The sequence below is a fragment of the Sparus aurata genome, chromosome 2 (genome assembly GCF_900880675.1).
Source record: "Sparus aurata chromosome 2, fSpaAur1.1, whole genome shotgun sequence".
NCBI classification, from domain to species: domain Eukaryota; kingdom Metazoa; phylum Chordata; class Actinopteri; order Spariformes; family Sparidae; genus Sparus; species Sparus aurata.
Window position 1 is genome coordinate 16,970,018 of NC_044188.1, and position 254,511 is coordinate 17,224,528.

General features: G+C 41.2%; 11 protein-coding genes, 2 long non-coding RNA genes and 2 other non-coding genes across 45 annotated transcripts in view; 7 read left to right on the forward strand and 8 right to left on the reverse strand.

The window, feature by feature from the left end:
- Nucleotides 1-1,706: 1,706 nt before the first annotated feature.
- Nucleotides 1,707-48,149, reverse strand: kmt2a (lysine (K)-specific methyltransferase 2A). Of its 6 annotated transcripts, none has more exons than XM_030443374.1 (34): nucleotides 47,850-48,149; nucleotides 36,038-36,110; nucleotides 32,548-35,933; nucleotides 31,790-31,967; nucleotides 30,262-30,490; nucleotides 29,436-30,130; nucleotides 29,258-29,331; nucleotides 28,920-29,156; nucleotides 28,673-28,819; nucleotides 27,412-27,507; nucleotides 26,979-27,099; nucleotides 26,675-26,788; nucleotides 25,560-25,744; nucleotides 25,206-25,382; nucleotides 24,372-24,482; nucleotides 24,089-24,162; nucleotides 21,613-21,827; nucleotides 21,436-21,530; nucleotides 21,215-21,352; nucleotides 20,960-21,118; nucleotides 20,749-20,860; nucleotides 20,573-20,651; nucleotides 20,270-20,430; nucleotides 20,024-20,170; nucleotides 17,247-19,911; nucleotides 11,227-13,827; nucleotides 10,445-10,507; nucleotides 10,137-10,363; nucleotides 9,792-9,866; nucleotides 9,475-9,649; nucleotides 9,166-9,273; nucleotides 7,200-7,280; nucleotides 6,808-6,937; nucleotides 1,707-6,362 (listed from the first exon to the last, which is right to left on the reverse strand). In XM_030443374.1, the coding sequence occupies exons 1-34, from the start codon at nucleotides 48,093-48,095 to the stop codon at nucleotides 6,087-6,089; spliced, it is 13,650 nt and encodes a 4,549-aa protein (XP_030299234.1). In that variant the 5' UTR covers nucleotides 48,096-48,149; the 3' UTR covers nucleotides 1,707-6,086. The 6 variants fall into 6 exon arrangements, with proteins under 6 accessions (XP_030299234.1, XP_030299205.1, XP_030299212.1 ...); XM_030443345.1 differs by having other exon boundaries at nucleotides 27,412-27,510; XM_030443352.1 differs by having other exon boundaries at nucleotides 32,548-35,936.
- A 3,194-nt stretch (nucleotides 48,150-51,343) lies between these two features.
- ube4a (ubiquitination factor E4A (UFD2 homolog, yeast)) lies at nucleotides 51,344-65,160 on the reverse strand. Of its 2 annotated transcripts, none has more exons than XM_030397518.1 (20): nucleotides 65,045-65,160; nucleotides 63,535-63,707; nucleotides 63,154-63,330; nucleotides 61,518-61,630; nucleotides 60,644-60,796; nucleotides 59,920-60,079; nucleotides 59,580-59,782; nucleotides 59,246-59,437; nucleotides 58,796-59,129; nucleotides 58,492-58,618; nucleotides 58,013-58,320; nucleotides 57,231-57,363; nucleotides 56,908-57,098; nucleotides 56,489-56,589; nucleotides 55,685-55,798; nucleotides 55,177-55,351; nucleotides 54,422-54,602; nucleotides 54,069-54,216; nucleotides 53,777-53,934; nucleotides 51,344-53,683 (listed from the first exon to the last, which is right to left on the reverse strand). In XM_030397518.1, the coding sequence occupies exons 2-20, from the start codon at nucleotides 63,662-63,664 to the stop codon at nucleotides 53,548-53,550; spliced, it is 3,234 nt and encodes a 1,077-aa protein (XP_030253378.1). In that variant the 5' UTR covers nucleotides 63,665-63,707; nucleotides 65,045-65,160; the 3' UTR covers nucleotides 51,344-53,547. The 2 variants fall into 2 exon arrangements, with proteins under 2 accessions (XP_030253378.1, XP_030253367.1); XM_030397507.1 differs by having other exon boundaries at nucleotides 63,154-63,354.
- Nucleotides 65,161-67,489: 2,329 nt separating this feature from the next.
- Nucleotides 67,490-71,953, forward strand: LOC115573309 (WD repeat-containing protein on Y chromosome-like). Its single transcript, XM_030404043.1, has one exon. It carries the CDS (start codon nucleotides 67,640-67,642, stop codon nucleotides 70,847-70,849), a length of 3,210 nt encoding a protein of 1,069 aa, XP_030259903.1. The 5' UTR covers nucleotides 67,490-67,639; the 3' UTR covers nucleotides 70,850-71,953.
- A 755-nt stretch (nucleotides 71,954-72,708) lies between these two features.
- On the reverse strand, nucleotides 72,709-89,318 carry LOC115573319 (BICD family-like cargo adapter 1). The gene is made up of 10 exons (XM_030404054.1): nucleotides 88,796-89,318; nucleotides 85,790-86,005; nucleotides 80,162-80,281; nucleotides 79,771-79,917; nucleotides 79,113-79,295; nucleotides 77,134-77,298; nucleotides 75,631-75,708; nucleotides 75,096-75,208; nucleotides 74,708-74,828; nucleotides 72,709-73,637 (listed from the first exon to the last, which is right to left on the reverse strand). Exons 1-10 carry the CDS (start codon nucleotides 89,039-89,041, stop codon nucleotides 73,389-73,391), a joined length of 1,638 nt encoding a protein of 545 aa, XP_030259914.1. The 5' UTR covers nucleotides 89,042-89,318; the 3' UTR covers nucleotides 72,709-73,388.
- A 4,795-nt stretch (nucleotides 89,319-94,113) lies between these two features.
- On the forward strand, nucleotides 94,114-97,418 carry LOC115574336 (protein FAM98B). Its single transcript, XM_030405818.1, has 8 exons — nucleotides 94,114-94,299; nucleotides 94,526-94,632; nucleotides 95,539-95,664; nucleotides 95,801-96,060; nucleotides 96,145-96,225; nucleotides 96,315-96,431; nucleotides 96,730-96,876; nucleotides 96,968-97,418. The coding sequence occupies exons 1-8, from the start codon at nucleotides 94,250-94,252 to the stop codon at nucleotides 97,136-97,138; spliced, it is 1,059 nt and encodes a 352-aa protein (XP_030261678.1). The 5' UTR covers nucleotides 94,114-94,249; the 3' UTR covers nucleotides 97,139-97,418.
- A 261-nt stretch (nucleotides 97,419-97,679) lies between these two features.
- chchd2 (coiled-coil-helix-coiled-coil-helix domain containing 2) lies at nucleotides 97,680-101,177 on the forward strand. Its single transcript, XM_030405830.1, has 4 exons — nucleotides 97,680-97,885; nucleotides 99,028-99,286; nucleotides 100,134-100,350; nucleotides 100,812-101,177. The coding sequence occupies exons 1-4, from the start codon at nucleotides 97,836-97,838 to the stop codon at nucleotides 100,820-100,822; spliced, it is 537 nt and encodes a 178-aa protein (XP_030261690.1). The 5' UTR covers nucleotides 97,680-97,835; the 3' UTR covers nucleotides 100,823-101,177.
- Nucleotides 101,178-101,281: 104 nt separating this feature from the next.
- Nucleotides 101,282-108,975, forward strand: phkg1a (phosphorylase kinase, gamma 1a (muscle)). The gene is made up of 10 exons (XM_030406365.1): nucleotides 101,282-101,618; nucleotides 102,298-102,437; nucleotides 104,045-104,223; nucleotides 104,340-104,394; nucleotides 104,484-104,549; nucleotides 104,636-104,799; nucleotides 106,077-106,167; nucleotides 106,342-106,495; nucleotides 106,792-106,917; nucleotides 107,166-108,975. Exons 2-10 carry the CDS (start codon nucleotides 102,355-102,357, stop codon nucleotides 107,430-107,432), a joined length of 1,185 nt encoding a protein of 394 aa, XP_030262225.1. The 5' UTR covers nucleotides 101,282-101,618; nucleotides 102,298-102,354; the 3' UTR covers nucleotides 107,433-108,975.
- Nucleotides 108,976-109,046: 71 nt separating this feature from the next.
- Nucleotides 109,047-110,618, reverse strand: LOC115574771 (uncharacterized). The gene is made up of 4 exons (XR_003982571.1): nucleotides 110,444-110,618; nucleotides 110,122-110,251; nucleotides 109,607-109,692; nucleotides 109,047-109,305 (listed from the first exon to the last, which is right to left on the reverse strand). It is a non-coding gene; the product is annotated as an uncharacterized LOC115574771 (long non-coding RNA).
- LOC115576501 (small nucleolar RNA SNORA15) lies at nucleotides 109,405-109,542 on the reverse strand. The gene has a single exon (XR_003982873.1). It is a non-coding gene; the product is annotated as a small nucleolar RNA SNORA15 (small nucleolar RNA).
- Nucleotides 109,946-110,086, reverse strand: LOC115576492 (small nucleolar RNA SNORA15). The gene has a single exon (XR_003982872.1). It is a non-coding gene; the product is annotated as a small nucleolar RNA SNORA15 (small nucleolar RNA).
- Nucleotides 110,619-112,513: 1,895 nt separating the features above from the next.
- On the forward strand, nucleotides 112,514-118,062 carry psph (phosphoserine phosphatase). Of its 2 annotated transcripts, none has more exons than XM_030438812.1 (6): nucleotides 112,514-112,636; nucleotides 113,333-113,476; nucleotides 113,581-113,715; nucleotides 115,070-115,215; nucleotides 115,354-115,502; nucleotides 117,554-118,062. In XM_030438812.1, exons 1-6 carry the CDS (start codon nucleotides 112,596-112,598, stop codon nucleotides 117,662-117,664), a joined length of 726 nt encoding a protein of 241 aa, XP_030294672.1. In that variant the 5' UTR covers nucleotides 112,514-112,595; the 3' UTR covers nucleotides 117,665-118,062. The 2 variants fall into 2 exon arrangements, with proteins under 2 accessions (XP_030294672.1, XP_030294680.1); XM_030438820.1 differs by having other exon boundaries at nucleotides 112,623-112,752.
- Nucleotides 118,063-118,066: 4 nt separating this feature from the next.
- nipsnap2 (nipsnap homolog 2) lies at nucleotides 118,067-125,520 on the reverse strand. Its single transcript, XM_030438797.1, has 10 exons — nucleotides 125,368-125,520; nucleotides 124,583-124,722; nucleotides 124,446-124,491; nucleotides 123,975-124,069; nucleotides 123,273-123,343; nucleotides 123,016-123,156; nucleotides 121,679-121,710; nucleotides 120,184-120,278; nucleotides 119,274-119,357; nucleotides 118,067-119,094 (listed from the first exon to the last, which is right to left on the reverse strand). The coding sequence occupies exons 1-10, from the start codon at nucleotides 125,457-125,459 to the stop codon at nucleotides 119,030-119,032; spliced, it is 861 nt and encodes a 286-aa protein (XP_030294657.1). The 5' UTR covers nucleotides 125,460-125,520; the 3' UTR covers nucleotides 118,067-119,029.
- Nucleotides 125,521-180,771: 55,251 nt separating this feature from the next.
- elna (elastin a) lies at nucleotides 180,772-234,761 on the forward strand. 23 transcript variants are annotated; one of them, XM_030438627.1, is made up of 51 exons: nucleotides 180,773-181,129; nucleotides 192,087-192,155; nucleotides 192,840-192,887; nucleotides 194,662-194,751; nucleotides 195,368-195,394; nucleotides 209,680-209,730; nucleotides 209,921-209,992; nucleotides 212,240-212,311; nucleotides 212,750-212,830; nucleotides 213,432-213,479; nucleotides 213,598-213,660; nucleotides 213,919-213,951; nucleotides 214,060-214,134; nucleotides 215,208-215,249; nucleotides 215,335-215,421; nucleotides 215,508-215,559; nucleotides 215,655-215,764; nucleotides 216,048-216,083; nucleotides 216,240-216,368; nucleotides 216,535-216,666; nucleotides 217,266-217,397; nucleotides 217,493-217,579; nucleotides 217,661-217,693; nucleotides 219,921-220,010; nucleotides 220,127-220,159; nucleotides 220,437-220,565; nucleotides 220,753-220,881; nucleotides 221,036-221,164; nucleotides 221,355-221,459; nucleotides 221,692-221,745; nucleotides 221,910-221,942; nucleotides 222,523-222,639; nucleotides 222,724-222,759; nucleotides 223,173-223,223; nucleotides 224,611-224,613; nucleotides 224,710-224,736; nucleotides 224,833-224,847; nucleotides 224,956-224,985; nucleotides 225,716-225,742; nucleotides 225,932-225,970; nucleotides 227,183-227,230; nucleotides 227,315-227,401; nucleotides 227,539-227,592; nucleotides 227,863-227,898; nucleotides 228,204-228,272; nucleotides 229,303-229,341; nucleotides 229,845-229,901; nucleotides 230,537-230,569; nucleotides 231,555-231,590; nucleotides 232,420-232,485; nucleotides 233,213-234,761. In XM_030438627.1, the coding sequence occupies exons 1-51, from the start codon at nucleotides 181,054-181,056 to the stop codon at nucleotides 233,257-233,259; spliced, it is 3,264 nt and encodes a 1,087-aa protein (XP_030294487.1). In that variant the 5' UTR covers nucleotides 180,773-181,053; the 3' UTR covers nucleotides 233,260-234,761. The 23 variants fall into 23 exon arrangements, with proteins under 23 accessions (XP_030294621.1, XP_030294630.1, XP_030294487.1 ...); XM_030438619.1 differs by having other exon boundaries at nucleotides 180,774-181,129; nucleotides 216,051-216,083; nucleotides 221,352-221,459; XM_030438648.1 differs by having other exon boundaries at nucleotides 180,774-181,129; nucleotides 215,508-215,558; nucleotides 215,672-215,764; nucleotides 216,051-216,083; nucleotides 221,352-221,459.
- On the reverse strand, nucleotides 209,457-211,962 carry LOC115594630 (uncharacterized). Its single transcript, XR_003986529.1, has 3 exons — nucleotides 211,703-211,962; nucleotides 209,867-209,998; nucleotides 209,457-209,745 (listed from the first exon to the last, which is right to left on the reverse strand). It is a non-coding gene; the product is annotated as an uncharacterized LOC115594630 (long non-coding RNA).
- Nucleotides 234,762-236,559: 1,798 nt separating the features above from the next.
- Nucleotides 236,560-254,511, forward strand: part of limk1a (LIM domain kinase 1a) — a 56,332-nt gene continuing 38,380 nt past the window's right edge. Inside the window, exons 1-2 of one of the 2 annotated variants that reach the window (XM_030397659.1) lie at nucleotides 236,560-236,950; nucleotides 240,497-240,596. In XM_030397659.1, the coding sequence (XP_030253519.1) occupies nucleotides 236,893-236,950; nucleotides 240,497-240,596 (158 nt within the window). In that variant the 5' untranslated portion in view covers nucleotides 236,560-236,892. Of the gene's footprint in view, nucleotides 236,951-240,496; nucleotides 240,597-249,922; nucleotides 250,070-254,511 lie in introns of those variants that run through there. The other variant, XM_030397669.1, reaches the window with a different exon arrangement.

Consider the following 254,511-nt stretch of genomic DNA (forward strand, 5'->3'; position numbering starts at 1 on the left):
CAATGGGTCCACATCATATAGTCTCATATGGACCAAGTTGAAATTGAACACTTAACACTTGTTCCTCTATGGAAATATCCAGACATCTGGCAAAAAAAATGCCCTTTTGTGACCTCAAAAAACTGAGAGCAACAGGAGCAAAAACTCATTACAGTTCTTTATTAACACATCTTTATGTATTATAAAATAGTCAAAAACATGTGCTTAGTTGGAAGAACAGTTCCAAACTCCTGCTGGATTTGAAATCTCATTGGATATAAGATGCATCAGTAAACTGGAGGCTGGCTGTCAGTAGCTCAGGAGAGAGGAGAAAGAAGAGAGAGCGGGTCACTGGTCTACACCATCGCTCGTTGGCTGTTGTGGGATCTAGGGCGGACATAGAGACTCCTCAATGAGCTGTCAATCAAACAGCAGCCCTCTCAGGATCTAGCTGATGTAGAGGGATAATGAAAAATGAAAAAATACAAAACTAATCTTATACTGACTTATTACAATGACTTTAAGTGTTAGCCAAAATGGAATATATATAAATGTGTTTGTTTCTTAAAACATTACTAGCTGTCGTGCAAAGTTTGTGCGATTTTTGCTAAAAAGAACAAAAAGGTAAAAACACGGAAAGCTGATGTGATGAAGTTCATTCACTCATCTTCACCATTTCGAAAAACCTGTATGTTGAAGTATGTATGTATGTAACACTGTGATCCTACCCTCTCAGTAAAGATACACAGTGCAGAAACAAGTGTATAGGTAGGCAGAGTGGCTGAGACTGAGACACTGTTCCCCCTGTTACAAGACACTGAACCATCAACATGATTTTAAAGCCGTTACTTTAAGGTGGAAATGTGACATAATGTTGACTTAAGGATTCTTTTACCTGTTGGCTTTGAAAGAGATCATGTTAAATGATAGTTGGAGTCTCAATACAGTTTTTTGCTGTTGTTGCTGTCTGACTCTGAAGTCAGGGTGGAGCGGTGATTCAGGAATGTGAACAGCTAAGCTCCAAATGATGAGAATCAGGTGTGTGAACAGGAAGTAAACAGTCTTCCGATTATGTCAGAATCTAATGATGGAAACATCTTTTGCGTTTGAACATAGACAATGGATATTGGATGGATATGTATGCTGAACTCTGCCTAAATATGTTCTTAATCCATTTGCTTTTTTAAACACAATTTGTTGTATGTCTCAAAAGCGCTATATAAATAAAATGTTTCATTATTATTATAAATGGATTACCGTATCCAAAGATATAAAGTGCACTGGTCACTGGAAAACTGTTATATACAAGTTAACAAAGCAGTCAAGCTCTTCTTACAAGAACAAAACTTGTATTCAGACAGTGTGTGTTTGTATGTTTCTTTTCAGTAAAGAAACTAGGTGGAAAAATATCTCCTTTCTTGACATTGTGTTTACTTATTAGAGTAGCAAACTCGCTGCTTTTACATCTCTGGGCTAGCTGGTTAGCATGCTAACTTCAGTAGATATATCTGCAACCTCTTTTTAATGTTTTAAACTAAAATTCTGACCAAATCTCCCAAATTGCCACTTTGAGTAACGTCACATTGGTTAAAGTGAACTGAGAGTGGCTCAATTCCACAAGACCCACTGAATATACTTCGTAGGAAGATTATCTTCAAACCCACTGGTACGTCTTTATAAACTCTGTAGCTGCGCAGCCAGTGAACAAGACAAGAGAAGAGACAGAGTAAAGGAGACATGTTTATTATTTAAACTATCACTTAAATAAAAAAGTGCATAGAAAATAAACATGATTAGAAACTTTTCTTTTTACACTTATGTACAACTTTGTTTCCTAATTATACATTCAACCAAGTAGTTTGTGGTTCATTTTCACTGTGGTGGTTTTCCTTCATTTCGTTGATGTGTATTGAAAGAACACTGTTAAAACGGGAGAAAATGTGACTGTTGAACTCACGGATACCGTTATTACACAGAGCGGGAGGAATATTGATAAGACAAAGGTATATTCAAGGCAGAAGAAACAAGCCTGTTCACGATCCATTATCCCTCTTTTTGCACGTCCCACCGTCCGCTCCCTCTGTGACACCACATCCCATCATAGGCTGATAACTTCTATACACAAGAAACAATTAGAATATTACAAATACATGTTACGTACTCGTCCGACCTCTCCCAAACCTTGACTTGTAAAAGAACAATTCAGGGTGGATGTTGCACAAAATAAATAAATAAAATGTTTTCAACATCAGCATTATGACTTTCTATAAAAACAGTACATGATAAGTACAACCAAAGCTTCGGAGGAGAGAGAGATGGTCGGGGAGACATGAGAGGTTTTCCAAAATGAAGAAAACAAACAAACAAACAAAAACAAAAAACGCCATTTTGGTGGGATCTCTAAAACTCCTGGTCAGTCTCCCACAAACCAAACTCTTAATTTATACCACATCAAGTAAGCCGTCTAAAAAAGTCCCTCTTAGAAAACGTACAAAGAAGAAACGGAAAAAACATTCACTACAACAACCAGGGCGGGGGGAGGAGGGGGGAGGGGAGGGGAGGGAGGTAAAACAACAAAATGGCTGACCTCAAGAAGTTCACAACCACATTAATACAGTTACATTTCTCATCACATAAAAACCGTTTTCCTTTCCAGAAAGAAAATAAAAAAAGAAAAACTGCAGTGCTCCTTGCTGGTGAAGGAAACACTCACAGGCACAGCAAAATTGGTACTGGATATCAATATACAAAAGAATGATGCACGTTAGTTTCATCTGATAGTACTGTAACACAAAACCATTATAGAGTACATTGAAACATTGCTATTAACCATTATAAATCTGCTGTTTTGCTACTGTAACTAAGTTTGTCTGTCCATTCCATATATTGTATAGATACTAAAGTACAAGAAATTACTATGCATGTTTCCGTATAATATTGTTATGTATTTATACTATAATTACAGATAATGACGGAGAAGTGCCACTGGTGTGGCGTGGTAAAATGAAGTCCAAAGAAACAACAGAGACCATTTCCTTATTGTATATCTGCTGTGAAATAAACAAGTTATTGTTCGCTGAACCCTGTGACCCTGAAAACTTATAAGTGTATCGAGTCGTAGACAGAGCCCTTGGCATCAGTAAACGTGTTATCACCGATGCTAGCGTGAAGTGTTGAGCCAGTTGTCCTACAGACAGAAATGCCACCTGCTTCTCACACTTCAGTATAAGTATTCCCAGTGCTGAAACTGCCGCTGCCCAGTTTGAGGTCTTATCTACATTTCTTCCAAATCTACCAGGGTTGTTGACACAAATAACTGAAAACAAAAACGTAGCTGACAGAGTATCGACACCATCGTGAGTCCGATGATGCGGAGGAGGAATATACATTCATTGTTGACCTTAGCAGCAGAACCCAGCGAGCCCGACGTGGGTGCAGCTGTGCGACCGCGGGGTCGGCCTCAGAAGCACAGCCCAGGTTTCGTACAAGCCGCACCCTTCAGGAAGGAAAGGGCCGCCGGAGTGGTCCCTGCCTTCACTTAGTTGCAGAAAAAGAGTCAAGTGCACTTTGCAAGAGCCTCAAACGCCACTTCCAGGAGTCATCAAGACCAATCCAAGATGAGCATTTTTTGATATCGGGGCCCAATGCACAAACTCACAGAAGTGTTCTCGGTGAACGTGTGTGCTTTCAGCAGTGGAGTTGCATTGTCTGTCTGAAGAAGGAGTGGAGATTTCCTACGTCTATTCAGTGCCTGTGTCGCAGCTAAAGTGCAAACCATGTGTGGGTCATGTTCGTAGGAGAAACTGCTAACGGCCTTTAGGTGACGACGAAGTCAGCATGAACAGTGGACAACAATAAATTAATCAAAAGGGACAGAAACAACGTAATTGACTTGAGTCCTGCTGTGGAACCAGTCAGTCGATAAACAGTCTGATTGAATATTCGGTCCAGGACATGAAGGCTTGTAAGAGAGAGGCATACTCATTCACAACTAAGGCAAACCACGAGGAGACTGAACAAAAGGATAAGAGGGATTTTTTCCAAATAAACGTATGATGAACGCTGTTGAGAGCATCAAAATAAAGGCACCTCTTTATTATAAACCAAGTCTGCAGAGGGACAAACAGTTTTTAACTGATGGGATTCTTGTTGGCCAAAAGCTCCTGTCGACTCACGACGAGATAAACCCAATCACTGCGATACGACCCGCGAGTGGACTTGATCCTCGGTGTGATGTGGTGTGGAGACAATAAGGCTGGAGAGAGGAGAGATCTGCTATGGATCAACAATCTGAACTCTCTCAAGTGCATAATAATAGTTCACATGACAGCCATACTGCCAGCTAGAACTGAAACAATGGAAAAAACCATCAGCTTTGACCAAATGGCCTGGGATAGATAAAAGAGTTACTGGTGGACTGAACGAAAAGGGGACCAAGCCACAGACCAGTGTCAGTCTTTGGAATCAAAGAAAACATTCAGGCTACAAATTAAGAGAAAAAAAAAGAAAAAGGAAAAAAAAAAAAATGACGACAAAAAACAACTTTGAAAAGGCAGCGGAATACAAAACATAGAGACCAAGCATTAGTGTTTGTAAACCTCTATTTCCTACAAAAATGGCAATAAAATAAATACGTTTTTTTAAAAATATAAATACCATCAAGTGCTATTCACTAGTGAGTGCTTTTTTAGCAAGTCTTTTTTTGTAGAAAAATATACATTATTTACATTTGTTTTTTTAAAAGCAAGCATGATATTTCCCTGTCCATAATAAAAAGACAGATAACAGACAAGACTTTAAAAGACAAATAAAAAAAGACATTTTCCATGGTTATCACAACAGGCCAAGAAGAAAAACAAGCTGTGTGAAAATTCAATTCAAGGGTGGGAGGTTTGGTTCTCTTTGCTGCTGCAGTTTGGAACGTGATTCAAAAGTCTGAGCTTATTAAGGTTTGATAATGACAACAGCATGCAACATGCCTGTCTGTCTGTCGGTCTGTCTGTTTTTGTAAGATCCATGGCTGTTTCTGGACCACAGCTCCAAAAATCAATTATAAATATGTCTACTAAAGCACATCAGTAAGGTTCTCCGGTCCCTTGGCTGTCAGTCCACCAGAATCTCTAGCTGCCTCGCTCTCTCAGGCCAGAGGCTTCATCCCATCAACAAACACGTCTACATAGCTACCAAGCTGTCAGACTACAAGTCAGTTTAAGAACAACGGATGATATCAACCTCAGATATCACCCTGAACTGCCAAAAATAACCCCCTTTTTTTTTTTAACAAATCTACATTTCTACTCCCCTCCTCTCTTCTCTCTCTCTGGCTCCCCCTAGTGTTTCCACCTGTACAGTTCTTATCAGGCTGCAATACACAAGCAGCTCATATTTACAGTGATACAAGCTTTTTTTTTTGTTTTTTTGTTTTTTCTCAAAAGCCTGTTTTTAGGGGAAGGGTCCACTGAATCACGACGACTCTGAAGGCATCAGGGCACATTCAGACAGGGAGATGTGCATCGATAACAGCTGACATTGAGATAAAAAGAGAAAAAAAAAAAAGAAATTCTAACAAGGTTTTAATTTTTCTTTCCAGTAAAATTACTCTTCCAAGTCCCTTCAACAAATTGCACTTTGGTGTAAAATGGAACCAAGTTCTTTGATTTTTTTTTTCTTCTATGTTCACATCTCAGCATTAGTGGACCATTACATATTTCTAGAAAATTAAGGAGGATGGGCCAATGTAAAAAAAATTATGACGGGGAAAGTTTATCATCCAAATGTAAATTAAAGTAAACGTTGCAATGTTGTGAAGGCTCAAACTTGTTCCATAACTCACCTCTGACGGTGAAACTACCCATGCCAAATGTAAATGAGACAAAAGGAGGCACAATATGTTGGAATTTCTACAAATGGCCCCTCCTCCAAAATGGTCTTCCTGTACATACAGAACGACCCACGACCACCGTCTCCGCTGTGTTCTGCCAACACCAGCAGCAGAAACACTGACAGAGCTCGCGCCCTGTTGGCAGCTGTGATCCTACGTGGACCGGACCCAGAAAATAAAGCCAGTGTCCTCAGAGCATTGTGACACTCCTTAAAATGTTTACATATCAGTTGAGGAACTTGCGACACTTCTTCGCACCGCAGTTGCAGGGCAGCTTGTTGCTGGCGTCCTCAATAGGGAACTTGTAGTCGTAGGTGAGCTCCTCGCCGCAGTAGATGCGCCGAGAGGCAAAGATGACGATGTGCTTCTGGCCGTCCACAGTGATGACCCGAGAGTAGCAGTTGGGCTCGCAGGAGTGGTTGATGAAGCGGGCTGCGTTGCCGTGCATCGTGGCATCTACCACCTCGTAGTCATCGATGCGAAACATGTAACAACCGATCCCCTTTGAGGAGAGAAAAGACAGTCTGATGAGTCAAGATGATCAAATGAGTTCTTGCGTATGATTTCACCTGTTCCATTGCTATGGTGCAAACTGCAAATGGAGGGCAGGAAGTGATTAATGATGCACAGCACGATCACAAACTCAAACCTCAAACCTCAAACCTCAGTCTGCTGTTGGGAGGGGCAGATTTGAATAATCGTCATTTGTCCTAATATGTAGCAAACTGTTTCATAACTGTGTGACATTAATGTTTTTTGTGTTTTTCTTTCCTTTGCTGGAGTTTCTATCTGTAATTGAACAACAATATGTAGCAGCTATAACGAACAAACTTTCTTCCATCTCGTCCATTCTGCTTTTCTCTTTCACACTTCACGCATCATTGGAGCCACCTGACTGCAAGCAACCTGTGAAGTTTAAACTCAAGAGTTCATTCCCAGGACCTCACCTTTCCATCATAATACTTCTCCCGCTTGTCGGTGAGCACAGACCGAATGACGTTTCCAGAGTATTCGATGACCATCTCTCCAGCATCAATGGTTTTCTTGCAGAACAGACCTCGGCCATGAATGGGAGACCTGCAGACGGATACAATTTTTAAACTCTTTTCCTCAATTTTAATAAAAACTTTTCTTTTAATTTCTTGAGCTGGACGTGTACAGTTTATTTTGAAAAACAATAAATTGAAAAATAAAGAGATTGAAAGTGAATAAACTTAATCATGGGCAACGACAGCAGTCTTCAGATCTCATCTTTAAAAACAACCAAGGTTACCGCGAAGAAAGAAATTAAATGGCTAATGTCTCTACGTATCCAATTTGTAAATGACAGTGATCTAACCTGTAGACTCCGACAGTTTCCTTCGAGGTGGCCTTGAGCTGTCTGAATCTCACAGTCAGCGGAAGCTCCATGGAGGCACGCCTGCAACAACAGCATGAAAAAAAGAAAGAAATGTTATGGTTTCTCTATAACAAAGAAGAAGATAATGTTAGAGATGCACTGATCGACCAGCCAGGGACCAGAATAAGCCGGTTGTAGGCATGACCGGTGACAAGCCAGTCAGTGCCAGATATATCTGATTCTGACAGTCACATTTACACACATGCCACCTGACCCCACAGAAGGACCGCCATGCTGAACTGAAAGAAAGGATCTAAATTATGTTCTTCAGCTTATTTATGTGTAGTCGTTTCAATTCGGCTCAGTGCAATTGCTAACGCCTTTTAATTTTCCTCTGCTGCCCGTCTCTCTGTGTATTCCACTGTGGGTGTCCACACGAACACAGAGCGAAGCACAGACAAAGAGACAAAGCCATTACTCGATTTGACTTCAGGATGTGTTGTGATTAGTTGCATTGGTTTTCTTTAAGTAAAACATTTTAGAGAGGGTTATGAATGCAAACAACAACAAAGACGTTGTCTACGGAAGCCCTAAACAGCCATGCATTCATACATTTTATTTCCTATAAAAGATAACGAAACGAAACTTTGTTTTCTTGTGATAACGAGTTAATTTCATTTGTTTTCCCGAGATAATGGGATAATTTTTGTCGAGATCTCGAGATAACGAAACTTTGTTTTCCCGAGATAACGATATAATAAGGTGTGTGTGTGTGTGTGTGTGTGAATGAGTCAGTCAGTTAGTGTAACAACTGTAAATGACCTTTAAATGTGATAATTGTTAATAAGAACATCTTTTTTTCATTTAGTTAACTAATATTCTTTGAGGCCAGGTTATTATTTCATTAATTATATTAGACACTTAATGCGGGACTTTTATTTTGAAAGCGTCTCGCTGTGAACCGAGAACATCTGTGTTCCTGTGAATCATCTGTGTGCGTGTTTGAAGTGTGCCTGCATGATTTTTGCTGAACGTGATGAAATGATTTACTGAGCACCTGGCTGATAAAGGGTACAAGCTCTTACGGTGTGTCCGAAGGTGTGTTCAAGTGTACAAGGTTCCTGTTATAAACACTTTGGACCATCAGTTAGAGAGTCTGACCATCATTCAGCGGGGATGCTTCAACGACATCAGGCCCACTTGGATTGCGCCACCGATATAGCTGAAGCCTTGCTAACCGTCTTCTTAGATTACGCACATTAATGTGAATATTATCTATAATAGCAAGGCATAATGCTATGTCAGCCTGTGTCAGGCCTTGATTGAAAATATATGTGACGCAGTGATCGATAGGCTCCTGCTCCTCTGACATTGCTACACTGAATGATGTTTCCTGCAATGATTTAATATACTACACCATCGTTTTGTTTTCTGGAGATATCGAATTAATCATATCGTTATCTCAGGAAAACAAAGTTTCGTTGTCTCGAGATCTTGAGAAAAATATCCTGTTATCTCGGGAAAACGGAGGAAATTAACTCGTTATCACGGGAAAACGGAGGAAATAAAATATATGAATGCATGGCCGTTTAGGGCTTCCGTAGTTGCCTGAACCAGAGCAGCAAACTGTTAACTGCAGCGCATGAGACAGATTCCTTCTGTTTTTGGATTCACAGCAAGACTCTTGGAAACCAGTATACACTGTGCAAATGCTTATCAGGGGGAAATAAAATACATTTAAAGGATTAAATAGATTAAAAAATGTTAGACGAAGTGTGATACACCGCAGTTATTTTTCAGTTGTGTGTTATTTGTACAAAAAAGGTCTGTCCAGGTACAGAGCGCATAATATAAAGATCTGTTTAAGTGAGAGTGATCCACATGGGGGGGATTCTGGTATTCCAGCAGCAGAAAGAAATATTCACTGTGAAAAACTAAAAGGGATTTTGTGTTCGCCGTAACTGACCTGGCAGTCCTGAGCTGCCCTTCATCATCATCGTCTTCGTGCGGCCTATACTCGGGAGGCTGGCGATGTTTTGAGGCCAAGAAATTGAACATGTCAAACACAGATCTCCTGGAGGGCAAACAGATGGAACAGACAGCAGTCAGAAACACACAAGACCCTCAACAGGTACAGTTACAAGTTCAATTAAAACCAACTCAACACCCTATGGAGGTGTGTGTGTGTGTGTGTGTGTGTGTGTGTGTGTGTGTGTGTGTGTGTGTGTGTGCATTTGCATGTGCGTATGTGTTCGTGTGTGTATGTCTTCCTAACCTGTGGCTGATCTCTGCCCGAGCTGTTCCGTGGGGGTTGATGGGAGGTTCATCGGTTTCCTCTGGTTTGTGGAAGCGGAACCGGTAGCTCCGACAGTGTCTTGAGCCGTAAAGCTGCTCCAGCAGGAAGACCACCGCCTCGTGGACGATTCCCAGCATCCTCAATCCGTTCACACCTGGGTGGAGCAAAGAAACACTGTGAATCATCTGTACTGTCCATTCAAAAGATGAAGATAAACAATACGAAACTAATTATAAAAATACAATGACATATCTATTCTTCTTTGCTTTCTTGATGAAGTCAGAATGAGGGCTCACCTTCAAAAGAGAGCTCTTTGAGTCGTGCATTGGAGCGAGCTTCCTGCACTTTGTCAGTCAGAGATTTCCAAGCCTCTGTAGAAGGACAGGCAGTTCAGTAATATAAAGACTGGAGCTTAAATGTTTTCCCACACATATCAAATGTTCTAATTACACTGATTTATTAGCTCTGTCAAGAATTATTGAATGCAGTCAATAAATCTGGTGCATTTTGTATGAACAACAATGATTTCCATCACAAATTACACTTATATGAACCTTAAAAACACATGTTGTATAACCTTCTGCATAGAGCTTACTGGCACAGACCCATAAATAAAACAAAAGAAAGTAATTTTCTCTCACCTTCAATACTCTCACAGCGGATGTGAAAGCCGTCCTCGCTGCAGATTTCAAAGATGATGCCCTTCTTGGGTTTGCTATCCAAGCTGGTGTCTCTGCTGTTGCCATCCTGGTCGGGTGGTGACGCCACAAGAAGAGAGCCCACTGCCCCAGCTGCAGATGCTTTGTCTTTCCCCGCTATTTTACCCGATGAAACAGGACCTTCAGATGTCTTCTTCTTCCCAAGGATGCTGGAAAGGATTTGAGGAAGAATTAGAACTCCATCATAAGGTCAATATGAAAATTGGCACCTAGCATGGAGGACTCCTCACCTCTTGTTGGTTGCCTTGTCAGTGGGTTTCCCAGTGTCCATGGGTTCAGGGGAGCTCAGCTCTCTGAAACCGCAAGCAAAGAAGATGAGATAGGTTCAAAATATATTCATGCAAAGTACTTTGTGAACACTTTTGGAGTCAGATTAAGTTGGACGATTTTAGATCGCTTCCAAAATCTACGTTTTAAGCATGGAAATTGCATTTAATGTACCCCTACTTTAAAGGGGCAATATGTAAGACGGGGGGGGGGGGGGGGGGGGGGGGCTCAGAGCAGAGGGGATTGTTGGACTGTGACAGGCCTGGTTTAGCTAAATAGCATGCTAACTTCAGTAAATATCTTTGTAACAATACACAGAGGTCCTTAAATCAAGACTGTTAATTCTTCAAATTATGCTAATAAGTTCAGCTCATTCAATAATTACATTTGTGTTTTAATGATGCAAATGGAGAAATCACAGGCTATTTCAATACTGGCTATAGTGTAGAAGGCATTCCAAATTTAGAAAAAAAGATTATAAATTCATATTGTGGTTCATGGTTGTGATGTGTAAAATCATTCATGTCTATACATCCGAACCAGATTTTACTATACTGCACAGCATCTAAAACATACTTTTGTACGTTGATTTATTCTAGGGAAGCATCTGGAATAAAAATACAGCATACATTCACAACCCTAGTTCTCATTGTCAATGCATTTGAGAGGCCTATTGCTAAGTATTTGCAAGGAATTCATGTTAAAATGAATAAACCTCAAGCAAATGAAGTGTCTCACTGCTTACCTTGGGTTTGATCGTCCTGCAGGGTTGCAGTGATGCTCCTCTGCCTGAGACGCCTTGAGCTTCTTCCCACTGCTCGATTCTGTATTCTGCCTGCTTCTCTTCGTTTTCGGTTTGCCTTTTTCTGCAGCAGCTGTGGTGGAGTTGGACGACCGCTGTTCTGATGATCTAGAGGGAGTCGTTCGACTGCTCTGGGAATGTGTGGCGGTTTGGGTGAACACCCCAACAACACGTCCCTTGGTGGGGTTTAGAGAGTTAGCTGTGGCGGGAGTTAAAGTAACAGTGGTGTTTGGAGCGGAGTCCACAGTATGGGCTCTGTTAATGGCCTGAGACTGATGCTGTAAGTGGACATTACTGCCTTCTGAGTCTCCTTGCTGGCTGACAGCCATGCTGATAGTCTGTTGGGAAGGCAGGACGCAGATGCTGCTAGCTATAGATGTCTGCACAGAGGAGCCGAGCTGTGACATCAGAGGGGCTCCTCCGGCTGACTGAAGCACCATTGGCTGATCTGACAGGCCTAAACCATGTGGACTGGCTTTAAACAGGAGGTTGCTAATTGACCCTGTGATCTCAGTAGAGCTGAGGACAGGGGTGGAGAGGGAGACTGATCCTGGTGCAAGAAGGCCAGCAGCAGTACAAGTTGGCACAGACACAACATTCAACACTGACTGACTGGGGTTCAGACCAGAAACTGTGCAAGGAAGAAGGTGCGCAGAGGAATCATGACTAAGGATACCAGGCTGGGCAGGACCAGAAATCCTCGGCTGAAGGAGAGTAGTAGGATCCAAGTACATAACACCTCCTGGTTTTGGTCTCTTGATAATGTTTGGGACCTTGCGCTGAGAAGAGAGGGGGCTTAACTCAACAAGACCTCCAGGTTGGCCAGCGATGCTCGCAGTAATCTGAGGGGTAGATATGTTGATGAGGGTCATGTTTGGAGGGCCCACTTCAGACGGGGCCAAGGTGGGCTGGCTGCGGGAACGGGCCAACCTTTTGCCTTTTCTTGGCTGAAGACGAGAGATGGGCCTCTTTTTGCCGTGAGCCGAGGCAAGTACAGTCTGGGAAGATGTGAGGGAGGAGGGACTGGACACAATGGTGACACTGTGACCAAGCTCGTGAGGTCGACCAGCCTCTGAGACCAGAATTTGGGGCTGGTCGTGGGGCTGAGAGGGCAACCCAATGAGAAGCCCTGAGGTGGTGCTGGGGATTCCTGTCTGGAAGCTGGTCTGTGTTGTTCCTGTGAATGTGTGAATCTGGGACGGGTGAGGCATAGTGCCCAGGACTTTTCCGCCAGCGGGAAATATTGGCTGGGCTGTGGATAACCCAGTACTTAACCCAGTGGTAAGAGTCATAGAGCTCAGCACAGCTTGAGAGCTAGTATCCATCACTCCTGTGGCACTCATTTTTTGTGTGACACCATTAGGGACTGTCTGTAGGACATAGAGAGGCTGGAACTGCTGGTTGACCACAATGAGCTTGTCAGGGCCTGGTTTGATGACTGCTGGGCTCGAAACCTGAGCCTGGGATGGTCCTGGGCCAGGAACTGGACTGGGGCTGCCTGCAGCTGCAGCAGATGCTGGGAGGTACTTCTGAGGCAGGGAGGGAGAACTTGGCAAAGCAGGGGTACCAGAACTCCTGGGAACATCCTGGTTACCTGGAGGTTCAACCACTTGGCCGATAGCAGGGCTGGGAATGAACTGCTCAGGGGTCATGTGACCTTCTGTAACCTGCGTGTCCCTGTTTCCCAAAGCTGTAGAATCATGCTGATTCTCTGATGGCGACATGCCTGGCCCCGCTCTTTTCTTGTCCCCACTCTTCTCTCCAGTGATCGTCTCTGGGTCAGAGGTCAAGCCCAGCATAGTGCGGTCTGAGGTATCAGAGATAAGACTCCCAGCAGTGTGGTTTTGACTGGTGCTGACAGTCGGGCTGCGTGTGGTCAGCACAGAGAGGTCAGATGGCAGCTCCAAAGGAAGATATGGCTCCTCTACAGATATGGAGCTATTCACACTGCTCTCCACTACACCTCCACTCTCAGCACTTGGCAGCGGCTGGGAAAAGTCATCAAACAGAATGTCTTTACGGCGGTTGACATCCACATAGCCCTCATCCAGGAGCAGCTCCGAGGAGGACGGCTCCGACTGCTGACCCAGAGCCTGCATTGACATGGAAGGTGTGTTGAGGACAAACTCCATGATGTCTGATGGCAAAATGTTCCCACAGTCATCACTGTTGTTGTTGTCAGAGTCTGATTTAAGCAGGTCTGTGCTGAGGGACAGCTGGGCCTCAAGAGGATCCTGACCCTGACTCTGTGGCTGGGACTTGACCCCGCCTCCTAAGGGAAGACAGTTTTCTTTCTGGTTCTTTCTTCCTTCGCGCGTGTTGCCGCTCACTGCTCCACCACTGTTGTCAGCCTCCTTGCTTGAGTCGTGGGTATCGGGTTTCTCTGTGTGCCTTTCTCTGCCCCTTCTCTTAGGATTGCTCTTATGTGGGGTGGAAGAGGAGGTGGCTGTAGTGGTTGTGGTGCTGGTGGTGCAGATGCTGGTGTCACTCTCTGAGCCGTCATCAACGCCATCAAGCTGGCCGATTCGCTGCTTGCCTAAAGTCCTGTCGAACATAAAAAAAACTGTGTCAGATTATAAAATACATTTTAGCACATCTCTCTATTAAAGCAAGGAATCTCTGTCTGTCTGTGTGTGTGTCTGTTACTCAAATATCTCTGCAGATCAGGATCAGACTGATCTGAGAGTTTCAACATGGCTGCTGCGTGGTTCAAGGGTGTGCGACGTCGGATTTGTTTGGACTACAATGATACGGTTAATAAATTATTTCATAAATGCTTTACAAATTCCGCGAGCGTTGTCCACCGGAGCCACCACAGTCACGTGCGCACCAGAGCCAATCACTGCAGAGCTCAAGCCCACGACATACCTTAAGAAACAAGCAGATTTATACCTGCAGCGGCGCAAGCTGGACCGGGATATTGCCGGCGGTTCGGTCCCGTTCTGTTCTGTGCATCTAAACTGACAGCTGTGGATTAATGAGACTAAACGAGTACGGACCGAGTCTGTTCGGGTCTGAGGAGATCCGGAGACGCGCGGACAACAAAGTGGAATCGGAATCTGTGGATGTTCGTGTGTAGCCGGACTTAGGGTAAATAATGTCCGCCACGCTTTTTCGCGAACATTGCCGTCACGTTTGCTTTGTGTCTGGTGCAGGAAGAAACGGTAAAAACAGGCTTTTGTCACAAAAGTGTCCAAGCAGCAAGTTTGGTTGTTGAGGAACAGGAAGTGGTGGGAGGGACGGAGGCAGATGAATGACAGGCAACGACGGTCGGTGTGTAGACAGCAATATTGAGAGTTGAGAGATTTGTGACATTTAGCATGTTTGGAGTGTATAGTTAGTGTGTTATGTAGTCTTTGGTGTAGTGTGTTTAGTGTGTAGTGGAGTCGGTATTTTGTTTAATGAGTCAAAACAATGAGGAGAAGCTGAATGTGGAGCAGGCAGTGCAGCTCTTCATTCAGCTGGAAGGAGCTCAGGCAGACCTGAGCATTGCCTGCATTTAAATGTAAATAGTTACATATAACTTTGTAAATTCTTAAAATGTATGCACATATTTAGCAAACAACAATTTATATTTGCATTATAAGTAATAAAAAATGGTTTGTTAAACATATTTGTGGTTTTCACAGTAAAAAAATCTAACTTTTTCTACTCGGATTTTATGTTTTTTTGTGTGATTTTAGGTCCATTGTGTTAATACAGTATGTCAAAATAAAAAAATAACTGTACAGTCACACATGTGAGGTTGTGCTGAAAATAATGACACCAAGTAAATAGTTTTTAAGGTGAAATATCATGGCAAAATCAAAAATAGTCAAAAACGGCCAATTATACCCTGGAATATCGAATTTCACAACAAACCTAAATATTCCTGACATCTCACCTTCAAACACAGCCTCATTTGGCCATCCATTAAAAAGCTACTTAACCTCCCACTTTTCTACAGGAACACATATTTCCTACAGGCACTGCACTAGTATTATTAAATCAAATAATTGTTAGAGGTGTAACGAGCCCATCCAGATCGACGTATCAATTTAATGATCAATGATCCAATGTCATAAATGCAAAGTCAAAGATTGCCATCGTCTTTACAATACATTACAAAAGTTGGCCTGGAACATGTGTGCCACTTTGTCAGTTCAAGCACACCGCCACCACCAACATATTCAAACAGAGCTAGCAACAGACAGGGAATGGCAAGCAGCCAAGAACACTAGTCCACGAGTCAAGAGACAAACAGACCATCTCACTCAGCAGTCCGCTAACTAAGCTTTAACATAGGTAAGCTTTTTCCCAGTTTTTGGTTGAAATGTGAATACAGGTTGAAATTCAACAACGGTGCTCTGTTTGGAGATGCAGTGACTTAAGACAGCAAAGACAGCAACATGATACTTAAATAATATAATATAATAATACCTGTAAGTTGTTGAGTGATGAGTAAAGGAAATGTTAGCTGCTAAGATCATTTATGCAATGACAAATGTCATAGGCTTAAAAAGGTGTAACATGTGATGTTTGGCCACCTCTTGAATTCATATGCCAAACAAATAAGGGGCAGAATAACACCTGAGTAACTGCTGATAGTAAGCTCAGTTAGCCGTGCAGCTAGCAGTCTGGAATGGAATCTCAGAGTGGTATGATGAGAAAGGATGGGAGGGGGTTAGCTTGTTATTAGGGGTGGTTAATCAGCCCAATTTCCCGATTCAATTCGATTCCGATTATTGAAGTCTCGATTCGATAACAAATCGATTTTCGATTATTAACGATTATTGATCTTCCATTTAACATCAGTCAGCTACTGAATTATTTTACTTCTCTTTTGAGTAACACGTCACAGCACCTTCAATATTGTATAGTGTAACTGTAATATCCAAATTATTATTGTTTACTTTGTTTTAAATGTAGTCTTTCACTGTTAAAAGAAAGTTGGACTCATGTTAGAAGCATTGTTGGTGACGAGAACCAGGGCGTGTTTCTCTATTCCCCACTCGTCTGCCATTGCTTTGAGAAACTCACACATATTTGCGCTTGTGTGGCTATCATCCATAGCTCTCGTCTGAAGTACGTAGGACATTAGCTTGCATTAACTGCTGACATAATGAGCTGTAACGGTTACGTATCAGACTGTAGCTCTGGATGTCCAGGCATCGCAGGTTATTGCTACCCTGTGAGCAGAGTTGAGGGACTCTTGCACGGAAAGCTTTGTCTCCTTGTAAAGATTTGGAATCGATTTAGGTGTGAAAAAGCTCTGGAATGGAATAACATATCTTGGCTCCAGACTGTGGACCATTTAATAAGTTTTTGTTTTTTATTTAAACTAAAATTCTTACATACTGCACCTTTAAAGGGGCATTATGTTGCCTGAAATAATCAACTGAATGAGACTGAATGGCAGTTTTGAGATTTTGATGTCTATGTATTGTGTTGCATAGATATCTACTGGAGCTAACCTCAGCCCATCCTGGACCAATGCTCCTGTGCAAGCGGTGTAAAACTAACACTACCCTGACCCCTCAGCTCCCAGTATGAACCATTAGCTGCACAGCTAACTACGCTAACAAACTAAGCGCAACTACATTTAGTTGTAACTCTGGTGATATGCTGCCCCCCATTTGTTTTGCGTATGAGTTTGATGGGTGGCCAATTGTTACATAGTGCACCTTTAAGCTTACAATGGCGACCAGCAAAACACCATTTTTTTGTGTCCTTGACAGTTATTACTGAACCAAATTTCATACTTTCGCCATGTTTTGTGTGTGTGTTAGTGGAGTAAACAAATTATTAGTAACTGTGTTAAATGGGTATCTGATTTCATCTCATATCAATCACAGGCTCCTAAACTAAACACATTTTGGCAGTCGTGATATCAGATGATATTGTATCACTGTCCAAAAAATCATAACATGTATGATGTTATGAAACTTGTGACTTAGACTATAATTATAATTATGTGTACTTACAATGCACTCAGCATGTCCTCTTCAGCTTTTCCCTGAGCCCTCTGCTGTTGCTGCTCCTCGTCTTTTAGAAAGCGTTGAAGCTGGGATCCTCTTCCCAGACACTGGTCTATCCCTTCTATTGACGGTAGGCCATCACCAGGGTTAATTATTGTTCGAGTGAAGTTGTAGTAGTAAGGATCTTTACCCCTCTGTTTCATTCCACTGTCCTCATCCTCTCCACTGTCCCCTGACGAAGAGGAGGTGCTCATATCATCTGCTCCATCCACCTGCCCCTCAGCGGATTTCTTGCGGCCACCAGTCCTCCTCTTAACCACGGCACCAGCTCCATCCCCGCTGCCGTAGAAGGGGAGGTCTTCTTCACCGTATGAGCGAACCCCGTAGAAAGGCGTGAGGCCAAAAAACATGTTGGAGCGTGCTCGGGCACTGCGTCGAGGGTAACGCCGCTTGGCTGACCCCGATCCGTCACTGTCGTCCTCGTGATGTTTATCATCCAAGCCTCTGTCGTGGTCGTCTTCTGGGCCATCGCCCTCATCTTCAGTGCCTTGATTGAGGAGGCTGCGGTGGTCTCGGAGCTCACTGCGCGAGTGCTCCTTGCGCAAATCGTCTTCTTCTGTCTGAGTCTGTGTGTCAGATTCAGAGCTGTCGCTGCTGCTGGCAGAGGGCGAGGAGAAGACAGTGGAGCGTGCAGAGCGTCGGGTCCCCTGGCCGGCAGGAGAGATGGTGGAGGTAGTGGTCGTGGGACAGGAGGAAGAAATGCCAACAACAGTGCTGGTCCCATTAGGATCAGTCTTGATATCAGTCTTTAGCGGAGCTACAGTTGGGGGTTTAGATGATCTCTTTTTCTCTCTGGAGGATAATGGCAGCTGGTTAGTTGCTGGTTTGGTGTGAGACTGGGAAGAGGTCTTCACTCCTTTCTCTTGAGCTAAACCAACTTGCTGCAGCTGCTGCAAGTTGTCCAGACTGGAGCTGTTCTTCCTTTCAGGACAAGAGTAATTTTCTCTGCTCTTTGAGGAAGACCTGTCCCCTCCTTGGTTCTCAAGCTTCTCCCCCTGAGCCTTTCCGTGAGATTTGGTGCTGTTTCCAAGCACTGGAGCTTTGCTATTGCTGCTGTTGTGAGAGGTGGGGTTTGTAGCGTGTGTGTTGGAGCTGCCTGTAGCTTTCGTGTTGTTGTTTAGAAGGGGGATTTTGTTGCTGCTGTTGCTGTTATGGAGGCTTTTCTCTCGTTCACGGTCTTTGGACACCTCTCTGCTGCCTCCCGTCTTAACTTTGGGGTGTTTGTCTTTGGCAGCTGAGGCTGCAGCTGGGGAGGCCAGGTGCATGGAGCCTCTCTTCACAGCTTCATCTTCTGCTGGTGTCCTTGACGGCCACAGAGGCTTCATTGCTGCTGCCGTGGCTGGACCTGATGAGTAATCATTTGATTTCCGTGCAATGGACTTCTGAAATGAAGACTGCGGGGAGCCAGATTTCCCAACAACAGAGTCCTTATGGAGTGAAGCTGGCATTACATTTCCAGTGCCACTACTACTCTCCTTCCCTGAGCTGGCCTTGTCCTTAGACTGGGTGCTGTTAGAAGTTGGGGTGGACCGATGACGGGGCAACAGACTCGCAGAGACATCCTGGTCCTTGCCTCCGTGTTTCCCCTGCTTGTCTGTCTGCCTGGTGCTGCCGCTTCTCTGCTGACCTGTGAGAACAGCAGTGCCCACAGGAGGGGAGGATTGGCCTGAGCCTGTGGGTGCCAGTCTGGGGCTCTTACTGTCCCCTCCAGCCTGTTTGGACTGACTGCTAGGGTTGCTATCTTTCCCTGAGCCAGAGTCTTTGTTTTTCTCTGTGCTTCTATAACTGGAGTCTCTCGAGGGAGGTCTACCCTTGTCAGAGTCTCTGCTAGACAGTCTGTCTTTACCTTGGCCTGAGTCTTTTCCTGTTTCCCTGCTATATTGTCGATGCTTCTCAGAGTCCCTTAGCCCTGCATCTCGACTGAGTGACCGAGCTTTGTCAATATTCTTATAGCTGGGATCTCTAGAGGATGATTTGCTCTTATCCGTCTCTCTATTACTTGACTCTCTGCTTGTCTGCCTCCCCTTCTCTGAGTCTCTGTTCACTTGTCTCCCCTTTTCTGAATCTCTTAATGGATCTCTACTCATGGGCCTTCCCCTCTCAGATTCTTTCAGACCTGAGTCTTTACTCAGTGGTCTCCTCTTTTCTGGCTCTTTGGCTGGTATTTCACCCTTGTCTGAGTCTTTTTGCGCGAGTTCTCTGGAGGATCTATTCTTATCAGAATCCTTTGAGGCTTGGTCTTGAATTGAGACTCTCCCCTTGTCGCCATCTCTCAACCCTTGGTCTCTGGGTGGCTGCTGTCTATTTCTGTCCGTGGAGAACAGTCGACCTCTTTCATCATCTCTCTGGACTGGACTCTTTGAGTCTTTGCTGGGGTGTTTAGACTTTTCTGGGTCTCTGGCAGGGGAAGGGATGAGGGGAGGGGGTGAGGTAATGGGGCGTGACAAAATCTGAGGTGGTGAAGTCACACCTCTCTGTCTGTTCAGCTGGTGGGGAGGCGGGGAGAGGGAAGGGGAGCTGTGGCGACGGGAGTCAATATTCCGCATGCCCGGGTTCACCAGGGAGTCTCCCACTGTCACAATCTCATGGCTTTGGGGCTGAGAGGTACCGCCTACAAAAAAAAAAGACACAGAAATTGAAATGCTGAGAATGAAAAGTATTTCTACACATAACTATTAAAATAATTCATTATTCTATAGACAAGTTGGAATGCATATGTGTACCTGGAGAAGGCATGGGTCTGGGGCCTAGCGAGCGCTGGCACGGGGGGTAACTGGGGTGTCGGTTCCTGGTGTAAACCCTGAGCTTTGGGGTGTTGGCAGGGGAAAGGGTGTCAGAGCGTCTTGGGGATTCAAATGGATCAGGAAACTCTAGACATACAAAAAAAGAAGAAATTGACACAAATCATAGTTTAGTTTAACACAAATTTCACATTGAAAGCTAAATTATAGGTGATCACTATAGGTTACCTGTTATGGAAGGTGGGCTGTGTGCTATCGTGCGATTCTCCTCAGGAGCCATCATGTTTTTCAAGTCAGACTCGACCACTGGAGGGTGACAAACTAGGATCCTACAGGTATACACACAGCGCTTTCGAGCATCTAAAGTACTCCAGTAAACCCTTGAACACCTGGATGGAAGAGATTTTATTTAGTTTGGCACAACAACTCTGCCTCAAGCAGTTGGCTGTAGTAATGTTTGAACTTGAAATGGCGTGGAAAGACTTTCAGATAAATGAGGTAAAAAAAAAAAAAAAGACAAACAGAACTCACTGGTATCCCACAGGGAAGAGTTTGCGTTTGCAGTCTGAGAGTTCAGTCAGTATCCCCAAACAATCGATGGTCATGGAGCCTACAATGATGGGGTTTAAATCAGCATTCAAGAGACACTTTAAGTAAGTCAAGAAACTGTATGTTTATCCACCAACACATAACAGCAGTCAACCTACCTATCATCATATGGACATTTTCAGGCTCCAGTCCTGCCAGCCACTTCCTCCGGAGACTGATTCCCTCCAGGTCCACCAGAATCCTGCGGGTCACCTCAAACCCAGACACCACCTACAGAAAAACAAAAATAGGAAAAGTGAGGAGAAAATTAAAAACATTAAGTCATAAACCAAGCCTGTTGTGGTTTCATAAATAGGAAGATTTTCATACTTCTCCCTTGATGAGGTCCCTGTGCTTTGGACAGTAGACCTTCTTGTCCTCTAGGAAGACACAGTGGCACTGGCGGGCGCACATGAAGTGGTAGTTGCTGGTGCAAGAGGTGAGGCAGCAGCCGACTGTGGCCCCTGGCTTTTGACACTTCTCACAGCGCTGAAAAAAAAGCGACACGACAACTTGTAAACGTCTGTCCAGCAAATGTACAACAAATGTAAACTGAAACTAGAGCAGGAATTGCGATGGACTTACCAGCTGTTTTCCCCTGAGCACAGCCATGTGAACATTCTTCAGAGAGCCGTCATCGTCCTCGAACACCTCGGCGGACCACAGGGCGCAGTTCACGTGGGTCCACTCGTTCTGACCGATGTACAGCAGCCTGCCCCCCTCCTGAAACAATGATGCATGTTACAATTGAAACAAAAACATTTTTTTGTGTGTTAAAGACAGTCCAGGCAGATTTTCTGACTCACATTAGTGTTCTCGTCTCCATACTTCAGACACAGAACACATTGCCTGTTATCACCAACACCTGGCGGAGGAGGGAGCTCTGGGCTGTCTTCACGATCTGAAATGAAGACGTCATCAAATAAAGTCGCAAGATGTGCAAAAATATGAAGTACTTGTGCATATATTTGCCGTTCCCTCACCAGGTAGCAGTGGTGGTGGTGGGGGCAGAGATGGAGGGAGAGGAGAAGGGGAGGCTGGAGTATCTGGTTCACCGGGGGTTTTGGGCCGGGGAGCTGGGATGATCTTCTTCATGAGGTGGGGGTGCTCAGCACGGGAAAGCTCCTGTCTCTCCTGCCACTGGGCGTAGTTGTGGTCCAGGGATGGAGGCAGCACAGCATTAGGGAGGAGCCCACTGCTGGAGAACAATGAGATACAGAGACGGCACATTTAACTAGCATCCTATTAGTAGTAAAAATAATTTGGTAAAATGAGAAGCTCTGATATTTTGATTGTAAAAACCCTCAGTGTGAAGAACGGAGCAAAACTAAAAAGAACATGAAAACACAAGTCATTATGTGGTTTTACAAGGACTTGAAAAAGACTATTCAGGTTTTCATGTGTGTGGCCGGGATTGTTTTTAAATCAGAACAACTGTCATGGTGTTATGCTCCTCCAAGACAGCTTCAGTGCTATAGAGTGGTGATTTCCTGAAAACAACTTTGATTATTGACCTCAATGAGATCAGAGCCAGTGTTTGGTTTGCCACTGTAGAAACATGGAGGACCCGCTCTGTAGAAACAAAAGGCTCATTCTAAGGTCACAAAAACACAACAAGTCTTAGTATCAGGTGATTTTATGCAAATAAAAACATAACCTTGAGTATTATTTTCCATTTCTGTCCCTAATGCCTGCACACTGCACCTTTAATCCCTCAACACGATCACACAGGTTATATTCTCGACTGTGAACATCTCAGGATTTTATCCAAAGAAAAATTCCTCTGAGTTGTAAATGAGCAGTGACACCAACAATAAATAATCACATCCAAGGAGCTTTGCCAAGTTAAGTTTTGCCAAGTCAAGCAAGGCCGTGTAACTGGTGTGATGTGAAGCGTCATACTTAATATGCCAGCACAGGCATTAAACAGGCATCAAAGAACTGAGGGATCCACAGGATCCAGTGGATGGATCACTGGTTTCCTGGACTGGAGCACTGATACATCGTGCAATAGACGGAACTGACAAGTAAACCACAATTAGACCACAAATATGCATGAAAGAGCCTTTAAGTGAAATGTGACACTGTTACGGTTTGCCTCCCACAATGTCTGGAGGAGAAGCTGAATAAATGGTCTGGGAAAGCTGAGAGCTAAATATAAGAGGGAGAGTGAGTGAATCAGTGAGAGTGTGAATAAGCAGTAAAACCCAGGCCATTCATTTACAAAGTGACATTCAGAAAGCTGTGTATGAGGTTTGAGCTGTTCCTTCTTTGTAAACAGCATGAATAATTCAATATGATCATTTCAATATTTATAACTGATGTAAAGGCATGTGTTCTAATCAATAACCGCTGTTCTACATACATTTCAGGAAGCTGCGCACTCGCGTAGAGAAAAGCTAAGAGGAGTTGATTTCATTGTATTCTCTTGTCAGTAAAGATAGCACACAAACAGTAAATACAGTAAACAGTAAACTTAATCTTAATAATCGCATCAATCACTGATATCCTATAGAGTGTATGGCCTTGTTATCTAATATCCACTTGCAGTACATTCACCACTAAGCTGTCCAGTGGGCTCATTAAACCAGACAAACTGTGGAATCAATGTCATTACTGCAGCTTTAAATCTTGACTGGGAAATTTAATCACAGTCATTGTCCCTGGTGAAAGGAAACCACTTCATTGATCTACTCGGCTCAGCCACAAATGTCTTAAGTTGTTAAAAAGGGACTTCTTTCAGTGTTAAGAAAATGTTTAAGTCGTGATTCCCAAACAATAAGGTGACAGTAATACGAAATCCTGATGTTGCCCTTTGACTGTTATTTGCATCAATTTCACTCAGGGGCTGTTGGTACAGTCAGCACAGACATTTTATAAATATTAGTTCACTGCTTTCTGGTTTCCTCAGATGATGGCACAGCTTGTCCCGGAGAAACCACAACTTACTCCTCATTTCAATAATTACAGACCCAAACTTCTTGAAAACTGCAGTTTCTTCTCTCAGCTCACATTACAGGAGTATTACATATCGAATTTTCTCCTCTGTAATTACAAACTTACACTACAAGTTTAGAGAATATCTGCACATCACACACTTCACAATTATTAAGACTGAGAGCTCTGCCTGCTCAGGGGGCCATGTGTAAGTATTGACTTTCAGACTTTGCTCAGATTAGTGCAAGTTTTCATTTTAACTTCTTGTCCAGTACTTTCACCAGATGTTCTTTCAAATCTTTAAATAACAACACAGTAAGAACATAAATCTAGTTAATTTTCAAATAACATTTTCAAATAATTACATCATAACGCTGTTAAAGTGATCTAGAACCAGCTGGTGAAGATGAATTATGTCTTACGTAACTGTAATGAGTAACTCAGAACATTTGGATTCTGGACACTCAACACTGTGTAATAGGTACAACTGCTTGTATTGATTACGGTACGATAGACACTCACTTGGCAGAGACGTTTTGTCTTTCCCAGAACCTGGACTCTTTGACTTTAAACCACGGGAAGATTCGGTCCATTTGCTGAAATAGAAAGCATTCAATGAAGTTGCAAATCAGAGCACTTGACAGACCTGCATTTGGGGCAAGAATGAGGGGCTCTAGCTTGATGTTACCTTGATCAAGGCACTTAACCTATGCCCGCCCCAGGGGAATCCCAACTGGAAGTTGAAAAAAATATGTATATGGCAAGATTATCTACTGTAATTATGTTGCCGATTTCAGCATCTTACCCTGATGAAAAAGGACTTGACCATGCTGTTGGCTTTCCTGCTCTCGGGCTGGCCACCGTCACCATTGATGGCCGTCTGAATGATTCGCACAATGTCATCGCTGAACTCCAGCTGGCAGAGAAATGATGAAGAGACGCACACATGCAGAGAGTAATTGTCACAACAGTGAAGTGTTGATGAATATCGATGGAAAGGTCATTACAGAAGCTGTCGATGCTGATTTATAAATATACAGCTCAGGTTTGACCACAGTCCAGCTGAAGAAACACACATTGAAATCGGTAATAAATGCTTTCATATTGCTTGATATTGTGATGGCGTCTGAATAGGATATAAATGCATTTTCTTCGGAACAGATGGACCAAGTATTTCTGTTTAGCATGTATTTACTGAAAATGATGTAGTGAAAGAACAAAAAAGTAATATATGTAAAATATAACATATGAATTCCAACAAAGTAAAGTGAGAAAAAATACAAACTCCCTTCCTACTACTTCCATTTTAAACAACCTTGTTGTCATTGAAATATAGATTACTAAGTTTACAAGGAGCGCTTGAATGCACCATAAGGTGCTGTGTGGGAAACTCTGACATAGGTAGACATCAGAGGACAGCAGTGCGTCTGAAAATGACACCAAAATGTGGTAGAAGCTTTCAGTATCGGAATGTTTTGGTACACACATCTAGCTGCCAGTGTGGCAGACGGGCTTCAAAGACTAACTTGCCAAACAAAAAAATCTAGCTACATTGGGTGCATGGCGGATCAAAGGCATATATTAAAAGATCAATCTCTGCATTTTATAAATCAATATTAAATCATTCAAATTGATTTACCACTGAATTGTAGCGGCCTTGATCCATCTTTTTCTCGACAGACTCCAGGTCTGGAGGGGAGTCACTGGGAGCTGCAGCACTGACTTCTGTCAGTACTGGAGGGTCTGGGCCCTCCGGGGAACGACGGGATGGAAGACTCTCCTCTGTCTCAGGATTCAGCTCTGGAGGCTTCACCGCCTGCTCCAAAACCAGAGTTCAGTTGTGGTTTGTATAATGCATGCAGCAGCATGATACAGTAAGGTACACCAAATCATATCATTGTTTCAAACTTTGAAGATAATGATGTTTCACCTATATTTCTACATTATGGCAAATAATAACACAGAAGAAGAGGCAGTGGGATGTGTAACCGACCTGTCTGTAGCGTAACAGGTGCGAGGATGTGCGTGAGTTGAGCAGTGCAGTGAGGACGTGGCGAACGCAGCCCTGAAGCTCCCTCTCCAGCGCCGTCCTCCACTCAGCTGGATGCCGTTCGGTACATTTAGTACACGTGTAGGCGACGCTCTCCGGCAGCTTTGATAGCAGCTCGTACATTTCATCTGGATGACAAGCGAGAGATGACAGGTCATTATTGCTCCCATTATTAAAGTTTATCATCTTTCAGCCTCTCATCAACATGACAGCACTCATAGGACGGGCCTGTCAGTCAGCCACACAGACACTGACAACTGACAAGGGGAACACAACACTAAATACTGTAGTGTTCTACTTGAAGAGAACATACAGCAGTATTGTGTTTCTTTTGTTTTGCTCTGTATATTAAATGATATTTGAGGTCATACAAGATAAAAAAAAAAACAAACATGTTGTACCTGTGTATATGTGTTGTACCGTTTAGTGTCCAAACTGGGGCTGGACAATGTGGACTTAAGATAATTTGGGAATATTTTTAGGCTGTATCGTGATCCATCCATCCATCCATCCATCCATCCGTACATACATCCAAACATACATCCATACATACATACACATATTGATATTTTAAATGAATGTTTGAACTGGGAAACACAGTCAGATATCTTTGGCAAAACACTTCAATGTTGATATTTTGACAATATTGACCATTAGTATTGTCACAAAATATTAACATGGTTAGATTTTTTTAATCATTAATCATCAGATAGGTGGATATAATAGCTAAGTGGGTAAAAGCAAATATTAGACCAGATAGCACAGCCTGATAAGATTGGAAAATTTTACTTTACTGTAATGCAGCCTTTAAAACCCGGAAAGGATGCAATAAATATAGTCTCATATAATGATTATGATATATATCACATATATTGCCAAGCCCTAGTTGGATTTTTTTCTCTTCCTGCTTGAGCAGTACAAGTCACCTCACTAAAAGATTTGGAAAAGCTGTCATATTTTTCACCTGTTGATGAAGATGCTTATCTTGTGGAGTTACTGCAAGTACTTAAACGGTTTTAATATGATCCTCTAGCTGGATTATTTGGGGGCCTACTGACCTGTCAGATTCTCACACTTGGCGTGAACCCAGTGGTTGCAACGGCCACACTCCATCATCTTGCTGTCATAGTCGTCATCATCATAGCACTTATCACAAAGTGGGCAGAAGTTTCCTGAGAGAGAAGAGATGGTGACAGATCCAGTGAGCGTAGAGCACTCAGTACAATATCGCTAGGAATCAAATGTTGTCCCTGCTCAAGTTACTGATTATTTATAAGTCTTTTAGGAACCACTGAGGTTGTGTATTTTTCATTTTACAACAGCACTGCACAATGTAAAACTGTAAACATACTTGACACCTACCTTTAGCAAATAGTTTGGCACAGTCATGACACATGGAGAAGTCATGTGACCACTGGGCATCCCAGGACTTCCCAGGTTTAGTGGCTCCACAACTCTTACAGCGCACACACTTGGTGCAAACCTGAAAAGACAGAACACACAAAACAAGTTGGTGACTACATGACAGAAACTCGCGAGCAGTTGTGTGAAAAGTAGGAACGGTGTGAAAGTGAGTAGAATGTTTTCATAGACACACCCAACGAGAGGGTCCCATGAATGTAAGTAGAACAAATGTGAGAAGCAAGACAAATGTGTGAACAGAAGGAGAGGGAGGAGAAAAAAAATGTGTGAGCGTAATGTTAAAAGTTTGGTTGGGAACGGGTGGAACTGCTACTGTTATATAAAGGTGACAGGATGGAGAAGAGTCTAAAGGAAGAGTGGTGTGCATCCGTACCCAGACTCTCTTCTTCTTGGTGGGTCTGTTGGGGTGGTTGGGACCCAGGCACTCCGGGTGATAGCTGTTACGGCACTTATCGCACTCTAGCAGCTGCTGCTACAGAGACAGAGGCCAAAAGTGAGGTTAGATCATTTAAAAATCAAATGAGGGTACATTATGTTTTTTAATGCCCAACAAACAACGCTGTTTTGTTCAAAGCAAATTAGATACGAATACGGTATGTCACCTTGTTTTGACCTGAAGTGGAAGTTCAGGTCATAAAACAAGTATTCAGTGGAAAAACTGAATATTTTGTGCATGAAACCACAGTCGGTGTTCATGTTTAAAGTGCATTAAAATGTTCACTGTGGAGTATTCTACCATTAGTAGCACTATGGAGCAGCATCTTGTTAAAACACTGCCCTCCTTTTTTGTTTGTCGCTTACTCATCTGCATGCACGGGATGTGACACACGTTTCTGTTTTCACACTATTCCACTGAACTACAGATGGCGGTAATGTGTAAAGGAAAACAGAAAAAGGAGACGATGGCTTGCAAATGTTTGAGGAGAAAGAAATGGTCTCTGCATACATTTTCATTTGACAAATGCAAAGATGCAGTTTCAATGTGTGAAAATGTTTGATGAGCAATACTGACTTAATAATAAACTTTGTTCACTGACTTAAACACTTCACAGGGTTCCTTCAGGTAGGAATTCAGGTTGTGTTACATATGGTGCATCAGCAGCAGTTTGAAATTCCAGTTGCCTCACTAGGAGCAGAGATGTCAGGCTCTCAAGGCCATGCTCTGTTGTGGAGTCAGTCAGTGCCAGAAACCTGCTGCTGCTTGAGGCAGTTCTTCAGTCCAGAATAAAAGCGATTTCTTTCTAGTTGCAAGAAATCCTTTTTTTTTTTTTTTTAAATTCACATCATCTGTGGCCTTTTTAAATAAGTAAATAACCAATAACCAACAGATCTATAAAACTCATTAACATATACCGCCAGGCCCAAACAATCCAACATGGGCAGGTCAAATATGTTTATACATAATTCTACAGTGACAACCATACAAGGCTCACACCATGCACATTTCACACAGGCCTTGAGTTAAATATTAAAATTATGGCAGGACTCCAAGAAGCTGATTAAGTTCTGTCTGCTGGCAAGGGTAGCAAGCTTCTTTCTAGGGAAGATTCTCCAGCCTTTACACACTGTCACTCTGCACTAAGCTTCTTTTGTGCGCAGCTTTAAAATGAACAGAACTGTACTGAATGGCTTACTTTAGTTTTCTGATGCTGGCGGCCACAGGCTTGGCAGAATCTGCATCTTCGACAACACCAGTTCTCAAACTGCTCCTGGAGAGGGCGCTCTGATTCCCCCAGGCAAAAGAGATGGAATGGTTCACAGCATACCTGGCAGAAGACAAACTGTAGACAGAGAGAGACGGAACACAAAAACAATGGAAGACCGTTAGAATAAGAGAGAAAAGTACACGGAATGTTTTCAAGACAATGACCACTTCTTTACCTCGACATTTCCACTGCTTGCACATAAGAAGCAGAGCACCCTGGGTGTGACAGGCACGGAGGTGAGCAGGCTGAGGCCGCCAGCCTCCCACACCTTCTCGACATCATGGTCCCTCTTGAAATCCACTCTGATACGATGCACTCCGTCGCAGGGGGCTCTGGGCTTCATCGGACCCCTAGTCGAGGGAGTGCTTAGCCAGTTTAAAGTACTGCTGCTGGGAGGTTTAGCGGTCAGCGGCTTCTCGTGTTCATCGGATAAGAGGAGAGTGACAAAGGAGGTTGAATATCAGAAACTTGTTTTTAAAGTAAGCATCGACAGTTTCAGTGACAATGTCTTACCTTGTCTTTTGGTCTCTGTTTAGGAGAAGGAGGAACAGCGCGAGATTGTGGCTTTTTCAACTGTTTTGATTCAACTGTTAAAAAGAGAGACAGTACAGTCAAAAAAAGAAAGACGTGAAGTTTAAACTACATATGATGATGACATTTATACACAAAAGTGCGACTAGCTCTTTCTTACCTGTATCTGAAATTGTTGTCGAATTCTGCTGTTGCTGTGATGAGTGCTGCTGGGTCTTCTTCTTGGTCTCGCTCAGAGGAATCTTGGGTGAAGCATCTTTGTTTGACGGTGCCTGACTAGCTGGAGGCCGTTGCTGCTGTGGTGACGGTTGATGAGATTGCGTGGACTGGGAGGGGGAATTCTGGGCTGAAGATGACGGGGAGGAAGATGACGAGGATGAAGAAGAAGAGGAAGAGGAAGAGGAGGAGGATGAGGAGGAGGAGGATGTTGGTACAGGCTGCTGTGGCTTGTGTCCCTTCTTACTGGTGACACTGCTCGTGACGGAGAGCTGTTTGGTGTCTGGAGACTGTGCAGGAGACTGAGTCTGGGCTGTGACTGTGCCTGGGGACTGAAGGGGTTCAACCGGGTCGGGGGAAGATGAGAGGGCTGGAGATGATTGCTTTGACGATGGCTGCTGTCTTGACTTCTCCTCTCCCAACTTGAGCGGAGGAGTTTCACTCTTTCTGCGAGGAAGCTCCTCCTTCAGTGGTGCTGGAGAGGGTTTAGGACCTGACTCTAAAATTGTCCCTTTTACTGGATTGAGACCCTCTTTCTTCTCAGAAAACTTGTTCTTTTTCTTGTCTTTCTTGCCTTTGCCTTGCTTCTGAAGAAACATCTTTGAGGGCATCCACTGCAAGTTCTGACACTTCCTCATCCTGTGGACACAATTCAACATGTAGTTTCGTCATATTCCAATAAAAATGAATGTTAAAAATGAAATGTTATTCAAGGTTTACTTCAGAATTATTATAATGCATTGTGAAACAGCTAATAGGCTAAGACTTACTTGCAGCATTGCTTTTTAATGTTCCGTCCTCCAAATTTTGGCTTGTCGAGACAGTTGGTACACACGCCACAATCTTCTGGAACTTGGCAGCCTGAGCATTGGCCACAGCGTCGAGACCGACGACCCTTCTTGGGAGGAGCTTCTTGAATGGACTTTTGCCGTGTCTCCCGTGGCTTTAGCGGAGGGGACTGAGGCTCTGCCTCCTCTGAGCCAGCTACTGATGACTTATCTGAAAGAGGACACAGACAGATGTTATCATTGCTGATGCATAGTGGGACAGAATTTACCTTACTCAACCAGGTCAAGAACAAAAAAAGGTGCTTTTAATATTATTGCAAAGCAAACTCATGCCTTTCAAATTTGCAATATTGTTAAAAACAAAACTTTTTTTATCATTATTTGACATTGCCTCTATCTTTTGTCATCAATAATCTTGTCCTGAATACACTCGTTCAGTTGCACAATGAACAACTCAAATTTGGCTAAACCGATTTAAGTGAGTCACAAACAAGGATTTTTCAAAGGACAGAAACAAAATATATATTTAGCATGTTATTAAGGGATGCACGATTATATTAGCATGTCATCAGATTGGCCGATAAAGACTTGAGACTATGAGTATCAGCATTACCCCTGTTTTTCCCATTAAATGTGTTCATTTTTAAAACAATTATATTTCTGCATCTGCCATGATAAGAGTCAGCATAATAATGTTATTCCATTACAGGAGAGACTTGAAGCTCTCTGCTATAAAGTAAAAAAAGAAAAAATGCGTATATTGGCATCTGCTTTGCAAAACAGTAAAATGAGGTGGAAAACATCAGCATATCTGATATTAACAAAATCCAGTAACGTGCATCACTCATTTTAATACATCACTATCTCGCATTATGTAATGTAAGATGTCCAGGAGTATGTCTAAAAGACAGATTTGCTTGGATTTAACAAACAGACAAATGTGGGAATCATATAACAGAGCTATTGATATGTCACTAATATCAGGTCCTCCAGACTCACAAGAATTCACATGTTACAACATGGCATGAAAGCAGCCAAAATAACAGGAACAGGGCAGCCAAACGCCGCTCCTTTCATCACCACTTCACTGTGTACTTGTGCTTTCATTGATGACTGGATTTCTCTGCTCTTGTGATTAGTCTGTCATCACTGCATGCTGCAGAACTTTTTCGGGACTCAAACAGATGTTGTGTCATAAATAAAAAAAAAAGCTCAGACTGCTCTGGAAGTCAATCAGAGTGATTTATAAAGAAACTCCAATCACAAACACACCTACTATAAGACTAATTCTGAGCAGTGTTGCCACTGAGAATAGGAAAGTTAAAAGTTAAGTTATGTGAGTTAAGTGGCCTGATAATCTTAATAATTTGAGTTTAGTGCTCAGGCGGTGGACTATTATTCATGATATTAATCGCCACATAGGCAAGTCGATAAATTCTAAAAGTCAGGTTGTAGTCCACTTGCAGGTCAACTGAGCGGTGGGTTGTTTTTGGTTGGGAGTGCGCCTCACCATCGTTCCCCATGGAAGATAGGATCTTCTCTCTCTCCTCCCAGGGCAAGGCACTAAGTGTGGGCATGTCGTCAGGGAACACTGCCCGATTACGGCCAAGAGCCACAGCTGCACGACGACACACATGCTTGATGCGAGGACCACGGACTGAGGTCTCTGACGAGTCGCTCTCTTGGCCCTGCTCAAAAGCACACAATCACCACAAAAAGTTAAAGTGTAATCCATAGCTCATGATCATAACAAATATACAGACAGACATAGACTAGCACAATCTAATGTTTGTACATTGCTAATTTCATTTGTTGAATGCTTTACAAAACAAAATAAAACTCCTCTATCTCTCTATAATGACGAGGATGACTATGTGACAGAGGAGTAGGAACGGGTACGGTCAGTCCTCGAGGCTTGATGAGCTCAACTGGGACAGGGAATTTTTCTTGAAAATGTGCAATGACTATAATAATCACAACTTTAAATTAAAAGGAGAGAAACAGGGGAATATATTTTGTTACAATACTTTCAAAAGCACAGCCACTGCTGCGTTCTGCATAATGTATGAAGCTAACAGAATTCCCCTTGAGCAACACCCTCTGTGGGACTTTCCTATTATCAAGTTTCATGTTGAGTACAAACACAGATTTCTATTTATAGCAAATATTCATCGCATTATGTTAAAGTCACTAGCTTGTGGCTATATGATGAGAATAACAGAAGGGTTTTTATTGCAGAATCACAATAACATGAAAGGAAACACTGACCTGGACCTTGGTCTGGTCCGCTGGCTTAAGCTTACTCTTCTTGATCTCGAAGAGCTGGGCTTTGGCCTTCTTCAGTAGTCCAACAACCCGCTTGTCGGTCACAGGCTGTTTCTCTGCTTGTGCCAACCGTAATTCAACAGAGGAGACAGGTAGCTGTTGCCTGCCTGGCTGCCCTGGAAGGCTTGCAGTCTGCTGGCTGGGAGCACTTTGTTTCTCTTTTTCCTTTTCCCCATCCTCGATCTCTGTTCCTTTCTCAGAGGGTCTGCCTTTCTTAGATAGACGCCCTTTAGCAATGGACATGGGAACAGTGGAATGGGGCCCACGCACCTCTGAGGAAGCAGTGTCAGAAACCATGTCAACTGATGTAGATTTTTTTCTTCCTGGAGCCTTTTTTGGAGCGAGAGATAAAACAGCATCTTCTGAGTCCCTCCCATCTACAGTAAACAGACTGGAAGGTGCATTGGGGGAGCCATCTGGTGTAGGGACCTTACTTCTTTTCTCCAAATCCTTCCTCCCTTCCCTCTTATTCTCCTTCTCTTTTTCTCGGTTTTTCTCAGAATCCCTTTCTTTTTCCTTTGGAGAAGGCTCCAGGGGAGATGACAAGCTTTTTTCTTTACCTCCTTTCCCAGCTCCTCGCCCCGTGTCCTGGGCACTGGAAGGAAAGAGAGGGAAAAGAGGGGAAGAAGAGGATGATGTAGTTGACAAAGGAGGTGGGTTTCCAGCAGCTCCTCTCCTGTTATCAGGTGCCCCTTGTGAGGCCAGACTCATGGATACGGTAGAGAAGGTGCTGAAAGAAGCAGGAGTTAAGGCACTAGTGGCTAGTGGATTTGCAGAAACCCCAGGCAAAGAGCTGGGGTTACTGCTGGAGACAGAGCCTGCCAGGACAGACATGTCAGAGGAGCCTTTCCCAACGGACATTTGGCCTCCCATTTGGCTGCTGCGTCTGGTCATTGAGTGGGAAGGAGACCTTGGATGGCCACGTGGTGGTCCTGGGACCAGTCGTCTCCTGCGCCGAGAGCTTCTGCTGGAGCTAGACGACGTTTGGTGCGGGGAAAGAGAGCCGGGGCTGCTTCCGGAAGATGACTGCAGGGTAACAGACTCGAATATCCGAGAGTGGGCCTCACTGGGTGTGAAGCGCGGAGCACGAAGCAACGGGCTGCGCTTCTGGTGTGGTGCATCAAAGCGGGATGAAGATTGATGTTGATGGTGGCTATGTTGGTGATGAGGGGCAAAAAGACGAGTCCCTGTTCCTGCCCCGTTTCCCGGTGCAGGGAATGCAACTGGAGCGGCTCCCCCTGCTCCACCTTGGGGCAACAGCCCTACGTCTTCAGCTGTAAGAGGGGGAGGACGGAAGTTGTCAAATATGGGCTTGCGGATGAGGCCCTCCTTGGCATATTTAGCTGAGGAAAAGTACTGATGTTCAGGGTGGGTCAGGGACGTCCAGCGGAAGGTGGGCTCTCTCAGAATCGAGCGGCTTCGTTTGTCTGACAAGCTGGAAAGCACTGACGGTCCAGGCAGGAAAGGAGGGATGGGGTGAGATATCCAGGGTGACTGTGGGTGGTGTTCACTAATAGCAGCTGTATTGGAGGAAGCTGACTGAGGCTGCGGAGGGGTGAGGAGAGGGGGAGGAGGAGGTGAAGAAGAGGAGGAGGCTGTGGATGAAGCTTGCTGGGAATTTACAAGTGAAGAGGAGGACATCAGCACTCCTGTTGGTGGGCTGATGATAGGCTTTTTAGCCCCAGTGGTTAGAGACTCTCTCACCCTTTGGCTCTGACTTCCCCTGCCGACCCCCTGTCCTCTCCGGCCTCGTCGACTTCTCTCTGTCAACACCTGCTCCGGCTCTGGCTCCGAGGGAGGAGACGGAGGCCGCGAGCTGTGTAACAGGTTGGCCTCCCTCTCTCCCTGCGAGGACGGAGAGTGATCCTCAGGGTCTGACAGAGCCTGCGTGGCCTCAGAAGCCTGGGAGTCGCATGATGAGTCATCCAAGCTGGGGCTGCTGGACCTGGAAGACTCTGCAGAGGAGAGCTGGGAGGAGTGCTGCGACAGAGCACTGGAGCCACAAGATGCCGCGCTGCTGCTAAACCGCCCGTTGGCGGCATTGTTGCTGTTGTTGTTGAGCAGACTGGCGGCTGTTGATGGGACACTGGGGGTAGGGGCAGGAGGAGGAGGAGGGGGGAGGGTGTCAATCGGAGCAGTGGTGGTGCCAGTGCTAGAAACAGAAAGAGTAGAGGAGACCATTGCAGGAGAGGGGCAGGAGGAGGTTGTGGAGGTGGGCTGGGCAGATGTGGAGACTGAAGAGGGGGTGGTTTCTAACCGTGCCATCTTCATATGGGGTGGCGGGGTTACAAAGCTGCCCTCGTCTTCAATGAAGCGCTTAGGGGTTTTGATAATGCGAAGGGAGACAGTGCTGACCACAGGCATGATGAACTGCCTGATGTTCTTCAGTTGGGTCTTCCTGATCCCAGCTTCAATGGCTCCTGTCCCTGTACCCCCGATGGCTACAGCTTCTTTCTCCAGACGCTTCTGCGCTCCTTTCTTAGCACGCTGCAGCAGCTGTTTGGCAATAGTTGCATCAGTGCGTTTAGATGAGGGGACAATTCTGACAGGCTTTCTATGGCGAGGGCTTTTTCTGAGGCCTACTGTCTTGCCTGACTTGGAGGGGGATGGGGAGGCAGGTGGATTGGAAGAGTCTTGGTCCTCAGCACCATCCACATTCCTCAGCATTGGCTGCTGAGGAGTGTGTGGTTCTGTGCCTCTATCCCCCCCTCTGGCTCGAAAGGCCTTGTGTTTCCCTTCCCCACATTCAATGGAGGTAGACAGCTGTGCTGCAGCAGCAGCAGCAGCAGCAGCAGCGGCCGCCTCAGCTTTGAGACGCTCAGCTGAGGGCGGTCGCCCACGTCTGCGTCGGGGTACACCAGGCAAAGTCTTGAGCCTCGACTTGAGAGGGGCGAGTTTCGTCGCTCGCAGCCTCTTCAGGTTGGTAACTTTGGATTCACCCCGCCCACCTTTGGGAAGCTTTGCCTCAGTTTCATGTGGCTGAGCAGAGCCCAGTGGCGTCCTCTTGGCGCCCTTTCTGTCCTTGTCCTCCTCTGTGTCCATGCCCAGCTCAGACTCGGTCTGCCTAATGCCCTCCCCTGCTGCATGGCTGACTGTACTCCAAGCTTTCTTGCTACTTGAAGATGGGGGTCGACCTCTTCTCTTTTCCCCGGAGCCAGGTGGCCTCCCAGGCAGCCTTTTCACCTTCTCAGCTGGCCTATCAGGGCCCTCTGGTTTTGCCTGTGTGGGGGAGGGATGGGAGGAGGGGGAATGTAGACTTGCAGCAGCTTTCTGGGCAGTAAGGGCTCGTGGGGGACGGCCTCTGGGTTTCTTCTCCTGTATTGGTGGGCCTACTGACAAAAAGAGAGCACAAAGCAGAAGACAGTAAGTTAGCATACTAGCATTAAATATGGACAACGTTTACAGGCATAGGCATCTCAAGACAACAGTTTACCTGAAGACGCTGCTGAAGGGCTCTGTATTCTTCTCTGCTCAGCAACCGTTCCAAATCCTCCAAACGCTTCTTCCTACAGAACAGAAAAAGAAAACTTATCAATCTTTTGTGACCATGCAGTTGAGCATTACAACTGTAATGCTAAAATACAGGGAGGAAGCAATGGCTGGTTAACAGCTCAAATATGAAGGATCCATCTTGGTACGTAATTGTCAGTTGGCCTAGATGTGTAATGCTTGAGTCATTTCTGAAGTCAGACACAGATGAAGACGAAGGCTTCGACACTATAATGATGTCCTCTATCTCACTTTCGCCTGCTGGCTTACTCTGGTGCTCTCATATTTCTCTGTTTTTTGGGATGACATGGCTGCAGTTGGAGATGGGTCAAACCACAACAGTCAGCTCGAATTGCAAACAACCAAATCTTCCTTGGTGACTAACACATTGCACAGCTTTCCTGCTCCCTGAGGATACATGTTAAGGTGGTTGGTCATACATGAGCAACTACAAAGACAGCCAGAGCAAAAATACACAAAAGATGAAGAGGGCTGCAATTTGTAAACATTTGACAACTCTGACCAGCTATCGTCCTTTCAACTAGTGAGGTATAAACTGTTAAGTTTACTAAATGAAAGGGTTCATCTTATGTAGTGTTCATTTCAGAATATATTAGATGAACGTTCATCAGTCTCACTTACTTTGACAGCCTCAGAAGTATTTATACTCTGCTGTGCTTTAAGCTCAATTCTAATCTAGCATGCTAACATATCCTCTTGTTGCTTTGTTTGCTAACATTATCTATTTAAGTAGAACGTGTAGCAATTGCATATTAACTTGTCAACATGAAAATGTGGTGACATTTACAGTGTAAGAATGAAATGCTAATGCTTCCCATGTTACCATGCTACTGTTATGATTTTTTTGCTGGAAAGCGAAGGCTGACGTTGCTCATTAGTTTCAGATTGTTTTTTCAAATTAAAGAAATGTTAGCTCTAAATTATGAGTCATCCTCTTGAGAGTGTGAAACTCTATACCAAACTTCATCCACTCCATTCATAACATAGTTAGCAAGATTTTATGCACCTTAGTCTGGGCCCCCATAATGCTTTGCGCGATTTATGGCCATGACTCCCAGTGTGTCTCGGCAATTAACCAGAAATAGCATTTTCCATTGTTACAGTATGCTAGTTCTTTTTCTTCAGGTGTTTGGTACACCATATCATTCATTCATGAAGATCTGGTTCAGCAAGTTGTCTAGTGAATGCTACTCAAACTATTATTGGTAAGCACACCTAGCTAATACTTCTAAAGTGCCGCAGTTAGTCAGTAAATATGATTCTTGGTACCTGCGCTCATAAGGAGCACAGGAATTATCAGCCCTTAGGTGAATGGATGATGAATCTTTGTAGGATAACCCGGAACTTAGCAATGGCCCTGTTTCTCTCAGCAAAAAACCCATGGGATATTTAAGTGGATTTTGGATTATCACCGAAAAAAGGATCTGTGGCAAACATAAGCTTATACTTCCACATTTTGCTGGCAAGATAATCTTCACAGATGAACACCGAAGTGATCAATCAACAGTAGTAAAGTTAGAATAGTTTGCAACTGAAGTCCACCTTTAAAGACGGACTAGTGAGTAGGGTTGTCACGATACCAGAATTTCAGTAGTCGATACAGATACCTGTGAATTTCCACGATTCTCGATACTAATTTGATACCACGAATTGAATTCTCTAAACAAGTCGGGGTGCCTGTCTTTGAGGTGTTTGGCCAGGTTTGACCTGCTTCCTCCTTTCGTTTGAAAACTTCTGAGGCACTGTTTGCATGTCGGCTTGTTTGAGTCTAGAATTGCTCCTTATTTATCCGCTTCGAATGCAAAATATTTCCACACGCAACTCTTAGTACCTGTCTTGTCGACGAGCCTACATGTTGTGCTTACACTCTCACTTGCTGAAGCCATTTTTTTCTAAGACGGCAGGTTTTCTTCTTCAGCGCCGCTGACTGCTCTGTGCTGCTCATACACGTATACTGCCCCCGTCAGTTCCGCCAAGAATCAACACGGCTCGCTGAGTGAAAAGTTGTATATTCGGTTCTGACGGTACCAGAAAAAAGCAAGTATCGAATTATTTTTTTCATCTCGACATCGAATTGGTATCGAAGTATCGGTTCTTGTGACAACCCTACTAGTGAGTAGGTGAATCTCTGTGTTCGGCATGATGACATTTAATGCCCCTAACAACTTGTCATTTAGCCACTTGTTAGCAAGAAATAAAGGAAATTCTGATTCTGATTTCAGGCATTCCACTGAAAACCCATTCAAAAAACTAATTGACTCATGAGATAAGAGTACCGGAAGTGTACAAATACTGATTTCCAGGTTTTAGGGCTCATTACTACACGACTCTATCATTATGGGTTAGCCAATTTAGCCAACACTTCTAAAGCAAGTGATGCCGGTGAGTTAGTAAACATGATATTTGGTATGCTAGTAACACGGAGCACAGGAAAATTCACCCCCAAAACTGTTTGACTTCACCAGGGAACTTGTGGATACTCCAATTTTGACAAAAGTGACCCTCACATTTTGACAGTCCCACTCTTCAAAGTTTTCTTCCTGCACACATGCTTTAAAATATATTGAAAAAACACCAACAAATATGCATCACACACTGGTCAGGCACCGGCTCTTATGATGTGTGAAAGAACAATTGAGAATTAGATTAAAAAACTACATGCTATTTATCATAAATACAAATAAGTTAACACATCACAAGTTGCACTTGATATGTCACTTATTGACAGACTGGATAAACTGTAATAGTGGTGGTTGAAGAAATGATGTCTGCTCACTGTAAATGTAATGTGTACAGACTGTTCAATCCTCCCTCTCAAACCTCAGTTAAGCCCTCAGATGCACAACAGAGAAATCACTAGAGGATGATTAACATCTTCAATATTCTCTGTGTGCCACTACTTCTTCCAATCAGTGTGTGTGTTTAAGAGTGGAGGTGAGTATGTCATTTCATCATGTTTATTTATAGCTGCGTGTGGGGATGCAGTTGAGGCCTCGTTGGCCCAGTTTGTAGAGCAGCTGCGATCCAAGTGTATCCACACAAGTGTGTGCGTAACAAGACTACATGCAAACTGATTTGCACCAGCTAACACTGACACACATCACAACGTGAATGAGTGATGGCTAGCACACACTGTGGAGGAATCTGATTTAAAAAATATAATAAGCACTAATGTGTGCAACAAAACGGTCTCTTTCATCTGTTCCACATATAAACAAACAACAATAACAGACAGTCAGTGCTGCCATTTATCCTGGCAGGCAATGCTGGTCTGAGCATCCTCCTCTGCTCTCCTCCTCACACTCCTCACACTTCTCTCTCCTCACAGTTAAAACCAGCATCCTCTCCTCTCTGAGCAAGCTGCTGCTCTTGATTGGTGTTGCTGCAGAGCCGAGGGGGGCGGAGTACCAACGGACAGCTCTGACTCGCTGTGAGAGTGCGAGTAGCAGTCAATGACATCACGGCACGCTTTTCTAGAAGCAAGTGCAGAGAGGCGACTGCACAGGTTCATGAAGACAGGCACGCACGCTCATACATGCGCACATCATGTACCTCTGATTCGCTCACATACACGCAGGTTTTTCGGAGAAAAACCCTTTGCGTGAACCGCACAGCACGATGTAAACAAGCAGAACGTAGGATGGAATATACGGGGGAGGGGAGCACAGGCGAGGCAAGCAAGAAAACAAGAGTAGGGAAAGGAGGAGGGCTGTGGGAGGAGGGTGAGGAGGAGAGGAAACGGAGACGAGGAAGCAGCATCTTGACCACATGCACCATCAACAACAGAGGGAGCGCAGTCGTCTCTTGGGAGCAGTGAGGATGAAAGGGGTTTGGGGTTTCAACATGCTCACGTAGAAGCTTGCCAAATCCCAATCTAAACAGGCCTCCCACACACAACAAGGCTCCCCTTTCCTCCCCCTTTATGCATGTTCTCTGCCCTGCTCCCGAACACATATTCAGTCACTCACTCATTGCGCGCTCACTCGCTTCCCGCCCACTTGCTGCCGAGCACAGAGCACCAGCGTGTGAAACACAAGGCACACCATGAGCTCAGTAGCAGGGCAGGCACAGGGAGGTAACTTCAAGAAGTAAACAAACACTGTTGTAAAGTGGCATGGTGAGGTTCATATACTACTGTATGTACTAAGACCCGAGTTGCCCTTTTCTCCTTTCAACTTCATCTCTTCAGCTGAGGAGTGTACAAGAATGTTTTTGAACAACCTCCTTCATCTTTGCTGGATTTCGCTGTCACTCTCACAGCAAAAACCTGAGCAGCTTTACTTCCCGTCGGTCTGTCACATCTCATCTCACTGATCAATACATAAATGACTTGATATAAAATACTAAAAGACAGAGAAAAGGAAACCAATGTGATTCATCGTGGAAGCAACATTGTCATTTTCAAGAGGTGAAGGGACTGTCCCTGAAAGTTATGAGACGGATGTGAATTTGGTTTGAGGTATACGTCTGTATCATTTTGACAGCACCTCTGCACACTGAAAAAGCAACTGGGACTTTTACTGCCTTTAAACAACATTTAAGAGAAATCAAACTGGTTCTAGGCAATGGCCTGCTGGTTGGGAACCAAGGCAGGGCATGAAGGAGGCTTTAATCTATAAAAGTTATCCATTGATTAACAAGTGGCTTTCTCAAACTCATCTTCATCTTGAATTAATTACTCAATCATGGAATCCCAGACTAAGATTGATTAAGATTCATTCTAACTACCTATGTTGGTCTTCATTAGTGAGGCTCGAGCACACAGCTCTAGCCCGCAGGTGCTCATAAGAGCTGTAATGCATCACAAAAGGCCCATAACTTGGCGGAATCCAAGGAGTAAAAATAGACTGATTAACAGAAGCAGAAGAAAAGAGAGAAGTTCACAAACACACTTACACAAAAGAAAAAGAGTTACAGAGATCAGTCGAGCATGTCCCCTACAAATTATCTTAACTAATTTGCAATATCTATTTACATTCACTGGCAACACTACGGAAGTAGCAGGCTGCTCACACTGCACAGTGAAAAGTAATGGTAAGTGAGCGGACCCACAAAGGCCATGTCTCAGTTCACAACAGGCCTCAAAGATACTGCAGCTGATATTATATAGAATTTAACCTTACCGTACTCTTACCAAGGGTTGCTCAATTATAGCAAAAATCACGTTAATGATTATTTTATATCCAGATTGAGAACAAAACATGATAAAAGATTTATATAACTCCACTGACTTTTTTGGCCACTCCAAGCACCAATAACGTCACAGAAAGGATAGAGGCTCATCAAAATCCATATTGGTAGCAGCCATTATCAGGTTTTTTAGAAGCCACAGCTCACCCGACTGCAGCGTGCACAACTAAAGTAAGTATTGTTTGAAAATAATAAAAGGGGTAAATAAAAAAATTAGGGTGTATGATCTTATCAAGGGATAAATCAGTTACCATATTTTGCAGCAAGCAAAACCACCACTGCCAACAAGATTTTATCGAAAAGATTAACCACAACTTGTGCGATCATTATCAGCAAACTCAACAGTCACTTGTTTTTTAACTCATGCTACTGATGTATTTATTATGTTTGTTATGTTGTATCCAGACTTAGGAACATCTACAAGGTAATATTTCTCACAGATTAAACGTTAAACTGAAGACACTAACGTATCGCTAACTGTGTGCAGCAAGTGGTATCACATTAATAACTAAATATGTGATTGTACACATAGTGAACACTCCTTGTCAACACGTCGGGAGTTTAAAAAAGTTTACATTTGCAGTGATAAAAACAATGAAGAAGAAAGCACAATCAACACTTAGTAAGTAATCCTTAGGTCAGACATAAAAGACATGAGGTAATGTGAGAAATGTTTTGAGCTGTATTGGATACTCAGCATCTCCCCAGAGTAACCGCCAACTGCTGCTCACTACACTCTTAGCTGTAGCCATCTTTGGCTGCAACTGCTGTTAGCTAGTTAGCCCAGATAGCTCAGTTAGCCATTCAGCATTCAGCTGACTGGGTTGGAGCAATGGGGGAGTGCTGGTGTTTTCACTGCTGGTCTTAGAACCAGGCTCAGCAGTGAACACAACACTGACTGAATCCCCAGTTTGATGACAGGGGATTCAGTATGGAGGTGATTTACGAAAGGAAGCTAATCACAAGCAATTAAGCTTGTTTGAGTGTTGTAAAAGAAACATGAGTGCGTGTTTGCATTTTTTCTGTTTAATAAAAAAACTAGGTGAGAGACTATTTCATAGGTGTGATTAGCAAAGGACAAAAAAGCAGGATAATATATGCCGCACCTACCATGACGCGGCGACAGCATTAGCACCATTAGCCAACCCCAAATTTTAAAAACAATTATTTTCTCCGTTGTCTTGTTAGGTCAGGCGATTCTGATCATGCTATGACATTTTCTCGTTGTGCAGCTGGCTCTAGAGGCAGTATTTTCTAACCATGTCGGGGAGTTATTCTTACGTGTTTTAGAATAATGTCGCTTGCCAGGTCATGTAAGGGGTAGACTACAGAATTTATTATACTTGTCAAAATGAAAACAGGAACTCCACTATGTCTCTCTTAACATTTATTTGGTCCTGTTGTCGGCTTCAGCTAAGAAGGAAATAGTTCGCCCCACACGTCAAAAATTCTTAGAACACATCAGATAACCTTCCGCAACGATTGCAGGCTCTTTGGTGGAGCTCTGCTTTGAATGAAGTTCCATCATGACAAATGAATGGACTACTTGCGAAGTGACATGAAGACATGAATCAGAGGCACAAAAAACATTGACAGCGGTGAGCGGTCATTATGTTTACCAATACCCGACCTGTGCCTTGCACGTAGATTGCTGTGATAGCATCTGACATCATAGTGTACAAAAAGAAAGTTTATGGATGTTACCCACTTTAACACAGGAAAATATCAGTACAAGTAAAGAGGAATGTGACTCAGGCTGGGGGAGGGATGTCAAATAGATGTGGAAGTTTTTAGGTTAGGACCCCGACACTCAGTTTGATGCTCGAGAACACCTCTTAAGAAGTCGTTCCTCCCTCCGTGCCTGAAAACAGCACGTTCTTGACACATTCCAGGAAGCTTTCCTCTTGGATTTACTGTACAGACACAATGCCTCATCCCTTCCTGGAATGTAAATTGGCGATGAGATCATGCTCCTATATGTCCCCTCTGATGACACATCCCATTAATAGCTTTAAAGGAATCCTACAAATTGCTCCAAGAAATACTATTAAGTGTATGAAACAGCGAACATGAGTCATACCAAAAGGACGACTAAGTTAAAAGGTCCTGTCTTAGTCACCGCTTAGCACATCTTGCTTCCTCCACAAGAGTGAATTAAACCGTGGTACTGCTTTGTGACCTCTGTCAGCCCCAAGCAAAAGGTGGACATTTGTTTTTTCAAGTGTCCCAACTCTGGGTTCAACTGTTTCACATTTGGTCGACAGCACACAAACCAAAACAAACACACTCTAGAGCGAGATGCCTCCTCTTCCTACACCTCACACGTAAGGAGACGAAGACAGTTAGTGGACAAAGACAAACAGACTGATTGGCACGTGCACCTGGAGTCTCTCCTGCTCTCCCTTACACACACACACACACACACACACACAAACAAACTCATACACACACACACACACACACACACACTCACACAGGCTGGAAGGCAACCACAGACATGCACACACCCCCTCCTACCCACCCAAGCAGGCAGCGTGAATTGAAGTTCTAATCAAAATAAAGACAAAGAAGACACGCCCACTCCTGAGTGCAATAAGGGACATAAAGTCTGAGGGACACCCCTACCCCTACCGCTGCACGCACACACACACACAGACACACACACACACAAAGAGTAAGAAAGACGACACAATTGCCGCCTTTCTCCCAGTCAGGCAACTCCGAAAGCATTCTGGTGTAGCAGAATAAAGCCATGGATGGGAGGGTCTGTGACTAATTCTCCTCCCAGCGTTGTCCCGTTAGGAGGAGGGGGGTCGCCCTGCACCCTTTGATATCCCTGCATGTGCTCTTTCAGCCGCCCCCACTTTGTGAGAGCTAGAATAAAAGCAGACACAAAGCTTCCTGCTCCAATCCACACGCTGTCTCGGGGATGGGTAAGCGGGTAGAGGGGGAGAGGATGGTGGGGGTCTTCCATTTAAATAGGCCAAACACCTGCTGGACTGAAGCCCTTCCGCTCAAACACACTATTTCTCTCAAACCAGTGAGGCAAAGAGACATTTGGGTTGATACATCTATTCAGCTGCACTTTTGTATGAATGATTAAACATAGCTAATAATATGTGAGCGGAATACACGCAGCAGAAGGCCAGATATAATGGGCTAAGAACAAAAAAGGGAAAATTATGCAAAGTCTGATTAGGTGGGCAGTCAGGTTGGGGTTGAGGATGTGGCAGTGGGGGTGATAAGGTGAAACAGAATAAGAAGTCAACATGGACTGCACATGGCACCAAAACAAGCAACGGCAATTGGGCTGGATCAGGAAAATGAATTCCCGACACGCACAAAAGCTAACAAATGCCTTCATTTGGACAGCAACAGCCAACAAGCACCCTTTTGAGCCACCCCAATAGGCTTAGTAATCCATTCCAAAGTGGCAGCTGTCAGAAGAAAAGTTGCTCTGCCTCTCAGACGCGGTTGTGTGTGTCTGAAGTGGATTTGGGTCTTTCTGCCTGGATGCAGGAAGGAGGGGTGGCCAAGTGTCCGGCTGGCGCTCTGTTCAGGGTCGCCCTGTGAGCTCAGCAGGCTGCACAGAGCCTGAACAATCCTGCCCTGGGCTGGCCAGACAGGCACTACGCCGCTTCTCAATGAAACCACCATGCTGTGTCCACAGCATCCATAGGCTTCAGGTTCCATGGGGATTAAATGGTCCAATCTGTCTCCACACATCCCAAACACTGCCATACTCTCATTCACTGGAGTAAAGGGAAGGCGGGACTACTTAAAAAGCAGTTGGCCTCTAAGGATGATGTTTCATATAAAGTTGACGTTTCTCCAGAATATCATAAAGCTGTGATGTATAGCACAAAAGTATGTAAGAGATGCTGTGTCCACACTCTTCATGTGACGGTCTGTCTTTCTGTCTCCAACACATAAAACAAAACTTTTACAACAAAATTGTAATACTCTCATCAGTTTTTGGTCTTTCAAAGAAAAGGTGGGAGGGATTCAAAAAGCTTAAAATCAATGTGCACACAAAGCTGATATTTTAGGTCAAATGTATGTTTTTCCATTAGATCATAAAACTGTGATGTTAAGCACAAAAGTTTGTAAAAGACTTTGCGTCCATAATCTTTCCATGATTCAAGTTGCACTGGGAGTTTATGGTCCAGTTTGTACCCACACATCCCAAATATTGTAATACTTGTACAATACTGTATTATAAGTGTAATACCCATTTTTTGGTCTTTCAAAGCTGGGGTGGGAGGGAATCCAAAGCTAAAAAATCTATTTGCACACAAAACTGATCTTTCAAAAAAAATGTGTGCTTCTCAGGAATATCATAAAGCATTGACTGAAAGTACAAATGTACTTAACAATCAATAAAACAACCATGCTGTGTGTGAACTTACTATATAATTCTGATTCCATAGGGGATTATGGTCAAGTTTACACACAAGCAAAATAAACTCTCATTATAGTCTTAATTATTGTCAGTCTTCAGGAGTGAAGGGGCAGAGGGACTCCTAGCTTTCTTAATCCATGTTTCTTCATAATGTAATCAAAACATGTCCAATACATTACAAAGTCATAATGCTACATCATAACATGAGATGTTATAACCTACAAAACACGATTTCAATCCCAAGTGTATTTCAAGTTCAGATATAAAAATTAAAAAATAAATGAAAAGAGGGAGAAAAAAAAACCCCCAAAAAAACATGGCTACATGTGCAACTACAAAACATGCAAACGCAGCTTTGCTTCAACCAAATAAGCTGTCCCTCTGTGCTCGGACTGGGAGCACTGGGGCTGGTGGTAAACATCCCCACACAGTGTACTCCCACTGCAATGAACGCATGCTGCTCATCATGAAGAAGGAAGATGGTAGTTCGCTAAGGCGAACACACCCCCACATCACACGGTCCGTCAAGAAGGGGCTCGTTGTTATTGTAGCCAGCCCTGCATGCGCACTGTCACTAGCAAGTCTCGCTTCTGGGATATAAAAATAATAATAAAACGAGGCCAATTCAGACACCAAAACCGTGTCGATGTACTGTTATTACCGCTCCAACACTGACTAGAGGGATTTTGAGTGCGTGTGTGTGCGCCAGACGTCACCTCCGAGCCTTATAAACCCGATATTATTTGGTACTAGCTACGTACTGGCTGTGTAGAGAAGGGGAAAACATGTCCACCTCCCATTTTCCTATGCATCAGCAATAGCCCCGATGGCTAGCGTGGCGTAGTGCGTAGCATGGTAGCTGTCCTAGCCTAACACCAACCAGCAGTGGAAATGATTTAGTTTCGTGGATGAGTTACGCACAACTTTAGCTACGGTGCTTTAACCCGCTACGTAGCAGTGTGCCTTGGCCGGAGGTAAACACAGCAAACCTCCGGAGTAAACCTGCAACTTTGCATCGCTTGCGCCGGGAGAGTAATGGTGTAGTTTTAGCTGTGAGATGTAGACAGCTAGCCTGCGAGCTAACCAATCAGCTATGTGTTAGCCAAGCCTGGCTGCCTGGCTGGATGGTTGGCACCTCGCTGCACACAGCTCAGCCCCGCGGGTTGTAAATACGAAGCTAATTAGCCGACACAGATTATCGTACAGAAAATGTGGAAGCGAGCAAAGTGGATGGCGAGCAGCCATTCCTCCGAGACGGTTTCAGACGGACGCTAAGTTCACGTTAGCTAATCACAAACCACAATTGTGTACTCTCGCCTCCTTCAAGTTGACATGTCTTGTTTTCAAACACATTACACGCTACCTCTCAAGGTCCCATGCTATTACACCACTAATAAAGGTCGTTGTGATAAACACAGACGCTTACATGCTATTCTGCTGTCGTGAAATGTGTATTAATGCTAATACGGGACGATAACTTTTACTGTGTGTTGATTACATGAATATGAAGGCATCATGTCCAGCCTTGAAGGCTACACTCAGAGCTAATGTCAAGTAGCTAACTAGTAAAGCAGCTGTAAGTGCTTAATAACACAGTGCACCTCCGTCCCCAAATGTGCAAGTACATGTGCCATGTGTTGACTGTGCTGTGTGTAGTAACTTATCAAGTCAGCACCGGGATTTCTTCAGTGTTTTGGTCGTTAGCTAGCGTTAGCATCAGTCCATCCACACTGAGTGGATTGTAGCCTGTCCTCACACTTCACACTGAGCTAAAAGAAAACTTTCTCCCCCAGCAGGACTGTCGAGACCATCAATCTCGACCATCGTTTTTTGGGTCGTTCGCGTTGTTTCCTAACTCAGGTCGGCTGCTGTAACGCGTTACTGTGGAGTTTAAGGGCCACACAGCCAACTCAAAGTTAACTGAGCATCCTGGAAATGACAAGTTTGCTCGCAGCCACACTTCACGTTAGGAGGAGGAAAAGATGGTCAGCGTTTGGGGGGCAGAAGAAGAAGAAGAAGAAGAAGAAGAAGAGGGACCCGTTAGCTCCCTCGTCTCAAATGTGACGGTGTGCTCTCTCCGGGCACACCGTCCTCTGCCGCCTCTACACCCACCGGGGCTGCTCCGGTCCCGTCCTGTGCTTACCTCCCCGCTGCTCGAGTCGCTCGATTCCCCCAAAACATCCCGAAATTTCTGCAGGTTGCTCCCGATAACCGAAGAGACCTGTAGTGCAGCATCAAACCCGGGTCCGAGCCCAGCTGCGTTGGGGTGGGCTCCCGAGACACTCCGCAGAGAGGCAGTAACCCTGATTCGGCCCGCTCTCCTCCCGGTACCGGAGTTGCTGCTCCCTCCGGGCCGAGCGGGGAACCGCCACCGACAGCTGTGCGCCATTTTACACTCTCTGCCTGTCTGTGACTGCCCTGCGATCGGAGATACCTCGGTGGGCGGAACCCTAACCCAGCACTCCACATAAACAACCTCTATCGCGGCGCTGCGCTCTCACTGGCCGACACATCGTTATGCATGTTGCGGGGCGGAACCGAAGAAACCCCGACAATGCATTTTCTCAGCGGCCCTATTCAGGCTCTGCATGGCCGAATCCAAACCAGGTTCAGGGGCTTTGCCCGGGAAAGGAGGCTCGCACTTGAATCACAAGGAAGGACGGGACCGTTAGCTTTGCAGAGTGCTCTATTTAACAAGGAAAGTAACATATTATTTTATATAAGCAGCCAAATTCAGACATAATTTGTCTCAGAAAGCAAAGGTAGTACATTGTAATAGTCACCTGTAATTATGTACTAAAGCAGAGGTGTAGCTAAGAATGTGCTGCCCCACCACTCTCAACAACACCACCCTCACTAACAACTCCTCACAAATAAAAATGGTCTTTTGTAGTTTTAGAGAAGAAATTTAAACTAAGACTTGTGATGTTTACTGTATTAAAGAGGCAATAATACAAACTCTTTTTTTTTCTTCCATAATTGATTAAACGAGCTCTTCTCAAAGGTGGCAGGGTCCGCCAAAGATAAGCAAAGTAAAACAGTATGAAATTGTGTCGTCGTTCAAGGTCAGTTTGTTTATTCAGTCAGGAAAACAAACAGAGTTTGTTTATTTAAATCAAATCAATTTTAATTATATAGTCCAAACTCACAATCACATTGCTTCAGTGGGTTTTGCCAACTTTACCAACATCCTCTGTCCTTAGACCCTCGATTCAAGTGAGGAAAAACTTGCCATGTTGAGAGAATAAAAAACCTTTTAACAGGGGATAAAATATGGAAGAAACCTCAGGAAGAGCCACAGAGGAGGGATCCCTCTCAAGACAGACAGAACAGCATTGACACAATATCTGATACAAATTATAATATATGTAAAGTGTATGGATCCATGAGACGACTGAACAGCCCGAGGCATCGGCAAGCGGTACCTTAGCCACGTGGCCTTTGGTTTGTTCAAAAAAGATGGGGATCTTTCTCTGCTGATTAAAATGTGTGCTACAAAACTACAAAGTGCACCTTTAAACTGCTATGATAATACACATGGCTGAAAAAAAATAAAATGAAAAAAGCCATCGCAAAAAACAGTTCAAATACAGTTGTAGACTGTGTCCTCATGTCCTACGTCCTGAAACTTTTCTTTAATTAAACATAGTAAATCTCTATTATTGTCACATAACCTGAAGATAACTAGAAAGTTCAAGCAGAATATCAATGAAAATATCAGAAGTTCATTTGTTCCTTGTGCAAACACATTTTGCTTCCATACTGCCCTGATGTGCATACACACAGTTGTTCCTATGGCTCATTGAAAGAGGAGCATCGCTTCGAGTTTTAAGTAGCCTAATTAAGAGAGATTAAAAAAAAACTGGTCAACAGTGTCCTCCAGGATGGAGCACAAGTGGAAATATGGGAATGCAATGGTTCTGGTGCCCCAACAACTCTCCAACAGACCCCCTATGGTCTAAGAGCAAAAACAAACTCAACCTAAAGTAATATAAGTTTAATATAAGACATCCACTGACCTTGACTTACTAGAGGTCTATGACATATTAAGGGTAACTTTGGATGAGACAGTGGAGTGGAGAGGATTACTTTTTGCTCTGCATCACCTGAAGAAATACGGCGTCCCGGACCCAGGATTGGTTTCCATCCACACAATCTAGGTGTCGCCGATGCTGGAATATGCAGTCTTCATCTGGAACAGTTCCATGAGAGCAGATCTGTCTAAACACTTGTAAAATCAGACTATGCCAGAAGTACTAAGGGTTCCCAAAGGCCCTCTGCGCTAGCAGAGAGATGGACTCAACTGTCTTGGCTTTTGGAGGAAGAGCCACCTTCAGTGACTCGTTAACTCCCATCAGGGAGGAGCTCACATCTCGTCAGACAAAGAACTCAACCATGCTGACCCTCCCTAAATGTGAAACTGTGATATAAATATACCTTTATTGATCCCCTGTAGAGGAAATTCAATTTGCCACAGCAGCACAAGGGGGAAAAAGAAGCAAGTGGAGAAAAATATTAATAATACGAGAACAATGTAGTTAGTGTGTTTGATGACATTTGCCCTTATGGACCTGTGACAATGTTAAACGAGTAAAACAAATGTAAAAACACAATAAGATTAAGGTTTGAAAAGGAGAAATTAGGCATTACTACCTCATTTGTTTTGCTGTAACAAGATATCTTTCACCTTAAAAAACAAATAACATAATATTACACCTTGGTACTACCTTATTGATTTCATAATCATATTCAGGACAACTCAATTGAATGAACAGTATGTAATTTCTGCCTCTAGAGGTCTCTCAATCGAAACAATACAAGATATACTGTACGTGCTGTGAGTTGTCCTCTTCATCATTCAGCTGAGATAAGTTTTATTCACGTTGTCTTTAGTAACGTTCATCGAGTCCCATATTCACTTCCCTGACCCTCTCGGTAGTTATAGCGACAGGCAATCAATGTTACCTTGAATAAAATTGCAGATTGAAAATCATTGAAATCATTCATTGAAAATATAGAACAATTTCTAAAAATGTTACATATTATATCTCTAATGGTTATGAGACTGTGAATTTTGATCAGAAGAGAAAGATTTTCATGGACTGATTTGTTTATGCCTAAACAAACTAAATAAAAAAGCTCTTCATTTTCATGACTGACTAAACTGAATAAACAAACGTACCTTCACTTTGTTTATATGTGGCGGACCCTGCCACCTTTGGAGCTTCAGTGTTCAGTGGACCTTATTTTCCTCTGAGAACAGCTTGTTTATTCGATTATGGAAAAAATGAATATTTCTGAGTTTGTATTTCTGAGTTCTGATTTCTTTTCCCAAACTACACAGCTCCCCTTTAATATAGCACCTAACGACTTCTTGCTTCATGACGATATAGTGTAGTAACAGCATCCTGACTAGAGAATAAAGTCAAACTTCCAAAGTGTGAATTGTGAGTAATGTGCCACAAGCTGCTGAAGGGCTCCAACTTCACCCTGAGCTGTTTTTTTCTTCCTCTCTACGCGTAAGTAACCTGAACTTTACAGGCGATAGTAGGCATGGCCGATTATGTAATGGTCTGATGACAAAAACACATGCGATGGATTGAAATCTCTCATATTTCTGAAAGACAACACATCTTATATAATGCACATTATTTTTTATTTCTTAATCATACTGTACATCCAAAATAAACATTTTTTAATCACAATTAAAACAAAATGTTGAATTATAATTTAACCCATATAATCATTCAGGTGGTAGATATTGAACATACAGTATGAGGGCATGCCAACTAATTCATAATCTTCCTCAGTTTGTCATTTTTGTACAACCACACTTGATTTTGAATTAAAACACGTTTAATTCAAAAATCTACTGAAGAAACAGTTCATCTTTATCTGATCTTCGTTCTTTTATACTCTACACACAGTTCCCTACCCACCCTAAAGAAACAAACTCATAATTGTGTCACTTAAGAGTATGAAACAAGTCAGATCTTCACTTGCTGACATGTACTGCAAGGCTCTTGGTTGTTAGGCACCGATTCTATTGATCAACTGCTTGCCCATAGGTTAATTCACACAACATAAAATGCTAGGTCAGGATACATCAGCTAATCTGGTGGATGTTAATTTGATGACAATGACTATTATGCACACCGCCAGTCAAAAATGAATGAACACCTTATATTTTGGCTTTCTTTGGTTCAATCTCAAGACATAAGGTTTATTGTAAATACCTAAAAGTTATCCACCTGAGAAGCTATTCAGCGCCAAAGATTTATCAGAGAAATCAGAAAATGTTTTGATCACCATCTAAACTGTCCATTCAAAATGTATTATGAAGCATTGACCTGCAACTGCATGGCTTATTCTTTCCTTCAGATGTATTCAGTCTCATTTTGTTGGAGAGGTAAGATGAATTTTGGTAACATTTCAGAAAAACAGCCACCAAGCAGTGTTTTTATAGTATCTTCTTGCCTCTTTGTTGCTTGTGCTCATGACCACTGCTTAGTGTCTTAAAGGAACACTTCAGAGATTTCACACAAGGATCAACTCAGTTATTAAAAAGGAGTACAACTCGGCCTGTGAAAAAAGTTGTACATTATCTTCTGTTGCTCTGAGGGAATCTTTCGAAAATCTGAGACAATTTTTAATATACAAACAAGACAAACTATGAGTAAAAATGCTTTTTCAAGGATTTCACACTTTAAAGCTATACTTTTCCCTCCATTTGCTTCTTGAGATGCTCCTGGAGCCGTTACACAGCTGGCAATTTATTTTTCAAGCGTTGAGAGCAACTGCATTTCCAGACCAACCAACAGTGTGTACCAAGGCCGAACTCAACAATCAAACAATTTTATTATACATTTTGTCATTTTTAGGTAGACTTAATGGAATTTTTGTGTGCAGTTGTTTATGTTTTACACCTTAGAAGTTCCTTTAAACCACTGTAATTATTGTAGACTAACTGAAACAACCTGTCAATCAGCAAGCTCTCGATCCTAACGAACTCTTTAAAGCTTGATTAGAGGAAGGTGCTCAGATTTGAAGAAACTTATCTATTCATGTTAAAGCACAGATTTCACAGTATGGGTTTGTGTTACACGTCTTATTCTACAGGTTAATGTAGATTATTTCCAATAAAACAAAGTCTCACATTTAAAATTCAGTATTACCTATGTCTTACTTGTAATTGTTATGTTTTATTCACAAAGCTGCATGACATTTAACCAAAAAGGCTTAGATATAGGGTGTTCTTGATCTTTTGAAGGCAGTGTATAATGTATTCTTCATGGAGGTGAACTCAATCTCAAATCAAAAACAATCCCATCCATGTTCTGCCTTAAAAGTTCCCAAAAATGACCTTACTTTGCAGTATAAAATCTGGTTACAGCCAGCTGCCAGTCAGGAGTTCATTCAGTACATTCAACAAGTCCTGTTGAAACTGATGCTTCTTCTGGCCACAGTTCTGATTGTTAGAATAACTAATTAATACACAGTATTCAGGGAGAGAGGAACCAGAGGTTGAATCATCCTACTGCTGTTACCACAGGGCATCATGGGAGTCAAACAGCTACTGTGCATGGTTCTTGAAGTTGTCACCAGCCGGTGGGCTACAGTTTGCCTGGACTGTTGTCACGAAGAGAATCCACTGAGAGTGAAGGCTGCGTGAAAAGGCAAATGCAAAGTTAGTTGGACCAGAGGGGTCGGAGCAAATCCACAGAGGCAAGCACACCATGGATTAGCCAAGAAGCAGAGGAGCACGTGAGATGTGAGCCAGGAAAGAAAAACTAGGATGCAGTCTTCTCTTTTTTCTTTTAAATCGCAGTGAGGGATCACAGCTAGCCACTGGGTCCCAGCTGCAGCCTCTCCTGCTTATGCTTTTCCAGCCACTGCAAGATCTGTTGTCTGAGCTCCTCATTTGGCCTGATCTGGTCCATGGTAAGAGGACTGCGATTGAAAGGGTCGGTCTGATCGCTGCAAGGACACACCAGAAACAAAATAATTTAAATGGATACCGAAGTTGCCCACTGGATATTATCTCAAGAGATTTAAAAAGAAGTTACCAACCTGAGGAGATGCCTTGCTATAGTTGAGCGGTTGACTGTGACATTGGAGGAAGGCAAAAGAACGGGATCCAGCATCAGAGTGGACATGATGGGATCTAGGAACTCATCTGGGGCATCTGAATACGTCTCCTCTTCCTGCTGCTGTCTGTCTGCATTGGACTTAAACAGAAGCGTAATGACAAAGATTTTGAGATGTTCCACCTGTGTTCACTACAGAAAACACTGCATAGATTCACTAGACAAAGATGTATTCTCGCGTTGTCTCTGGCAACAGTTTTCAAGTGAAATTATACCTTTATTTTGTCAGCGAGGAGTCCAAATGCCACAATCATGTCCCCTGGCTTGTTTATCTTCTTCAGTACCCGAACTGTTTGGGAGAAGAGGGTAGGAGAGTACGATCGTTCATCCTTTGGGACTGTAGCACAGAAATTCTCCTCGTCACTGCCAAAGACAGAAATAAACATTTGTTTACATGAAATGGATACCACAAAGTGATTATACTGGACATGTTCCATTGTATTTTTCTCCAGAGTAATGAGAATAATAATGACTGGACAAGTTATACAAGGAAAAAAACATTTAAAAAGACAGCTAATTGCATTTTTACAAGAGAGAGGAGTGTTCAAGAGGAGTGTTCACAACATACCCCAGATTCAGGTAGATGGTGCAGATGTCAGAAACAAGCTGCTGGGGCTTGAAGTCAAATTCACTGAAGTCCTTGACTTTAAGGGCACCCATCTTAGGACCGACCAGGTGCTGCAGGAAGTAGTTCAGCATAGAGATGATCCTCTCAGCCAAGAAGGGGTGCACAAAGATCCCCTTGATCTCTGGAAATGAGCAATATGATCAAAGAAAGACCATGAACCGGATGAGGACAAACTCAGTGGCTGGCTACTCAGGGAAACCTATGAAAAATCTGAGTAGTTACTGTCAAAAAGGATGCAAAAAACTTTTGCTAATAATGTTGCATTTATTTGTGAACAACAACTCCCTGTCAAAGTTGACAAGAGGAGAGCGAGTTGGCTGTTAGCAGCCAGTGGGAAGCAGATTAAGCTTTAGCCCATTCTAACAGCTATGGAGCTAATCGATTATAGACAACAGAGCAAATAGATAAACATACACCGAGAGTGTCTCTTCAGAGGAACATGAAGCGTAAAAAGTGTACAGCACTTTAACAAAGTAATTCAGTTGAGAACAGGCTGGAGGTAAAAGTACTATGTACGACTAATGCTTTTACATTTAACTAACAGCTATAAATGATAATACCAAATTAAAGAAGCAGCAATATCTGGGATGGTTAAAATTGCTTTTTGGGACAGTTCTTGGACATTGGTGAAATAGAGTTAGTCTGAAGCCTTGACTGGTTTAATCAATATGAAGAGTCAATCATTTCTTCCTGACCTGATGTGAGGAACGCCAGTGTGCCGATGGTCTCATTAGACATGATGTTGTGGAAGCGTCCCAGCTGTCCTAACATCTGCAAGCTGGACTCCTTCTCTCTTCGAGCATCGGGGGCCAGGCCTTCCCACTCCCCTCGATCCCGCTCCAGCTGCAGAACCTTGATTTTACTCAGGTACTAAAAGACACAAACATAAGACTATCAGACTCTTTTGTTACGCTGTCTGACATATATAATCAACATTTTTGACAAACAAGTTAATATCCCCACTGTTGATAAAAATGTAAAAAAAAAAAACAAGTGTCAGAGTCCTTTTCCTTGAGTCCAGTAAGTTGTGATTTGTGCTTATGCAAAGCTAACAGTTATCACTATTAAAAGGTGAACTGAATTTCAGACAAACATGTTGGTAGTTAACTCTATGAATTAAATAATAATAACGTGATGGAAAATCTTAATTACCAAAGCTGGTGTTTTTTGTTTTGCATATATGGACGATGAACCCACACTTACCTGAATAGCCTCATCCAGTAGGAAGATGGCATCGTTCATCAGTAAGTTGAGGAACCTGAGGAACAAAGGGGGGTTCATGGCCTCCAGGTTCTCAGATGCATAGTGTGCCAAATGCTGAAACAAGACAAACCAAATGAAGAACACACTGGGATCAATCTGTTAAATAGACTAGTTTCACAATCTATAATCACCTGGCTGTAAAGCATTCATTCACTGCCTTTACACTTATAGCTACTGAGGGTCAAGTCCTCCCTCAGCCTGAATTCTAGATTAGAAATTAATGAAACAGCCTGGACAGTTTACTGGTACATCGCAAGGATAGCAGAGCTGCCAGAGGTTACTGTTATTGAGTTGTGGTGAGAGAGAGAGGAAAAATGAAGGCCTTCTGGGGGAGTTTATTTGGTGCTCTTTTCACCATAAATCAATACCTGCTATTGATGCAGTTTCCCGATCATGATCTCCATAATGCACCTCATAGCCAATTAAGGTTTTTATGTACACCCACCACAGAATATGAACACCACATTTATATTTTCCTTGTACTGCCATCCTGCCAATGTCCACTGAACACCAACATTGTTATCCAGTAGTCAAGATGTGGTCTGCACACATTTATTGTCTTATTAAACCCTTAGTGATAAGTGAATATTTAGGTGAGAAGAAAAGAAGAAAAAGATTGAAGGAGTTTGTTTCTAGGTATTAGAAAAAAAGATTCAGATACAACCAAACACATTAAACCACAATCTTAAATTTTGAGAAGATTATTTACTTTGATGAGTCTCAAAGAACCTTGTTTCTTGTTACCTTGATACTCTCTCTATAGTTCTCTTTGCCCCACATGTACTTGAGAATGGGATACATGGGTCTTCTGTAGTTAAACTTCTGTTCAAACTGATGTGGATCACCTAAAAAGAAAAAAGAAAAAGTAAATATTACTACAATCTGTTTCTCACTTCTCTGCTTATCTTGGTCTGCAGAACACACACAGGTGTGCACACAGTCCAACCTCTCAGCGGTTTCACCTGATCATAAAAAATCCCCAGTGTTACATTATGTTTTTAAGCAAATATGGTTGTTCATTAGTTTCTTTTCAATAGTGCATACTTGTGACAGCACCCTTAAGCAATCAATTTATGTAAATATGAGTTTATTCAATACAGTTGAGCAGTTCAGTGCAGTTTCCATTGGCAAGTCAAAACTTGTGAGGAAAATAGCTGCTTCACCTGTGAATTCAATGTCCACAAACACAGTGATGAGGGCCTCTGCTAGCTGAGGTGCGTGTCTGTAGGAGCAGAAGACTCTCTCTCTCTGGAACACGATTGGCTGAACAGCACCGGGTGCCACCGGTTCCATGTGGGGCATCACTGCCTCTAAGACCTCCGCGAGCTTTGCTCTTAAATGAGGGTTCTTCATCCTGATGTGCATACAGAACATGAGGGATTGAAGCATTATGTGAACAATTCCAATATGGCCAGCATCATTCATGCTCCACAGATCTTCCTTAGATCTGACCAAAACTGCTGACTTGACAGATTGACTCATTTACCGCTCTACATTTCCCATGAAGACAGTGATGAAGTTAAGAATCTGCTCCAGACTTTCTGCAGAAGTCTCCAAGACATCGTCAGCAAATCGACGCAGGAAGATGAAAAAATCTCCCAGGTTTTCTGCAAAAAACTCTGACAAACAAAAGACACACTTACCAGAAGTAATGACTACCATAAGAAGGAATTCTGAGCATGACAGAATAATTGTACTACAAGTGACTAAACAGTACTTTCTTGCATGCACAGTTTCACTTATTTCAAAACATTTTCTAAAAGCAGCTGTGTACCGTAAGACGTTTTAAATATCAGGTCTAACGCTCTTGCTCATTTTGAACCCCTAACATACACAGTGGCATACATGAAGTGTTCCGGGTTTTTTTTATGCTTAAACCTAATTAAAAAGCAACTTTTGACAATAAAATTGTCTGATATATTATTGATTACATGCTGGCAGGGTGTTTTTTTTTTGTTCTGACTTTAAAGTCAGAATTATGAGAATAAAGTCAGAATTATGACGTTATCCTCAGAATTCTAACTTTAATCTCAGAATTATGACTTTATAGCCAGAATTATGACTTTAAAGACAGAAATTAAAAATAAAAAAAAATTCACATGTGGCCCTAATCCTCTTCTGTAGTGTTATAACATCAATAGAGGCAGGAAGCATTAATTAACACAACATTCTGTTCTACATGTGCGGTTTAGAGGGTAAAAAGACATTCAAAGTCAGTTGGGCTTTTCTCTCCAATGTATTTGTAGTGTAGTGGAAGATTTGACCTACCTGGTACATAGCACAGCATAGTATTCTGTAGGGAGGGCAGGGGAAAACTGAGTGCTACATGTTCAGGCCCCTGGTTCCCCATACCAAGCTGGACCAGCAGGGCACCGGTAGAAGCTTGGAGGTTAAGGCAGCATTGCAGCATGGCAGGCTGCGTGGTGGCAGCTTTGGTTGACAGATAAACAATCATCAGACGCTCAAACTGCTCCAGGAGCTGCTCTGACATCGGGTTGCCTGTTCGCTGGGCCTCCTGCCATGTCACCTGGAGCCGGTGGAGAGACTGGTTCATCTTCACCATCTGCTCGTGGAGTCTGCACATGCACATTATGCATGCGAAAACAAGGCAAGACAACACGGGTTAATGCTGACATATGGTGCGAACATGAGACAGTGCACTACATTTCTATGAGATCTAAGAAACGGATACTCTCTTTCATTTCTTTGTGGACGTTACACATTGGTGCTTGTTTAAAGGTTTCTACCTGTGGAAGCCAAGATGCAGGGTGAGTTGTGTGAGGATGAGGTTTTCAGTTAGCAGGCTGTAGGACTGAGCAGACTCCATTGGCTGCTGAGGGGGCACAGGGATCAAACAGGTTTCCTTGTCAAGTCCTGGAATTAGAGGTGAGGGATCTCTTAGTCATAAAAATCCTACTGCTAATAAAAAAATTGTAAAAAAATAGGATAAATGCACAAGCATAAAAATACGAGAGCTTATCCATTAATACATTAATATATTTAAAATGGTGAAATGGAAAGGTTATTGACTTTATTTTTACAAATATTAACCTGTTGCGTGCACATTGCGATTACGCCTCTCTTCTTCACTCAGCTCTTTCAGGGCACAGTAGGTGGGGTTGAAGGTCAGCAGTTTGGGTGAGCGCGGCTTGCAGAACGGCTGGCACAGCTTCAGTAATGCTGCACCCAAGTTTAAGAAGAACGCGTCTGAGGCATACATCTGGAAGAAGATCTCTGGCATCTGATTCGCCCATATCTTGGCCCGTCCGGCGTTTGCCTGCAGACAGCTGCCCAACCAAGAGAGCAACAAGTGGCGTGTTTCACCAGATCGCTGGAGCAAGTTTTTCAGGACCTGGTGCAGCTTGTCTTGAAACTGGCCCATAAACTGCAACACAGGTGGAGTAAAGGTCATTAGCTTTGAGACATGTGCAGTTTGACAGTTGGCCATCCTTTTAAAAATGCAACAATATAGCAACATCAAACTAAAGAGTATCTGTTCACCTGGTGGATGTTGGCCTCTTGGACCTTTGTCTCCTGGGCACTGGAGCGGGAGGGGTTCAGGAAGTAGCCATGTCCCTCCACTACACCTGGGGTTTTTAATAAGCAGGAGATACTCAAAACTGCTCCCAGTAGGCTCTTCTGGTACTGTAAACCATTAGCTGGATCTTTGGGCTGGATGTGCTCCACTAATACCTGGAAATACCCCAAAAAAGAAGAACAAGTGTTAAGAAATTAAATGATAAGAACCATGAAAGGTTTAGGTAACACTGAAATGTTATGCTTATGAAGGCAAATTAACGATAACGTTTGCAAACATCCCTGTGTGTCTCCTGACCTTGGCAATATCTTTATTGTGGCTGAAATAGAGCAGAACATCTAGGTAGAAGTAGAGGAGAGGCTGGCACAGGTCCAAGTCTTTGATGCGCCCCTGGAAGATGTCAAACACTGGTACTATCACCTCCTCGAAGGTACGCACCTCCTGGTCAGACAGTATGCCAGCAATGACCTCCTCCACAAACTCAACCACCTCCTCTGGCTCTGAAATACAGTGACTTTGTAAGAAACCGAGAAGCGAAAACTCAAGGTAGCAAGACAAAAAAGTGAGAGGTGGGGAAAAGAACAAATACACAGGAAAGGAAACAGTGAGGTCGAAATCGACTCAATCCTGAACCTACGTGCTCCTCTGAAGGCTTCCAGCAGCAGGTCCAGAAGCTGTTCGTAGACATTCTGGCTAATGTAGATCTCTGGGGTGAGCAGGACCGTCCGTGTGTTAGACACAGTCAGATTCTTACAGCGAACAGCAAACGACAGTAACTTCTCTGGTACCTTCGTCACCTGGTAAACAGATAGTCAAGTCACTGAACTATGGAAGAGCAATGGATATCTTTATCTTCCAATTACTAATAATAGTCTCTTTGAGGTCACATTTGTATGTAAAGTTGTTTTTGGACTCACATTCCTGATTTCAGATACTGACGCTTTGGGATTGTAGGTCGGGTCACTTGCCAGCCCAAAGCGCCAGTTTTTGACGAGTTGGGAATTAGACTCAAAAATCAGCTTTACTTACAAATACGAACAGCTGGCAACCTCTGACAGGAGGAGGAGGCAGGGAAAGAAGAACACAAGAACAAGCGCAGCACACTGTTGTCGCTCCCATAATGTCAAACCGTTGCTCCTGTGTAGAGCTCTTATTAGAGCAGTTAAATATTACATTATCCATCAACCACTACTCCTACTTCCTAGCCTTTCTTACCCTTAGGTGTACATGTAGTACAGGTTATGAACATATTATTTTATCTGTCTGGCCATAAGAAGCAGGAAATTATCAGTTATAGTAAAATCCCTAGAAAACAGATGCATTAAAGTGCTTGGTGACATTCATGTAGGGTAAACTCGCACCTCTTCTTTGGCCCTCTGGTAGCAAGCAAAAAGGTAAGGGATGGCACTCTTCTCTCCAGCATCACGGTCAGCAGACAGGTTAACAGCACTGCATGACGTCATATAGATGAGGTGGTTTCCTGGCTCTAGCAGCAGCAGACGGTTGAACAGAGCCTGGAGGACAGAGTAAAACATCATGGACATAAATAAAAGTAGACCTAAAAGTCTGTGCAAAGTACTTTACACATCTGCTTACTCTATCAAACATTGCAAGCACCGAGAATAGTAAAATCTTCAAATCTCATGCAGCTTCTATACTTTCTGCATCTTTTTCCCACATAATGCAACATCAATTCTACCACAGTTGCCAAGTCCGCTTATTAAAAGCGACTTTGGGTTTGTTTTTCTGTATAGTCGCTTATAAATATTGGTAGTCGCGGGTTGCAGGTTTTTGGGCTTGTTGTTAAAGTGTTCCTCTTCCTATTGTATTGCATGTCATATTGTTTTGAAGTCCTGGAACTAAAACAAAAAAGGATCATATCATATAAAAACAATAATAAATACAATGATAATTCTGGATTCAGGGTGATATTTGTGTGTATGCAAAGTGTAATTATCTCTCTCTCTTTTTGTGTATTTTACCACAAACGGAGAAGTCGCTTGTTTTGGGCTTCTTTTCATAGGTCCGCGTGCTTGTTTCTCTCGCAATATCTGGCAACACTGAATTCTACATGTCTCACTTTTTTTTGCATCTGATGAGCAGTGCCCTTTGAATTACTTAATGCTGCCATTCCTTCAACAACGGCACCAAACATTGTGTGGTTTATTGAGAGGAGAGAAACAACACACAGGAGGAGTAGAGTGATGACATCATAACATGTTGTTGACATCTTACCTGTTCTATGTTGTCCATGTCCAGCCAGTCCTGTCCATCCAGATCTGCAGCCATCTCCTCCAAGTAAACACAGCGAGGAGGGATCCCATTACCTCCTCTCAGACTGGGGTCACCTGAGGGTGAGAAGAAAACCAGGGTGTGCTCAAATCATCTTACACTTGATATCCACTGAAGCTGTAATCACTCCAATAATGAATACCTGATTAATTGTACTTGGGAAATAAATCAACAGCAATACCATCATTAGAACAAAGACGACCCAGGAGGATTACATGCACAGCATGTTTTTACTCTGGTTTATTTCAGACGGAGGTAGCAAAGGAATTCATTAAAGACACTCTGTGTGAAAACAGGGGGGCTTTTAGCTTGCATTTCCTGAACACCATGACTCACCATTAAGCAGTCTCAGTGGCAGAGAGACCCAGCCATCTCACAGTGAGACTTCACAGCCAGACTTCCCAGTGTGTGAGGTCTTTGTATTGTCTTAAGGCTAGTGAGTCATTTGTTGCAGTGCTTACTGGAAACTAAAATGTCCAATCACCAGCCAACAATAACACAGAGACAGACAGATCAGACTATGCTACTACCTAAGTGTAACCCAGTTACATGGTCAGACATCTGTCTGTCTGTCTGTCTGTCTGTCTGTCTATTTTTGAAGCAAAGGAAATGCTGGTAATGTAACAAGGGTCAACACGGATTATCTGACCAGACTGTGCAACACAATCACGTGCCCAGAGTTACTACAGGACTGCTGCTGGTTTACCATCTCGAAATCGCAAAAGGGCCAAGTGCAATATCCAAATTACAGTAGCTGCAATTTCTGAGGAAGATAAAATGTGTTACATTGTATCTATATTTGTGCTACACAGATACATCTATCTACAAATCATATTCTACAGGTAAAATATCATCGTATTTATATTTTATTAGTGAAACTAAAACGCAGAAATTACCATTCTCACTAAAATCAGGACTCATCCAAACCGCAAAATTTGTCAAAATAATAGCGATATGATTACATATTCAATCTACATTTACCCAATTCAGCCAGTGGTGAACAGAGCTTTAAGCAGCTCAGCATTATCCTGGACAATAACTTGAGCTTTGATCACCACAGGCATCCATAAACGATGTCAACAAAGACAATCTGCCATCCTTAATCTTAGAGCTCCCTCATTCTAACTGCACCACCAGTTTCTTCTATACAGAAGTATTATTAAACCAATCCTCCTGTACTCTGCCACAATGCTCCCCCTCACTAATAGAAACAAGCTCCTGAAAATCACAAGCACACTGCCAACCTATCAGCCCTCACTGACACTGACCGTAACACATGACCCCTGCCAACCCCTCAACCCCATGCTTCACCTTTCTTCCTTCAGTCTGCAGATTCAGACAACCAACCTGCAAAAAAACAGACTTTGGGAGGATTTTTTTGCCCTGGGCTGTAAGGGATATAAATAGCCTGGGCTCACTGTGTAGACTTGTGTTGTTTGTAATGCTTCTGTATGTCTTGTCTGTGTACACAGACAGTGAAAACAAGTTTCCTCTATAGAGAACAAAAAAGATTAATACAGAATCTGAAGGGATGTGACGTTACAGACTGGAGTCTGGTTGTATTTCTCCTTCTACTTACTGTTGTCCAGAGTGATGAGAAATATTCGCTGGATCATGTGATTGACATTGAGCTGTTCACACAGCTCCTGCCGGGATCGGAAGGAGCGGCTGATCTCTGCCACAGAGTCGTCATTGTCATCAACGCTGTCTGACACTGAGTTTTCTGACTCCGACTGGCTCTCTCCAGAGTCCTCCACTGTGATACAAGATACAGTATGACCTATACATACAAGAAAAAAGCTAATGGTGTTCTAACACTGAAATCATGTTACATATGTATTCATTTATACAAATTTTGATATGAACTGTACTTTGACATGTAGATTCCTGGACCAATCAACATAAGCTCTGACTATATATCTTATTAGAGTATCGCAGCAGCTCTGACAACTCTACTCACATGGTGCTTCAGCAGACAGTTGTTGTGGTTTCTGGCCTGATGCAAACTGCTTGGCATCAGCCAGTGAGCTGAAGAGGGCAGCGAAGGGGTTGCAGGAGATGTTCTGGTTGTTGTTGCCCTGGTCAGTCATCTCACTGGGGCTCAACACTCAACACTCCATCCAAGATCCCAGTCTTCAGGAGCAATGCAAGCAAAACAGCAAAGTGGCAATGGAACAAGACTTATGTGGTAAAGATCTCTATGTCCTTTCATTTGTTTCACTTTCTTTCCTCATCTACCTCTATTCCCCTATCTCACTTCCTTTATCATAACTAATTGGTTCTTGTCTTCAGTCTGAGCACTCCTTATTTAAAGAAATTATCTTAGTTTTCATGACTGAATAAACTGAATAAACAACTGACATTAAAGGACAACACAGTTTCATACTATTGTACTTTGTTTATATTTGGCAGCCACCTTTCTAGCTTTGAACTGTGTTCTGGGGACTATATATTTCTCTAAGAACTTCTTTAATTAGTTTTGGAAATTGTTACCTCATTAATATTGTAAATATTAAAATTCTGTGTTTGGATTTCTTTTTCAAAACTAAATAATGCCCCTTTAAGAGCTTTGTAGATTTCTTATCATCACTCCATTCAAATGAACTATATATAGTATCTCCAGGCCACCATATCAATTTGTCTGACTTTCTTTGCCTAATAGGGCTCCTAATTTACATCAAGAGGTGCCACAATGCATGCACGTATCGTTATGTTTCTGTAGGTAGTCATCTAAATCTAAATTACCTGTCTCTGTATCTCGTATTTTCTGCATGTTATGAGAACATGATCTGCTCTTTCTACACATTGACACTGGTCAAAACAAAGTGCTAGATGCTTTCAAATCCTCTACCTCTTATCACACTAATTGTAACTGGATCTAAATGATGTGGATGTACATGTGAATTACTTTCTCGCCTGTTCCAGCAGTTCTCTGTCTTTTTCCATCTGACGAGGTTAGAAACTTTTTGGCATGACGTTAGGAAAATGGGAATGATTATTAACAAGTTGTCCTGCTCACAGTTTGACAGTAAACAGATGGGCTGACTGCCATCATCAGTTAAGTGCTCACCTGCTCGGCGGTTACACGTTACTGTGTTATCACGGTTATCCATCAGTTTAGTTCAGCACCCACCAATCATAACTTGTCTCACTTTATGGTGCTAGCTTCCCCGGTAACCCCTATTATTCAATTTTGAAAGTGTCTTGTCACCTGTTAAGCAATTTAGTAGCGATACAGCTACGTGACGCTAGTTAGCTAACTAGCTTGCTAGCAGGGTTAGCTAGTAGCAGTGACCGTCCTGCATCAAAGCTAGTTAGCTAGCTAGTTAGCTAGCTTGTTGAGTAGCAAGCTAAGCTGTCATGGGGTCACCACGACTCTTATTTCAGCATTGCTTTTATAAACTGTTATTTGGGTTTAGCGTACAACCAACCTAAATACCGTATACAAACGATAAAGAAGGCTGTCGTACCTGTTTGACGGGTAGAAATGTGGGTTATTGATAAAGAAAAATGCTTCTCCGAAACCAGTGGCAGTTCCTCAGTAAATACAAATTGTAAACGTCATCAAAATGGGACGGAGGGTCTCTCTTTGCTGAGTAACTTCATGCAAAACGTGAAAACACCTAATAACAGTTTGATAAAATAACTTCTTTGAGACAGTATTTTTAATAGTGAACTTGTGCAACTAAAGATTAATATTTTCTACATTTAAACTAGATTTACAATTAATACTTGATGAAATAATAACTGGAACATGCATAAGCTATTAGTTAAAATTAACAATAATAATATCTGATAATATTTTACATTCTATAGATTAAATAAAGGGAATAACGTACATTTTATAGAATATCTGAATAATATTTTGAGAGATTCAAACTTGATTTAGCGTGTTAAATAAAATGCAGCATGCACACTGGGTCGAGTAGTTTATCCCAGATAATTTATCTTCTGGGCCTGGTTTAAAGAATAAAAACTAAATTTAGTGAAAATTATATGACCACAATAATAGCTGATGATAACACTTTGGCTTGCCAGCATTTGTATACAGTGTGTTATATGTTGGGAACATATTCTCTTTGTTTATTTGTTTATTTCTGGCTGTCTTATTTCTTTATTTTGTATTTTAAATGTCAGTTGTCATTTCAGCTACATCTGTCTGGTTTGTGATTTTTCTCTGATGTTTGCTGACAGTCAGCAGAGGGCAGCAGCAGACTGCATCTACGACTGCTCCCTCTTGAGTAACAAGGCTGAATCTGCATGAGCCTTGAAGTGTGGCCCTCCCCTCTGTGCCTTAATGAAGCTCTAGTTTGGAATCAAAAGTTTGGAATATGGGTTATGTGGAAAGAAACAACTAAAAAATCATCTTAAAAGGTTTAAAGCCAATTACAAATATAACATAAAAGAATACATGTTTGCATAAGTATTTACCTCCTTTAATACCCAAATAGTCACTGGTGCAGCCATATAATAAACAGTATATTGTAATACAGTAGTATAGTTAAATGGAGATCACCTGTGTCCAGTCAAGGCCTTTAAATTGGTAAGTGTATAAGTGCACATGATTCTTTTTACATCTACTCCATACAAATGAAAAAGAAAGCTATGCCAGCAAAAGTTATGCAAATATTTAGTTAGGTACGAGTCTAGATTTGCTCATGTGCAGTTAAAAAGAATGGTAATGTAAAATGTAACAATCTGAAATCACCATTTCAATAAGAGAACATTGTGAAATATATGATCCAGTTATACTCTCCAAACACTGAACTGTGCATCTTTTCTTTCTGAAAAATGTCTCAGGGATTCATTTACAAGGAGGTTTAAGGTCAACTTAAGTGGGATTTATTAAACTCTTTATCAGAATTCTAGTCCAAAGAGCATGTCCTTAGAAATGTGGAAACTAGGCTTTAAAATCCACAAAGGGACAGATAAATGACAATACATTTAAGATTCAATGCAAATCAAACAGTCCTCGGCATGTAATCCAGATTCATAGCTGTGGCTGGTCTCAGGAGCTTATGCACCTCAGTGCCTAAATTGAGTTATTCATATTATATGCTGATGTGCAGACACTTCAGAACTCTATTTAATATTCACAGAGTTTTTCAAAGCAAGTGTCTTTATATTGCTTCAGCTTTAGTACATTTCTAATGAACAGGGGAGAACACAGTATGGGATGTTTCACCAATGTAGTTCTATTTAATGGAAATAATCCGTTTGGTTTGGTATTAATTAAGGATTTGTCTACATAAGTGCCACTACTTAAACAGTAAGTAACAATTTCTTCCCGAAAAAATGCCTTTAATTTTGTTTACCTCTTAACACTACTCTGAACTTGCATTGAAAGTGTTATTAATTAAATCTGAAAGTATTAAACAAGCAACAGAAAGTTTAACTGTATTTAAGCTGGAAGTTGTTGTAAACAAACATTACGGCCTTTAAGCAGACAATACACTACTGCGTGCGCACTAAAGACTTGCGCCGACAGAGCCGTCTAACTTCTGCTTTAGCGAATAAAATAATTTAATCGTGCGGCTCTCCTAGACTTTCCGAATGGGTCAAGTTCTGAGAGTGAAACGAGTCATTTCGCGGGGTTTGGGGCGCAAACAAAATTATCCACCGCTTTACAGCCTCTTCTTTCACAATGTTAGCTTATGGAAAAGTCTCTTTGTGCACTATGTTGCAATGACACTGTTTGGCCACTACGGAAGTTGTTATCAGAGCCTGGCGCTGTTCCTGGGGGCGTGGGAACCAAGCAGTCAGACTACAACCGGAAGTGTCGATATAGAGTCGCGCATGCGCGGTGCTCCGTAACCGTTTGCATTCGGTTTTGCTTTGATCTTTGTCAAGGCTGTGATCCAGGGGCTGGCTTGGGTTCTAGAATACTACAAAATAGTTATGTGTGGTTGTAGGTGTTTTATTTCTCTCAGTTCAACAAAGCTCACAGACTAGTACAGTAGCTGACTTACTTCCTCCAGTCATAGATCGATTTTGACTCTTCGGTTATAAAGATTGATAGATTGATAGATTGATAGATTGATTAGGTTAATTGCTGATAGGTAAAAATGAATCGACACACAGATATTGAGGACAGCAGCCCTGACAAGATGAAAAAAATGTTTGCTGCAAAGGATGTCCCAGTGATTGCGAGACTATTTAAAGAGGCACATGCAGATGGTGGCAGAGGTTTAGACAAGCAGGAATTTTGTGAAGTAATGAAGAAAATGTACAGTTCAGTGAGTGAAGAGGAACTGGCTGCGCTTCACATGCAGATTGACACACACTCTAAGGGAACTGTGAACCTGGACGAGCTGGTGTCCTTCCTGCTGAGTAAGATCGAGGCATATGAGGCTTTGGACTATATGCATCATTCCTTTCCAAAACCTTTCCAAAGGGTAACTATGGATTGTCAGTCTTCAATTGTTGGTTTGGTATTTCTGCCCTTGAAGGATGATATGAAAAATTACTACAGTGCTGACTTTCGAGGTGTAGTCAGGCCCTACAAGAAAGGTCAATACCTCTCCATGACCTCAAATGGCACCCTCAGCATCTGGGCTGACACGTTTGAGAACTCACGCAAACTATCATTGTGGACAAGGGAAAATGCACTTCCTTTTTCACACGTCAAGAAAATGTGTGTTCGTAGCATGGAGTACATCAGAGAACTAAAACAGCTGGTCGTCTCCAATTCCACTCGGGAGCTGATATTCTATGACTGCCGTTTGCTCCCTGTACATATTGAAGTAAAATACGCTTTAGTAGTAGACGAGGACCAAATGACTACTATGAACTACTGGTCCAATGGCACTAAAGCAGTGTTTTCCTTTGGTGATGTAGCAGGATTTCTGACTTTCTTTATCTCCCATGATGTAAAGAAACATGGCCTCTTCTGCCATAAGGCATTCGAGCAAATCTCTCTGCAGAAGTATCCAACAGTTTATGTTTCAACCCTGATAAGACATGACTCAATTAATTTCCAGTGCATGAAAGTCCACGCCTTTAATGATGTCTGCAGTCAGATCCGATACTTTCCATCACTCCACTCAATTGCCATCTGCGGTAATTCATTCAAGACAATGGTCGTCGTTGCTCTACCCAAGCCAACTGAAACCGATGTTTCTAAAGAATTCTACAACAGCGAGGCAATTTTTGATTTTTTTACCTGTGTTGAATATGCCCCTGCAGTTGCTCAACTGGTGACTGGTGGTACAGATGGCTCATTGCGAGTGTGGTTTCCCAACAACACGTCATGCATAGAGACGTTGAAAGGACATGACAAACCCATTACCAACCTCATGTACAATACTAAAGACCAAATGCTTATCAGTTTGTCTGAGGACAAAAATGTACGTGTCTGGTCCGAGGTAGGCTGGCTGTGTAGGCAAAGCATCCAGGTTGAAAACATTGGACAGTCCCCAATCACTAGTATGTGTTATAACATACACAACAATGAGTTAGTCCTGGCTAACTCAGATATCACAAAATGCCTGGGAGAAGGAACAGATGTTTTTCGAGAATCGTTAACATCCCATGAAAAGCCCCTGTGCTGTGTTCTGTATCACAGCTTTTTCAGACGGGTCATCTCTTGTTGCCAAAAAGGTGAGGTGACAGTGTGGGATATCTTAACTGGAAATGCTGTCGTGCAGTTCGAAGTCACTTCAAGCAACACTAACGGACGCACATTCATGTCATTTGATGAACAGCAGCAAAGCCTCATCACAGTTTGCCAGGATGGGAAACTGAGGCGGTGGAACTTCAGCAATGGAAAAGAGCTGGGTGTTCACCCTGTTACTGTGCAAAAGTATGTAACAGCTATTGTCTGCATAAAAGACAGGGTGTTTGTGTCTGGAAGGGACTCCAAGGTCATTTTTGACCTGGATATTGAAGGATATGAAAGCAGACTTCTGAAACATGCTTACCTAAAGGACATTTCCTCAATGGATGCGCATGGAGATAGGCTGATTACCGCCTCCAGCAATGGAAATATCATTATCTGGGATCACAACAATGGCGATGTTCTCTGCTGCATTGATGCCAGTACAAGCCCTCGAACACGCTTGGCAGGTGAAAACGCTCAAGGCCTTAGAGAGATTCTACCTTTCCAGAACAGCACGAGTAAATCTAAGGCCACTGGGAGAGGGTCAACAAAATCTAAAGCTCTGACTGAGATTGAGGTGAATATCAGCCCTCTTATTGTATGTCTCAAGACCAGAGAGGCCAGAGCTGACACAGCCACACTGCTGACCTCTGCTGATGGCTACATCTATGCCTGGTCTGTTGTTTGCACAGGTGGTTTGTTAGGAAAGTTCAGGGCAGTGAAGGATGATGCAGCAGTCATTACAACCATGTCAACTGATGTCAACGAACAGATACTATTGACTGGGGATAGTACTGGAAGGATCTGTCTGTGGGACACTCGGAGTTTTGGGTTTAAAAGACAGGCAAACAATGGGCCTTTTGAGGACAGAAATGGGTGGCGTGTGTCATTGTGTCCCCCTCCCCTGTTAGAGTCCTGGCAAGCTCACCCCACAGCAGTGGTGAGTGTTGAATGCGACCCTGCTGGTACCAACGTAATAACGGCCGGGTTGGACTGCAATGTGTGTCGATGGACAAATAAAGGCACCTGCATAGGTGTCTTTGGGAAAGATCGATGGGACACTACGCAACTCCACCCTGAGGAGGATTTGGACGAGGAGCAGGCAGAAAACTCAGACACAGATGAATTTTTTTATGTCAAACGGATACCTGCTTCACCATTACCGGACTATGACAAATTTATCAACAGAATTTGGCCTAAGAAAGGTAGTAAGGCTGAGTTACTTGCCAAATGTAAAAAAGCAGCAACAATTAAGCCAGAACTTGACAAAGACATAGACAGGAGCAAGAGTAAATTTGTGCCACATCCACCAAAGACATCTCGCAGGAGACGGGAGACTCAACTGGAACAAAGCTCTGCTCAGGCAGCATCTCAAGACAGCAGGAAATACAGACGTGTACTCAAGACAAACATGTTAGAAGTCAATGTCATGATACCATGTCCACCAGAAAGCCTGCCAGACAAGCAAGGGTCTCATCGAATACCACCGCATTTATACAAGCCATACACACAACATTCGACCCACTTAAAGCAACATTCACCTCAAACCCGACCTACAACAGACCACGATCATGCTGCAAAGGGATCACCTGACATGCAGCACAGGTCTGATCAACAATCGAAGAATGTACGCTTCCCACCCATCGCTGATGAGGTTAAGCTACACCATCAGACTTAGTTTAAGCCACATCCACCTGAGACCCTGCCCACCACAGGCCACACAAAAAGACTTAAGGAAGATTCTGGCAGGGAAGGGATTAAAAGTTCAAAACCCTCTCACCATGTCCAACAACCACGACCATCAGTTCCAGTCACTGGCATTGGCAGCAACTTTACCATATATAAACCAAACAAGGTCCAAATATGGTAGGGTTTCTGTAGGGGTTTACTCCGGGTGCTCTGGTTCCCCCACTATTCGTAATGATTTAAAAAAAGATGCCAAGTAAAATCCACCTCAGACTCAGCTTACCAAAGATCAAAATCATGCTGCGAAGAGACATGCAGCACACGTCTGATCATACATGGGTTCAACTCACACGCCGTGTAGGGTTTACTCCGGGTGCTCCGGTTCCCCCACAAATCGTAATGATTTTTTTAAAAAAAAAAAGACACCAAGCCATGACCACATCATTACAAAGGAAAGTGAAACTCTCGCCAAAATGCAACCTAGCCTTTTTTTGTGAATGTATATGAATCAAACCTTCGTGTAAAAGCATAATTACGACGAAAGAGGCACTTTTACCGTATTTTCGTTTTCGGGTCAAGGTCATTTTCAATGGAGCGCTGGGGCACTTTTACGATAGCACCAAAATCACTATTTTTGACACATATATATTCACAAAAAAAGCCTAGGTTGCAGGTTACATTTTCCTCTGGTATATGTTCTGCTGTGTCCCTCTCTCTCTGTTTGGTACCCTCCTCCCCCTCTCTACCTGAGCACACCTGAGGGTAATTGATGCTCTGGTGGAGTGGGGGAGGTGATAAAAGGGCAGAGAGTGCGGGGACAAAGGAGGAAGATCACACACAGGAGCGCAGCAGCACACTTGTGAGGAGGGTTCTCTCTATCTGGGTAATGTGGTCCTCATAAGGAACCCAGATGGCAAAACTGTACCAGAAATCCTAATCTGGCTCACACACTGTGTGGAATGAAGGCATTTGGGCAGTCTGCTTTAATTTGCCCGACCGTTGGTTGTTTGAGTTTATTCTGGCTGCTCAGGTTACATCCCACATACTTTTAAACAAACAAATGAATAAAAATCAAAAATAAAATCAATAAAATCTACTACATTTATGAATTAAAATCATAATATGACATGATATTACAAGCAATAAAACTGGTATCACTTTACATAAAGACATAAAAAATACATAACAAAATTTTATTGACTGAGGAACAAGCATAGAATTAATCAGGAACCACTTGATAACAAATAGTAATGAGTAATCCCTGTAGTACAAATTCAAGATTTGTTAACAACAAAAATGTAATATTCCTTAGAATGTTCTTGTGTACAAAATACACACAGGATTGGTCTGCTTCGTCTATGTGAAAATTAACAAACAACAAACTGACAAAAAAGATTCTTATTCTATAAACAAGAATGTTTAGGCACAGCATCGATCCTTTATCTCCTGTTCAGTGAGTACTTGGGACTCAGAGGCCAACTACATTTTCCCTCAAGTCACATAAGAAATGAATAAAGTTGTTAAATACACTAAAGCAGATATGTGCGAAGTGTCTTGAAGATCATTTGTGTCAAAATTCATTTAAAGGTTAGTATGGCGGTTTTGCAAAGCATTTTAGCACCAAGTGAAGCAATCATTGTACCACCGCTGTTGATCTTTAACCTTTTCCGTCTGCCACTACAGATAGATGGTCACTTCATGAAAATTAAAATGTAACTCTGTAAAATAGTAAAATTATTAGATTTTTCTATTAATTTCTTGTGATCTCTCTATAGTGTGATATTTCTATTCTAGAAGGAGCGAATGTAATGTACCCAATTTTCACTTCAGGGATCAATATAGCATTTCATACACAGTTTGTACTAAGCAGCTTTAATAATAAACACTGAGTCTCAGAACATATACACATGTGACATGAAGCACACACCAAGTCTTCATTCAGAGAATACATTTGTGTAGTTTTTTTGTGAAAAAACAAATGGAACTGAAATTACACAAAATCGCAGTTTCCTAATTGAAAACATGCAGTGTGTCTTATACAATCAACTTTTATTATTTTTTTATTTTTACATATTTAGCTTGTGAGCAAAACTGACTGTAAAAAAATGAAATTCACATCTAACTTAGTATGCAAAGAATTCAGTACAATTCCAAAAAAAAAACAGTTTGATCGTTTACTTTCTCTTTGTTCTGTGACGTTAAATAATCTGAACAATATTCTCCACTGTTTTGCACCTATCATATACACCATATTAAGGCTCGGACATTCACAATATTACAAAATAAGGCACAATATTTACAGACTCAAGCAAACCTTTGAATGAAAATGTTAGTGTTCCAGGTAGCCACAGCTTAAATTTTAAGAAGGCTCAACCCCTTCGTGAAATGTGTGCAGGTAAGTGTCGATTTCAAAAGTCTTTGACGTGGCTCTGTTGTTCATCACTGAATGAAACGTGTCTTTATGGCTTCTTTTCAACATACATAATGTTCAGGAAGCTGCACTCTGACCTCTCCTCAGTGCTCATTGTCCGTTATTTGTCATACTGTGCTCCTTTTCCCCGTCTTAACCAGTCCCTCCAGGGGGATTGGTTTTTGTCTTGATTAGCATCTGAACTCCAGATGGAGGAGGAGGACGAAGTGGAGGGCTGACGTGTCCAGGTGGAGGACGTCTTGCTTGGCCTGCGGAAGAAGGAAATGCCGTTGGAGGTCGACTTCTTCTGAGGAAGCTCCGACTGTTGCTGCGACCTGAGCTGCTGGTTGATGATGATCTGGATGTCGTCCTGAGGGAAGGTGGGGAGGAAGAGGAAAGGAGCAGGAAGTCAGAGGAGCAGGGACTCAGTCTGGTGTCTCATGTTGGGCAAAAACAGTTATAAACACTCCCTTTCTATCATTAAACTCGCTTTGTATAATCATTTGACTGGATCAGGTTTAAAAACTATTTTTGTCACTGTTCATTGGTGTCGCGTGCGTTTCTCCTAAGATAAGACCAAACCAACAATAAATTGTTCCTACTGATAGGTATTGTCTGTGTAGTCAACCACTAATACACTGAAGCTTTGTCCAAAAACGATCAAAAACACATCAACATGACACAGTGGTGCAATATAATTAAGTACATTTACTGTATTAGTACTGCACAAATTCGGTAGAAATCGTACATATTTGAAGAGGCACAAATTTGGTGCACTTGGATCTTACTTTAGTATTCTAATGTTAAGGTAACTAGTAAGAGTAGTAACTTTATACTTCTACTCCATTACATTTATCTCACAGCTTTAGTTTTTCAGCTTATGCCCTTCTTGTCCGGTGAAACAAATGTTTGTGATAAACTGAAAGATGACATGTTCCTTTGTGTGTAGAGAAAATTCTGTTCTGTGTAAAAACACACAGATTGTGTTTTATTATTATCGAGTACAACCGATTATGGTTTTAGCTGTATATCAGCATATAACAAATGTGACTTCTCCAGAAAATGAATCATCCTATTTGTTCAAGTATTATCCGCATTATACTATTTAATACAGGAGAGATCAGACCCGCCGGCAGATGGCTCAGCTTGGCATAGTGACTCAGCAGCAGAAGGACTCAGAGAAAGAGACACCTGGTGCTCATTTCCCTCCAAACCGACAACACAGAGAGATACGGCTGTGTCTGTCCCCGACCCCCCGCTGAGGAAACTAAACTGAGATACTTCCCTTTTCTCAGCTTGTCAAATTATCCCTAAAACTGCAGACAGCATGCCTCAATGTATTGGTTAGGGGTTTCACATCCACAGCAGTTTGTGGGAAAGGGACCGCACAAGACACGATTTAAGGTGGCTTAAGACACAGTAGACTGGATGGGACCGTACCTGCCAGGCCTCCAGCTCCTGCGACAGCTCCAGTTTACGTTGGATGGCTTCTAATAACTGGTTGTTCAGGGACATCATGTCATTTTTACTTCTCACCAACTCGGCCTCCATTAGGTTTTTCCTACCAAGAAAAGATGAAATCTCTTCAGTCACATGACAGTCAAGAAAGTCAAACTCCACTAAGCGTTCTTTAAGAAAACAATGAATTATGGCTCTTTTTTGTTAGAAATGACAGTAATTATTGGACATTTGACCAAACATGCAGAATTGTCGCATATAAAAATCAATAATAGCTGCTGTTATACAACAAACATGTAGATTAATTTGAATACATTGGATATCTTTATTATTTACATTGAAAATATTGAATAAAAGAATTGCTTCTCACTTGGCTATGGCTTCATCTCGGTCTCTGATGGCCTGTTGGGCGACAGCAGCCTGCTCCTGTGCGCTCTGCAGCTCCTGCCTCAGCTCAGTGTTTTCCTGCTGCAGCTGGACGTTCTGCAGGAGGAATAAGTTAACTTGTTTAACCGCTGTGTGAAACCAACTGTATACATCTTTCAAACACAAGAAAGCCATTGTTTTTGCAGTAAATTGGTCTCCGCCTTCAAATGACAAATAACAATAATTCCTAATCCTTTGAAATTTTCCTTTGAAGTGACAGTTTAAGTTTGAAACATAATAAAATCAGTCCAAGTGCAGAATTGAAATGTTGGTGGCTAATGTTTCTGCAAACCACAAAACACGTTGACAAGTGTACCACACTGACATTTTTACAACATGTTCTCAAAGGTCACTGAATGTGTCTGTAACACTAACATGGACTGCAGTGACAGCAGCAAATTCAGCACTGACAAATAATGGGCCTCTGCGGGTGCTGCTGCTCCCTCCCTGACAGACGCGTCCGTTCATCACTGCGTTACCTGATCTCTCAGCTCCTGCACCACGCTCGGATTCCCACACTGATCACCCATCCTGTCGACAAAAGCCCGACTCAGCTCCTGGGACAGAGACGTTAACAGAGAGATTAGGTGTCGTCCGTGCATTTCACAGAGATTTACACAAAAAGTTTCTGTTGCGTTGGCCTATTTGCACGGCGCTCCAAGGAGAGGAGGGGGACGGGCAGGAATATTTAGTTACAGTGATAAACACCTGTTACTGGTCTGAGTGGAAAGCAAACGCCACGAGACACAACTGGACAATTATATATGCTCGCTTGTGGCAAACAGAAGCTTAGGAAAGCATATAAGCTTGCAGTTACAACAATTCAACAAGGACACACACTTTTTCAGCAGGGTTCAACTGCCACTAGGGGGTAGATAGACTTACTGTGAATAAATTAATGAATGTGGTATGTGATATCTTCTTTTCTTAAAGGGACAGTCCACCACAGAATCAAAAATATATACTTTTTCCTTTTACCTGTGGTGCTATTTATTCATATAGATTGTTTTGGTTTAAGTTCCCCAGTTTTGGAGACATATGGTAGAGATATCTGCCTTCTCTTGAATAAAATGTAAGAAGATGGCACTTGTGGAGCACAAAGCAACATAATAGTGTGACAGTGCTTGTGACAGGGTTCGTTAGGCTGCTAGCCTCTCATTTATGAGGAGATGCACGCTCTCCTCTGCGCAATGAGTCAACTCACATCAAAACAATCTAGATGGATAACTGCACCGTCCCCCGTATGTTCATATCTTTTTAAAGAGCACACAGCTGAAACGCATCTGCCTCCAACCTTTATCCCTGTAGCATTTGTATTCATCAACCTCAGAACACACAGCACAGAGGGCATACAGTACGTGTGTATGTAATAAGAATATGTGATTAGATATAGAAACTAATCTGTTACTATTCTTGTCCTCCTTTTATCCAAACCACAGTTGCAGTTTGTGTTCGTTCACACGGCTCACTGAGATCCCTCGTGGCTGTATCCAAAAATGCACGCAGGGATTTAAATATTATCTATATGTTTTTTGTAATGACACAAATCTAATGATTTTAAAACTGCCTTGACAGAAGAATTTTAATTTTTTACGCTTTAAGTTCACTTATTTTTTACGCTGTGTCTGTTTGCAAGCAGCGACAGTGCGGAAGCTGCACCTGCTCTGGTCTTGTCAGTCCAGGTGTTGTGATCCGTTTCCCATCCTCATCATGACTCTGCATCATTTTACCTGCTCTGTGGCCTAAATTATAACTAAGTCCTTTCTACTATTTCAAACATCTTTAAAGCAGACGACAACCAGTGTTTTGGTGGACGACCGTGCACTTGTTTTACATTTTCATGTAAGCAAAGCCTTTGTTTCTTTGTGAATGCCCAACCTTAAAGTTCAGTCTGTGCCTTTGATTCCACCGAACAATGTCAGTCCTTTGTTTTGCATTTCCTCTCCTGTCCCACTTTCTCATTCTGCATGACTAGCGCTCACCTGAGGGCCGGATCCCTGTGCCAGAGTTTGGGCCGCTCCCTTTAGCTGGTGCAGCATGGCCTCCAGGTCCTCCTGCTGATCCACGACCTCCGACCTCCCCGGGCTGCTCAGTTCCTGGGTCAGCGGGAGCAGTAACTGAAGGATGGAGCCCATTTCTTGCTTCATCTATAAGGAGAGGAGACATAAAAGCGTTGAGTTACTCTCACAAAACAATTGATATAGCTTGGGGGCTGCTACTGTATATCTGTGTTACCTTTAAAAAGATAATGTTTCAGATGTTTTAATAAAAAAATGACACAGTAGTGACCAAAAACTGGGTCAAAACTAAGTATTTATTTTCAGCCACATGGTCCATTTTTGTCAGGTGTCTACATAGGCATTACCTCACTTTATCCAACGTCCCTGAGTCAAACATATCACATGATGAGGCTGATCTCACGATAACTCAACAAAGATATCTGGAAGGTTAGTTTTCATACAGTAGGCATGATATCAGATGAGATAAGTTCACAGACACAGGTGTAATTGTGCGCTGAAAGCTGTGAAACAATGAAACTCTCCTACAATGTGGCTGTGACAAACAGGAAATGTAGTGAGTGACTCATGAGTGCAATCAAACATCACATTTTCCTGCTGGAACAAAAACAATAACAGCAGAGAGTGAGAATTAGAAGACAGTTTTCCTTTTCCTCTCTCGTGCAGCAGGTCTTATCTAATATTTCTTTGTGGGGTTTTCACACCGAGATCGCACCTTCTCCTCGCAGAGTACGTCCTCACGTCACACACAAATCACACTGTCAGAGAGAACTTGCACAAAATGTTCTGTCAGCATGTTCACTACAACCACATGTATACATGTTTGCTGAAATGCAGCTCATAGATAATGTTTCTGTGGTGCCGTTACTGTACATGTCTCTCAGGAAAGACTTGCTTAATATTCTCGTTTCCAGTTATCACAGGGAAACAATTTCCAATCAAAACAGACATGAATCATTGTAGGCAGGACAACAAAAGAACAAACCATAAAACGAACATGTGCCAACCACAGCGCGGAGATAAAGTCAGTGCAGCCGCTCCTAAACTAAACCGCTCTGCTGTTTCTGTCAGTCACAGTGGTGTGCTTGATTCACAGCCTCTCTGCCTCGTTGGTCGAAGCTAGTTGTGACTGTTGTATTGTTCAATGACTTTGCATCACGAGCCATCTATGAGAGCATTTAAGATGGCTGGTTATGGATAAAATCCTCTATCATCAAGGGCAAAAAAACAAACAACCAATGCATACAAAGTGTTTCATGCCCGCATAATTAAAACAAAAACATTCTTCCAATGGAATTAGTGCACATTGTCTTAAAACAAGTCTCTATGTTTCACTGATACGTTACTTTAAAAGAGATTGTGTCTTGAGATCACAAATTCCTTGCCAGAATAGTTCTGAGTTAAGAAACAGTTTATGGATAAAATAACAAGACATCTCACTTTGCACGTGTCTTGTCGTCCACACACATCTACTAATTTATCACCAAACTAATACAATATTGTCTCACTCAGTGACTGATAGTTTAGGGGGAAAAAGCAGAACCATAAAAATTGTGTCTCTTAATTCAACATATTCTTCTTCTGCTTCAAAACCTGCCACCTACATTACCCACAATGCAACTTTACCACTATCTCACTGTTTAGAGATTCAGGTGTGTCATGCTGGTAGCAGCTAATGTCGCCTCAAGCCTGCAGCTCGTCTGATATGCTAGCTTCTTTTTTGTTGTGTGTTTGTTTTAGATATAGTCACGGTTTTATTTATAGCACGGATGAACAGTCACACGAAACAGGGTGAGACAGACTGAGTAGGTGACATGAAGCAAGGGGGTCGGACTCGAACCCTGGGATGCTACGGGGAGGACAAAGCCTCTGTACATGGGCGCACGCTCTCCCAAGAAGCTATATCAGACTTTGGCGACAGGTTTTAACATCTGCTTTAGTACCTCTTCTCTGCTGACTCCCAGCTCTGCCGTGTCCAGGCTGCTCTCCAGCTCGGACAGCAGGGAGGCATCTCCGTGGCTCCTGGCCTCCTGCAGCGACAACTCTTCCTGTAGCTCCTCCACCTGGGCCTGCAGCTGCTGTGAGCGACCCCGCCCCGCCTCCACCTCCTGCCACGCCTCAGCGAGCTGAAAACACAAGGAGGTGCACACATAAACATCAAGACCTGCAGGCACAAAAAAGCACAACGTACAACACAGAGAAAGATAAGACTGCATCATAAACATTTTTTGAACAAGACGTGAATATGATTACATAACAGCGATTTTACCCGAGGCCATGTGTGCTTTTTAAAAAGCTGTCATGAGACACTCGTGTAATTATTTCCTCTACATTCAGTGCAAAAGAAATCCTGACGTGCCAGATTCCTGCGGCCCAACCAGAAACCAAGCAAACATGAGTGGAATCCAGATTTGCGGGTCAAGGTTACAATGACGGGGATGAGCTGATTGTTTAGCAATGCTCTCCACAATCCCGCCGAAACCCAAGCTGTCAGACCCGGAGCAGAAAATCCCTTTGTTGTTCTTTCTTTCATTCATCAAACCGCACTGAGCTGTGTTGTGCTGCCCTGTCTGTGTGTGTTTCGTGTGCTCGTGAATGTACCTGCTGGCTTTGCTGCTGGTTGAGCTGGTCGTGCAGAGCCAGGCGTGTGTGTAAAGAGGCCAAACTCGCCCTCAGCTCCGTGTTTTCTTGACACACACTCTCCAAACGCTCCTCAAGCACCTGCTCCTTCTGAGTGAGGCGCAGCACCTGAAAACACACACACACACACACACACATCTTAAATATGACAATTAAGTTATGTCTCCTCTGACTTACTGCCACTTTTGTCTTGCGTCACAGCCTATCAATCCACTAATGTTTGGAGAGGTACAGTAAGAGTTTTCCCTAAAAATAAATAAAACAGTTGGAAGTGTAAGGTACTTCCTGTCATTCAATGTGGGAATATAACTTTGTTTCTTGATGTGGTTGCAAACACAGTAGAGTTAGTTACCTGCTCCCTCATGGCACTGATCAGCTCCTCGTCCTGCGGCCTGTTGATGCTTCCTTTCTGTTGGAGCTCCTGCTTTAGCGCCTGCAGCTCACTGGACATGGCTCTCTCCACCTCCATCGCCTACACACACAAATCAGAGAGAAAACACAAATGCATGAGACTTCAAAAGTGCAGTGAGAGAAAAGAGAGATGTGGCTTTTGAATTTGCAGGTGCATTTCGTTCACTTTTAGACGTGAGGAGGGGGTTGGAAAAAAAACAAAAAAAAGAGCTCACCCAGTCAGAAATCAAACTCTGACCAAGAAAAGTGTAATCATATCAGTCTACCTGAAACTCCAGCACAAAGCTCGCCTCAGGCCTGAGCTTTAAGAGAATTGAGACCACAATCTTGGGTCTAAAAATAACCAAATATATAACCGATAGAATCCTGTAATCTAGACCCAGATGAGAAGAAGCATTATATGATACCTGCCTGAAACGTGGGGATTAGGTGACTGAAATTAAACATGTGTTCAGTATGCTGCGGGCCATGCAGCACAGGGAGGATGAGAGATGGTCTGCTGGAAGAACTGCTCACGGTTAAAACATGTTCCCAAGCTCCCACTGGGGTCTAAAGATCAAATCTGAGAGGAGTCACAAGATGATTAAAGACGTACGTTTTTGTACAGTGAAATTGTGGGTTGCAATGTTGATTCTTCTGAAGAATGACCTTTGAAGGTCCAGTGTTTTGATTTTAGTGGCATCTAATGGTGAGGATGCAGATTGCAACCAAGCTAAATACCCCTCGTCAGGGTGGTTTGTCCATTCTGGGCTTCCTTAGAATCATGGCGGTGCGACATGGTGGACTGTAAAACTAAAATGCTTATTTTAGGGTAACGAAAATCACAATGATTCCTGGTTTCAGATGATTAAACATTAATGAAATACAGAGTTACGAATGTTTAATTTCTGCGCCTACATCCTACACACTGGACCTGTAACAGGTCACAAACTAAACACACTGGAAACCACTTACTGAACAACAAGCAACATGACTCCTGATCACTGATCCATCAAAAGCCCAGAAGAAATCAGCCGATAATGAACAGACCACATGTCACATTACGTGTAAAACAATGATTTCTCATTGATGCCGTCAGCGTTCTACTTTTTTTTAGAAACACAGGCACTTCCTCAAAACAGCAGATGAGTTTGAAACCTTACAAAACTAAGACTTGTGGTTCTTTGGTGAGCTGTGGAGCCACTTTGAAGCCCAAGTGATCACACCGACCCATCCGGCTCCCAGTCCCTCCGTCCCCACCCCCTCGTCCCGGTCTGGGAGCCTCAGTACCCCTTACTCAGCAGTTCGGCGGGCCCCTGTCAGGTCCCATCACGACCACACAATACAAGATGAAAGGCCGGCCACCGCGGCAGATGGAGCGGAGGGCATCTTGGTCTCGTCTGTGACATCATCATGCCACATTAGACAACAATGCTGCGGAGGGTAAACTTGGACATCACAAGGGTGAAGCGGAGGGGACAGCTTGTGTGTACGTGTCTACAGGAGCGTGCAGAGGAAGTGAGGCAGGGGTGATGGCTAAAATTAGTGGGAAGTGTGTGTGTGTGACAATAGTAAAGCCGGCACTGATGGGCATAAACAAAACCTAGCATGCAGACACACTATGAGGAGGAGAAGGGGGGTGCTGAATCTTGTTGTCAACACGGGCCCCCTTCCACAAAAGAGGCAGCGACCCACTGAGAATCACCGAAAACAGGAGTGGATGGAGGACGCTCACAAAGATGATATCCCCTCACACGGCCCCCACAAGCCTCAGTCCAAACACTGAGTTATCTAACAGCTGACTACCCAAGCTACAGCCGAGCCCCTCAGGGAGCACGCAGAAAAGACGGTTCTCCCCTGGGATGATGGGATGTTTGGGTACAAGGGGCACCATGAAAAGGAGCAAATGAAAGATTTATATCTCATCGTGATGTATATTGTCTTTGTGTTTTTGTCTGTGAGCTGCCTGATGCCAGCAGAGGGGGCAGAGGTCACGGGGGCTCGCCTCCACTCAGGCCTCTCCTTTTACAATAACAGAAAAATCTACAGTGAGAGATTCGTCACAGTCAGTCATCCCAATAACAGGGTGATCCACAGCCAGGGAGGGCGATCATCTGACACTGGGTGGAGAGCAGGAGGTGGAGAGGTAACAGAGAAAATAGTAATTTGCGAGGTGGACCAAAAATCTGTACGGATTTGTATAACATTTAGTCGATTAATCAATCAGTAGAAAACTGACGATCTAAAAAAACAAGATATTTGAAGATGTCACTGTGAAGTTGTGGAAATTACAACTGGTGTTTTTTTCAAAAGTTGGTGCCTACATTACCCACAATGCAACTCTACTTGACACAGGTCCAAACCGATGTCCTGAACTCACCTTTCGGCATATTTTATAAGAAAGAAACTTAATATCATCGACATTTACTGCTTATCAACAAAAATAATCAGACTCCCTTTTCCAGTTAGGCATTTCTTGTGTTTATCTGCCGATTTCCAAAACACTGATAATGTCGACTTTTCTTGCACAAGAGTAAAACTGAACCAGCAAAGTGTCTCTAATCAAATTGTTTACATTCTTTCAGTATTTCTTCAGAAACTGAATCAAGTAATTAATGATCATTGAGCCCATGAATCCATCCGACACCAGACAAGACTCACTAAATGTTCTCCTGTTATGTTTCGGTTCCAGGAACGACACCACGTGTAATGTAATCGAAATAAAAACATCCTGACAACACTCAACACTCCCTGATATTTTAACACCTCTTTCCCCGCAACTGTCCAAACATTCAGCTCTGAACCATGTGACATTCTGGCACACGTCAACATTGTTTTCATGCAGCCGCTTCCGTTAAAAAGCACCCGGATGGAGAGTCCCAGCGAAATCTTTCCTCTCACGTCAGAGCTTTGCTTTGCTTTTTCTGTTTTCTGTTGCAGGTAAACTCGATGAATTCTTTCTCTCACTCAGGTTTCTGTGGTTCGACACAGACACCCTCCTCCAGATTCCTGTCATGCTCTGGTTACACTCTCACAGTTAGGATATAGAGTTTCAGGCTCTTCATTATGAGTACACTCACAATACACAAGAGGCAGAAAGAGACAACAGTAAGACATAAATTAACTCTGAAAAGAGCTGAAATGATGAGTCGAATTTGTGAATCAGTTATATATTTGAATGAAGCAAAAGTGCCCAATTTTTCCTGGTTCAAATGATGTTTACGAGCACAATATGTTTATATTTGCTGATTTTCTTATGCATATCTTTGGTTATCTATGGTTTTGTGCTGTTTTTTTAGACAAATCAAGGCACGTAAAGACACAAAGGCATTTTTCACTAATTTCAGCCATTTGCTAGAGTAAGCATACTCTAATTACCGGCCTACCAAAACCCGATCGGGACAAACAGAGCACAGCCTCCTGTTCCATTTCGTATCTGTGGGAGTGCCTGTGCAAACACACATAATCACAAACACACAACTCACCACAACAGAAGCGACAGCAACCGTCCCTGCGTCAGACATGAAGCTTCTTCACACACATTCGCTCTCTTCTCTGGCTTTTACAGCCACACAGAGTCCAGAGTTGCCCGCGTTCTACTGCCGGACAGCCAAATAAAACATTTTTTTTCCACTTCCTCCTCCCTCAGCAGCCCAAAGAGGCAGAGATAGCACCTTTTATCTAAATTGACTTTTTCCTGAACTTCTAGGGAGTCGGTTTGCCTCAGAAAGTCCTTCGGCCTGACCACACTGAGAGACAAGACGCACATAGTTGCTTATTATGCGGACCTTGACTCATGGGAGGGAGCACTCTGTTTTCTGGATTCATTTTTAACTTTGTGAGCTCAGTTTTACCGTTCATTTTGCTCAGAAGTCTGTCATGTGCAACGTAACACCGTCGCGACTGTCATGTTTAATGAAACATGCCCTACTTTCTCAGACTGGAAAAACACTCAAGGTTGTCCAGCAGTGCGATCCAGTCGGCTCCTCCTTGTTATAACAGATAAAAGGTTGTAAATTATGTCACCAGTTTGATTTTCCTCCCAGTGTGTCCTTCAGATGCAACGATGAAGATCATAAACATGTGATTCAAAAAGTCTGATAATGACTTGAGTCAGCTTTTGTTGACAGTTTTTTTTTTTTGTCCATTACGTCACACGAGTTTCTACGAACAGTTATATAAGTTAACGTCATGTTAATGAGTAAACTGGATCTGGTTAGACAGATTAAAATGAGCTCATGTCTCATATTTGATTAATCTGCACATTTTTTTATAATCTTAATAATTGTTATAAAATGTAATGACAGCCACAAGTCCAAGAGGAAGACTCAAAGTTATTCAGTTCACAATGACACAGAACAGATCAAAGCTGGAAATCGTCACATTTGAGAAGCTGGAATCACACCATATTTGGAACAATTACAAAAATAGATGCAGGTTAATTTTCCATTTTGTCTCTAATCTCATTGTTTTGAATTCTTTTCCACTTAATCAACAGACATGCATCTTCCAGGGCGTTTCTACGCTCTCCTCCTTCTGTCCTACATCCAAAAATCAAATCATGGCACTACTTTCCCTCCCTCTCTTGTTTACATATCATTTCCATTCTGCTCCACAGTGGCACGGATCATTTGCCTGAAACCAACAACTGAGATTTTGTTTCTGGACTACGGCCTTTCAAACTCCAACCATGTCTCTCCTGCTCAGTAGAAAAACGTTTTACAAGTAAGTTCCGTCTGTAGAGTGGGAGTCTATAAACAGCCTGAGAGTTTGGCCTACTGCAGAGTAGACTGAGTCAGACTGATACCTGCAAAGAACATCGAGTTTCAGGATTGGGTGACAGCTCGTCTTATCTGCTTTGACTCAGAGCTGCAGCTTTGGATCCACGGCTCAGGTGTTTGTTTCACACAGGCTCAGTTATCTGACGCAGCCGAGGGGCATTCTCTGAACCAAGCTCTGTAGTTATTATGTTTGATAGGGAAATCCTTGGCTGTTACCATGGCAACTTATTGTTTTTTGTCAGTTATTCGACTTGTTTTTGTTGTTTTTCATGTTCTCATAAAAGAAAGAGATCTTCAGAATAAAAGAATAACTGAACTGTTTTGAATTAATTCAGCTCATCTCTAAAAGAGCACAAATGGGAAGTTGCAGTAAGTTAAAAAAAATCATAACTTATATAATCCACAAAGAGGGAAGAAATAGTGTTACCAGTCTTAATGTCTCTCTTAAAAAGTCCTTGTATTGTGTGGCAGAGTTATCTATAAAGTTAGCATGCTAACTAGCTATCCCAGGCCTGTCATGGTCCAGAAATGCTGTGCTAGTGATGCTAAACACTCCCCTGGTGCTCTGAGCAACAAGTCCGGATCACTAGATGCACAGCTTGCCGAGCTAACTAACTAACTGCAGCTAGAGTCAGGACTCAGGAGCAGTTAGTTGTTGCTCTGGAGATATGCTGCCCCGTTTGTTGTGAGTAGGAATACACCAGGTAGATGACTGTTACATATTGCACCTTTAAATTACACACATTTATGAAACAACAGGGCTGCAACTAAGGATTTTGGTTGTCAACATCTCCATGCTTGGGACTCACGGTGTTGAGCTGCTCCCGGAGCCTCTGCGTGTGCTCGCTGTGCTCCAGCTGGGCTCGACTCTTGTCCCGCTCGGCCTCGCTGAGGGCCTGGCTGAGCCGCTCCACCTGAGCGCTCAGCTCCCTTGCATCCCTCTCCAGGTCGCCCACCTGGCTCTCCAACTGGGACTGGCAGCCCTCCAGCTTCAGCCGCAGCTCATGCCTGCCCTGCTCCAGCTCCTGCACAGGGGAGGAAAGATCGTTGGTGATTACATTACATTCATTCAACATGAGCTGCTTATGAGGAAATTATGGTGATCCTTACTGGCAACAGGATGTTAGAGTGATGGGGTTTTATTTTGAAAAGGAATCTGAGTGACAACATGTGCCAGGAAGTCTGATTCAAAGTTGAAAAGGCTCACAAGTATTTATGTCGTCTAATCTGTTTTCATAGCGTCGAAACTATCAGTCGAGCACGACAGAAGCTAAAGTCACAACTGCCTCGAGAACTGATTAATTATTTGGGTTGTTTTTCAAGCAAAACTGCCAACAGTTCCCTCGTTTCATCTGTTCAGTTTTTCTCTTTACTTTGTCTGAAGTGAAAGTAAAAATATCCTTTTGTTGTATCCCCCGAAAAGGCAACATGAAGACATTTCCCTGAGCTTTGGAAAATTGGGAATCCATCACTATTTTTCGGTAAATTATTCATTAAGCAAGAAAGTGATCAGCAGATTATTCATGAGTACAATAGTCGTTCGTTACATCATGACAGATAAGATAAGTCTTTGCCACATCTTTATTGCACTTTGAAAAGTGGACCACTGTGTCTACAGTTTGCCCTGACTCTGTGATTTAAGCTATATAGTCGCACTTGATAAGATTTAAGCCTGCACATCTGAAGGAGACATCAGCAGCCTTCACCTTGAGAAGAGCAATGGGGCCATTATTTAGTCTGTCGTAACCGCTCAGGTGTGCAGGAGGCTTCACCACCAAGACAAACATGTAAAACTCTGCAGAAGACCTCATTTCACCTGCTGCCTCTTGCTTCACTGCTGCAAGGTTGGGGTTTTGTAGATATTTATTAAATGTGGAGGTCCATCACTAAGTCACACACAGACACTTTAACTGCAGTTCTCACCCTGTATTACATGACCAAATTTGCTGATGCCTCTGAAAGAGTTGGAGCCGTATCAGTTTGATTCTACAGTGGCAGGTTGCCGAGCTGTTACACAACCTGTGAAGATAACTCATCTGGGAAACATTTCATTAGATGTGAGCTAGAAATGCGTTCGTAGTCAAAGAAACAACACAAAATAAAGAGAGTACAGTGACCTTGATCCTGCTGAGGAAAGTAGCAATAATTTCATGTGGAACAAACTCTTCTGCCTGTTTTCACTAAAAAAATGAGAATTGGGGCAGCAGGGTGCAACTCTTTGTGGCTGTCAAGTGCAAATAACCATTTTCATTTATCACAACGGTGCATCTGAGATTTAGAGTTTCATTTTTTGAACAATTGAGATAATCATAATGCCATATTGCGTGTGATCTAAAGGTGCTTTTTGTAAGAAAAGTAGATTTTTGAGTCTCACTCCCATCTCATCAAATACTGATGCTTTGGGATGGCAGGCGGCCCGACCTACAATTTAATTTTTCTTACAGATAGCACCTTTAAATGAAGAAAAACACTGTTTTCCCACCTTTTTTCCTGTGTTGAGAAATGCGCCTGTGCACCTAAAAGAAAAAGCGTATTCGCTAACTACTGCCAGCTGTAGCTGCCAATAGCTAGTTCGCTGAGTTAGCCGTGCAGCTAGAAGCTCAGAATGGAAGTTTGAAGCAGAATGTTTACACTGCTAACACTGCTATTTTGGACCTGGATGGGGCTAGCTGGTTAGCATGCTAAATATACATCAGAAAGTCAAAACTGTTGCTCCAAAACATTCATTGATAGTTTAAGTTAAAGGGACTCTGAGGAACCTCTGTGTTGACCTGGCAGCCGGTCAACACGGAGGTTCCTGAGAGTCCACTCCATTTCTAAACCAACGTTAGCTACTGTTGCTCTCTGTTAGCAGAGCAAAGAAGAAGTGTGTAATCCAACCCGAGACTTTCACAAAGAAATCCACAGTCCAGCAGCATGAAACAACTCAAACAAATGGTCCAAATCATCAGAAATATTTATTTCTCCATAACTGAATAAACAAGCTGTTCTCAGAGGAAAATAAGGTCCCCGGAACACTGTTTGAAGCCAGACAGGTGGCAGGGTCTGCCACATATAAACACAGTGAAACAGTATGAAACTGTGTTTGTCCTTTACGGTCAGTTTGTTTATTCAGTCATGAAAACAAAGGGAGTTTGTTTAGGCAATGAAGATCTCTCTCTTCTGAGTAAAATGTCTGCCGTAAAACTACATAGTGCTCCTTTAAATGTGAATGCTTTTTCTTCATAGGTTATGATAGTAAATAAAGGAAATAAGTTTTAGGTTTTGGACTGTAATTGGACAGAGAAAAGCTATCTGAAGATAGGGCTAGATGGACTCTGGGGAGTTCGAGAATGTAGTTAATCAATCAAGATCATAATCATTAGGGTGCTGACCTATTGCCTTTCACAACATTCAAGTGTACTTTCTTCATGTTTATGGTCAGGGAGTCAAATATTTGCTCTCTATTATATCTTAAGTTGTCATCTGGACGTATAACAATAATGAAACTGCCAACTGGGTGTGTTAGTCACATAGTTACCACATATTTCTAAATAAAAAATTATTTTAATGAGCACGTTGTTGAAGAAATACGACTGAGAAGTTCTATTCTGATTGACAAAGTTGCTTTAAAGTCGATGTTTTAATGCGTATTAATTGAATTAACTCGGCTGAAAGACAGGAAACTTCATTTAGCCTCATTTCCACCGCACACTTCAAACATCAGCACAAACCTTCAAACCCCCCTCTTGTATCTAAAAACCCATCCGTCATGTAAAAGCTTCATTTCAAACCATATATCAGCGTTTTGAAAAGGCAGCTCGGAGCCGACTTACCTCCAGCTTGTCCGCGTATTGTTCATGAAGTTTGTCGCTCTGATCTTTCAGCTGTCGGTTTTCCAGGAGCAACGCGTTTCCCAGCTGGGCTGCCAAAATAACCTCTTCCTCCTTTTGTTTCAGCGCAGCCACAAGTTCACTGGGGTCTCGATAATCTGTTATTTCCTCGGCTCCGTAGTCGAAGTAGAAGTCCTCCTCCAGGGCCATGGTCTTGGACTTGAAGCCCCATTCATCCAGTCGGTCCATGCTCACAACTGAGTTCACCTCAAGCCTCCCGAATGATAATATATATATATACAATAATAATAATGATAATAACGAATAGTGTTTTAATTCAGAGACACAGAGACACACGTGTGGAGAAGAAGTTGTCCATCCATGACTGAGTGCTGCTGTCTGTCTGTCTGTGGGTGAAGCTGCAGGTTGGAGCTCCGCGGTGAGGACAGGCTGCTCCGTCTGTCAGCAGCAGATGTCTGTCTGTCTGTCTGTCCGTCCGTCCGTGTGTGTGTGTGTGTGTGTGTGTGTCTGTCTCCAGGGGGCGTTTCCTTCAGTCACCTGAGGCACTGTTACCAACCCCACTGTCAACAAGCACACCGACACCTGTCCTCACCCAGTCTCTCCCACTGTGACGGTGTTTTATTGTGGAAAATGATGCATGAGGTGATCAAATGTAATAAATTCTGCTTCATCTCCACCTAGCAGCACAACCCACTGCCTCAAACAGGACCACAGCACTGAGTCAACGCCTGTCTGGTATCAACAAATATATACAATTCAAGTATGAATCTGTCACATACACAGATCATACAGTACAATGTGAGGTGAAACGTCTTCGCAGCAAGATCAAAAGAGAAATGGTAATAAGATACCCGAAGATAAGATATTATATTATGTATACACATCAGTGTCGTACCAAAGAGTCATATTTGATTAAAAGAGAAAGATATGGTGTCAAATATTACCTTGGTAAAAGTAAAAGTCTTAAATTATCTGATCAAATAAATCAGTTGTATATTTTATCGTATGATTATCAGATCTGATGTTCAACATTTCTCTGATTATCAGAATCAGAGTTTTAATTTAACCAATTAATATGAAAATGAATGACTGTAAAAAAAAAAAAAAAAAAACACTACCTTGGCTCTGCAGAGTTCTCACTGACTAGAGACTAAAGTGGTTAAAAGAACCATTATGTAGAAATTGGCATTTTGTGTGATTTGCCCCTCCCCCACAGTTTCTGAGTTCAACACCCCTGTCGTACATACTGACAGCAATCTGCCAGGCGTAATGTAGGTGCTGACTACAAACAACACTTGTTACGTCATCACAGTGAGCTCGTTTACATGCACACTAAGAAACTGATCATTTTCTGATGTAAACAGCATTATGTGATGGGCTTTATAGGATAAAAGCCGTTATCCTGTTATGTAAAATCGGATAAACAGACCTAGTTTTTCGCCCAATAATCCATTTATACCGTTAATCTCGTTTATGTTGTTCTTTTACATCTGCACATGTGTTAAAAACATGTACTTGGAGGGAGAAAGGAGAGAGGAAAGCTTTTTCGCCAGAGAATAGAACAGAAAGGAAAACTGTTGTACTGGAAGTGAGTCCCCTTGAAGGAGAAGCGCAGGAATTTCCTGTGTTAGTGTTTGTGGACTCTCATGTTCACTCATATATATATATATATATATATATACACTCACGTACTGAAAGAAATCCAACTAATTGACTGAATCAAGTAAATCAAATTTTTTCCATTATCCTATTACTAAAGTGCATGTAAACACGTCAAATCAGATTATTAACGTAACCTGATTATTCCCAGTTATCGGATTATTGTGGTCACGTAACCATGCTGAATGTTACCTGTTTAAAACTTGTTTTTTGAAGTAAACATGTACGTAACGCTGTGATCCTACCCTCTCACTGAAGGTACATAGTGACAGAGACACAATTCAGCCTATTGCAAGACACTGGAGCTTAAAAATGGTTTGAAGCTGATATTTTAAGGTAAAAAACTTACATCATGTTGCTTTAAGTACCTTTATAACAGTCTATTTGTACAAAACAAAACCAGAATCGGCTTTGTTGGATAATTATGTTTATGCAAACAAGGAATTTCTGGTTTACTGTTGCTCTGAATGTTGCACACTTCTCCACCAACAATCTTCAGTAGGACCGCTAGAAATAGACGTACAGCTAAACAATGGACAACAAACTAAAGAAAGATGGGTAAACATAAACACTGAACTATAATGTAAAGGGGACAGATATAGTAAAAAAACATATAAAAGCAAGAATAAGCCCAAGTTGAACTATGTCTGTTTGTTCTAAACACGAATGTTATAGTACAAAGGTGCATGATTGAACGATGAATGCAATAGGTGGCATGTAGTCGGTGGATATGTACAGTATGTGCATGTATACATGTCTACATACAGCATGTGTACTGTCTGACATGAAAACATATATAGCTTTCAGAAATAAGTTTTAATTAACTTTGGTCTGTTTGCATGATCGGCCCCAACACATATAACCATAGTTTGGCCGTGAATGTGACTGTGAATGGGTCTCCAATGCTTGTCGTCCGTCCACTCAACAAGTGCTCAACAAGTCCACCGTGCATGATCAGAACCGCTGGGCAAGAGGGGAGTGTCTGCCTGCTTTGTCTGGCCGCTTGCCAGGGGTCAAAGTTCAGCCCCCCCTGCAGGTTTCATGGAGCGAGGGACAGTGTCAAGGGAATAAAAGACGCAGCATCCTGACGCATGGCGAGGCTTTTGTTGTTGCTGGGGAGGAGGGGGGGGGGCTCAACTTCTGTACATATGGCAGCAGGGACCAAGCAAGTGTCTTGATGTATGCGGCCGCTGTCGTCATTGTTCCTGCTCAGTTCACAGGCGGCTGTCAGAGGGGCTTGTGCCATAAGTGTGACGAAGATACCGCCTGTTGTGACAAGAGGAGTCAGATACAGCAATATCAGACAGAGCTAATGAAGCAGGCCTGGGCATGTGTGCGTATACAGTCATGTGTCAGAAGAAGGGACAGCGTTATAAGAGAAGACTCTTCCAGCACTTCCAGTAAAATAAAAGTGACACCTGCCAGAGTGATGGCACCTCTGACGACCAAGGTGTTGTGCTGGATGAGCTCCTACAGGAGGTGTGAAGAAACCCCGACCACCATAAAAGCCTATATGACGTTTTAAATCACAGAATCGAGTGCTGACAACTAGACTTCTGTGTATACATATATAACACTTGTCTCTGCGCATGCAAGCTCGACAGCAAACTTAAGCTGCGTTGCCTGCATCAGCAAGACCTGTGATGGTGCTGACTGAGAGTGCTGAGTGTGTGAAATGATGCTCAGGGTAAAGAGCACATAAATATCACGGGTACTGAAAGTAATGAGGATGAGGAGAATAAAGGTAGCAGAGAGCCAAAACATGGTGAGTGACACGATAAATCACGATTTTTATTAGTGAGGAAAGATCACCCCAGATCACCCTCTCCTGCAGATGGAGGCTGCTGCGGGGTGAGAGCAACACATGAAGTTTCTGTTTTAAAGTGAGCAGTGGTGTGATTTCAATTAAATACAATGTAAAGTAAAATAAATTAAACTAATTATGCAGAAGGGCTCATTCAAAGCATTACGATCTTATCTGGCATTTTGGATTGTTATATCTCTATTTTAATGCACTTTATTTTTGGATGAGGAGGAGATCATTTCAACTATTTTATACAGACCATGCACATCATCACATCTTCCACGCTGGTTATGTGTTTTGCATAGAGAATCTCCATCTCATCGCTAATAAAATCTCAGGTAAGGGAAGTTTTCCATCTGAAATGCAGTGCAACAAATGAAGTGGACATATTAAAGTGTTACAAGCGCCTCTACATACTACTTCAATGCAGCGCTTCAGTAAATATACTTAGTGTAGTACCAGTCCCTCACAGACCTCTAGCGACTTCTGCTGGACAGAAATTTAAATGTATTTCTTCAAGACTGATTTGTTTCTCTCAAGGAAAGCTTTTGAGTGGGTGAAGCAACAGCAAAGAAGCTGTGAGACATGTTGTTGCAGTAGCACATATTAAGTTATGTTATCAAAATATAGAAATGAAGATTGTGTAAGATTGTGTAAACAGGTATCCTTTTTTTGTTGCGCGTTTTGTTTTTGTATATGCTGCATTATCTTATGGAAATTATTTGTTTCACTTTTATTAAATATGTATGGTGTGTGGCAATGTGTAGTATATTGTTTAGATTCCATGTTCTTTCCATTCATTATATGTTTTAACATATTTTGTTTCTTTTTATCAATCTTCAGGGGAAATTCAAAAACTACCCAGAAGATAAACTAAAGCACACATTATTGTATCAATAATTATAACCCAATGGCGTAATATAGCCTTTACTATTCTGCCATTTTTTACAACTTCATTAAGTTGAGTTTTTAGTTGAGTAGAGTTGTTCTGCTTGTATAACCACATACATACATAAACAGACAGTGCAAAGTACACAGATATGTACACACTGAAACAAGCCCATCTGTGCCAACCCCTAACAAACAAACAACCAAATGTATGTATTATTGTAGTGGAAATGGGCTAAACAGGATGTAATCATCATTAAGTGTGGCATGAGATATCAGCGAATCAGTCCCTTTCCATGGACGATAAATGGAGACTATATTTTAGTGAATTTGTCAAGATCCATTCAGAGTATCACTTATTTTCTCAAGCTGGAGCAATGGGTTAGGTTTGAGGCGCATGTTGCATAAAACTGAAAGACATTCAAATATGGTAGTCCAGAAATTGACTTAGGGAGCGACAGGACCGGAACATGTGTCCCAGGGAGACTGGGGACCTGGGGCAGATAGAGTTAACAGAGGGATATATTTAATCTAATTTGTGTTTGAGTCATTCTGTGGAACAGCTTGAATTAAATTCAACTGTACAGGAGAGATATAATCTTCCCAGCAGTCCTCAGAAATGACCGCTCCCAGGTCACACTCTCAGGCTCCCTGTGTTTTAGTATTTGTAGGTGGGTCGATATTTAAGATAATGTCATATATCATGGAGATTAGGCTCCTGTTACATGGATTCAGACTTAATATTTTATATGCAGAATCTTTACTTGGGTTTTTTTTTTTATGTTTGGAGGCAGAGCTGTAAACCTTTGATGGAATGTGCCATTATATTTTTGATCCTTTAAAGTATTTATTTATCCAAAAATGTTTGTTCTTATAGTAAGAAGTAAAAGTTCTACTGTGTGACACCTGCGCTGTACCGTCAGTACCACCTCCGTCCAGCAGGGGGCGAGACGTCACCATCACACAGCTACACAGTGTAGAAAGAGGAAGCACAGTTTGAAAACACGCTTGAACCTGAACTTTCATCCGTGGAGAGCTGACTTACTGTAACAGATACACGTGTGTGTCAGCTGTTCACCACTAAAATGACCATGGAGAGGAGCAAAGGGACAGTTTCTGCGATTAAAGCTTTAGGGTAAGTAACGTTTAACTGACGTCACGTTGTTGTTGTTTACCGCGTAGCCACCTAGCTGCTGTTCAAAGCTAACACTCGGTTCAACTTAGTGAAGCTGTGATTTATAAGCTTTTCATCATCAGCATCCAGCTAATTTGTGATTTAGTGACAATATTCTGGCCTTTCCAGCATGTCGGGATACGTGCTGCGTCAGGTAAACTCACCTGTCGTCTCACTTCCTGCTCAGGTACTCGGGCGGCTCCTGCCTCACACAGTGTAAATGTGATGAGCTCCCCTGTCCCCTGCTCACCTGGCTGTCTGCAGAGCTGAGGACAGTCTGTCCAGAGCTGCAAGGTTTTTATTATAATCCTCTGTCTGTGTCTTTCTCCTAAACTACACTGGAGTCAGTTATTTTTACTACTACTAGTACTACTAATAAACTTTATCAATATAGCACCTTTTTAGAGATTACAAGTGCTTTGATAAAAAAGCAAAAGCAGGAAACTCAGGAATACAGTATAACAATAAACACTCAACACTCAACAGTCCAAACACAGGGAAGCCTCCTCTGAGGTGAATTAGAACAACAGAAAATGAAAAAAAAAACAAACAAACAAAAAACACTTAGGATAAAAAAAGAGGGAGATACAAAATAAAATGCATAACTAGAGATAAATAAAAGAACACAGTCAATAAAGGACGATAAGAAGACGACATCACATCAGAGGAGTTAAGAGCAGATAAACGATAACGAGCAGTAAAAAGAATAAAGGATAATAAATAGATTAAAAATTAACAAATTAAAAGCAGTAAAGGACAGAAGAATGAGGGTGAAATTATATCAAGGTTAATTTAATTGTCATTGTTGTTCCTTTATGCTACGTAACATATACAAAGTGGGAAAAATATAGATGAGTATAGTGGACGAAATGTGCCAGTGTGTTGTTGTACATGTAGTATGTGAAGGACGCCTATTTTAAAAAACTTGTTTCTGTACTGCAATCTCTTTTTAATCATCGTCCAGCATTAATTGTACATGGATACCAATATATCTGCAGTAAGCTAATGTTGGTGGATGAATTAATCAAGTATTGCAAAATAAATGCTGGTACAATGCATGAATGAAAGTGCAAAAAAGGCTGTTGTATTTTATCTTTTATCTCTGGTATTTTTCTGTTCCTTGCCTGCATTTTAATATAAAGCACATTGATGAATGTGCTTCATATAAATGAAATAGTTTTTTTGTGGTTTTTTTTTTAGACTCAAGCAGGACAGGTAACGCCTTGCTTGTGGGTGAGCTGAGAATTTTACTGTCAAACCTGTGCTCTCCCCTCACCGCGCTGACCTCCGAGGTTCTGGGTCCGTCGATCCTCAACAAAGTCACTGGTGAGAAATGAGTCCACTGGGCTCAGTTGTAGAGTTGTGTTTCAGGTAATAACAGATGATTGTAGTCCTCATGGATTAATACACTTCCTGCAAAACAAACAGTATATCGACTAAGAAGTCATGTTCAATCCCTCAGAGTTCCTCATATCAGAATTACAAGCAGCTCGCATGATCAAGAATAAAGAACTGCATCCAGAGGAGAAGATGACAGAGGAGGAGTCTGAGAAAGAGCAGCGGGTCGAAGATTACAGCCATGAAGTCACAGAGGAAGATGAAGATGAAGATGATGATTCAGACAAAGAACGAAGAAAGGCGGAGATGCAGGCAGAATGGATATTACTGCTGCACGCCCTCGACATGGACACCTCCTCTGAATCTACAGATGTCATAAGCGAGGTAGGTGTTATAAAGGAAAGACTGAACTAGGTGTAAATCATGACTACAAACTGAGAAGACTTTAAATATGGTATTTTAATGCAGGTGGAGACGAGGCTCTCTCGTCTACCAGGTGGAGACATGACAAACCCGCTTCTTAACACCAGCCTCAGCAAAGAGCAGTGGGTATGTAGCCAGGCCTGTCACCAGTTCATTATACATCACATTTAATTCTAACACAGGCGACTCAACCTTCTTTCCTTTATGTTTCTCAGACGCAAGTTAAACGTATCAATCAGCGTCTGACAGAGGACTATCGGTGTCGGCGACAGATGATGATCAAGCGCTTTCAGGTCACACTGGAGTCATTTGCATGGGGAGAAAAGCAAAAGGTAGGCGTGATGTCAAATAACTGCATCCGTCAGAACTTACTAAATTTACCGTGAACTGTACCAACGTAGATGACTTGGTTGTTGGGTTTGTCCAGCCGTCAGTGTCATCTCGTTTAGTTCATAAAAGTTAAAATATAATAAACAAGTGCTACTAAAAGGTACTGGTGGATTTAAATATTTATTTCCATTATTGTTATAACATATCTTGCTGCAGCGGGTAACTTAAGGCACAACAGAAGCATAACTGTGCATCAGGATAACAACAAACATCTCAGTTTAATCAGGTTTTTATTTACAGGAGCGCAGTGAAGTGCTGGCCTCAGTGCCTCCTCTTTCCTCCCACGCCAGCTCCTCTCGAGTCTCTCTGTCTCTCCTAATTGCTGCCAGAGATGATCTGTCCATCATCGAGCCAATCAAGGCTGGAAAAAGCACCCCTGTCTATAAGGTACAACCGTAAACAGTTATAAAACATGTCTGTGATTCTGAATTGAGACACTTGTAGCTGATGGTTTTTGATTTGTCTTTGGTCGCACTAGGTATTGATGGGCAGCGTGCCAGACAGAGGAGGACGTCCAGGGGAAATTGAGCCACCTATGCCAGTGTGGGAAAAGCGAAGAGCTAAAGGAAACCCATCAGGACGAGGAGGTGGTGGACATCATCAACGACAACGATTTTCAGATAAAAAGAAGAAGGGGAAAAGAGAGTGACGTCTTTCTCGTCAGCTGCGTCACATAATTTGATTTTTTTTATTTCAATCAATTTTGTGAAGTAAAACATGTCTGTGGGATGCAACATATGTTATAATTTTATAGTAATGTGTGTATAATTTTCAGTTATGGTACATAAACATACCAGACTGTACAATTCTAAGACAGCTTATCATTGGTATAATGTACTGGTTTATGACCAGATATTTTTGTTAATATGAGAGAACAGAAGAGATAAATAATTTTTGGCTTTGCACAATAAAACTATTAAACACAGAAATGCATTGTGATGTTGTGCAATGTTGGGGATGAAACAAACTAGCAATTAAATTATTATTTACTACTTGGGACAAAAAAAATACCATGACTTTTTAATTTTATTGTTTTTTACTGTAATTTCAGGAGCAATGAACCTCGAGGAAAACTTACTTAAAAATAAATTATTGCATGTATTTTATATTATTATAAATTACGGGAGTATAATCAATAAACCGTATTACATATTTGTACTTGTAACTGATGTAAGAATCCTTGTTGTCTGTAATACCGGAAGTTACCCGGGAGACAAATGATGTAACACATGGAAGGTTCCGGATTAGCCGAAGGTCGATCTGCCAACGAGTCTTATACCTGACTACTTAGTAACTCGTCTGCTTTTATCAGCCAGCAAACTCACTGAAACGCTCATACATTAAAAATGCCAAGAGGAAGCAGAAGCCGGACATCCAGGATGGCCCCTCCGGCCAGGTAACGATAACAGTTATCTGAGTATTTAAAGCCATTTGTTAGAAGTTGTGAGGATGGTGGGTAGGCTAATGTAGCTGCTAGCTAGTTTAGGTAGCGGTACAGTTGACGTATGTAGCATGTGTTAGCCGGTGTTTGACAGGGAAATTACCTGTAATTAGCACCTAAAACTGACTTAAAATGATAATATTTATGCATCTTTAAGCCTTTCTTTTGTGCCATGAAACTGGTGTTTGTTGAAAAGTCATTGATTTAAGAAGTGAAGGTCAAAGTGCGTCTTGTTCATGTAACTGCATCACAACAGCTAAATTAAACATATCAAACCATCTAGGATTACATAAAACCACAGACCGCTAGGCTCAGTTTCTCTTTAACCTTTCGTTAAATTTAGTAGACAACTAATGCAGTTTTTCTGCTTTTCATGAACAGCAAATGCTTCTAACTTATTAGTAAACATTTTCCTGTTATTAAGTGTTGATCTTATATTGGACCATGTTAGCCACATCTAACCTTGAGTACTGTAAGTATTTAACGAAAGCTTTGGACTGTCGCATTTCTACTATGATTTTTGTCACTATCACCAGCTCTACTGCAAGGCTGTCCCGAGGAAATACCCGTGACCTCAAGTGACTCTAACAGACATGGAAAAATTAAAATGCAGCCATTATCTATTCATACCAGTATGGATTGGGCGAAGTTTTGTTGTCCCCAAAACATTTCTGGAGCTTTGCAGCGAAGCAGGCATGCAGAATTTGTCGAACCAGCTAAAGTAGCTGGGGAGTTGTTTTAAAATGTAAAAAACAAAACAAAAAAACTACAGAAACTAAAACATTAAATGGCTGCTTCCAGCTTGGCCAGCGTTTTGTGGACTAAGAAAAACGTCATCTTATTTTCCATCAATATGTGGATGAGTGGAAAATGTCAGAATTTTTTTTTTGAGTGAACTTGGCCTTGAAGCTCAGAGTTTTCCTTGTATAAAGTATTTTGAAGGTCTAAAGAGAGAACACTGAATATTTTGATTAAAACATGCATTATCCCTCTTTTTACAAGGAAGAAAGAATACAAGCTATTTCAAAAGACAGACACTAGCACATACACGCAGTGTTAGTAATTGATTGTGTCGGGATTGTACTTCCTCTTTACAGCAGGGCACCACCATCACCACCACCTATGGCCAGGGCTGCACCTCCACCCTCGTATGCCCCGGCCCCAATGCATGCTCCTCCCTCTGCTGTGGGCGCCCCAGCGGCAGCACCCAAACAGCCCGGTATGTTTGCCCAGATGGCGACTACCGCCGCTGGAGTTGCGGTGGGCTCTGCAGTAGGACACACCATCGGCCATGCCATGACTGGAGGCTTCGGTGGAGGACACTCAGAGCCTGCCAAACCTGACGTCACGTACCAGGTAAATAAACTTTGGTTTAACCGGTCATGGGACTGGAATAGCTTCAGGGCGGATTAATGTGTCTGACACTAGGTAGGTAGGACATCTCTAACAAAAACAGGTGAGGGTGTGTGTGTGTTGGGAAGTTGGGGGAGGAGGCAAGGGAGGGATGAAACAAATGTCACATTCTCTGTAATCCACAGGTCAGTGTGTGCAATTATACTAACACGGTAAACTGGATTAAAGGATGTTTGTTTGTCAAAACCAGGCGCAAGCAGTGTGACGGAGACCTTTAATCTATTGATGTAAAAACTGCCAATGATGGCCCACTGTTCATTGGCTACCAACTGATGTAAACTTGGCTTATTAGTGAAGTCACATGACTGTGATCCATATGTATTTTATTTAATAGGTTGAATCCAAACAATATATGACAAAAATCATACATACAATAAACAAATTAGTAAACATATTTGATGGTAATACAGTTAGCAACACAATATCCAATCACAATCATACTATTTACCTGAAAACCTTATATGTGTCCACTGTAGGTATTAAGGTATTTATGTGCTGATTCCTGTGTTCCATGTGTTTCATAAAAAATCTTAAGGGAAACATGTAAAGCTTAGCCATATGTCATCAATCTCTAGATTTGTATTGGATATCACAGTGTGGGCATTGCAACATATAATGGATAAGTATGTTCTAATGTTCTGATTGTTTTGAGAGAAGATGTCTCTTTTTATCATTGTGTTAAAAATGTATTCAAATGTGATGTTTACACAGGAAAAAAAACAGTTACTATGACCTGTCATGTGTATTGTAGATCTGTGAAAGATTCCATCATCCACATTGTGTCTTTCAGGAGCCATACCAGGCCCAGCCGTACCAGGCCCAGCCATACCAGTCTCAGCCCATGTACCAGCAGCAGCCACAGTCCATGTACCAGCAGGAGGCCCCTCAGCCGCAGCAGGCCTGCTCATATGAGCTCAAACAGTTCATCGAGTGTGCCCAAAACCAGAGCGACTATAAGCTCTGCGAGGGCTTCAGTGAGGTTCTCAAACAGTGCAAGTTTGCTAACGGTGAGTGAAAAGTCCAGACATTTGTATAATATTAGATTTCGTAAGGATTCATAGCTTGTTGATTGGTGTGTCTGGCAGTCAGACTGTGCAATATTGGTCCATTAAAGTCATTTTTGCGGGGTTTTGCAAAAGAAACAGTTTTATGTTTTATCACTTCTCTTATTTAAATCAGACCAAGCCATTGACCCTGCAGTCTTGTTGTTTGCTGTACCTTTTTTTATATGTAATTCCACACTGCTGAATAAGTTGGCTTTGCATACATGCTGAGTCATGCAGACGTCATAGCCAAGTGACTTTTTACTACGCACACCATGGTGCTGATGTAATGTGTTGCAGTACACAGTGTGGCCACAGGGAGGAGTCGTTTCAAAGGCTTTCTGAGTGGTTCCTGCACTGTAGATTTTTAAATATGGCTAATGATTGGAAAGAATCGTCTAATTAAACTTTGATTGTATCCACAGGTATGTCATGAGACTGAGACAAAAACCTGGAGAGCAAGAAGCGCACAAAATCAGAAAAAAGCAACCCTCCTGGATACCAAGATGATGTAATTCTCAAGAGATCAATAAACATGCTTTTATTTTGACAAGTCATCATCAGACAGCATCCTTGTATTTGTTTCCCAGGAAAAAGCTGCAGAGTTTGTAATAATAGTCTTATAAATAATGTTGATATATTTTGGTGATGCATGCTTTGAGTTGATTTGACTTGTTTTTTCATTAGCGTCAGTGCTTTTAAGTTGCATTTGTAGATCACAATGACTTCAAAATGATGACAGTTTGTCTCCAAGAAGTTCAGAAACAACAATAAAGCACTTGAATCATAAAGAGTGTTTGTGTGATGATTTATATCTCTGCCTGTCAGATTATTGTACTCTTCAAGAAACATTTCTATTTTTACACTCAGTTTCTTTCACAGAGGTCCAGCACCTGTCATGTCACTCCAGCCTCTCGGTGAAGAAGTTAATGTTTCATGTGTTGTTATGTTGGTAATGTAGATAATGTAGAGCAGCCCTGTTTCTGTAAATGTGTGGGTGTTGGGTATTATTTCATGGATCTGGTTTTTGTATGGACACGCGTTCACAGTGTGCTGCTGCCGCTGCTGTGGAAGCAACAATTTATTTTTGGCATCTGACATTAAAGCTCACCCTTTACGATGGCAGTGGCCCCATGAAGCTGCCACAGCACAGCACCGGGGTCTGACTGGACCTCTTTGTCCTCTACTGAGTAATGATCATGGATAACAGGGACTGAGCAGCACGGGACACGGTGAGTGACTGTTTCTCTTTAATGTATTAGATTATTGGAGCCTGCAAAAGGTCAAATAGTGACAGGATAAGAGGGAGAGCTTGTTCACGCGCTGTGGCACACAGCTTTTATTACTCTACACTCAGTGATATGGTGGGTATGACAGTTAGTTTGGGACGGTGACTCTAATCTGACTGATTATTGGATCCTGTTACAAGCAGCAGGAGAGAGGCAAAGCAGATAATTCAAATTTTGCACAAAGCTGTGTAAGTAGAAGGGGCGTCTAATGAATTATGCATCTAGAAAGCATGTGACATCTTTCCTTTTGACAAAGTGAAATAAATCAGAAATAAGTCTCATAATCCATAGACCACAGGAAAGCTCGACAATGCTGAGGTACAAGCTAAGTACATCTAAGTTTATTTGAGTTCAACTGTGGGATACTTGTACTTTATTTCAGTAACCTATTTTCATTTAATGCTCTTTTATACTGCTACTCCTCTACATCATAGAGTAAACTATTCTCTCTTTTATGCCACTTGATGAATTGTTACGGATTAACCCAATCAGCAATATCAAATAAATGCATTCAGTTTTCATTATCAACTAGTCTACCAATTCTTTCAGTTACAACATTTAAGCGCTGCTTCAACGTAAATGCCTCAACAGTGATGATTAATTACCATCTGAACACTGACAGGAAACCTGTTGTGAGCTGTAAGAGGAGAGCAGTTGGTGAAGCGGCATCACAGCCATCATGACCAAAGAGGAGGAGATCCCTGACTCGGCGGGAGCCCAGGAGTTCTACGACAAGTATGAGTCAAAGGAGATTCTTGGAAGGTATGTTTATAATGTCTTAAAATTAGCCCGCAGTAGGGGTTCCCAACCTGGGGGTCAGGACCCAACAACGGGTCGCAAGTTATGAGTTCCCTCAAATTATGACTTATTGGACAATTGTATGTCTTTGGGACTCTAAAATAACTTGAATAAAACAATAAAAATCACACTTTCTTTGAACTGTTCACTATCAGTGGACTTTTTCTATTAACAGAAGACACAATTATTTTTTACATGACTCTTTTTATAGTTTGACATTTATGAATGTGTGCTTAAACAACAGCATGAAGTACTTTGATGAGAAAATTATGGAAGCCCATTTCAGCCAGTTGCAGAAAAGTTATAATTTTCACTTTTTAGCTAATTTATGAACTACATGGGGAATAGTTTTTCCATCAAGCTTTTTTACTTCCTTTTTCTCTTTAACAAGCAGAAATGATAAGATTGAGACCACTCAATCACATTTACACATTTCCTTTGATTTTGACTATATCCAGGAAACAGTTAGCTTATCTTGGCATAATGACAAAAACAAGGGAAAACAGCTAGTCTGGCTCCATTGAGAGGTAACAAAATCCACCGACCAGCCCCTCCAAAGCCTTATAGTTAACATTTATATCTTGTTACTTCAATACGTACAAAGGCCGAGGATTTCCAGGCATAGGAAAGTGGAATTGTTGGTGCTGTTTCCAATTGTTGTGCTAAGCTACGCTAATCGGCTGCTGGCTGAAGCTTCATATTTAGCCCACAGATATACAATCAAACAATGTTCTTATCCAACTCTTGGCAAGAAATGAACTGAATGTATTATATCATATAATTGAACATTTCCCTCAAATGTCAAACTAAGGCCAACAATGTTGTGAACCACTGGCCTGTTATCTTTGTTTAGTGAATAAAACACCAATTTTTAAAAACTTTGCAGTCTAGTAATTCACAACAATGTAACATTAAACAGCTCAACAAGAGCATTATGTTCATTGAGGCCGGGCAACTCTCACTGTTGTTGTGGACAGTACAAAAACAGGCCGAATGGTTTCCCTGAAGTCCCTGAGAACAACTCTAGTTTTCATTCATTCCCCGCCATCTGTCAGACGGTGGTGCTGTTACGTAAGCACACACTGTTGGTGGAGGCTGCATTCATGAACTTCAGAGTGTTTTGGACAAAGGTTTAGTGTTGAGAGCTGCCCGGGATCGGACGGCACGCTGCTGAGATTGTGTAATTTCACTCACATACAGGTCACAAGGTCACCGGATGTGGACAATGTGCTCGGCTGCTCAGGTATTCTTCACATGGCTCGGTTGGCCTCACAGACGAGTCCACTTAGTTTCCTCTTCGTTGTCCCCTGGAATGGATTTTATTTCACAATCTTTGATTTGAGGATTAGAGTAGTATTCAGTGAGAAATCATTGACAAAACATGTGTGATGAAAGACACAGTACATCCAAGAGTTATCACAGAAACTGTCATCAGTTTGCTGCTGGAAGTCCTGACTGAAGCACACAAAGATGTTTTCTTCGAGTCCAGCTGTGCAAACACAAACCTCTGAAGGCATGAGTGACGTGACAAATCTGTAGATAACAAGACCACCGTGTTGTTTCTTCCTCAGGGGAGTGAGCAGTGTTGTGCGTCGCTGTGTCGACAAGCGGACGTCGCAGGACTATGCGGTGAAGATCATCGACATCACCCCCTCGGACAAGATGTCACCGCAGGAGACCGAGGAGATCAGGGAGGCGACGGTGAAGGAGATCGACATCCTCAAGAAAGTCTGTGGACAGGACAACATCAGTAAGCACAGACATTCATTCTTCAATCAGATTCTTGTCTGACTAATCTGCTCAAGAGGTCAGCTGAGGGGAGTTTTGGCTTTTGCTCACAAGTCATCATATGTTTCTCCTCTCCAGTACAGCTCAAAGACTGCTATGAGTCCAACGCCTTCTACTTTTTGATTTTTGACCTGTAAGTATTGTTACTGGAGCTTTTACTTGTAAATTCAAACCTGATTGTGGCCAGCAGCTGTTCAAAAAGTTGTCTTTCCTTTTCCCCAGGATGAAGAGGGGAGAACTTTTTGACTACCTCACAGAGAAAGTCACTCTGAGTGAGAAGGAAACCAGGTCAGTGAGAGTGTTAATCCACTATTTGACTATTATTACAATATTTAAAGATCTTGAGTAGAGTTTGATATTTGTGTTGGTGTCAGGAACATCATGCGCGCTCTGATGGAGGTGGTCAAGTTTCTCCACAGCCAGAACATCGTCCACCGGGACCTGAAGCCCGAGAACATCTTGTTGGATGACGAGATGAACATCAAACTCACCGACTTTGGCTTCGCTGTGCAGATCAGCCCTGGACAGACACTTAAAGGTCAGCTAAAGGCAGTATCACATTATTATACAGGGTTGACTTAAGGTCTAGATGGTCCAAACGTGACGCAAAGTGCTCATTAGAAACCATTAAATAATAACACAAACACAGAAGAAATCTCTACATCAACAGATGGAACAGACAGAAGTGTCTAATAAAGTTACTGTTTACAACATACAGTGCAGTTACAGCAGCTGCAGGTGGTCAGCAGAGAGAATCTGGTTCTGGTTGCACAACATGCAACGGGACACTCGGATCACAGATCTATTTGCTGTAGTCACAGACACACTGACCTTTCAAACAGGCCTATCAGAAAGCATAAGGTCACTAGCAGTGGGAACTGGCAAGTCAAATGTCAAATGAGACTCAAGTCATTTCCATTAGTAAGTCTATTGCTGAACAACGTGTACACATATTTAAGGTAACCATGCAACACAATCTGAAAGTTGCCGTCATGATTACAGTCTAAATGCAAAATTAGGTGAATTATTTCAGTGCATTTTCTTAGATGTGTGTAAATTATGTTATTGGTGTTATTGCTCACTTGAGGGAAAGTAACTGTAAGTACTCAAGTTACTGTGTTTGAGTGGGTCGAGGAGTTTATTCCAACCCAAGCACCTGAATACATGTTGGTATTGAACATTACTGCAAACACCTCTTGTGTCGAAACTTCACATTAACACATACGATCACATTTTGGCCGAAAACATCCAGTTTTGTCACCGCAAACATGGCTGGAAAATGTCCTGAGGTATCCAGTTTTGTGTCAGCCATCACCATCAAAATGAGTCAGCTGATACATGTAATCTTAATGTAACATGACTCAGTTTGTGGAAATGTTGACATTACATGTATGTATATATGTATTGATCATTTAAGGTATCTGTAGTTTGCAGGAACGCACGATGCCAAAATGTTATTCTGGCAGCTGGGCTGTTTTCTCATGTCATTATATGATTAAATAACTTGCTAAACTAAGTTTTACTTGGGATTACATTGCCGTGTTTGTTTTTTACTCTTTATTCCCTCTTTATTCAACACCTTTTCAAACTAGTAGCCACTTCTTCTAGTGATCTTTAGAAAAGCAACAAATGTTCTTTTGTTTGAGTAATTCAACAGTACCTTTACAGGAATAATAGTCTGATTTTGACGTTCTAATATTTGTAAGTAAGAACATGCTGACAACAGATCCACTCCAATGTGATTCTTTTTGAGCTTTATTAATGTGGCTTTAAAGTAAATTAAAGGCTCATTAGTTTGACTTGTCTGTGACACAGAGGTGTGTGGGACCCCTGGTTACCTCGCTCCTGAGATCATCGAGTGCTCCATGGACGCAGGACACGCAGGATATGACACTGCAGTGGACATGTGAGTGTGCAGAGACAAAAAACACGCAACGCAGTTGGAAGGTTATTTAACTGTCAGGTACATAAGCTAAATTTTAATCTGTACGATGTGTAAATGACATTGAACTCACTGTATGCATTCATATATGACTTGTATGTGCACACAGTTTGATTTCCCTCTGGTTCGTGCCTGCAGATGGAGTTCAGGGGTGATCATGTACACGCTGCTCGCAGGCTCTCCACCCTTCTGGCACAGGAAACAGATGATGATGCTGCGCATGATTTTGGCCGGACAGTACGACTTCTCATCTCCGGAGTGGGAGGACCGCTCAGACACTGTCAAAGATTTGGTAAAATTGGGGTGCCGTTTAGCTCAGTGGGTAGAGCGGGCGTCCCATATACAGAGGCTTTGTCCTCGCTGCAGCGGACCCGGGTTCGACTCCCGGCCCAGGTCCTTTTGCTGCATGTCACTCCCCTGTCTGAGTCTTCAGCTGTCCTATCAATAAAGCCAAAAAAGGCCAAAAAAAATATTAAAAAAAAAAATAAAAAAAAGATTTGGTAAAATCAGTTCAGTGACCCAATTAATGTCTTCAAAATGTGTTGCTGAGGCAAAGACTGAATCAAACTCTCCCTGTGGTGTCCTCAGATCTCTCGGATGCTGGTGGTGGACCCGAGGCAGAGATTCACAGCTACCGATGTTCTCAACCACTCCTTCTTCTCACAATATGTAGTGAATGAGGTGCGACAGTTCACTCCATACAGAAGGTTCAAGGTGAGAAATTCAAAGACTTCACATCACATATGCACAGCGTACCAAGGCAAACAGGGACTTCACCTTGATTTTCTCGCTTGTCTGTATACCAATCATTCTTTGAGAGATAGCACTCCAATGTCACATGCTGGAGTGTCCTTTAACAAACACGCTTGAATAATACCAATACTACAATAAAACACAATGATTGGAGACTTTGATTAAACTTTGGATGGAAGTAAGAATGTCTCCCTAACCTCCTCCTTCAGGTCATTTGCATGACTGTTCTCGCCACAATGAGAATCTACTGCAACTACCGCCGAGCCAAGCCCGTCACCAAGGAGGTGATCCAGAGTGACCCGTACGCCGTCAAGCCCATCCGCAAGCTCATCGACGCATGTGCCTTCAAGATCTACGGCCACTGGGTCAAGAAGGGCCAGACTCAGAACAGAGCAGCACTTTTCGAGAACACTCCCAAAGCCATCCTGCTGTCGATCACAGCCGAGGTCGACGACCCGGTCCAGCACATCTGGTAATGATGAGCACTTCAGGAACTGGGATGTACTTCTGCTCTGTGTGGCTTTGTCTACCTTTACACTTTGTTTAAAGGAAATGGTAAAACATAACCCAGTACAAGAGGAGAAGGTTAATTTAAATTTTTTTCTTTAATGTGGAGAGCATGTTTTGCTCGGATATTTTGAAGTGCAGCATTGGTTACTACAGTGGGATTCATTTACCTCATGAGCTGCCATGTGTGGCAACAACACCACTGACCCATACTTTGTTTTCTGTCCTAAATGTAGCCTGAAAGCACAACAGATCTACTGGTATGGTGGCATTTTGGTAAAGAAAAAAGTGAACTAATTTCTTAAAGTATATCCTCTGAAAACCTAGAGTAACACTTTATAATGAGGAACACATATTAACCATCAACTACTTGCTTACAAGGATGCATATCATTTTCTTATTTGTCATTATAAAGCACCTATAAGCCCTTTTTCTGCGTGACCATATTCTACAATTACTAGCACATTAACTAAGAGTTCTCCCTCAATAACATCCCATGAACTGCTCACTGATGATAAGGGAGTTGTTGTACATAAATAGTCATTCTCATTAAACATCACTTTATAAATATGGTCTATTCTTATGTCACAAAACCCAAAACTAACAACTTTTGTTATTTGTGTCTAAATTCAGAGTTCAGTCAATCAACTGCTATTTATACTCACGAGATCATTTAGGGGTAAACAACAAAACATGGACAAGGAAGAACAATTAGAAGGAGAAATACTGGTCAAGTAAAAGCAGTCCCACAACAGGCTGGTAAAACAGCCAGATGTTAACAAATGTTGGTTAATTTGACAAAAAGTTATGTAAAAATAACAGTTACATAAAACCCCTAAAAAGTTTGCAGTTATACCAGATAATTTAATGAATAAAATACAATATTTGTAAGTAAAATAGTCACAATTAAAATGTGAATAGGAATAAAATGAAGTTATTTAAAACTTAAAATGATGTCTTTGAGGTCTTGCTCATGTGTAAGTTAAGTACAAACTACTAGATTTATCTAATGTGTTCCCTAATCCAGAGTGTTTCGTTTTATGTCAGAAAGAAAGATTGTTTAACACCACGCAACAATGTCCATGTAATACTGTTCCTATTTATCTTTTACTGTATGAAATGCAAATGTTGATGTAATCAAGTTCAGATTTAAGTATAATGTAAAATGTTTAAGTTGATTGAAAAATTTCTGATTATACAAGTGTTGCCCTGAAGCACAACGCAAGCCTCCCTCCCCAGTTTGTAAAACTGTGAAGCCTCGGCTGAGCAGCCAAAGCAAAAACTTTGTGCTGGAAAAGATCGACATGATTCGGCTGACTGGAATATAAAAACGGTGAACCTGTGTACTTGAAATGGCACGGCCTTACATGTTTGTGTATTTCTTGGATATTTGATCTTTATGCAGGATGTACTGCACTGAACTACTTACTGTGTTATTATCGGCTTCAAGGGAAGTTGGTAGCACTTTTTAAATGTATGCTATGGATTTATTTATTATAATGTGCGTTCAAATTCTTGTCTTGTCTGTCTTTGTCCAACAACTTAAAGCTAAATGCAGAAAATGAATGAATACACAACAACCATTTTGAAGACAGTTACGAGTTTATTATGACAGAAGAGTGGAGTACATTCATATTTACAACCCATCTGAAGTATAAACATTTATTTGCAGGCAGGTTATTCTAGTTTGAAACACTGCTTTCACTTGTGGAACAAACAACAACAGCATTTCACAGAAAGCTATAATGGTTATTTTGACTTCTTATTTTCAATTTCTTACCACGAGTGTAGGAGCTGACCATTGTTCTCATGTTCCTGCTTCAGAAACGTACTCTGGTCAGCCTGCATGAATGAAGCAAACCGAAAAAGAAAAAAAAGAAAACTCAATACAAAAACCAACATGAATGCAGACAGAGCAGCACCTTCATTTTCAAGGTGTATTATTGTACTCATCTCTGTACAGATGCATGAGGCCGAGTGAAGCACTCATCCAGTCATTAAAACAGAAGTGAGACAACACTTTTGCATGGTGTCTGACTGTATCCACCACTGACAAGCTGGAACAGAATTCGGCCATGCCTCATTGGAACAAATTATAGCTGTTATGATGCACAATATTACACAACAGTGTGAACAAACATACCGTCATTAGTGGTTTTCTTCACAGTCTGTAGGTCAGTCAGTGGCAGTGCGACCTCGTTTCATCCGGCCTGGTGCTGCTTTACTGCACTGGAACCGAAAATAATGGAGGCTGTGAGATGAATACATGTTCTAGAGCTGGTGTATTCTCACTCAAAGAAGCACAGACCAGTCAGCCTCAAAAAATAAAAAATAAAAATAAAAATGTAAGACTTTGGTAATTTATGATCTACAGACTCACAACACATGGTGATCACAGCTTCACATATGAAGATTATTTTCCATTTAACAAGTGGGCTTTGTATATGACCAAACAATAACAGAAAAAAAATAAAAAATAAAAATCTGTATTCACTCTGACGTAAGAATGAGGCATATAATTAGCACTCTGATCCTGTTCTTGAGCCAGTGTGTGAAAACAATAATTTAGCATGGTGTCTGACTGTTTTTACTACTTCAAGAGTAAAACAGAATTCTGCCATGCATTCAAGAACACGTTATTATGACGCATGGGGTTACCTGGCTGCGCTTGTTTCTGGATCAGCTACCTGAATCTGTAGACGAGGACTCTCCATGTGGATCAGTCCTCCACATGGAGGTCAGTGCGCCTCCATGATGAGTCAGGTCAGGACTTCTCCTACGAAGTTCCCTGTGCAACGGTCAGATAAAGAGTGACACAAACACGTAAACATCGATATAATGTAGATTCTCTTGATTTCTTGTTCAAGTTTGAATTAAACAGTTACTTCCTGATGCGGTTCAGCACCTCGTGCGCCACATGCTTTCCACTGTGTCCATAATTAAAACCAAAGTCAGTCTGAATCTAGCTGGCAAATATCACCTGTGCTGAGCTTCGTGTTTAAATTCTCCGATCTGAACACCGCTTCTGTTTTACAGCCAACCTGGACGACTGACAGCGACATTTTACACAGAATAGACCCAATGGACTGCTCTCCGTGGGATCCAGACTTGACTATTAGCGTTGTAGAACAGCTGTTTATTCAGTTTCCGGTGTCGTCGTCGTCGTCTTCTTCTTCTTCTTCTTTGACCATTTTGTCTAGTTTGAACTACTGACGCCTTCCGGACTGGAGAGTACATTGCAGGACATATACAATCATGCTAAGCACTATGTCTTTGATGGACAGTAACTTGCCTTTAGGTTGGATTTTTAAAAAGTGTCTTTCTTAACCAAACTTGACATTGCATCGAAAAATAGCTTCCTGCTGAGATAAAGCTGCCGTAAAACCAGAGCATTATCTAAACCTGTGTACCAAAAGCCCTTCTCCTCCTCTCTCAATCCCACCAGTATTTGTGGGGTCCCCACTTTGCTGTCAGTGCTATTAAAATCATTTAGTTTTTACATTATTCAAGTGAGACTGCATTAACCGCAATATCTCAATGGGCTGATTAGCTGATCCCAGCTGACAATTAGCGATGGCGGTGTAAACCCTGGATAAGTCGCCAGTTCATCAGTTAACCAGAGTCAAATTCCTTCTTTGTTTACACATAATTGACCAATAAAGCTGATCCTGATACCTTGATTTATTTGTATAGCACAATTCAGACATAAGGCAACGCAAAGTGTGCTACATGGACATAAAATTTCATTAAAAAGACATTAAAAACAAGTAGAAAGACAACAAGAAACTTTTTTTAAATTTTTTTTAAAAAAAAGCTATGAAAACAAACTAAAATAGAGCAGTTTTTTTTTTTTTTTTTTTTTTTTTTTTTTAATACAAGACAAGACAGGAAAATGTTCAGTGCAATTCAAGGCATTGACCAAAGCCTTGCTTCAATAAAAAGCAATGGCAAACAAACAAACAAAACAAAAAGCACAAAATGGCAAATGCCAGCCTTCTATTTTGGATGCATTTCAAATCAAATAGAGTTAAATCAGCTGAGTGGTGCTGTGCTTGAATACACTTTAAAATGTGCATTCTGAATTTGGATACACACATAAAGAGAGTTATCTGGCTGCAGTGATAATGGAAAATGACTTATTTTTCGTACAACAAACAATTTCAGCCTTCAGGGCTATAGTAGCCTTGTACCTTTACAAATGAGGTAGACTTGATCTCCTGTGTATTGTGTGACGACTGGTTGGAGGATTTGTCTGCAGTTGTAGTTTAGATATTTTCGAAGAAATTCCTCCCTTATAAGGTGATGATTTCTGATCAACAGAAACAGATACTAGATAGCACATGCAGAACATTTATCGAGCATTATCAACAAGCTGTTGGTAGTGCACTACTTTGACATGATTCTGCAAGAACACAGCCTATACAAGTGAGATTTAGAAAAAGAATTGAGTCCTATCAATACATCTTGTAAAAAAAATGGATAAGTTTAATATATAGGCTATATAAAAACACAGGACTGTGAAAATCCCAAAGATCTACACATTTTTTCTGATATGGGTTTATTAACTCTTCCAGATTAAAGAAAAAATAAAAATAAAAAAAAGAAGAAGACAGATAGGAATCCTAAGGGATTTTAATGAAACCAGTAGATTAATAATAGATTTGAGGACATTCTAAATGGACCAAATATTTTTCTTACAGGATTCCTAAAGGATCCTTAGATATGCAGGACAGGAAAAGTTGGAAATCCAGCAGGACTTTTTGACTATGGTCAACAATGCTACCAAGACTCTGTTAGCTAGCTAGCTTCTTGGCTGGGAACTCTTTAAGGGTTTAAAAGCCTTCATAAAAAAACCCTCAATCGATTGTATAGGGTGCAGCCCATTATCTGGAGATAAATCCTTTTCTTTTCTAACATTAAACCTGCTTTAATGCAGTTTTGAAACGACAACTCGTGAAATGCCCCCATGCTAAAGCGTTTCACAGCAGTTAGCTTAGATGCCGGTCAACTTGAAGTTGATGTCATGGAACCGAGCCAGCGGGAAGTGGGCGGTCCCTCACCGGCTTCGCTCTGATTGGTCGAGCATTCAGCGCTTCCCTTCCTCATCGGTGAGTCCATTCAGGGGTCGGCTAATGCTGAAGCTGTTAGTGCCTTACCAACGCTGCCCATACCAGTAAGTACCAGAGCACATCGTGTACGTTTTTAACATATCTTTGCCGTGTGACTATTTCGACATGTTTGACAGTTGAACAGGGGTAGTGTGAAGGGCGAAGTGAACGTCACAGACAGGTAATGTTAACATCCTCTTACCACGACGCTTTAACGGTCATTTGGAACGTTGAAATCTGAGATTTTTAGTGCCAACTCGCAGCATTGAGCCTTTGTAACACCAGACGAGCAGAGGAGACTCGTTTTACCGAGTTTCATCGTCTTCACGTTTGTTTAACGTTATGGTCCTGCTCGCCATCCTCGGGTACTACTGTAGTGTGCGTTGGGGGTGACGCAATCCTGCCAGCGGATGTCCATGATGGCCTATCATCATATGGTTTGCTTAGGCAGACTTTATGTAACGCATTTTTTTTTTTGTCTCGCACGACAAGCCGCGGGACGTGTTTATTTGAGAAAAGATCCATCGTTGCAGAAACGTCTGCACATAGGTATTTCAGTCAATGGATGTATTTGCTGCTTCACTGGATTGAAGACATCCACTGCATACAGGGCTTAGTTACACAATGAAGACAGGCATCTGCTGTGCACATTCACAGACCCTCAGAGCTGAAATCTGTGCAGCCACAGTTGATAGTCCCTTTTGAAATGCAACTCTTGTGTTTGAGTGTCTTTCACACTGTACATTTCTCTTGTTTTCCAGCACGATGGCATCACTTTCACAGACAAAGGAGCTCTTCAGGAGAGCAGACGCCGTGTGTTTCGACGTGGACAGCACAGTCATCAAAGAAGAGGGCATAGATGAACTTGCCAAGTTTTGTGGTGTGGGGGATGCAGTCACTGAAATGTATGTGTCAGCATCACAGGAAACCATGCACTAGAAATTATTTTATTTTGACATTATCCCTCGATTTGTTACAAAATTTTCACACAACCTTATGCTTATTTCAGGACTCGCAAAGCCATGGGTGGCTCCATGACATTTAAAACAGCCCTTACTGAGCGTCTTTCCATCATCCGGTGTTCAAGAGAACAAGTGAACAAACTGATAACAGATCACCCACCTCAGCTGACTCCAGGGATCAGGTGAGGATTTCATGTCAGCCATTCACTGGACCTTGTCCCCCACTCAATAGAGAAAAAAAACAGTGCGATTTAACATACACCAATTCTTTTTTTATTTATTTATTCAGTCTTATTTGAGCATGTTAGTCCTGTTGAGCTGATGGAACTGTTTTTTACAAGGGAGACCTAACCAAGAATGGCAGCAACACAGAAATACAACAGTATATTTAGGAGGAACACACTAAAATAATAAGATAAAACATTTGCACACAGACAACTTGGACTCCTGGAAAAATCTTTCTGTCGACAATATGCTGAAGTTCATGTTCAGGCTATAGATGTTTCCATGCAGTGCGTGCCAAAAAATGTAAAATTTCTCTTTGCCAAGTTTAGTTGTGGCTTTTGGGACAACACATTGCAAAATGTCGAAGAACAAAGAGTGTAATTTCTCCTTTGCACATTTAACAGACAAGATATATAAATAAGAATTATGCCAAGAATGGCTCTGTAAATAAAAAGATAGCAGTGACTGAAGTGGCTTTCCCCTAAAACAGACCAATTCTTGCACTGAGCACATGTTATTTGATGTGGCTATTTGATGAAAGAAAAATAAATGGTGTTTTTTACACCTTAACAGTTTTGCTACAGCATAATTGTGATTTGTACCTCTGGTAGTGATTTATACAAGAAATAAAACAATCGGTTTAGAATTCAAACCGTCCAGCACAGCATGATCATCCACTTTAATTGTACCAAATTCAATTTCAGTGCCATAAATGGTTGGACATGGCAGCCAGTTAAAGTGGAAGTTTATTATACAATTTCTTAATCGGGCACGAGACTGATGTTGTCTCCCAAATACAAGAAAGCTGGGATTAATGTTGTATAGTAGAGCTCGAAATGGCAAAATCCAAATCACAGAAGCTGCAATTTGTTGGTAAATGTAAATGTGTGGAAAAAACTGGATATTAATGAAGAACTATAGTGCTTGTTAGCATGTTTCTTTGGTAAAGACCCCAATAAACATCACATAATTGTGATTTTAGTAGATTTTTCAGTAAAAATGAACATTTTGATGCAAAAGGGATCATTCTGACTAATCATTAAATCTGTCTAAATAATTACAATGTTTTTTTTTTACAGTCTGACTATCGTTTCAAGCATTTTCTGCTCCTTTTGTTTGTATACACAAGTGCTCATTTACTCACACCACCACGTAAATATGTGTATGCGTGGTAATTGTACAAAACCGCTACGATTGATAGATGAGGCCCATTGGTCCACATTAGATTTTACTACTTCCTACCATATAAAATGTAAGTAAAATGCATCCATCTATTTGAGTGTTGATCAATGTCCGCTTGTCTTTCTCCAGGGAGCTCGTGGACCACCTGCACCAGCGCAACATAAAGGTGTTCCTCATCTCAGGTGGCTTCCGCTGCATTGTTGAACATGTGGCCACTCAGCTAAACATTCCTCTGCATCATGTCTACGCCAACCGGCTCAAGTTCTACTTCAATGGTGAGAGCGAGAGGCAGAGAGTCGGTGACTGTGTGTCTGAATCAAATCTCTTCTTCATCTTAAGTATCACAGCTCTCCTGTGAGCTTTTTGTAAGGCATCATTCTGAATTCACGAATCAACATTTGTGTGTTTTCCAGGAGAGTACGCTGGTTTTGATGAGAGTCAGCCCACAGCTGAGAGTGGTGGAAAAGGAAAGGTCATCAGCATGCTGAAGGAACAATACGGCTTCAAGACCGTGGTGATGATCGGAGACGGAGCTACTGATCTCGAGGCATCCCCTCCTGCTGTAAGTGTTCAGATTGAGTCTCAACATTTTCCAATTTTCTGTTTCATGTTCGATGATTTGGTGGTTAATCCAATCGTAAAACATACAACAGCTGAAACGGCTCCATATAGCTCGGCTGGCAAAATCCAAGTCTCTCAAAGCCGAGATCTGATGGAAGTAGGGGTGGATGGTAGATTCTACAAAGCTATTCAGAGTCTGTATGGTAGCCCAGTTGCTTGTGTTAAGATCAATGATATGTATACTGATTGGTTTTAAAACCCCTTTTGGCGTGAAACAAGGTGATATTCTTTCTCCAACACTTTTTGCATTGTTTGTGAATGATTTAGCTCTACAGATTAAGAAAAATAATCTGGGTGTATGTTTGGATGACACTTATTTAGGTATTCTATTATATGCGGATGATATTATTTTACTGGCAGAATCTGAGTCTGATTTACAAAATATGCTAAATTTGGTTAGCTCCTGGTGTCATAAATGGAGATAAGTGATAAATAAGAGCAAAAAACAGATAATGCATTTTAGAAATAAAAGTATGGAAAGAAGTAAACAAACATTCTATTTTGATTCAGTTCCCTTGGAATATGTTAGCTCATATAAATATTTAGGTTTCCTTCTGGATGATTTTATGACGTTTGAAACTGGTTTTAGGTGCCTTGCTGATTCAGCTGGGAGAGCATTGGGATCAGTTATTAATAAAATGAAAGTTTGTAATGATTTGGGTTACTTTACATATACTCAACTGTATAATGCATGCGTCTCTCCCATACTGAATTATGCTGCAGGTGTATGGGGATTTAAAGAGTCCAAAGTTATAGATACTATACAGAATAGAGCTACAAGATATTTTTTGGGTGTCCATAAATTTGCGCCAGTCCCAGCAATAGAAGGAGATATGGGCTGGATTCCAGGATGTGTACAGCGAAAATGTGAAATGATTCGATTGTGGAATCGACTAAACAAAATGGCAGAGGATAGAATAAATAAAAAGTATTTATATGGAGTAAATTACATAGCTCCCCCTGGTCAAAAGAAATTTATTCTATTTTTGAGGAGGTGGATATGGTCTATATTTATAGGAATAACTTGTGCTGTAGTGTTAACTTCATCAAGGATAAGCTTCTATTGAAATTTGAAGAGAAATGGTTTGAAAATGTCCTATTAAAACTTAATTAAACTTATTAAAAATTAAGGACATATATGCAGATTAAATCTAATTTTGGACCTGAATTATATGTTACATCACGTTTACAGAGAAGTCAAAGATCTTTAGTTGCACAGTTGAGATCTGGTATTCTTCCTCTGGCCATTGAGGTTGGTCGATTTAAAAAATATTCCAGAGGAGAATAGAATATGTGAAATGTGTGAGCTAGATGAAGTAGAGAGTGAGTCTCATTTCCTTTTATACTGTACAAAGTATGATGACTTAAGAGAGGTATTATTTCATGAAATCTATGGACAAAACCCTGAAATATTTTGGTGCTCTGATGAGCAGAAGCTGGAGTGGTTGTTTAATTTTAATGTGTTTAAAACTGCTAGCTTTATCTCTCAAGCCTGGAAAAGACGACAGGTACATTTGTTTAATTAATTTTTGATGTGCTGATGATATTGTGCTGATCCAGTTGTGCTCTGGATCTGGTTTGGTTCTTTCTTTTCTTTTTTGGTGTCCTATAAGCCCATGCGGGCTGGGCATACACTGTATGCATGACACAATAATAAAAGTCATTCATTCATTCATTCATTCCCATATTGATTTGAAAAGATGTTATTTGCACCCTTGATGGAGATCTGGATTACGGTGGACAAGCTGTATGGAGCCATTTTGTTTTGTTACTTCAGTTGTTCAGGAAAATGTTGCAACATTGTTTTACTCTGAAGCTCCAGAAATGTTTCGTGGACTACCAAACTTCACCTGATTTTCCATTGGGATGAGTGTATAATAAATCAACTTTTATTTTTAGTTGAACTAATCCTTTAATATATATATATTGTTGAAAACAGTCACATATATTGGAGCCACAGTTTGACTACAGTAGTCTATTTGTCACCCTCAGAGTGCTTTCATTGGATTCGGAGGGAACGTCGTCAGGCAGCAGGTTAAAGAGCGGTCTTCGTGGTACGTTACGAGCTTCGGGGAGCTGCTAAAGGAACTGGAGAAGATTTAAAGATGCTAAAAAGAGTACTGTAACTAATTTTAACCTTTTATATTTGCACCTAAGGGTGTGCCTCGCATTGGTTTTATCCAGTGCACAGTTCTCCTTCTGTAGATTTTTATAATGAATGAAAATGTTTACACTAGTGACACCAATCTTACCTTCATGGGGACATTATCTTATTGATTTTTATACTAAAAAGTACTAAACCAGTAATTAAACACCATCTATATGGTGGCTAAAATGAGAATTTTAGATGTTTTGCACGTTTTGCATTAAGACCCTTAGTTAAGCTAAAACAACTCCTGTATTATAGAATTGTTTTGTTTCTGTATGTACACTCTGCTGTAATCAGACATGTCAATGTGTATAGAAGAACACCAGCATTAAACATGAAACATGCCGTCAAAGATGTTGTTTGAACTGCTTTAATCTGTGTCTCATCCGTCCCTCTACACTGTCCCCTACGAAGACGAGATAAACATGCGTCCTTTCACAATAAAATCTGATATTACATACGCAGCAGCAGGACTGCCCACTCAGAATCACTCAGCCACTGACAGATAACTTGTCTTCAGAGATCATCATACATGATATTTATGCCCCTTTAAAACATGTTGGATAAAAAACGTTTTTTAAAACCAGGCATGCTGTTGTCACAAAAAAATAAGATGAAGCCAGAGTCACAAACACAGCACCGTGAAACATCAACATTACCATGAAAGGGAACCAAGGAACACCCAGAAAAAGCAGCTGGAAGGAGTTAGCAACAAAAACGCCTTGACTAAAATAGAAAATGAGGTGTACACTTTATACTCGCACTTTATCGTTTGCATGAATATACAGAGGCTTTTCCTCGCTTCACTCAGTTATAGCATGGCTTCGAACATAAGTATTCCAAATTTACATTAAATAAATAAAAAGCTACTGCACTGTACAGCGAGCTTCAGCAGAACTGTTTTTTTTCCATCTGTCCTCACTCGTAACACCCAGCTGATCAACTTTTCAAGTAACTTTGGTTGGACCTAAACTTAGATATGAGCTCTCATCATGGACCTTGTTTTAATGTGGCACCAGACGTCGGACATAACGAGCATCAGCAGGTTTAAATTGGCCAAATGTACAAAAAAAAAAAAAAGGAGTGTAGGGAAGTCAGGGGCTGTCAGTGGCTTTAACTGTTTTAATTTTAGATACATAGTAGACATTATTTCCCTCTCTGTCTTAGTGATATCTCAGTAACAAAGCAAAGACCAGAAAAGAGAAGGGATGTTGTTTGGCAGCACTGACGGGGTAGAAACCATGATAGTGATGCTCCGGGTGGATGTAACATTCAAAAGGGGGTGCCACTTGAATTCAGCTTCCAGCTCGCATCTCATTTCACTGCAATGGGGAAGCCTTTGTCGGGATCATAATCCTGGAATCCATATGCTGAATGAGAGGAACTGGAGAGGAGGTGAAAAAGATTTAGAGCTGATATAGCGTGTCCTCATAGTTTAAAGTCCTTTTAGGTATTGATCAGACTGAAATGTTCAATATGTTGTTACTCAAGATAGTCAGTCACAGGGATTTGTGGTTTCCATAATCACTTTGTGTTTAGTAAAGGATCGTTTTGTTTGCTCACCTGTGTAATACACCACCTCGTCCCAGCCCTCCTGCTGCCAGGCGCCATTCCTCGTGTCTTCTCTGGACTGAAGGTCTTTGTAAGCTGCAAACAACAAATCAAACACATTACAGCACTGCTTTTAGTAAAAAGAGTTCATGCACTCAAAGTTTCTAGATGATTTGTACAATTAAGTGCTACAAGAACAGGCACAAAACCACAGTTTGTGTTACAGTTACTGGGGAAGTCAACTGTGTGTTATCCTGCGAAACGGAAATAATTTTGTTCGGTGAAGTTCTTTTTATTCACTTGTGGCATCTTGCCACTGGAACACTTGGAGATGATGTGCATGGCTTTTTTACTCACCATGACCCCTTTGTTAAATGTCCTATGGAACAAGGACTACAGTGATCTGGTCACTTTTAGCCATGTGTCGATTTAATTTACTATTACCAAAGTAATATTCTGACATGATATCTTTACTTTTACTAAAGTATGACTTTTGGGTACTTTTTCAAAATTGTTGATTTTCATGGGATAATTTGCAAACCCCAGGCCAAAGTCAGGTTTAGCAGACTTTGGAACATGGTTCTAAGAACGCTTTTGGCGTTAAACATATTTGATCAATAAGTGCGGCTTTGAGTCTGTATTATTCAAACATTTAAAATACCATTTAAATTTCCCAGAACTCAAGGCAACAACTTCAAATGTCTTGTCCAAAAGTCGTATTGACCAAAATACAGAACAAAGAACAGCAACAACATTTAGAAACTAAAGCAGCACATTTTTTGGCATTTTTGGTTTCTGAACAACTTCCTAAATTAAACTGTTTAAACTCTGATATACTGTTGGACAACTATGGATTACAGCATAAGCTACATAATGACATTGTCAGTGTGTAATTTTCCATAAAGCTGGTATCTGATCATACCCCAGAGGTGATGAACCATATAGAGGTCGCCGATCTGTGAGAAAAACCCTCCCACAGCTTCTCTGTTGTGCTGGCGGTATCCGATGGCCCTGGCCCTGCAAACAAGAACAACTTCAGTCACAACGTGCGCCAAAAAACACCAAGGGCTTCATCTGGCATAACAACAAAAGATATTTGACCAGCCTTCAAACAAGGACTTCAACATCATATTTGAATTTATCCTGGACTGTTTTTAGTTTACACAATTAAGTCTGTTTTGTTAACGTAAACTGGACGACACTCATCGTCCAAAGCAGCGATTATCCATTGCAACATCACATCCAACCATAAGATGTGACTTCATTTCTTAGTGTATACATGTTTGTGAATCTTAACATTGGCCAAGTCAATGTGAGATTGTTGGGAGTGCAGTGTTTTAAATCCATCATGTTTCCCCCAAAGCAAACATTCAAATCATAATCAATGTCTGGATTCATAACTATAAAGCTCCAGTTCTTCATGTTATTTTAACTTGAAGAAGATGTTTAAGCCTCCGGCTTCGACTACACCAGTTGTATTGAAATTGCTTTCAATTGCTTTGCTGGCTGAACATGAAGGACTACACAGGTTTATTTAAATAAAGCCTGGCCAAAGTTAGCATAAATGCACACATGAGAGAAGAAAAGGCAGCTTTAGGGAAAAAAATGTCCTTGCATGATCGTTTCATCAAAGGTGTTGTTTCCCTTTGGTTATCTAAACCAGGTTTGCTCTTTAAGAAGAAGCAGAAAATCCTGGATGATATTCAAATGTTTAACATTATATTTACAGATAAAATCAAGCACATAGTCAAAAATGACCAAAAATACATTAACTGGAATAAGACACAAAATAATTGAAAGTTTAACAACATTTCAGCAACAGTGGAGTATTTTTTTTTTTACATCCAAGCATTGATGACAAAGTTGCAAAACAGCAGAGATGCCAGAAGTACACACGCTCTTTACTCAAGTAGAAAAACTGATTCAACTTCTCTACTCAAGTAAAAGTAAGAAAGGACATGCTTTAAATTGTATTCAGAGTATAAAAGTAAAATTGTCCCGCACAAAAACCAACACAGCAGCACTTAACTCCAGGACACATTTCTCTATGGAGATAAGAAACTTATCTTATTTGTACAGAAATCCAGTACAAGCAATCAGAAAAGTATGTAAGACCGAGGCGTTTGCAGAAAAGCTAAGGTCTTCCTTTATATCAATTGCAATCAAGTGCATTGCACAAACTGATAAACCTGTCAGCTTGGTCAGCTTCAATAGAGGATCTTTCCAAGCTCATTTGTAGTGAACATAATATTTCACTCTGAATTTGAATCTTGGTCTGAGAGCATGACAGTAGCTTCAAGATAGTGCCTCTCTGTGGAATAGCTCTTATTAATGACACTGTGATGAGGAAGGTTTCATGAAGAGCGACCAGCCTGTAACTACAGTTCAGCGAATCAAATGAATTCAGGTCGCCTTACCAGTAATTACCCCACTCGATCATGGTTCCTGGCTGGAAGAGAGAAAACACAATACTCTTTATCAAAATCAAACTTGCAGAGCTACAGATTGATATCACACTTTCGTCTTCTGTCCAGACCCAACACATTAACAGAAATAAATGGTGAAGACGTAACACAGGTATTTATCATGGTGAAGATAAGCTGCAATAACAACTACACCCTAAAGCTTCTTCAATCATTCTCTGAGGCTTAAGACAACAAACGCCCCGCTGTTTCTGGGATATAAGCTCAGTCAGTGATGAGGGATAATGGCTTGCATTCATCACGTGTCACAGGAAGCTCTGATCCAGAAACAGTTTTTGCTGTCAGATTAGAAAAAGAATGACTTAATCTGCAGGAGCTGGCCTGATGTGTATCGAGCATTATGTAGGACTAATACTGCTTTTGGTAAATTATTGATTAATCCAGGATCCGCTGGACTGCCAATTTGATATGTGAGCCCACAAGTAGAAATGTGGAAATGTTGATTTTTTTAAGCACCACTCTCACCCTGAATACAGAGGACAAAGGGTCATTATATGCCTCACAGTAGTTTTGTGAGGGCGGAGGTAATTTCGAGGTCAGAGACGGAAAGCATGTGACTCAGATCATCAGTTTAAATGAGAAAACGTGAGCTAGGAAAAAGTGAAAGAGAATCTCTGTTTCTTTCTGTAACAACTGCCGAGTATGTGGGATGTGGTTGACTTATGTACAAACATATGAAGTTATAAAGATGCAAATATTGAGAGCTCAGCAAACTTTGCTGCATACATCAGAAAACTCTGCAGGTCCTGACATCGCATTGACACATGCACCATCCTACCCCCATACATAGTCCTACCCCCTCCAGAAATATAGTATTTAGATGATGTTGTTCTTAATACAAAGTACACAAGTTTTGTTATATTTGTTTTTTCACAAAAATCTAAAATGTAATGCCTTCAATGTTGCACAATTTTTTGCCCATGGTATCGAACATGGTAAATAAACTCTTTTCAAAGAATTGTATCAGAGTTAGAAATTACAGCATCAAGACAACACTAGTATGCTTTACAGACTGTAAAGCCTTTTAAGCCATTTGTGATTGTGGGTTATATAAACACGAGGAACTTGACTTGAAAGGCAGAGCAATTAACTCAATATAAGATGTAAAACCCATCTGAGCAAAACATTTGGATTGGTAATAGTGGTGATTATGTTTGGCAGACAACAGATGTACGGGCCACGTCAGATGTTACAGGCCTGGCTCACACTTTAAACTCACTCTATCACAAACATCTGTAATGATGAGACAAACCCTCTGGTGTGCTACTCACCCTGAGCTGGTAGGACCTGAGCTCATAGATGTTTGGGCCCTCTCGGGGTACAGGCTCGTTCCAGAAGCTGAACTCCAGCAGGAGCTGGTTTCTGCGAGACATCAGCATCTTACCCCGCTCCTTCCTGTACGCTGTGAAGTCCTGCCAATGGATGACGGACACCAATCAATACACTTACGCCTACCGATAGCTGTTTCCTGTGATTAGAGCATTAAAGTGGGATGATACAAACAAAATGCATCTGAGAGGGTCTTTACCTGATTCTGCTTGAGCTTGTTCATCACTTCTGTCAGAGCTGGGTATCCACCTCTGTAACGCCACAAATGAACTGAGAAGAAAGAGAGAAATATATCATAGATTTAAAATCACAACTATAGACTGATCAATAATTTAAAGCAGGATCATAAAAATATGATTTAAAAAAATCATTCCACCCGTCTCAAGCCTTATGACCTTTGATATAATATTTTTTTGTGAGAGGGTTGGACGTCTTGAAAATGTTGTATTTTTCCAATATATTTAACAAGTGAATAAACTACATCCTGATATTTGAAGATCATGAGCTGGTAGGACAGCACGCGATACACAAGAATTGTTTACTAGTCTATACAACTTGTATTAGGGAAATAGTGACATTGAATGATCTTCCCTGGATATCTGACTTAGAGATAAGTCTCTTCGGTCAAGTACTATCAAGCCACTGGTTCAGTTTCACGTTGTATTGCTGGACAAATATTACAGGACTACATGTAGTTGACGCGATACATGTTTAGTCTGCCATAGACAAACTGGATGGCTATCACTGATCAATTTCAAAATAATTGTTGTTTTTTTTGGTATAAAGGTTGTTCTGCTATACTTGCATCAGTGTGGACAAGCAGTATAACAAGCCTGAGGACCAGATAGGCCTTTATGTCACACTGCAGATGTTTGTTTTATGTTTATATTAGTAATCCTACCAGCCTGGTCTTGTTCTCCATACCAGGTATTCCAGGTGCCCACCAGCTCACAGGGGTAGTACTTATCAGCATGGATGGAGGGCAAAACATCCTCACTGTGATGAATGAGACACACCAAGATCAACCAAATAAACTGAAATCACTGGTGGATATTAGAGCATTCAATGCAAAATTAGCTTTTAAACAAAAAAAGCCCAAATAAGAATCACATGTTTGCCCAGTCACGTGTCCCCCTTCTAATGTCACAAGTCCCAAATTAGCTCCTAACTACAAGCTGGCCTTCAGTCATCTTAGGTATGAGCGAAGTTGGTGTGCGACGGTCTGAAGCTGTGCCAGGTCGTCAATCACCTCACAGGAATAGACTACTCAACAACAGCGTCGTAGGGTGTCCAGGCCTCATACTACTACTTCTGCTTCAGTCAAAGTTTATAACAGCTTGCATGTTAGATAATAAAGTGTAAAAACACTCACCAGAGTTTGTTGTATGCATCCAAGCATTCTGGCTTGACATTGTGGACTGAGAAAAAGGGAGAATCACACTTACAAACAACCTCATTTTATCTCAGGATAAATAGTTTGATTTTGGATTATGTTTATGGTAAACTCACACTGAATTTTGTACAGGTTGCTCTCCTCATTTTTGGTCAGTAGGTTGGAGTGTGCATCTTTCCTGGGATCAACTTTCCTCACAAACAGCGACTTAAACCAGCTGTCTTCTCTGTTTCTGCTGCTTGATGTCGCAAGCCCCCTGCAAACACAGATGAGTCACGATGAACAAATGACAAGCATAAATCTACACAGACTAGGCTTCCTCATCTCCCTGTATTGGTGCCTGCTCGGATTTACACTCATACTGATTTATTATCCTAATATGCCGCCACATGCTTTCACTGACAGGAAATGTAACAACATTTAATTTCAGGTTTACAGCTGTTGTTGTAACATTAGTGTTTTACACAACTTCAGACAAAATGCATTCTGGGCTTTTCATGTCAGCAACGCCAAATGTCACGTGACGTGATGCACTGCAATACAGAAGGTCACTTTTGTCAGGTAGAAGCACTTGCATCAAATTTGACAATATTGACCTTGAGCATTTGCGATGCTAAATAACAAAAGATGAGAGAAACTTGTATTGTTTCCACCTCCACCTGCACATACACGCCGCTTTAATCGTAAACACCCCAGAATGAGCATTTTAAAAGGGGTAGTTTTCCTGTAAGTTCAGGCTGAAGGCCACTGAGGAGGACTGGCTAGCACCTAACGGGCTAGCTTGCCACAGCTCATCGTCGCCCCTGCAGACACTTCCTGAAATGGATATAAACAAAAAACACAGCAAACTACAAACACCGCAGACACGACAGCTATACGTGGACACTGATGACTCTCCTACCTGGTCAACACGACGAGCTGTCCGGCGGACTGGGCCGTGCTTTTAGCCCGACCCAGGCTACCAGTTATTCTGTGAAGGACTCCAGTCGCCATCTTCGACTGTGCTAATGCACACAGGGCAACCGCCGTTACCACGGTGACCACCAGGTGGCAGAGCTCGCTCCTACACACCAGATCACAGCCAGCAAACTACCAGAGATGAAGAACATGTAGGTGCGGAGAGACGTGATGAAGATGGCAGATATACGTGTGAGAGAAGGGAGGAAAATAATTCAGTCATACAATAACCAGGTAAGTTTAGTTAAAGAGAGAAACAAGGATCAGAGGAAGGAAAAAAGGAAGAAGAAGCAAGTAAAAGCAGCAGTATCACAGTTGGGAAATACTCTGTTTCATATGAAAGTCAGGAAAAGTCACACAAAATTACAAAATGGACAATAATGGTATCAAATATACCTAAAGTGCCCATTTAGAAAAATATTATTCAGAATATTAGATTATAATTATTGATGTAAATATAATGTGAAGGCTTCACTGATATACTACTATTCCTTTATATACTTTGTCTGCTGGGTAGCTTGTCAATATCCAGTCAAATATCATAAAAGTTTGTAAATTTAATATTACAGTAAAATATACATTTTGTATCTTTTATCTGTCTCTGCAGAATAATTAGTAACTTATTGATTTTGGTACAATGCTTGCAATAGTTTTTTGTGTTTTTAGGTATTTTCTCCATCTTTCTTTTTCTGCTTGGCCTTTTATTATTTCCTCTTCTTTGATTGGTTGTTTACCTCGGTTATATGTCACTATGCTGTTTCACATTCACAAAAAAATAAAGCTTAGCTTAAAGTAGAGGAAATGTTAGTACTCAGGTAGAGTAAAAGTACCTCAAAATTTGATTGATTGTATTTAGTTTCCACCACGGTACACGTGCATTACATATGATCATGTATGTAAGCATCATGTCCTAGTTTCAAAAAGCTGGATAAGCCCTTATCCCAGTTTTGGAGAAATGTTAGTCAGCGATCTGGAGTCTGGAGGCCAGGATGATGTGGCATGTGAAAAAGTTTGTTGTTGGTGCAGATTATGCTGCTTGAGATGGTGAGAAATAAAGAAAAGATCAGAAGCCTGGATACTACTGTGGGTGTGTATATTGTCTAGGTGTAAACTCACTCAGTGAGCTTAATGTGCACAATACTACCTATAAAACTAAACTTAAAACATAAAATGAAAATGGCCACTACATCACCATGTCTCAGGTCAAGTCATCTACAAAGTCGCATCTATTTTCAGTCAAGTCATCAAAACAGTGACTCAAGGTGTCTCCTGTCATAATCACAATGACTGTAGTCCACGTATCTGAAACAGACCTGTTGTCATCACGACAGTACTTGGAATTCTACTTTATTACACTTTCACAAGTCATTATACAAGTTTGAATTAACTTTTTTCACAGCAGATGTTTTAAATATTTGGGAAGAGTGTTGAAAAGAAAAGAAAGAAAAGAAAAGAAAAGAACGTTTTCAGTAGGGAAAACAGGTGCGATTAATAAACACAACCAAAATAATGACGGCTCTGTTTTATTTAGGTAAATAAAGCAACGCTAATGAGCCTGCACCTGGAGCTAGAACTCCTAACTGAATTCAGCCTTTATTAAAGTTATTAATCGCACCTGGGTTTTCCTACTATGACACATTGATGTAGTGTCTGTGGTGGAAATAAAGGCTCATTGTTTCTCGTAGTGGATCCCACACACTGCTGCTTCTCAGTGAATTTGTGTAAAGTGAATCATATGCAACAGTAAAATTATCCTCAGGTTGCATCCCTTGAAGAAACGGATGGTCTTAAATAGACATAGGAGCCCTGGAGATAAAGATGGGCTCCTATAGACTACATTCGCGGCAATAGCTCAGTCCATGGGGACTTGGCATGGGGACTTGAAGGTCGCCGGTTCAAGTCCCACCTGGACCAAAAAAGGAATGACATGAACTGGCAGTTGGAGAGTGCTGGTTCACATCCTGGGCATTGCCGAGGTGCCCTTGAGCAAGGCACCGTCCCCGAACACTGCTCATTGGGTGCCGTGGCATATGTGGCTGCCCATTTGCTCATCTCCTCTACACTGCATGTTTGTGTGTGCGCACCTGTGTGTAATGTGAGTGGAAAAAAGAATTTCCCAATTTGGGATTAAATAGTATATAAAAAAAAATAAATTCTGAACTATCTTTAATGCATCTCAGCAGTAGAAAACATTGCAACATTAAAACAATGGCAACATATGAAACAATAGCAGAACATGACTGAGAAAGAAACAAGACACACCGATTTGCACCTTGGTGTGCATGGTGGTCAAACTCTTCCCCAAACATGCTACGCTGGTTGAACAGGTGGGGGTGCTACAATTCAATCTATAGGCTATAAACAGTAATTTGAGTGCACCACAGATACCACTGACCAGTTGATTTAAACAATGTGGCGACAATCAAACTCAACAATGTGTATGATTTTCACAAACCTGATTATAACAAACAAAAAACAAAATAAAGGTATTTGGCCTCATATTGCACCCCCGAACAATCAGTGCATCACTCCCTCCTGTCTTAGACATGCTCAGATCTAGCATCATGCACGCTGATTGCTGAGAGTAGTCATTGTCTTGTGCATTAATGATTGTGGATTAAAATGCTTTTGCAAAATATTTCACATCATGAAAAGTAACATGTCCGTGTGAGGCACTGAACTTTACTTCATTTCACAAACTTGCTTCCCGGAACACCAAAGTATCCCATATTGGGTTTGGCAGGTTGCATTTGTGTGATCTTAGATAAAAAGCTCATACAAAAAACGAGACAAAAAGAAAAGACAAGATGCTGATTCTTTCAGGGAAATTGGTTTCTGATGTGCGTAAAGACAGATGCGCTGAAAATAATGATTGAACAGAATTTTTCGAAAGGCCTTCAGGAAGAGCGCATCGGAGCTGCGTGATCCAGTTGCTCCTGGATGATCGAGAGGGTGATGGAGTTGCAACCATGGAGGAATTCAGAACCATTTGTGATTGATTTATTATTTGACAGAGTGACTATGAAGCTAACGGGGACCATATTGCTAAAGCTTACTTGGCTCTCGAAAGTAAAAAAAAAAAAAAAAGAGAAAGACTGCTTACCACAAGTGGAATTCAGAAACTATGGAGGGATTTGTTTTAAGTTCAAAGACATGAATCATAAGGGAGTGTTTTCTCTGTGAAACATTTTTGAATAACAAAAGGCAAAAATGTCTGGGAATTCAAAGCATGATTAAATACCCTGAAAGTTTGCACTCTCAGTTAGAAAACGTATCAAGGTGGTTGATTTCAGGGAGGAAACGTTTGCTTAATTTTCACATCAGTACATGCTTTCACTAGCTTAACCAGCATCCAACATTTTGATAAGTGAGACTTACCTCCTATTTCATTTCCCTGTGTAGTTAATTAAAATGACACCTCAGCAGCAGCCTCGAACAACAATATAAATGTAAGGTCCAGCGGCGCTTGTCCCCTCTGGAAATCAGCACGGTACAGTTCCTGTAACGTCAGTATTAATCTGAATGGACTGATCTGTATTTTTAATGAACGTGGTTGGACGTGGAATACTTTCACAAAGGGCACATTTTATTATTGGAAGGAGTGAGATCAGCTTTTTACAAAGAACTCCAGTTTCACTGCTCCAGCTGTACCTATACGGTCCCTCATTACTGGTCCAGTAAAATGTATTTTGTGGGGTCTCTTATCACACCGTCCAGTGAACTTTTGATACACTTTGTACCTGTTTTTTACATCAGATGCAGAAAAGTGCCTCCGCTCTTACTGTTGTCGAAACTAGAAGTGTTTGACAGAGTAGAGCCTGTTTTTAAAGAATTCACCGGCTCAAATCCTCATTTAAGGTTCATTCAATTGTCATTTTGCAGCGAAGAGTTGTACAACGATATGTAAGTTGCAGTCCCTTTATGCTACACGGTAAAAACTTTTTTTTTTTGTTGAGTGTGGAGTATGAGTTCAGGAGTCTCACAGCCGGAGGAAAGAAGCTGCTTTGTAGTCTGGTGGTTTAGCAGTGGATACTTATGTATATTTTGCCAGATGGCAGCAGGGTGAAGAGACTGCGGCTGGGGTGGGTGTTGTCTTTTAGTACGCCTTGGGCTCTGTGCAGACACTGATATCACTTAGGCCTCTCCTCGGCTGTGCCAACCCAATCACCAATAATAATGTTAGCTAAGTATGTCTCTGCAAAAAAACATGTCTTGGCCAATTTTTGGCTGTATTGAGATCACCTCCGTCCCCTCCACCTCCTGATGTGAAGGAGGATTACAAGCATTTAATATAAACATAATAAGCCACATTTGCTACACATTTCAACCTTGGAGGTATGTGTGGTTTGCAGAAAATGTTGACTGCCAACATTATATCCTGGTGACTGGGCTGTTTTTACAAGTTTGAGATATTTCAAGTCAGGATGCTTCCTATTGCTCCTCTGTTAAAGTTGACAACAATTTGGCATTTGACCTTCTTTAATTTTTACTTAAGAATTAGAGCTTTTTCTGTCTCCTTGAAACTGTTCACCTGCCCCACTTCAGCTCCAGGGGTATGTTTCTTTCCCTTTTTTTGGTATAAAATCAACAATCCTTTGTTCTGCTTACGTTGAGCAGTAGATTGTTCGCCACTCTGCAAGATTGTTAATGCCATCTTGATATGAACTCTCATCGTTGTTTATAATGCGGCCGATGATGGTGGTGTCATCGGTATACTTCAAAATAGAGTTCTCCTGATGTGTGTGAGTGCACTCATGGGTGCACAGTGTGAACAGAAGGGGTCTGATCACAAAGCCCTGGGGAGCTCCGGTGTTGAGCACTAAAGTAGAGGAGGTGTGACTGCCAATCCAAAATGTCTGGAGTCTGCTTAAGAGGAAGTTCTATATCAAGTTGCAGAGTGTTAAGTTTTCTAGTCAGCTTCATGTGTCAGCTTAGGATGAATGCTGAGTGAAATCCACAAACAGCATGTAGGTGTTCAAACGAGTCAGAATTTGACATCTCACCATACCATCACTTTCACAGGGACCAACCTGCATGAGATGCTACAATGCCCGTTTTTAAGAGCCCAAAGCAAACATCATTCAATACTATTACTCACCACCAACACCTAACAATATCATTAATATCTGTTATTCCCAATAGTATGAACACCTAAAAACAAATGTTCTTGGATAAAACAGTTTATAGAGCTAAATGAATGCAAAGTACAATTTTAACTCAAGGCCCATTTACTATGTTTTACATTCATCTGCAGATCAACCCAGTTGTCATAAAAATGAATTTGTTCTCATACAAGCTCAGTAGCTCTTCTTCTCTGCTTCTTGTCTGCGTTGGCTTAAAAGTGAAACATGACAGTACATTCTTGACCTTTGGATATTGTACTTGGACGAAACAATCCAAACTCAAGGGCCACTTATTAGTTATTTATTTCACTTTATCACAACATGAGGAAAACTTCAGACGGAATGATATACAATTGAAGTCTCAGAGGAAATCTAGCATGTGGACATTGAGGTTTTTTGTCTGTCCTCCCTTTATTTTGGGTCCCAATGACTCAAAATAGGAAAGATAAATGTTAGTTTGGCATCAAGCCCTTGAACCTTGAAACATTCTGCTTGGAAGTGAGGATAGTAGATAGGATAGTAAATGTCTAATTGTCTAATGTCTAATTTAAAGCACATTTTATGTATAACATTACATGTTGTAATTATGTTTTTCTTGACTGTGTGGCTCCTGCATTTAACAAAGCATTCAGTTTATATTTTATGATTATTTTTATTTATTTTTATTGTAAAAGTCTTTGCTTGCTTACTAGTTTGGTGCTCCCCTGGTGTTCAAAAATCACTACTCAGACTTTGCCTTCTAATACAATGAGTTATCTTAATCAAGGATTTCAGAAGAACAGCTGTAAAAACAGCTGATATGAATCTCCCACTAATGCACCAGAAAACCACGGATGCCATTTATCAGGGAGTTTAGAAATCTAAAAAAACAAAAAGAAGGAAATGTTCTTTGCTTAACTCTCTTGAAACCACAGGGCTAAATTCCCCACTCCAGCCTCTCGTATACTGCATGTCCTGGGTGGATCTTGAGCAAATTGAATATCTCCAAACCAAATTATCTAACCGGCTGTCTTCGCAGTTTCCCTCTCCGTCCTCTTATTATCTTTGGCTTCATTACGGACATGCTTGCTGTTAAACACTCTCCAAGAAATGCAGTCGGACTTGTGAGAAAATACTTATTGTTTATAGTCTTCACTCCTTATCTGGTCTGGGCACTGCAGAGAGTCAATGCAGCACGATTAAACACAGTGGCATTAAAACATTAATAATATTTGATATCAGTCTTGGAATATGTCTGTGTTTCTATTTAAATGCTGTAATAAAGATAAGAAAATGACTGTTTCCAAGAATGACTAGAGTCTGTATATCTTAAGTCTTCCAGAGTGATGCATTGATTGTTGACAAACCACCGTGAGTCCCACTTAAGTTAAATATCGAGTGACTCACCAGTTTGAAATGATAAAATCTGGCAAAACACTTCCTCTGAAATCTTCACGTGCCTTTCCATATTCCTAATGTTTTCTCTAACCGGTTGCACTACAGTATCAATAGTTTAAGTAGTAAAAGAACAATAATACGGTGTTTCATGAAAAACCTGGCGCCTACATTACCCACAATGCAACATAGCCTCAGAGTAACATGCAGCTTCCTCTGGAGTCTTCTGGAAAATTATTTATATAGACCTGTAAACACACTTTACAAAAAAGTGCATCAAGTTCAAAAAGTAAAAGCACTCACAGTATAAAATTGTTCCTTGTGAGGGTTTAGGATAAACATTATGTATCATATTATTAGATGAGGTCATTTTAAGAATCTAACATACTATGAGGTACTTTAATCTGTAAATATGTATCATATTTTATAAGATAAAGATGTGTGAAAATCTTAAACTACAAAATTAATTGATAATTCTAGCTGTAAAGAAAATCCAATTTAGTGAAAAGTACAATTTCCAGAATCTGAGTTGAGAACTATCAAATGGTATGAAATTGATATTCACAACTAAAGTACAACCACCGTAAAAATAGAGTTAATTACAGTTAAGTACATTACAGAATACAACAGTAAAATTACTGTGACTTCGAACTAGAATGGCCCACCAGTTATGAACTACAATATATTACAGCTGCCATCCTACTGGCTACCGTATAAGTTCTCATACAGACAGTAAACATGTCTTGTCTTGCCATTCACCTTACTGAAAGAGTGATGAAATTGTTTACACAACCTAAAAAGAGCCATTATTTATGAAGGCTGAGTAGGAGACATGAATGAAGACTTAGGTTAAGCACACAAGGGCAAGTCTAATATGAATTATTGTGACAGAGTGTGATATTATACAAAAAAGAAGTTGTTGAAAGCTACCAATCTGTGCCAAATTACCTTTTACGATGTGAGAAGTCTCTGGCCCTGTAACGCTCACAGTGCTGCTTTTAAAAGAGAACCACACTTAAAAGATTTATCACCAGTATATTCATCATGACCATTATGAAAGGTTTAACCTTTGTGTTTGACAGTTGAGTCTTGTGCGATCTTTAATGCTCCCTCGATCAGCCTTTGAGAGCGGACAGAATGAGGTTGGGAAATAAAGGAATCCTGTGTACTTACTGTGGTATTTCGTGACGTCGGACCATGTCCATTTCTGTCTCAGCTGCCCCAGCGTTGCGCTCCTTCTCTATACTGTGATGCTTAGACAGAAGGTCAAGGGTGTGAATGAAAAATTAAGTGGCCAGTGCTCGAGGCCAACAATAAGAACATGTTGGGAGGGCGGGAACAGGTTTTCTGGAGCCAGGTCTTCTTTCACCTAGGAGATGTTTGTCTGGAAGCAATCTAGCCTTTACATCACGTCTTAAAACATGCAGAAAGGTGTCTGAAGATTACAGCAGTGTTTTCCTCATACATCACAGGCACCGAGCTCGCTTCACTGATTTTTATTTTTTAATAAAAAAAGCCTGGAAGAGAGCATGGGCTGCCTTCCCACGACTCAACACTGGGCATGTGTGAGAGAGCATGCTTTTGAGATTTGATGGATGATGTAGGCCGAAATATTTTCTCTCCTCCGTCCTGATCAAACATTCGCTGGTATTTCAGTCCACATGTTCTCTCGTGATTTTCTTGGTAGAGGGAGACGGTTTGCAATAATTAAATCAATCATTATATCATCTGGCCCACCGCAACTGGAACAACTGAACTAGTATCTGCTCAGGCATATTTTAATGTTTCTCATCAAAACAGAGGCATGCAAAGGCTTTGTTTGTCTTTCTAAAACGATTATCGGTGGACTATATCACAATAAAGCAGAGTGATATGTAAAATAGTCAGCTGAACATCCTGGAGTCTTTCCTCTCACAAATATGTGGCATTGATCTGCTGTCATATCTGTAGAATCATTCAATCATTTTCCATTTTATCTTTTTTCTCCACTTCAGGGTCACAGGGGGGCTGAAGCCAACTACTTTTATTACTGCAATGACCTAATATCCCCATGTGGATGAGTTCAGATCTATCTGTCTGAACAAATAACTATCTGGAAAAGGCTGGTTATGCATATGGATGGCTCATCATGTGATATTAATGCGGTTTCAGTTATTTAATTCCACTTCTTACCACTTCCTGCATTAAATGTGACGGATGCAGTCATATTTATTGTGTTTTTTTTAAATTTTCCTTTCTTTCCAGGGATTATACGTGGACAAAACTCTTAAGATATATACATAGATAAATAACATTTAATAGGGACTGTCATAATATCTGCGCCTGATATAAAAAATAATTCAGCACTTTAATTGTTTCCAGAGTTAAGCATCATTTTCTTTTTGAAAGATAAATACAAGCCAAACTTTGGTAACTTTGTCCACATTCTCTGCTGTGTTGAAGACATGCCCAGACTCCCCGAAGACTCCTTTAATCAGCTGGAATGAAAAATATTGTTTCTACTGGACAATAAGAACGATTCTTTACTCATCTCCCAAGCTGAGACTAATTAAAACAAACAAAGAGGCGAAGACCGGAAGTGACACATGTCCTTGCTTGTTTTGTACAATGCAGGAAAAATATGAATTTGTTACAAAATACGAAAAATATAAAATACAGGAATATAAGTGGCATGTCAGTAGATACACAGATAATTAAACATTTTTGAAAAATAAATAAATACATAGGAATGAGCAGAGACGGCAGGAGTGACATATCATTTCTGGTTGCCATTTTTGGCTCAGCGTCCCAACATGAGCTAACGGGTTGAAACCAGTTCAGACATTTTTCATAGTGCAGCAGACATTTCGTTGTTATATACAGGGCGAGTCTGGAGTCTGGAGAGTTTGGACATGTCCTCAACACAGTCGTAAGTTTGTCTCTTAAATAAAACCATTTGTTCTGTGACTCGCATGATTAGCTTTGTTAACCTACTGACTGCTAACTGTAGAGAATATTTAGCTAGCTTGTTGTTTTAACCTCATTAACTTCATGCTAACAGTTAGTTAAACGGTAAAACCAAGTAAATTAATTATACTACCTCAGTAAACTAACATTGGCTAAGACAATGAAACTGAATATTTCAAAGTTTGAATGTAATTTAAATGCTAATCAATTAAATTCTGAAGAATGACGGTTCATTATTTTCATGGCCAAGGTTTCAAGCTAACGCTAATGACAACACTCATCTGTAGTGGCATTAAAGTGGAAAAAATGCACTGTTACATTTTTATAACCACGTTAGGGTTGCCTCTTGTAATAATTGACAGCAGTGTTAGCATCAGACAGTAATGTTTTGAACTTCTAAGTCTGCAGCTGTGTCTCAATTAGGGGCCTGCATCCTTCGAAGAATGCTGTTCCTGTGGACTAGCAATCTTGACAGTTTTGGGGCTCCTTGTCTTTTTAAATGAACTGTATCGTTAGCTATTCGAGTGACAAATACCTGTATATAACCCATACTTACATTTGAAAATGTAGCTGCTATTTTGCTCCTTGTGTCCACAAAAAATGTCTTTTGAAAAAACAAATCAGACCATCACCAGTGCGAAAATGCAGCCTTTGAAAGAACGAGGCCCCAGAATTGAGACATGGCTTGTGTGTTTTGAAAAAGCTTGTAGATGTTGCACATGTAACTATACGTGAACAGATCATTTTAGGTTATACTTGGCAGGCTGTGGCGTTACCTGCTAAAAGATGAGGTTAGATTAAGGTAGCGGTCAAACACATGACTTTCACGATACATTAATTATTTGTTTCATCTCACCAGAAACCACAGAACTACAACTGAGACCCACAGAAACGGAGGCCAGAATATCTCACTGTATGGATGAATGGGGCAGTTACATTTGAGGTAAGAGATCCTACACACAAACATAAAGATGTGACATCCTACACCACATTAATGTGATGTTGCATTGAATTATTCTGAGAGGTGAGGAATGTTTAATTCTTTAGCTGTGTGCGTTCACGTTCGAAGCAAGACAAAATGGTGGTTCTCATGCTACTAACAAAGCACCAGCAGAGCATGTTTGACTCATGGACGAGTACTATGAAAAGAATAAATAAAGAGACAAAAGGTAAGTTATGGTTTTGTTCTCGGATGTTATTAAGAACATATGACTGTCTAGATAGCTATTTTACATTTGAAAAGCTACCTTGTTTAATTTTTTAAAGGAGGGGTATGACATCAGAGTTATCCTTAGCAAATGAAAGTAACATTATTATTATTGCTGTTAGTTAGTTAGTGATTTATTGGTATTGCTATTTTTGCACACAAAAATTTGAGTTAATCCTAGAAATTATTCATTTTTCCAAGAAAACCCAGGTGCGTGGCATTATGACTGCTGGAAAATATTTGAAGATCATTATGTTGTTGTTTATTAAACCAGTATTATTTGTTTTTGAAAAATGCAAGAAGCACCCTCATGCCAGGAACGAGCTTTGGTCAAGGGAATGAGTTGGAGATTGAGATAAACATGTATGAGAGCACTGATATGATGTTTCCATTGATATGTCATTTTGGCCCCAAGGATTTAAATGATTCACCCGCAAGTCTGCCACAGATTACTTAGTTCATAATGTTTCTGTGGTACATTGTGAATCAAACCAGCTTCAGAACAATGTCTTCCAGGTTTGATGTCTCTAACATCTCTTTCACATCAAAACTAGCGTGTATACACAGGTTTCTTAAACGTGGGTAAACCCGCTAAAAGTAGGGGATTTTCATATCATCAGGAGGCCTTTCGGTTGCTTTTTCAGGCAGCTGAAATGACTCACATGGAAGCTACTGACAATGGCTACTTTTTTAATATCTTTTCACTTCAAACTCAGTCTGAGCTTCACAGATGTAGCAATATAGCAAATATGTCTGCTACAGGTGCTTGAAAGAGGCTGTCCAATAACCTTTTGCTGGCAGCCTATGTAAAATTATATGATTATTGTTTTTAACAGAAGTGCCGGACCAGCCTACCCTAAAGTGCACCGTTTTTTCATGATTCACATCTGACTTCTTCTTAATCCAAGACCAAAAAAAAGCTAACGACTGAAAATGAGGTTAATGTTCAAGTCACATTCCAGCTGCAAAATAGTTGAGTGAATTCCATGTGTAATAGCATTGCATCAACATCTCTTGAGAGGTCCTCATTTTTGTACCATATGTGGCCATGAATGACAATAACAGGTAGCTCATAGAGTGTGTAGCATTAAAAGAAGAAACCAAACCAGCATCTGCGACTGAACCCCTTGACGAGACCTTGTAAAACTAGGTGTGTGTGTGTCTGTGTGTGTGGCAGAATATACAGCTGTGCATCACTTTAACGTGTGAAAACAGGGCGTTTGATGCACTGAGACCACTAATACTAATTGAATGTTTTATACTAGCGTTTGTTGGGATCTGATAGACGTATATACCCTAGAGCTATGGCTTTAAAAAAAACTGTAGACATCTGGTATATGAGTGTGTCAGTTAAACCACATGTATTGCATATCGTTTATGTGTTGTTGTTTTTACACTAATAAGTCCAGAATGTTTCAGATAGTTTATAGTAGAGGGCCAGGGAACATGTTGAAATGCCTGATGGCAAGTTCTTAGGTCCTTATTTTAAGTACCATCGACATTTATCAACATTTTATAAGACACCATGTTACCTTTTACTCTGCCAAATGTTTGCAGTATTAGGTCACATGCAGTAGGCTGTTCAAAAGCATCGAGCCAGACTGCACATCTGAATTTTATTATTATGAAACGCTGTTTCCATGAATGAAATTGAGATGTATAGGCATGGAGTCGTATGTTAAGCTGAGTTTTTAGGAGAAGCAAGGTATATGTGTAACCTGAAGGCTTATAAGAGGTAGAACAAAAGTTGATTCACACAATGCAAAAAATACAAATTTAACAAAATGTATTTTGTTATTTTAACTTTATGTCACACTGACACAATGTTGTTTTCAAAAGATGTCAGAGATCAATATGATATAAGCAAGTGTATTTGGAATGATGCAAGAGTGCAAAACATGTCACTAATGCACTGGAAATAAGGATGTTTTCAGAGGGTCCATTTATCACAGAAGATAACAACAGATGGTTTTACTTGAGGGGGAAATCCGGTCGGGTTTATTTTTCTGTGGCTTTTGCTTGTTCGATAATATTCTCATGGCAGTTGGTGTTTATTATGCAGATACACGCATCTCCAAACCGGCAGGGTGTTCCAGTAAGATTATGAGAGATTCCTCCAAAAAGGGACGATGCTGTCAATATCGTGGAAAGATATTCTGACAGAACATGGCAAACATTGCCTCCATATGAGAGTGATTTTCCTGCTTATGTTAAACATCACCGATGCCAGAAAGTAGAAAAATGTCCTGAAAAGTAAATGAAGCATGGTTTCTTTTTCTTTCGGTGGAGTCTAGATTGAGAGATTTATGTCTAATTAAGGCCTCTGATTTTAAGCAGGCATACAAACTTCATAACACGACATCACTTTCTTAATGAATTGCACTGATTTATTTGGACTTAAGCTCATGAGAAACAGAAAACAGTGTCAGATGACTGGATGTTGGTAACTGCTCTGGTCTGTGCTTACATTTTACCTCATTGTTACCACAGAACAATCGATAAAATGTGATGTGTATGAACCTATGTCCTGAACAGACTGTATGGCCAAAGATCACAGTATGCTTGTAGCGGTACTACAACACTGTCTTTATTCTTACATTGTTCCAGATGATTTTATTAATATAACATTATATCTATCACCTATGGCCATGAACTTTGGGTCATGACCGGAAGAATAAGATCCCGGATACAAGCGGCCGAAATGAGTTTCCTCCGCAGGGTGGCAGGGCGCTCCCTTAGAGATAGGGTGAAGAGCTCTGTCACCCGGGAGGAGCTCGGAGTAGAGCCGCTGCTCCTCCACATCGAGAGGAGCCAGCTGAGGTGGCTCGGGCATCTGTTTCGGATGCCCCCGGGACGCCTCCCTCGGGAGGTGTTCCTGGCATGTCCCGCCGGGAGGAGACCCCGGGGAAGACCCAGGACACGCTGGTGTGACTATGTCACTCAGCTGGCCTGGGAACGCCTTGGGATCCTCCCGGAAGAGCTGGAGGCAGTGTCCGGGGAGAGGGAAGTCTGGGTGTCCCTGCTCAGGCAGCTGCCCCCGCGACCCGGCCCCGGATAAGCGGACGATAATGGATGGATGGATGGACATTATATCTTGAATTAAGCTATCGTTCGAGAGTTACGTTTATGGCTGTATTTTTCTTTATTTCTTTGCAATTTCTAACCATTCTTCTGTGTTAGTGCATCATGTGAAAGCTCAAACATCGATGACGATACGCAGCATGTGCGAAATTACTCCACCTTTCGGCCTGCGCCATAAATCAACACAGCTAATGCTTGGAAAATGTCAGCGAACTGGGATTTAAGCTTTTTATGGCTGAAGTTAGAGAAATGATCTCTCCAGATCTTAGTCCTGGAAGCTGCATTTAATTTGTAATATTTGTTTCCAAAATTGAAATTTGTTGGAAACAAGGTTAGACCGAAAGGTTAGCTGCACTGTTTTGTCTTCATGGATTGTCCATATTCCCATGGCTTAATGCAGTGCGGCCAAAACGAGCTATGTTTTCATTTACAGTAATCTACTGAAGTCACGGTTATACTTGTCTAACTGACACCTTGATTTCTGGATCCAAAATATTTTGACTAAGTACTTACATTCTTCATTGTAAGAAGTCCATGAATTACATTCTCTGAGAGCTCGCTTCTATGTATGATAAAAGCCACCTGAGCCTTAATCTAACAGATTAGATGTAAGTGAGCAACTCACAGCAGCCAGGGAATGTATGCTTAACCACTTTAGTGGCCATCAAAACAGCTAATAGCAGTGGTGCAATGTAACGCAGTCGTACAAATCTGAGCTACTTTTACTTTAATTTCCCCACACAGCTCAGAAACAAAATATTGTACTTTTTAGTCCAGAGCTTTAGTCACTATTTCCTGACTGCATTTTTTTCATGCGCTTCCCACTTCCACAGTCAAAACCTAGGTTCACCAAATGTAGTGATTTTAAATGTGAATGTTGTAATAAACTGAGGGATTAAGTGTTCCTGTATACTTTCTAAAATAGAACATTTAAAACCCTTGTGGATTAGCTGAAAGATGCGTCATCACAAAGCTGGAAACAGGCTGTTTTTCGGAGCTTGTGAAAAGTTGACATTTTAGAGACTCTGCAAATGTATGATGACTTACTGAACATGACACATGATAAAGATTTAACTATCCAACTGCATAGTACAGTTAAAATGACCATAAACTTTGCTTAATAGCAGTAAAATGCAACAAACATAAAGCTCATAATGCTCACACACTTACATTTAAAGGGGCTTTATGCAAGAATTTTGGTTGAAAATGTATAAAATTCCCTCAAGTTCTCAACAGAATGAATAAATGGCAGTTTTGACATTATAATATCTTTGTTTGGTGCCACAGATATTTCGACTGAAGCTAGCATGCTAGTCAGTTAGCTGTGGTCCAAAAGCTCCTGTGATGGAAGCGAAACACTAAAATTGGTCTCCAAGTTCCATTGTCCGAACCTGCTCAGCTAACTGAGCTAAAGAGCTACGGGCATCTACAGTTATCAGCAGTTTGCAGTAACACTGGTGGTATGTTGTTTGTTTTGAGTATGCATTTGACAGGTGTCCTTTTAAGCAATATTACCCTCGAGGGTGTGCTTTAATGTCATTTGAGCACGACAAGTGCCTCGGTCCGCAAGCAGCACTGAAGTGCTCAAATTACGTTAAAGCACACCCTCGAGGGTAATATTGCTATTATACAACTAATACCAGCAAAAATAAAATGTATAATCAAAATATATCCATGTTGATGGACAATTTGCTCTCAAATTTTAAAGGTTTTTGCGAGTGTGCGTCGCGTTTCCATGGACACACATGGTGTCTGACTAATAACTGAAACAAAATCAGTCACGTCAGTTGACTCATATGTGTAATGGAACATAGTTACCACTCCAGCAAATAATCCAACCCTTAGTAACGACCTAGCAACAGAAAGGATTTTCTAGTCCCAGAAGAGTGAACTCTGAGCTGACGTTAATGTTTTATCGCAGTCTCGGAATTTCCCAAACTAAATCAATACTGCACAGATAAACAGAAAATGCTTATTTTTATCGCCCAAGTTATAACAAAGATGTACATTTTTTTTTCTTTTATATTTTTTATGAAAAGTTTTCACCGCAGTCACAATAGTGTCTCTCACATTGAAGGGAAAATAAATAATAGCCGGGGCGTTTATTTGTTTCAATCACTTAACAGACAAGGTGTTTATTTGGGACCAGGCGGCAATTTGGGACAGGTGTTTAATTTCTTCCTCTCAAAAATCCGGGATGAAAATGTCACAAACTTCGCCAGCTTTTCTGTGAATTCTCTGGCATCCTGCTGGGCAATAGTCGTCTTCTGCAAGTGAAGTTGTTGCGGCGGAGGAAACGATTCAGCCAACCAGCACTCGCTGCAAACTTTCTCATCTCTGCTGTCACTCACGGTGGCGTACATTTGTTTCTCCATCGCCCTGATCATTTTGCGGTACGCTCTCTCGTGGCGTGCCCGTTTGCTGATAACTAATTCCCGCATGTTTATCTCAGGCTCCTCGCTTGCCTTCTTCCTCCCTCCAGCAGGCAGCCTGGCCCTGTTGCTGTCCTCCTCGGACAGCTCCGTTTTATTTTATTGCCAATCTCTTACTCTCTTGGGGTCGACAGAGAAACGTCTAGCGGCTGCTTCTCCCGACTTTTCCTCTGCGTATTTTACGGCAGAAAGTTTGAATTTCAAGCCGTACTTTTTATTTTTTTTTGCTCCAGCTCTGACAGTTACTATGTTGCCATGGAGATTGATACACTATTTCCACAGACTTGGCCGAGTAATATGTTGGATAATGAGTCAGGCCTGCTATCATGCTGATTTGAGCACGGTCTAAATGTCTTGTTGACCAATCAGATTGCTTTGTCGGAACTACTTGCAAATTTTGAACTTTTACTTTTACTGGAGTATTTTTTAGTGCTTTTACTTAAAGTATCCAAATACTTCTTCGATCCACATGCTAATAATGTATGTGTTGTGTGGCAGTGTACTCATGTTGGACTGTAATACGATCTATCTGTAATCCTATCTAAGTATTTCCATAACTGCAATCATGAGCACAATGCTGCAGTCCAGTTCGTCAATAGACTACATTCTTTAACAGGATTGTTGCTGGATGTTATTTGACCATGTATTGGGTATTAGACGCTGCCAACCTGGCTTTGATGTCTCCAATGCTATTTCAACATCTGAAAGGCCAAACACAGATGTAATCATTTGGTGTACTTTGTGCCAACATGACCATGAAATTAAGCATTGATTCAGTCTTTTGAATTTTGATGCTACCCAGATGTGAATCGCTGCAGTGCGAACGATGCCATAGTATTCACCAGAAAATCCAGTTTGATGTGAGCGTGTTTGTCTGTTTTTCTATAAACATGATTAATGTTTTCTTGGGCGTGTGTGTGAGGGCTGCCATTAAGGCTAGCCCAAGTGTTGTTATTGGTATAAACATTTATTTTCATCACATCTTGTTTTGTCTAGCAAACACACTGAGTCTAACTCAGCTCATGAATTCATTGTAAACATTTAGATTTTTCTTTTGTTTTATTTATGGTTTTACATGTATTTAATCAACATTAGCCCCTTTTCATGGTTGAGATGTCGGTCCAAAGATGATTACTGTTTCATATTTTCTAGATTGCATGTAGTTAGTTTGTTTCCGCCAGCTCATAAAGCATCAATCTACAGGCACTTCACCTGACACCTTGTTTTCATTTTGTCTTTGGATTTTGGTTTGTCTTGTTGAATACTTTAAGAATAAGTAACCATCTCCGCTTTGTAAACACAATTTAGACTTCTGATACCTTAACCTCCTTGATTCTTCTTGACTCTATAACCCAAGTTCATTTACCTTCATTATGCATCTGCGAATTTCAAATTAATAATGGGCTGCTGATGATCTGTGTAATTGACACATACACTTGCCATTTACAAAAGAGCTCCTTTAAGTCTTCCCACATCGAGAGCACAGCTGAACCAACAACTGGAGGCCTCAGCAGACTGTCGGGAAGACCGTCAATTCATTTTGCAGAAAAACACTCGTACTTTACATGTCATGTATCAAAGCAGACTAGTAGCTCAGGCACCAAATGACCCCTGTACACTTTATGTAGACTCATATTTTTCTTAGGCCCTTTATTCAGGGAAAAATAAAAAACAATGAGATATTAACATTTAATGAAAATGTGACACAACTATAGTGATTCATGGCAACAAAGTGAAACAAGCACCGATTTTGTACAGTCCCATGGTGCATTTGTGACAGTGACATATAACATGGAAAGTTTATTTGAATGTGATCTCATATTGCTGGCTCTCTAGTTCATCAGCTGCCTTAATGTTGTCCCAGGAAAATACATCGGGTTGTCTGTTTGTCAAAAGTGAACATTAGTTATTGTTAGTGTCTGAAATATTACAGAGTGGATTTCATTATTATACATTCGCTGAATTATAGCAATTCTGTTGGAATAATCTTTTCTAAATTGAGAATCTTTTTTTTAAGCTGCGTGCTACAGTATATACTGTAATATACGTGTGGTCGGCTGACCTTAGGCACTCCACGCATGATATTACGATAAAGTTCTTCAGTACAGGTTTGTTGATTTTCACCTTAAAGGGATATTCCGGCGTAAATTTAATCCATGGTCTAGCATACCGTGACACTGAGTAAGACCCCGCCTCGAGAGATCAAGTCCTCTGACCACTAGCTTCTGTAGTTTTAGCAACTTCAGAAAAGACAGCACGATAACAACACACTGCAGTCTATGCCTCCACCAAGAAACCGTCATCAAAAAGCCACTCATAGCCACAAATAACACTCAGAACGGCACCAAACTTCTGCAACAGTACAAATATGGTCCCAGCACATAGTTCGAGGCATCAAACATCTGCTAGCTTTGCTGGATTTCTATTGAAAAGACAACACAACTCACCACTCTCCTGCAGCAGCTTGCTCGTTGTGGGGAAGCCGTGACGAGTCGATTACAGAGTGCAGTTAGAAATGCTCAATTCCGTTCTTTTCCCTGTCAGCTCTCGATAATAACTGTTATAAACTGGTAGGCAAGACACATGGGGTTTTGACTTTGATTGCATTTCCATGGAGTAATAATCATACATTTTCATCCATGAGCAGCGGAACTCTACTGCACTCAGTAATCGACTTGTCAGGGCTTCCCCACAAGGAGCAAGCTGCGCTCTTTTCTGAAGTTGCTAAAAACTACATAAGCTAGCAGTCGGAAAACTTGATCTCTCGAGGGGGGGTCTTACTCGGTGTCACAGTGTGTTAGACGATGGATTAAATTTGCGCCGGAATATCCCTTTAACGCAACATATCACTTTGACCACAGTGGTGACTGTGTGGGGGCAGAACAATAGTACAAAGTGTTATTTTTATACAGTGCAAATTGTGGAAACTGTAAGTATTAAGCTACTTAGTAAATGGTGAAGTTCAGTCCATTTAAAATGAAGGATCGCCTAAAATGAAACACAACAAAGAATACTGTTTAGAACTTTGTACTAAATCACCTTTGTCACATCTTTTGCACATAGATTTATCAAACTCAACTGTACATCAATATGAAAGTTTCCCTTCGCTATTTTAAATTCACTTTGAATAAAGACTGGATGACTGTCTTTACTAGTTTACTTGTAACTCTGGTGCATTGTCATGCGTTGTCTGAAAGTAGAAGGTGGCCTTCAGTTTGAATAAATAACTGAATTTATTTACGGTTCTTATTTGAGGTTCTGTTTTCACTCGTGTCCATTTGTTGGTTTGTCAGTTGGTTTATCAGCAGGATTACAGAAAAACTACAGAATAGATTTCCGCAACACTTGGACGGAGGATGGGTCTCGGCGCCCTGAATAGAGCCCATTAACTTTTGGATTTGAACTAGATAAAGGGATGAGTTGAGAGATAAGGCTATATTGACACTTTCATTTACTTCTCAGGGAATAAAGTGTAGCTCGCTAATGGAAAATCAGGCTGACGTAGATGGCTGGTATCTGTGTGTGAGTACAGTTAGTTGCAGATCCTAGATTTGGTAAACTTTAAATATTGTTAAGAAGTTATGGGTCCTTTAAAGGTCCACTTTGTAAGAAAGTTGATTTTTGAGTCTCGTCCCCAACTTGTCAAATACAGATGCTTTCGAGTGGCAGCCAACCTGACCTACAATCCCGAAGCGTCAGTATTTGACAAGCTGGAAATGGGACTCAAAAAATATAATTTCTTACAAAATGGTCCTTGGCTATTGAGTCTGATATCGGATAATTTGAGCCTTGGCAGAGGTATGAGTGCCATTCTGGTTTAATCATGATAAATCTTCATTGGACTATAACATACATGCCACATAGTTTGCAGTGTCTCATTCACATGATTACCATTGACGCATAAGGAAAACAATGAATTCTTCCCTCTTTAAAGCACATTTAATCCATAATTGTATCGATGTTGAGTACTATTCCCCGACGTCCTCTTCAACATTTCCAACTATGTGTTGTCTGCCTTTCGCCTTGCCAGTACCTGGTCTCTGATGTTTTAATGGTGACTCAAGAGCCTAGGCATGAACAGAACCTGAGAGGTTTCCATCTCATCATGTAAAGACAGAAAACAGGTGGCAAAAATTAGACCGCAAGCTTTCCACTTGGGCTGTTAGTCCCCACTTCGTTTGCTGTGTCGACAGCACTTTGACAGATCCTCTTGTTAGCTTCCACAGTACAGCATTAGATTGACAAAAGATAGCAGACCAGCTATTTTCTCCCAAGTCGTGACTCTGTAATAAGGTCAGATGTTTTTTACAGACAGTTATTTTTCTCTGTCAGTAACTGTAAGTAATAACAGCAAATTTAAACATCTCTGAACATTGCACTGATGATTGAGAAAGCAACAAACAAGTGTCATAAACCCATCGTTAATACCCAAATGAAAAGTGCCTCAATGCCTTGAATGCTTGATAATGATATGCTTACAGTGCACACAGAAAGTATGACAAAAAAGTACACACTTTTTGCTGTTTTGGAATAAGATAGCTGGCTTGAAATGAATGTGACTATGAAGATATAGTGCTCACTCTCTCTTTGAGTGTATGCATCCGATTCAGATCTTCCATGTAGAGACTGTAACCCTGTTGATACATAATCCCCCTATTTTAGGAGACAGTAAAAATGACAGACGATAACGTTCACATATCATTTTTAATATCTGGATTTATAAGACTGTCAGTAAACACTTGGTAGCTGTCCTAGAAATGCTTTTCCAGGGCTGTTCAGTCGCCACATTCACTTCTATTTGACTGGTTGAAATCAATTCAGATGTCCTGTTGGATCACTTATCCCCCACCCCCTTCCTCTAAATAATGTCCCCAATATGTTTACCAAACAATGAAGTATCCCACCTCTTGTTTGAATTTTTGCTTTTATATTGAAGAAACGTCTTTAGGCCTCCAGAAACCATGTGTCTACATTAGTGCTATTTTATAAAATCTAAGGGTGAGCTACTCTGCCAGCGTGGTGACAGACACGATACACTGCAGCACAGTTTAAATGCCTATCGCTTTGTTTTTACAGTGATTAGCTTTCCCAGCATTGCTTTATTCTGTTGAATGTGATTAATTAACCTCTTAACCAGAGGTCATGTGAAATGATTTGCAACCTGCCACCTTGTGCGTCTTTTCTCATTCATAGTGAAGCCACACATTTTATATAAACAATGAACATAGAATGATAACGGACATAGAATCAGCAGTTACTGTATGTACATATATGTGTATTATGTCTACCAATCTTGGAATATCTCACAATGGTAAACATGAGAAATCTATTTCAACAGACCGCGCAAGTGGTCTCTTAGATTTTAATGGGATACATCTCTTTGGTTGCTTGTTTATAATTCTGTGCATATATTTGTTGAATAAAGCCAGCATCAGTGAAAATTATAACATGCTGGACCTAATATCGGAACCAAAAAGTATTCAGTCTGAATTCTGGATAAAGCTAGTGGCCATTTGCAGTATCAGTTCATGTCTTCAAGCAGTTAATGCTTTTATCGTCCTGGACTAAATGTGTCTACTTTACATATTAGCTTTGTGCTCTTACTTCATGTTGTTGGTGAACCTCAGACACTGTCTTCTATTTTCTATGACTTACAAGAAGTACTAGATCTTCTATATTGCGTTTTAAAAATCGACTTTAAGAGAAAGATGGTGACTTTTTCACTTGGTTAAATCGTTCCTTTTTTACCTGGCCAAAACTGCAAAAGGCGTGATTTTACAAGCAGATGCATGAAATCCTTCGGGACAGTCACAGTTCAATAAATCTTATTTGCCCTTAGATTTCACCTGTTCACCTCACAACCACCAAATATTTGCTTTGAGGTATTTGATTGATTTTGGTTTCAGTCAAAATAATCAATGGCTGCCTTGATTTGTTTTGTTGCAGTTGTTGTATCTGCTGGAGAATCATTTTGGATCATAGATCAAAAGCTTCTTCGTGTACAGACGCACACAGACATCTGCATGCAGATAACTAATCTCTATTCACAAAAACATATTGCGGTCCAAGTGATATGATTTGCCAAGACTAGCTTCCCTTTGAAACCAAAAGTCTAGTCGGTGCTAAGAAAGCATGACAATAAAAACAAAATATCTCATGCTACGAGTTAGCAGTATGTCAGCACCACATTACGTTCTCGGTCTGCTTGTGTTTGTCTCTTACAAACTTTTGCCAAATTTTGGTCATCTACTGTTACTGGACTCCATTCCTTCTGGCTGCATCTCACGTTGAGTTATTTTAGTACATTTATCTAACAGTTTTTTAACTGTATTTTTTATTTATTGCCTCTCAGTAGTTAATGTGAAGTTGGATGTAGTCACAGGTTTATACATTTATTACTGCAGTTACACTTTGGCCTTGTCCTGTGCGTAACTGCTGATGTCACAGTGTGATATTAAAATGCACAAAACAGTGTAATTTTAAATTAATGTTGGAGCCTTATACCTGACTTACAGTTAAATGTAGCCAACCACTAAACATTTGCCAGTTGGACAGCCGTCCTATTATTCATATAAGATAAGCTGTTTCATATGTTTTCTTTTCAGCTCTGGACTCAAGTATATATTTAGATTGAACATATGAACACGCCAGTTTTTGGCTACACTGATATGATGGTCTGGATCCTGAATCAGTATATCGATAAATGTAAAATGGAGCCTTCTTCTGTAAAATTATTTAAATATTGCCTATAAGGTACTGATATGGTACTTTTAAAATTAGCCAGGAATTACATGAACAATAGTGTGCACTCTCTTTTGTTGAACGTTAGCATGGTGGTTTATCTTTCCGAATTCATTTTTTAGCAGGGCACCATAAACAACAGTATTGACAGCTCCCAAGTCAAATCCTACAGCTGGAGGGGATTCAAAGCAACTGCAGTTTTTTTATGATCACAGGTGTTGTGTTGTCAAAGCAAAGGATGAAATAAGAGTTGGAGGCACTGTGACAGCATCTATGCTTCTGCAGCCAGTTCAGGTGGCTCACAGTTGGTGAGATCCTCCAAGAACTGCAAAATGAGAGGGTGCACTTTTGGAGAGTATTCATTGCTCTTTCTCTGCAACTCAACCAGCTATGTATCAGCCTCTGTTCATGGTCTGCTGTGGTTTCAAAAATGCTCCAAAAATTCACCAAGTAACTTGGTACTATCCATGTTGGGCCATTGACTCCTGCAAATATTGCCACTTTACTCTGCATGTTACTGTCATGGACGCACACCACTTCTACTTTCTATGCATAGAATTACTGTTTCAAGGAACACATTATGATTTATAGAAAAGAAAAGGTAGCAATGTGAACACTATAATCTGTTTGGTTAGCCAGTCATGTTGGAAGTACAGGCACCCTATTTCAGCACCTGCCTATTTGACAGATGTTTGAAGGTCATTGTGTGTCAATACTGTACAGCTGGGAGGCTGTCCACACAAACAGTGCAGCACTGTGTGCTGTATCTTGGTTAGATGAGCCAAAAGCTCAAGATGCTGTAAATACATTTGAACAGAGTTCACTTTAGTCCTCATCTTTCTCTTTCTCATTGATTTCAGGTTCAGACTAGTCAGCCCTTTTTAATCAATCTACCCTTTATTACATCATTTTTGTGAAATTGTATTTAATATTTATGTTTAAGGTTATTTCACAAGGCTTGTTAGATTTGTAAATTGGGCGAGACTGCATGTTTCATTGATCTGGGCGTGTTCTTTGAACACAAATTCTGAGGGGCATGTTTTTCTCAGGATTTTCTCTGTAATTGCCAGGATTTCTGCTTGAAAGCAATTTGAACACATTGAAACTGTATTATAACATATTTTTTCCAATCTGTCATTGGTAAAAGTACAGAAATTGTCCCATCTGCTGACCTATTTTCAAAAAACCATGACCAAAATATCAGAAATACATTATTTCAGCACATGCTTGTCTGTGAGACGCTCCTTTATCTTCATTTAGCTCTGTTTTCATTGCAAATGTCCATTACCAGACAAGCTTCTCTTGTATTTTCTTTAGAAACATTACAATCGCACTGATAGTTATTTGCATACCTCATAAAGTATGATAGTTGTGACGTGTGCTTCGTTTTCATTTTATGATCCAAACCAGTAGTGACTTTATACTGTGTCCAAGTTTGGTTTGTGACAGGTGAGTGGAGGTGATGTGGGACAAAGCAGTTGTCATTCTTTGTGGCACAAGTTCTTTAAAGACAGGGCCTTTGGTAGTTAAAAAAGACTGAGGGCTCTGGTCTGGAAACTGTTTGGTCATGTTGACTGTGCAGAGGGGAGTGGGACGTTGGAGGATATTGCTAATGTTTATATGTTGGTAGTCAGTGAGAGGTGAAAAATGGAGCCCTGTCTCTTTTTTGATACGGTTAAAGTTCTCCTAAATCTAAGACGTGTTTGGGTTCATGGACTATGTATTAGATCGGGATACATAACTGTACTTTTAAGATACAAATAGCAGTGGTACAAAAACTGACCTGAAAGATGAAAAACTGCCCCAGCAACAAGATTTTGTGCTCCAAAACATACAATGCTGCACTGCTTTTAACTAAAAAAGGTTGTTTTCTTTTTGGTCTTCTCTCCATCCGTTCTTTCACTGAATCGCCAAAGTCATAAATAATGACTGGATAAGCTACGGTGTTTACACACTCTTTCTCGCTATTGTGACTTCATCATTCTGACTATTTTTTACTTTTTAAACCAAACCAAATGTTGGGACGCTTCCTTCGTGACAGTCAACCAAAGGACATGCATGTTTACTTCTACTATTGTTCTATTTAACTACATGTGCAAAAACTTTAAAAAATGTTTGTTATATGTTAAAAAGTAATGCATCCACCAGCCTTGAAACACACACACACACACACGCACACACACACGCACACACACACACACACACACACAGACATAAAAGAAATACGGCCGAATTCTTACAAATGTGACCAGACACCTGAAAGTGGATCAGGAGCTCTCAGGGCTGTCTAGTCTCATCATACCTTTTTCACATCCATGCCAGCAGTTTGATCTAACCTCGGGGTCCATTAGGTATGTACCATATTGCACCAAAAGTATTTTTTGTGATATTTTCCTGGCAGGGCATGTGGAAAATATCTGTGCTGTGTGCTCTTACTGCTGTCTTCTAATAACACAGTTTGTCCTGCCTGTAAAAAAAAGACGGTCAGTCAACCCTGATTTATAAATCCTGAAAAATTGCTTCTCATCTTTTTTTGTTGTGGTTTTGTCTCTATTTTGACAGAATGTGTTATTGAGCTTTATGAGTAACACACATTTATTTGATGTCACATGTCCGAAGCTGGAACAGGCAGCCATAGCGTGCCTTACCTTGTGATTAATGAGTATAAAATGGACCCTGTCACCCTATGGCAGACATGATGTAGAGTGACTTGGATTTTCCATTTATGTTTTATATTTTCAGGCTAGTTTAGTATCCGACCACATGACTAATTAGCAGTTATTGCTTTTTACAACACATACTCATATATCATGATACTCAAGAACCTGTTCATTTTTGTTAACATCTATGACATTTTAATTGACTTCCTATGATCATATGAGCAAAAAAAGCCAAACAAGCATTTTATGTTAGACAGCTTGTATTTTTCTTTTGCTATAAATACAGTTGAGCCAACAGGCTGCTTTAAGGGTTTACGCCATGTGCAGTCATCTGTCAGCCAACAATCCTTCATTCTGTCTCAGGCTTCCACGGCCTCTCAGAGCTGAACAGTCTTGACATATCAAGCTGCAGAGGCTGAGGGCACTGATTAGAACAGATGAAAAGCAGTCGAAATGCACCACTGATAAGATCGTGAGTATGGGAGAAAGTATGGCAGGAGCAGCAGAGCAAGCCAAAAAAAATTAAGTCAATGAGCCTGACAAAGTAGGCCTTAACAATAGAGAGTGACCCATGTTTAGGGTGCTTCAGATGCTGTTGAACTTCTTACTCTTGCATGTTTGCTTTGTTATATTAAGGATACTACAATTATAGTATACTGCATGTAGATATATCAGTGAATAACAACAGCCTCTGAAAGCGCGTGTGGGATGATATATTTACTTTCTTTCTTTTTTTTTTTTTTTACGTTTAATCTCATGTCATAGGTTTTTATTTGTCACCAGCCATTTTGTGTTTGGTTTCTTAGCTAGGTTTTTCGTGAAATGGAGAAATAAAGTCTCAACATGGCTTGTAAAGTTGAATTTATTTAGTGAAGAGAATTTCCAGGTTCATTGGTTTCCAAAGACGTAAATATCAGGTGGACCCAAAGGGACTGTTATGCGTGCCTTTTTTCCGGTTAGTAGTGTGGTGGACCAGTTCGAGGAATCCTCATGTCAACTCCCCACTGTTGATTGATTAAATATTACATTTAATGTGTGCAATGAATATTTATTGTCATGCTCTCATCCCATGCCGTGTTGTTACTCCTCTCCCCATCTAGTTTTCACACAGGAGGCAAACCCCAGTCTCCCAGGTGAAGGTTGTTTGGGTGTGTGATCCACAACTTAACCCTGACCTTCACCACTCCTGGGACTTTGTCGGTATGTTTACTGTAGGGGGAGTTGCTCTGATTGTTTCATAAAGAGGCAGATCAGTTTATACTGGAGTTTCAAAGCCTGCTACATCTACAGACACTAAAGGGAAATCATCTGTGTCTTTAAGAGATACAAAGAGATGTGACAAAACATCTGTATTTGAAGCCCTGGGAATGAGCTCATGTTCTGTCACCTCATTTCATTGTAAAATTGCATTCTGTTCTTGTTTGGGATGGTTGTATCTTAGAAGTTAATTGTTTCCCTGAATAGTTTTCCAGTTGCATTCCTTTATTGCATGCAATGAGAGTCTCGTGAATTCTGTTTCAGGTTTATTTCACAACATGCCAAAGAAGATTTTATTTTATCCATAATATGCCTGTCAGACAGTATTTGTTGAGCGAGGCATTGCCAGAAAATGAGTCAGTTGTGTTCCACCGGTGACTCTGAGACAAGCTATTAAGTGATTTACTAGCCCTCTGGTAAATATTAAGTTGACATAAAATACTTACGTTCTCATTTGAAAAATATGGCACTGTTCAGACAACGTGAATATCACACAAGGTTCCCAGGGAACTGTCACCTTTGGATGCACATTATTAACAAAGGTGAGTGTTTCATTATGACCAGAGACAACATGTACGAGGCAACGTGAGACAGCTCCAACTGAGTGTTGATCAAGATACAAATCGTTTTAACTGACCAGAAAATATCTATAAAACTTTCAAGATCAAAACAGATGTTACATGAATTACATAAGGTGAATTCACAGGCCCCAAAAAGGATTGTAAAGATTTTTATGTGATTTTTTTTATGTGAATATGGGTGGAAATAATCATTAACATGGATGTCTTGTGGTTGTCAGACATGCAATATAATGAAAAATACAGGTCAGGAAGATCATTTCAACAAAACCTGCTACTTTTTAATTTTCTGAGATGTTTTTTAGAATCCCTTCAGATTCAACTTGCTGTAGGCCATTCACATCAGCAGCAACTGTGCAGATGTTCACTAATCGTGGCTGCATGAAACAGGTACTGGTACTAAAGACACATATTTTATTGGTATCTACCACAGAAGCAGTTTCGATTACTTTGTCAGGTGTTTATGTATGTGGATAGATTTCGTTGGCGTGATAGGCCACAACCACCCAAGAGTTCGCCGAGTTCAAAGATGGGTGTAGTGTACTGAATGCTCAAGTGTTCTCATGCAGTTTCTCATGCTCAATTTGGTCAGTTAGTCATGCAGTGTTCTTTTCCATTAATTAGTAATACCTATGAAGTTGTTACAGGTTTGGCTCTGCAAAGGCAAGTGTATCTAAGTTCTGATATTAGATTATGCATCAATTATTAGACTCCGTCTGGTTTTAAAAAGCATCGTGTTCTCAGGCCATTTGAGGCCCAATCCTCGTTTCCTATTTAATCCATGCTAAAACATTTTTTAAATATCTTGTGGAAAGTATGGAGAGAAAACAAAAAAGGAAAACAATATGGAAAATTCACACTCAACTAAAATTCTGATTCCAAAAACTGGCACCACTAGATGTTGAATGATTTGTGTACATGAAAATTAACAGACCTGCTCTCTTTAGTCACAAGTATAAACACGGACATTTATTTCATTTATTTCATAATAATCAAAACTTCTGTTTTAGCAGTAATTAGTGTGGAAGTTGCTTTTAAACATTGAAATCATAGTATGCCATAATTATTCTGCACTTTAGTTGGTGGCACTACTTTTCCTAACTATGAGTCTTTGCATCCACACAACCTATGAGAATAGCCAGACACCAGCTCAGGCCCAACGGTGCTCCAGGCCACCAGCACTCATTAGATAAGATGAGAAGAGCGTTAGCAGCTACCACTGCAGAGGTTATGTTCTGGCCTGCTTAAGGCTGTACAAGTACAGATAATTGTGTTTAAGCCGTGTACCTATAGATAATACATTATTCAAAAGCTGGTGTCCATTAATATTGCATTCTTGCTGCCTCCTCTGCTTGCTCCTAATTGGCTTAGGGTGATGTCAAACAGGACTATTGCCAGTCGTCAAAAAGCATAGATAGAAATATCATCCAGCTGGAACTGGACTGCGATGACAAGATTAATCACAACTTCACTGAAAACCCTCCATCTGCATTCCTGGATGTGATTTTGGAAATGACTTAAGTTAGCGTGATGCTACTAGAGTATATCTAGCAGGGGTCCTGTTTAATGAGTGAGTTAAATGCCTGATCTACCACCATTTTGAAGTCATTGTCTTTTGTTCTGCTTGACAGTGATGTGCTTTCAGATACGTTATCTGTCAGCGTATGGATGTAAGCTGTAAAGCAAGAGAATTTCCAAATGTGTTTTAAGTTTCGAAACAAGACAGTTTTTCGCAACTGATGTGGCAATCTGGATCTATGGAGCCCGCAAAATCCTGAATCACGCCCGTCTAGGGTAGTATTAAGTTTTATCTCTTGTTGCAAACAGCTCAAACCAGGAACAAGAAACGAGTTCCTGATGTAGCCTCAGCCAAAAAATATTTTGCATTTGCTCAGATTTTAAACTCAAAACTCCCTTTGAGCACCATGGAGTATTGGGCTGTTATGACACGACTTGCTGTAAAAGCGAACACACTCCTGACAAAATACCTGCAAGGGGCTACACGATACGAATCACTGTGATGGCTTTTTAGAAGAACATTTTCAATGACATTCCTGTATTTACACTTACTCTGAGGATCTGGCCCCAATGTACTGAGTTACACTCAAGTGAGGGCAAATTATACTTTCTGTTTTAGGCGCCAAATACAGAGTTGGAAAAACTGTTCTCAGATCAAGAGGAGAAAATGTGTTTATACAAAACATGTTAACAGATTTCTAAATTTTTAAACATATAATATAATAGCCCTAAAGATGACAAATTAGTCTTAAACCTAAAATTAAATCTCATTTTGACTTTATGTGAGATGTATGAAATGTGTTTTTCATTAAAGCCAGCAGCTCCTTTTTGAGTTTTTAAAGATCAACTGCATAATACTGTCACTATGTCATTTTACTAGACCCAAAGACATAAAACGTTTGTGTGGCACTATCGTAGTGATTGGTTTTAAATCAGAAACAGATTGTTTGTTGGTAACGGAAGTTGGTTACAGCAGGTTTTTAATCACTTGGCCACAGTGCCACCCAAATGCACCTATAAAACAGTTGCGGTGTGAAACAATGTAATGTGTGCCACCTGTTGCATCTCTCTCTTCGGTGGTGCAGACAAAACAATGCTGTAAACTTTTTAGAAATACGGAGGAAGATGGCGACAACAGACAACGGCTACTTCAACAAACAAAAAGAAAAAAAACTGGCACATCCTGGGCACATCTTAGTTCACATTTTCCTTTCGTCATTCCCTCCCAGGCGAGCACAGCTGCTGCAAAACAAGAGAACAAGAGGCACTTCAGGAGAACTGGAGACACAGAGAACGGGGGGCTGTTTTTCTTTCCCTAGAGCCTAAATTCTGACCAAGCTGGCAGTGCTTACTTAATTAACTCGCATACAGAACAATAATGCCAAACCCTTCCTGAGCATGTTCGGTGGACATATCACAGACATTACGCAGTGGATTTGCCTCATTAAGCATCCATATTCTCGTGCCAAGAACCACATCCAGAAATTAACAGGCCAGCGTATAGCTATATGAATGTGTGACAACTGCAACAATATGCCAAAGGGATTGTCAGGAAAAGGCCTGTTCTGTTGAATAGTGCATCTGTTTCATGAGGAAATGTTCACTCTCGAGCCGTTTCTTTCACTGCCACCCCTACCGATCAAATACTAATCTCTCTCGAAACAGCCAGTGCCAGTATGTATTGGCTAAGCTGTGTGCCTGGACGAGAAATTCATTATAGAAAAAATTGCAAACCTGACCCAACAGTGCTCTGCTGTAGTTTCACTGCCATTTTGAATATGATGTGCCATAGGTCAGGTTTCAATCAACAAGCTTGCTTCTGTGTTGAAAATGAAATAAAATGAAGTCTCCTAAAACTTTGGGAAATCAATGGAAAATGTGACTTGAGCACAAAAGGTGAGAAAAACGGTGCTTGCCAACACTAAAAGTAGCAGTAAATCATAAAAATGTAGTCCAGCAAAAATTTAAGAGTTGTACTATAATGGTGTGACGATGGTTTTCATGTCTCAAAACCTGGGCTCTGTTCCCATCACACATCACAATGATTTCTACTATGAAATCACTGTGGAATGTTTTCATTTTAACCTAGTTATCCTCTTTAACCATTAAGTATTTCCCAATCTCAAATAAATAGATTGTATTGCCTTTTCCCAATGAGATTTAGCTACTTAAAGCCAACAGTAACCTTCAACCTTTGTGTTTCGTTGTGTTGTTTGTAACATTAGAAGACAACCCCTGGACAGCTCCATCATGCCATGCGATGATCAGAACATTGTTTATTCTGGCAGCTGTCAGGAACTCTGGTGGACCAGACTGGTACAGGGGGAGTCCCCTAAAGACTTCTCTTTAAAACTTTGTCAGTCTGCCAGCCCTAATTCATATAGTCTCCCTCCTGTGGGTCTGGGGTGGTTCTGTAAGGACAGCAAGATCAAACCTGCGATTGGCCAACAGCTGCTAATGAGTCTGGGGCAAGCCAAAATGATTTCATTATACATTATTATATACATAACATCATAAATACTATAATGGAAATGTGAATAAAACATAAGAGATCATTTTTAGAAGACCAACAAGAAGAGTCTTTATCAGATGCAATCATACAATGTAGTGAAACTGGTTCTTGTCATTTAAACCATCCCAGAGGGACAGTCGACAGCTAATGTACGGCGCCCAGTGACCAACTCCAGATCTAAGCCAGTGCCTTGGTCAAGAGCACTGACAGGAGAATTAAGCTATACTTGTTTTTGATGGTGGGGGAAACTGGAGCACTACCTCCCCCATCCCGACCATTTGAACCATACACACAGACACATGCTCACACACATGCTCACACATACTATATACTTGTAAACCTGTAATTTTCCCTGTACCAAACTCTCAAACTCCCCACAGACACCACTAAAACTGACAGATAAACATGGCCATTGAATTCATTGTAATTTTGAATATGAATACTAGTGCTTGCTTACCTTAATCAGACCACGCACACATAAAGCAGAGGCTTGCAGGGGCTCCAGACCTGGACCTCAAGGCCTTGCGGGACCTGAAAGGATGAAGAAATAGATGTGCAAAGCCCCTCCCTGCAAATTCAGGATGTTGTTGTTGTTTGCCTGGCTTTGTCTCCAGATCAGTCATGCAAAGTGCAACATTTTAAGCATGGAAACAGTTGTGTTGATAGTGAACTTGGCTGCTGCATAATGGAGGAAAAAAAAGATGTAAACTCCCCCTAAATCGTCCAGTTAGATTCTAGATAATAGATAATAGAAGGAAGTGAATATGGCACATTTATTTGTGCTTAAACCAACAAAGCAAAAGGAGTTCAATGAGTGGTGTAATTTTGTTGTCGGTGCTCAGTATAGCTCTTTCTTTAGTGAAAGAAACAGGGTCATCAACGCTTAAAGAATAGAGTTCAGGGAGGAACAGGTCTCCCAGGACTCTGAATGTGGCTCTGGTTGTATTTAAGCATTATGCATTGGGCTTTGTTCAATCTACTCCACAATCATTTAGCTCATCTCTTATGAAAAGAGACTGGAGGGAAAGTAAAATAAATACTTAATCAATGAAACTGTATACCACTGCAAGTCCAGAACAAAGCCCTGGTGGAAAGCTCCGGATAATCTGCCTAATAAATGTTCTATTGGAGACTGAACTGTAAAACTCAGCTGGCTGTCTTTGGAGTCTTATTCAGACACAAAGCACGATACAAGATGCACACCACACTTTCCTTGGACATGGTGTAAATTATGCACAGCATCTTCCAGGGAAATTAAGGAATAGGGTTCATAATTAACAACAGGGCTGCTGAATGAGTTTTAAGCTACATATTTCGCAATGCGAAGCTGTGCACATTGGAATTATTACAGGACTGGACGGCTATGGAAAGAAATTTGTGGCGCCTTTGAGGATGATGGCAGATGATCAAACATAAGTTCCTTCCTAACTTGACCATTATCCATGAATTTCCAACTTTAAAGAGCAGGTATTATTGGTAATTGGTGTAATATTACATTTGCTTTGGCTTTGTTTAGGCCCATTAATCAACACAATATGATTGTTAAAGCAGTGGCATTCTTAGATATTGAACTGGTTTTAATTTGTGATCAAAATTTTTTATACCACAGGTTTGATTTCCTCTGCTGCAGGGTGTGAAAGGATACATTTAGATGTTTACTATAGTCTATTATAATAGATTAATCAGTGGCTGGGCTGCTGGATACGGCTTCAGCAGTCTGAGTTACTGAGTTACAAGTTACAGACTTGTTAATGCTTCCTTGGACAGCATTTCAGTGCTGAGCTTTACTTGATGGAAGTTACATTGGAGGCCAAAAGCCCATACGCAAATACCACATTGGAGCAAATGACTTGAGTTGGCAAACTCAGACTGGGGAAGCCTCATATTTGTTTTGGTTCAAATCTAAGAAAGCATTTTTTCCACAGGACAAATGGAATTTGTCCCCTACTCTGTAAAACATTACCACGACCAGTAACTCTCTCAATGTATACTCTGTGTGACATGTGAGTAATGTATTAAAATAGACTTGAACAAATCCAGATATTTCCTATAATGTGTTGTTTAGGTGTGTATTGATAAACGGGTGATCATCATATTGAAATCAGTTGTGGTTTTACACCTGCTTTTTACTTAAGTCAAAGAGAAAGATGTCGTGCAGTGTTACGTACTGTAGCGATACTTGATTTCTGCCATTTAAACATAGCTCATAACGTTACAGCGTTACCTACTGAGAAAAGTTACTTGTTAGAGACATCAAAATGAAGACCACTTTGCAGTGCCTTGCGCATGTTGCTGCTGATATTGCCCAGAGGATGCATGTCTACCTTTTAAATGTATTGACTCTACCATCACTGAATACTAAAGCGTATACAACCCACGATCTGTAACTCTGCTGGCTTATAATATCAGCAATCAAAGGCATAATATCCCTTTCACATTTGACCACAAAACATAAAATCGAGTGGGTACAGGGCTATAGGGCTTTATCCTAATAAGTTCACACAACATGTCATGTTTTATGCAATTCAACTGCAGTGAAAAGGTTGAATTATTTGAAGTAAATAAAAATAAACAGAAACTGAGCATACCTGACAGGTAGGAGCTGCCCAGCCTTTTGGCTGCTGGCGATCAGACAGCAAACTTAGCTGAGATACAGTTTAAGACGCTGCCTCTTCTGAAAATAAGAAAACATGAGAGCACCTCATGTTTCATGATGTAGAGGCTGCCTTCTCTACTCTGGCCAGTGATGTTGCAGACGTACACTGACACAACAGAACCACACTTAAACACCCACAGGTGGCCTCTTACTGCCTGACAAGAAGTAAGAGAGAAAGATAAACAATACGCATGCGTCAGTGATTCTTCAGGCATGGATTATATTTGAAAATGTAACTAAATGAAGGATTACTTGAATTTAATGAAAAGTCATTTATAAATTAGTTTACTATTGTACTTATCTTACGTCTGTTGTATTCTTTTAGGCGCTGGATTTGCATTTACCCCTTAAGCACTTTATATTTTGTATATTATTATATTTTGCCAAAATGTAATGCTCCTATTATCTTAAACTGGGCCCAGTGTGGGACTCTGACCCTGGGAACCCACTGGTTGTACTGTAAATTGTTTGGAGCAATCTCTGGCACAAGAATTACATTCAGGATTAATAAAGTTCTGTCTTATTTTATCTAATCTGATTTGATGTTATCTTGTATTTGTAGTACTCTAATGCATTAAATTGTAACAATCTTATTGTAAATTGCCTGAAAATTAGCCGTGCAGCTCATCATTCTGATTGCCAATCATTGCTAAAACCAGTAAAGGTTGAATACAGTTCCTGTGGTACAGTGTTTGAGTCTCAGGCTTTTCAGTCGCTGTTCTCTGTCTGCTGTTGGGATCATTACACAGGGAGGTTACTTGTAATGACGTGATCTGGAGGAGTCATCAGTTAAGGGAGAGCGTAACAAAACGCTATAGCGAGTGACGTTCAGATTGGTTAAGTGTATAAAGAGAGGTCTGGTTGCTTTATAATGTCTCAGTTAATGCATCTGTGTTATGTTAAGCAGAACCTCATGCAAAATCAATCATGTAACATTAGGTTACTTTCAAAAATGAAAAACAATTTATAAGCCTACTGTGCATTTTATTAGGATGGGACTGAATATACTGTCAGCAGATACTCAATATTAAATGTTTTATGACTCTATTGCTTTTATGCGATACAAGATAATACTGTTAAAGCCGTAGATTGTTCTGATGTTGTTAATCTTGATCCATTTTAACATTCTCAGTCATGTAAAGTGCTTCTTAATCTTAAAAAACATTCAGTGTAATTGCCTCAACCAACTTGAACACTTCTTAACTAAAGTGTACTCACGTTACTCTACTCAGTAAAACCTTGAAATGTGTACTTCAGTAGTATTGCCATTTTAATCACAAGCGTGATCAACTTACATATAAGACAAGAGAGACAATCCCTCAAAATTCCCCTAATGTCGGTTCCATTTGAAATGTTTATATGTTAGCTTGTTTTTAAACTCCACCAATGCTAGAACAAGTATCTGCTCAACCTAAAGTGCCTATACAGATGAAACATACACAGACTTTGTACAATGTTCAGTTATCGGGGAATAGTTGTGTTAATTTGTAACTTTAGAAGACAAAGAAAGGAAGAAACGCCAAGAAATTCAAAGGTGATTAATTAAGTGGCTTCTGTGTCAAAATCTTCATTTATATACACTTCACATATGTGCATTAAACACCTGCGCTATTGTAGTGATACTCAAAACTGTGGCATTGGGAGCGCTGGGATTTTATCTGATGTGATCTCACTCTAGGTAAACATCCGACCTGGCATGCAACTTTTAGCAGCTGCACAGGGAATGTAATGACTTTTCAACAGAACATAGACAGCTTACAGAGCAGGCCAATGCGCTGTTATGATCAGTTTTGTGTTGTTAGAAATGCATCAGGGGACGAGGAAGCGTTTTTAAAAAGTGTGTGAATTAGCCATCCTGATATGAGTATCGAAGACCTATGAACTAAAAATCTGAAGTCCTTTTGGAAAGAGTTGATTTGTTGACTGTGCAACCACTCGACTGTGTATTTGTTGTCGTGTTGTATTTGTATATCATCTCTTTTATAGCAGGATTACACCATATGCAGGACATAATGTTGAAATATAGAGCACTGTAGGATAAGTACGATTAAAGGCTTTGGTATGCATTTTGCTCTTTCTAAGCGTGCTTGAAGAACTTGTGTTGTTTGTCTACCTGTGTGGTCAGAGTATGTTAAGCAAAACAGCTGCTCCTGTTATTCATTTTGCTTTGCTGTCTTTTTTTTTCAGGCAATCTGCTCCAAACCTCTTGTGTGCTCTTTTGTATGACTCCATCTTTCCGTTTTGTCGGTCTCAATATGTGCAATATGATTTCTATCTCATAACAGCTGACCCACTTCATGGAGCACAAACAGTGGCTTTTTGTTTTGTTTAACCAAAAACATACACAGGGTCACGCGCTGATGTCGTACAGTAGCAAAACCTGACAGTTTCTCATTTTGCTGTTTCACCTCAACACGGTGGTTTAATAACCTGTCAATGAAAGACGGTCCCTACTGTCAAAGCATAGTTGTTGTAATTGTTGTCATAAGTTCAAGTGTAAAGTAAGCTATCCTTTCTTTTGTGAGATTTTGAGGTCTTGACTCGACCTTATTGAGTATTTTTATGCCTCCGTGCCGGTGATAGCCAGGGCTGGAGGCATAATGTTTTAGGTTGTCTGTGAAGACGATGTCTCAAGAACACTTTGAGGAAATTTCTTCAACCTTTGCAATGAAACACCCACTCTGACTCAAGGATGAACGGATTAGATTTTGGAGGTCAAAGGTCACTGGAACCTCACATCAGATGAACGTGATGAACGTGAACCTTGTGAGGACAATATTTCAAGAATGCGTTGAGGAATTTCTGTCAAATTTAGCACAAACCTAAACTTTAACTTGAGGAAGAACTGATTTGATTTTGGAGGTCAAAGGTCACTGCAACCTTACATATTGTGAGGTTGCAGTAACCTTGTACCATGTTGTAGCTTCTCAGGAGCTTTACCTTCTTTAAAGCAGTGTCTTCTTTTTGAACACTTTATTTATAAGTTTTTTAAGTATAAACCACACAGAAAAACAACAAAGTACACAGAGCACAGCAAGACGAGACAAAACAAGACAAGACAAGACAAGACAAACTGCCAGCCCACAGTAACATAAACATTTTTTTAAAAAAAAATACAGTCATAAAAGTCAGTCCACGTACTGAATCAAGGGTACAGAGGTAGATTTAAGGTCCAAGGCAAAAGTCCAAAGAGCCAGGATCAAGGGAGTTCAAGGAGAGGCTTGGATGTACAGAGCACAATACAATCGGTACAGAACAAAATAGGACAGAATAATATAGTCCAGCGTAACTAGTCCAGGGGATCAAGTTTATCACTTCGAATGTATTCAATAAAGGGTCCCCAGACTTCAAGGAACTTGTGGTGAGCGTCAGACAAAGTATATCGAATTTCTTCCAGGTAAATACAGGAAACCATATCATTCAACCATTTTTTAAAACAAGGAGGGGAAGCCGATTTCCAGTCTCTAAGAATAACCCGTTTTGCTACGACCATACCAAACATGAGAGCTTGTTGTAATGAAGAGGGGAGAGTGAGAGAAAATTTAGAACAGCCCAATATTATCAGGAGACTGTCAGGGGTCAACTGTTCGCTGTATATGACACTGTACAAGTTGAAAATATCATGCCAAAAAATCCTAAGCTTAGGGCAGGAACAAAAAAGGTGACCCAGAGTCCCAACGTCTGATTTGCATTTATCACATATAGCCGAGACAGAAGGAAAGATCCTATTCAGCCTGGTCTTGGAGAAATGCAGCCGGTGGATGACTTTAAACTGAATAAGTTGAAGTCTAGCATTGATAGAGCAAGATTTGATCTTAGTCAGCCCCTGAGCCCACAGCACATCCGAAATCTCCTCACCGATGTCCGATACCCAAGCTTCTTTAATGTGGAGAGATGGGGCTGCCAAACTAAAAAGACTAACGAACTGAGAGATCAGGAGTTTGGAGGTGGGGGGTTTGGTCATTAGCTCATAGAAGACGTGTTGTTCAGGCAACGTTTCAAAGTGAGGGATCGACTGCCTGACAAAATTTCTGACTTGCAAGTATCGAAAAAAATGGCTGGAAGGGAGACCAAATTTTGTCTGCAGTTGGGCAAAGGTCGCAAAGTGGTCGTTAATGTAGAGATCTATGATGGCTGTCAGGCCTTTGTCGGACCATTGTACAAAGGCAGCATCCATCATGCCTGGTTTAAAATAAGGATTCTGACAAATAGGAGCATAGGTGGACACACCAGGAAGGTCCAACACACCCTTAATCTGTTGCAAAATCTTAAATGTATTACGCATAACGAAATCATCCTTAAAACATCTAAAAGGTAAATTTTGTTTGGAGAACAGAATGGCTGCTAAGGAGGCACCTGCACGCACTGAAGCTACATGGGTCTCAATTTCAGGCCAAATGGGATGGAGGGAGCCTGCTTGCTCTGCTGAAGCCGCAAAGTGACTCCAAAAAACCAATGCTCTGGCATTACAGGCCCAATAGTAATGGCGGAAGACAGGAAGGCCGAGGCCTCCCTCAGCAGTAGATTTCTGCAGGTGCGCCTTAGAGATACGAGAAGGTTTGTCAGCCCAGATGAAAGGAATGACGATGGAATCTAACATCTTGAAGAAAGAGGTAGTAAGATATATGGGTATGTTTTGAAAGAGATACATAAATTTGGGGAGAACAACCATCTTGACAATATTGACACGTCCTATTAGTGAAAGAGGAAGGAGTTTCCACCTATCTATCATGATTTTGAGTTTACCGATTAGGTCAGCAAAATTCAACTTAAAAAGGAGCTTTGGGTTCCTGGTAATGTTGACCCCAAGATACGTAAAGTACTCGGTGGATACTTTAAAAGGCAAACTGTTGAGGAAGGCAGAGTCAAGCCCATCAGACAGAGGCATAAACAGACTTTTTTCCCAGTTAATGGTAAAACCAGAAAGCTGTCCAAAATTCTTTATAAGACTTAAAAGTGGACTGAGAGACAACCTTACGTCCGATAAAGTCAGGATCACATCATCTGCATACAAACCTATAGGGCTATCAGATATACCATCACCGATGCCAACGATCTGAGGACAAGACCTAATGGAAATAGCCAGAGGCTCCAAAGCGAGAGCGAAGAGCAAAGGGGAGAGGCTGCATCCCTGTCTAGTCCCACGTTGCAATAAGAAAGGTGGAGATCTGTCATGGTTAGTCAAGACCGACAACTTGGGGCAAGCATACAGCATTTTTAAAAGGGTCATGAATTTATCGCCAAAGCCAAATTTTCTGAGGGTCGCAAACATGTATCTCCATTCAATTTGGTCAAAAGCTTGCTTAGCCTCTAATGAAATAACGGCAGAGTCTGATGGATTTGTGGAATACATAATGTTTAGTAAACGACGAGTATTGGAGAAGGAGAACCTCTCTGGGATAAAGCCCGTCTGATCGGGGTGGATTAACGTGCCAATATGTTTACTTAATCGGTTAGTCATTACTTTTGCGACAATCTTTTGGTCGCTGTTTAACAGGCTTAAGGGGCGATACGACGCGACATTAGTACTGTCCCTATCTTTTTTCAGGAGCAGGCAGATATTGGCGTCATATACACTATTGGGAAAAATTCCATCTGTCACAGAACAACTTATCATTCGGAGAAGAAGAGGGGCGATTACATCTATATGTTTTTTATAGAATTCTATTCCAAAGCCATCGGGACCACAAGCTTTACCGTTGGAAAAGGAGCGAATGGCTATTTTTATTTCTTCTAGTGTGAAATCAGAATCCAATTCCAGCTTAGCGGCTTCACTTAGAGCTGGGATGCTTAATGAATTGAGAAAACGATCAAGGTCAGAGTCAGAGGGCTTAGATTTGGAGGTGTACAACTGACTGAAAAAGTCAAAAAATCTGTTGTTAATCAATTTAGGATCAGTAATCAATTGTCCAGTGGAAGAAGAAATTTTATGTATTGCCCTGTCAGCCTGTACACCTTTTAACTGTCTAGCAAGTAATTTATCAGGTTTATCTCCCAGCTCGAAGTGCTTTTGCTTAAGTTTACGGATGTAGCTTCCAACCTGTTCTCCCAGCATCACATTATACTCGTACTTTATCTTCAGGATGGCGCTAAGGGTGTCGTCATTGTTTGTATTGCGATAAGTGTCCTCCAACGCTGCCAACTCAGCCTCAATAACTGCGAGACGCCTCAGCCTGGACCTTTTTGTGGCGGATTGATATGAGATGATGTGACCCCGCAATACCACCTTGAACGACTCCCATAAAACTGAGTCAGAGACTGCCCCATTATCATTAGTGAGCAAAAAGTCAGAAATCTTAGCCGAGATATAATCATGGAATGCTTTGTCTGAATTTAGGGAGGGATTGAATTTCCAATTGTATGAGGGTGTCTGGAGGTTGAAATTAATCTGAACTGAAAGAGGAGCATGATCGGACACCAGAATACTATGATATGTTGAACTGAGTGTGTGCGAGGTTAATTTAGAGTCCACCAGGAAGTGGTCAATTCTGGTGAAGGTACCATGTACAGGAGAGAAGAAAGAATATTGCCTCTCAAAGGGATGCTGAAGCCTCCAAATGTCAGCCAAATCAAATGATTTCACCAAATCATTAAGAACTGGCACAGATTTCAATGGTGGGGCAGCTTTGGTGGAAGATCTGTCCAACTGAGGATCGAAATAGCAGTTAAAGTCGCCCCCGATGATTATGTTATGAGTATTATATTCTGCAACAAGATTAAAAACTTTACAGAAAAAATCAGGACAATCAAAATTAGGGGCATAGATGTTTAAAAGAACTAATGGGAAGGAATTGATTGCACCAGTGACAAGGACATATCTCCCACCTGGGTCTGTTGTTATGGAGTTGAATACAAAAGGGGTAGTTTTGCGGATAAGGATGGCAACCCCCCTTGCCTTAGAAGAAAAAGTGGATTGATACACTTGTGAAACCCATAGCGATCTCAAACGTCTCTGCTCTGTAGGTTGAATGTGGGTCTCCTGCAGAAAGATTATGTCGGAAGACAAGGACTTTAAATGTGAAAATACCTTTCCCCTCTTAAGTGCCTTGCCAAGACCTCTACAATTCCAAGATGTAAAAGTAATAGGACTCAATCCCGGCTTGGCCAAATGACTATCCTGCATTTAGAAAACCAAAGAACAACAAATAAAGGCGGACATGACAAATGTGACAAGAGACTGGCAGTTTACACACAAGAAACAAAAAACCCCAAAACATACCAAAGGCCGCAACAAGAACTAGGCGGCACTACCCTCTATCCGTTGGGAGGCTGCCGGGAAACAGAGACAGCAAAACCGTACAGCTGACCTATACTAACAGCACCGTGAGCACCACCAAAATAGGGGTTAAGGTATGGCAAGGTGCACCTGTAAGAACATGATAACAAACAAACGCTAAAGCCCATATTAGAAATGTCTGAAGGAGTGGGATTTATACAAGATCATTTCTATAAAAAAATATCTAAAAAAAAAAATATATATGATATCTCACTCCTGGCAGAAAATTATAACAGTGGACATTACGAATGACAAAATGCTAACTCGCAACATCAGTAGTGACACTGCATAAAGTGCGGTGTATGAGACATAAACAGTCATGTTTTGTCAGCCAGTGAGTTGGCAAACCGTTCAGCGTCCGCTGGCGAGTCGAAGATTTTCACTGTGTTGTTGTGGGCAACCTGAAGCCTGGCAGGAAAACGCAGGGAGCACTTAGCGCCAGCATCCATGAGCCGTTTCCTCACGGCGGTGAAGGCCTGGCGCCGCGATGACACCTCAGCCGTATAGTCGGGGAAAATTGAGACCCTCTCACCGTGGTACTGCAGCGGGGCTTGTTGGCGGCTGAGCCGAAGGATACTGACCAGGTCGCTGTCGTTGTGGACTCTTGCAATGATGATCCGCGGTCGCTCATTAGCGAGTGGCTTGGCTCTCAGGCTGCGGTGGGCCCGGTCAATTTTGACGGGCCTAGTAAAGTTGTCTTGGCCAAGAAGCTCCGGTACCAGCCGAGACACAAACTCAGTTGGGCGACCATTTTCTTCTCCTTCTTTGATGCCCACAATCCTGATGTTGAGCCTACGGGAACGACCCTCCAAGTCATTCAGTTTAGCTTTGAGGAGCCCGTTAGCCGCCGTTAAATCTTTGCACGTAGCCTCTAACACTGTAATGCGGCTATCGGCAGCTGAGAGGGCCTCGTCCATGTCGTCCAGACGGTGTGCAGCTTCGCGGTGTTCTTTTTGGAGGGCAGATAGGCTTGCTTCGATTGAGTCAAGGCGCCCCTCCATCGACTTCTTCAGGCCATCCACAAGCGTGCAGATCTTGGCGAGCTCGACGCCATGGCTAGCAATAGCGGCTAGTATAGCATCGTTATTAGCAGCAGTCGGGGTCGCCTGGGACGTCTCCTTTCTGCCTTCGTCTTTCTTAGGCATGGTGTAGAAACACAGACCAACAGGTTACGACGTAGAACGGCCGCAGGGCAGCGGAGAGGGAAAAAAATATTCAGGTGCAATAATTTAATAGGAAAATGGAGGTAGCAGCACGGAGCTCCAACTAGACGCGTCTACTCCATTGCAGCGCACGAGCGCCCCAAAGCAGTGTCTTCTGAAGAAGCTATATACATTTGTGTTTTACCAAAGGTTGCTTAATAAGGTTTTGTTAAGCATCTAAACTACTTTAACTATCCAGCAGTTGTGTGCCTCTTGGAATGCCTCCAAGAGGCACACAACTGCTGGATAGTTAAAGTAGTTTAGGCGGTATTTCTAGTTTAATCTGCAATGAGACAATGTTGTCGCTTCTATAACCATACAACACAGGATTTATTCCAGAAAATGGATAGAAAAACAAACAGTTGAATAGAAAATGTGTGGATTATAAATGTAAGTAAATTGTTAGAGAGCGCTGCCACCATCCTCTAATTCTGCACTTTTTAAGAGTTGTGTTCTTACTGTTTAACCATGATATGTTACCGGGCTATAACCAAATATATGGACATTTAAAGGGATATATTTTCATGAGAAGCCCATCTCTAAAAAATGTATCTTAAGAAACAAGCTTGTACTGTATCTACTGTGTTGTCAGAAGTTCTTTCACTCAGTCTCCATGTTTAGGGACTTTGTCATATAATTGAAATTGCTGGAACAAAACATGCCAGACAGAGATGTATCAATTACATAATTGTCTAATAACACTAGTTATTGTAGCAGTTATATTATGTCTCGTGGGTCTTCTTCTGACAGTTTCAAAGAGCCCTCATTAAGCAGAGCTGGTGTTTATATTGTATTGGGGGATGGATGTTTTGAGCCAAGACAAAGACATGCTCTTCCACCATCGCCTTTCAGTGATGTCCGGTTTGCTTGTTTTTTCTGAGGCACAGCTAACCCTCTGAACTGTCTGTTTATTATCCATGTTCATTTTCTGACTGTTAACCAGGCATCATTTGACATCCTCCAAGAGTACACTACTGATTTTGTTGCAGCATTATTTTTCCTATATGTCACTGTACAAGTACAATTAGTTAAATTATCAATTCGTGATTATAAACACTCAGCTTGATGTCTCATTAGGTTTAGACAGAAAAAATACTTTGTTAGGACTTTTAATGGATTGTGTTTTAGCTTACCTGGTTCTAGTGTTTTCACCATGTCAGAATTTGTAACTTGGACATAATACCTCTAAAACATATTGATCCTCGATACCACAGGAAAAAAGGGTATACAGTGTGATGTTTTTATGAAAAGATAACAATAGCAAGGCTTGTGTTCTGTGTATAAAGCCAAACAGCATACCTTAATTTACTTCTGACAATAATCAGAAGGTTGAAGAGAGGCGGGCCTGTGTGGGCACTGCAGTGGTGTGTGTCTACTAGCCGTCGAAGAGAAGTGAGAGAGGGAGTTGCAGCTGGTGTGGGTGTATTCAGAAAAAGAGTACCGGAACAGTTTCAACTATTCAGAATCAATATGCATCAATATTCCAATACTTTTGACAACACTGGTTGCTAAAAACAAAAGGTGTAAAGTTTTCTAAGGTCAACAGCATTTGTTTTTGTTGCCTCAACACAACTGGAAAAGGACATCTCAATGTTTATACAGCAGCTCCCACAGTGGTCTCTTGCTTGGCAGCTGTCTTGCCAAGCTGTCAATGCTTCATTAGCAGAACAGTAAAAATAAAAAGTAAAAATAGCTGAATTCACTTTAGTATACTTGCAGATTTGATGGCAGGTCTTCCCTTTTGTATTATTTGATATACCATAGATGGAGGTGGAATTTTAGTCAATGGTTTTTCCCCTTTTCAAAATATTATTTTTCCATTCTTCATGACTTCTTCAGGGTTAATGGCCACCATTTGCCATGTTGATACTGGAATCTAGCGTCCATGATTCAGTCTGCTGTTATCTCTCATTAATTGAAGGTAGGTTGGAGTTATTTCTGCCCGGACTGTCTGTGTGTCTTTTACTCTGATGATTTATAGCAAAACATTATGGTGCAGAGCCATTCACCTTTCATATGCATTGCGAGTGCAGTTAAAATCCTAGAATCTTCTCGATAATTAAAATGCAATGGATTCAATTTAAGCTTAATCAAGCAATATTTCAAATATTATCATTGAATACTCATTGCAATGTAAAAGCAACCTACCATTACACTGAGACTAAGATTCGCAGAGGGCAATTCTGTGCAGTTTTCAGCTGCTTTCAGCTCTTTTTTTTTTGGTTTGATGGATAGCTACCCTCAAACCAGTAGTGACACACAAGCTAGTTAATCTGGCCAGCATTTAATGGTTGTGAGCATTTTATGATACATTTACAATAGAAAGACCTTTAATTTTTGTCTTAAATTGCAACCAGACTAGGGGTAGAAGAGTTCACTTTTGTGAAACTGTGTCTCCTTTGAGGGTGACCCACTTTGGTGTGAGAACTTGCAGGCTTATCTTTGGATTGGGTCAACTTGTCGCAGTCTTTCCTCCGTGGGTATTTATGAAAATACCATTGATTGATGTTCACACACTAAGAGCACACACTAAGTAAACTAAAGTGCTTAGTACTTATCACACAAGGTGAACTCCCTTCTGTTGGCCCCAAAACTGGCCCCCAGAGCTCTGTTATGGGTGATATAAGGAAGTTATAACAATGTTGAGGAAGTGTGTTAGCGTGCCTGTCGGAAATGAATGTCACTGCACTTAATTGAGCCCTGAGAAGCAGGGTTAAACTAACTGCAACTTAGTTTTACTTAGAGGTACTTTGTATATGCCTAACTTTGATCCGTAGAAGCAGGAAATTTCAGTTTTGTCGTTCCTTGATAATCTCGACGTTAGCCTTTTAAGTTGCGTAAAGTTGGTGAAATGTATGGGAATGCCGACAATGTTGGCCTCACTTAGTCGTTTTCCCATGTCTTAGGCACAACCACAGCTGCACATTGTTAACATCTCATTTAATGGTTGCGATATCCTAAGCATGTCTGATGCTGGACACCATGATGAAAAGTATTTTCATCGGCGTTCTATGTTGCCCATGAATTCTGCTGGCTGCTCTCTCTCTCACTCTTTTAGTGGCACATAGCTGGACTTTCCTGCCTCCGGGTCTCAGGGAAAGTCTGAGAAACACTCTGATAAGCCGAAAATGAAACATTATACAAATATTTAAGCATCACTTGTCACTGTGAATTGTGTCATTGCATTACCCTGCCAGCACTGCTTTTTTAACATAAATAGAATAGAGGCAAAAGTGAGAACTTTGAGGTGGTACATGTGTCACTGTTTTTGGTAATTGACTGAGGTGGTGGAAACCATTGTGCAGATTCAGAAATTGCATTTGATGCAATAATGACGATGGTTAAGTTGTTTTTTCCAAAAATGTTTTTTTCTTCCATTTCTGCTTTAATTAGATAGTGACTGCTGGAGAGAGAAGGGAAAGGCAGGGGAGAGAAAGGGGGAGAGAGAGGGAGGGAGAGGGACAGAAGGAGGGAGAGGGGATGACATGCAGCAGAGATGTATCAGCCTGATACATGGTACACACTCTACCAGGTGAACTACCCAGTAGCCCCTTATATTTGTTTTGTCATCAAAACCTGTACATCACTCACCTTTAGCAACAGATATGTTTTCTATGTTTCTTTCAGTTGTGATCCTCATACACTATTCTGAAGGTATTCGTTAAAGTGAATGCCTTGATTAACACATGTCACCAAACCCAAACCCATTGATGGCATAACGTTGTTTTAATTTGTTGTAGCTACTTTGGAGTTGTTGACTGAATATTTGATGTTGTACCACCACAAAGTGTGTTGATGGTTGATTGCACATGAACCAACAAATAGCATACACAAAGTATTAATGGTTGCGCTCCAACCAAACTAATACCGCAAATATCTGTCTTAATACACGACTCGCGCTTTATGGACGGTGTGATGAATAGATTTATTGATCCTAATATCTATTTTCATGATTAACTCATTTATCTCTAAAGCCCTGCATGAAACAGAGAAGCTACACATGGATCAGTCAATTTGCCGGCGGCCAAATTGGGAATCTTCTGGAGCACAACCTAACCTTTCTGATGACGAGAAGCTTTGATGATGTTTCTATGATCATCTGATGCAATCTAATATACATTATGATGTTGCGTCGAAGTCTGTTCCCCAGTCAAAAAATAATATCTTCTGGTAGGAATTGTGTTCCCTGCAATACCACCAAATGGTGCAGATTCATTTCAATTGATGGCGCATATATGTGGGACTGCAGATGTAAATTAGCCCAAGGCTAATTCTGGTACAATGCATTGAATGGTCACATTCATGTTTTAATTGCACATTGTCCCTTACAAATAAAATTGAAATTGAATTGAATATCAAAAGGAAACTTCATCACCACACCACATGAGAACAAGTCAGATAAATTAAGAATAACATGTAGTTCAACGCCTGTGTTTTAACAGTTCTTATTACTATTTTAAAAAGTAAATATACAAAACTGAATATTTTTTGGAATCACTGACACGGATAAACCGATCATTATAACAAAGCTTATTCTCCTAATCTGTGCTTTAATTTATGAATATTACGTACACATCATTGAAAGCCATGTAAGGGTTGACAAAGTGAGGAGGATACATAGAAATTTGGATGTTTTACTTGAGTGCATGCAAAGCTCTCTTAAAGTTGGAGTCTCTGAGATTTTAATGCCAAACGTGAGTCACCCTGCTTTCTGGTCTGGCCCTTACCAGAACTCATCAGTTTTCCCCGGGTGCCTGGGCTTGGATCTGATCTTCACTGGAACCTGCTTCGTATACGGAGCAATGTTAACTGCAGAGAAACCACATCTGGAGTGTGGTCTGGATGTGTATCACACTTTGGAGGCAGGCCAGTATACTTGTCCGTGTGTGTTGGTGACACCACAGGCCATTTGATGAGTGATGTTTGCACTGCACAAGGGCACTCTTCACTCACTCTGTGAAAACAGAGGACATCGGCTGAAAGAACGCCTTCATCTGTGGTTTGGTCATTGCGGTCGACTTTTTGCATGTTCTTTGGTAGCTTAAAACAAATACAGCATAGACGGGCATCAAACCAATCTGTACAGTGTCAGCTTTAAATCAAAAGAAGATCCAAGATTTTTTGGCATGCCATAATGCATGCTACAGCTACCCAACACAGCTGGCCAGCGTCACTCTGTGATCATTGCATGATAACGATCTTAGAGCTGATCCAATACAGCACCCCACAGCAAGATGTAAACACTTCCCTGTGAACAAAGGTTCATTGTAGCGATAGTAGCCCATGTGTGGAGTGTTAAACAGTCTTGGCCCTCGTGCTACACAACATACACAAGAAAACAACCCCATCTGTATCAACAAACTAGACCAACCTGAGAACATTACAAGCAACCAAGTCAGGCCATCCTGGATGCCACTAATGAAGGAATTTGTTTCTACTCATGGAAAAGATGTTGAATTTGTCACATGTCCCGACAGAGTGAGTGGGTTGCAGCCATAATCTACACAATTTATGCGTAAATAAGGGGCGTTGCATGGTGGTAGCATCAACTCAAATTGCCTTCTCTATGCAGGAGTGCTGGCAGCTCAAAGTAATATTTTTCCCATTATCCCATTGTATAATAAATGCAAATACACATTGTGTTTTTATACCCTGTCAACAGATGGTTAAATCCCCACTGCACTTCATCACATTAGTTAAGCATAGACTAATGATGAAGCTACATTGCAACTAAATCCTGTATGCAAATTGATTGGTTGTAGCAACTCAGCATTGACATATCTCTCGCTTCCTCTCTGTCTGATTTCCCTCACCAAAACAGATCCTTTTTATTCATAATTGTTGCTTGGAATCTGATACTGGCAGGAAATACCTCCTCCTGTGCTTAATATTGCAGAAGCACAGACATAGAAAGAATGCTCTTTTAGACTTTACTTCGTGTCACAACTCCCCTCGCCTGTGTCTCATTGCGGCAGATTCACCAAATCAGCCTAAAAAAAAAGTTAGAGAGCAATGCTTTACTCTGTTGGAATGGGATTATTAATAGAGCAGTGCCCATTCAGAACATGCTGTTTAAAAGGGGCCACCTGGTTGGTCTGTGGTTTTTGCCACTTGCAGCTTTTGAGAAAAGCTCAGTCAAATTGAGTATGAGCATCATTTGGGTGTCGATCTTCGGCACAGATTATCTGGTAATGTTCGGGGTCACAGTTCAAGTCTCAAGCTTCCTGAACTACTCAGTGGGGCCACCCCAATAATATCAAACATGTTTGATGAATTTAATATTTGGATGATTACATTGGTACTTTCCAAGCTGGACCAGCAACCAATATGAGAGGCGTGTTGCTGCAGCTGACATTGCTGCTGCTCAACAGTTAACATTCTAGCCCTTGTGGCTAATGTTGGCTAGCATGTTACTGTTGACAGAAACTTAAAATCACACCTCCTATTCTCTCTAAAGAATAGAAAGCCTCTGTAAACTGTGTCTACCCACATCCTGACTCGTTTAACAGTCTGCTTTTGTTTTGTCTCTCTGCATTGCATTACTACAGCAAGTTGTTCCACACATATTTCCATTTTGTTTAAGTCTGCTTCCCCAAGAGAACACATGAAAGGGATCACGTGAGGTGGTGCATTTCTCCCTCTGGTGCGATAACCTTCTCTGTAACGTGTGATGTGCCATTCTTTAAATCTTGTACATCTGTGGAGTGTCTCCTTAAGTGCGTGACACAACCCAATTCAAAATCAGTTTGGATTTTTCCAGTAGTGTGAGCCCAGCTTCAGTCTGCAGAGCCATGAATCCAGAGCATTAAAGCAGTGCCCCCGCTGACGCACAGAGCAATGTTCACAGTTTATTTAAACTTTATTAATAGCGAGCGTCCAAATTGCACCAAATTTGACACTGTACTTCCTTGGGTCATTAGCAACACACCTGCCAGGTATGAGGTAGATCAGATGAAGGGTTCTCAAGATATGCCAAGGACATACAGACAGATTCCTTGTTTTATAGTTGGATATTGGAATATTGTAACCGCCTGTCGAGGAGTTGTCTAAATTGGTTGCTGAACTGCAACTGCTTACACTTAATTATGTTTTAGGGCAGAGAAGTAGTTAGTATGTCTGGTAGCAATTGAAGCCTTAAGTGCCTTGGAATTTAATATACTTCTACCTCGGTGAGTTGATATCATTTCTGGCGATGACCGTAAAAGTTGTCTTTACAGACAAAATTTCACTTTTACCAAACCCAAATGTATTTGGGAGATTGAAGTGGATTATATTGTGATATTCTGCCAACTGTGCCTGCAGATGCAGAGCCATTAAAACGAGGGTCTTTAGTAATCCCTGGTTACCTCCAAGAGAGAAATAAGGATGCCTGCATGTTGCAGCATGTTGGGCAATGTCATGTAACAAAGACACAGAGAAGCTATAAACTATCATCAGTCATACTTTTGATGTCCTTGTTATCAGGCTCATAATCAGTGGCTGTGATAGGCCAGTGAGCAAAGACTAGCCTTGATTATATTTGTACAAATTGATCTGCGAGCCCAGACACTTTAATTTATTTGTGTAATGCTAAACACTGTGATACACATGAAATACCACCACCAACACAGACATAAATGATGTTGCTGTGTACTTATTACATCACATTAAACCCATATGAAACAAATCATTTCAAACATTTGCCAATGGTGACCAGCGTCACACTTGGCTACAGTTTGTGGAGCCCTCACAGCAACATAATTGTTGTAGAAAACCCACAGTTCATGGCACAGGTAATAACACAGGGTCTGTGTGACCTCCCACCACCCTCCACCAAAGTCAGAGTTTAATCTCAGTCTTTTTGGCAAAAACAACATTTAACTCAGCCCAAAGTAGGAGTACCAGACGTGAGCTAAAATAGACATTAAGACTCACTAATAAATGGAGAAAAACACGTCTCTCATCCAGAATACACTCTCACTTCCCAAACAGACTAGTCAGCTGGGGCTCTCGGTCTTAAAGTCCGTGTAAACCAAAATCAGCCATTTTCTTCTAAACACATTAAACAGGTCATAAATGTGTTTACTTAAAACATGTAAAAGCCATTCGGCCATGTAGAATTTAATTTTGGAGCTAGGCTCACAAACAGTTTTTCAACATTTCTGTGTTCAGGATTTAATGGGCGGGTCAGAAATCATGCAAATCATGGCCGCGTTACGTAGCGCGGCCATTTGATTTGCATAAACCCCGCCCTGCTGCGGAAGTGGTATAAATACATTCAGCGCATCGGCTTCAGCGGTTCTCCCACTCACTCTCCAGTTTCGGATTGCATTGCTTACAATAGTTTGCAGCTAGCTAACCAGCCAACCAGTCAGCTAACCAGCCATGTCTCCTACACATCGCTCTGCATCTTTCCTGGATGCCACAGTGTGCAGGGTGACTGCGCTGTTAGCTTATTTAAGTTTCCTTCGGATGAAACGTAAGGAAACGGGGGAGTCCATTGACGCTGGTCAACTCCGTCCCGGCTTGCATCCTCTCCTCCGCCAACGAGGAGATGTGACCGCTGCTGACCGCCGCTGACACTCTCCGTCCTGCTGACAGCGGGTCCCACCGGCATGATGTGGCCGCGCCTTCCGGCTAACGGCGGGTCCCACCGGCATGATGTGGCCGCCGCGCCGCAGCATGCCCTCCGTCCCGCTGGCGGCGGGTCCCACCGGCATGATGTGGCCGCGCCGCAGCCGACCCTCTCCGTCCTGCTGACGGCGGGTCCCACCGGCGGTATGTGGAGGTAGTATCAGGGCCGCATAATGGGTGAGCCGTCCCAGTGTGAACGGATAATCCGGAGGCGCGGAGCGAGGGCGTGTCGGTCTGACAGTCTGATAACTGCACAGGTCCTTCACTCAACTAAATACAGAGAAATGTCCCACAAAGCAACGTTACATGACCGAACAAAAGTAACGTAGTAACTATAACTGTCTTTAGCAACTTATATGAGGAAAACAAATCCCACAGCTGTATGTGGAGAAGCGTCTGTCCTCCTGTCCGTCCCCTCCCTGTCCTCCCGACTCTTCCTCACATTTCTGCTCACAAAACAGCGTCTGTCACGCTTGTCACAAGAGTGTTTAACTCACCGAGTGTTTGACGAAAATAAATCACCGCGACCGCCAGTCCTCCTGACCAAGACTACAGGAAACTGTCCCCCAGGAAACAGCCTCAGTCCCCGCGAGTGACAGAGTCAGACAGCGTCCTGTTTACTGATGGTGATTATGTATAATTATGTAATTTAGCGCGAAAAACTTCACTCCGTCACTCTCCAGGATGTTTAGTGGGTCAGGATCTCAATCACTACACGTTATAACCGCATCTATATGATTATAAACTGTCCGCGGGTTTAGATAGACAAGGGGAACACCTGGGGAACACCTGGGGAGACACCGACGTCATTAACATGACGTGTAGCCCCCGCCGCATGGGCGTGGTTCCAGCGCCTCTAACTGACACGCCCCCAGCGTTTCACAGCAGAAAGAAGTGCTTGTTTTTCCATGATTTAGAGACCTAATTTTATATACTTAACAATTTTTTTAATCTTTCAAATTTGGCTCAGTGGTCAATGATACATGTTTCTTTGGTGTGACAAACTCATAACACAATTTTTTTGCCGCTTTACACGGACTTTAAATCAAACATGGAAAGAATAGTACCATGCAGGATACAGCATTAGCTCAGTGTCCTCCTCATGTTTGGATTGTGTAACTCGTGATTTACCGTAATCGTAAGAGCTGAGAGCATCAGATGTTTGGGGTTGTGTCATGAATCTGATGAGTTTACTGAGCAAAACAGATGTTTCACTCGTTGAAATCATTTCTGTATGAATGTAATGGGAACATTGTAAACAGTTGCTGTATGAGTTTACATTGAGTAAAAATGTCGTGGTCGGGCACAAGAGTGCAAAGGGCTGTTCAGTGAGCTTAAAGAAACCTTTTCTGGCAGCTCATGATTTTGACTTGCTGGCCAACTTTGTTTCGTTGGCCCAATGGTTGACGTGCAGTTATGTGATGTATGTAAAAATACTGCTGATCTTTTTGAGAGTAACAAGAATACTTGACTAAGATGGTGTCTGACATTTAGGTCACATTCTCTAGTCAATTAGACTCTTGCATAAATGATTAAAAGTAGAATATGTAAGAAATTGACTTTCTAGCTTCCAAAAATCCAGTAAAATTATCAACAGAATGTGAAAAAATAACATGTTGTTATGTCTAAGGAGTCTTGGAGGAGTTTTGCAGTAATACGTACTGGAATTAGCATGCGTACCAGTTAGCCCATGCCCCCTATTTGTTTGGAGGATGAATTCAACAAGTGTTCAATTCTTACATATTTCACCGTTGAGGTTCAGTTCAATAATAATGCTTGGCATTGTTTTAATGCGTCTGCGCCAGCTGTGCCTGAAGTCATTATGTTTTCAGGTTGTCCGTCCGTCCATTTTGTCACGCACTTACTCAGGACTACCGAAATATAATTCCTTTAAATTTGGCACGTATGTCCACTTGGAACCAAAGATGAACTCATTTCAATCAGGAGAAAATTCACATGAGAATGAATAAATATTTATCGCAATGTGCACATCAGATGAGAAACTTGAGTCTTTGGACGCTGACATGTGATGGGATAAAGAGAATCGCTGAAGATCTGGATGTAATGAGGTAGACTCTTAAAGACCAGCTGACAACAGCAGAGAAGAGTGCAGATTTAAAGTTTGACAGCAAAGACATGATTGGTTGAATTAATCGTGGTTTAACTACTGGAGTAAATACCCATTTCAGCTGATTAAGAAGTGGGGAGGAAGAGAGTGAGAAAGAGAGAGAGTTGTGAATGACTGAGCATTAAAGATGATAATGAGCCTCAGGTGATTGTTTCGGCACCATCTCCATCGGTTCTGATGCCTATTTAGTGATGACTTCCAATTAGCAACAAACTATAGGAAATGCGTTTTTATTAAATTCCTCCAAAGTCATCGCTATAGACAGTATTATACATGTCGAGACAGGCATGGATTTAAACTGCAACTTGAGCGGTTGGTAAAGACATTCAAGTGTGAGGTGGTAATTCTAGTTTTGCAGTACTTCAGTATGTGGTAGAAAGTGACAAAATACTTAATTTTGATGTACATTGGTCTCTAAGGGCGTGTTAACATTAAACGTCAGAATAAAATGAGTTGAGTGTGACAAATGTGAGTTGCAGGAACTGCAGAGAAGGACATCGGCCTGACTACATATTTCTTCTTGAGTGTAAAAATGCAAAGTTTATCCATAGCTGACTCATAAATCAAGTGAAAATATGCTTTACCTTCAGTCTGATCAAAACTTGAACCGCTGATATTGCGAGGATGCCTGACCTAACTTAAAGGAAACCAGCATGAGGGAATATGACCACTAATGGTGGACTTCACTAATATGAAGGATACTGTGTTTCTTGGAGAGCAGAAGCCATTAGCATGCGTGCAACAGCCCAGTCTGTCAGGTTTGTGTCTGAGAGAGTAATGACTTTGGCTGCAGCTCTTGCCAGTAAAAAGTACCTCTGCTCAGTCTCTTCTACTCGAAATCCCAAAAATGTGTCCCAGTGCTGGACGAAAAGACAGACAATGACAGCGTTGTCAACGATGAGGTGTTTCCTAAGTAACGGGCTGACATGCTAAGCCAAGGTTAATCTGAACATAGGTGTCTAGAGAGGATGTGTCCTGTTAGTGATATGAAAATCTAATATGGACACAAGATCTATGAAAAAGTGAACCAGGCGTTTACATAGTGATTTGTTGATATCATATTTAGTGAATGAAGAGGAGTCTTCAGATCCGCATTAGGAGTTTGCAGTGAGGCTTTTCCTAGCAGTTGTTTTATTTCCCACTGGTACATTAACAGAAACATATGCCAGAATGAAATAAAGGCGTAATCACCTGTGTTGGTCTGATGATATCCAGTAGGTGACTGCTTCTGTACAAAGTAATTTCAGGAAGGAGCAGGATCCCCTGCCACAGTGCTTGAGCTCTAAGAAATATCGAAGCCATATGCAGGATTTGATTATCTCTGCTTTGAAGTTGCTGTTAAAAGCACATACAGTAGGTTGGACTGGTCATGAAGGAATTGTGTAGACAGGGGTCGAGTCCATCTGCTCCCGTCCACTAAAGTACAGTTGTAGCAGTCATTAAAGCCCTCTAAAGTTGAGAATGCACCGAGGTTGGTCCCTGCTGGACCCCTGATCTCTGTCACAAAACGGACAGTGACAATTATCCTGATGGATTGGCCGAGAGATTGCACAGACTAGTCGGCTAATGTTTCTCAAGAGTTTTGCTCTTTGCTCCCATCGTCTCCGCTTGTTGCCGAGAGTCTTCTCATTTCTTCCCTGGAAGCCCTTTAAACTGGCTTCCACACAGAGTTCACTGCTATTTCCAGCTTATTCATGCAGGCAGGCATTGACTTTGTAATATGTTCTAATATTTTTGTGGACACATGCTGATAGTCGCCGCATTCTTTTCCCTCCTTGCTTTAAAGTTTTCTGTTTCACTTCCTGAAGAGAAGCAGCCGAACTAATGTTACTGCTTTTATTGAAAACCAACCAGCTGAAAAATTCGAAGCCACAGCGAACAGGTAATTATCAGGGTATGTGGTTTGCTCTTCCTCAGTCTCTCTCTCTCTCGACTCTTATAGATAAGTATGCTCAGTGTCCATGCAAATGCTTGGCAGACAGTTCAATTCCTTCTGGATGAGGGGAGGGGGGGGTTGTCTCTCTCTCTCTCTCTCTCTCTCTCTCCTCTCTCTGTGTGTCTCTTTCCCTCTCTCTCTCTTTCTTCGCTGGCAGCAGCGTCTGTACTGTTGGCAGGAGTGACCAGAATAAAAACAGCAACACCAGACAGAGGAGTAAAAAAGCAAAGTGATCCATTGAACTTGTAGTCTCTGCCCTCTCTTAATGACTTAGAGTTTCACATCTTCTTCACCCTTTTCTCTGCTCTCTCAGACTTCTGGCTTGTGGTAATTAGTCAGAAGAGAATAAAACCATCTGATCGGGAGAGGGGTGGTGCATTCTGGAGCGAGATGGCTAACAGAAACATTCTGTTGCTCTTCTGTGGACTCTTCCTCTTAGCACTGATTCAGCCCTCTCTTCAAGGAGGTAAGTGTGTGCCGCAGGTGAGCTTAGCCACGATCTTTGCTTCATCAATCACAGACTAAGAACAGGTGCATGTTTTTTCTCTATACCTCATTATCACACATCTAGTATTCAAATTTCTACCGATGCTTATCTGCTATAAAATATCAAGGGGTACTTTCACTTATTGCAATTGAATCCTTCCATATGATAGATCATGTAAACTATGTATTATTCATCTGTTGCATTGTGAATTAACATGCAATAACAGTGCTAACTTTGATTGTGTCTTTTGGCTTATTCCCAAACCAGTTCTGCAGTTGCATTGCTATGATTCTCAGATTAGGTGAATGAATATACGCTTGATAATATAAACCCCCCATACTATAGGATGAAAATTAAAGATTGTTTAATCTTCTGGCTCAACTTACTGAGTCCCATCACACTACTGCTGGACAAATCGAAGGGAAGTCGTCTCATAATTACAATGTTGATTGAAGTTAGAGGTGAGGCTCAGTACTGTCCAGTGCTGGACTCATTTCATCTTAACTTTATAATAATGCTGCCTCATCATATGATCAAGTCATGAATATGTATTTTTCATGTATTTCACACAGTTAAATTGCATCCTACACACACACATCCATGAATACGTAGTGATGTTTACATGGCTGCAGACTCTATCCTAACATGTCAGGAGGAGAAGGATCCAGCTGGTCCCTCTTTCCTCTTAGCAAAAAGCACATAGTTTGAATTCATCCCTGCTGGACTCCCAGGTGGAGAGTGTCCAATATGTGAGTGTCACCTTGAAAGCTTTGACCGGGTCTTCTCTTGAAGCTGAATCCACGAACGAGCAACATGCAGATTTGAAGGGTAATCTTCAGTTGTAGTTTGCAGTTGCAGCTTCTATGATTCAGGCAGAGAGAGACGGAGAGAGAAGCTTTGAGCATACCTTTCCTCCCACTCTCATTCAACCTCTGAGGTTGCTTTTTCTCCTGAATCTGCGTTGCTTTGATTTGGAATCTTGGTTTGTGTTTTGGCTGAGATTCTCTTGAGTTATTCAGTCCCCAACTGCAAAACATGTTTAACATCTGGGGATGGGTATGCTGGAGTCCAGCCAATTTTTTGTTGCACTTATTTGCTTAAAAGTCACGGCTGTTTATGTTCCTTAACTTTCCAACATCCAAGTGTCACTTTTAGAAGCATTATGTTCAGATTGTTAGATTCCTGAAAGAAATATTTTGTCCATATAAAGTCTTATTTTCATTGCTTCATCTTTTGTTTGCCTCCTTCAATTTGACCATGTTGACAGAGTCTACCTATTCTGTTTCTGTCAGCTCTGTCAGATTGTATCATCCAAAAAATGTGTCTGCCCTCCCCCTGTCTGTCTCATAGCTACTTCTTTTGTGCCAGCCACATTTCAGTGGAGATTTTGAGGTGCATGCAGGCGAAATATATTACAGGTAAAGCAGCCAACAAATATCCACATTGGCTTCGCGGTGCAACTTTGATCTCAAGTGAGTGTTGAATCCATCTATATCAAACTTTGCTGTGCCGCTCAAACTAGTTCCATCTGTGCGCATTTTAAGCAAGACAAAACACTCTCGGGATGGTCCAAAGGTCAATTATCTGTGAGTAACAAGAACCTCATTAACACCACTCATCGAATGCCTCTGCACAGCAAATAACTCCTCTTCTTGCGAAATTCAGCCCTTGAATTATGATGGAGTGCAGGGCCTGTCTGAGTGTTTTCCATCGACAAGTGTAAATGAGTTATGGTCCTGGAGGAAACATCTGGGAAGGAGTTTGTTAATAAATTTGCCCCCTGTCCTGTTATCTTGCGACCTTGTGCGGGTTCTTTGATATGTTTGTCGGTTTTCCCTTTTCATGATGGATCAGGCAGACTTACCTTACATGTGACAAACAAACAACATCTGTCTCATAGATACAGTGAGCTGGATGTTATTCTTATCAACAATAAATTTGTGCTCACGGAGCTCGGCCTCAGTGGCCTCTGTGGTTTTTTGTTGCTACATTTGATAAGTGAATCGAACCCAAGCCGAGACGCATGATTAAATTCTTTGAAAAGATTCCTCAACTTATGAATTTTATCAAGATTTTTCTTGTCTTTCCTAGTAAAAAAGACAGAGAGCAGGTCATATTGTGCCAATTTGTTTTTCATCATTAACTTTTACACAGCGTATCAAGTGTCCCACATCTCTGATTCTTAACCTTGATGTGTGTTGTATTCTTCCAGACTACCTCTCTGGTGGACCTTTGCCAAAGTCATCAGTTTGGCTTTTATGAAGGACACAGTTAATAGCACTCTCTGTCGAGAAGAGGCCAGTGGGGGATGAAGAGGGAAAAATAGCTGCTCTGTTCTTTCACAATCTCAGAATTAAATAAGTTGTGTGATGTCTTCTGTCTTTAGTACTGCTGGAAGTCAGTGTGCCTCATTTGGCAATGGCCAGGTTCAGCCATGAGACTTCAGGGGAATCTAATGCATTAATCAGTGACACCCGCCTGGCTTTTGGTGAAGTTAAATAAAATAAGTGCAGATCCAATGCCATGCCTTGGCTGTCGCAAAGCACCAGTGATGAATAGCAGCATTATCGCAGCGCTGCTGGTAGATAACCAAACTGATTGTCTCAGTTCCCCAAACAAGTGGTGCTTCAGGCTTTATTGGGAGCGTGTGTTGAGTACACCTCTCTGGCTCTAATCCCTCTTCTGGCAAGGTTTAGTGCCAACCACAGTGCATTGGATTAATGTGACACAAAGGCTTCCCAGTGTTTAACAACTCTACACTGCAATCAGAGAAATAGACCATCTAAAGTGCTGTCTGAGCGAGATACGCAGGCTTTTCTTCAGAGACATTCTTGTCCGGTGTTTTCAGCTTCTTTAATTCAGGGACCCACAAAGGCATTTTAATTTGTTGATGTTGAGGGGTTTGGTGTAATTCAGAGCGAGGTGACCTCATTCAGAGAAAGAGCCATTTGGTTACAAGCACTGACCGACCACAGTCTGCTATTGTGAAAGAACTGTTATTTCATGTACTTGTGTCTCACTCTGGCACCAGTCCTGGGAAAGTGTGAAGAGATTGGACGACAGTGGATTGCAGTTTAACATCAAAGCGCGTTGCCTGGCTGGGAAGTCACCCTCTGCGTTACAGCTCCATGCCAGAGGCGATCGCATTTTGGCCGTTTTTTCTTATCGCCATTTTCACTATAACTACGGTTGAAAGTGATTCAGTGATCAGACCGGAGATTTGGGATGGATGGGTTATTTTAATAGACACATAATTCAAATGTTTAGGGTACGACTCCTTCGTACCGTGCACATTTTTTTACAGTAGTCCTACCTTTGTAAACCTGACGGATTGTTTAATGCGATCCATGGATTGTTTAATGCGATCCAGTTCCTTCATAGAGAGATGACTCACTGATTTGTGATCCAGCATGCCTGTTTCTCACAAAGGCATCACTTTTGTATATGTAAATACAGCATGTTAGCGAGTCCTTGCGATTGCTATAAAAATATATATGTAAATAATTTGTTTAGCTCTTTCTCTGTGGCTGTGGATAACTGTCAGCCTCAGAATCTCCCTGTTTGGTCTGCGTTCAGCCGCTGCCAAGTCTTCAACAAAGAAGCACATTAACTCAGATGATTCATTCCAGCCACTCTGAAAGCAGACCTCACCAGGCTGTTAGTTGCTGGGAGCAGTCTCACTGGGCCAGCAATCTGAAATGGCTCCTGTCAGGAATGTTTTCATCCTGACCCGACCTGCCGCTGCCTCCTGATGTCCAAACTCCTCTATCTTCACAAACAACATGACAACATGAGCACGACATTTGTATAAAAATGGTGCATTAATAACAAAAACAATAACTAATGTTGAAGGTATGAAAAAAAAATGGCAATAAAAAGAAAATCAGATTAAACACATTACGTCAATATAATCAAAATCCTCTGCTGTGTGCTGTGTCGCATTACTTTCAGTGCACTTTGCTTTGGAGATAAACTTTTGGGTCTTTGGCATCATTAACTTGGTCTTAACCCAATGAAACAGCATTTCTTTAAGTGCTTTTCACAACATAACTACTGTAGAACATGTCCAATCCCCACATACACTCTATAAAATGTCTGCATACTGGACCGGACTGATCATTAAAATTTTGCTCTCTTTCACATAAATCATAGATTTTATGCTTTCATGCTTTCAACTTTGGAAAGTAGCAAATGTCAATATCTCGTCCATAAATGTGATTGATTGTTCCGCTCTCAATCATGTGCTTTCACACAAGTCAGATGTAGACCTCGAGTATTTCGGGGAGTTCATTCTGAAGCATAATTCTGACATTCAGAGGTGGGTAGTAAAGTACATTTTTCAGGTATATGTACAACTTTTTATTTTCTACTCCTTACATTTTCAAGCAGGCTGATTAATTTAGTTTTAAAAAAATTGAGGGGAGTTATTGATCCTTTTTTACGTAAAAGATTTAACCAGATGGAAAGAGAGACAGAGAGGAAGACTTGAATGGGGAGAAAAGATGTGTTAGTGTTTCATATCTGCAGAGATTCTGCAGCCATCTGCCTGGATTTTCTCAGTTTTTCGCTGTGCTCGGGAAGCTTTGCCAATCCAAAATGTCGGTATAGACATCTTGGGAATAAAACTCAACAATCAACTATCTTTCCGGTGCATTTATGGATAGCTCGGATAAATCCTACTGATTCTGACTTTTGACTTGAGGTTCAGTTAGCTTTGTGTATAAATGTCCGGTAGAAACGTCCTTCACAGGGACACTTTCAATTTTTATACTCTGAGTACATTTTGGGAACCTGTAATTTCTTACTTTTATTTGAATAATGAAATTGAATCAGAATTTCTAGAGATTTTTACACTGGTATCTCTACTTCTACCTGAGAAAACAATGTGTGTACTTTTGCCACCTCCCCTGACATTTATCATTCATACATAGGTACGAGTGAATCAGATTGTGGAAATTAAATAATCGACACATACTGAATGAAGCCCTTTTATTGTCCTTCTGACATTGCACCCATAACTGTGTCAGTTCTTCTTTATGGTACAAGGGCATAAATCAGTTTCTGGAATGAAGTCATGAACTGGAACTGTTGTTCCACTTGCTGATGGTTATCTTCAACCATGGATTATTCTTTCGTCATACTAGGCTCTGAAAAACCTTTACAGGAGAGTTCACAGCTGCTGCAGACCCTTTTTTATTTTCAAAGGCATGTCTTTCCTAATCTTGTAATGATTTCCTGTCCACTTCCAGTGGTAAGGCTTCGCCTGAGGCGAGCATATGAACAATGACAACATTAGAATCAGGACTTCTTAGTCATTAAATATTAGCATCTGTGCCACCTCAGACTGCTTATGCTTCAAGTGTCTCTGAGAGAAGGCCAAGAAAGGGGAGGGAATGAATGTGGAGCACAAGAAATTGATGGATTTTCACTCTAATTTTTTTACTGTCTTTGATGCTCCTCACACTTTCCTCCTCACCCTCCAACGTGCTATGGAAAATAGCGAGTGCACGGGGTGACTGATAGTAGGCCAGCTGTCACATGTCTGATAACGGGGAGATGTCAGGGTGCCAGGAACCGCAGTGTTTGCTTCACTACACTGTTGCTCTAGGCTGCAGTATGAGAGCTTTCCATAAAGAGAGAACCAAACCTCCTCTACTGGGACTGTGGTTTTGGATACGTCTGAACACAGCAAACAGTTGTTGGTTTGCCAAAGCATTTTTTTGTTTTTTATTTCATCAAAAGTGATGGAAATAGTGGGGCAGAATTGTGTAAATATCAGGTGATTTAGGTGGTGTAAACACGACTCTTTAAGCCCGCCCCAACTATGCGGAGTGCAGCGCTGTGATCATGAATGGTAATGGTCCCGTAAGTCTTGTGTAAAGGCCGGGGAATGCAGCGATTAACTTTAGTGAGGCTGTGTGTGTGAGCGCTGTGTATGTACTCACACAAGTTTATTGTACGCCTACAGTCACTACCATGCAAATTGTTTTCTCGTACGCACTTGATTAGTTTGTTAAAGGCCAATTATGATACAACCGCAGCACAGGGTCGTGGAAATGTCACATTACTCACCAGTTTGTTGTAAATGAGGTAAAACTAAAATCTTTCAAGTCACAAAGGGCAATTGTAAAAAGTGTCATTAACATGGGAGGTACTATGGAAAAACCCGTCATTGGTTAAACAAATCAAGGTCTGACTTACAATTTCCTAACCTCTATTCAGTCATTATTTGTGAGCTCAATAACCCATATCCCCCATAAAGCAAAGTGTTTTAAGCCAGTGTAATTTGGAGATAAATTCATGAATCATAACAAGGCGGTATCACCAGTTTTGATGTTCAGTCGAAAAATATCAAATAAATGATCTCGCCAGCTAAACAGTTGATAAACAAATCACTTCCTACTTTCAAGATCACCACGCAAAACATGACATGGTGCAAAAGTAAACATACGAGGCACCGGGCACGGTTCATTCCACCTGTTAGCACGTGCCTGTGCCTAAAATTCACTGTAAAACACTTATGTAAAACATATAAAACATATTGCTGATATAGAGCTTCAGTTCTGATGTTGTTTAGTGGAGTACTTTCCTTATCCTTTAGCCATGGATGGTGTTGTGATGTTGAGATTTTCCACACGGCTTTACAGACTTTGATGCATTACAGTAGGGAGGATATGTTATAAGTAAGTCGCTGTATCTAAAACGACACGATTAAGACAGTTCAGATGTTTTCTGGGCTTTGCTGAGGGATTCTGGGGAATTTTGGATTGAACAAAGGGCAATTCTGAAAGTTTTTAGAAAAAAAAAAACTTGAAGTGCATTTAACATACAAACAATGCTGTGGTAATGTATGTGTGAGCCTCACTGCTCACAGGATGGGGAAAAGGAGGAAGAGTCTGCGTTTGTTCGGTGAATTGACCGTTTATTAGAGGCTCCGGCAGAAAACGTGGCCCAACATAAAGCCAAAAAGGGAACACAAAATGAGGGTCGGGTGCGTCTGCTGCCTCTGCTGCCGTCTCCGCTCCGGTCCTCTCACAGGACCCAGCCTACTGCAAGAGATCAGAACCAGGTTACAAGCGTGCTTAAATAGCTGACTGATTACCTGATTCTGTCCAGCTGTCTGAACACCAGCTGAGCCACTCCTCCCTCTCCTCCAGCAGCCCGCGCCTTAACCACACCCCACTGCCACAGTATGATTTCATTGGATGGAGTACACAGGTGCAAACAAACAGTCAAAAAATGTGTGTTAACTCAGGCACCATGTCACTCTGGGCTAAGATTCGTCCACCATCCCTACATAGATTTTTCTTATATTTCCTTACCTTTGTGCCGAGTCGACCACTACTGTTTCTTTTACTTTTTTCAACCCAATCGCCAGGAAAAGTAATAGCCATGTTTGTTTCTGCAAAAACCACAGATAAGTTAAAACTGAACGTTTCTTTATGTTGCAACTTTACACGTGCTAACATTGAATATTCTATTTCTGTCTTGTCGCAACGATGTGCTTATGCTCAAGTTAGATCAAGTTACTGTCAAATATCACTTGGCTAGGGTTATAAAACAACAGCGTGGTTTGCCTTAAAATTCCCCGTTTCGGTCCCCACAATCACTGATTGTTTGACTTCCCTTGAAAAATACCAGATTTTGGTCTCCACAGAAGTGTCTGGAAATCTCCCCAGATGTCTTTAAAAATATTGATTGGTGTGATTGGTGTAAGTATTTAATGTGATCAACCTTCCACATGTCTGTGGTTTGCTGAGCTTTTTAGGTCAGTTTTTTAATCCTGTGTCTGTTCATCTTCCCATTGACTTTTAAAACAATCGCATCACCTTGAAAATGTCTCAAGCCTTCGTTCAAGACATGATCCTCTTGTTCAGACTTAGTGTGGAATCGCACTGTTTCTAGAAGTTGGGCTTGGAGGGGCCCCGTCCTTTGGCCCCAATGATAGCAGCACAGGTGAGGTTGTTGAATTATCATGTCCTTGTCCCTACAGTAGCACCTTAATCAGTTGTCTGGGATATATATGTAGGGATGGCATTGGAAAAAACTAAATAAAATCACTGCACATGCTAACAGACAGATATCACACTTTGGATGGAGAGCCGCCCAAATAGGTCCCACTTAATGGCCCACTTGACAGACAGAGAAATAATCTTTACAATAGGCCCTAAGTGTCAGTGTCTCGCTCACCATGACCATGTATATATTCATTTGACTTATCTCCCACTTTACTGACGACTGGCTGTGTTCCTCGCTCACCAACACCCTGTCAACTGTGAGGCTTGCAGTTGGACCACATTCAAGTCCCAAGAGGAGTGATGATAAATTCAAATCACTGTCAGGATTCCTGTGAGCGCATGTACATCATCACCCTCTAAATGTTCTCTGAGCAACGTTGAGCTCATAATGCAACATTAAAAAATGGCTGTTGGGGTCACAACCATCATTGCATTTCACTGACAGCGAAATTTTTTATTACGTACTTGCTGAGCCCCGTAACAGGCAGTAATTTATTGATGTTACCCTGTCTTCCCTGTTCCCCATCAACATGTTTTAAATGTAAATAATGCGGTATTCTTACCTTCTTGATTTTTAATAGATGAGACATTTCTGGCAAGACCAAGTCACAAAATGATAATACATTTTTTTGAATCATCTTTCCCAGAGTTTTTCATAAACCAACATGAATCATATCACAAACACTCAGGACAAAGTCTCGACCGGAGTCAACTCTAAAATAAATTCTGCCTCTTCTAATCCCTTGTGTTCCACAAGTCAATCTTGTCCTCCACACACGTTCCAGCACATTCCCATGACCTGGCTGAGTTTGCAAGGAATCTACGGGTATGATGATGATGACGATAATTATACAATCATGAGGAAATCTTCAAACTTATTGAGTTAGGTCAGGTCACTTGGCAGAGGTCAGTGTGTGCCATATTTGGATGCACGGTCTCAGTGAACCGAATGCACCCTGTAAAAGTAGTACAGTAGCAAGATGGGATTCTAAGCAAAAGGAAAACTGGAGCAGACACACACTCCCTCTTGCCTCGCTTGCAGTGCCGAGACAGGATATCCTCCCTTTGATTGTGAAATGAAGGAGCAGAATTCGAGAACAATCACTGCACTCCGTCTTGTGGTGTTCTGCACCTGAGAGCTCTGCCATGGAGCCAGTGGCATGGGCAAACTGACACACATGCACACACACGTTACTTGCATCGACTTTGCTGTCGGATAATCAAATGCAGAATCCTGGACATTATTATTTATTCGAGCCTGCAGGATTTCTTGTTTTCTTTAGTCAGTTCTAAGCATTACAAGGCCAAACCTCAAGAAATGTGATCAGTTCTACCGTCATCCAAGGCCCAAATCTTCCCAGTCAGGATGAGTTTAAAGGCAAACGTTCCTCACATCTCTCTTTGTTCGCAAATTAGGTCATTTTTCGTCCAAAGCCACAGTTGTCACCATAACTGTTCCCATTTAGTGCTGCAGCTAGGGGAAAAAAAAAAGTTATGGCAAGTTCGCCTACATTGCACATGACCATGCTCTGTAAACCCCTGTTGGCATTTGCTTTCTGCTCAAGAATTTTTCCTCTTAAACTAAAACAGACAAATGTTTTTTAACCTTTTAGATTTTAAGTGCAATTCTGGGGTAACTAATACAACGTTGCTCGAGCACACTTCGACATGAAAAACTCACAGTTGTGTCAAGACTTTCAGAGTGAAACTTGCAGTTTAAGATTCTTGTATCTTTCTTCCCAAAATTAAGCCATACCCTCTTTATCCTTGATATGCTCTATACTATAACATCGTCACAACCAATCCAGCAGTCGATTCTTACTTATTGGTGCTGACTGCTCAATTTTTTAACCTCAACACTACAACTGATTGTGGCATAAAACCAATTAAACGTCTCAGCTTGTAAGTGAAAGGATCAAAGCCACCTTCACTGCAATGGAGCAATTTGCAATCATACTTAATAAACCGCAGAGATATTTCCTTTTTGGCATTTTTCAGTGGAATGTGTTATGTATTTTCATTCAACTGGATCAGACAGTAATACCATGTAATGTTCTTCCCCTAATGGCTGCACTCAGTGGACGGAACTCTAATAGTGTTCACACAGTATTCGCTAATAAACACATGAACGCCTTTGACATGTGGTTTAAATTAATTGGCCTCCCAACACATGTAAGAGCCATTCAACACAATCATTGTGGTTCTGCAGACCCATTCTCTCCATTGCGTTGCATTTTCAGTGATATAAACCAGGTTTTCCCCTTAAAAAATATAACTTTGTGATTTTGGCCTGAGCTCACCGGTCCCATTGGATTTAGCTGTTAGTCGTCCCAGAACAACTGCAGGATTTTTTTCATCCTCCCCTTCCTTTTATTTCTGTAGCTGTTGCTTGCACACATGAGGCCACCGTGTCTGGGAGCCAGAACGACCATCTCAGGAGTTACTCTGGGCTGCAGCCAGAAATCAGGCGAGAAATGAGGCTAGGGGATGTAGGTGGGGGTTTAGGGTGTCCACAGTGCTGCAGCCGCATTCTGAAGGAAGGCCTCCAACTGCAATACCTCATCAGAGTGAAAACAATTGAAATTCTGTCCTAATCAAGCCTATAAAGTTTTTCTTTTTTTTTTTGCTTTCACTCTGACTGTGTTTGGAGCTGCTGTGTTCATGTTTCATTGTGCGCGCCATCACTGCAGATGTATATGCCAAGGACAAACTTCGGCTCTGCTGTCTGGGTCACAGATGATGAAAGTGTTTGAGAATGTCTATCTGATAGGGTCATTGTTTAGAAATGCCGTTACACGCTTTGCAATAAAATAAAAAAAAACATTGATGGCTGAGAACTGTTAGGCCTCAGTTTTAGCTAGTGTCACACATGTTGGCGATAGATGATGACATCTTGCTCTGGCTGTTGTGTGTTCCAGGTGTGTATGTACCAGCTGGTGCTGGAATTGGACCAGGAGGCGTCGGACCAGGAACTGGATTCTTTCCAGGTAACAAAGCCTCCAATAGCTGTCTGGATAGTTTAAACAAAATAATCCAGAACTCAGCCACAACAAACAAAGTCTGTTTGTCTGTAGCGGAGTTATAACAGTGAATTTAGACTAATAGACAGAAGTATTATTAAAAAGAAACAGTAACACTACTATAAAAAAATAAATGGCACTCTGTAGAGTATATAGATAAGCCAAGGCCCAATATTTTCTTATTTATAGATACCACCTAGATATACGTTTTTTTCATCAAGATCCCTGAAACATAAACAAAAATATTGAAAAAGGCCTAATACTGAAACAAAAGTTCATGGGGTCTGTTCTGGGCTTCGACCCATCCTCTATCCAAGTTTTGTGGAAAAAACTAGGTTTTGATATCGTTATTGTTAACATTGTATTTTCTCAACAACCACCAACATAGGAGGATGAGACAGTATTCTATAAGAGTTAACATGCACAAGTACAGATATACCTATACATACATACATATGCACATGCATGGTGAACGACATATCTCATTGCTTTTATCAATGTATGGTCACATTTAAAAAATAGTAGAACGTAACACACGCTCTACTGGTGTCGTTAAAGAAAGTCAAACAATAAATTGCTGGGCCAGTTCATACATTGTTACACGTAGAAATATCACAAGGCAACACTTTAATATGATTATTCTTTTACAAGGGGGTGCTGGCGGAGTCCCTGCAGGCTATAAACCAGCTAAAGCTGCATGTAAGTAGGAGAGACATTTGATTTATGATTTTTCCCCTGTTTATAAAATGTGCTTTTAAGAATTGTATCTGGGTTATCATGATCTGGTGCATGCACCATTCTTTCAGTGATTTGAGCAGAAGAAACTCCAACTTGTTTGTTTCTATGTAATGACTTTAAAAAAATGGGATTCCAGTCTTGAGTACAGTTTTAAGAAACAATGTTTTTCGCCCCATCATCACCTGATCTGAAACTACCTGCAGAAATTCACATGTGAAATATTTGCTTTAACTTTTCCATTAGTAATCTCTCAAGCCCTATTCACACACGACTAGTATCACCTGGGGACTTCTAGCATTTTTTAATAATTGTGAAGGAGGAAAGATCTGTGATCTTAATTCTGTGTGAATCTGCCTTGTCTGTAATTTTCAAAGTAAAAATTCCACCGCAAATTACTGACCATGTTTTGTCAAACACATTTTTCATGTGATAATGTCAGTCTTGTGTGAATCGGCATGTCTCTGATTTAGGAATGTATGCATCTGTTTTCAATTGTCGGACAACTAAATAACTAAGAAATTTGACCACCGCTCATAATATGTGGAACAGCAGTCAACAGCTGTGCTGTGAGATTGACTATATTGACATTTAGAGGTGATGACAGAGAAGATTAGGAGCAACAAAAGGTTGTAATTTTCAAGTACAGCCGCAAAACATCTGGTACTTGATCTAAAAGGGCTGAAAATATGTACTTGTGCTTGTAACACATGCAGAAGATGAGCATATCAACTCTAAACTCTATTGATAATGTGGATGCTGAGGAACAGACACTGTGCTTGTGAAAGTTGATCTTACTTGAAGCTTTGACATCACATCCAGGAGATAATGTCAGTCAATACGAGTATAATACACCATGCTTGTTTGTGTAAATGCGCCATTAAACACAAATGTGAGGTAATTTTAAAAAATCGGCAGGTCCTCTAGTAAAACCACTCCTGTGCGCATGCTCACGAAAGCAGTGTTGCTTTCTCAGGCTTCTGACCTTCTTTTCCAAATGGCCATTGGGCTTAATGCACAACTACAGATATTCTATCTAGTGTTTGCCATTATACACATCCATAACATACTCACAGCTCTGCATACATGGTCCATTTTAGTAACAGTTCACCAGCTGTAGGCAGTGTCCTGGCATGGAGTCAGCTTCCATTTGCAGGACAAGTTTGACCCTGTGCACCTTTTTTTTTTAAGCTGGCGTACTCAAGCCAAAAGCGCGGGAAGAAGTGATGTGATGAGACTTTTGAAACATGATATTCTTATACCGTTGGTTGAAAGTTGAAAGTGCTGTGTGCAAGCTAAAACAACTAACAGCGTAGAATCTTTGTTCACAAACACAAGAAGAAAAATAAAGCTGTTGTAAAGATCAGTTCCCTGTCAACAGAGCTTTATTGTGGTCAGATCGGGGGGAAGCACGTGGTGAGACTTTCTTGTCACGCCACCACAGGCTAAGATTAATTAAAATCTAGGGAAATGCTGTGGCAATAAACAATGTGTTTGTCACGCCAGTTTGTTGGACAACATTTTGAGGTTTGGAAATTAAAGGCCCTTTTCTCTCATACAAGCTCAGCAGTCAATAAAAATGATTATTGTGATCTTAATACAGGAAACACTAAATTGTGGCCGTTAAACATGATGACATGACGTGAACATTATTACCAGATGATAACGATAAATGTTGACAACTCTAATAACAGCAATGATCGCAATCACACTTGTGTCTGTTTAACCCTGACAACAGTAGGTTACGGAGGTCTAGGACGTGGTGGGGGTCAAGGTGGTTTGGTGCCAGGAGGTGCTGGACCTGGTGGCTATGGCATCGCAGGAGCAGGTATGAAGATAACAAAACAAGCTTTCAGACACTTTTTTGTAGTTTCAGCCTATTTTTATTCAGGCTGTCACAATATCAGAACTTCACTATAGTTTTGGCTATGACTATATATAATCATAGCCAAACAAAATCACGATAACAATGGTATATTGCCATATCTATAGAAATGTTTTGAAAGTCTATCAGTCAAATTTAATTTTAAATTGGTTTTCCTGTCAGATTTCTCCGCTGAAAATACGGGTGAAGGGAGATGGAGTGTCTGTAACCAAGACTGTAAAAAAATTTACAAAAAGAAAGATGTTCCTTAACGAATAGTGAAAGGGTAACCAGATGAACATCAAATTGATCTGTGCTGGACTGTTCAGATGACTTTATCATATGTTTTTTATTAACAATTTTTTAGTATCGTGGTTATCGCCAATATTAAGACATAGCGACACGTAGTTAAAAAGCTTTATAGAACTGTCTGTAACACATGAATAGATCCTTTCAATTAACATCTGAGACTTGATAAAATCATAGTAAACTAAATTTGAATTAATTAGAATTAAAGATGTAATGTTTTGATATTATAGAGCAAAAGCACATATTTATTTGACTTGTTTCCACCCAACAGGACAAGGTGGAAAGGCCCCTAAACCAGGTAAGTTGAAACATGTATGTATGTGAAGTGTATGTATTGTATGTTCACACTGTATATTAAATTATTATGTAAAATACATCCACATTTTCTTGTGAAGAAAGTCTCCATTGAACAAATTTAAAAGCTGTTTTAAGAAGTAGTGCTTTATTAGAGGCAGATTTTGTTCCTTGACAACATGGAAAATCCCTCTGCATTACATACTGTTGAAGTGCCTTGAAAGGAAGGAAGCAGAATGTATTGTTATTGGCTGGATAAAGCAGCTTAATGTATAGACTACATGATGTTCACACACCAGCAGAGAAGGGAGACCTGCACAGACGCAGGGCAATAACATAAGAGAATCAGTCTTTTGATTGGTTGTCACCAGGTTTTTCTTATCACCCTGTGTTTTCGTCTGGGCTGCTTTACACTGGCCTGGCAGCTGTTTGGGGCGTCCCGACTGGGTAGGAGCCCACAGAGATCCCTCCACTACTCCTACACCTCTGCTGCATTTTGAGGTGATGATTGGCAGAGTGCAAACAGCCATCATCGCCTGCCAAACAATGGTGCCAGAGCACTGATTATTGTTATTGTAATACTAGACCCTTACAATATCTGGAAACCTCCGTGTTGAAATTTACCTTGGCCCTTCTCACTGATACCGTACAGTAAATATTTTCCTTTGCTGTATTACAGTCTGAGCCGTATCTGTGCGTTAGCAATGTTAAGCCATCGTTTAATTCCTGATACAATCTCAGCCTACCTCTCTGTGTTTAGAGAGATAAGGAACCAAGCCATCGTCTAATAGTCCTGATAACACATGGAGCAGGTTACAGAAGGGTCCCTCTGGAGTGCCACAACCCCACCCTCCGACAAGAGTTGCGGGAGAGCCATTTTGTGAAAATGACCTAATATCAAGTATTTAGTGGAAGTTGATTTTGGCTGGGATCAGCAGAGCATTACTTGGGAAGCATGGCCCTGGCTTTTGTATGCATAAGCTCTCCCTCCACCTCACCAGGCTTACATGGCATAAATTACATTAGTGAGAAAAACGGAAGGCAATGATGTTAAAGCAGCTGCTTGTTTTTTGTTTTTTTTAAATTGGAGCAGTTTGGGTCTGGTTGCTCCCACCCACAGTTCATATTAATCTCTGTATGGGAACAGAAAACGTCTGAAGCAGAGAGAACAGGGTCAGCTAAGGTTTTTACACATCGTCTAAATAAAATGAGAGACTTGAATTGGCTAAGGATCAGTAATAGTTTCTGGTTCATGCTGGTAATCAGTAATCTCCATCAGTGGTGACTTTTCATATCAGTCCATCCGTATAATCTCTCCTGAAACTGTGAGATCTGGATATGGCAACTTTCTACACACCTTCACAGTAGATGTGCACATTTCTGTCTTAGGTTAGTTAGCCGAAGAAACCAAAGACATCAGGTTTACAGTTAATGTTTCGTGGAGCATTGACAGGTTCAAAATAAGGCTCCAAAATTAACTGAAATGTAACTGAAGTGAAATATCCAAATCGCAAGAAGCTGTAATTGTTTTAAACGCTCTGCTCTGACCTACAAATCCTGCTCTCGAGATGTAAGAAAACATTCTTGTTTGCAGTGTTGGGGAGACTTAAACTACATGTAGTTGAACTACATAGCTTAACTACAATTTGCTGTAAATTGCTGGTAGTTAAACTACATTCATATTTTTTGCTGCGTCAAGTATTTCAACTACTTTTTGGGTCTTTTTTGTAGTTTACCTACTCAATTTACAAACTATAATTTTGGCCAATAACATGAAAAAAAATTTTTTATAGAAAAAAAGACCTATATAATATATATTTTATCTTATTTTTCTTTGAAAAAAGGCATGAAACATATCATGACATGCTAAGCCAAAACTGCCTCTGATTGGCTTGCCCTGGCAGCACTCAAATGCTTCACCGAGTGGGCGGGTCTTTGTGCCAAGGAAAACAGTGCTCATATGGCACAAGCGCGTCATGGACAACCCTCCCGCTACCCCCGATGTGCCCCTGAACGCACCAGCCCAACCATGGCCATATTTGAGCATGTACATGTTGGATATAGATGCATTTACAGACACGAGCTACGTGTTCCTGTGATGTTGACCAAACATGTCAGCTTTTGTTCTTTAAAAAATAAAACTTGAGTTGAGAGGCATATTTCTGCTGGCATGTGAATTTTTTGTAGGCTATTATATTTTGTTTCATATACACCATATGTTGATTTATTTAACCCCGAGTTAAATGAGTATAATGAGTATAAGTAATTGCTAAAGCTACTTTTTTTAGCAGTAGTTTTACAAACTACATTTCTCCAGGGGTAGAAATGTAGTTTGTTTAAACTACTGCCAGGCTGAACTACATTGCTTGTTCGGTACAAATGATCACTAGTTAAATAGTTTTATCAGTGAAAATGAACTAATTCACCAATTCCTGGAGTCCTACTTGCAAGTATGAAGTTTCCATGACTTTACTCCATCAACGGCAGGTTGAATCCATTTGCTTCAGTTAGTCAGTGTTTGGCTTGTGCCAGAGAAAACATGCCAAAGGACATTATGTGCAACCAGCATATGAAAAATCGTTGACCCCTTTATATTTACCTTTCATGTATATAAAACAGGGTTCATATAATCATGAATCACAAATGCAAACAACAGTTAACTCATTTTTGATGCGCGCACAATGAGAGAGCTGCCGTTCATTCTTCAGTTGGAGCCAAGTGGTGACACAGCATTCCGCAGAAACACACCTTGCATGGCCAGTAATGGAGAACAGCAGCTGGCTATGTGAGTAGCGTGACTGCAGTGAATTGCAGCGCAGCTCATGCAAGACCTTGTTAATGTTATACTAATTGTGAAGCCTGTCAGCGTCCAGCTTTGACAATACTCTGAAAGCTGGAAAGAGGAACTTTCTCTTTATGAACAGCTGTTGGACACCATCTCCTCTCCTGTGTTCCCGCAAGCGAAGGTGGATTCAATCCTCTCGATGAAAGTGCCAAAGCTTGGCTTTCGTAGGCCAGCCTCTTGTCACTTTCAGGTAGCGCAGACGCAGCTAACGAGAAACATAGAGGTTACTGTTTCTCCCATGATTTTTTTTATTATTTCATTGGGATAGCCTGTTTTAGGGTGAGAATGGATGTGTGTGGCTGGGGATGGCTACATCATCAGTCCTCGCTAGCTCGCCAGTTGACTCAAAACAGACAACATGCTGTTTGTCCAACCTTTCTCTCACCATCTAAAAACTGTTAGCAATAGTCACAGAAGTTCACATCAGAATGTCAAACAAAACTATATCAATCTATGGGCTATAAAAAGTCTATGAGCAGTCAGAATATGTCAGCAGTGTCATTTATTATTTCTCTGCCTGGCTTATAGATTTCATATAGTAGATGGATGAAATACTATAGTCTTCAATGTAAGTGAGCGTGGCCAGCTGTCAGCTCTCTGTTAGTGTCCAGGGACATAAAGCGTTTCAGAGCTCTGTGTCAAAAAAAAAAGAAGTGGAAGTTGAACGATGGATGGTGATGGGGGCTTTTTTCCTTGAGTTGGCACCAGCAGCTAGATAAAGCAGAAGCCCCATGAGCAGGCAGCCCAGTCATTGAACCCATTTTGTTGTTCATAACTTATTCAAAAGGAAAGCGATCTGAAGGTAGTCGGCTTAAAGGACCTATTTGAAAGAAAATTAGATTTTTGAGTCCCATTTTCCAACTCGTCAAATAATGACGCTCCGCTGTTTTTTTTTTTAGTTCCTTTAACATTTCTAAGCTATAAAAAGTAGACAAACAGGTGTACTCTGTCAGTCAGTCCATCAGTAGCTCAAGCCTCAATGCTACTATGCATGACCAAGTTATAAACCTAGCATAGCGATTGAAAGGCTTACATACACAGTCAAACAAAAGAGCCATATATTAAATAAAATATGGGATTCATTTTTTTAATTTTTGGTTTCAAGACTTTATAACCTAAGTGTACAGCATTTAGTTTTACTTATACTGTATGTATGTACAAATGTATACGTGCGGGCATGTGTAAAAATATGTTTATTTTTGTTATAAATATTCTGTAAACTATTATTATTGTTTTGTACGTGAGGTGACAGAGTTTATGGATGGGTGTGGGTTGGACAGAGGGAGGAAGCTCCAAAGTATAGTGATGTAAAATGTTCAAAAGCAAAAGAAATAGGTTTTGAATAAAAATAAAAGTGTCATTTGTCTCTGAGGTAGCTCCACCAGTCGAAATGAAGGAAATTGTTACACTGTAGCATCAGCCATCGCCTTCTCCATGAAGGTATCGTTTATAACAGTGCTGCTGTATTAAACTACATTAGTTTTAAACTGGCGTCTTGTCGTATAACGTCCGTGTTTGTCATCCGTCTCACACTATCACACTCCTTTTGGCTCGTCACTGCCACTGAATAAACATGACAATTAGAGCTAATGGAAAAATTGTGAAAACAGTCCTTACAATTAGGTTCAAGATAAAATCATGCTTGTGAAAACGGCAACACCCATACAATTTAGGATGATGGATTACATTGGTCAATGCGGCAACATGTCCCTGCCAGTTGTTTTGTTTTGAGTTTCTTAAATCTTGGCTCTTATGATTTCTGTGAGGGCAGGCCACCCTGCAGTACGACCGAGAGACGCAGCTTTCAAATATGTACGTGCTTTTGAGTTTTCATGTGACAAACACTTGAAGCTGGAACTCACTTAAAGGCTGCTGCTAGAAAGGATGCTCATGTGCGGTTACCAAGATAAATGTTTGACTATTATGTGCGTTTTCCGGTGATTAAAAAAATGCACAGACCATCAAATTACCTGATTCTTTTGCTCCATCTTCAAACTCTGCCGGTTCACATCAGGGTCACCGTTTGAAGAAGCACAAAGTGTACTTGTCTGCCTCTCAACGGGAAGAGAGATGATAGGCAGAGAAATGGAAAGACAGAATGGATACGGGGAGGATAGAGAAGAGACAGCGTGAAGCAAGGAGAACGGAAAGGCCCAATAACTCTGTGGAGCATATCGTGTACTGTATATGTCATACCAGCACTCACTAACACACCCACACACACACACACACACACACACACACACACACACACACATTTGTTCGGGCAACGCACACATGCTTACAGAGCTCGCTGAAAGAAAGGAGACTGATAAATTGAGGTGAGGATGAAAGTGTTTAGCCAAAAGAAGATGAGCTTGGAGGAGGTTTAGTCTCCTGGAGCACACATGCTTTTCATTACTGGAGCTCAGACCTGTCCTCCGAGCTGTCAGAGACTGGAAGCATCTGCATGTGAATGTGCATGACCGTAAGTCTATATAAAAATGTTTATGGTCCTCATATGTGTGTACTTACAAGTGTGAGCACATGTGCAGACATGTAAATACTTAATATGTGTCCTGGCATTAGTTGGGGGATGTGACAGTATTTCCTCCAGCGCAGAGACAAATATAAGCAGACGCCATAAATCAAGTGCTGCTTATTCTGACACAGGAACTATGTGAACGATGGCCTTCTCCTCAGTTCTTACCCGCTCGTCTTTCTCTCCTTTTCCTCAATTTCTTCTATACTGAGTCACAGCGTCAATTTTTTTATATCTTGGAACATGAACTGTCTGCTGGGGTGACGTTTTTTTATCAAATACATCAGAGCCCAAACACCCCTCCATCCAGTGTTCACGCAGCCAACACAGCTTGTTTGATCGTATTGGAAAAGTCTATTGCTCCCCAAACAATTTATCTTGCATGTCGCCAGATGTTGTTTTTAACATCTTCAGTAATCTCACAAATTCATCTCGAGCATCAAAATGACATCGGCGTAAAGCAAGATCAGATAAGGGCTTTATTAGTTTCTCTTGGTCTGATCAGTCACACATACCACGCGTTACGGTTTCTAACTCTGCTTTCCCCCAAATTGAATTGATACTGATACTCAGTATGACTCAGTAACAGCTCCCCAGCCTTTCACCGTCCCGTCCTGTGTCATGTTGTTCTCTGGTGAGCATGTTACCACCACTCTAATTTTTCTTCCATGTTCACCGTGATGAGCCATCCATTGGCCTGCTCCCACAGCCTCTCCCCTGCTCCGGTTGCCAGCAGGTCTGGAGTGTGTACCTCTATCCCTGTCCATCTGGCAGTACAGTCTAAGTGTTGTTTATGTAGTGATGGAGAAGTTTCTTGCTCTTATTTCCCGAAGAGTCAATCAAGACTGATCAACGGTTGAAGGACTTTGTTGAACTGTAATTTGGTCTCTTAGATCAGAAGGTCTGTTTTATGGATTTGTGACTCAGTAAGTATTGCCACGTTTTACTGAGCTAGTTGAGGAGTTGAGAGTTACACAGACGGTATTTTGATATGAGAGTTCATGCTCCACACTGGGTAGCTGTAGCGGATCAAAATGTGCAACACAAGGCGCAGAATATCACATATCTTTATACATGGCATGAGTTCTGTGACGTACAGAAACAAGTTTACAGGCTGGTGTTTACAGACCTGCAGGATCAGGTCCAGGTCGAGGAATAGAAGCAGAGTACCTCCAGGCTGCTCAAAAACCAAAGTACAAGGCACTTGGGCTAAGTTCAGACGGCGAGGAAATCCAATTTGTTTCTCAAATCAGATCTGAAAGACAGAGAGTCCGTGCTATTATTTCAAAGTGATCAGATCAGATTTTTGGGTCTAGACATATCCAACAAATCTTCCTGGGTTGCTATGGTAATGACGTAGGCTTCAGTAACTTCGTAAGCTGGTGACGCAGCTTTCCAACTCTGAAGCACGATCAATCATCTCGCTCAGCTGCGGAGCAGACAGTTTATTTCAGCATGACTCCACAGACTGTTTTCCTCCATGTTGCCTTCCATACCGCTCTGCTCGTAGCAGCCTGGATTCCAACTCAGATGCTCTGATGCAATTCTGTCTGTCTGGATTTGATGACGCCATTGTATTCTGCACTGCAGGTGACACAAAGGAGGCTTATAGTCCGATATAAGCGCCCAGTAGGTGTTGATTGATATGGCTTTTTCAGGGCCGAATATTAGAAATCAAAGAAACCGACAACTGATATTTGGAACCGATTTTCACCTTCATCAAACTTAGAACAACCAGTGATAGAATGAACCCATGTACAAAATACTAAAGTACTGTTCTTAAGTACAATTTTGATGTACTTTACTTGAGTGTTTCCTTTTTCCACCACTTCCTCTCCACTACATATATTCAATTCATTTAGTTACTAGTTAGTTACAGATTCATTGTCTATAGGCTATTAATAATGATGTGTCACCAGGCAGATAGTTGTGTCAACAGGACGTCGTGCGAGAGGGTGTTGCATCAGAGCAACAGTAGTACATTTAAATTAGTTTATTTATCTGCAGTCTCACATGAAAATCACTGATACTGATAACGAGATACTGATTTTCGATCTATTTCTAATGGTCAGACTGAGGCGCAGCTGCAGAAATTTGAATCAAATCGCATTTGAAACGGCCTCCAAAAGTGGTTTGGATCCAATTTGCAAAAAAATGCATTTCATGTGGTTTATTGCTTTCCAGACATCCTAAAATCAGTCTGGATACAATCTGGATATGCCTTAAAGCAGCTTTGGGCTGCCAGTCTCAACGTAGCCAGAGAAACAAGGATGAACTGGGAAACAAACAAAGGATCTAGGCTGGTATACTGTATGTAGAGAGTGAGAGTGATGATGAAGGTGAGAACAGGTTAGCAGGTGAATGAGGAAGTCTGGTGGTTGGTTATGAGGAAATGGGAATGTGGCTGAGGAAGTTGACAGAGGCAGAATGTGACATATGGAATGTATTTGCTTTAAGTGTCATTGAGTAGAAGGTGTCCTTAGTGAGTAATCAATTCTTGTATTGGTTTTGTGTCATAAATCTTGAGTTCCCAGTGAGGTTGAGTCATTTTAAAATTCTAATTCAATGATATTGACCTCATCAAAATGTTTGGTTGATTGCTGAACATTAATCTAGACCCAGTGCTGAACATGATGTGTGAAGACGAATGATTTTAAGATGACTTCAGCTCTGGCCCTGTAGGCCTTTCAGGTATTCTGGTGTGTTGCAGCCCATGTAGGAATACTTCTACACGCATGTAATGTACAATTTGGCAGACAGATTTTCCACTGTCAATGACACAATTTATCTCTCACACTTGTTTCCCTTTGTAGAGCATCCCATATGTTTGTCATGGTGAAATTCCTTGCATGGCTACACGATGATCCCAACATTTATGATGACAGAGGGACTTGGAAAATGCATCTGAGGTCGGCTCAATGGGTCTAACGTCAGTGTTTCGATGTGGATATTCTGAGTGGAGACAACCTGTCGAACACTAGTCTCTTTTCTCAACCCTGAGTTGTCAGAGAAGTATTTAGAGGACTGGCAGTGGGATGCATATGTGGACCATCTGGGAGAGGAAACACACTTGGCCAACTTTACATACCATGGCCACAGGCTGTGTTTGTTAACTGGTTTTCTCACCTCTCATGGATAATTTGCACAATTGAACTCAAGACATCGAACCGACTTATTAGAAATAAGCAGTGTTTCAAAACGTGTACTAATACTACTACTGCATCCTTGAATGCTTGCAGTGTCTTTCTGCCTTGTCCTCGTGCCTGTACAGTACATGCTGGAAGTGTGTGTGCCAAGCTAAAATAGGCGATGGTATGAGCACTGGGTTAGGGATACGCTTAGGACATATTCAGGGGCTCAGTGTTGGCAGAGCAACTGCGACATTCCTTTAGAGGTAGATACAAATGTAGAAAAGCAGAGGCTTTTCAATCTCACAGGAACGGGGCAAAGGGAGAGCTGTTTGGTCAAATCAAAAGCTTCTACCATAGCATGTTCTGCTCTGTATGGCTTGTAGCACAAACTTCACAAAGTCAGTGGATATGGTGTACAAACGAGCACAGTTTGAATTAAGGGACGACAGTAATGGTGTTTTCGCAGATGTGTTTGAGTTAAGGCTTGTGTTTGTGGAGGTGAAAGACTCACAAGGGCTCAGGCCGGTGAGGTCAGACAACCGCAGACGTCACTGGGAAGGCAGCCTAGTTGTGGCAGTGTGTGTAATCGACATGGCGTGTAATGGTGACTTTTACAGTTACAGTTAATTTGGAGCCATTTATAAGACTTGCTCAATGTCTCTGAGATGATGTGTGTGTTCTGTTGCCCAAATGCGTGGGTTTGGTGGGACCCTCCAAAGTTGCTTCATCGACGCATAATGAAACAGAGCACATTCTCTTTTTCAGTATGATGCAAACACCCCCTATAAAAGTTTAAAAAATGACCACCCGTACCAGTGATGACTAACTTCTCATGTGGCAGTTTGGAGGTCCAGTTTTCTTGCACTGATTTTGACCTGGACACAGCCCTAAAAGCAAAGAAGGCAGAGAATGAGGCAACCTTAGACCCTGTCCTTGTTTGTCTGTAGGAGCCGTGGCAGTTGTGCACTTGGGGTCATCTGGCACAGAGCGAGGCTGAGGCTTTGGGACCTCTTATTGATAGTGTCAATGACTCCATGGAAAGAGGAAAGCGAAAACAATAAAAGGCTTGCCGCCAAAGTTGGCTAGCTCACACCAGCCAGGGAGGGAGAGAGTTTGTGTGTAGTGGTGTGACTGTGTGAATGCTTAATTAGTCCAACATGCGACTAGTCCGGCTTCTCATAGCTCGGTGCCTGTGACTGACAGCACAAAGAACCTGGAAGTGACAAGAAGCTGGGAGGGTCATGACGGAGGGAGGGGGGGAGTAAGAAAGGGGAGCTTCAGTGTGTCCACTTGTCTCACGCGATCTGGAATCACTACAGCACTTTGCATCATCCCTCTTTCATCCAGCTCGTCCTGCGTCACCTCGTAAGAATGCAATTTATCCACCAACTTGGAAGTGGAACAGTGTGATAATTTGATACCGATAAAAATCCGGTGTCATGACAATGAAGGACATAATGATGGGCTTAGCTTTAAAAGTGAAAATCTACATGGGACCACAGCCGAAGAACAGAATCTGCCTGTCAATCAGGAGAAATGTGGATTCTTCGGGGACCTCCGGAGAGCCTTTGAAGAAGAAATTATCCCGAAGATTTTCCATCACATAACAGAAAATTGTAGCATTTGCACTGCCATAGCACGCCTCTATCAACAACGCCTTCCTCTTTGTATGTTTGTGGTTTGATGGTTTGTGGTGGTTTGTACAACAAATCCAGTATTTAGCTGAAACAAAAGACTCAATTCATCACTGTTCTGTGACCCTCTAATCATTTTTGCACACAGAAACTGGCCTTCAGACAACACTATTAAAGAGGCATATGAGCTGTAATCTTGTCCCCTGGCTTTTCAGTAAACAAATATTTCTTCTTCGACCACTTGCCTGATTAAATATGAGCCCAAACAAAGTATACGGTGAGAAACAAGTCCCAAAAATTTCCTGGACATTCCAGAGCTCCAGCTCCGAAGTCTACTCTCTGCGCGTCTGCCGAGAGTTACGGTGGATCTTTGCCATGGAATTCTTTGGGCTCTTAAATTAAACCCTTCACCAGGCCCAGCTGGTTCATGAAGTAGAGGACAGAAGGGGAGAGTAGGGGGTAAAAGGAGAAGATGGAAAGGAGCGAGCAAATCCGTCTTTCACTTCTCACATTTCGCTTCCTCCGGTTGCTGCTATTAACACCTCACGTCTGGTCGACACCTTACGGAGAGAAAAGGGGAAAAAGATGGAGAATCGTTGAGAACAAGGGTGAGAGAACGAGTATGAGGGCCGAAGACACTGTTTTGATTAATGTGTCTTGTATTCCTCTGGTGCTGAAACAGAGGATTACCTTACCTAACCCCAACGGAGCATGAGCAAGACGTCTGAGTTTTGAGATTGAAACCAGATATTTCTGTTCACACTGGCTGATATCCATCGCTTGTGCTGGACCAGCGTTTGAGAACATGACTGGTGACTGAAAGAACTTGCCATGCTGTCTGGCTGGTTTTATTCCAGCATCAGTCTTCAGAATAAAGACCAGCGCACATGACATGGTGCAGCAGGAGGCGATGAATATGGCAGCCTGTCCTTCGTCACATTTTCACTCCCTTTGAAAACAAGACTCCTTCTTTGTCAGAGAAGGTCTAGACTTTTTATGCTTACTTGTGTACCCTCACTGAGATCATTCTGAAACCAGCCACCACAGATGAATCACCGCCGCTGGGTGATGCTCAATTATTCACTGCCACACCATCCCAGGTTTCACCTCAACAACCTGCTGGTGCACTTGTCACTGCACAGCTGTGAAAGCCAGTGGTCTTTTCTGAATGGAAACTGGCAAGTAAACCATGTTTCTGTCACACTTTTTTCTTTTTCAAATCTAAGCGGAGGAAACTATGATGCATCGCAGTCCTGCATCGCTTACCTTCCAATTTCCTTGGCCTCCAGTCATTCCTCCTGTGTAGTATTGGGTTTCGGTGCCTTCCATCTTCTATTGGGAGTATTGACCTTTTGTAGGGTTTCTTTGTCCAAGGCCCAGTGGCAGCTGGGGTTTCAAGTGGTCTCTTGGGATTCCTATTATACCTTGAGGGTCACTAAGAAAATTAGCCACTACATTAGCGCACAGAAAATCCTTCAGCTTGTCAGCAATCAAGTGAATGCTGGGAGCAGCACCAAAGAAAAGCGATGATTTGATATCAGGGTCGCGGTGCAGATTTTCGATGTGTGTGGTTCATGACAACAAACAACATTGGTGTAGACTTCCAATAATGCGTGAGCTAAGACAGGACTATTTGTGTGAGCTGACGCGCTGTAATAATAGTAGTCCAACAAAAACACGCTTGTTTGTGCTGACAAGAGGGTGTAAATACGGCTAAACAGAGACCTTTTGTGCTAAAGCTTCCTTCTCCCAAATATACAATCAGAAGATAGATGCCAAACTGACAAAGATCCAGATTTTGTTAGCATGTTCTCTCACTTTCACCCTGAAAATACACAACCTCCAGGGTAGTATTTTTTTACTTGAGTGCGTTTTATTTTCCCAGCGTCTGGTGATGTCAGAACATAAAGTTTCTTCTCCCTTTTTTTCCCTTGTCTAAACCTTATGTCTGCTCAAGGCCCTGCACTCATGGTCAAACACACACACACACACACACACACATACACATCCTCTGACTTCTGCGTGTCTGCGTCTTGTCTCCTGATTTCAAATCATTGAGCTCAACGTGGCAGGTGCTGGTCGTCCCTGAGCACGCCTGTCAGAGCCAGGTTGGGTCATGCATATGTGAGCACAGGTGGGCCAGATGATGCATGAATAGGCTAAAAGCCTGTTTTCACTCTCTCTTCTTGTTTCTCCTCCAGCGACACACACACAATCTCTCTGTTGTGCAGACTGTGCTCTTTATTTCCAACACTCACACTGTCAAATACATATACACCTGTGTGATCTTGAGGCTAGACCAGACCAATTTTAAAGAACATTTCATACCAGACTAATTTTCTTAGGGTGTAAGGCTTCAGCAGTGTTTGACTATCTTGTAACTATCTTGTTCTGTCAATGCCTTAACATTTTTATGGCGTGGGGAGCTCACTGATTAAATTGAGACAAATAAGACGGATTTCTTCTGTCAACATAGCACTGGAAAAATGAAAGCCCCTAGATCAGTGTGATTTATACAAGAATTGATTACTGTTGTTATTACTCCGAGGTGTGTCTTGGGATGGTTGAGCAATCGGAGAGAATCAAGCTCAAAGCTTTGTAGGAGATGGATTATTGCAAGGGTGCTTAGCTTAGCGTCTGGGCTTGCACTGCATGCTCAGTCTGTTTGCCAATCGCTTGGCAAGGCCAGTGCCCACATTTGTTTTGACTAGGTCATGAAACTCCACACTTCCATCATTTCTATCTATCTCTTCCAGCACATTCCTCCTCCTCGTCAGTATCATTACCTTGCACCCTGCAGACTGCTGGACTCGATGCTCTCACCCTCCAGTCTGATCTGTTCCTCTCGTTCTCCCCCTCACTTGTTCAGCTTGTTTCCCATGATTAGCTGCTCACCCCAGACTTTTTGGCTTTTCAAGTATTGATGAAAACAAGTTTCTTGGTGGACTAGTGTGCTGGCAGCATTCAAGTTTCTTCTTGTTTCAAACAGTCATTACTCTAACATGTTTGCCTCTGATTGGGGAAGCTTGCTTCAGCTCACAGCTTCTTTTAATACAACTCGGAGAATGATGTGCCTGACATGTTATAAAGCATGGACCCTCATATGTTAGCGTTAGAAAATAGGAATATATCACCGTGGCAGTTATCTGGAGACTCTTAAGTTCAACTTAATGAATCTTGATATTCCGCCTCTTGTCACTTTTTCCACACACTTTACATACATGGAAAATGATTAGACTTGAGTTATTGTGAGTTGAATGTTTTGCAATGTCTGACAATTCAAAGCCAGAGTTATCCTGATGGATTAAAGTACCTCTTTTAAGTTCATTCTGACTTTTTTTCATATTGGCAGGGTTGGTTTTCACTGCTTATTTGCTTTTCAAGTCCATTACTGTCAAGCAATACAAGACTTCCATTGATAAGTATTTTCTAATTCGAAAGTCTTCTAATGCACCTGTAGATATGCACGTTTAAAGATTTATGGCTAACGTTAAATAGTATTTAGTTTAGGCCATACAGTGAGCTCCTACTTCCAGTGGCTTTCAATCCACGAGCAGGTGTCAAGCAGTTTATTTAATGTCCTTTTCCCTCTTTCTTCACCTTTTCCATTCTTTCATCTACTTCTCACTTGTTCTTGACAGCAAGCGGAAACCCATGCTGGGTTCTGATTTTATTCATGCTTTTACCACCCATGCTATACATTAGTTTGGGCCCTTTTCTGTCTCTGAAAAAAGAGACTGCTCCCTCCAGTGTTTAGAATAAAGCATAACAAGATGGACATTCACTTTTTTTATGTTCCATCTATCATGTTTCTTCGTCAGTAGGGGGTCAGCTCGGGCCCAAGGTACCGTCCTTGGCTCTAGAAACGTAAATGCGAGTGTTTTCAATCAAACTTAATGAAGCACACATGATATTGTGTCATATTTCATGTGCTTTATGTTTTCTTAAATATACAGTATGTAGTACTTTCAAGTCCTGGGAAATGTTTTGATGAGAGAACAAATCACCAGTAACTCATGATACCCACAATGAAGAAAACTGACTTCATCCTTTTGTACAACAATTCTCACTCTGTTTCTTTCTTTCTTTCTTTCTTTCTTTCTTTCTTTCTTTCTTTCTTTCTTTCTTTCTTTCATTCTTCTGCCTGTTTTCATCAAGGTTATGGCAATCTAGGAGGTGGTGGTCTCGGAGGTGGAGGCCTTGGAGGAGGTGAGTACTTGTAGCCTGGAATGGAAACTAGAATTGGTGGTGTGTGCGAGAATGAGTGTCACATTTAGTTGACAGTAGGTTAGAAGATTACAGCAAAAGTCTAAAATGTCTTTGAAATGTGTGATAGAAAGTTTACCTTCTTCTGTAAGCAAGTACAGTCGTTCACCTTTTGCTCCTTTGTTTGGTTTAGGTGGATATGGTGGATATGGTGGAGGCGCTGGGGGCTTTTTCCCAGGAGGTGGACAGAAGGCGGCCAAAAGAGGTACAGCTGGAGGGAGTGTTGGCACAAGTTAATTGGAGACATGAATTTAATGATATCGAGTGATATACTACATTTAAAACCCTACTGTAAAGTCTGACAAAGTGAACTTACTTTAAAAATATTTGAGGAAACAGATTACCTCAAAATTAGCTTTTTAGCTTGTACAGTCTAGTCTAGTCCTGAGGTGATCAATTTCTGACCTTTTATTTAAGTAAAGTCAACTTTTAGTACATAATGACCTCCTTTTACCTTCCAAAGATGTGTCTGTCAGATTTCCACTGTCCCTCTGGTTGAATAGACTGTGCTGCTTAAAGTGTTCTTACACTTTGTGGAATGGAAAGATGTTGCTTTTGCCAATCATATCTGTTAGAAACTATTATAACATGTCAAAAACTACAATTCTGAAGATGACAACATTTGCATCAGCTATTTACTGTAGGTGTTAATCCTGGCATCTTTTGTTTATGTTTCGAACGCACACGAGGACAAGTGACGGCATCACAAGCAGTGGAGCACTTTTTCCTCGATTTCTAAACAAGCATTCCTTTAAACACTCAGTCAAAAACTAGCTCAGTGACTGTGGTGGAAACTGGGGCTCATGATGGTGGAATATTGGTCTGTTGGAATGAGACATTGATCATGTTCCCCTTGCTTGTTTTGAGTTGTTTGTGTTGATGGCTGCAGTGATTTTATGTGGCTTTTTAGCACTCAGTTTCAACCTTGCAGTAAAAATGCCTCGAATTCCAGGTCGCCAAGTTTGCTTCTCCTATTTCCTTTTTGGCTTGTGGCTAAAGATCCCTGTAGAAAGGTGGAACTGCGATGGTGTGCCATTAAGAAAAATCATCTCTTCTTTGTGTTAAAGATTTTGAAATTTAATGCAAACTCTCGTTCTGGAAAGTTCAAATGTGAGGCACGGGTTCTGAGTATGATATTAAGTGTAATGCTACTGCTTTCACTATCATTTCACTGAGGTGGGCCACTGGTCTCCGGCCTGGTTTAGGAAGCAATCATGAGAGGCTGGACAAAATCATCTTGGTTCATGCTTGGATTGAAGAGTATCCCACATTAAATTCAGTTGCTATTATGTCACTATGATGGCACTGAGACAACAACACGAAAACCACAGTCATCCCTTGAGGGTCCTTCGCTGAACATCTTTTTCTGGTTGTCCTAATCGTAGGTGCCGGAGGCCCTCTGCCCAGCTGATTCTTGGCCTGATGACAGACTATTGTACAAACTTGAACTGAGCTGAATACTGACACAAGGCTTCTTAGAAGTCTGCATGCTTGCATGTTATGAGAAAGCCAAAATGAATGTTTCATATTAATGGTAACTCAGCATGAAAAACACTGTTTGGCAAACAAGGACATTTTCATCACGTACCTGCAAACATAGGCCAGTTTGAACTTCAGCAGAGCCCAGCCTGACCTTAAAGTCTGCGCCACGTATGTGCACTTGATTGGCTTTAATTTCAGAGGGCTGATTAAGCGTGGACTCAGGAGGGGCCCAATCATCACCAGAGCTGTACTATGGCAAAGAGCCTATTCTTAAGTATTGGTTGGCAATGACAAAACTTCAGTCCCTCGAATCAGTCTGTGCTTTTTTCATGACACTCAAAATAACCATTAATTCCTCTGAAAGAGTACAGATAAAACAAAACACTCCCTTGCCAAACTTTTCCTCACCAAATCTCCCAGGCCACATACTTACAAGCAGTGCGCAATGTCTGTCCGGCAACGGCTGTCCTGTATGGGGAATTTAAGATTAAGAAATGTAAAAAAAACTTTAAACAAATAAACCAATGTGTTTTAATGCTGCTGCCAAGCTCCCATGCAAGTGAAACTGACAGCTCATTTCCTGCACGAGGGATAGCCAAAGAAATGAGGCATTTGATGAGGCAAGGCAAATGCCATGCATGCTGGCGGGCCGCTCCTGATTAGATTAAAAGTCGGCCATGCTGCTTTTGATCATGAGGCGATGACAGACTTGTTGGGTCACATCAGCTGCTCTCAATACCAGTGGGTAGTCTAAGGATCTGGCTCCCTGCTGAGGAGGTCAAGTCTGGCACAAACCACACATCTGCTCACAGTCCTTCTCAGTATCACAGGGCCCTCTAGTGTTTGTGGGATGTACTACAATTGAATACTCATGTTACAGGGTTTTCACTAATCTCTTACTTCAGTTTAAGTGAATGTAAGTGTAACCTCGAGCTCGAAATTGTATATTTATATTCTATTTTCATTTCAGGAGCTGGAACTGTGCTTGGGGCAGGTGGAGGTCCTGGAGGCGCCGGGACTGGAGCTTCAGTGCCCGCTGGAGGCAAGACACAAACTCAAGCCCTCAAGACCCATTATTGTCCCTTTTTTTTGTAATAGTATTTTGCTCTGTTTCTGGTGGTCAGACTGTGATTTCTACCTCCCAAGGACTTGAAACACTACTAACTGTTCCCTTTAAAATTTTTACTGTAATATTTTAGGACAAGTAAAACTTTTCAAACCCCAGAATGGCTATTTGTCAGGTGCAGAGGAATTGATGTCTCTGATAAAGAGCCAAGTTGGACTCCAAACATTGTACATTTCCAAATGTTATAAATTAAGAATTTTAAAGAGAGCTGTTAACAGTGTTGTGAGTACCGGGTAGGCAAGGATCACAGTTACAGTTGTTTGGATAAGAAAGATGTGCTTGTGTTTTTCACACTGTATATTTGTCACGCTCTGTCCGATGAGCCAAGTAACATTTGAACCTTTTTTTTTTCAGGACCTGTTATTCCTCAGACAGGCCTTCCAGGAGGGGGTGGTGCAGGTGCTGGTGCTGGAAAGAAAGCTGCCAAAGTGCCAGGTTTTGTAGACTCAACAATAAACTCACGAGGCTGAAAGCAGACAGGATGCAGTTCACGAGGCAACGGGGCCACACCGAACTCATTTTCCATTGCATATAGCAGATGTTTGGTGTGGATGGAAGTATTTAAATTTTTGTTAAAATACTGATTTGAGGCTTTTTGTTTCAATAAGCTTTGTCGACATCTGTACACTCAGATTTCCAAACAACACCTACAAACAGTACTGCAACTAAAATAAACTCAACTTTATTTATGTTGCCCTTTAAACACAGCGCAGTTAATACGATGTGATCTAAAGAGCAAATAGAAATGATACACAAGAATTTATGTATTCAGTTTGTACGTTTTCCTTTAAGTGTCAGAACATGATCTCTTTTGTGATCGGAAACGATGACAGTAAATGTCAGTTTTGTGCCAGCAGCACACGCCCGCTTTGGCTGCTTCCTGTCTCGTTCCTTTTGTTGTGTTTTGTCATAATGATCGACAGGCCTATGAATTTCCAGGTCAACATTATGACTCCTAATGCATCACAGATCCCTCCCACATTTATATAAGTGTGGATGCAGACGTGCAGTAATATCCTCTCTTTGTCTGTGGCAGGTGTGGGTGTGCCTGGACTTTATCAAGGTGGACTGGTGCCAGGAAATGGTTTGTCTCTCTTTCACTGATTAAACTCAGACACTATTTGTAACTAGTTGTCTGAAGGATCGGCGCTTTTGCAATGAAGCACTTTGTAAGGATTTAATGCGGCTTTTTGCTTCTGCAGGGTTTGGTGGTAGAGGAGTTCTGCCCGGGGTGGCCACTGGCACTGGCCTCAGTCCTAAATCAAGTAAGGTTTAGATTTAGTCTTAGTGTGCTGCCTTTATTTTAGAAATAAAAAACACTAAATACTTCAGTTCTACAAAGGTGAAACAATACACCTTATTAATAATGGAACACGTAGAACACAAAACCAAAGGTCGATTAATAAATACATTCAATTAATAAAATGAAAAAGAGTTGGTTTTGTTTTACATCCAAAAATGGTCTTTATCTGTTTGAACCTCTTCTTTCATCTGTGAGTCTGATTGTGATTTTTCTTATACAGTTGGAGGTGGAGGACAAGGGGGTCAAGTACCAGGTAACTTTATTCATGATTAATGCCGTATTCCAAACAAATATATTTGTAATGTTGTCCATATTATTGGTAATTGCTGATCAGAATTTTAACTGATATCCTTCAACACAGGAGGTCGCGGGTATGGTGGCCCCATGCAGCCAGGAGTGTTTCACGGATACCCCCTCAAATCACCCAAACAACAAGGTACAGCTACCTTGTAATCCGCAAGTTACACTCTTATTTTTATATGACATTTGTTGATAGTGACAGTTTGTCACAGTTCCTGTTTTTCCAGCATACAGACAGTCTTACCTGCCTTATGGCCTGATAACCATTGGGCACTTCTATTGGTACTGCCCTAAGGTTTCCTATGACGGGTTCATCACTGGTTGAACCTAAAGAGAGATGTTTGTCTATGGTGCCTCAGAAAGGCTCTTTTTTTGTTCTGTTGTTTCTGATGGCCCCAAAAGCACAACATTGCCTCCATTGCCTGCTTTTTAGAGATTCCCTACGCTACATAACGTTGCTGAAATTGAGTTATCTTGCCGACTTATATGTCCTCGTAGACACATATGTTTTGTCATTGTTATCATGAAATTACAGCTGCACAATCACTGAAATGATATTTGATGGTTAAGAGGAGATAATGATGGTAAAAATGGAGAGAGAGGGAGAGTGGCCAGACATCTTATCACAGTCTTCAGTCATTTTAAACCAGTGTATCTCCAAATACATGAGATGTTTTCGTTCGTACATCTCAAGAATCTGATCTCCCTTAGATTTCTACAGAGCAATTACTCTCTAAACACGGCTTGTTGATTGGTTATTTTTGGATAAGTGCTCTGCGATAGAGGAAAACAAGCTGCAGACAGGAGGCAAATGGTACTGCTTCACTGCTATCTATAGTCTTTTCTGTGGTGCAGGCCAGCCGTGATTAAGTTAACCAATGATTAAATCACTCTCTGTAACCACCAGGTGCTACAAATCAAACAATGCATGATGCCAAAAATGCAGCCGTTCACAAACACACTGAAAGGCATACTGTAATTCTGCTGTAGCAATGAACTACTTGGCTTCAATCTTAACTGTTGCTGGGACCCACTTACCTCTTTAATGATTAAATGTAGTTGTGAACAGCTGTTTTCATGTATTTTGAAACACTGCATTTGAACCCAGATAAATTATATTAGAAATGTTATTTCAGTACTTGTGTTTAAGCATATAATAATGTGTGCAATCTTCTCAAGAGCTGTATTTCTTTTTTCTATTTTCTTCAGGTGGCTATGGAGCAAAACCTGGAGGTGGCAAACTACCTTATGGTGCATATCTTTTTGTTTTGTGTATCTGACTGTGGCATAAGTGGGAATCCAGGATTTAATGATGTGTCACATTACAATCTTACAGGTTATGGTGGTTTTGGTAATGGTGGTGCTGGACTTCCCGGAGGACAAGCTGGCGTTGGGACAAAGCCTGGTTATCCTGTTGGAACTGGTGTGTTTTTACAAATGAACTATTAATGAATATGGAGCGGAAAGGTAGAAAACTTTTTTTTGCATTTTTTAAAATTCATTCTGCAGGAGTGGGGCATGGGGGGATCTCACCTGCTCAGGCTAAAGCTGCTAAATATGGTATCCTACCACTGTCATTACCAAGAATATCCTTTCTTATTTACAAGTTTAAAGGTTTCAAGTTGTCTACAGCACATAAAGTCTGTGTTCTCTGCTCGGTGTAGGCGGTGTAGGCGGTGTAGGCGGTGTAGGCGGTGTCGGTGTTGGTGGTGTCGGCGGGGGAGTTGGTGGCACTGGTGGACTGTACCCAGGGCAGGTTCCAGGAGGTATAATATCTCACAACAGACATGAAAAAAGAACTACCTAAACTGAAAGTCTATTTCATGATTGTAAAGTTCATCCACACCAGAATGCAGAATTGTGTCATAGTGGAAAATAAAAAGATACATTTGCCAATCTTAGATCCTTACCAATAGCCTTAATAGCATGTCAGGCCCAGCTAAACATTGTCACCTTTCATTATTAGTGTGAATGCTCTAAACCAAAGACATTGCCATTCCTTGAGCCTCACCAGCATGCTTTAAAAAAGATGTTTACATTTACTTTCAGCAGGATATGGATCTTTGTCCAAGGCTGCTAAATATGGTGAGAACTTTCATGTTTTATTTTTGGTTGGCTTTTTTTGGATCATATACGAAAATTTTAAATGATATTGTCACACACGACCTATTCACTCATCCTGTATGTTAAAAAGACGTAAGTAAGAATTCTCAATTTTTATTGTACTGTTTGTTCTACCAGGTGGGGTGCCAGGAGGGGTACCAGGAGGAGTACCAGGAGGACTACCAGGAGGGGCACCACTTGGAGTACCAGGAGGGGGATTACCAGTGTCTGGATATTCACAGACGGCAGCCAAAGCTGCTAAATATGGTATGATGTATAAATTGCATTATCATTTGCACTCGACTTAACATTATGTTATGCTCTAATATTTGTACTTGTAAAGTCCTTAAGATGATAAGATACTTACTCCATGTTGGATAGTTATGTTTTAATTATGTTTTGTCTTCCCCTTGATTGGCTATCTGCACTGAAGGACTTGGAGGGGCAGGAGGACAATTAGGGCCAGGAGGATATGGAGGCACAGGAGGACAATTAGGGACAGGAGGATATGGAGGACCGGGTGGAGCAGGAGGATACTCTGCTGCTGCTAAAGCTGCTAAATATGGTATGGAAATGTTCTTTCTGTCAATTTAAGATCAAATCCTATTCTTTTTCTTCTAAAAAAAAATGTTCTTACAGACATTATTTTTGGCTGCAAAAGGATTACAATGTGATTTGAGTTGCTTGATTATGGCGCAGGAGTGGGGGGACTTGGAGGAACAGGAGGAGCAGGAGGACATGGAGGTGGAGGATTAGGAGGAGCAGGGGGACTGGGTGGAACAGGAAGTTACTCTGCTGCTGCTAAAGCTGCTAAATGTGGTAATTATAGATTATCGGACAAGTTATTTGGTAATGTGAGTGGATCTCGAGTCTTATGACAGAGAGCTGCTGAGAGTTAATCAGAATCAATAGCTCTTTGTAACACCCAGCAGCTGTACTGACTTGACCATGTTCAAACCTGGTACCCACCATTGCAATATTAGTAGAGGTTTCAGAAAAGTGATGTTTCATGCATCGGCTTATGTAGTTTGCACAGGAGAAGGAAAAGGCACCCCTCAGTTGCAGGGGTACAACTGTAGCAATGTTAAGATCTGCTCATTAAACAAATGTCATATGTGAAACCATAGTGCCAGTTGTATGGGGAAATAAATGTGCCTTCAACAGGAGCTGGAGGATTGGGAGGAACAGGACTCGGAGGCGGAGGACATGGAGGAACAGGACTCGGAGGCGGAGGACTTGGAGTAACAGGACTGGGAGGTGGAGGATACTCTCCTGCTTCTAAAGCTGCTAAATATGGTAACTGAAATTGAAAATAAAAAATAAAATCATTGCATTTTACATAGAGTTTTAAGTGAATGTGGATGATTACACGATTACTTTTTGCTTTAAAGGTCCAGGTGGTACAGGGGGGGTTCCAGGTGGTGGAGTAGGTGGAGGAGGAATCCCTGGAAGAGTCCCATTTTTACCAGGATATGGGTGTAAGCATGCTCAACCCGACATAAAAAAAAAATTAAATCTAGTATAAGTTTGTTTTCTAAACTCAACATTTTGTGTTGCAGCGTTGGCAGCCGGTGCTAAACCTCCTAAATACGGTGAGATTGTGATCCTTATCGTTTGACACTACACACTACTTTTTATGCAGAACATTTTATAATAATTATGATGATAATAATAATAATAATTATTATTATTATTATTATTATTATTATACATTTTATTTATATAGCACCTTTCAGAGTACACAGGATGCTTAACAGAGTGGAACAAACAAAACAAAGAATAGATGGATAAATAAAAATACAAAAAAGATAAAGAACTAGAAAAGTTGATTGTTGGGGCTGAACCTAGTGCTGATAGGCCTTATTAATGGGTTTTTAAGTCTTTTTTGAAGTTCTCCAGAGAAGTACTGTATGTTTGCGGATTTCAGCTGGGAGAGTGTTCCAGAGAGTGGGGGCTGTCACACAGAGAGCTCTGTCACCGAGGGTTTGCAGTTTGGTGTGAGGGATGGAGAGCTGGTGTGTGCCTGGTGAGTGCAGCTTCTGAGACTGGGTATAGGGGTGGAGGAGGTCAGACAGATATTGGGGGGCCAGGGAATGGAGAGATTTATAGGTCAGGAGCAGAATTTTATAAGTGATGCGTGATTTGACTGGGAGCCAGTGAAGGCGAATGAGAGTCGGGGTGATGTGTTGCCAGGGCTTGGTGCGTGTGAGGACCCTGGCAGCAGAGTTCTGCACATACTGGAGCCTGTCCAGGGTTTTGGAAAGGAGCCCAGACAGGAATCCATTACAGTAGTCCAGGCAAGAGGTGATGAAGGCATGGATGAGGGTCTCAGCCACAGGTTTGGAGAGGGAGGGCTGGAGTCTGGAGATGTTTTTTAAGGTGATAAAAAGCTGATTTTGTGATGGATTTTATGTGGGGTTGAAAGGATAGCATGGAATCAAGGATGGCACCCAGGTTGCAGACTTCAGTGGATGGGGAGATAGAGCAGCTGTCCACGTCCAGGAGAAGATCGCCAACCTTCTGGAGAAGCTCCTTGGAGGCCACAACCATGAGCTCTGTTTTATTGTTGTTTAGTTTGAGTTGATTTGATGTCATCTAGAGTTTTATATCGTGCAGGCAGCTGACAATTGACTGGGGCAATAGCTGGGTGGATGGTTTGGCGCGGAGATATAATTGAGTGTCATCAGCATAGGGGTGGAAGTTGAGACCGTGTTTGCGAATTCTCTGACCAAGGGGGAGCATGTAGATAGTGAAGAGGAGGGGTCCAAGCACAGAGCCTTGATGCACACCTTGGTTGACTGGAGCTGTGGTGGAACTGGAGTCTTCAATGGTAACAAACTGGGTCCTTTTTGTTTGTGCTTTACCGGTGAGGCCAAGGTAGTCAGATAGGCGGGTGAGGAGGATGGTGAGGGAGATTGTGTCGAACGCTGCAGAGAGGTCCAGGAAGATCAGAATACTGATATGGCCAGAATCGGCAGAGATGAGGAGGTTGTTGGTGTTCTTGATGAGTGCAGTTTCTGTGCCATGGCGTGCCCTGAAACCAGACTGAAGGGGTTCATAGAGCTCATGGTTGGACATGTGCTGATGGAGTTGGGCGGCAGCTGCTCTTTCCAGGATTTTGCTTAGGAAAGGAATGTTGGAGATCAGCCGGTAGTTATGTAAGTCATCTGGGTCCAGACATGGCTTCTTGAGGATGGGGGTGACTGACGCAATTTTGAAGATGGACAGTACCATGCCAGATTCTAGGGATGAGTTGATAATGTCCACCATGAGGGGGCACAGGGCAAGCAGTCAAGACTTCACCAGAGTTGTTGGCATGGGGTCCAGAGAGCAGGTGGAGGCTCTGGCCTGGGAGACCAACTTAGCAACAGAAATAGAGTCCACAAGAGAGAGAGAGCACTGGGGCAGGCGAACAGTGGGAGGATCAACTATCTGTGTCAGAGGTGCATGTGGTAGGGTGGTGGCAGATGCCAGGAGTTGCTGGTGAATGGTAGCCACCTTTTCCTGGAAGAAGTCCAGGAACTTGAAGCAGAGGTCAGGGGCACCAGAAAGGTGGGGGACATCGAGGGGTCTAAGGAGTCAGTTAATTGTGGAGAACAACATTCTGGGGTTATTTTGCTGGTCTCCAATGAGGGCGGTGTAGTAGTCTGTTTGACCTTGGAGAGAGCTTCTTTATAATTATAAATGCAATGCAACAGTCACGACCTACGGAAGATTGAGCCTGGCTTGCTCAGAAGTTAATGACAGGGGTTAACAAATTCTTCTGTCCAAAGTGTAAACTTTCATTTGTAACGTAGCTCTTTATCCACTCCACAACAGGAGTCCCAGGAGCAGGCCTCGGTGGAGGTGGAGTTCCAGGAGGAGCAGGTGGGCTACTGCCTGGCGGTGGTGGTGGCGGCGGCTACGGTGGTAAGTTGTTAAATTTTATATATCAGTGTAAACAAAAAGGTCGCTTCTGCTGTTTTTGTCATTAAATACGATTTTTTATTAATCTCAGTCACAAACGCTATGTTGCCTCCTGACAGGTTATGGTACTGGAGTCAAACCCCCAAAATATGGTAAGATGTAGTTTTTAATATTATCTTAAACATTTTTTTGACTAATTTTAACATGTTTCTGTGTAAAATGTATGCAGGTAGGTAAAGGAGGACAGGGTAGCAGAAATAAGCATGAAAATTACATAAATACTGCACATTCAGAGACATTTTATCTTGTATAACTATATTCTGATTAGTGGGGTATGGTTTGAAATAATTACTGTAACTCATCCTACATGTTATTAGGTTTGATTAACTGTAAACTCATGATGTAACTTGCTCCATTTCTCTGAAATAGGTGTACCAGGGGGAGCAGGAGCAGGGTTAGGAGCAGGAGGGCTCGGGGGGACAGGAGGAGCAGGAGTAGTTCCTGGTGCAGGACTAGGAGGTGGACAATACTCTGCTGCTGCAAAAGCTGCCAAATATGGTTTGTGAAATAAGCACAAACACAAATACAAGACATTCAAAGACATTTTCTTGTGAATAAAGTAACTCCAATAGGAAATGTGCAGATTTCAATGATTGCAAATCTAGTTGCTCATTTATTTTATCTGGTTCTTCCACATATTAGTCTTTATTAAGTGTGAATAATGATTGAAATAATTTCTAATTAGGAGCTTTAGGAGGAGCTGGTGCTGGGTTAGGAGCAGGAGGGCTGGGAGGGACAGGCGGAGCAGGAGGAGTTCCTGGTGGAGGACTAGGAGGTGGACAATACTCTGCTGCCGCAAAAGCTGCTAAATATGGTATTATGACTAAGCACCAACACAAATACCACACATTCAGAAACATTCTATTATAATATTAACTAATTCTGATAAGAACTGTACATCCTCTTAACTGTTAGATTCTATTAGCTGTGATCTAATAATGCAACTTGCCCATTTTCTACTTAATAAGGTGTTTTAGGAGGAGCTGGAGGTGGGTTGGGAGCAGGAGGACTTGGAGGAGCAGGAGGAGCAGGAGTAGTTCCTGGTGCAGGACTAGGAGGTGGACAATACTCTGCTGCTGCAAAAGCTGCTAAATATGGTTTGTGAATTAAGCACAAACACAAATACAAGACATTCAAAGACATTTTCTTGTGAATAAAGTAACTTTGATAGGAAATGTGCAGGTTTCAATGATTGCAAATCTGGTTTCCTATTTACTTTATCTTATTCTTTCAAATATTAGACTTTATTAAGTGTAAATAATGATTGACATCATTTATGATAAGGAGCTGGTGCTGGGCTAGGAGCAGGAGGACTGGGAGGAGCAGGAGGAGTTCCTGGTGGAGGACTAGGAGGTGGACAATACTCTGCTGCTGCAAAAGCTGCTAAATACGGTACAGTAAATAAGAACACAAGCACAAAAAAGGCAATTAAAAAAAATCCCAAAGTGTATAACTTGAGATAGGATCTGCTCAGTTACCAATTATTACAAATCTAATTTCTTACTGACGTTATCTTTTACCCCTTGATACCCATTCATACCAAGTTTCTTGTGTGTGAAAAGCTTTTATCATGAAGGGCTCAATTTTAGGTTATTGTGCAACTTGCTATATTTCAATTTATTAGGTGTTCCAGGAGGAGCAGGGATAGGAGGAACGGGAGTTGGGGTTGGACCCGGAGGTACTGCATATGCATGTGTACTTAAAGACAGTGGAAGTACTATTATTTAACCATTGTCATCATCACTAGTATTAATTTCAGAAAGATAATAATAACCTATGTGACGTTATACAAACTGACAAAGTGTCATGATGAAGATTATGATGAGGCTATGTTATTTTCAGGATTTCCAAGCAGTGTGAAACCACCGAAATATGGTAAGAGAAGTTTTATAGTACAGTAACTGTGATAATCATTTTGTCAGATCATTTCCATCCATCCTAAAGTGAGGTAGCTGACAGAAAGTCCAGGCCATTTCCAGATGTTCCAGAGCCAGTGCTATGCGTAAAGGTGAACCTGACTATATCTAGTTTGTATAACTGCACCGCCCACATCAACTCTCCATGAGAGTGGTGGCATTCCTTGTCTCAACCAATTCTTCAACTTGCACCTGATCCTTGCAGAACATTTGGCAGAGGGGTTGTGGGTCTATAACTTGGGCTGAGCCTGACTGAGCCTCATGGGCACAGACTTGGCAATCAGGCACCCACCAGCAGGCTCCTCTCCCTGGCCTGTCTCCAGGAGAGGGTCCTGTTTCACCATCTCCGGTAGAGCTAGTTGTGTCAGTAGGATTTGGAAAAGCTTTTATGCCTGGACATGAAAGTAGATCTGCTCATACTACTTTCTGAGGATGTGGTTCTGTAGCTCTTTGAGCGTAGTGGTCACATGGAATTGGCAGTATGTGGATGTCTTCACAGACCATCAGTTTGCTGACCTCACGTGTGCCTCTCTCATCAGGCGTTACCGGAGAGGGACTTGTTGTGCCAGGAGCTACTCCAGGCACAGGCGTCGGTGGCGTTCCAGATGGTTCTGCTGTTCTGGTACCAGGTGGAACAGGTGTTCCTGGAAAACCAGGTAAAGCTCTCAATGTGGTTTTTCCCCTATTTTCTTAGATGAACCTCATTTGCATCTTGAATAATCTGTTTGATGCTTTAACAGCAAAGGATGCAGGTCCTTCTGGAACTCCTCAACCAGGTACACTGAAATGACAATACTTTTCTGAGGACATTCACTGTTCATACATGTTTTAACACACACATACTTTTGCAATAGCTACACACAGCATTTGGGAGGATGAGAGATAAACGCAATTTCCATTTGTATTATATATTAGATTAGTTTCAGAATATAAATTTGGTGATTGTGCTCTATCTTGAGGTGATTGCGCAAATGCTAGGCCATCATTCATCAGCGCTATATTTCCTGCCCACAGATTGTGTCCATGTTGTTTTTATTGCTAATGCTACAAGCTATTGACCCCCTCTAGCTTACAGCCTCTCGGCTGTGGCACTATCAGGGTTCATTTCACAGCTTCTACCTTTTCTAGTCTCTCTCACTCTGTACCTGTGTGCAATGGATGAAAACTGGAACCTGTTGTCTTTTGGCAGCGCCCACGCCTCTTGCCGAAATTAGCCAGGCCCCAGAGGTTCCACAGCCCAGTAAGACTTGCTGTTTGCATGAAACCTTTCACCAGTGAAATCTGTGGTATTTAGTGTATATCAAATTGTAGCTGAGCTGTAGTGTTTTTGCTACTCTGACGTAGCATCAGACAGTCCACTCAGTATTTGTGAATATGATTGCTCCTCCCAAAATCGACATGGGTGGCTTCTTAAGGCATCTTAATAGTTACGGATTAAGATCTTAAAAGCACAGTCTGTCATCCAAATGTAAACAAAAGGATCGCCCACAACCTCTTGAAGTGTTTTGGATGAATTCTTTATGGGATTCCCTGTAGTTCCTGCTGCTGTATTTTCATCTGCATGTTTTACTATAAAATACGTGGGTGTACTCTTAATTTATACAACCAGAAATCAGCTTGAGAATTAATGAATTCCTTATTTACACTTTAAATAAAGTTGATCATTTTCTCAAATACTGTTTGGATAGAACTGTCTTTAACATACAAAGATGATACAACCCAGGAGTATTCTTTGTCATTTTGGGACTGTAAAGACAGGCACTATTCAATGACTTCTTTCAGAATTACTAATGATCTCTAATAAGCAGTTTGGATGTTTTTTTTTATTTTGTCAGATATAAGAACATTTACATGTGACAGCTCTGCTTCAGACACAATCTGTTAATATCAGGCTGCATGTAGTGTTGACAGAGAAGTTGATACAGCCTGTCTGGTCCCTGCCGCTCCCTCACTGTTATGTTGTGCACTCCTTTCCTTTTTACTAACAGCTCTCTGTGCTTGATGGATTGCTTTTCATGCATTGAATAGTTCTAATTTCTAGACAATAGCAGATCTTATTAGATCATTTAAAAGTGATTTAGAAGTACTGATATTGGAATGCCGTGTGATACTATGCGTGAGTTCAAGTTCTACAGCAGGGTTTTTGTCATATTTCCAGGGTCAAGTCAAATGATATGTGATATTTTATCTTTTTTATAGTTATATATATATATATATATATATATATATATATATATATATATATATATATATATATATATATATATATATATATATATATATATATATGAACTGTGAAGCCCCTGCTATAGAATTTCACCTTTCAGTAGATTTTTTTAGCACGATTTTCTCCTGATGATAGATGTATTAGTTTGAAAGATCTTGTACGTCTTGTTCTTTTTGTTCCTATTTGTTTTCATGTACCTTCCCTCTCCAGCATATGAAATTTGGTTCTGTGTTATAGTTTCATTATTACAGCAGCTGTATATTGCTGTAGTATTGATTAAACCAAACCAAACATACAAATTAACTAGATTCATGCAACATTATATAAGACAGTCTGAATAATTTTGCTTTTTGTTTTCTCTTCTGCGCTTCGCTCCCTCGTGGTGGATGTGTGAAAACAGGCGGTGGGTTCAATATCAGTGCATTTTTTTTCACTTGATTTAATTCTGCTTTATGTCTCGTCTTGTTTTAATGTATTTTTATTTCTTACTGTTTTACAGTTTCTGGTGGAATTCTTCAGCCTAGTGGTGAGTTGTACACATGAAATTGTTTATAATCAATCATACTGAATAATGTACTAATATATTGCATATTTACTTTATGATATGTTTTTAATTTCACAGCTGGCACAAGTGTTGGTAAATATGTAAAACTTCTCTGATATTGAGATATACCATGAAACACTCATTACGCTATTAATTTGCACAGATTTTGACTTTAATCTTTAACTGCTTTGCGTGTCACAGGTGGAGCAGGTGTTCCAGCACCCTCTGGTGGTAAGATCAGTTTTCCTTTTCTTTGGTGCATGTGTTCATTGTGTGCCACTAATCAGTTTACACTGACTCTAGGTAGTGTTTTGTGCTGTTAAACCTACTTTTACTTTATGCTGGATGTTAACTCGACATGTGTTTTAGTTGGTACAGGTTCAGCCAGGTCATATAGACAACCTATGTTTGAATCTGTGGTTGGTAATATGTGCTGCCTGTACACTTCAGTTATGGAAATTAAGGAAAGGAAAAGATACCACACTTACTAAGAGAGGTCCTTCACGTACATGTAATGAGTATCAGCAGGATTACAATGTAATATTGCACCCCATCGTCAACCTCATTGTTTATCTGGTCATGTGACTTTGAAACTTCAAAGAATCCCTGTATAAACAAATTATAACTGAAAATCGAATATTATGTGTTAAAAGTCTTAATAAGAAGCAGTTTCATAATCATAATCAGAGTCATTTGATGCAGTTCAGTTATTGTTGTATTTACAATATTTGCCGTTGTATTCAGGTTTATCATGCTGCTGTTTTTTCCTTCTGGCTGCATCCAGCACAAGATTTTCTTCCTTTGACAAGCTCTGCTTTTCCTTCCTAACATTTGAAACAGGTTCCTTGTGTTGTGTGTGTTGCTATTTTTGTCCTCTGGCTCATTTGTATGAATTAGTTATCACATTTTACAGTATAGAGCGTAAGATGGTTCATTTATTGGTCTCTACTCTCTCATTTAGCTGGGACCGGAGTCCAACAACCCGGAGGTAGACAAATATGAATTCTTTAATAATTCCATGTTGTTTGTAGCCCTCAAGCATGTTTTGTTATTGAAACTTAATTGGATTCAATGCATATATCTGGCCACATGGTGGAGATAAATACAAACACAGCAGCTCTGGTCATTTGTCTCTGCTGCACTCTGTGAATTGTAATGACACTGCGGCTGTTTTCAGGTGTTGGTGTTGGAACAGGCGGCAAACCACCCAAACCAGGTAAATGTGGCTGATATTTACGTTCAAAAGGCAACAAAATCTTGTTGATGTAGTTAAATCTTGATTAATTATAATGTGTAATAATGTGTAAAATGTGCAACATACCTCCCTATCTTTTGTTTTTATTCATTAAGTAGATCTTGCTCATTCCATTGCCACACAATAGATATTAAATTGTCCTGAATATTCAGTAATACCATAAGAATACTTCTGTCATCTATGTGACGCTGTAGCAGAAAAATAACCCAGTCGTATATCTGAAGATTATCTGTGAAATGATGAAAAAAGGAACTTCTTGATGTCACCCAGTGTCTGCAAACATCTAACCACTTCTTTCATATGATTTGTACCTGTATTTATATTAAAACAGTATAAGATCTTCAGATTATTGCTGCCCTTGATAGATCTTCCAAACATCACAATACATAGACACACAAATCCGCTCTGTCAAACCTCATCATCTCAAAGTCAAAGCACTACTCTCATTAATACACTTTGTACGATCCTATTATATGTTATATATCATGCTATCACACACGGCTCCATTTATCTTACCGTGCACATTCTGTTTAGACAGGTAATGATTCAACTTGAATCGATAAACGCGCAGTTAATACATAAATAAAAGCTGTATCATGACTTTCGCTGCCCAATTATTCCTCCAGCAGACTGAACAGTCATCAGTTTTGTGTACCTGCAGGTTTTGCAGTTTTAGGGTGTTTTTGCTGTTGTGCACTATTTTACCTGAGATGGACATGAGACCAAATTCAAGGTGTTACTACTGCATTTTGTTTTGTCCAACTCAATCAGTCAAATATCAAGATCAGAGAGAAATTTGATTTGTTTCGGGAGCATCCTTACAAGACAATAAAACAGACACACATTGAATTCCAGCTTTTAACACATACATTAAACAAATGGTAAAACAATCGTTCCCCCTCTTAGTTTCAGGTGAAAGTATACTGATGAACACCTACAGTAATTGTAAATTATTCTATTCCATTTCCTCCACAATTCCAAAACCAATTTACTGGTTCTTGAACTAAAAAACAAGTGTTTGTTTTTTTTAAGTTCTCACTGAAGCTAATCTAATTGTTTAGATGTCACTGGAGAGGGTGAAGTCCGCATGGATCATGGAGACACTTTCATTCCTCATTGTGATGGAGAATCTGCTGTTAAATTAACACTTTTACTCCAAATGCATTTGAGCAGGTTTTGTTCCAGGCGCCGGTGGCTATCCCTATGGTGGACCCTATGGACGTAAGTTCTCTAAACAGTATCTTCTATTTAACATTTGTAAGTTAAACTGCAGTGGCTGTTACTTTGATTCTCTCTGTGCTTTAGTTCCCTATGGTGTTGGTACCGGCACTGGAGCTGGAGCCGGAACTGGAGCTGGAGTTCTGCCCGGAGCAAAGCCTCTGAAACCTCCAGGTGTGTGTTTGTGTGCCTGTATTTCTGCTTTGAACAAAACACTCCATCCAAAATATATTCAAAGGGTGATTTCTTCTTTGCATACTCTTTTTCACGTGAAGGCTCTAACACTGCTATGTTGTGGTTTTGTGTTGCAGTGGGTGGAGCAGGAGGTGGAGTTGGAATCCCACTGGCAGCAGGAGGTTATCAAGGTCAGAACACACCTACGTTTTATGTAACACGTTAATAGTGGTTTATTTGTGAACCCTAAGAACACAAAGGCGTCAGTCATTTGAAAAAAATCTGAGGCATGAAAAGCATAAATGCTGCTTATTTTCCTTATTCAAGATGAAACAGGTCCTTTCTTTTATTGATAATTCAAATCATTGCAATTTCTTGGACGAGCCAGCCCCCGACACAAACTGTGGCGCAAGTTGACCCAACATAGAATAATACTGCTTTTTTCTGTCATCACAATTCAGGGGGATACAGGCCATATCATCAAGGTTATGGTCAGGGTATGTATGAGAGGAGAGGAGACAGTAATACACAATGTTCCCCTGACATAAAAAAAAAGAAAAACGTTATGCCCAGTGCTCAAAGTGACAGTTGGTCTGGAGATGCCATCGCATTGCACTTCCTGTACAGGAAATTGGCCAACATGCTGATAAGTGTCAGGAATGAGACGCCAGCTGGATACTCTGATGGTGGAAATCAACGGGTGTTTTGTTGGAGGCAGTATTAACAGTCCTGAGCAGCTTTACAGTCGATAATCTGACTCTTTATTACCACATCTGAGCCTGTCTTCTGTCTCTTGTGACAGGTGGGTTGACGTATCCCTCTGCAGTTGGACTCGGAGGTGGTGGTGCTGGTGCTAAACCACCTAAACCAGGTAGTGTAACAGTGTATATGAAGATCCAAGCACTCAGCTCATAGGATCTATACGCTGTATTCCACCCTGCTCCCGCATTTGATATTACTCGAAGATATTCAGTACAGTTTCTTACATGGAACTAGAATGAGGCATTTTAAAATAGCATATGCCGAATAAACAAAAAGGACCAAATTGTTAAGAACTTAAAAGTTTATAAAGTTGCTCTTAATTTAGCAGCTCACAATAATGACAGATTTTATGAGGGAGTCTTCGTTCTTCCTTCTGTTGTTGACTGTAGCAGATGTTTGACCTTCAATTTGTTGGTGTAAGGTTTGCTGCACAAAACGTTCAATACTTCGATACTCTACTAGAGATTAACTTTCATTTTCTGCTGGGTCATCTATGGAAGTAAATTTGTTAGGTGCCGTACCACCAGACTACAGAACAGCCTCTTTCTTCACGTGATTTGTAATTTTATGATTTTCTTTATCTAAACCAGATATATTGGAATCCGACCTGCTGACAGGCATTAAGAATAACTATAATAATTATACAGAAATAGCTAATCTTCTCGCCGATGTTCCCGTTTTCTTATGAAGTTCATATAGAGGCATTAGTATAAAACTGACACTGTTTTATAGCCAGTTAAAAGCTCCTTGTAGTATATTTAACAATGGCAGTTTTATAGCCTGTTTTCCAAATCCTAGCTCCGCTAGATGCAGTAATCCCTGAGGTGTTACGGTACCGTTAGGAGTTTGTAAATGGAGCAACGGAACAACTCAACATTTCCCAATGGAGGCTGATTACTGTTAGTAATTTTATGTACAACATCAAAGTGTGACTGTTTGAAGATAACAAGAGCCTCCAGAGAGTCCTGCCCTGAAAGAGCAAAACTCTACCAGAGGAAGTTTGGATGAGGTTGTTGCTTTGACCTCCACTGGCTACTGATCACAATAACTAAAGGAACAAAAATACTAATGATATGTTCACAAAATGATGAGAATACACATATTATCATGATGTCTCTATTTGCCTTACCTTTGAACAGGTTACGGCAATCTTGGAGGTGGTGGAGGATATCAGCCAGGTGAGTTTGTTCAATATTTTTTTGGTATTAGTTGCTTTTTTAGTTGATTAAGAACATGGGGTTAATATGGCACACACTTTTCAACTGTCCACAACACGCTTTACACTTTGTGCATGAAGTGTCTGATCCTGCCTCTCCTCCTCCTCCTCCTCCTCCCTTCTCCTCCTCCTCCTGCTCCTCCTCTGTGAGGGATGAGTGTAATCGCACAGCCACAGCTGACAGTGCAGCCTCCTCTCACCTCCCCACAGACTCTGTGCAGGCTAGTTGTTAAAACTCGTGGCCCTAATCCTTCTCCCAATGGCCACACAGATATTTGTCTGTGTGAAACGCTTCCACAGACGGTTTAATAACTTCCCTCATTTGCCAGTACAGTTTGCCAAATGGAGAATAATTATTGGCTTCTACAAATTTAGGTCAATAATCATATTCACTGTACTGTACAAAGTTTTCTCTAGATTTATATGATGTTTTCCTATAAATGGATTTGCTTTTTAATTCTACAGGTGGAGTTCCTGTGGCACCTGGTTACGGTGTAGGTTACCCCCAACAGTACTACCCAGGTACAGCACTAGTTCTGCACACAGCAGATGTTTGAACTTCCTGCTGAGGACTTTCTCTGCTGAGTCTGTTACAGTGTTGGTGGTAAACAGGTTTCCGTGTAGTGACCTTTAAAGAGCAGCGACAGTGTCATAAATCAGTGAAGAGTACCTGACAGATGGCAGAATAGAGCCACTTATCTTAAAAAGGTGGAGGCGAGAGAAGAAGACAGTAGTAGGATGGTGTGTGTCTGTGTGTGTGTGTGTGTGTGTGTGTGTGTGTGTGTGTGTGTGTGTGTGTGTGTGTGTGTGTGTATGTGTGTGGTGGTCAGTTAAGTCGAGCTGTAAGACTGCAGTTTTCTAAGAAGAGAAAACATGAAACACAAATGGTGACTTAATAGGAACACACAGGAGATAATTCTGATTCAGTTCATGTAGATTTTCATTTGTTTTATGATCTAAAGTACCCATTATCATGCGTATATCACTGTAGTTACTGATTCATTCAATCGTTTGTCATGATGATTTTTCTACTGCCGGGAGTCTTGAACCCAACATGAACCCAAATAAGTTAGCTTGCATCCAAACTGCCTCCCACAAACACAAGGATTTAGAGAACAGACGAATTCTCTAACTTTTCGTCCTTGTTTCCGGATCAGGAGGCGGATTAGCACACAGCTGCCAGCAGCCAGGTAACACAGCTGGACGCATTACAGGACAGGAAAACTGACCCATCACTTCCTCCTATAGAGCTGAGGGCATAATGAAAAGGGAGAGGAGGCCTGCTGCAGAATGACAGGAAAATGTACCATCCACAATCTATTGAGATTGTTGATGTTCAATTAAGGAAACCTCGTGTCTTTCATTTAAGGCTCATCAGCCCCTTCTCTCCCTTCATGCCGAACACTTTTCACTTAAACTCAATGCAACTCCAGTTTCTCCACAGTTACACTATGTGGGTTTCTGTGTGAACTCCCACGCAAAAATCTGTATTTCATACCATTTAACTAGTTGGTATACAGTGGAGGGATCGTAACCTCAATACTCACATCTCTCACGTTAAACTTGAAAAGTCCTGAATCATTGTGATGATTATGACATGGCATACATTCATTAACAAAATACTTTTTGTTGACTTGATTCCTTTTAGCAAAGTGCAACTGAGGGCTTTTCAATTTTAACAGGAAATAATTATAATTCTAATTTCTCACACTCAGCTTGTTGACACACATGGGAGGCTGACTTTGCATTAGAAAATTAAATTATGTATGTTGATGTTCCAGACAATCATTCTCCCATTAGCAGAATACACCTGAAAAAAATGGGCTGTGCAGGCGGTCATAAGTCACTTTAATCAAATTTCAACATCTTAAATGAGCTACAAACAATATCCTTCCACTTGGCTTTAACTAAGATTACCTTTTTGCACCTTGAAAATGCAAAAATACAAACTGGATAACACGACTGTGTGTTTAGGTCTGGTGACTTGAATCCATTGAGTGTATCTTTAGCAGCAGATCTAAGTGCCTCCCATGTGATCTACTGTAATGTCAACAGTTTGGCCTCACCACATCCTGGCCAGGATACACCTATCAACCAGATCCAAAGTGGATTCATCTTTAGCATTAATGCTAATGGAACCATCTCATCTCTCATTTGTCTCTAATGTTTGTCTAGGTGGATATGTTCCAGCCCCACTGACTCCTCAGCAAGGTAACAAACACCTCCTAACATCTCTGAAAACACACGATCTTTTCATGATTGTAATTTAACACATCTTCCAATTTCTCTCTCTGCTCGTTGGCAGAGGGTGACGACATGTCAGATTATTTGGATGAGATTGGAAAACAGTGTGTGTTGGTACTGTGTGTGTCTGTCAGTGCAGATGGTACAGACAGCCAGTAGGAACGCACGATAATCTGTTTTTCCTGACCATCTGAGATTACTGCAGGCTGGATTATTTCAAGGAAGGCACGTCTGCTTTCTTAGATAACTACTAGTTTAAACTCTCACTGAGTTACTGATGGACTGTAATGGTGCATTTAAATGTAAAGAGAGATGGTCTTCTCTTACACAGATAGGAACTAACAAAATCGCTCTGCCAAATGAATGAAGGATACTAATTTTAATTTTTCATGAAAGTTATTTCAGATGTTATGGGGATATGAAATCTGGTGTTGCTCCCGTAACAACCAGTTGGCCCTGACTTCAAGACTTGTGTGTGAGCCAGTGAACTAGAACTGCATTAAAGCATGCAAACATATTCTAGTAGACACCCAAAATAAAAGTATGGACCTGAAAACATAGCTGTCTCTCTTTCATACATCAATGACCTTTCAAACACAGTTGGATAACCACTCAAATCATGTGAGTAGCTCTGTACTGGCTGCTGGTATATAGCTGGATGGATGATGTGGTCAAACACCACATGTCAGCTAGTTGTTAACTTCACTAAGTCATACCAGCAGAACACCAGAGGAGCTTTTTTTAGGGAAAGTAAACAGATCTGATGGGCTGTTCTTTTTCTTTTTTTTCTTCGCAGCCAAAGCAGCCAAGTACGGTCCATTGCAGGGTTTCCTCGGTGGTGCAGGAGGAGGGCTCTACAGAGGTAAAACACCAATATATGTATAATCAGGTTTTTTAAACGCACTACTAAAAATGTAAATGTTTTTTTTCTTGTGTGTGATTTTTGTCATCACAAATGTGCTGGGAAACGAGGAACAGCAGATCATATACCTCATCAGACTACATCCAGAAGACGTTAAAAAGTCTTCTGGACGTATTCTGAATAAGACACGTTTTTTCCAGATCTGATAACTGTAGTTTCAATGAAGTGAGACATCTCACTTCTTTTTCATCTCTGTTGAGAGTTGCACCTGCACAATGCTGTACGGCAGCTTGGTAGCAAGGCTCAGTTTAGTGACACAGCAGCCACTAACTGTCTCTCACTTCACAGTTTTTCTTTCAAACTCAGTGCCGACTAAAACATGTTCAAGCTGTAACAGAAATGGATTTAAAAGCATTAACAAGCCAGTAGCCTAAACTTCAACCTACATCAAATCATTGTGCCAGAAAAGAGGCAAACATTAGCGTGTACACCCAGGTGTCTCCAATAGCCGCTGGAGTCATTTGAAGCTTTTTTTAAATACTGATTGAACACATTCAAGACAAAGACATTTAAGACAAAAGCCAGATGTTTTTTTTTTTTTTGCCCTGTGTTAAAGCAGTGTAACACTCACAAGCCTGATACACAAATAACAAATACATAGGCTGTATGTGTATGAACCCTCTCTAGTGAAAAGACTAAACTGTGACTCTGCTGGTCTCTGCTGCAGGTGGCGTTGCAGGATGCCAGGGCAAATACTGTGGGAGGAGGAAGTAGAGGATCTCTTGAGATCCACAGTGACCTCAAGAAACCATGGTGCTACTGCATGATCTAGAATGTACATTTTATATGCAAAAAAAAACCCATTAGATATCGTGTAAAGATTTTTTTTTTTTTTTTATTAGTTTACTTACTTGACTTCAACGTCTGTTTTTATACAAACCCACCGACCCAGAATTTTGTACACGTTCTGATGTGACGTATGTTATTGACCGTGCCTTTAATCATTAACGTGGTAATCATCTTTAACTCTCTGTACTACACCAGAATACTTACAATACAAAGAGTGCATTTGTGTCACCATGTGTTGTTCCTGTGCATGAATGTGCGTGTATGTGTGTTTTGTTGTACTGTTGTGTGAAAGACTGTCTGAACCAAATCGGCCGCCAATGTGACCTATGAATGATTTCCCTTTCGGTTTAAAGCAAGGTGAAGCGTCCTCAGTGTCGGAGCCCACGCAGCAGTGCAGAGCTCGTCACCTCTCTGCCACGACACAAAGGTGTTGGGTTTGGTCATGGCTCGTCCAAAGACTGATGAAATCTGGCCAATCTCAGCATCGTCTCTGGCTCCCGACCTCTCCGCTGCTATTTTTAGACCTGCTGGGTATAAAGCAGCGGGAACTGGGGCTCTGGCCAACCCATCTGCTCTCAGTAACTTTGCTGATTCTAGTTGCTATGCAGTTCAGTTTTCTCAGCGTTTTTTGTGTTGCCAAAACTTGTGATGTATGAAGAGCACTCTCCACTCTGAGGAAGACAGTCAAAAAGAGATTCATTCATCACAGGATGTTTAAAAAAAACACGAGAAAGCAGTGTTGACTTTAGCTCCGAGTCGATTGAAATTGAGATACTACTTTGGCATGTACATTATGTATGTATGAGTGTTTGATTATGTGCCCTAACGTCTGAGATTGAGCGCCTTATTCTGCTCCGAATGTTTAGTCTCAACGCAGCAGTTATTTACATTCATGTACTTTGTGATTATTCAAGATTTTTTTTTGCACCATGCTTTGACTCATAGCTTTATCGTTATCAGGAATGTGTGAACCGATAACAAGAACAATCCTTTTGCTTTGGCATTTATTCACTGTGTAGAACTGTAATACAGAATAAGACTTTAAGTGAGGCATAAGCTCCCATCGTTCTTCATCTACTTGAGCTGCTTTTAAAACATGGCTTACTGACCAAAGGTTAATGAGCGCTGTCGCAGAGTGTCCCCATCTCTTTCTGTAACTGTGTACTGTATTTTGTACTAATTTGATGTTAGCTGGCTTTGGTTCCTTCACTCGGTGCTGTGTAAGAACTGTCTTTGAGCCTCGCTGGGTCAGACCATGTCTTATGTGCCGTGGGATACTCTTCATCTTTATTTAAAACTGTTTTTATAAGGAGGAACAGTGTGGTTTTGCACTTTTTATATTTCCACGACACACATGTGACTTGTTCCCGGATATCCCAGCATTTTATTTGCTTCCTTAAGTAACAAAATAAAATGCGTTAAAAGATCTTGTGTCTGCCTTTGTTTTGATTTATCTAAGTGAAGTGCATACCAAAGCAGCAGCAGCAGCAGCAGCAGCAGCAGCTTGACCTGTGAGCTGATCAAAACCACCTGGTCCAGGGTGTCCTGGTAGACCAGTTTGTTATAAACCACATTCCAGACAGGAATAATATCTGGAGCTCAGTACTGTCTCTTTGGACCACTTCAGATCTTTACTTTCTCCTCCACGGGGTAAAACAAATCAGGAGCCATCGGATTTAGGGTACTTTAAAATCTGATATGTGTGATTTGGTCGAGCTCTTGACTGTAATGAAAACAAACCCAGATTAAGGACAGATATTATGCCACAGCAATGACTTTAAACTCTGTGCTTGTTGTGCCAGCCAGAAATAATGAACTCATGTTGCTGTTCTCTGAAGGTCTCCTGGGAGAACCACTGACCCATGTTCTGCAGTCCTGTAGAAATAGCTTACGCTGTTGTTCCATCACTTATATAATGTTCTCTCACGTCAGAAATACCACAGAGTCACTATGGAACTGTGACAACAGCCCAGGTATTTTATCTTATACCACAGGGGATGTTCATCCTGTTGAGTTTCAGCAGTTTTGCGTCTCTTTTATAACAGGGGTTTGTTGGAAAAATGCTATTTTGGGCCACAAGGGAATTTTTTTCACTAAAATACTGCAAGTAGCCAGAGTGGAAGCAAAGCTGATCAGAACCCTCCGGGAGCTGTTTTCAAAACCTGGTAGCTGTCTTACCCACAATGCAGCTGAGCCACTGGATGACATCAGTGGAGGCACTTTATCAGATGAGGCACAGCTTCCTCTGGAGCCACAAAAGGATTTCTGCTGGTGAAAATTAGTGGACTTGCCTTGTAATCCTTCCTTTTTAACATTTCAACTGGTTTTACCTTTTACTCTTTAAATATCTCTTCCTCTTCAACGAGCATTTTAACTTATTTTCTCTCACCCCCAGTGCCATTTCAGCGGCTTTCATCCCATATTCTGCTTTATTTGACCCTTTAAAGATGCAATATATAACACCTTTAGTTGAAAAAGTGACTATGAGGAACTTTGAAGTATTTATGAAACAGTCGCGTGATTCCCCTGATGATTATAAATGACCTGTAACAGCCAACAAGACCATCAGTGATAAGACGGCTATTTTCATACAGATATAATAAATGCTTGTGCTCAGGTTCAACCACATATAAAGTCACATAAATACATGACCTCATCGCGATCTATCCTGGGTCTCTCTGTCACTGGCTTCCAAAACAAAGCAAAGTTCTTCACAGCAGCAGTCGCTGATTCTGGTTGGGAACCGTCTTTATAACTAAAACGATCAAGAGAATGTGCAGAAATGACAGTTTTGGCTTTACGTCGTTTTTGTATGACGTCGAGTCGATCTCTACTGAAGTCAGCATGCTAACCAAACACCAGCATTCCCCCACAGTAGTCAAAGCTCACTGACTGGACCTCTAGCTCCATTGCTAACCGAGCTAACGGCTAATGGCAGCAAAATTTAGCTGCAATTCATTCTGGTATTAGGCTGCCCCCTCCCCTCCCTTTTAGATTCGAGCATGCATTGAACAGAACAGGCGGCCAATTCTTACATATTGCGCCTTTAAGCGACAAACAAAGTTGCCTTTCTTACTGAAATTGGCAAATATCTGACAATAAAAGCATTAACTTGTGATAGATTAGTAGTTATCCTGTTGTCACTAACCCCTCCATGACTGCACTGCCTCCCTCCTGACCCCTCCTCCCGCCCCTCAACACACGCATTCATTAACCGGGGAGTGTTGCTGGTTGGCGGGCTCGTGTCTTCCTCTCCCCGGCTCTGCAGCTTCATTGGTCAGCAGCTCTCTTGAATGAAGCGCTGCAGAAACGTGCTGGAGGAAGAAGCTGTGTGTGTGTGTGCGTGTGTGTGTGTGTGTGTGAGTGAGAGAGAGAGAGAGATACAGAGAGAGAGAGAGAGAGAGAGAGTTTCTATGAGGAGGGGAGGGGGGGCGCCGCAGGGAGAGAACCGACGCACAGCAACACGACCGCCGGGCGGGCTGCGGTGGTGGTCGGACACCGGTTATCTGTCGACCAGAGGCGGCTGGCTCTCTCCCGGAGCTCGGTGTCGGAGAGTGAATGAGGTTGATGCTGCTCTGCTGCACCTGGAAGGACGAACGCATGGGAGAGGAGGAAGGTGAGGAGCCGCGGGGTGGAGGGAGGGAGGGAGCCGCTGGGGGTGCATGCATACGGCGGCGGCGGGGCGGGAGATGCGGGGACAGCGGTGCGGTGCGGGGCTCCACCGAAACTGGCAGCAAACATGAAGCCTCTTTTACTGTTTTTCTACTTTGGGCGTCGTTTTCCTGTCAGTCACACTCACTCCGCATTTAGCCGCGGTGTTTCTGCAGGGAGCGTCAGGCGAGGGGTGCTGCAGCTGAAGCCATGTTGATGCACCCGTCATGTTTGGATGCAGTGCTCACCCTCAGGCCGGGGACAGGGATACTTTGTAAGTTGTCCTTTAAAAAACAGACACATGTTCTGCTTATAAACTGGCTGTTACGTTGTTGGAATCAAATAACGAGTCTATGAAGAATAACAGCATTGTATAAGCTGCACCTGGAAGTCATATCAGAATCTAAAGGTCATGTGAAGTTGAATTTAAATTAAAAACATATTAGGAGCATTTTACTGACGTGGAGCTGCACATTTTACACTTCAAAGGTTAAAATGTGACCGGTATAGATTTAATATTGGCACCAGGAGGTGATTACAGCTTTATGTATATGTAAGAAGAGCAGAAAATACTCAGAAATATAGATTTCTTTCCCTAACTGAAGTTGTTTTAAGAGGAAAAAAGGGTCCTCAGAACACACTGTTCAAGGCTAGAAAGGTGGCAGGGTCCGCCAAATATAAACACAGTAATACAGTATGAGAGCGTGTTCTCCTTTAAGATCAATTTGTTAATTCAGTCATGAAAACAACAAGTGTTTGTTGATTTAGTTTGTTTAGCCATAAAAACAGTCACTGAAGATTTTTCTTTTGGTGTAAATTTCCTCCCTAGAACTACATAATGCACCTTTATTTTTCACTGATTTGATTTTCGTATAATAAACTGTCCTCAAAGGTCAACACAGTTCACTTTGTTTACCTTTTAAGTAGTTCCCTTTGTGCTCCCCAGTGCTCTGGGGACCTTATTCTCCTCTGAGGACCGTTTGTTTATTATTTTATGGAAATATATTGAATAAATATGTCTGAGTTTGTGTTAGTACTTTCATATTACCATCCTGAGTTTGAATTTCCCTTTATAAAACTACGCAGTGCACCTTTAAGAGGAGAGGTCTCTCCAGAACAGTTGTTTCAAACTGGAATTCATATTGGAGATTAAATTTGGGGCATTGTCAGAGTTTCTTTATCCATAAATTACTTTATCATTGTAGTTTTTAGAATTGTTTTACTTTATCAGGTCTTTAAAGGAGCACTACGTAGTTTTAGGCAAGACAGTTTAATCAGAAGAGAATGATCTTCACTGACTGAATTTTTTATGCCCAAGCAAACAAAATAAACAAAGTCTCCTAGTTTTCATGACTGAATAAATAAACTGACCTTAAAGGACAACACAGTTTCATACTGTTTTACTTTGTTTATATGTGGCAGACCCTGCCACCTCTCTAGCGTCAAACATTTTTCCTGGGGCCTTATTTTCCTCTAAGAACAGCTTGTTTATTCAGTTATGGAAAGAGAGATTATTACCTCAATAACATTGTTAATATTCTGAGTTTTATTTTCTTCTCCAAAAGTCTTTGAAATAATGAAAAATCGGCTAAGAAATACTACATGTACGTATCAAACTTTGGTTCTTTCACTGTCAATTCTTGTTCAGCATTATTATTCGATGTCACTGTATGTACATTTAGAGCTACCACCCTCTCTGTGTGCTGTAGCTGTCAGTCAGGTTCACTGAACCTCACAATAGACCTATTATGTGATGACTCACTTTGCATTACAGCGAGTTTAGCTCATCTGAAAGAGGAACTGCCGCAAGTTTTCTCTGAGCGATAAGCGAGGAGGGGGGCGAGGCGCTCTGTCCCATACCTGCACAGGTTATACAGTGTGTGTTTGTGTGTCTTTACTGAGCTCCTCTCTGAGACCAGACAGTTCAAGAGGGCACCATTATCAGGGAGCGAAATGCTCCATAATAAAGAGCTGAGGTGAAGAATATTAATTAATAAAGAGGTAAGGCATCAGCACAAAGCAGACCTGTCTACGAGCCAGAGTGATCAATAAAACTACTACAGCAGGGCCGCTCACTGGGCCGGTAAAGAGCTGACAGCACAGAACCTCAGCCAGCAAAGCTTTTTAAAAGATGGATGGATGAATAATCAAGATTGCGAAGATGCCTTGACTTTCGATGCATCCAGATATCCAGATGTTGTGTGTGATGTATGAGTCGATTGTTGTTGGGGTGTGTTGTACTTTTAGATTTAAATTTTTAATGGCGAAATGATTTATGCTTTTATGTTGAAAAGATGAAAATGTCCATTTTCGGGTTTTGAATGACCTTCCAGGTGTTAGGATCTCAGACAGTATTTGAAATGTAGACATTCTAAGGACTGAGGAGTGAAAGAACGCAGACGCGATGCTAATAAAAGTCTAGCAGTGCAGGAATAACAGGAGGAAGTTACAGTGTTCGTCCTGGGCCCCTTCCTCCCACAGATTTTAGTCCTTCTCACAGCAGACACACTCATTTGCAAACAGAAAAAGGATCATTAACCGGCGGCCATGTTTATATCTGTCAGTACTTTGCCTCTCAGTGTATCGCTGCCTCACCACCTCCTGCAGTTTCTCAGTTTCTCAAGCAAATGAGTTCCAGTAAAATCTGCTGAAACATCTGCTATCTGCGGCTGTCAGCTCGTCCTTTTCCAATGGACAGATTTATATCAGCACAAGACACACACTGCTGCTCTCACTTTAATGCATAACAGAATTACTTGTTCTTAGTCTGCGAAATTGCTTTTTCCTGAAACTCTAATCATAATGAACATTTTCCTCATTAGAGAGGGATGATCAGCTCGTGGAAGCAGCTCTTATCAAACTGTGTTTAAATCAAAGGAGAAACGCATCCGTTGAAGACACGTTTCTGTGTTTTCCACAGAGTTTATTTATTTTTTTGCATCATTTATTATATATTTTGTGTTGCAAGTTTAGTTGCAAATGTACCAAAATCTCTTTAAATGCCTAAAAACGGTTAAAAAATACTACACGTCACCAAACATTATGTGTTTTAGTGATATAGCAAACTAAAAATAACTATTCAATCTTATTTTACTAAAGATTCTTAACAATTAACTAGGAACAATTCAATGTAGAAACAATTAGCCAAAACTCTGCTAAATACAGGAAGTTAAGTTTATTTATGTTTAAATATTATTCTAAAATTGGAGGCAAAATTTCATGTTTTTTATTACTTCACTAAATAATACGATACCAAACACTGCAGACTTTTCATTAGAAAGTCAGTCGTCGCACCCCGCTGAGTTAAACTCTCATTAAAACTTCCTGTCTGCCAACATCAGTGCGTGTTTGATATCTAGAACTTCAGTGAGGATTATTTTTGACCGGCGGTGATGATTTGCATGGAAGGCGACGTATGGACAGATATAACATGCAAACACATCAGCAGTTACTACATCAAAGAGCTGTTATTGATATCAGAGCATCCTTTGACCTTGTGTTGTTGTTCCAGCTGGAGGAAGTTTGCCCGTCTGTGCGGGATGCAAACAGAGGATCTACGATGAGCAGTACCTCCAGGCCCTCAACACTGACTGGCACACCGTCTGCTTCAGGTACGATCGACGAAACATCACCGCGAACAACATGCTAACCCAGAAAGGTCATGAGCTCACATCAACTTGAATTACTACTTGTCTTCTGTTTGAGTTGATCACATTATATTGATACTGTTAACAGATTTCTAGTCGGATCCAACAAAAGGTTGCAGTTCAGATGATTTCCGGCCTACGTGCTGCTTGAACATGTGAACATCAAACCTCTGACATCACTCTGCGTTATTACCAAACTCTGTGACTCACCTTCTTCACCTGTAAACATCACTACAAACGGTTAGCCTTCAGGCACCAGAGACGCTGAACCGGAAGAAGCAGATAAACTGAACTGGTCTCGGCTGGCTCTTATCAAACTCTCCTCCTCTTTAGTATCGTACTGATTTCCTTCTTGACAACGACAGGAACAGAAGCTCATTAAGTTCACGTCATTCTTTACCACACGGGTCGAAACACACATAGAATTTTAAAGGCATTATCGATCATTTGCTTTGATTTTTCTCTCCTAATAAATCATTAAGAAATGTAGTTTCTGTTCTGTGGAGCTCCAGCTGCCTCCATGGTGATCATTTCCACAGCAGCAGCCGGTGGGTTTGGTTTTACTTTCCAAGGGGTTTTGTTTAGGAGAAGAATAGGCAGGTTTGTGTTTCAGTCTCCGGCAGTTTTCTCTTCACATGTGGTGCCACGTTTGAAAGTCTGCAGATCTGACACCTCGAAACTGAAGCATTAGACTGCAGCACGTTGTGTGTGTGGGCAGTGAGATCTCATGTGTGTCCGCGTGAAAGAAATCTATTCACATTTTAAATCTTTAACCCATATCTTGCGGGTTAACACTGAGCACAGATCTTCTCTTGGGCTGCAACTGAAGATCCATATTAAAGACAATGCAAAACCATGGATTACATTTATTATTGATTTGTTATATTACACAGCCACTGCCATTCAAGAAGTAATATTTGGTCCAGCGAGCAGCTGTACCGAAGCTTTCAGTCGTATCACACCATCTTCCAAAAGAGATTAAGTTTGCACGGTCATTACAGAGTTGCAGATGATCAAATTTCCATTTTCTAACAGGTGAAGGATCTTTCATCCATGTTGGCTTTGGATTAAGAGTAATTGAGAGTGGAGCAGGTTATAGTCCATTTAAATCAGTCATAATGATGACATTTTTTGCACAAATGTAGGCATTTAAACAGATGGGTTAAAATTTTGTTTAGATTTAAAGTTCAGGTGTCACTGAACCTTCAGATCGGATGACACGCTGCATCTGAGCACAAGAATAAAAAATGGGGCTCACAGATGGTTGAGACTCACTAATTGCCATCGATTACTAAACTGGAATTTGAGACTTGTGCCAACAGCTTCAGTCGAGGCTGGCTTCAGGTCCCTTTTATGAGATGTTAGATTCTTAGATAGTATTTGGAAGTACAAAGAATAAAATCAACAGTTTTTATGGTGGAATTCCCCTTTATTAAATGAAAACAAATATTTATTTTTGTTTTTTGTTACATAGCCCCCCTTAACACATACATGATAATAGATAACGCTGTTTTGTTTGTTTGTTTTTTGATTAATTTTCTCCCACATAAAACACCCCGACGTAGTGTCACGCTCAGAATTGTTTTTAATCGCTGTCATGACACTGCAGCATAAATATTAGTCAGCTCTATGACAGGTAATTCCCATTAGTGCTGATAAACTCGTTAACTTGACGAGAAGTTATTTACTTTGAAAGTGGGGCAGGCTTCACACGGCAGTTCTATTAATAGGACACAGATGTTGTTGTTGTTGTTGTTGCAGCAGCAGCAGTTTTTGTTTCTGATGATCTTATGTAATATCTCTTTTCTCTCCGTCTCTCACGTCTTTCAACGAGCTGACCTTGTTTCTGATGAGCCGGAGATAAAAACAACCTCTCGTCGAGGAGTTGTAACTGACGGAGTTTGTCGTTGTTTACCTTTACCCTCTGAAAGGAAAAAAGCTGTAATTTAAAGGTGCAGTCTGTTATATTTTACTGTCTCTTTGTACAAATGGACTGTTATACATTAACAGGACGGCTCTTTTATCATCTGCACATTCTTCCTCCTTATCAGAACGAGGTGCCTGCATTACCCACAACACAACTTTACCACTGTCAGTTAAGTCAGAGATTTATGTGATGCTTTAGTCAATGCCAAAATAAAAAGTTTTGGACCTTCATGTGTTCAATGTGCACACAACAAAGAAACTTGACTGACCCTGACAAAATGATGTCTCTCTCTTCCTGGGCCATTTTTCTCCCAATTTATGACAGATTTTCACACATTTTACCCTTCTTTATTTCTCACAACCTATTTCTGGCACTGTACAGTGTGTAGTCTACTGTATTGCGAAATGAAGAGGAGATAGAATATTTGAACAAATTCCAGATGACCTTGGGGAGAAGTATTCCTGATTCTTTTGTAAAGCTTTAAAGGAAAGGGGCTGTAAAATCTGCCATGTTAATCCCCATCAAGAGGCTGACAAACAGGGCAGTGACGTGTGGAGACTCTCTTAGGGGCAGTACAATTATAAATTAATGAATGAAAAGAGATGAATATTACTTAATGCCGCAGGAGTATAACTGCCGCGTTGCACAGATTTATACAAGTTAATGCACAAGGTAGAGTAATTATTTGAAATAAAAATGCTGTTGCATTTTACTTATGCAGGAAACACAGTCCTTGAATCAGCTCTGGTATCGAAATCATCCCTATTCTTGAGGTCTCAAGGTTGGCAAGTACGGACGTAACACATTTATTTTACAGCGCTTTAATAGCTGAAAACTATCTTAATATTCCAGTCTGTAGCCTTATAAAAATACTGTCTTCTACAAATATATCCTACTGTATTCTCTTTCCATGGTCGCTGCCAATGCAGTGTGGCGTCGGACAGCTGTTCCCTCATGAAGTCAGAAAGACAGATTTGCAACGAGTTTACAAGTAGGAATTTCAACTTTGAGTGGCGTTCCATTGGTCTTTTTCTGGTATGAAGTTGGAAATGTCAGAGTTCCAAGTTCTTCTGTGTTTCATGCTTGCAGCTTCTAATGTTGCCTTTGGATGTTAGCCTACAGCAGAGATGAGGAGCAGACTGCAGAGGTCTGGTACTCTCACTTCGGTTTTATTCCACGGCCACAGATTATATTGAATCTAAAATTCTTCAGTCTTCAGACCCAGCTGATCAGATTTCATGCAGCTTCCCTCCGGAGCCACAATAGGCTTCGTAAAAACGTTCCAAACACGTGCAGTGTTACCCTTGAACACCTGTGAACAGACTTTGATGCACGTCACTCGTCCTTTCTCTGTGTTAATGTGAGCTGGTGGACAGATCGGCTGTGTGGAAAACTCACCGCTCACCGTGTCATTAATGATTTCCCCCGGACAGTCGGATGTCTGAATGGGAAATCTGAGGAGGAGGATATCTGGGCTCAGTGCAGCGTCCACAGTGGTTTTGTGGTGTGTGTGTGTGTGTGCGCGCGCGCGCGCGTTCGTGCGTGCGTGCGTGTGTGTGATGAGAGAGTACAGATAGGGAGTTACATCTGGCTGCCTCAGAGTCGGTCTCAGCGGGTTGTCTTATTTTGAAGCGTTTGCATTTTTTCATTCCTCTCTTCTGAGTGTGTGAACTCTGCACACCTTAGTTTGTTGGCATATTTATGCACCATAAAGCACCACTTTGCATCTCTTTGTAACCGCACCGTCACATCAGTCTTGTCTTGCTGATTCAGACGTGAGCAAGCTCCCTCTCACTCCTTCAGAGGTGTCGGATATCAGCCCTTCTGCCCACCACACAGTGACACAACACGCTGCAGAGCTGTTGAATTAACAGGAGTAAAGCCATGTGAGTAATTAAAGCTGGAAAAAGTGGTGCACCCTCCTAGAAATCATCCTCGACGTAGTTCACCATGTCAAGAAATGAGAAGGAATAATTTTTTGACCCAGATCCAAATCCTGAGGGAGCGCTGGATTGTCAGAGAAAAGGAGGATTTAAGATGGCTTCTCTACTCGAGACAAGACTTTTGTGGAAAAATGACTTGTGGAAATGGAGCAGAGCCGACGCAGCGTTACTCCAGTGAAAAAGGAAGCGCGGTTGATAAGAGAAGAGAGGAGAAGAGGGGAATGTTAAATTCAAGTGCCCGGAGTGTTATTTGGGGACTGTAGGGAGTCCCAGGGGTGCAGAGAAAAACATCTCAGAAAATAGCAGCAGCTCTCTGTATATACTGCAGCCTTCATGGGAAATGAAGCCTTGTTCTTTGGAGCACTATATGAAGCCAACAGTCTCAAACTTGGGTTTTAAAATGGACAGTGATTTTAAACTGGACCGGCAAATTGGTGCAATAGTAAAGTCCAGCTTCTTTCACCTGAGGCAGCTGGCAAAGGTGAAGCCTATTCTTGCACAAAAGCACTTTGAAACAGTAATCCATGCCTTCATTACATCTCGGTTGGATTACTGTAATGCACTTTATTTTGGAGTCAGCCAGTCCTCCCTCACACGTCTCCAGTTAGTCCAGAACGCTGCTGCTCGCCTCCTAACTGGAGCACGTAAGAGGGAGCACATTACTCCCATTCTGGCCTCCCTCCACTGGCTGCCTGTGCATTTTAGAGTCCATTTTAAGATTATTTTATTTGTTTTTAAATCTTTAAATGGTCTCGCCCCGCCTTACCTCTCTGAGCTGCTCCATCACTACGCTCCTGCCCGGTGCCTTAGGTCAGCTGACCAGCTGCTCCTGGAGGTACCGAGGTCTAAGCAGAAGCTCAGAGGGGAAAGAGCCTTTTCTATCGCCGGTCCCAAACTTTGGAACGCCCTCCCGCTCCATGTCAGACAAGCCCCCTCACTGTCCATTTTTAAAACGTATCTTAAAACCCATTTTTATTCCTTGGCCTTCAACCCAGCTTGAGACTCTGCTGTTGTTTAGTGTTTTAATGTCTTATTGTTTTTATTGTTTTAACATTTTTATTATTTTATTGTTTTTTATTTATTTTATTCTATTTGTTGTTTCCTATGTTTTATGTACAGCACTTTGTCCCAGCTGCGGCTGCTTAAAGCGCTTTATAAATAAAGTTGAGTTGAGTTGAGAGAGTTGAGTTCTCCCAGAGACTGAGAACTAAATGACAGGCTTGGTCTATGTTGATCTGATGCATCACCTAACGATTAGACTGTGTAGTTTAACAGTTTTAATGTGTCGTTTTAGGCAGCTGTGTGAGAAAATTTAGTTTTTGTTTGATCTCTGATGGGTGACAGGCAGTATTTTCTCGGTTTTAGAGACATTTTCTCTAAATACATCTCAGTTGTAGTACTCTATTGCCAGTTTCCCAGAAAATATAACCTGAATACAGATTTGATAACATTATGTCTACATTGATGTGCGCTTTCCTGGGAAAGAATTCTCTAGGACAATAAAACAGACTGCAGCAGTAGTTTGTTATTAATAAACAGAAGAAGAACCGAGCAGCAAACATGACGAGAAAATATATCCCATATATATGGTTTTGAATAAACATGACACAGATTGGAGCGCTGCCACAGATGCTGGCAAGATAATGTAAATATCAAGGAAAAGCCCCAGACTCTTTGGAAGGAAAAGGATCTTTTATCAGAATGATGTGTGGTCCCTATTCCTGTGGAATAACATTTCACCACGTACTCAACACATTATTCGGTCAGACAGTTCAGGCGTTACTGTAAACAGACCCAACACAGGAATGATTTCCCAGACTATCAGTTGTAAACAAACATCACAGTTCCAGACTGACTCATACTTTTCCTTTGCAGGGAGGTAATTTACCGACACTTATGTTTTGGTTCTCGATTTAGATCAGGGGTCTTCAACATTTCTCAGAGACAGAGATACAGAGCAATGACCCCCTACAACATATAGTGTTTAAAAGTGTATGACATAATAAACTGGAATAACAGTAATGTGCAGCTAGCTTACCAATGTGTTTTAATATTAGGTATATAGTCACACGTTCTCATCCCGGATCATCAGATACCGCACTGCTTCCTGCACATTGACTCAGGAGTGGATGATCCCCACAGTAAGAACGTTACCACCACAGCTAGACAGCATGGGAAATTGAATATTATGATGAACCACAGTAAACAATATTGTAGATGGGTGCTGCACAGTGAACATTTGCAATACCTTTGATATCTTTCAGAAGAGATAAGTACTTGTAATTTTATCTAATGATTCAGTTTCCCAGGAGGTCATGACAGAGTGATATAACACCAGGAACATAAAACTCAAGCAACTTCATGGAATTAATTGTATTATTTACAGCTGTGATTTTCCTACTATGACGTGTCAAGCTGTCTTCTGTGGAAAAGGTTTATTTATATTAACAGCTGTCATTTTTTTTTCTTATTTTTATCTTCCTGACTGTTCTGCAGTGTGACTACAACCTTCGCTTCTCCTTCGCTTCACACATTGTTTCGTTATTTTAATTATTTATCCACTCGTTCCTGAGAAGCCCGTGAGGACTCAGGTTAGACGTTCTCTTGGTGCTTCACAGTAAGTGTTAGTGCCTTCACTGTAAATCTGAGGGGATTAAGTTAAAGTAGCTCTTGACGTTTGAGAAAAGACAGCAGATGTAGTAAGAAGGTGTGAAGCATCATAATGACAGCACTCTGGAGTCGGATCAACCTCATGTTGCTTCTTGGGAATGAGGAATAAGAGGATTCATAGTTTTGCACTCATCAGCCTCCCACTTGTAATTCATTCATTTTATTTTATACCTAAGTCATTATCTAAATTTTCCGTAGTCTTAATTACATTATTACAAATTAATTTGCTCATTTTCATTTCCACTTTTCTGTAGCGACATTAACAATAAAACAGTGTCAGAAAATAATCCTCTTTTTTGTTTTTTACTCTGAAAACTCGTGACATGCTGCAGTGTCTCTGCAGTTCAGTGCAACACCGTCCTGCTCCGGATAAAACTATTTCTGCGCGACACTCATCCCAAAGGACGACAGAGGCTTGTGCTTTGTTAGCACTTTAGCTAACAACTTCCACTGTGCATCTACTGATAACGTGGGTGATAAAGAATCTGCAGTTTTCCAATGTCGCTGATGGATTCACACGCATGTGCTCTGATATTCTGCAGTCACACTAACGAATACACAGCTGTGATCAAATATTTAGTCTGAGATAGGTTGCTCTCTCTCAAGGACGAGCCGACACAAAGCCTGCAGCTGCCCTCCTGTGCTGCAGGACACATTTTTTATCTCTGACTGTCCCTCTACGCCCTGACTCATGTCTGTGGGAGCAACATTATCGCCACCATCGAGAAAAAATGCTTCTGATAAAACATAGAGACATAACAAAAGATTAAATACCAGCAGATGTGGAAGTGAAGTCTCATCTTCTTTCCAGCTCTGTGGTACAGTTGCTCAGAAACAGACAGCATAAAGGGCTGCAGTGACTCAGCTGTTTCTACCTGCAGATGAAGTCTGCCTGGCAACAGAGGCTGCAGGACTCAAAGGATTGATGATTCACGGCGTGTCGGATTGTTTACTGAGTCAGTAGATAAATCTTAACGTGTGACATTGACGCTGAACTCCCACAGTGTTGATGGTTCAGTGACGTTAATGAGGTGAGACTATGAAGTTATTATAGCTGCTAATGAGCACAGAGGTGTTATAAATAATCACAACAGAGGAGCGTTAATACACAAAGCTTTGTTTGTTGATCTGATCTTCGAGTTTGAGTGCTGTTCAGTAGAGCTGCAACGATTAGACGATGGATTGACAAGTATGATAATTGATTATTACTGTCATTTTTCAGCAGTAATGCCAAATATTTGCCTGTTCCAGCTTCTCAAATGTGAAGATTTGATGCTTTTCTTTGTCAGAAGCATTTTTTTTTTTTTCACTTTTTTTTTCGATATTTTAAAATAAAGCAGTTAATCCATTAATTAAAATCATAATCATCCAAGGATTTGATTCTCAGTTGCAGAATTCATGTTGAGTTTAATGTATCAAATGCAACTAACAGAGTAAAATTGTGTCAAATTAAAGTGATTAAAATGATGTCAACGCTTGCAGGAACTAAAATTAGCCTGTTGTTCCCACCTCAGATCAGCAGAAAGTATTTGGAAATAATTAATGAATGTAGAAAATGTTAAATTATCTCATTTAAACTAAAACATTTCAGGGTCCTGAGTGAAGACAGAAATGTGAATAGTTCTTTTAGATTGTAAAGCAGATTTCAGTCTTTATATTGACGTAAAACTTGACACTTGAACGTGTTTGTGCAGCCTGAGGCCCGTGTATGTATATATAATTCTTTAAAGATTGTTGCTATGGTGACATGTGGCTATATGGGGTTCCGCCTCCGTCATTTCCACTTTTTTCCCCTCGACACTCTAAAACTCATTGTAAGTGTGAAAATACTCCAATACAAGTGAAGGCTCTGCATTCAAAATCATACTCAAATAGACAAGTTTGCTGCTTCAACATATCATCATGAAGAAAATATGTTTACAACCTAAAGATCAGGCTGCTCCAAAGAGTCACAAGATAAATCTGAAGGATTGCAGGATGATTAATGGTCCAATATTTGCAGTTTCCTCTATGAATTATTCAATAATTTGACCCTTTTCGGGCCTCAAATGGTTAATTTAATAAAGAAAAAGAAAATCTGACAAGTTTAGAAATGTCCTTTGGTGCAAAGATCACATTTTATTTTTATCTTTAATCTTCACTCATCTTTACTAAAGCATTTTCAGCATAGCTGCTTTACCCGTTATGTTTTTTAGACAACACATTGGCAAACTGTATGACGGGGACACTGTTTCTGAGTCTCTACAACTGACATTTTACTGCATTGTAAATTCCTTCTTATCTATTTAACGACATATGTGTATATGTCGATAAATGATGAGCTAGTTTATACATTAGCAATGAGCCTGCTCCAGTGTGTGCTTGGATTAAGATGACTCGGATCAATTCAAGCATGACTTGGGTCGATGAAGCCTATAAAAGCGTGGATGATCTTGCTCAGCTGGTTTGTTTTGTTTCTACTCTCTTCCTCAGAAAACCTTTGGGCTCCTATGAGGAAGTCAGATGAGTCTAGAGTGGATGGACGAGCTTTAATAGACAATGAATAATTGGATAATCTGATTTGAGTACTGCATTGAAGAGTGCAGGAAACGGGCCGTTCACATTACATGGGGTGGAGTCTGTGCAGAGTCTTCACAAGGTCAAAAAGAAGAAATGAGCAGCCATGAGGAAGGTTGGGTTAGAGGACAGGAAATAGTCGACGGAGAAGCGTGACCCCTGTGTGCAGCTGCAGTGAGAGAGGAAGTAGAGGAAGGGAGAGACAGAGACGCTGATGGTAGTGACAGCGATGCTGGTGGAGCTGCTGACATGAGTCGGTCTTCTGTCTGTCAAAACAAGACCGACGCTCCCACAGGCAACATGTCAGCAAAGAGCCGACGCAGCAAGAAGCCACACAGAAAGTAAGTGTACCAGGGAAACTCAACTCTGTAGCTTGTTCTGGGGTTTCTGGCCATATCACGTGGTCTTATTCACTGGATGGAGTTTGCTTTGTCGTCATGGAGTCAAAGATGTTCAAACTTTCCAGTATTCTCGTCACTTCAAGGACATTTTGTCCCTGTTGTTTGAATTTATTACACTTCGTCAGTTTTGTATTTTGTTGAACAGGCGACAAGTAATGATTCTATTTAATACAGAATAATCTGCCCAACTATTTTCTATTTCTGTTTTCAGTAATTGTTTTGTCTATAAAATGTAGAAATTGGTGAGCTACTGTATGTGACTATAAGTCTCACATCCAAGAACCATCAGATGTTTGGCATTTTTGTTTAAAGAAATTGCTTTCTTTCCAATAAACCGTCTAATAGTTGATGCTCTGTTGCTCAGTTAATAGGGAATACAAATTAAAGTGAGATTATAGCACATTTGCCACATTTTTAATTTATACAAGTTTAATATATTTTCTTGTTTTCTTATATAGAAGTTGCAATAGACAAATATTTTCATTATTGATTAATTTGCCAAATCATTTCTTGATGCATTAATAATTTGTTTGGAAAATAGTTTTCTAAGACTCTCCCCTCACTCCTGCTTGATTTCTCAATGGCAACAAGATCCCAAGTATGTTATGTTATCCAATAGATGTTCAACAATTGAGCCAAGAGAGCCTATTATGTTTGACATTACTGTAGCACCATATACATAAAAGAGGTCTGTCCTAAGGCAATTATTTGTTTCTGACTCTTACAAAGTGAGAAAAACTATAAAATTCTCTAAAACTGCTGCATGTCTTTAACCAAATCACACACGTTTAGTCTATTCTGTGTGATTTCCTCTTGATATTTAATGTAATAACTACTGAAATGTATTTTCTTGAGGCTCTGCTGAAACTATATTGGAAGCCTCTTGCTTGTGAAGTTCTTCAAACAGTCCAACATATTAATTATGGAATCACATAAAATGAAAAGCAACAATTCATCCCAGCTGAGAATCTAAATCACGGTTATGTTTGTTCACCGGTACAGTTTTAGCTCTTCATATGAACCCAGATTATCTGCTCTGTTGTTTCTGTGGTCCGTCAGGTGGATCAGGTGTCTTTCACTTCCCTAAATGTTTTCACACAGAAGCTCTTTGCGGAAAATTAAAGTAACTTCATCACTTCATCGTTCAGTGTTTGAAATGCAGAAATTACACTCACTGTCTTCATTCAGATCTACAGTATCTGGTAATATTCAGACTCTTTAGTGAGTCACTGTGTGTTTTTGGATGATTTACAGAACTCTACATCTCATTCAGTTGTCTCTCACTTCCCTCATGTCTCCACTCGCTTCTGTGTTTTTGGATCCACAAACTCTTGTCTGTTAGCTACTTCCCTCTTCTTCAGTGAATCAAACCCTGCTGTACTACATGTGTCACATTTTATTATCATTATTATAACTGAGCGTTTCTGTCCCGTCAATATCAGTCAGCTGACATCATCAGCTTTATGTTGCTGTTGGCTGCAGGATGACTCGGCTGTAGAAGCGAGGGTGCAGTGGTTTTTTATGCCTCCGTGGTATCCATCTGTTGGTTTTTTCGTCTGTCCTAACACAAAAACTCATTAACTTTTCTTGAGGGAAATTCTTTGGCACAAGCATCCTCGAGGTAAAAGGTCAAAGGTCGAGGCAACTGTGACCCACTGGTGGGCATCCAGCAGACAAATCATAGTAAAGTGCCCTCTCTTAAATAGAGATACATCACAGCTTTCTGTGTACTGATGCCCCACCTTTTTATCTTTTTTTTGCCCCTACCCCTCAAACATCAGGAGTCAGCCACTGCTGTGACCTCACAAAACACATTTTTGGCAAGCACTCACCAATTCACATGATAATGATGACCCAATCTACACAAATGTCTAGTAGAGTTAAATGATGGTGCTTTTGTTAGACAGTTTAGATCCACAAAGTCAAAGGGTCAACATCACTACTTCATGATTATGTTATGTTATGTTATATGTATATATGTTCATGAATTATGATCAGTGTTCAACACCACAGCTCAGGAACAGCAACTTGACTGGTGTGCAGAGGCAAACAGCCGCAAGAGAGTAATTTTAGTTTTTTGATGTTGTATCTCGGGATGCTGTGTGTGTGTGTGAAAGCAGATAAGCATGTTATCCAGCACAAGCAGGCAGTCAAAGGGGAAAACTCATTTGTTCATCTCACTGGATGTCTGGTTTGCCTTTTTTTATTCCAAAGAAGCCAGAAATAACATGTGTACATGTGTGTACATTTTAACATGTAAAGGAAAGTGGCCATACACACTTAGATTTATGCATATTTATTAAGAAGACAACATTTGTGCTTGATTTTATGAGATTGTGTTGAGTCTTTTTTTTGTCATTGATCCAACTGCAGACAGAGTTAATGCACATCTTATAAAACTGTGCAACAAATATGAAGATTTAGTTTTCGCCTGTGTTAAACAGTTTATTACATGATTTTTATGGTCTCTATGAAAGATCAAAAAAGGGTCTTCCCACAACCTCACATCAAAATATTTATTATCAAGAAGAAAAAGTTATATTTTCTCACAGATTTTTTCTCCCTGTAACCGGATTCATTAATTTTCTTTTTCCCAAAACCACCTTAAACACCTGAAACTGTCGTACTATACAACTCTATTTTCCCTCTGAGGTATCAGTTATTAATATGATATTTCATAAGATATACAATCAAAATACATGAATTTAGTGAGAAAGACTAAACTTTGTGAGATATGACACATGATGTGTCGACAAAACTTTTGTCATTGTTCGTCATTATTTGCATCAAAGTTCTCTTTATTTGACCTGTTCGACTTCTGACTGAAGCATGTCATTCTTTCCTCGTGACACTTTGCTCTGTCTGCACAAAGGACTCCTCCTCCTCCTCCTCCTCCTCACTGTAACGTCCCAGGCTTCAAACCTGCTGATAAAATTTGCAGAGAGGTGAAAGGAAAGTCGTCCTGTGTGTTGGTGGGGTTTGATTAATCACCTGTTCCTGAGCTCCAACCTTTGGCTCTCACTACAATACTTTAATCACACTTTGAAAATTCAATTCTGTCGCGCTCGGAGCTGATAGCCTCCAGACTTAAACCCTACATGTGATTAAAGAGAGGAAGATTACACCCTCGTTTCTCTCTCTACTTTGTGAGGCCTGTCACTTTTGTACTTTACCTTGATGAATTCATAAAACGTTTGCTGTCACGTCAGACACATTAAAATACTGAATCATCGAAAAACATGCTGCATTCTATTATTTAATTGTAGAAGTGCATGCTGATCCTGACACTGACTTTTCATTATTAGGTGGCTGCTTGATCACGTTACATTACTTTCTTTACAATATCAGAATCAGAAATCCTTCAATGTCCCGCAAATGGGGAAATTTGTTTATCCCAGCAGCCAAACGACAGAATATTTCAAAAGACAAAAAACGATAGCAAAAATAAACAATATGATTAAAAAGGTAAGAAATAGAATAGACACATATACATATAAACATGATATAGTACAAAATTAACAGCAAAATATGTTACAATAGATTAGCACACCCTATTAGAGATAGAACTAGAAATCATGTGACACTTCAAGGTACACTTTCAACTATATCAGACAGGTGTCATGAAGATCAGTCTGTTGACGTGAGGGCACCTGTAGGACAGCACCTGTAGAATAGCACAGGGTTAATTCTTGGTAGATGGTGATTATTATAACTAAGTGAACTACTGTTAACCATTTTATTAGCCAGGCCTGCACAGAATCTATCACCGGCGATTGGTGCACGATGGAAGGCAGTCAGATATTTGTCCTGACTTGCTCTGACGTCATGCAAACATAAGTAACGATAACCTCTTACTCCAGAGAGAAAGGTTTCACTCACACACCTTGAGGTCTGAATCAAAACAATTAAACAATTTAAAATGAAATAAAGTATAGAATTGATGGGGTTGTCACAATGATGCTTCATATTCTCTGATACCCTGACACACACATCATTTTTATGAATACAACAGGTCACACACGGTCGATTTCCATATTAGATTTGGGCCAGCTAACTTTTTTTCATTCTAATGAAATATATTTTTGAGAGGTAGTGATAGCATTCTTTCCTTCTCAATACCAATTTAGATACCTGAACTTTGAGTATTATGATACTCAAAGTATCATATATATGAAGTGTGTGTGTGTGAATGATCTTAATTTGTGCGTGATCCTGCCTTCCTAAAGACCGTAAACAGTTGTTTGCCTTCCCTGTTTATTATGGTCGGTTATTTGTGAATGTTCTGATTAATAAACGATAATGAATAGCTTTGTTAGTACAGGTGTTCTCCGTGGTTGTTAAAATATGTATTATTGTTGGTCAAATATTAGCCTTCCTTATCG

What these genes read in the sequence shown, in the direction of transcription:
- psph (XM_030438812.1), top strand. Translation starts at nt 112,596, where the DNA reads ATGCTGAAGCTGTTAGTGCCTTACCAACGCTGCCCATACCA. An exon ending in TACCAACGCTGCCCATACCA is followed by an intron (nt 112,637 to 113,332) that starts GTAAGTACCAGA and finishes CTTGTTTTCCAG; the next exon opens with CACGATGGCATCACTTTCAC. An exon ending in GCTCAAGTTCTACTTCAATG is followed by an intron (nt 115,216 to 115,353) that starts GTGAGAGCGAGA and finishes TGTGTTTTCCAG; the next exon opens with GAGAGTACGCTGGTTTTGAT.
- LOC115574336 (XM_030405818.1), top strand. Translation starts at nt 94,250, where the DNA reads ATGACCATGGAGAGGAGCAAAGGGACAGTTTCTGCGATTAAAGCTTTA. An exon ending in AGTCTGTCCAGAGCTGCAAG is followed by an intron (nt 94,633 to 95,538) that starts GTTTTTATTATA and finishes TTTTTTTTTTAG; the next exon opens with ACTCAAGCAGGACAGGTAAC. An exon ending in CTACAGATGTCATAAGCGAG is followed by an intron (nt 96,061 to 96,144) that starts GTAGGTGTTATA and finishes ATTTTAATGCAG; the next exon opens with GTGGAGACGAGGCTCTCTCG.
- kmt2a (XM_030443337.1), bottom strand. Translation starts at nt 48,095, where the DNA reads ATGGCGCACAGCTGTCGGTGGCGGTTCCCCGCTCGGCCCGGAGGGAGC. An exon ending in CAAGCAGTGGAAATGTCGAG is followed by an intron (nt 28,820 to 28,919) that starts GTAAAGAAGTGG and finishes CTCTGTCTACAG; the next exon opens with TTTGTCTTCTGCCAGGTATG. An exon ending in GGGCAGCTCAGGACTGCCAG is followed by an intron (nt 7,281 to 9,165) that starts GTCAGTTACGGC and finishes CTGTTGTTGCAG; the next exon opens with GCGTGCCTCCATGGAGCTTC.
- phkg1a (XM_030406365.1), top strand. Translation starts at nt 102,355, where the DNA reads ATGACCAAAGAGGAGGAGATCCCTGACTCGGCGGGAGCCCAGGAGTTC. An exon ending in CAGACACTGTCAAAGATTTG is followed by an intron (nt 106,496 to 106,791) that starts GTAAAATTGGGG and finishes TGGTGTCCTCAG; the next exon opens with ATCTCTCGGATGCTGGTGGT. An exon ending in CTCCATACAGAAGGTTCAAG is followed by an intron (nt 106,918 to 107,165) that starts GTGAGAAATTCA and finishes CTCCTCCTTCAG; the next exon opens with GTCATTTGCATGACTGTTCT.
- ube4a (XM_030397507.1), bottom strand. Translation starts at nt 63,664, where the DNA reads ATGACTGACCAGGGCAACAACAACCAGAACATCTCCTGCAACCCCTTC. An exon ending in ACTGTCTGCTGAAGCACCAT is followed by an intron (nt 63,355 to 63,534) that starts GTGAGTAGAGTT and finishes TTGTATGTATAG; the next exon opens with GTCATACTGTATCTTGTATC. An exon ending in TCTCATCACTCTGGACAACA is followed by an intron (nt 61,631 to 63,153) that starts GTAAGTAGAAGG and finishes TCTCACCCTCAG; the next exon opens with GTGACCCCAGTCTGAGAGGA.
- LOC115573309 (XM_030404043.1), top strand. Translation starts at nt 67,640, where the DNA reads ATGAATCGACACACAGATATTGAGGACAGCAGCCCTGACAAGATGAAA.
- elna (XM_030438613.1), top strand. Translation starts at nt 181,054, where the DNA reads ATGGCTAACAGAAACATTCTGTTGCTCTTCTGTGGACTCTTCCTCTTA. An exon ending in TCAGCCCTCTCTTCAAGGAG is followed by an intron (nt 181,130 to 192,086) that starts GTAAGTGTGTGC and finishes TGTGTGTTCCAG; the next exon opens with GTGTGTATGTACCAGCTGGT. An exon ending in ACAGAAGGCGGCCAAAAGAG is followed by an intron (nt 209,993 to 212,239) that starts GTACAGCTGGAG and finishes TTTTCATTTCAG; the next exon opens with GAGCTGGAACTGTGCTTGGG.
- LOC115573319 (XM_030404054.1), bottom strand. Translation starts at nt 89,041, where the DNA reads ATGGACCGACTGGATGAATGGGGCTTCAAGTCCAAGACCATGGCCCTG. An exon ending in TCAGTGCCATGAGGGAGCAG is followed by an intron (nt 79,918 to 80,161) that starts GTAACTAACTCT and finishes GTGTGTTTTCAG; the next exon opens with GTGCTGCGCCTCACTCAGAA. An exon ending in CACAGGGATCCGGCCCTCAG is followed by an intron (nt 75,709 to 77,133) that starts GTGAGCGCTAGT and finishes TCTCTGTCCCAG; the next exon opens with GAGCTGAGTCGGGCTTTTGT.
- chchd2 (XM_030405830.1), top strand. Translation starts at nt 97,836, where the DNA reads ATGCCAAGAGGAAGCAGAAGCCGGACATCCAGGATGGCCCCTCCGGCC. An exon ending in AGGATGGCCCCTCCGGCCAG is followed by an intron (nt 97,886 to 99,027) that starts GTAACGATAACA and finishes TCCTCTTTACAG; the next exon opens with CAGGGCACCACCATCACCAC. An exon ending in AACCTGACGTCACGTACCAG is followed by an intron (nt 99,287 to 100,133) that starts GTAAATAAACTT and finishes TGTGTCTTTCAG; the next exon opens with GAGCCATACCAGGCCCAGCC.
- nipsnap2 (XM_030438797.1), bottom strand. Translation starts at nt 125,459, where the DNA reads ATGGCGACTGGAGTCCTTCACAGAATAACTGGTAGCCTGGGTCGGGCT. An exon ending in CAGCTCGTCGTGTTGACCAG is followed by an intron (nt 124,723 to 125,367) that starts GTAGGAGAGTCA and finishes CTGTGTTTGCAG; the next exon opens with GGGGCTTGCGACATCAAGCA. An exon ending in CAACCTGTACAAAATTCAGT is followed by an intron (nt 124,492 to 124,582) that starts GTGAGTTTACCA and finishes CCTTTTTCTCAG; the next exon opens with TCCACAATGTCAAGCCAGAA.